The 288,358-nt window shown below is 40.2% G+C and overlaps 7 protein-coding genes and 1 long non-coding RNA gene across 52 annotated transcripts; 2 read left to right on the forward strand and 6 right to left on the reverse strand.

Annotated features, from left to right (window-relative positions):
• Positions 1–17,160: 17,160 nt before the first annotated feature.
• On the reverse strand, positions 17,161–29,769 carry LOC127611527 (high-affinity choline transporter 1-like). 2 transcript variants are annotated; one of them, XM_052082098.1, is made up of 9 exons: positions 27,655–29,769; positions 26,185–26,402; positions 25,995–26,108; positions 24,630–24,785; positions 24,169–24,317; positions 23,932–24,075; positions 23,623–23,776; positions 21,682–21,899; positions 17,161–21,416 (listed from the first exon to the last, which is right to left on the reverse strand). In XM_052082098.1, the coding sequence occupies exons 2-9, from the start codon at positions 26,366–26,368 to the stop codon at positions 20,766–20,768; spliced, it is 1,770 nt and encodes a 589-aa protein (XP_051938058.1). In that variant the 5' UTR covers positions 26,369–26,402; positions 27,655–29,769; the 3' UTR covers positions 17,161–20,765. The 2 variants fall into 2 exon arrangements, with proteins under 2 accessions (XP_051938058.1, XP_051938057.1); XM_052082097.1 differs by having other exon boundaries at positions 26,185–26,405.
• Positions 29,770–30,556: 787 nt separating this feature from the next.
• LOC127611563 (claudin-14-like) lies at positions 30,557–32,251 on the reverse strand. Its single transcript, XM_052082208.1, has 2 exons — positions 32,018–32,251; positions 30,557–31,908 (listed from the first exon to the last, which is right to left on the reverse strand). Exons 1-2 carry the CDS (start codon positions 32,249–32,251, stop codon positions 31,402–31,404), a joined length of 741 nt encoding a protein of 246 aa, XP_051938168.1. The 3' UTR covers positions 30,557–31,401.
• Positions 32,252–35,960: 3,709 nt separating this feature from the next.
• On the forward strand, positions 35,961–40,240 carry LOC127611533 (F-box only protein 47-like). 3 transcript variants are annotated; one of them, XM_052082106.1, is made up of 11 exons: positions 35,961–36,321; positions 36,631–36,796; positions 37,069–37,227; positions 37,604–37,680; positions 37,765–37,839; positions 37,924–38,035; positions 38,624–38,797; positions 38,870–39,019; positions 39,135–39,277; positions 39,600–39,759; positions 39,835–40,239. In XM_052082106.1, the coding sequence occupies exons 2-11, from the start codon at positions 36,637–36,639 to the stop codon at positions 39,933–39,935; spliced, it is 1,311 nt and encodes a 436-aa protein (XP_051938066.1). In that variant the 5' UTR covers positions 35,961–36,321; positions 36,631–36,636; the 3' UTR covers positions 39,936–40,239. The 3 variants fall into 3 exon arrangements, with proteins under 3 accessions (XP_051938066.1, XP_051938065.1, XP_051938067.1); XM_052082105.1 differs by having other exon boundaries at positions 38,624–39,019; positions 39,835–40,240; XM_052082107.1 differs by lacking the exon at positions 36,631–36,796 and having other exon boundaries at positions 38,624–39,019; positions 39,835–40,240.
• A 50-nt stretch (positions 40,241–40,290) lies between these two features.
• LOC127611566 (ADP-ribosylation factor-like protein 6) lies at positions 40,291–43,889 on the reverse strand. Of its 3 annotated transcripts, XM_052082210.1 has the most exons (9): positions 43,055–43,888; positions 42,893–42,943; positions 42,739–42,800; positions 42,555–42,623; positions 42,364–42,458; positions 41,512–41,641; positions 41,141–41,196; positions 41,001–41,013; positions 40,291–40,708 (listed from the first exon to the last, which is right to left on the reverse strand). In XM_052082210.1, the coding sequence occupies exons 1-9, from the start codon at positions 43,175–43,177 to the stop codon at positions 40,675–40,677; spliced, it is 633 nt and encodes a 210-aa protein (XP_051938170.1). In that variant the 5' UTR covers positions 43,178–43,888; the 3' UTR covers positions 40,291–40,674. The 3 variants fall into 3 exon arrangements, with proteins under 3 accessions (XP_051938170.1, XP_051938172.1, XP_051938171.1); XM_052082212.1 differs by lacking the exon at positions 42,893–42,943 and having other exon boundaries at positions 43,055–43,889; XM_052082211.1 differs by lacking the exon at positions 41,001–41,013 and having other exon boundaries at positions 43,055–43,882.
• Positions 43,890–44,815: 926 nt separating this feature from the next.
• epha6 (eph receptor A6) lies at positions 44,816–166,601 on the reverse strand. The gene is made up of 17 exons (XM_052082088.1): positions 166,009–166,601; positions 154,777–154,841; positions 138,467–139,130; positions 103,655–103,810; positions 99,314–99,649; positions 65,859–65,983; positions 65,274–65,436; positions 63,401–63,509; positions 60,520–60,590; positions 57,139–57,264; positions 56,236–56,421; positions 52,579–52,640; positions 51,552–51,761; positions 51,149–51,298; positions 48,160–48,353; positions 47,489–47,638; positions 44,816–46,891 (listed from the first exon to the last, which is right to left on the reverse strand). The coding sequence occupies exons 1-17, from the start codon at positions 166,085–166,087 to the stop codon at positions 46,777–46,779; spliced, it is 2,961 nt and encodes a 986-aa protein (XP_051938048.1). The 5' UTR covers positions 166,088–166,601; the 3' UTR covers positions 44,816–46,776.
• Positions 166,602–172,255: 5,654 nt separating this feature from the next.
• On the reverse strand, positions 172,256–182,461 carry LOC127611555 (uncharacterized). 40 transcript variants are annotated; one of them, XM_052082165.1, is made up of 15 exons: positions 181,927–182,461; positions 179,889–179,997; positions 179,389–179,551; positions 179,100–179,292; positions 178,330–178,406; positions 177,776–177,853; positions 177,221–177,298; positions 176,666–176,743; positions 176,111–176,188; positions 175,557–175,634; positions 175,003–175,080; positions 173,894–173,971; positions 173,341–173,418; positions 172,931–173,018; positions 172,256–172,646 (listed from the first exon to the last, which is right to left on the reverse strand). In XM_052082165.1, exons 4-15 carry the CDS (start codon positions 179,110–179,112, stop codon positions 172,600–172,602), a joined length of 849 nt encoding a protein of 282 aa, XP_051938125.1. In that variant the 5' UTR covers positions 179,113–179,292; positions 179,389–179,551; positions 179,889–179,997; positions 181,927–182,461; the 3' UTR covers positions 172,256–172,599. The 40 variants fall into 40 exon arrangements, with proteins under 40 accessions (XP_051938125.1, XP_051938127.1, XP_051938126.1 ...); XM_052082167.1 differs by lacking the exon at positions 181,927–182,461 and adding an exon at positions 181,555–181,682; XM_052082166.1 differs by lacking the exon at positions 181,927–182,461 and adding an exon at positions 181,347–181,548.
• Positions 182,462–216,648: 34,187 nt separating this feature from the next.
• Positions 216,649–221,223, reverse strand: LOC127611571 (uncharacterized). Its single transcript, XR_007965376.1, has 3 exons — positions 221,068–221,223; positions 217,187–217,311; positions 216,649–217,077 (listed from the first exon to the last, which is right to left on the reverse strand). It is a non-coding gene; the product is annotated as an uncharacterized LOC127611571 (long non-coding RNA).
• Positions 221,224–250,406: 29,183 nt separating this feature from the next.
• Positions 250,407–258,181, forward strand: stx19 (syntaxin 19). Its single transcript, XM_052082130.1, has 5 exons — positions 250,407–250,722; positions 252,401–252,644; positions 253,888–254,124; positions 254,506–254,718; positions 255,112–258,181. The coding sequence occupies exons 2-5, from the start codon at positions 252,420–252,422 to the stop codon at positions 255,346–255,348; spliced, it is 912 nt and encodes a 303-aa protein (XP_051938090.1). The 5' UTR covers positions 250,407–250,722; positions 252,401–252,419; the 3' UTR covers positions 255,349–258,181.
• The last annotated feature ends 30,177 nt before the right edge of the window (positions 258,182–288,358 follow it).

The following is a 288,358-nucleotide window of genomic DNA, read 5'->3' on the forward strand; positions in this document are numbered from 1 at the left end:
ACATTGAGTCCGAGTGGACCATGTTCCGTGCCTCTATTGTTGAGGCGGCCAATCTGAGTTGTGGCCGTAAGGTGGTTGGTGCCTGTCGTGGCGGCAACCCTCGTACTCGCTGGTGGACACCAGCAGTAAGGGATGCCGTCAAGCTGAAGAAGGAGTCTTATCGAGCCTTTATGGCCTGTGGGACCCCAGAGGCAGCTGACGGGTACCGACTGGCCAAGCGGAACGCAGCTTCGGTGGTCGCCGAGGCAAAAACCCGAGCATGGGAAGAGTTCGGTGAGGCCATGGAAGCCGACTTCCGGACGGCTTCGAGGAAATTCTGGTCCACCATCCGACGTCTCAGGAGGGGGAAGCAGTGCACCACTAACACTGTGTACAGTGGGGATGGAGCGCTGCTGACTTCGACTAGGGACGTTGTGAACCGGTGGGCAGAGTACTTCGAAGACCTCCTCAACTCACCAACATGCCTTCCTTGGAGGAAGCAGAGCCTGGGGACTCTGAGGTGGGCTCTCCTATCTCTGTGGTTGAAGTCACCGATGTGGTTAAAAAGCTCCTCGGTGGCAAGGCCCCATGGGTGGATGAGATCCGCCCAGAGTTCCTCAAGGTTCTGGATGTTGTGGGGCTGTCCTGGTTGACACGCCTCTGCAACATCGCGTGGTCAACGGGGAGAGTGCCTCTGGATTGGCAGACCGGGGTGGTAGTCCCTCTTTTTAAAAAGGGGGACCGGAGGGTGTGTTCCAACTACAGAGGGATCACACTCCTCAGCCTCCCTGGTAAGGTCTATTCAGGGGTGCTGGAGAGGAGGGTCCGTCAGGAAGTCGAGCCTCAGATTGAGGAGGAGCAGTGTGGTTTTCGTCCCGGCCGTGGAACAGTGGACCAGCTCTACACCCTTAGCAGGGTTCTCGAGGGTATGTGGGAATTCGCCCAACCAGTCTACATGTGTTTTGTGGACTTGGAGAAGGCGTTTGACCGTGTCCCTCGGGGAGTTCTGTGGGGGGTGCTTCGTGGGTATGGAGTACCGAACCCCCTGATACGGGCTGTTCGGTCACTATACCACCGATGTCAGAGTTTGGTCCGCATTGCCGGCAGTAAGTCGGAATCGTTTCCAGTGAGGGTAGGACTCCGCCAAGGCTGCCCTTTGTCACCGATTCTGTTCATAACCTTCATGGACAGAATCTCTAGGTGCAGCCGAAGCGTTGAGGGGGTCCGTTTTGGTGGCCTCAGTATTGCATCCCTGCTTTTTGCAGATGATGTGGTGCTGTTGGCTCCTTCAAACAGGGCTCTCCAACTCTCACTGGAGCGTTTCGCAGCCGAGTGTGAAGCGGTTGGGATGAAAATCAGCACCTCCAAATCTGAAACCATGGTCCTCAGTCGGAAAAGGGTGGAGTGCCCCCTCCGGGTCGGGGGGGGGGAGATCTTGCCCCAAGTGGAGGAGTTTAAGTATCTTGGGGTCTTGTTCACGAGTGAGGGCAGGAGGGAGCGAGAGATCGACAGGCGGATCGGTGCAGCGTCTGCTGTGATGCGGACGTTGTATCGGTCTGTCGTGGTGAAGAAGGAGCTGAGCCAAAGGGCGAAGCTCTCAATTTACCGGTCGATCTACGTTCCAACCCTCATCTATGGTCACGAGCTTTGGGTCGTGACCGAAAGAACGAGATCCCGGATACAAGCGGCCGAAATGAGTTTTCTCCGCAGGGTGTCCGGGCTCTCCCTTAGAGATAAGGTGAGAAGCTCGGTCATCTGGGAGGGGCTCAGAGTCGAGCCGCTTCTCCTCCACATCGAGAGGACCCAAATGAGGTGGCTTGGGCATCTGATTCGGATGCCTCCTGAGCGCCTCCCTGGTGAGGTGTTCCGGGCATGTCCCACCGGGAGGAGACCCCGAGGAAGACCCAGGACACGCTGGAGAGACTATGTCACCCAGCTGGCCTGGGAACGTCTCGGGATCCCCCGGGGAGAGCTGGAAGAAGTAGCTAGGGAGAGGGACGTCTGGGCTTCCCTGCTAAAGCTGTTGCCCCCGCAACCCGGTCTCGGATAAGCGGTAGAAGATGGATGGATGGATGGATGGATGGATTATGGTTTGACATAATCTGTAAATTAGTTGTTTAATTTCATTTTTAAAGGACTGTCTGAACGCCACAAGCGATTGTACAATAGTTCAGCACATAAGTTAATCCGTGGTCATAAATGAATAAGTAAAAGGACACACATTGCAAAATGTCATTTTTGTGTTCACAATGACCTGCAAGGCTGGAAAGATGTTCTATGCCGTCGTTAACAGGACTGAAAGGAAGGAGTGTTTATATGCCCTGATGCTACAAACCTGATGGATGCTGTAGCTGTGCCTCGGTATTCCCATCACGTAAGAGCAAATTTCATCTACTGAATATGGAGACTGTTTTGACATGAATGATAGAAATACTGACAGAGGGAGTTTAACATGATGCCTCTCATCCTGACAAGTATTGGATGCAGTGGGCAGAGGGGCAGGCGCTTTGCTGACTCCCTGTCTCTTCTGGAAGAGACCATCTCTGTAGCTACGTCCCCTCCCCCCTCCCGGGTCAGACCCATCAATCACAGCCCGCTGCTTTTCCTCCCTGGGTATTGAGCAGTATTTTGCTGTCGTGTTTTTTCCCCCCTCCACTCCAAAGTTGTCATTTTGGGAAGGCTTTGTGGTAATATCTGACGCTGGCGATGAATGGCCTTGTCAACTTTATATGTTGAAGGATCCTCTTATTTTCTCTTTTGCTTTAGTCAAACACTGAAATGGTGGAGAACTGGACTGCATCATGCTGGAGCAACAAGCCAAACAAAAAGTTCAACTCACGCATCCTGCGACACTCCCTCAGAGCTGTCGTGTGGATATATTTATGTCTCATAGGATATACCCCGATTTCAAGGCACTTCCCCAAATTCAACTCTTTTGGTTAAAAGAAAAAAACCCCAAAAGGATTCTGTGATCAACCCAATCTAAGTCTCAATGAAGAATCTAGAACGTGAATTTGTCAAACCCTCTTGACCTCCTTTCGGCCTACTTCTCCTTTTGCCCCTCCATTCGAGTGCGCTCCATTTCCTTCCAATCAGTGAAAGGTGACTTTGTGAGTGTGGGGGAAAAGGGGACCTGTTGTTGTTTGCTTATGTCACTGACCCCCTTGAGTCTGATCAAAGCCCTTGACAATGATTCGTTAGCCCAACTCTGCTGGAATTATTAATTACCTCAGTAAATATCAACACGCACCACCAACTCCGTACAAGTTTAAAGAAATGAATGCTCATCGTAAGTTGAAAGTGAAGGATCATGACAACACTGCGTTCAGTCTTTGCATATGTTTCCATGACTTCACATTTCCTTCACTGCCGCCTGGATTTGTTTTCTTCCTGACATTTTTCTCCTGTAGACTGGCAGCACCATTAATGGAGCTGACATTTTAACATATAACTTTGACATTTCACTGTGTTATTGTTGGAACTGAACCCATGATTGTTCTTTTCAGTTTCAACCTCGAGAGAGTGTGTTTCCCTAAATAAAGATCAACGTTTAAACTCCCCAATGATGAATGATATGTCACCGCCTCGGATGTTTATTAATGATGTTGGCTTGTTGCATAATAGGCTAATGGTTAATAAGGCATATGTGTTGTAAAATCAAAAGAAAGTCGCCTTTCATGGGAAAGTACGATCCTAGGAGCGTGACTACAAGCCACACGCCTGGGTTGGGTTATTTATTTAAACATGTATACGAAGTAGCGTTTTTGAAATACAATAAAGTGATCACATGACTGAAGTACATACGGTACAGATAATATACATGAATGTTCAAACACTTTAAACAAAAAGAAGCAAACAGGCTCCATACTGACACATGACCAACAAGTCTGAAGTTTTTCTATTATTGATGATGCCAGCAAGTGAGCTGGGCATCTGATCGTGCAACTCCAAAGAGTGTGGCTGACATTTAAGCCAATGGTTATTGACTACAGAGAAGGTGATGTTTTAAAATGTCTATTACATGTCACAAGAGTGAAATCACTTTTCAACTGTTGCTTCTCTTCTGTATTTATTCTCTGCTCTGGTATCACCCTGCAAATCTGTTAAACTGGCCGAAAGACACGAGGAATTTGGTGGAAAAAAAAGAAAGAACAACATGGTTTTATCTTCCCTGCCTGTCGACTGCCGGTGTGTTGATTATAAATCGTTTGGTGCCTCAGCAGGAGAGCAGCACTTCATCAAGACCAGCCAGCACAACCTGCAGCCGTTTTTAAGCAAACAACTAAGCCTTGATTACCGGTGCCTGCTTTGCACTCACCCAGAAAGTGCCCTAGTGTTGACCTGTTTGCACAACATTTTGCACATCCCGTGTAAATGTTTGATGAAACATTTTATATGTTTCAGGTACAAAAGTTTCATGTTTGCACACAAGGCATATTCCCGGATGTCTGCAAAAACATTGAGTCAGTCCATGATGTTGTCTTGCCACAAATTCATTCAATGGCAATGTACTTAATAATAGAAAAACTGCAATCATGTTTTGTTTTCTCCCAAATAGCGTTTAAGCTGCTGCCACGTCAGGGCACAGCACATAGGACTTTATGATGTGTAACACATTACACATTAAGATGACATGAGCAGTTTGAGTCTGAGTTTGCTACTGCATGCTTTAAAAGCCATACAGAAAAATAATTAGCTTTAACTTGTTCAAGTGATAACAGGTGAGGCAGCTTTATATACATAAAGGGCGAACACAAGGTCAATGCCCTCTTCACGTAGTTAAAAATACAACACTCAACCCATTTATAAACAAAAGAATTTAAAACGAGTGAAAAAAAAAGTAGTTTACAAAAATCACTGAAAAGAACTTGCAGCACAAGAACAAGACTGGAAAAATATCATATCATATCCCAACTGGGTTTATGTTCAATTTGCATTTCTTTAATGTGTCCAAGCCATTCCATGATTTATAGAGCAGTACAGGTATCATAGAAGAAGCAAGCAAGAAGCTAAAAAGTGATGTAAAAGAAAGCAAAACATTGGGTCTCATTGTTCTTAAATTGCACTCATGCTCTTTTATACAACAAATGTAGTCTTCACCAATGTATGCTGTGTGCCAACCACTTCACAGAACACTGGGATACACACAGTGTGTCGTGGTTGAGCACAATTTTTACATTTGCCGTAATCCTACATGAAATGTTTTTATTTAATATTTTGAACACATATCCAGTGTTCAGGTGACTTATTAATAAAACATTGGGGTCCCTTAGAGGTCGCTGGAGAGTCAGTTATTCATCGGTGTCATTGTAAGCTAATGTGCATGTGTTATACACTCAGCTGACCAGTGGACCAGTTAAATCCATGGAGCTCTTAAAACACGCACTAACATTTATACACCAACACACACACCAGAAGCCATGTGCTGGTGTTATTGACAACAGTGGATGCAACGCAGTTGATTATTGCTGACAGTGATTGGGTTCACCAAGTAACCATTCACTACGTCACCAAAATAAAAACTTATTCACTGCGTCACCCCTTCTTTCATCTGTTAGCCTAGTTCAGAATAAAACCGCTGTCTTGAGGCCGTGTGTATGTGTGTGAACAGCGTATGTATCGTGTCTGCGTGTCGAGAAAAACAAATCCCAGCTTGAATGAATTTCACGTGCGCTGTCTCACTTTCAATCAGAACTAATGGAAGTGTTGGCTTAAGGTCAGCCCATCGCTCAGCAGAAATCGGATTGCAAGATTCCCACAAATACTGGGCCAGCCACTAACACATTAAACGTTACGTAATTTACAGTCTCAGACCCATCTCGCAGTAACACATAGCGTCTTTATTTGAGCTGATAACACATATGTATTTCAAAGTATATTTGGATTGTTTTTAGGCTATAATAAAGGTTCACAAAAGTTTAGATGATCATATTTTATTCATCATATCATGGGAAACGTGGATGATGTGCATTCTCTATGTGTCAATTGTCATGCAAAGACTTTGTAACTCATTTGGCCCCGCAGAAATTAAAAGATCTGATTCAGCACAAATGTCCAAAAGTAATCATTACGACTCCTTCATGACACCTAACAGCATGTACTTAAATATACCATGGATGATAATTATTATCATTTGCAGTACCAAGAGGTGTAATTATGCTGAATAAGGAAATAGATTGGGAACCACAGGCGAGTGTTTCAGCAATTAAGGCACATCAGTCACTGTCAGAATGCTGGGGCTGAACTGTAGAGGCACTCCATTAGTGGAATTACAGCAGCCTCTTAGTACTCTAAAGAGAGATGGGGATGCTAGCAAAGTTAATGATCCCCAAACGCTAATTTAGCACTTATGTCAGCCAAGAAATGCACAAAAGTATGTGAATGCTGGGAGATACACATTCCCACTAATAACACAGACCGATCTACACTGTGCAAGTGTGTGGTTCAAAAGTCAAGGTGTTATGTTCATTTCTCGAAAGCAAGGTGATGCTTATTATCAATATGTCATGATCTTGTCCTGTTTGCTTTTTTTTCCCAGTCACGAGCTGGAGAGTAGGCGTTCCCTCATGATCCACACTTGACACGAACCATCCTTGTTTCTTAGCTGCCTTTAAAAGCCATGACTGGCTGATCACTGGCTGTCGGTTTATTAAACCTTGCTCACGATTCCAAGTGTGTTAATTTGGCAGATGTTCTTGGCATTATTTTCCCCTCGTAGATTTTCGCCACGTTAGTGCATTGTACTTTTCATGTATTTTCTTGATGTACATTCTCTGTTTGCATTCTCGTGCATTGGATTCTATTCTCTTTTGAGTTGACTAGCAATTTACTAATACTTTTATGTATTTCACTGCAAAAAATATATGGGGGATGTGTCAGAAAGCAGACCATAATCAAGCCACATTTTGGGACTTTAAATTCTCCAAAACCTACCATGACGCTCTGTTTAATGGTACTCGGCAAAAACGGCGAAGCAACAAAAGTAGGAGAATGAGTCAGTTGAATGTGAATTGCCCCGAATTGTCTTGACTGATAGGCCTACCTGATCCTCTAATTGTATTTTACTACGTGGCTAGTTATTATCCCACCTTGAATTTTCAAAGAATCTCTTTGTGACATAGACGCTGGACTGACTGTCTTGATCATACATCACAATTTCAGTTCTCTTTCATACAACATCACAAACTGGGAAATGTTGTATTTTTACCATGTCTCTGAAAAGCTCTCATTACAACAGTTTTAGGTCTAAATAAGGACGGCATTTCAGGCTTTGGCATTTCCACACATGCGCCTGACCCGAGATGGAGGGAAATGTCAACACCAACATTTAATTTACTTTCAATTAGTTTAGTTGGTGTTCAAGGCCAGTTGTTTTAATAGAAAATAGTAATTCAATCTATTTTTCGATAATTCAATGTTTCTCTGACTTACCCGGTAATTCATTTAGCGATGCCATGCATGACCCAAAATCTGAAAGGCCAGCTTCTGCCAGACTGAACCCTGCCAACCTTTACCTGAATGCCAGTGTGAGGGCTCTGATGGAGGCCAGGTCGACCGCGATAGGAGGTTTTTTCACTACGGAGGTTCCATAAAGACTTGTGGGAGTGGATTGGCGTCTTGGAGAACAGTCAGTCTCAAGTTCATCAGGGAGATGTTTGGGAAGAGTACCAGACCACAGAGGAGGACACTCTGAAATTACATCCAACTTTGGCAAAGAAAAAGCAAGAAAAGTTAAGTCGGCCAGACCAGGAAGCTATGAAAAATGAAAAAGGCACCCACAAGACCCGGAGAAGTCGAAGATGAATGTGAGCCTTGAAGGGAACAAGAACCAAATCTTCATATCTGAGATTAGATGCCTTCAGGTATGCTGCCTCAGCTGATTATTTTACTGCAGAGTAATTATATGAATGCAATTAGTGTATGTCCTGCATTTGTTTTAGCGACTGCTTGCCTTTCAAGAGAAGAAGGGGAAGAGCAGGAGAGGGAGGAGGCGAGGGTGCATTATTGAATGTTTCGCCGATCATCATCGGTTCCCTAGCTAATGATAGGAGAGAGGATAAGAAGTCAAAAAAGTAAACAAGACAAATCAATAGCAAAATCAAATAAAAGTGAAGGAGAATCTGAACTGTGTGTGCATTTCACTTCACATTCAATTGCTTCATCCATGAGGTTGAAATGTTGTCTGAGGACAGAGACCCATTTTCTTTAGTGAAAAGGTATATTCATTCATCTTCCGAACCGCTTGATCCTCACTAGGATCGCGGGGGGTGCTGGAGCCTATCCCAGCTGTCTTCGGGCAGTAGGCGGGGGACACCCTGAATCGGTTGCCAGCCAATCACAGGGCACACAGAGACGAACAACCATCCACACTCACACTCACACCCAGGGACAATTTAGAGTGTTCTATCAGCCTGCCACGCATGTTTTTGGAATGTGGGAGGAAACCGGAGCACCCGGAGAAAACCGGAGAGAACATGCAAACTCCACACAGGGAGGCCGGAGCCGAAAAAAATCCTCGTCTCACCCCCCCTCTGGTGGTGTCCGTCCCTCATTCAGCTCGGGTCCTCTACCAGAGGCCAGGAAGCTTGAGGGTTCTGCGCAGTATCCTTGCTGTTCCCAGCACTGCACATTTCTGGACTGAGATGTCCGATGTTGTTCCCGGGATCTGTTGCAACCACTCATCTAGTTTGGGGGTCACTGCCCCGAGTGCTCCGACCACCACAGGCACGACTGTCACCTTTACCTTCCAGGCTCTCTCCAGCTCCTCTCTGAGCCCTTGGTATTTCTCGAGTTTCTCATGTTCCTTCTTCCTGATGTTTCCATCACTTGGGACCGCTACATCCACTACAACGGCTTTCCTCTGCCCTTTATCTATGATCACGATATCTGGTTGGTTCGCCATTACCATCTTGTCAGTCTGGATCTGGAAGTCCCACAGGATCTTTGCTTGGATTGGGAGGCAAGCCCCAATGAATGCAGATGATATATACATATTTTGCAGTTAATATAATTTTTGTTCACACACACACACACGTGTATATTATATATATATATATATATATATAGAGAGAGAGAGAGAGAGAGAGAGAGAGAGAGAGAGAGAGAGAGAGAGAGAGAGAGAGAGAGAGAGAGAGAGAGAGAGAGAGAGAGAGAGAGAGAGAGAGAGAGAGAGAGAGAGAGAGAGAACAAAAATTATATTAACTGCAAAAAATAATTCCACGTTTTGATCGACCCTGTCGGAGTTTAACTTCATAAGATCTTGCTGGTAAATCGAATGGCATTTTTTTTTTTTTGTCATTGTCTGGCATTCCACCAGTGAAAACAAAACCCCAAAACAACTCACAAGATTGCCCAGCTAGAAACAAAAAGATTTGTGTAAAAGAAAATCCTACCTATAAAAGCCTTACATACAAATGAAATGTCCACTATGTTAACAATATGCTGCTCAAACATTCAGGTCATTTTTATAAAGATTAAGTGCAAAGTTACCATGTTCGTGATATCAAAGGTCAAGTTGCTGCTTAGTGATAAATATCGCAGTTCACCTCAAGTCCGCGTATAATCATTCAAACGGAACCCCATAGTCTACATCTCAGCTCTCTGGTCCAGTCAGAGACTGTAACTCCAACCATTACTCAACTTGAATGTTCCTTGTACTTTTAATACCTTTTTTGTTTTCTCTGCTGTATTTGCACCATCTACCATTTTTTGTGACCGCATGCATGTGCTCATCAAAATGAACAACTACTCCCTGGCCAAATTCAATCTCCCGAGACCCAGACATCGATAATATATTAGTAGAGCAGTTAGAAGCCTAAAGATATCAGTATTGATCGCCTAGTTAGGTTGGGGTTGTTTGAGGTTGGAGACAAATAGCCTCTTTGTCTCTCCTAAGGAACCCATTTCATGGAATGAGCCACTTCTTCAACATGTGCTGCCGCTGCTGTAATTTTTAAGCGCCACCGAATGACAATGTGAGGCTAAACGAAAAAAAACAGGACTGCATCTCTCCTCCAACATTCATGCCATTATTCTGTATGAGTGTGAAAGGACTTGACAGGCCAAAAGGGATTCATACTTCTGATTTGGGTATGTGTCAAAATGCTACAAGCGGTGTATTCATCACTCTGATGAAAAACTATTTTTCCCAATATGAGACAATGGCTTCCTTCCCATTTCAAGAGTGGGGTGATCAATTCTATTTTATCTTTTTTTTTTTTAAATACTTGCTCTTTGTCATATAGGATCAGTGCAGGGGATCATTTCAGTGCCACAGTTAAATGGCAAGCTTTGAAGGTTGCATGCTAATCGTGCCATTATTCTCTCTGGATCATGGATCTTGCTTTAACTGAAAAAAATTTAAATCACTTTTCGTCTGGTGAACATGATGAATGTGCTTTATTTGGTTTCTCTTAACTGGGAAATCTGAAAAATCTTTGCTTCGGACTTATGCAATGGTTTGACAAAGGCCATTTTCTGGTGATGCATATCCAGTGTAAAAAATAAAGTCCTTATTATACACGCTTAGATGAGTCGTGCGGAAGATCTTGGTAAACCCTAACCTCACCCCAATCAAGCACATGTAAGATGACTTTGAACAGACATTCAACTCATGAACAGTGGTGCCTTGAGTACTCTTCCCAGAAGCAATGGTTGCTGTTATAGCTTTAAAAGGGGAAACCTCATATTCCACATTCACTTCTCCTTGGCTAAATAATGTCCCATAGAAGTCAGAAGACAGGTGCATCAGTATGACACCAGCCCCATTTTGGTTAATATAGGTCAGCTTTTGTATTTAGAGCAGACTATCCTTTCGAAGCAGGCCCATCTTAGTCTGGAGTTGTGTGTGAGTGTGTGTGCATGTTTTTCAAGCTCTACGGCTCTCAGTCTGCAGGGCTTTATGCTAATGAGCTAAATGCACTCTATACTCTCACTGCCCCCAACCAAAACCCACTTTGAAAGTGACATGGATCATGTGCTTTTCTGGAAATAAGTTCAACACGCAGGCAAACATGGGCCGCGCTCTTCAATACAGAATAGTAAAACAATGCAATCATGAGCCAAAGATAATATGTAAAGTAATCAGCGATCCAAACACCGGCAGTTTTCTTTCTTGGAATAGAGGAAAGCAAATACTTTATAGACACATTGATCATCCCTTTTGCCCCAAGCCTTTTTCAAGATGGCATTTAATGAATTCTAAAGGACATGAAGAACAATACAACTGTGATTAAATAATGACAGTGTAAGAATATAAATAAAGCAACTGATCCTGATATAACGACCATTCCTCTGCATTTAAATGGGGTGTTTCAACCCACAGGACCAATCAATTGGTAAATGGATTAGCTCATGTTTAGATTTAATTTCCATTCCCCATTCAGAATGGGTAATGTGATTAGCATTTGCCGTTTCCTGTGCAGAGGGCGAACTGGAATTACAGCTGTATTGCAAACAGCAGCGTCTTAGCTGGAGCTTTTTATATTTTACTGCATTGTGAAAATACATTGTTTGCAGACATGTCTACAATTTAATGGGCAAGCATGTCTGACTGAGTGAATTTCCATGCTTCCGGCCGCTGGTTGTCAAGAAATATTTCATTACAAACAGGATTCGACATTTTTCAAATGTCTGGTTATTCTTAAAATGATTTGACAGGGAGAAGACACAGTGCCTCTCCTGTAAATATGTCTCATTGTGATATATTCATGAAGTGTTGCTCACATGATTCTCCTCGATTGCAAACAAAGGCTGTCAATGTGTTTTCATTTACACCATGTGTATTATGTACTGTACACTTACAGTATCTCTGCTGTCAGCATTAACAAGCTCACGCTCAACTCACTTTCTCTTGTTAATGAATCAATTATTCATCTCAATTCTCAATAAGTAATGTGTTTGCCCAATTAGCGAGACGTTATGAGGCCAGGGATTCCACATAATTTACTATACTGTATGTTCTGGCTTGGTTGTCATCACACAGCAGAGTTACAGACCAATGCACCTGCACAAACACCAAGTCAGAACTGATAGGTGAGCTCAGACATTCATGGTAGATTTAAAACTAAAACAATCAGCATAGGACTGCACGCCTGTCCGTGTTTTATGTTATGTGTTGTGTTTATTTATTTTACTTTATGTAAACTGTTTTGTTAAGCGCTTTGTTACAGCTTCTGCTGTTGTGACAGCGCCATATAAATCAGCATGTATTGTATTGTATTGTATAGGTGAAGAAGCATCTGCACTTGGCCAATGTTCTTTTCACTATTGTTTTTGTCAGTCTGCCTAGTACAGCCATCTTGCTCTGCGTGTGCGTGTGCATGTGCGTGTGTGTGTGTTTGTGTGTCAGTGTGATGAAGGGGATATTGGCAAGCGAAATCTTTCTCCTATAATAAGTCATCTTTAAATGACAGCGTCGTAAAGCATTAGGAGAGCCGAGTGGAGGAGCCCTGCGAGAGCTTTGTTAGCCAGATAAATGTTTCTGCCCTGTTAGCCTGCCGTCCGTGTCACTTCTAATCAACAACAGTGACTGTTTGCTGCAACAGGTGCCGCCACACCTCCGGAGAATAATAAATGAATACAACCTAAACCGATGGTGGGAATAAAGGGTGAGTAAGGCCTTCTCTTTTGGCCAAAATGGAAGGCCAATTTACTTTGTAACTTGAATTATAACAATGCAAATGTTTCTGGAACCAATCAGATCTCAAATCTCCTTAATGGGATCTGTATCCTTCCCTCTGATTGGTCTGTCAGAGCAAAATGTGTTTCAGGCAACTTTGACCAGCCGAACACATCTGCAGACACTGATGCATTTCATAATCAGCATCTCTGCTGTATTTTATTGTTTCATTCTATGTTTTATATCTTGTCTACACATGTCAATTATATACTTTATGCCATTTAAGATCATTTATTTGTTCTGTCTGTCACTATAAGTCACTGGCATAGATAGATTAACAAAGATAAATTATTTGTTCGATATAAAGAATTTTTAGACACATTCAGTGAAATAACAATTTCCTGTGGAACACTTTAAAGTTAAGAGTTCTCATGGCATACTAATGTGCCCCGGCGCACCGGTTGGAAATCACTGCTATATACAGTATCTCGACTAATACTTACAGTCACTCAGCCATGTATCATTTCTACAAAACCTAACTTTAAAGATGGAATTTAGTCGCACAAAATGCACCAAAATTATGGTTTCCTACATTTATAATGCCCTCCCCCCACTTCCATTGGCCCTAACATAGCTTAATTGGAGCCAAGTAATTTACTACTGACAGGATCAATATGAAGAATCAAAGGCGGAAACAGGCCATTTTCATTACTTAGCACAGTTCAATAGAGGAAGCCATTGCAGTTATCAGTTGTTTTCAGGAAAGCTGAGAACCTGTCACAGGACAGTGACCCCTTTTGCCAGTCATTCTTCAAAGTAGATTGGTGATTATAAGTGAACCAATGATCGATAGGAATGATCAATAAAATAGCCATTTACTTCAATGACATCATAAAAAGCATTCATTCAAGACAGTACGTTAAGTGCATGTAAATCAATTGAATTTAGTTAGGGACACAGTGAGCGACTGGTTAGCACGTCTGCTTCACAGTGCAGAGGTGCAGGGTTTGACTCTGGCTCCAGCCTTCACTGTGTGGAGTTTGCATGTGGCTGTGTGGGTTTTCTCCGGGTACTCCGGTTTCCTCCCACTTTCCAAAAACATGCATGGCAGGTTAATGGACCATTCTAAATTGTCCCTAGTTGTGAGTGTGAGCACTAAGGGTTGTGACCGTGAGCACGGATGGTTGTTCGTCTAACTTTGCCCTGCGATTGGTTGGCAACTAGTTGAGAGTGTTCCCCTCCTGCTGCCCGATGACAGCTGGAATAGGTTCCAGCAAGCCCGTGACCCTTGTGAGGAAGAGTGGGTTAGAAAATGAATGGATGGATGAATTTAGTTAACGCTGGATTCATTTGGGCCTTTTTTTTTGTTTTTACAACATCACATTCATCCATCGACCCACTTTCTGTACCACTTGTTCATGTTTTGGGGGAGCTGGAGCTTATATCCAAGGTGAATTAGTGCAGAAGCAAGACTCTGCCCTATATTGGTTGCGAGTCACTCAATATTACAGCGATAGCAAAGTCAAGTACCGGTACCATGTTTATCATGTAGACAACCCAATAACTGCATGAACAGCAACTAAAGAAACAGCAAGACTCAGCGGTGGAAGAAGACATGCAGACTGAGGTAAACAGCTCTGTACTGGTTTTTTTTTTTGTAGGCACAGAAAGCTAGGTGTCCGGTTGCCTTCCATTAATTTGCAGCCATCTGACAAGATACATGCATGGCTTACTAGCCAAATGACTACCTGTCCTAAGGTATTATCTGGATAACATCGAATAACAATTTCATTGCATAATCAGATTAAACCTGGTAAAAAGGAACATCATGACATTGTTTATCCTAAATATATTTCATTAAAGATCTCAGTTCAAAAATCTCCATTTCAAAAAATATCTTTCACCCACAACCGCATTGACTGTTAAATTATTAGATTCTTTGAATCACTTTTTGAAGTGTTGCAATATCTGCATTCAAGAACATGCCAAAGAACACCATGTAATCAAAATAAACGAGAATATTTCAAACTGAATATGTGGATTAATCAGAAATATTTCATGAACAAATTATTCATAGACATGACGTGGAATATGTGTGGGATAATCATTTTGACAAATATATTTGTTGAGTACACGCACATACACGCACCACAGTATTATGTCTGATACGTTTGTGATTTTCCAGGCACTGGCAGTTTCTGAGCATGAACACTCTCCCCATAAGCCTATCTGCAATAAATCTTAACAGAATTTACGTGCCTGTCTACAGAGCATTAATAAAATGTGCTCTGGCAACTCTTAAGTGTGAGTGGGTGTGTATGTGCGTATTTATACTCCATCTGCCGTATAAAGTGTATTTGCATACACTCAGTAGCCAACGAGTCACTGCCACTGGAATGAGCTTGATTTACAGATTTAGACAGCATCCTTGTTGGGAAGTGGTCTCGGTCCTCTGTTATAGTGATAGGAAGGTTGCCTTAACATTTACAAATGTTCTGCAAGATTTGGGAATTTGTCGGTGGGAATTTCTGCCAGGAAAATTCTGACACACAAAACCTAAACATCCATGCTTTTATTGACCTTTTTTTTCTATCTACATATCCCTCCCAAAATCCTCTGCCATTAAATTAAGTGAGAGTGAATTGATGACTGCCATTTTTACTGCCAAGATACACTAAATTACTGGAGTGTTTTGCTCCCATTACGGTCATTTGCATTAGGATGGTGAAGGACACGCACTAGCTCCGATGAGAAGACTCAGTTTTGATGTGATTTTCTCTGAGCTTAAACAATACGAAACCTGCATAGGTAATATTTTTTAGGTTAGTTAGTAATTCAATCTGAAGTAGTTTTATGGACATACTGGAACAAATTCTTGATACGACATGGGGCTTTTTTGTTATTAATAATTAGACGTCAGACCTATGGCTTCCTCCCACAGTCCAAAAACATGCAACATAGCTTTATGACAGACTAAATTATTGCTGTGAACGTTGAGTGTGAGTGGTTACATAGATTGTCGAGGGTTTCAAATTCATAATCAGAGTCATCCAGACATGGCTACAGCATCTTTCCCCTTGATCCTGAACTGGACACATGACATAAAATTGATTGGTGGATGGGAATGGTGGGACAACTTTAATCATGAACCCCTGCTCACCAACCTCCACTACCAGTTGGACCCGATTTTTCGCACCCATGGTACACTGCATTATTAGCCGCAATGTTAATAAAGGGGTCTACTGGATTATTTAAAAAAATAATAATAAATTGAACATCGCTAGTCAATCTAGTGACCAGTGTTTGGGTTATTACTTTGGCTAATGCTAAATGCTATCTTGTTTGACAGTTCAACACCTGTTAAGAAGTTAATGCACTCACCAGGTATGCCATCTTCCTCGTTGACTAGAACCAAATTTTTTTATTTTTTCGTTACGGCGGCTATTGGAGGCTGGCTGTGTTGTTTAATGCAGACTCATGATATCGGTATGTGTTTAAAACATAAAAGATCCAATTGTACAAAACACATTGTATTTTCTGTCATTAGGTGAGAATAAATCATGAGCAGTGCTGCAGGGCTGAATACATGCATGATTGTGCACAAAGCTAATGATGACCTGTCATTTATATACATCGCAGGAAGCAACAAGAAGGATTGAGTTACAGCGGTGAAGCCTGGGGCTTTGCTTTGAGTGTAAGGACTGCAGATAACTTCAACACGCTTGGCTTTAAAGGAGTTCAGAAAAAGGATTGTGGTGATAAACCTGTGGAATCCCCAAGCACACACACAATTTATGCACATATTTCTTCATAACAGGGTCTCCTGAAAATAAGAATAAAGGTTGACAAAATAGTATTCAATTGAATTCCTACCATGAGAGCCATTAAAGGCAAAGAATTGTCACAAACCCCCATTTTACCAGTTGCCCACTAATTAATTTTGTCTGAGCTAGTTGCAACATTTAACGTGCTATTTCTATATATATATATATATATATATATATATATATATATATATATATATATATATATATATATATATATATAATATATTTGTTATTATTGCTATTGCTTCATAATATTGATGAATATTATTGCATCAATTTCATATCTGTCATCTGCAGGCAAAAATCATTTGGTGCTGTGGCAGATTTTGTTGACAGTTCTACTAATGGCTATTCGCTGCCTCAGCCGTCCCATCCCGAGGCGATCCCAGGCCATCAGGGAAACATTGTTTCTTCAGCGTGTCGCAACAGAATCATATGCATACAAAAACTGCAAAGCCTAAACTGGTAAATGGTGACCCATAGCAGATATCCCTGTATTTACATTTCAGGGGTTAGACTGAACTCACCTTCATTTACAGAGCACTTAAAATACTAATTAAAAAACAACTGTGTGGTACTGGTACAATTTGACAACAATTCTAGCGATATCTAAATTGTGTTGAATTTAAAACTTTCACTTTGTAAAGGGGTCATTATTGACACACTTTATCATGATGCAGAATTAAACATTGTACCCATAGAAACAATGACATTTATAAAATATACTGATGGAGATTTTGAGTCTGCAAAATTATTTAATCCTACAACATATACTCACAATTTTACATTTATACAAAGTGCATGGCTAAATTTTCATTTCTAATTCAACGTCGAGAAACATAGCTTTTATGCAGCGCTTCACAAGACTTTCATTTTTCTGTGTACAGAACACATTACACAAAAATTCAGCAGTGTTGCATTTTACATGGAATCAATTTGTTTCTTGAATTTTGACATTTTCAGACTTTGCATAGGACTAGCAATAGAAGCCGAATTTTTCTTGCGCGTTCAATCCTATAATTTTCAGAGACATGATGGGATTGTGCCAACAGTACCACTTATGACTACTACTACCAAAAAGATGTAACATTGCTCACCCAATCATTGCTACCACCTGATGAAAGTGGCTACACAATATTCAAAGAAGACAACAGCAAAGTACAACACAGGAGACAAATACCAAAGCGACGTACAATGACAGCAGGAACAATTGCAAAATAATAACTTCTTGATTCTTCTCCCAACAAACCAGATGGCATTTACAAAAAAAAAAAAAACATTTTTTTTAAACATTACAGATGCTTCGTAATAGAAAAGTAAATCCAACACATTATTGTGTGTTCCACCTTGTACAATCCACCTTGATCAAGACTTTTTGTCAGATCATTAAACAAGTGTCCCGAGGACTAATTGATGGGCTGTTTGGATCAATGATGACAAGTGCTGACAAACAATTCAACAGGACAAACAATCTTTTTCCTCTCTCAGCTAACCACCTGCAGTAACAGACTGGTCAAACGAATGTCAAGCATCAGTGACAGTTATTATAGAGAGAGAGAGTGTGTGTGTGTGTATATATATACACAAACACACACACACACACACGCACACACACACTCAATGCATTTCTGATTGAGTACAACATATCAGTTCATAATCACAATCTTTTTTTTAATGTTACTAACAAAATCATCTCTCTGTGATTGCAAAGAGGTTCCATGCTTCATCCCATCAATTTTCAATTCTTTCATCCCGTTGTTTTGATTTTGGCCCTTAATGCAACTTTTAGCCTAACCTTTGATGTTTGTTTTTATCCATCTTTTTTAAAAATGACTGTCAGTCCCTGCAATTGGAAACAAAATGTCAGTGTGTCTGTTTGATCCCTAATGCTTGGTGGGGTTAGACTGCTGTACTACACTTCATTAAAGCAGTATTTTATTGGGCATTGAGCAATATTATTGTATCGTATGACTGAATACATCGTTAACTTTGTTGTTGGAGAGTATTATATTGGCCTGTTCAATATAGCCACAAATCTATGGCAACCGGGCTTTATAAGCAAATTATAAGTACACAAGCCTCCAAGGAGTCCTAACACCCCCCCCCCCAAAAAAAAACAACAATACAACATTGAAATACTGCATATAATGAAGACTAATCTTTCTGATGCTCTATTCTTTTCAATATGTAGATATTTAGCGAGGATTTACAAACATTTTAGTAGCATACGTCAAACCATGTGATGATTACAGACATCATTTGTGTCATAGAGATTCAGTGGTTAACACGTAACTGAAATGTTTGGAAAACATACATTATATTTCGTTCACAGAAAAGTTGAACACTAGACATTATTTGGGGCGTATATGTATCTCATATACAACCATCTACTATACTTTGGTTACGATTTGTTTGCATGAGGTCTGGATGAGGATTTACTGCAAATGTAATGTTTGGTGTTTTAAGACCTTAATTGTGAATACAAGTAAAATCCATCTACTATAACTTATATGTTTAGTATTACATACTGGTATATCTGTACAACATGGATACCAATACTAAAAATATTATTGCTCTATTCATAAACTTACTCTTTGTCTATGCAAATAGAACTCAGGACAAGTTGATACACCGTATTGTAAGTACAGCACTGTGCTAGATATAGACCACCTCTAAGCATTGTTGTTTTAATTATCTTAATTATCAGCAATCTTTTTGCTGTTGAACAACTTTGCTCGCCAGATTATGCAGAGAAGTCGGACTCATATTTCTACATTCATAGCACTTAATAGAGGTACGGCGCATGTGCTAAGGAAGAAACCATTGCATCCGCAGAAAGGTACGGATATAGGAATTTACTTAATTTCTGTCCAACAATGTCATCAATAGTCAGAATCACCAAGGCACCAGACGCCACAAATCTGAAAGTAACAAGCAGGTGGACAATTAACACAAATGTGACGTGCAGCTTTTTTCACCCTTTTATAAGCACTTGACGTTGTAGCTATGCTATACACTGTTGTCATTACTGTATTAAATTGATAAAACAAAACATTAATGCTGCTTGTCACTTTTGCACATTACTGTATTTTACTCTTGCTCAACAGAAACACATAATACGTGTGTCATCAAAGTTCCAGGACTGGCGGCACAAAATATATTTTCAAATTGCAATCTTGGTTTTCCCCTTCAAAGTAATCTCCATGGAGTCGAAAACACATTCTCAGCCTTTGCCACGTGTTCATCCACTCTTGGAAGGATTGGTCCGGGATCCTCCACAGTTGACATCACAGCCAGCTTGATGCTGCCCACATTTTCAAAACAGGTCCCCTTAATGACTCCTAGCTCTTTGAGCCTGGGGGGGGGGGGGGGGGGGGGGGGGCAGATAAAAATTCCGTGGAGCTACGTCAGGTAAGTCCGCATGGAGATATTCCTCTGAGCCAGGAACCTTTGGATGGCATTGTAAGCAGGTGCGTTGCCGTGGTGAAGCAGCTACGAATTGGCTTGACACCACTCTTGCATCGCCTGGAATCTCTTTGTAGACTTGCTGGTTCATCTTCTGGCCCACGGTGAATAGGAAAACTAGTTTGGGTTTGAAATCTAGCTCTTGTGACACGGCTCCCGGAACTTTTCTGACACACTTTGTCTACACACCACAGAGACAAGAGACATTTCCTTGGTATAGTATTGCACTATTCTCAAAAACCACCTAAATTAGAAGAATAAGTATGTCAAATTCCCTTTGATCTCATGTAAATAGTGGCACTTAACTATGATTGTAGTGAGAATATTTCCTCAGTGTGGGACAAATAAAGGATATCTTAATCTTAGTCTTAATATCCCTTAAAACACAATGCTTGACTCAATTGGTCAACAGCCACCTTTCCGGTTGGAAGGATGGAATACTCAAACGGAGGAGGCATTAAATGTTCCAAAGTCAAGTAAGGATCCTTCATGATTGGTAGCCACCACACTTGAAGCTTGAGCTCATGAGGAGAAAACCGATCATTCGGTTTGCACAATACATTTTGATTCATGGAATATTCTCTGCTACACACAATAGGATTACAGACAGCAAAACAACACCCTTCATTTACACTGAAATTGGCCATTTGGCCATTGGAATTGTAGACCCAGAAGATTGTTCCAATATCCAATTCCTCAGTTCTTACCTTTGAAGCGTTCCAACTAGTCGTGGAAACATTCTTGACTTTTGGAACCCTAACATTATTAGCATCAAATAAAATATGTAGGGTCACGTGGAAGCCGTCGTAGATCTCTATTGGTTTGAATCCTAGTGTGGCAGTAGTGAGTTTTCTTTGTGTTGTGCCATTGACTGCCTAATTTTCATCTTGAAACTCCTCAGGACTTGACACTTCATCATTGCTTAGGACCTCTCTGTTGGTGAAGGTCGCTGCGAGGGATGCACCGAGTGCTTGTTTGACGGGCGTCATCTCTGAGAGGATGATATTATCATGGCTCACCAGTGTGGCCTTGTCCATGATCTCCTTGCTGTGTTTGGAGACCACAGCATCAAAGAAGTCATACTTATGTGACAGCGTGCCACTTTCGAATATGTACTTTGTCAGGTAGGAAAATACCACATTTGCCAAAAAGGATGCCACCATGGCCACTGTCTTGAATGGGAACCTCTGCTGGACAAAATACTCGACATCACCGGTGAGGTGGTGAATCTTCTCCTGGATCACCCATCCAGGGTAATAGATGAAAGGAGGAAGTTTTAAATAGGGTTCGCCTCCACCAATTCGGAGCAAAAGTCCAAAGACGTAGGCAGCCACTGAGCCGTAGGTATTTGTTCCTTTGACGAAAAGGACGCTGAGCAGTTGGGGAAAGACTATGACATAGACCAGGTCCGAGCTCAGGTACCACAGGCCATATACTGTTCCCGTTAACAAAGCCATGGCTGTGGCAAGGGCTCCGAACACGAAGATAGTGAGACGCATCACCCAGACAATCTCCCGATCCGAAGCCTAGGGCATAATTAGAGAATGATCAACGGAATACTGTATGTATCCATCAAGTCTTGGATGAGATATTTGTTTGACTTGGCTCATTGGTTAGATTGATATGCAGTGATTTGACTACTCTGTTAAACATAATGAACATAGTGTATTTTCAGTATTTAAGACAAGAGTAAGTAAGTAAGTAACAAATTGAAACTGCTACATGAATGCTGACAAACAGTATTAATGGTGCAAAATGCTCCAATTTGTGACAAACGGATCGAGGTCTTACCGACTGACGAAATGCAAGTTGATAGATGTTCCTGGCAAACATGGAGCTGGCTGAGAGAATGGAGGAATCTGCGGATGACATGACGGCAGCTGACACTGCTCCCAGGCCAAAGAAGGAGATGTAAGGTGGGCAGAGGTGCTGAAGCACAATGGGGAGGATCATGTCGGATTCGTCTTTATCCTTTGGAGGGAGGGCCCCATAAGACGTCTGGTTCCAGTCTAGAGATGAAGATGGGAATTTGAACTGCATTTGTGATCATGCTTCCAGGAGTCAGCAAATTGTAGTGGGTTTATTGTGTAGAGGGCTGTGGAATTCATTATGTACATGATTGTATTGCAATTCAGTAACAGTCACTAACAGCAAGCACCATATTAATATTACAATACCTGCCCTGGTGAAAGATGATAAAGTTGGTACATTACATTGCTTGTATACTGTATGTTAAAATAAATATACATTTGAGGTTCTAATTTTATACGATTTACACGATAGGTGTCAGCTGGTTTGCAGGCTTGACTCCACTGCTGTTCTGACTTTCTTTACTCTCCCAGCTTGTGACATATTTTCTATGCCATGTTTTAAAAATTAATTTCATTCTCTAGAGGTGTACATTCTCCAAACAAGCAAGGGTTGGTTAATGCTGCTTGGTTATACAGTACATGATACAGCTTCAGACGAGCCGGGTTAATTAGCTCATCTTCAGATGTAATATTCACTAAATGTACGTGTTCTAATGGCTCTGTGCTTGCCGTGGCCCGATGCGTCTGCCACTCGTTTACCCTCGAGTCACAGTTGGCATCTCCATTTACACATCTGATGTAAGCTTGGATGCTGTAAACAACCCCGCGCGGCAACATTTTTCCTGTGATTGGAATATCCTTTTGCGATAAAGGTTGTGATTCCTGGATTGTTTTGTGATAATTCATTATGACTGAGAGATTTTGACATGTTCATATTCTTCCTGAACTTGAATTTGAGAGAGGATGGTATAGCGCAATGATTCCCAACTAGTGTGCCCTGGCACATTAGTGTTCTATGAGGGATCATTGGGTGTTCCGTGGGAAATTATCCAATGTCAATTAATTTGATACAAATAAATCCATCCATCCATTTTCATGCTGGAGTCCAACCCAGCTGCCTTCGTGCAGTATTGGTAGGTGGGGTACACCCTGAAGCTGTTGCTAGCCAATTGCACGGCACACACAGACGAACAATCATTCACGAACAATCATTCACGCTCACATTCACATCTAGGAACAATTTTAGAGTGTTCCAATAACCTGCTATGCATGATTTTGGAATGTGCGAGGAAACTGGAGTACCCAAAGAAGACCCATACCTGCAAACTCCACACAGTAAGGCCAGAGCTTAAACCCTGCCCCTCTGCACTGTGAGACGGATGCGCTAATCAGTCGCCCACCGTGCCGACATACAAATAAATAGATAAATACAGGTAAATGTTTATATTCACAACAGGAAAAAAAAATCTACCGGTAATGCTCTTCCACCAGATGACAGAAGGTACATAATTAACCTGTATATCCACTTTTGTGAATCGTTTTGCCAAGTGGTGTGCCGTGAGATTGTTTCCAATGTGAAATATGTGCCTTGGTTCAATAAACGCTGGTATAGAGTGAGACAAATCATATCGAAGATGCAGTGCATAGTTAGGCTGAAACCAGCAGAAGCACACTTGATTCAGTTAAAAGCTAGTTTGTGGTCTCAAAAACAAGATGAAATCGGGTAAGGGAAGTTGAGCAACACCCGCGCAAACTTCCACTATGGTACAGCGCCAATGAGCAAGGTAACTGGCAAATGACACAAGAGTTCATTCATTTTCCCCAGAAAAAGTGCTTTTTTTCAAACTCCCATTGCATCCTTTGAGAATACCTCAGATGAAGGTAAACTAAGGACCCAGCACATATGGCAGTGTGTATTTACCAGTGGATGCCCCTATAGCTCCTATGAGGATGGAAGGAACTGCCATGACCAAACAGCCGAAAGCAGCGAGGAAGGAAAGGACCTGGGCGTAGGTAGCTGAAGAGGCAGAAAGAACCCGTTGAAAATAGACCTGCCAGGGAATCCCCCCCAACATCTAGAAACAGAAATACAATTGTATTCACGTCTTATAGAGTTTTTTTTAATCACATGAAGTACGGTAATTGCAATTGCTCCCGCCCCCAAAATAAACATACAGATTTACGGGTTGGCATGATGGATTTTCCTGAAGCCAGGTATACAGTAACTTACCAGCAAACAGAAATTATCTGCCCAGAGCCATTTGTCTTCAGGGTCAATTTTCCCCAGCCAGGGTGACTGGTGGATTGCCTCCTTGGCTGTCACGCTGATGTCGGACACGGCAGGATTGGACAATGCAAAAGGCACACTGATCCACTGATGGTCAGATGACATTGAATGGAAATATTGCAACAGTTAATTGATAATTTGTGTCATGTTTCTGGAATTTTGTTTGACTGTGGAACTCACCAAACCCACAAAGATGCAGAAGAGTTGAACTACGTCTGTGTAAGCAACAGAGTAGAGTCCTCCCACAAGAGTGTAGAAGATCGCAATCAGGGCTGAGATCACAACTGACATGTTGATGTTTATGTCCACGATCACACTCAGAGTGGCCCCTGTGGGACAATATCATTAAAAGGAAACTCGTCAATATCAGTATTTACCAACTTTTATTGGGACGAACCACATATTATTTAAGATAAATCTCACAGGACACCAAACAACTATGTTCCACTTCTCCCAAAAATTTCCTGGCACCTATATATGAACAAAATGACATTTGTAGCCAATCAATAATTTTCACATCAATTAAGTTAAGAAGGATAAATTCACACAGTACACCTGATGATCACACAAATGCGCGGTGACATAGTGGCTGCAAATCACTGGTCTAGAAAGATTGTACCGGTATTTAAAAAATCACCTACCCAAGGCAGATAAAATGGCTGCAGACCAGAAGATTTCACCCATGACAGCAGGGATGAAAAGCAGACCCCCCATCCTCTTTCCATAGAGCTGTTGGAAAGGATCCAGCATTGTGACATAGCCACGGGATCGCATGGGTTTGGCAAAAAAAAGACCACCTGGAATAAGTTAGAAATGATGTCACGACAGTTCATTGCAAAATGTGTATATTATAGGACTTAACACAACTCAAACACCTTCCTAACTAATGGCTTGGGACAAATGGAAGCCACATGCATCACTAGTCCCCAGAACCTTGTATTTGTCTCAGCCAATCATCAAAACATGTATTGCAATGCGTTGCCGGAATCGAACCTTGCACCATGAGGCGGATGTGCTAACCAGTCATCCACAGTAGCACTTGTATTTTTTTACATGAAAAAATAAATGCTTTGTATTAACTGACATGTCATATTAGCCTCCGGGTCCTGGGGTCACTTGATGGTCAGTTAGGAAGGAGATCATTTTGATGTACTTAAAGTTTAAAGTGCTTTATTAGCAATGAACATTGTTATTATTATTATTTTTTTTTTTTTTATTGACGGAAGTAGCCTGAACCCGAGTAAATCCTATAGGCTATTAAAAAAGTGCAAAAATTAAAGATTTGTACTGGAACAGTTGTAAAAATTATGAAAGACTTAATAGCCTGAACTTGAACATATAGACCTGGCCTGGTATACACAGAAAATGCTGAAAATGAAACAAAGCCTGTCTGGGGACACTTATACACAAGTTTCCACGTGTTTCATTTTTTTTATTCCTCTTCAAGTAAATGTGTCCTCAGTTGTTACATTTAAAGCCTTTTAGGCTATTTATAGGCTATTTAATTTAAGTATTGTCCTCTTTCAATAAAACATGTGGAAACTTGTGTGTATACATCTTCAAGGCTGAACTCGCTGAACTCCAGAAAAACACAGAAGAACTTCTCCGACAAACTTTCCCCTTTGCTCGACAGTTCCAAACACGTGGTCAAACCAAGGTTTTGCCTCCTCCCATTCTCGTCAATATTTTTGTTGCCGTTTCCACTTTTGAGGATGCGGTGGAATCTCGGGAGTATCCGTTGTAATTGACATTTTTATAACTTGCGGTGCGGCCTGATCAGGACAGGCAGCGGAAGCGCAACGGGGCTGGGCTGCCTGCGTGCAGGCAGACATATGGAGGATTTGGCACAGAGCAGAGGCAAATGCAACAAATTGACAGCGGTTAACTTATTTTTACAATTGTAAAACAGTTTTGATTGTTAAAATGTATTGTTCTACCCTGTGCATGATTTTTAATCAACCGATAAGGAGCAAGCCTAATTACACATGGGAAATAGTAGTTGTTACCTAGAACAAGGCTGAGAGCGTAGCCGAAGGGTGCTTGGGCCCAAGCCAAGCCATAGTCAGGCAAGTAGACATACTCAGCTGTCCCATTGATGTAGCCTCCACCCACCCAAGTAGCTGGGAAAAAAAATGACACGATTAGTTGTTTCACTACCATTGGTTGTTTCTATGGTAACAAAGTGCTACTACTCACCGGTCATTGTGAATACACCCACAAACAAACCAATGTCCCGGCCACCGACCATGATCCTCTCGCTCCGGTCGCCGCCATCACCCACTCCGGAATTCTTGTTCTTCCACGCCGCCCAAATGCCCACGAAGAGAATCACCAGATAAAAAACCACAATGGCCACTATACCCTCAACATGGATGGTCATCTTGGTCCGTGTCTTCAAGTGCTCATTGAGAAAACTACTGCACAACAGAGAAAAAGAAATGGAAGAAAGAAATATAGATTGACAGTTCTACGTGTACAGTATTTAGTCCAAATCTACACATCACCTTTAAGAGCAGTCAAGGATGACCTAATGTTTTGAGATAAGTTCTCTTAATAAGTACTGTATAGCAAGAAACCCAACCCTGCTCAAATAAGAATAAGAGCACACCATTTTCACATCACAAATAAACATCAACTGCACATGAGCAGCCAGTGACTCTAACATCCAATGTGAAAAGCAAGCTTTTTTTCCCCTCAGTGAACAAAAGAACAATTCTTATCGTAAAATCAAATTAATTTGTGACAAACAACAAAACACCACAACTTTTTTGCATGTGCACAGTGACCAATGTCCTTTTGAATCAATGGACCACATCTGTGGAGGTATTTTACATTCTTGTATGCGTGTAGAACATGGTTCGAAAAGGTATTTCAAGGTTTTCTAAGATCGTATCCTGTGCACTGTGTATATAATCCCTTATTACAAAATGCATCAAAGAAAGACAACTTAATAAAATGCTTTCTGTAAATATTTTGGCTTATTTAACTAACATGAAAAAAATTGAACATTTTTGATGCTTGCACAATATAATGCACATCATTTACAATCTCTTTAAGCAATTGCAGTGCAAATTAACCCCCACTGTAAAACACATTCCTTTTCTATTATAACTCTTATGCAGTATTATTATTGAAAAAATGTTCAGGTTTATGTCTTGCGCCTCAAAATTAACACACACAACAAAGGTTTCAACTCTCATATGCTGCAGATGAGGCTACAAAAATATGTATTTTGCCATTAAAATGTAAATTTCTTTCTAGTTCTATGGCTAATGCATTTCTTTTCACCCTTAAATTTTATGAACAACATCCAAAATGGACAGTGGCACGGAGCAATTCAGAATCCATTAAATATTTAGCTTTTAAGAAAAAGACCCACATAGTTTTCTTTAGTTGTGTACATTTTAGTTGAGTAAAATAGAATATGATCTGATTGATTCAATTCAAGAGAGAAGTTATGATAGAGCTATTGTTTGAACTCCAATGTGCCGCAGCCAAAGAATCAGACCTGAGTCGCAGCTCCTTGGTACGCCAACCTTGTGATTTCTCAGGTGCGGCAAAACACTATTGATCCATGTTTAAAATCAACATTTGTCACTTTGGCTACTTGTAGACTAACACATAACAGCTTAAGAAGTGGAAAATAAAGTGAAATCATCAGCTCACCTTTTTCTTTCAAGGAATATGAACGAGTTGATGCCCACAGCCAAAAGCAGGAATAAGGAGGTTCCAAAATTGTATCAAAGTTGCCTGATGGACGGAAGTTATATTTCACCTTGCGCTGGTGTTGAAAGTCCAGGCTCGATTATCTTACAGTGTTTTGAAGTCTCCAAATCCCTCGCACATCTGTGGGAAATACGTGTGTGTGTGTGTGTGTGTGAGTGGGAAATACGTGTGTGTGTGTGTGTGTGTGAGTGAGAAAAAGAGAGAGAGCGATCGAGAGATGGGGAGTGAGAGAGAGGAAAAGGTGGGTGGGGGTGGTTTGTCGTGGGTGTGGAGATGAATGGGAGTGGTGGGTTTATTGGATGCTGTCAGGGTGGGTAGATGCTGGATGAATGTCTTCCAGGGTAGGACCAAAATAGCACCTAATAGAGAGTGGCGTGACGCACAGCCTCGCCTGCAAAGCTTTCCAATATGTGAACATCATATTGGCAACAGGATGAAATGTTCACTTGGTTACTTTTCAGCCTTGATTCATAATCACCGGACTGGCCTCGCTTGCTCAACTATGTCAAAGCACTTGCGATACTCTGGTTATAAAATGGTCAAGTTGAATGATTTGCGTGTCCATATTCCAAATTTTATGGGCCACTTTAAGTCAGCAGCTGTGAATCAATCGTTTTAGATCCGCACCACGAAGTCTTAGGTTTAACACTCAAGTTCAGAGCAGTGAATGTCATGTCGGAGAATTTATGAGGTGGTGGTACTGGGAGAAAACAATGGCTTGACTCTTATTTGAGTGCGTCGTGTGTGCTACAGGTGGTTAGTCAATGTTCTTTCTTGAAGGCACTACTTGCAACACGATAAAAAATAACAGTAAACTCATTGGTCATCATTAGTTTACGCTCAATCAGGGATGCTAACTCATAGTACCAGGCTATGAAAGAATAGTGGGCTGTTGTTGTTTTGTTTTTATTCTCCCAACTAATTTTAAGCAAACCTTTCAGCTGATCAATTCAGAGTTTTGGTCCATATAACATAACAATTTGTCTTGGGAAACAATTGGGCAGTGGTGGCCAAGTAGATTAGATTGCTTGCCTCCGTGTCGACACTTGTTCAAAACAATCCACCCACAACACTGCTGGTGAAACGCGACTGCGGTGTCCTTGAGCAAGGCAGTGATACCCCGAACTTCTCCTCCCACTTCAGTGTGTGGCACTAACTGTGTGTGCGGTTTTTACTGCTGTGATGGGTCGAATTCAGAGGTAAAGTTTTGTGGCTGTGTGTATGCATGACATATACAGCTAAAGGCAATTCTTATTTTAATTAGTGGCTAGAGTCTGGGATCAAAAACTAAACATACTGCAATACGTAATTTTCTGGTCACTATTTTAAGCTTGTTAACAAGGCTTCATTTGTAGAGGCTGTCAAACAGAAAATGACAGTACTGATTCTTTTAATTGGAAAGAGTTGAATGACTGTTTTATACTTTTTAATGCTTCATCTGTCGATCAAAGTTCGGATTACAAAGCTGCGCAGGAGGCCATTCTTTGTTTTGATGATGAAGTGCTTGCCACAGGCTGTCAACAACAATTTCAGACACCGAAAAAGATCTCAGTCTGGTGGAGTTTGCAAGAGAGAGGCAACACAGTTAAAGGTCGAGATGACTCGAAAAATGTAATTCTGTTGGAGCTGTTCAAGCGTTGTGTGCATGACAAGTTCACTCAGAAGTCAACCATTAGACAAAATCACCAGGCACCGATGCCCAAATCATCTCACATATAAACTCACTTGCCTCCAAAGCAGGGTTCTGCTCAACTTGCAAACTGTCTATAAGTGTGTTGCTTTGTTTGGACGTTCACTGACTGGGTAACTTCTTCTGGTCCCTTTTTGCAAAGCTCTTCTAAAATGGGAGGTGCCAAATAGGTTTAGGCCTTTAATTCAAAGGGAGTTGTGTCTGCTTGATGAAAATGTGTCGTGTTGAAAGGTGTGCAATATAACCGAGATGGAAAAGTGCAGTGAATGGAGATGGATTTCTATTTGGGGACACTAGTTTAATGTGCACTTTATCACACGAAGCTGAGATTCAAATGCAAAACAATATTGTGTTCTTAGTATAATGTAGTGCAGGGGTGTCCAAACCTTTTGCCAAGGGGGCCAGATTTTATGTGGTAAAATGTCGGGGGGCCGACCTTGGCTGACATTCTTTACATTGAACAACAATATTGTTCAACAAATTTTAGTAAGCCAGTCTGTTTCACATTTCCATTTTTATTTTAAGTTCAACAATCTTAAGAATTTCTTTTGGTTCATTTGAAACAGGTATATCACATGCAACTGCTTATTCACTTGACTTTTTCTTAAACGGAAGTCTCCTGAGTGCAAATTGATTGATTTGAAACATAAAATGTATCACCATGACTTTTCAATAGTCACAAAACCTTTGACTCGAACAACAGGGAAATGAACAAGCAATACACATATCCACAACTGCAAGGATTCATTTGAAATATGACATATCAGTCAATATAAACACGGAGTGATGTCTTGTTAACTCGTGAGTGATGCCCTCTAGTGTCTAAATTCTATTATTCATTTAGTGACTGCTATTACTCATTTAGCCACTAGAGGGAAGCAGTACTCTATGAAACATCACTCACCAGTCTACGAGACCTCAGTCAATGCAACACGTGTTCCATTGCGCCCAACCTGCGGGCCAGACGGCACTGATTTTATGACAGGGGCCGAGGGCCGGATGAAATTCGACCGCGGGCCGGGTTTGGCCCCCGGGCCGGGCTTTGGATATGCCTGATGTAGTGTCTACACTGCTACTTCCAATGAGTGCCCATTGACGGTACTTGGTATATAGAATAGGTTTACTGTATGAGTGTTTGAATAATCCCATCAGTTCTCAAAAAAGAATTGAAATACTTTATTTCATAAAGGAAAAGTGCTGAAGAAAAACTCAGTTCATTAAAAAAAACATATACGCTGTATATATATTTATTTCTATTTTTGTAAATTTCCCCAGTGTGGGACAAATAAAGGATATTTTATATAAAGGACCGTACGGTTAATCAATGGCCTCTCCTTAATATAAATATTGTGGGACTGCTATCGTGACAGCTGTTGGCGGCAATGTTATGACTGGTACCGTAATTTAGCTGCCGTGCAGTTGACAGGCTGACGTGCACACCGCTCGGGTCTAATTGGGAGCGGCCATTGTTCATATCGTTTTTTTTTTTTTTTTTTGCGGGTGCAGCCGAATGAATGCTTTGTGAGAGAACACTACATACAGGTTAAAAAAATATATATATCGTTACAATGATTGGGTCAGTGAAACAAAATCATATGCATCAAGAAAATGATAGATGAAATGATGGCATTGAATGGGACACACTTTAATGTTGTCCAATGACGCGGTGAAGGAAACAAATCTACATGAATATATTTCCTGATCTTACCGAGCTACAAAGTATTCCTAAAACGGACAGTATTAAGCAGTATGCAGTGCCTTTCGGGTTGGTGTTTCAATCTAAATATCAGAAGAAAATGAGCGCATCAACATGTACTGTGACAGCAGTACAACTTGGATGGCGAAACGCCGCCCTCTAGTGGTACTTTACCCACATTGCAGCGTGATGGGATAAGTTGCTCCTGAAAAGTTCACTTGACTGTTGTCATTCAGTACTGTATTTCAATTCTATGTGATGCTCAGGTGAGCTGGTGTTAAACATGATTTCCACAGACACATTATACATAATTATTCAGTCTGTAACCACTGCTGGAGGCCGAGCAAAGTGAGGGTGCACAATTGCCCTTGAGAGCCTCTGTAGGATTATAGGGAGGAGCCGCTGGATAGGTATTGTTGATGTACGGAGGAGGGGATGACGGCTGACTCCTTTGCCTTTGGGGATGCCTCTGCGGCCGTGCACCGCTGCTGCTCCAGCACAGGACCAGTCCTCCGCACAAACTGAGGCAGGCTGATGCGTAACCGAGATACACCGCCAGCCCGATCTCGTATTTCATGCTACTTGGAAGGAGGGGGTCATAGAAATCTGTGATTACATCATTGGTGGTCCAAGACACCGTGGTCAAGCAGAGTAAAGCGGCAGAGAGAAAACATATCCCTCCGCTAGTGACTAAGGGAGACTTGATTAATGAGCCTTGGGCAAAGTAGGTGCACTTCATCCCCATGACAGAAACCACAATTGCCAGGACGGATGTGACACAGGAGAGCACCATGAGTGCACGGGCAGCCTAATTATGAGGAACAAAAAAACATTTTACGCAACATGATTTTTTTCAGCTTTATTCTAATGAAGAAACTTACAAGCGCTAACTAAAGTGTACAGAGGCAGTACTGTACCTGCATGTCCTGTGGCAGCGCCAGTAAAGATCTATACAGCTCACACTGATAGATGCCCGTGCTGTGCCATACACATTCCATCCACAGGCCTTTCATGTAGGCAGTGGCCGTGATAATGTTTGAACCGATGTAGGCTGAGCATCGCCAGTGTGGGAGCAGAGTGGCAGCTACAGTTCCCACAAACCCAAGCAGGCTCAAGATGAAACCGAGGAGCTGGACTGTAGTGTTGGCCATGCTTGACTCACGTGTAAAGACTTCCAAGCTGCAAAGTTCCACATGTAGTTTCAAATGCCAAGCAGATGATGAGCACAGAAGGATATTGGTAAGTGCATTCACCAATTACAGCATTAACTGCACGTGCATAATCTAACAAGGTCTATGAAAAATGTTGTCGATGCATTTTTTCACAACACTTTTAGAGAGGTATTAAATCTAGTAATGCGTTTATTATTGTGGGTGACATTTGCAGTGTTGTACGACTGCATATTGAGATTCATTGTTTCTGCACCGTGGCTGTCTTCCACATTTTACGTCAATATGCACCATTTTCAATGCCGCTTGTCCTCTTTGGGGTTGCGGGTGAGCTGGAGCCAGGCCAATCGCAGATCATATGTAGACTTCGCACTCACATTCACACCGATGGACAATTCAAAGTTTTCAATTGACAACATTTATGTTTTTGGAACGTCGGAGGCAGCCAGTGTGAAAAACACCAGCACAAGAAGTACATGCAAATTACACACACAAAAGGTGGCGTTCGGATTCAAACCTTTGATCTGAGTGGCAGACATGCTAAATCCTAGTCCACTGTGCTGCCTCGAAAATGACGTTGAATAAAATAATAATTGATCGGGGTGGACTCTACCTCTCATTCTTAGCTGGGTTCGGTTTTCAATCATTTGTCATTCTGTACTGGACAAATGGTTGAAGAAAACATGAGGAACACCTTTCAGTATGATTAATTTCAGTTTGACACTACAAATCTGAAACATTACAACATGTGCTCAATCTGTACCCCGATGACAATACCCCAACAGTGCATTTGCAATCAGTAAAATGTATCATACAGCTGTCATTTTACTGGATGGGCGGACCTACTTATATCTAAAATACAGAAAAAAAGGCTGTATGGACTAAAAAGTACCTTAGACGACAGATGCATTTCTGAGTCCCTCGGGCTGTAGATGTAGTTGACTCTTCCAGTTAAGGGCACTGTCCCCGGTCGTACAGTGAATTCCAGCGAGCTTAAATTTCGTCACGGACTCTGAGCTATTCCTCAAGTGTGAAGCAAAGGAGCTGAGACTATTCTGGCATCAGTCTCCGCTGAGTGGCAGGTGTCTGCATCTGTAACTAATGAGAGCAGTTTTCAGTTTAAAGCTTCTCTCAGGAGGGCACACTTTTCGAGTCTATTGCTAACATCCTCACCCCCACCTCCGGCGAGAAGAAATTAAACATTGACAGAAACCAGCCAAGCTTGGAGTACTGTACTGATATAAACCACAAACTTTGAAAATGCACACACTTATAAAGGTGGTGTTCAAGTATTATGCCCTCTGCTAAAGTCTGACCGATAGTATCATTTCTGATATGATGTGACACGAGCTCACATCACACTTGCTGTGGGAATTTCACAGCAGCACAACTCGCTCAGTCAAGTTAAGCATTTACCTCCTGCTGCATGTTTTGAACAAAAGGTCAAGGAGAAAAGAATCTTGAGAAACGACTTGGTAGTTTCACAACAGTGGCAAGCTAAATTTGGCACCTGCCAAAATGTTGTTAGCACTCTTATAGACAAATATCACATTCTGTATAAAGTTCATGGCCCTCAGTTAAATGATATAATGCATATTTGTACAATCTTTCAACAACTAGAACACCATTACAGTGGAACCTTTAAATTGGGAGACAATCCATTCGTTGTTTGTCATGTCATAATTTGTTTCTCATGAGACTCGAGCAGAAAAAAAAGTGTTCCTTTGGTCACTAAGAATTGGAAAAACATGTTTTTAAAACAATGTATTAAAATAGAAGTTGGCATGCAGCTGTTTACTTTTTCAGTTATGTGGCATACAGGAATGTTAAAATGACACTTAAAATAATATTGGATACACATTTTATGACAGAACCATTTTTTCTTGTTCAACTGAACCACTGTCGGAAAAAGTTTTCAAATCTGAACAAATCGGATGTTGACCAATATCTGGGAACAGATCGGGTTCAACTCTGAAGGTTCCACTATATTTAGTTTTCTACCATGTCAAATAAGGGAAATTAGAAAAACAAAATACATGATGGAGAAGAAGGACTGTGAATGACTGGCGACGGTAAATGCACATCTGAACATCTGCCTCATGGTCATAGGGATGCAAATGGTACATTCGGCCTCGAAGCAATCCACACGTTGGTCTGCAACAAGAGGTTATGCAGTATCATAAATTATGTTTCCAATGTGATGGCTTGTTGCAAAAGACAAGTGAAACCGTTCTGTTCGGTCAATGTCAATATAACCATACATATAGCTCATACTATTGAACACAAAGGTGAGCTTTTGACACATGTCAGAGTGGTACTTACGTTGTGGTCAGCCCCACGAGGTCATTAAAAACAGAAGCTGTTCTCTCGTCTCCTGTTAACAACATCTTTGCCCTTCCTGGTCCATCTGCAGCCAAAGTACACAACCTGCTGGAGAACGACAAATGATTTTGTCCAGCTCTTCTCCGAAGTCGGTTGACTTGAAAAGCTCAATTCTGAGGTGACGATCTTCTGCCAAGCGTGCCTGTGGTCTGGGAGACGCCATTTAAATGTGGAACACGTAATAGTCTTAGTTCGACAGAATAATCCTGTGATTAGCAGCTGAGCATAGCTGTTGTGCAATGTGCTCGACGCTAACACAATGTACCGGTAATGGTGTCCTGAGCTAGAAATATACATTGTCTTGCGTGATACAAATCTTTGTAGACTTGCTTTAAAAGACACCTCCTCTTACAGAGCGTATAAATCAGGCTTTACATTTGTCACCAACCTCATAACTACGCACTAATGGATAAACAAGCAAAAATTCACACACACATTAGAGGTCAGTGGTGTGGCAATTGTGTTTATCGATGGTCACATCACAGTGACGGTTGATTCCAGGTCAGAGTACAGTTTATTTGGTAAAACCACACGTAAAATTTGATAAGTGTGTTACAGTATGCCATAAATCAGAGTTTTGCACCTTATCACATGTAATAATTGTAAATGTAAACTGAACAATGTCATTAATATTTGAAGTTTTGTATAGTAAGGAAACAAAATGCTAATCATCTTTTAAAGCTTTTTGGGGGGAGAACATTCATCATTAATAGTTTGTCTGTTTAGGAAATTAAGTATGCAGACAAGGTGAATAATAAGATTTTGAACATGTGAATTATTGTCCTGTAAAATAAAAACCCTGAAGGCACTTTTTTCCACATATGCCTCAGCGTTACATCTGCGATACAGAAGCTGATCTGCACTGGTTTGTTTATGGACCAAGCGTGCATCCCTTGCGTATTAAATTCAGTGTGAGAGCCCACATTCCATAACTGCCCAGTCACATTGAACATTTTCCTGTGCACTTGATGAACATGGTTATGACTGAGAAATAGTGTTGAACTCAAGTCGAGGGAAAAACTGCTCTTTTAGTAGGGACACTTGATCCACAATTTTAGCTCCAGTAGTTGTACAGTAATTCACAGGTAACCCATAATATTTGTCCAGAATTTACTATATTTAAAGCATACAATAGAATTAAACGCTAGACTTCAGCTTGTAGCTAGCCAACAACCTGTTTAACTCTTTAAAATCCGCTACAATAAATGTTTTACTTTTTTATATACAGCATAGTAGAGTGCAGTTCGGTTGTATTCAATAGCAATTTTGTTTTTAAAGATCAGAAATCAAGAAGATTTTAAAGATGTACAAATTTTGCTTCTTATGTGCAATAGACTTTCATTGAATCATTATTATAGTACTTTTACTTTTCCTGTACAGTATTTACATTGAGGAAAAGGCCAAATGGCTTTTACTAATAAATTTAATTTTTTTAAAATAAATAACTTAATGAAACCTAACAAGTACTTGTACTTTATTATTGGTTATCGTGCTGGTGCTTCGGAAAGCAACGTAGTAGAAATAGCACTTGGTAGAACACGTTTACAAACGTCTCACCATTGAAAAAATTACAGTTGGGTCTCACTAGTCAGAGCAGATTGCTTGACTCTCTAAAAGCAGTCGACGCGACCAGATAACACGAACTCATTTCACAGGTGTTATTTCTACAGGTAAAGCTACTTCATCAAATGTTTGCGTTGAAAACGTCTTACGCAAGCGCCGAGTTTCATTTGTAATGCGGCGTCTCGCTTAACGAGTACAAAAATACGAGTAAGTGTATAGGTGTGTGATTTAAAAAAAAGAAAAGAAAAAACGGTGGAAATCTATCGCTATTACTTTTATGTACATTATGGTGTCACTGTATAGCTAGCCGACTAGCTAGAAAGCTCAATTAATATACAGTATTTTAACTCCTATTTCCAGTGATTACATACGACAGTAAATAATGGTGGACTGCGAATATATTTGGCATTTTACAGTCAATAATGGCGAGAGGAAGAGCAAGAAGGTACAGCAGGCCGGAGCCGTCCAGTTGGGTTTACCGTCCGGTAGCCGTAAGAACTCGCAGTCAGATGAAGGACAGCAGAAACGTCTTCCAGAAACTTCCACTGGAGGTTTTTCATCTGATTCTGGACGAACTGTCTGGTAAACATGTAGCAGTGTGCTACGAATCAACTTAGATTATCTGTCAAGTTTAAACGTATTCGTAGATTTAAGTTAAGAGCAAAACTACTTGTAAAAGTATGAGAAAGCACATGCACCGTGTATACAATAGATATAAAGCCACAATTATAAATATATTACTCGTGCCAATCAAAATTGAGTAGTAGTAAGTTTTCAAGTGAATTAAAGAAATATTTTCGTATTTTTTGCTTTTTATTCTCGATCAAAATGTACTTTTAAAACATGTTTTCCAGTGCTGGAGGTGAGTGCATTGTGCTTAGCGTCCAAGCAGATGAATGGATATGTCGTGGACTATATCAGCACCCAGGCATGGAAGAGCAAAATGATGCACCTAAACTTTCATCACACCAATTGCCCTGAGCAAGAATGTTTCAAATATTTCAGAAACCTGGGTAAGCAGTTGGGGAGATTAACATGAATGTACGTATTTTGTTTGTGTGTGTACAGTCTATATATACTGTATATATAAATACATTAAAAAAAGACATATGTACTGTATACACAGTATATATATATATATATATATATATATATATATATATATATATAGAGAGAGAGAGAGAGAGAGAGAGAGAGAGAGAGAGAGAGAGAGCACCGTACTCAAAATGTAAGCGAAATGAAATTTGAGGATGAACATAAAACGCACTGCAGCCTTAATAGGTTCACTTCACTTCACAGTTCACTTATAAGGTTAATACTGTAGTGCACTTTATGTTCATCCAAATATGTGTAGCGTAGCTGTATTAATGGTGTTCTTTGTTGTCTCAGGTGTATTGTTCAAACGATGCACAATGTTACTACCTACAAAGGAGAGGCTGAAATGTATCCTGCACAGGTTTTCACAGGTAAGAGAGCGTACAAAACCCCCCTCCCCCTAAAACAACACAATGAGATATGTGGAATACTTATTCATTTTTGTGAAATTTCAGGTTCCTTGCTTCTTGCGGGAGACATGCTCAGCACCAAATTGCATTGGTTTATCCAGATATGGGGTTTTTCTGCAGGTGAACTCTTAAGTGATGAATGGATAGATACAGCTGAAAAAAAATTATGCTCCAACAGCTTTTTTGTATTGCTTTCTTTTGCAGACCATAATTGCAGGGTGGGATGAGTTTGAGTGCCAAAGAGTGTTCTATTTCCTGTGTGAAGTCACCGATTTGCTGCATAAAATTGAGGCAGTCGTTACTACTGGGAAACCTGGTATGGGTCTAAAATTAACATTATCTCAAAATGTTATCAATAGGGGCCTGGACTTGTCCCCACAAAATGTACTTACTTGACTGGCTCGTGCACAACCCTGAGCCCAAACCCATGGAGCATGCTTTGGATGAGCCAAATGTTTGTGTACACATTCTGTTGACATTTTGTCGAAAGACCTACAGAAAATTAGTTGGAAGTATTAAAGCTTCAATGGGAGAATATACTCAATAATTCCTTACAAGAGTCAAGTAATTGCTTTCTGGAGTCTGATCTGCTGAGAAGATTAGTGTAGAGTTCAACGTGGAGCCCAAATAGCACCTTAATAAAACAACAAAGCACCTTTTCAATCCAAACTTTTGTTTTGCGGTTTCTTTGCTGCGGAATACTTATAGCATCACTTTTCATCTCCCACTTTATTACATTTGGTTTGATGAATTGAAACATTTGTGTGATAAATATGCAAAGAACACATAAATCAGGAAGGGGACAAATACTATTTCATGGCACTGGGCTGTATCCCGTTACTATGGCAGCGTGTTTGAGAAAAGCGGAAAATCATACATTGCCTCTCTCTCTCTCTGTCTGCAGGCCTCAAATTCTATGAAGAGTTGGAGATCCGCTACTTCTGCCGCAAGGTTCTGCTGGACTTATCCCCGAACCAATCAGACTGTCAATTTTGGCTCCTGCAGCTCCTAAAGCCCTGGCCTTTGGTCAGCCAAGCACACCTCCTGTTAATCCTATATGGGCCACAGCTGACTGAAGGTAAAGTGACCGTCCTTCAGCCGGGCCTGTGCTGTAAGACAATAGGTGGGCAGGGTTTCCTCCTCCTTGCAGGCCCCATCAGTTGGCAGGATCTGGTGGAACGGGAGCTGCCTCAGGATGCTCTGTGGAACCTGGCCAGGGCCATCCTTTTACTCTTCAACAAACCTGAACTGAAAGACTGGACATTGCAAACAACCCTAGCAGTCTTTGAGGAGATGATTGGTAACACCATCCGTTTTCCCCCCAAGATAAGCGCTATGAATGAAACATGTCCATACACGTATACCAAACAAATGGAATGAGCTGATTGGGTTGTCACCGTGTTGTACTTTTGCAGTCATTCCTCGGCCATGGCACTTGGAAAATATTGCCCGCCTCTTGGTGGTATGTGGCAATAAGTTATGCTACACTGTCTTGGCAAGCAGGGCCCAATCTGGACTAATCAAAGACATTGCCAAAGTCATTGCGTACATTATCCTGGTAAGTGCTGATGTTATTGTACAATTTATATTTAAAAAATGCCCCAAAAAACAAGGCGTTTAGGAATTATTGTTTTAATACAGGATAGCAAAGGAAGATGCATATTCAATTCGATTCAAGATAATTTTGTCACTGTTCACTGATTCCCAGCCTTTAAAGCACACCACCCTTTCCATTTTACATTATAACAATCTTAAAACATCCACTAAAAAGTAGAAGTACTGAAATAATGATAATTTGAAATATGAGTGCACTGTTGTGGCAACAAAACTGCACATTTATTGTAACCGTCAACGTGTTTTTCGGTATCCGGTAATCGTAGGTCTGTGAAAAGGATGGCTATGAGATGAGTTGGGTGGTGCATTTGGTACAGCAGCTCCACATTGGCTTCAGCTCAGATGTCCAAAAATTCACTTTCATCCGCCATCTCGAACACATGTTCTCAGACATTATCGCAGAGTTTCTTTACATGTATGAAGACGGTAAGTCGGGTCAGCGCGTCTTTTCTTTAAATGACACGTCGCCAAAAATCTATTAACGGTTTGATGTGTTTTCAGGAAATCATCCTGGGAACAGGGACGTTTTTACATCCACATGTCTCCTCCTGGATGCGAATGCTCGATTTCATGCAAAATTCCTTCACTTGTTGCTTAAGTAGGAACGATGCAAAGTTAGTTGCCGTGAGAATATTTCACAAAGTAACTTTGTGTCAGTTACATTTCAGTGATGAATTTGTTTATTGGCTTGATGGCGACATTTCAAAACAATTTCATATTTATGACAAAGGAAAATATTTATTGGCACATATTTATATGCATTGACCCTGTATGTAATTAAGGTCTTGATGCAGTTTGTTCATGTATTTAATGCTGTATTGATGGAGCTTGTTCATATGGACTATTGATTCCACGGTTGGCGTTTGCCACAAAAATATGGTCTGAAAGTTTGGATGGAATTTAAAGTTGTATGATTAAATGAATGTTTATGAGGGAAAAAAAAGAGTTTGTGCAATCTTTAAAATACGTAGCCAGGCTTTTATTTTCATCCATGATAAACAATATGTGTACAGAAAAAAATAAGTATGAAAATGTATGAAAAAACATGTTTACAAAGACTAAGATGGTACTGATATTGTTTTGGTCAATATGTCATTCAAACTGTATTTAAGTCCTTTGGTGACTTAATTTCATCCATATGATAACACTATAATGTGTTAATGTTTGACATTTAAAAAAAAAGTTTCATGTTAGCCTTAAAGGGAACAAAATTGTTTCGTACAAATTATATTAGCGGAAAATTGCCTCAGCATGCTTTGAAAAATTTTTGTCGTACAACATAAAGACGGATTGATATCATTCCTGATTAAAGGTTGAGTGTCCAACGTTTCCATTGGCATTTCACTCATTCACTTCGCCATTGTTTTGACATGACCTAGTTGAAGAAGAAAACAAACAAACAAACATTCTAAGTTCGTTCAAGCTTCTCAGCCAAATTTAAATGAACAGACACAATAGGATTTTCTAACAAGCAACTTTTCAAATGTATGCCACTGAATGACATGGAAGGTGAGGGAGTGGCCTGGAAATCATCCCATGTTTATATATTTTTTGTGAAGATCCTCAGACATTACCGATGTCTTTAATTTACACACACACATTCACACACAAAACTGCTACAACGACCACTTGGACATCAACACACAGAACTGTGATAATGGACTTACTGTGCAATTTGTTCTATGGGTATGAAAAAATAAATGGTTGTCAGGAAGCAGGTGGCATTATTCAATAAAATAAAGCAGGATTCCCATCTATTTCACAACGCAATGACAGTAGTATAACATTATAAATTCACGTGCATTACCTTGGAGCCAGTCCACCCCCTCCTTCAGGCCTTCTCCCTCGACAGCATTGCTAGCACTGAGGGAAGAAAAGAGCAGGTTGAGGATTTAATCGCCTCACAGCGCACGTTAACTTTCACAACTTGGAACATTTCAACCTGCCTAGCGCTTCATCCCTCTGCCTTCCATCTGTCTAATGAGTAAACAAGCTGGCAAATACGTATAAAAGAGACACACCTGTATAAAAGGGTCAGTCAGGTTCAAGTCTATGCAGCTGTCACTGCCAATTGATATATTACCAGATTGCTCAGTTCACCTATTTCATTTCAAGGGTATTTCATTTCCTTTAAAAAAAAAAAGAAAAGCAGAAGTAGAGTTAAATGGGAAGTATTACCAGATGTGCCAAGGTTTGTCTTTGATAGTCTCCAAACACAACATCTGGGAGACCTTAACCGACGACATGGCGTCATGGAGATCCATCTTGTTTGCAAAGAACAACACGGGCAGCTTTTTATTGCAAATATCTGTGTGGCAACACAGAGGACAAAGTAAAATCCTCAGTGAAGATGGAGTTTTTTTTTTTTTTTAATATTGACAAAGTGTTCTGGAAGCCAGATAACATTGTTAATGTGCAACCAGTCAAATCTTGCTGTTTATATGGTTATTGTATTGACACCACACGAGTCATACAACACACTGCGAACTTGAAACAATTGCAAACGCGATGTCACTCCCTCAGACGGGAAGTTGAAAACTGCCTCACTATGTTTAAGTTGTAAGTCCTAGAGTTTCCCTTTCTTAAATTTTCCATAACGTATGATACAGTTATTTGTTGAGTGCCTTTAGCAAGGACAAGGTGTTAGGAATCAGGTGTGTGTCAACTTGTATTTATTTTTTTAATCCAGGACATTTGTTCAGTGCAGTTCAGTTGTATTGAACTGCGCTGAACAACACATTTGTATGGAATTATTTAGACATCCATCCATTATCTGAACCGCTTTATCCTCACGAGGGTCGTGGACATGCTGGAGCCTATCCCAGCTGTCTTCAGGCAGTAGGCCGAATACACCGTGAACCGGCTGCCCGCCAATCGCAGGGCACACATGTGGTTGACAGCAGAGCCAAGTATTTGTTGGGGTGGTACTTGATGTGAGATGTTAACTAACCAGGACTCTACTTAACGTACTATGTATTAGTACTACCACTGAAACAAACAAGAGAGCATTGCAGGGATTTAGTAGCATACCTTTATGGTTGAGAAGAGTATCAAGCTCCTCTTTGGCAACGACCATTCTCAATTTGTCACTGCTGTCGATGACAAAAATGATGGCATGGCTTTCTCTGCGGAGGAAATGAGGACACATATCATTGAGGAGTTGAACTGATTGGAAGAAATGAGCAATTGTTGTGTGGGTGAGTGTGTGTGTGTGTGCATACTTGTAGTAGTGCTCCCATAGGTTTCTGTATCTTCTTTGGCCAGACATGTCGAATACTGTGAAGGAAAGGCTGCTTATGCAGAGAAAGAGCAAAAGAGAGCACAGCCACATCAGAATAATCTGGAAATGGGGATATTAATTGGTTGAAACAGGAATTCTTATACATTCAAAATGCAAGACTCTACCTTGAACTCTTGAACTTTTCAATGTTGAAGCCAATGGTTGGGACGACTTCTTGTCCTGGTGTCTACACCCAATCGCACACACACACAAAACAGACAAGTAATGACAAGTGTGTCAACGTGGAAAATATTGTATTGCAAATCGGATGGGCTTTACCTGACTAACATGTTTCCACTCCTCTGAGAATGGGCCTAAGCAATTCGAATGCTGAAAACAAGCAATCACTCAATGACCGCAAAGCAACGTACTAGAGCGAATTATTTGCCACCGCCGTCGGTTCTAAAAGGCTCAGATCGGTTAGTGAGTCCAATTACTTACATTAGCTGGTTTCAACTGGTTGATGATGGTAGTTTTGCCGCTGTTGTCCAGTCCCAAACATAAAACATTTACTTCCTTCTTCTTCAGGCCCAGCCACCCTGACAGTTTATCCAGCAGCCCCATTAAATTAAATTGATGCTACACTTTTGAAATATACTATCACCCCATTAATTTTTTGATTACTTGGGGGGGAAAAAAAGTCACAACCCAGGGCAAACAAGTGTGTACCCTGTATTTTGGAGTGAATACTACAACATGCTGAGATGTTGCCTCTGCATCCCATCTTCCCCTATCCCCAGCTAATCCTATTAGGAGGAATTAAGATCTGCAAACCACCCGGTCTTGGTAGCTTGGACCTGTGTCGTCCTTTTTTTCCGGATGAATTTGATTCATTAGTGTAATGTGATGGTGTGCTTGACAACAGTCACAACAACAGCAGCTGCTGTAGCTGATCCTTCGGCCTGCTTTGCTCTTACTCAAAACCGGTGTTCAACGTTTGAGTTTAGAATGAAGGAATTGAACTTTTCAACAGATCACCTCTCGAGATGATTAGTGGGGCAACAGCTCCACCTCTTGACTGACCGGCTCTTGCTTATTCATTTTATCAGTTCAATAAATACAATTTCACGGATGGTACTGAACAATAGATTTGTGACACCATATGAAAAGGTTTTTGGCCATTATTGCTTGAGCAATGTTTTAATGAAGCTTGAGTACTACTCGGTATACTGAACATCTAAGTAAGCTAATGCTGACCAGGGTTATACAAGTTTATTTCTTTTTCACCTTTGCTGTTTAACTTCAGTTTGTTTTAATTAGATTATAGAGGAGTTTTGTTTCATTTTTTAATTTTTAGTATTGGTTTTAGTTTTTTTTTAAATATATGGAGTACAAGATTAAAAAAAAGATAATGAATTATTTTGTAATACATTAAGATAATCTGCACCCGACCATCTTCCATCATCTGTATGGCCAAACAGTAAGATCAAAGTAAATATTGTACATTTAAAATGAACCCCAAAAGCTTGTTGTTATTGCTGAAGATGAAAACGAAGTACATTTTTACTACAATGATAGTTTTATAATCGTAATTGTTTTTAGTTTTAGGTCATTTTCATTTTAAAATGTTTTTTCCACTTTAGTTCAGTTATATAGTTAGATTTCGTTTACTAGGACAACCTTGATGATCGCTTATGAAATAATTGATTTGTCTTTGACCAACTCTTTGTTAATCAGGTTGCCATGAAGCTTCTGGGGAATGGATCGTTCCATTGTTGCCACGGCGACTAAACAGGCCAAAATTGGATGCTTGTTTTTGTACTACATGTGGTTGGTATAAACGATATTAAGTGGCATGCGGTCCAAATTTGGCCAAAGGAAAATACAGTTCTGTATTTTCATCATCCAGGCCCACTAAACTGTTATGTTACGTGATTATTATCCTCATCTAAAACACTTGTTCCATCTGCTACCACTATATAAATTTTGTCGAAAACAGTTGACTATTTTTGCAAAACTCCTATTTACTCCATCTGTCCCACTGTAATGGCTTAATATGTCAAAATGTGGCAAAAATAATAATTTATACAACACCAGCTAGCAAAGCAAGACCTTTACACAGAACATTTAAAAATAACGGCATCTTACAGGTTTAATTTTATACTATGTACACAAAAGTGATTTGCATCAATACAAACTGCTGTTCCACCTCTTTTCATTCACTATTCAAAAAAAAAAAGCAAAACAAATCAGCCAACCTGCTGAGCTTTACGGATTTATTTTTCAAATAAATATCTGCAGTTAACTGCCTCTTTCGGTGTGCAAGATCTACAACATCTCTTTGGAAATTATAAAAAAATAAAATACAAGAATTGTAATCATTAGTATACTTGTACTTTGTACAAAAGAACGTTCTAACATTGCTCAGCAGTAGAACATGCTCAACAAACAGCATCTGATATTTCCCATTGACTGTAGATGGTTTTGTGCCAGTGAAAGTGGATGTAATGTACAGTTGAAACTCTGTGTGTGTGTGTGTGTGTGTGCGTGTGTGTGCGTGTGCAAAACTTTCTGATTCCTGATGGCTGGCGGCATACGAAGACTGAATGGAGCAGCTCTCTGCTGCCAGTTTATTTTTTTCACTCCGATGTATATGGTCTATAACTGGATTTAAGGGATACCGTAGGTCCTTAGATTCCACTGAAATGTGTTTACTTAAGTGTGAACAGACTGTAAGGCATAGATGTGTGTGCATGTTAATGTTGCTTGTCGGACAAGATCAATTAAGATGCTGCTGTTTATGTTCGTGCTCTCTCCGATAACTGCGTCATGACTTGGAAAAGCTGCCAGCCTTGCCGACTCCCCGTGATTCCACCAAGAAAGCCTACTCATATTTGTTTTTCCATATTTATATCACCGTCTGTTTAACATTGTTTTCCCCAATGAAGATAAATAATTTTAATGGCAAGCATCTGACAACATGACATCAACTACTGCAGATCCAAAGGTTTTCATTTCAGACTACTTTTATGTACACTTGATTCCTATACTGCCACAAATTCCACAACCTTTACATGATCACAAGGTAAGCACACAGTGGCCTGCCTATCAGAATGACCGTAAAACACACGATGTGGCCTTGCTCTGAATACACAGTTCGTTCTGACCCGACTGCCATTAATCACCTGTGCAAATGAATAATACCCATAGTATTTGTCATAATCCTGAAGAACCATAAAGGTCTAGGTTATTTATATAAATATATGTTAAAAGGATATAATATACTTATTGATAAGTTATCTGAACATTCATACTGTATGTTAAGACAGCAGTGACAGTTTTCTGCCGGGCAACACTTAAAATCCACAATTAAATTTTTTTTGAAGTTGCTCTTTTTTTTTTTCTTCATGGAGGCAAACAATCCTGTTTAGCGAGCTCCAAATGTGTCATAGAAAAAACAAAAACAAGGATGGTTTGTAGGCTCCATGTTTGTTGTCTCCCATTGCACAATTCATCTGAGACACTGAGGTGACTGCATGATTATTGCTGATCTGACATAAATAAATAAACGATTTGAAATAAGATTCAGATTGACTAGGCCTTTTACATATAGATCTGCACATACTGTATAAAGATATGCGGTCATGTTAATAATTATCGATTACTTGCCTATACACTTTAACGTTCAAGAAATCTCCTCGACTTGCTTCTCACCACTTTCTTCAAGTATTAATGGTCCAGACTCCAAAGACAGAGAGTCAAGTAATGCACACATGATCAATGATCATATTACAAAATGAAAAGTGGTGACGGTATATATTTTTTTCCAAGAAAAAAAGAAACGCCAAAAATTATGTAGATTATGTCCATAAATCTACATGTCTACGATAATGTACCTCCACACAAAAAAATACCGCAGCTGTAACAAGGCATTACATTCCCCTATAAGTGAAGGCCTGGGCCAGACCGTAAAGTCTTTTGGGCGGTCTAAAAATAGTCTGGTCAGACCAGCTATACTGGGTAAGGGGTGTGTAGTAGAAAAAGTGTCTGCTCGTAACTGCTAGCCTGGGAGGCAGTCTGTCCAGTCCAATGACGTCCTTCCTACAGACTGTCCATGGGAATTAGTCTCAGGCACAGGCTGTAAAGTGTCTCTTGCACAGTCTAGACTTCACGGCCATCTGCTGCACCAATGTGTCCATTCCAAGTCACGTGAAAGGGCGACCTCATACGTGGAAGCCTTTCTCCTGTTCGTGCAGTAGCTGGAGGTGGAGGGTCTGTATGCTGCTGATAATCCTCCGTTGATGGCCAATCAGATCCACCCCGATACGCCTTACATCCCTGGGTGGAGAGGGGACACGCATGCGTGGGCACAAAAATGGTGAGCTGCATTACAAAAGCAGATGATATGATTGGAAATGATAAATGAGCCGTGAATTGCGAACAACTGGGAATAAGCCTCGCAAATAAAAGCAGAGCCGAGGGAGTTCAGAGGCGTGACGTGATATGAGCAACATTTCTGCCCAACGGGGAGGTTCATCATCTCTAGTTGGCTTTTAATTGAAGTCTGGAAAGATATATAATATTACTGATATTAAGTCAAAAGGCTTGTATTTATTTCATGTTTAATTAAAAAACAAATTGAATGCTGAAACGTCAATGTTAAAAATGTACCTCCAATAAAGTATAAGCTAAACTGAATGTGAATTTTATGTTAATCGTCGTTAGCGGCGTCAGTTCAATATAATTAATAATGTGTAATCTATTGCAGTTAGTTTTAAAATTAAGAAATCAGATCATATCTATGTTACTTTTCAAGTCGGGTAATCCATAAAGCAAGTTACTTTTTCAAGGTATCTATGGTAACACTGGTTATTACTGCTAACAATTTCCCATTAGGTTTGTGATGTATCACGTCATTTCGGGTTGGCTACTCACCCGATACTCATCCTTGCTACAGAATCCAATGTGTTGTAGCCCGCTGCCATGAAGTTACTTTTGTACTGACTCATTTTGATGGAGTCCAGCCAGTCGCCAATAGAGATAAACAGTGGGTAGTCCATTTCCTCCACAGGAGACTCCGGTAGGCTGACGAAATCAAAAACACAGTATAATCAGACACTGGCAGCCTTTTATGAGCATCTTGAATTCGCAACATAATAAATTTCAAAGAGCAGCCCGGTAGCCCAGTGGTTAGCACGTCGGCTTCACAGTGCAGAGGTACCGGGTTCGATTCCAGCTCTGGCCTCCCTGTGTGGAGTTTGCATGTTCTCCCCAGGCCTGCGTCGGTTTTTTTCCGGGTGCTCCGGTTTTCCACCCACATTCCAAAAAACAAAAAACAAAACTACTATAGAAACCTTACTGTTAGAATTTTAAAAATCATATGATCATCATGTCCATCCACAAATAGTGGGTGTGGATTGCTATTCCTCAAGATAAAATCTCTACTAATGTATCAAGGTAATTATTGGACACCAAGGTTTGTCCCTTTTCCAGTGCCAAATGTAAACAAATGCCCACAAGCTTTAAGTCAGTTGTCAGGGGTACACAGGCAAAGATTTAGAAAGGTACTGCTCGACTTTCAAGACATTTTACCTGTAAGTGCCTACCTCTGAATGTCCTCGACCAGTGGCAATAAACTGCCGGGATTGCGGATGAGTTTATCCAAGAAGGAGACGACATCTGCAAATCTGGGCCGATGACTTCTTTCTGTCTGCCAGCAGTGCAGCATCAGTTGGTGGAGGGCCACAGGGCAGCCCATTGGTGCCGGAAGCCGGTAGCCCTCCTCGATAGACAGAATTACCTGGACAGAGAAGAGTTCAATCTTATACAGCATTTGTATCATATAAGGAATATAGCCTTCAATAACATTAGGCCTTAAAAAATATAAAAACTAAATAAAACCATAATAATAACATTGTAATAACATAATTAAATAGAACGTAAAGAATTAAACACTGAAATTCAACCGCAAATGACGGTATTACCCGTTCAACCTCTTCAAAGCAAGCACCTAACCAGGTGTTTATATGTTGCAAATATATTTATTTTGTTGGAGCTGTGTGAGCCATTTGTATTTTTTAGAACACCATTTATTGAGCATCATGTTAATTCTAAAAAGCTTCTTCGCACGGCGTGAGCAAGATGTACAGGGATGAAGATATAATTAAAGCGACAAATGCTAATTCCAAAGAACTCCCTGGTTTCTGTGCCTGTCTGATTCTCCATTGGTTGAACTATGAGTGGACCCCCCCAAACCGTCCACTGTATATTCAAGAAAGCACAAACGAATTTGGCGAAAAGATCCATGCAGTTCTTGTAAAAAAACTAAAACAAAAAACAATAACAAAAACCTCAACAACAGCAAATCCAAGCTTAGAGTACGAACATATATATGTGCCTACGCAATGGACGTTCATACTACATTTGCAGTGTACAAGAGGAGCTTCAGTTCGCGCTTGACCCCGGAGGAGATGGACAAGTTGATGCTGCAAAACTGCCGGCTGCACTTTGAAGCAATTGTCAAACAACACAAATCCTCCCTGAACCCCATGGCCGGTAAAGTGTGTGTACACATATATGTGTATACTGCAAGTGCATCTCTATGCGTGTATGTGTGTGAGAGAGAGACTAAAGGGATTATGTGTGCAGCTTTCACATTCATCTGAGTTAGTGATGGATATGCTTCCAAGGCCCTTCCAATCCCTCACCACAGCTCCCGGATCGGCGGGTCACTCAGGCACAACTCTAAATTTCCCCTCAACTGGATCAAAGTCTGATAAATCTTTGACCTTTACACTTTCTCTTCAGCTGACGGTTCACGAGCAACGCTTGGTGAATATCTCATATTCCATTTTTGCCTCCCACCTTCCTCTAGCTGTGCCTACAATATTTAATGAGACAGAACTAATCGAAAATTTGGACAAAATTGGGCTCTGAGGTCACACAAAATCTTCACCTACCGTTAAGTGAAGTGTCAGCATGTTTTTAACTTCCAGCCATCCATTTTCTATACCATTTGCTCTCATTAGGCTCACAGGTGAAATGGAGACTAACCGAGCTGATGCGGGGTGAGAGGCTGAGTACACCCTATACTGATCTCAAGCCAATTGCTGGGCACATACTATGTAGGCAAATAACAATTCCCACTCACGTTCACACCTATGGACAATTAAGCAGAAACTAATTTTTATTGTTGACCACACCATTTGTATGGTTGTTTGTTACTGCGAAGTGTGTTATATAGATTCACAACATCATGTTATTAAATGTACAGAATTGTACATACCATGTTTTTCACGGCACATTTAACTCAGTCAATCCCAGCCATTTTCACTGGAGCAACCCCCTCAATCCCAGCGTTTTGCTGGATTTTGACTGATTTTGCAAGGCCCACAGAATATTTGGTTCTAAAGCTATATAAACATGGATCCTACCAGAATCCGGTTTGGACTCTTTTATTTAAACATAATTTTTTGTTTCTATATTTTTCCATTCTTCAGCTAACGGCATTACAAAATGGCTAAGTTTCATTAAAATGGCGATTCCTGGGCAAAAAACGGGGAAAAAGAGCTTTTTGTAAAAGCATGCATTTCAAGCACGTGAGGCACCACTGCCACCTGCTGGTCGCTTATTCTCATTCACAGATTGCATGACGCGAAAAAAAAAAACTTAGACGTACAAGTACTTCCCCTTGGTAGGCGAGGCCTAATTTTAAAAAGAATGAAAGAGTTAATTTGAAATCTAAAGTTATCGAGGGCAATCATTTTGGTGTACAACATTGTCAATTTTATGTTAAAAATAGGCATGATGAAATTAAATGACAATGACATGGTTAAAATTGAAGAGAAATCAGAATGTCAGTGTGGCTTTAAAAAAATTATTACAAAGTGACACACTTTTGACTTGTCTTACCCTAGGCGTTGAGTTTGACACATGAAGCTGTTGTATGGCCGAAAATTGACAAAAAGGGACCAATAGGCAAATATAAATAACATGGGATAAGACACTTTACACTTAATATACACTTGCATTTTGTTGAAATATATGTTGCCTGTTTGTGCTGCCGTTTCCTCTGTTTGTCCTTCCCCCTCCTCCTTGATCTGGAGAGGGGGGCTAGGTAATGACCCAAATTGGATGTCACTGTATGGATTCTGCTCCGATTGTTATGGACATCATTCATTTGCAACGACTGAGCTGGCCAAGAGCTGGGTCAACCACTCGGAGGCTCTGCTATGAATATTTCTTCATTGATCAATTGGGCCAAGTTCAGAGGGGGACCGACCTCTCCGATTGTATCCCGGTAATATATTTCAATGGCTAATGTTTTACAAGCCACCTTTTATTAGTCCCACAATGGGTAAATTCGCTAAAACCATGAGGCAAAAGTGCAAACTACCAGGCCACCATGCTGACCTCATGATCTCAAAAGTGTGACCCTGGAACAAAATTTATTTTCCATTATTTAAGTAGAAATGAGAAAAACTGAACTTTGACTATGGTCCCAGAATGAATTGTATTCGACCTTTCCTACAATAATTCTGTGGTTCTTTTACAAACTAAAAGGAAAATTGATTTCACAACACAAACAGCACTCACGTCCTGATTAGACATCTCCCAATATGGCCGCTCCCCATAGGACATCACTTCCCACATGACAATGCCATAACTCCATGCATCACTGGCTGAGGAGAATTTTCGGTATGAAATGGCTTCTGGAGCTGTCCATCGGATTGGGATCTTTCCACCCTGCTTACACAAAAAATATGAATGAATGCACACACAAATGAATTCACTAGTGCAGACAGAATGTGAAAACAACCTTTTTATAATGCGTCTGTAAGTGAGGTTTCATAACGACAACAAAATATATATTTTTGGGGAACATCAGGAACAACTTGATAAGCTATCCGCACGGTGCACAAAATGAACCACATTTTGTATAAAAATTGTATAATTAATTCCATTTCACAATGAATACTTTCATAGAGTTTTGGTGTACCGTCGTTGTGTACGCAGCCTCGGGATCATCCTCCAGGATTCGGGACAGACCGAAATCTGACACTTTACACACCAGGTTGCTGTTGACTAAGATGTTTCGAGCTGCTAGGTCTCGATGAACGTAGCCCATGTCTGACAGATACATCATTCCTGAGGCGATGCCACGTAGCATGCCCACCAGCTGAATGACAGTGAAGTGACCATCGTGTTGCTGACAGGGAGAGGAGGGAACACACAGAATGAACAGACAGTAAATTGGGGAGTGGAGGGCGGGATGGACGGTATAGCAAGGACAGGAACTGGATGGTGGATAAGATTGAGGGCAAAAATAAAGGCAGAAGAAACACTCAAAATAATTGCACACAGAGTAAAAGACATTATTTGCCATATTGCTGCCTTGGCCTATTACAAAGATATACAGGAATGGCATACAACAGACATCTGGCAGAATGGAAATCTAACATTCGCCTGTATGGCACAATGTCATTTTTGATCATTTTCTGGAAAAAAAAAGAAACAAAATAACAAATATAATAAATGAGAAGATTCCATTTGCTTCAATTCAGCCTTTGTGCATTACCATGACCAGATGACTGAGAATCTACTCAAAGAAAAACAAAACGCATTTATAGCAAGCACATGAATTTGGCCTGGTTCTTTCACATTGCGACAGGAAGAATGACAATATTGACTTAAAATGAAAAAAGGGACATTTTGAAGCACGGGGAACAATTTAAAAACTGAACAAACAATTAATAGATTTTTACTTGCGTTTGTATCAACATTTAGTACAAAGTACATTACCAATTATTTATTGCTTAGCATACTGTCTCCATCACCGCTCTATACTAAGTACACTTTACTACACTTCTTACATCATTTTAATTAACAAACATAAAAAAAAAAACCAACCCACTAATTGTTGAAAGCAATACCTCTTTCAATAATTCATTCATTTTGAATTTACGACAAAAGGCTATTGTGACATCAGGAGCGCACATGTCATTCTCTCAAAAGAAAACACTTACCCTCAAAAATGAGTCCAGTGATCCATTTTCCATATACTCCACCACAATCATCACTGGCCTGCCTGCAAAAGCACAAGCACAAAAACACCCTTCATCGTGAATTTTTCTGCAAAGATCCCAAAATGTCTTGAGTCCACCAATTCTCACAAAGACAAGAAGGAATAGCGAACAAACGGTAAATTCTTAAAACGGCTGATGCAATAAGTCAGTTATTTCAGCAAAAGATATCCCTTCCCCTCAGCACATTAAATTGGTTTGTGATTGATTTAAACGTTAGACTTGAAATGTGACAACATTTCCCGCATATGTTCCTTCAAAGATCCCTTTGGAGCTAGAGCTCTGACAACTAGGAGGCAGGAGTTGCTTGACAGTAAAAGCGAGCCCCATCAAAAAAACATCTTACTATGGTGAAATAAAAGCATACATAATGCATTATTCCAGTGTTTCCTCACTGGCGAATGTGGGGAAAAAAAACAAAATCTGTCTGCGTGAAGAAGATGGGTGGAGGATACTGACAGGCAACATGTTTTCTATGTAATGATGCAAGAGCACAATATGTAATGACATAAGGTGTATTCCGACACTGAATGCATCAACAAGAAGTCGAACAACACCTCCTTTGTTTGACCTCACTGCGTTTATTTCTGACAATTAAAAGAACAGTGAAAGTGCAGAGCATCATGTCACCAAAACAGCATTGTGAAGGCGGGTGGCCTTAGAAGCAGACAAGTGAAAGAGTCCAAATGCACAAAAAGGGACTTATTTGGAGAAAACATAGACCAAAAGAACAGCGATCCGACGAGTGAAACACAGAACTAAACTGAACAATAGCACCCGTGAGAAGGAGCACCACGAGAGCATGGGAACAGCATCGGGTGAAGTGAGGTGACAAGTCCTCACAACTAAATATGAGTCAAATCAAGTCAAATGACAATACATAGAGGAAGTGGTGAACCATGAGCATAAAATATGGAGTCTTATTTAGATAACATAAAATAAAGGCAGAGCTAAAAAAAAGAGAAAGAAAAAAATAATGACAGTGAGTAAAAAAAAACAAACAAATTTGCTACTCGCATATTGACGTATTAGCATGTTATTGGGAACCTATCTTCCATTATTTGCTAAAAACACATTTTTTTCTTTTTTGTGTGCTCTGAAACGTCACAACAAGATGGCACCGAAAGTTCTGTCTTGTGTCATTAAACTGTGTTGTGACACTTAGAGAAGAAAAAAATAAATAAAAAAATAACGAGTGTCAATTATTGGTCTTTCTATTCAATAGCGAATAGCCATTTGACAGGGATCGATACCAAGACCTGTCACAAATCTGCCACTGACCTCTCCTAAAAAGGTTATTAGATGCCACAAGATGGCGGCAAATCTCTCATTTTTAACATGACCATAGCGGCTGATAAAAGCTCAACTTTGTCTCCCTCAACTCACGAGAGACAAAGCCACCAAGGGCCACAAATTCCTGGCAGCGACTCTACGATGTGCACTGCCACTATGGCGTGTGAGAAGCATGCGATCCAATCAAGGTCAACTTATTTTGAACAAACCAAAACATTAACTTTCATTTTGATTTGGTTTTTGTTCTTTTGTTTGGCTGAGCAGGACTAATTAGGAGGATCTGTACCATTGATGTTCTGTAGTACAGTTCATGAGCAAAAAAAAAAAAAAAAAGCCCAGCAAAAAACAAATGCACCTGCTTTCCAGTCTAGTGTGTCACCTGTTATTTCAGTGTAGTTATGGCTGCCAGTCACAGCACAATACTCACCATAATTAGTCTCCAAAGAACAACAACAGATGGAGGGACTGACAGATGGAGGGAGGAAGTGAGACAGACAGACAGAAAAAGGGAAATTTTGATGACAGGACAGATGAATCATACTGTCAAGCACAAATTGTGCCTGATTGGACTGCACTATGTGTATAATACAGAGTGGAATATACATTTTTAACGGCCTCCTCCCCCAGTTATCATGTCAGACAACAATCCGTTGATTATCGGAGCCGCTTATCCTAAACTATTGATATACCCTCTCCAAAGGCACTTTGAATCTGGTGACATAAATTTCACATTTGAAAAAAATAATCATAGGGGGGAAAAAATGAAAGTAGGTTTTGAACAATTAGTCTGCTTCCTAACTACTTCCTGCAGTGCCCAAACCTCCAGCAGTCACAAGAAGGAGTCATGTCAGAGCACTTTTGACAAAACTCCTTTCAACTTTGCATTTCCGCACATTTGCGACAACTGAGGCTGGCCTCTCGCAGTGGAGTTTTGCAGGTGTACCATCCCAAGTTATGTAACATTAACCATAATGTTATGCAAAATGGGCACATAGTGGACCTGTGCATCCAATTCACACGCATTCAGGACAAGTTACGGTACATCAAATAAAGCAAGGCTTTTCTTCAGTCATTGGCATCCCCAAAGTGATCAGAGCAATCAATTTATTTTCTGTAACCGCACAATGTTTGCTTGCCTCTTTTACTAACACTTTCAATTCCATCACTTCAAACTTCATTTTGCGCTTGTGGCGCTTTTGTTCCTCCGAGAAAACCATCAGAGCAACCTTAAAGTGCAAAACCCTCTTACTTTGTAAATACAACCCACTTTTACACCTGCTACCACGTGTGCGAGCAATCTGTTACAGTGATGAAAATGTGATTGAGCTCCTGCTATGTGGGATCTTGGTAAATCAAGCCCCATGAGCGTTTTTAATCTTGCCCTAACATTTCGAATTTGGAATAAACACACCACATAATAAAAGGTGCAAAAGTATTCCGGGTATATACTGTGCAATGTAATTTGTTTGTTACTAAACCAAGGTCTTTCCTACAAAACGTCACTGAGGTATATGAGAATAGCTTTAGATAACCACCGTTTTACAATCAAATGTTTAGCAAGATCAAGACTCTCAGTATTGTGGCATAAACTCGTGTCATCTTTTTTTTGGTCTTAGTGAGGGGCTGCAAGTCTTCAATGAACATATTTACATTCAGAAAGTTATCTCAGTTTATACAGCCTGTGTAAAAACAACCAGATGTTGCGCTGGGTGAGCCCCATAAAAGAGCGGTCCTTAGCAAGTCACTGCTCCATTCATATACACACACGCACAAACACACTTTGCAATCATAAAATGTACCCCTCCGTAAAAATGACATTTGGCGCTACACACTCACACACACACCAGAGGATAATCTATGTATAATGCTCACATTATATTATTGCAACAGTAGTAGACAACACACATATATAAACTTCACAACCAAAACAAAACAGCATACAGATGATTTAACGGTTGTGTATAAATCAGGAAAAAAAAAACTTGTTGAATAAGGTGCATAGATTTAAGAAATGAGAATAAAAATTATCAAATGACCAGAGCAAACAGCCTTTATCGGAGTTGAGTATCTGTGGACCGTAGATTTTGCGTTGAAATATTCTGGGAAATTCTGCGATTGATTGTGCCTTTACAATTGACGGGAATATGGTGCTACTTTGAATAGAACTGAAACACAAAAGATGAAATTTGGCTCTTTGTATTCTGACTTAGGTGTCGAGTCCACTTTCAAGGCTGTGCACTGTGCTTATAACTACGGTACATAAAAAAAAGTGTGACTGTGATCTGCAAGTGTGGTTGGCTTTCGTACTTTTTGTGACGACACCCTCCAGCCTGATGATGTTGGGGTGATCGAACTGCCCCATGATGGAAGCCTCGCGCAGGAAGTCCCGCCTCTGACGCTCCACATAGCCACCTTTCAGTGTCTTTATTGCCACAGCTATCTCCTTCTTACCGGGTGTTCTCAGTCGGCCACTGCACACCTCTCCAAACTCACCTGGAGTGGAAAACACACAAACATCTCAAGCAAGTGTTATCGAATTCAACTGAGATGTTCTCAAAATTATTATTCATTTTTACAGCGATAAAATCGTTTATCTATCGACTATGCCAGTGACATGTACTGATAGGCACAACAATATCATAAATATCTCTTTATTTAAATGGCAGAATGCACCGAATTTACCTTTCAATTTGTAGTGTTGTACCATGGGATTTTCAAAAGTCAAATGTGTGCCTTATCTCAATAAAGATTGTACTGGGGGAGTCAACTCACTTAACCACCAGGTACCTTTTAGTTCCACCTGGGGGCAGTGTTGCAATTTACACCTGATTGACTTAGACCAGTTCAAATTCTGTCTCTCTACCCCCTCAGAATGACACTTCATCATTCTCTGTAAATCTTTTTCCTCGTCAATGTAACTTCTACATGGGCCTGTACGTAACTACTGTACGTAATAATAATAATAATACATTTTATTTATAAGCGCCTTTCAAGACACCCAAGGACACTTTACAATCACAAAAAAACACAAAACAATTACCATTTGGAATGCTAAAATGGTTTCTCCATAGGGTGTACATTGGCAGCAGGGGATTCTTAAGTACCGGTATGTGTGTTATGAACAACAACAGATGATCACCCATAAAGCAAATGTGAACCAAGAAGGCGGCTTACATTAAGCAGTGACAAAAGTGTGAAGTGTATGCATACCGGCTCCAATCACCCTCTCAATTCGGATCCGAGATGGATCGATCTCCTTGGTAAACTCATGGATGGCCTGCGCTGGGTCTTCATAAGTGTCGGGGTCCACATAGGTCTTAATCCCAGGGAAAGGAACTGCAGAGGTTGAATGACAAAAAGTAGTATGAAGTGGTGGACTGATTTTTTTCATGCTCTTTATATGGTGATGTAATTGAAAGGTGAAATTAATTCAGCAGAGACGATCATTTAGAGAAATGTAATTAAACTCTTGAGCTCCTTTAATTAAAAACAGAAATTACACCATTGTGAAAAAAAGATATACCGTTCATTGCATTAAAAATCTCTGGAAAGCAGAGAGATGTTCCTTGTCAAATTATCATCTGATAAAATCTAGAAACATCTTGCCTGTCTTATTGAACTTCAATAACTCTGTTTAATCCTTGCTTAATGCAAGCATCCATTCTGCACAAGTGTCCTTGAGCAAGTCACCAAATCTTTAGTACAGCCTGACTGCCTGCAGGAGGGAAGCCAGAGACAAGCCGTGCTTCACGGCAGGTGATCGATAAAGCATCACAAAAAAAAAAAAAAAACAAACAAAAAAACCCCCCAATAACTATCAGTTGTCACTGATGCATGAAGCAACAACCGCAAAACCCCGAGGACTTTGTTCTCCTCTCCTCTACACTCCATTTCGAGTCCGGATAATAGACACATAAGGTTCGCGGTGGTACCTTCACTGGCCACTTCATTAAATAAACCTTAGGCAGCATTTAATATGAGATATATGTCACACATTCTGTTCATCTCCAGACTTGTGGGTGGCGATAATGCAACCTGTCAGGCAGTATGCTTTTTTATTTTTATTTTTCCGACCCCACCACAGCAGCATCTGCTAGAACCTGGTGGGTCACGATACACCACTTGCCTAACTTGGCTTGCCGCACGCTGAGCCACACTGTACAAAATAACTGCCTTGGACACATTGCCAACTGATTACAGGTAGCCACTCATATGTGCAGAGGAGTGCAAATATATAAAAATTCGGGAAACAACAATTTGAGGCTTGACATGTTACTCTATTATTTTTCACTCAAACACCGTAAAATAAGGAGAAGAAGAAGATTGCCCTGAATGCTAGAGCTGCATTATGATCATACAAAGAGAGGAAACGGGCGAAAAATAAAAGGAGAGAATGTGGATATTTGAAAGGATATTTTGATCCATTCACGTGACGGAAACAGACTGATCTTGTTGGGTACACGGAAAAAATCATTTTGTTGTTCAAGGCTCATGCGATACAATATAACATTTTTCTCTGGCCTTCACATCAATGACAATGCGATGCCGTTCACCTGCTATTAAATTTTTTTTTTATAATAATAATCATAGTTGCGACTCGTCGGCCACTCTTTAAAATATGTGTGGCTGCAGCATGCATGTTTGACAATTCATTTGGGTTCAGCTGTGTCAGACAGAGTACGGCAGGATTAATTAACAGACTTAGTCACTAACCAAAGAACTGAACGACTGACTAAAATCAAAACACGAGTCTTCATTCGATGATTTTTGTGGTCTGCTACACCAAAGGAAAAAATATTATAAAATATTATATATATATATATATATATCACGCTCACATTATTTATATATATATATATATATATATATATATATATATATATATATATATATATATAGAGCTGTCAAACGATTAAAATATTTAATCTAATTAAAAATGCAACTGTCATAATTAACTCAAATGGACTAAAAAATTGATCGTGATTACTCACACATTTTTTATTGTTTCTGAATTTCCTTTTACATTTTTTGTCCTATTTTTCCCCCATTTTAATGCTCTCATCAACATGGAATCATGAATCAGTTTTCATCATGTGCCAAATGCAAATATTTACTGAAATAACAATTTCGATTTTCAATTTTACATGAACATTTTTTTCTTGGAGCAGTTATTCACACATAATCTCTCACACAATATTACTGTCCATCAACAACAGTGAAAATATTTTGTCTCACAACAGCTGCTTTAACAGATTTTTTTGTTTATAAAAATCAAAACAGAGCAATATAACACAAAAAAAAGTGAACAGTAAAGTGCACATCTAATGTAAACTAGTACTCAGCCTATAGTAGATTTAAACCATGGTTGCATATTTCGTTTTTCTCAAGTTTACATTGAACACAGCAGTCTGTTTCTGTATGTTTGTTGAAGAATAACGAGACACCGGACACCAGTGTTCATTATGTGCCGCTGTATTCAAAACTGCCCGCCGTACAAAAAAGCGCACACACTTCCCCGTGCTGCTGGGGCAAACCATTCTGAAAGGGGCGGGGGGGTCACTCCCCCTAACACATTCAGGCTATGTTGATTGTGTTGGTCCTTCTTGTGCGGAAGTCTCTCTACAGTTTTTGTGTAGACCTCATTTCGAATGACTACACTTGGTTCGATGACAACACTGGAGACGTTTTATTTTCACTAGGCTGCTACCACTGTAAGACAAACAGAGACGCTCCACCCGCTCTATTTATATGGACGCAGAACACTGTAACCTTCCACACAAAATAGTTCCAAACAAGTAACAATCGTGTCAGTGGCATACGTCGTATACCTGTATGATACAGAGAGAGAGAGAAGAACAGATAACTTTGGTCTTGTCAGTGGAGCAATCGGGCAACTTTTTAAAAGTAAACTTTCCATTCATAAATCGTATCCGTTTTTGGTGTCTGTGCTGCCGTGGCTGGCAAAACAGACATGGGCGAGGACTTCTGCAGCGCGCTTGTTGTTTTGTTCTGGTGTATTTATAGAGCAACGTAACATCCGCTTGTGACGTGTGCCGCGTTAATCTCGCAAGAAAAAATTTAATCCCGTTAAAATTCATTTAAATTAATGCCAATAAAAACGCACTAAACTGACAGCTCTTATATATATATATATATATATATATATATATACAGTATACAGTATATATATACTTTGTGTGTCAAAGAGGTAATAATTTGCTGTTGTTGTGTGCATCAGTGTAGAAATGCACTGCAATGTTGTGCCCTTATCATGTATAGCCAAATGTGGAACTGAAATTATATTTTAAAAAAAACAAAACCCCCCAAAAAACCCCTCCAATTCGTAATGTGCAGCTTTTCACCACAGGCAACACCAACTTTTAACAATGAAAATATTGATGTAAAAGCAAGACTATGTTTTTAAGTTAGTTATAGATTTTTCTGTATTCAATTTACTGGACATTATGCCTGTGTCCTGTGTATTGTTCTTCTGACCTCGATCGAACCTTAGGCCGTCTCAGAACTTCCATGGCAGATCATGCTCACATTATGAATATTACCCAAACAAATGAGGTTTGTTGATTCATTTACCGTGTCCGTTCTGATAATCGGTCCTCCTCTTATCCTCGGAGGTCATCTTGGCCTTGATGTACCACTGACACCTGCAAAACGCACACATTAAATGAAGTCCAAGGCTTCCAATTTAGTTTTGTTTTTTTTGCTCACAGTGTACGATTAAACATGATAAATAGCCAGTTAGTCCACAGTGAGGAGCTCCACTGAGAATTCTATGGTATTAACATGTAATATTCAAATAATAGCAGGAGGCTGGATGGATGTTTAATATCGCTCAAAAAGTAAGTAAAGATATAGTTTTTCCAGTTGGAAGCAGAGTGTGGATGGAGTTTGAATTAGCCATCATTCATACAAAGTTAAATACTATATGTTCAGCACTTCAAAGATAACAGAAGAGCCAAACTGGCAGTTGTTCATCAGTCCTGTTTGCCGCTTGTGTTTCTCAGCCACATGCAGATACTCAGCTTGTGAGTTTACCACGTGAAGAAATGTGACGATGCGATGTGAAAGGTGCAAGACGACCGCTTTAAGCATTTTGGATGAAGAGCTACTGTGTCAGAGCGAAATGTGAGCGCCTGTGCGATTTTACATAATCTGGGTGAACAGATTAGAAGTGGTGTCAGAGTGCTCTGAGCCACAGGTTGCCAGCATATGCTTTGACTGAGTTAAGTCAGTGGGATCCCGAACACCGATGGACAGCGCCGATAACATGGCAGGTGACACAGACATGGGAAGAAGAAGAAGAAGGGGGATTTGCAAAGCCATTGTTGACCTCTGTTGATGGGGTCAAGTTATTCATTAAAGAAATGGCGGCATATGCTGTTATCAGTGGTTTCCAGTCCTTTCCTCTGATCCCCTTTATCCGCCTGGTTCGCTTTCTCCCTGACGGGCTTTCATGTCCAGGCCGCACACGCCGACACTGACATGAATACTTGTTATGAGAAGAGATTTTTGCAGGACACACTCACATTTACATAAGCACTCAAAAACAGGAACTTCAATTAAAGCACTTTGCCCAGAGCACTAATCAAAGCAGAACAGGGAGCCCAACCACTCCTCTCTTGCCTCAACATCCCCACCAGTCACATCATCATAGCAGAGGTCACCCAAGAATTGAAGCGGAAAAAGGGGAAAAAAGAAGGTGGAGTATCAATTCAACAACAGATTGTACACAAAAGCTTCAGCTTGTTGTTATCTTTCTTATGTATTATGCACAGCGACACATTCAAATTTCAGGAAGTTTTGAGAACAGTAAGGTCCACCTCCTCACGTGTCATTTGCTCTTGCAAAACCTCCCTTCCACAAGAGCTCCATGAAAGCTCTCATCGTTCTCAAGCTGCTCAAGTACATTAAAAAAGACCAAAAGTCCCTCCTACTCAGGGCACAAGGACTACATCCTGTGATCAAGTGGTTTGTTGCTCAACTCAGTATGTGTAACGACGGGGGTGGGGGGTGGGAAGCTAGCAGAGCATCAAAACCTTCCCTGACAGAAATCCCTCATTATTATCCTCATCAAAAAACACCTTGTGTGTGAAGTGATGGACTTATTTCACCCTTTGCAGTGGCTAACCAAAGAATCTCCTGAAACCTAGAAAGAAACTATTTTTGGTCATAGTGTTCTATAAAGTAAAGCTCCTTGCATGTGACATGAGTCAAGACTGGGCAGTCATGGTTTTGTAATATGTTCATGCCAATAAAGGAATAATCTGCCACAAATGAAACTGGCACAGTTCATCGCTGTAATCAAATATATCGTCAGACAGGATGTGCTTCTAGGAGGGAATTTCTGGTGAATAACATGGCCGACTTCAGGCAGAAGTTGCACAGGCTTATTAAGTACAGTGTGAGAGTTGGTCTTTTATGGCTGTAGAGGCAGCAATTTTCACACAGTGTAGGTATGGAGATGGTTTGGTGATTTCATCAGAATCATTGTGAATGTGTCACAAAAATATATTGCTGTTCAAAAAGAAAGGTCAGCAACTACAGGCGATCAAATGTTCGACTCGAGGAACCCCTCCAGACAACTTTCAGTTAAAAAAATCCGCCATCAAGCTCGTACGGGCCAACATTCTGAGCGGTTCTCCAAGTTAGTTCATCAAAGTTACTGTGACTTTTCAAAAGGCGTACCTTGGCCCCAAAGTCTCTGCTTAAATACTGCAAAAGGAACATTATTCATGACAAGAGCAGTGTGGCCAGTAGAAGTAGGGGTCATGTACTTTTGGAATCAACCGTTTTCCTTTTTTTCTTTTTTCTTTTAGAGGCGTTCAAAGTACTCATTCCATGTTTTTTCAGATGCTTCAACAAAGTTGCTTGCCACTTGGTTGGTACTAAAATATCTCAAAATATTTTAACTAAAAATTATTGGTACTTAATAAAATAAAAAGCAGCAGCCCCCATCATTCGAGGCATACAATTTTAAGTTTTAAGTTCGCCTTTGATTCGCTGGATTTGAATCTACGGAAGGGTTTAAGCATGACGATGACTAGAACAGACTCATGACAATGAAATGTTGTCGTGTAAACTTTTTATTGTCAACTTAACTGAACGTGTATTTATGACTTGTGCAGCTGAATTTCGGAACTCACATTGGATTCTAAGTTGGAGCAAAGACTAACGTTTGAATTTTGGGATAACACTAGGAGAAACTTCAATATTTACCAGAACTCACGTCTTGTGAGAACAGAACAGCATTTTGATGAAAAACGCGGATTTTCTTCTTTACCCTTTCACCCCCGTATATATATATATATATATATATATATATATATATATATATATATATATATATATATATATATATATATATATATATATATATATTTATATACCGGTATATAAGACTTTGTACTCCATATACTCTGCACAAATTGAGTCAGGGGCAGTAAAGTCATCTTACCTTCCAGTAATGAGGAGGAAGAGGGTGAGGATGACGATAAGGGTAAAGCCGCCCACTGCTGCTGTAACGATGACCAAAACCTGACCTTGGTCAGAGGCCAGGTCCGATGCTAGGGGTGATACATTTTAGGTTAGGAAGAAATACGGATAGTGCAGCAAAGTAAGAAATATATAAGACAGGTGAAATAAGGCTGCGGGTGAAATTGGGATGTGTGGGAAGCATGATGGGAGGAAAGAGGAAAAAAATACTTCATCAAAAATACATCTTTGGGCTTCTACACCCCCCCCCCCCCCACACACACCCCGAGGTGCCATAAATAGACATTGTCATTTCTCCGTTGGGAGATAGAGATGTTTGATCAGATTTTTTTTGTGATGCAAAAAGCCCTCCATCAGCCTTATTACTGAAATGATTTGTAGGCTGGATTCTGTTTAATTAATGTTATTCATTCATTAAATTGCGATTTAGTCCATAATCATTTGGTTCAATTGGACACATTTGATATTCATGATTTTCCCCCATTTTCTGTGTCTTGTCACGCGGCTGACATAGACCACATATTTGAAAGATGATTGGTATTACCCAACTTATTTCGATCACATTTCGTGCTTAATGAATATGAATTGCAGATCAGAGTGCTTGGTCACACACGCTTCTTGAGTGTGCTCCATGTGATTTTCTTTTTTTGGAGGGCGGGTTATCTGTATGAGCGCACGTTAAACAAAGATATCCACACATCAAGATTGGACGTGACATGATCGAAAAACAATGATTCATTGCTAAATCCCGTATTAGTCTCACAGTGGAGAAATTCAATGATGACACCCTATCATGAGCAACCGTGACAGGTGTGCGGAATAAACCTGGAGTCAAACCTGCAATCTTTTCATTGCTTGACAACCATTCTAGCACCTCGGCCATAGGCCGCCCTATTCCAGCCATTACTGACCGCTCAGAGGGGGTCTAAGTGCCCACGCCAGACTACTGTCACAGCTTCACAGATTCTTCACACCGGTAAGGACGTGCCGGACTGATGCAGCTATAATGAGGTGTGTGTGAGAAGACAATGACATTGAGGTGAGGACACAATGAAGGATGCGGTGTGAGGGATGAGGAAACAGGATGACAGCGGCCCGATAAAGACGAATAAGACTGAAAGAGAGAGGTAGATGTGACAAAGACTGATGGAAAAACAAAAGTATGAGTCGCTGACTGACAGACAGGCTGACAGAGACAGAGAGAGCGACAGGGGGCGAATCTGCTTTCACTTTCAGATCAAAGGGCAGGAAGTACAAAGGCTTGGCCAAGCGCCGTGTGATCCACAGATAAAACCCTGCGCTGCAGCTTTGGATGGTAGAAAGAGCCACTGTGAGAGAGCCACTGTGCCAAATCACCCCTCAACAATGCCTGACCTCACACAAAAGGGCAGCTGGCCCCTTTGTATTTTATGATTAGAATTGCAATAAAGCTGTTCCCTTGTCTCAAAAAGACACAAATAAATATTGATTTCAACTACCCGAAACATCAAGGCTGTTTCAGCAGACACCTTTGCACATTACACGTCGTCGATCGACCGAACAGCACATATCTTGACGTTTACAAGCATTTTTTAAAAACTCCGACTCCGCAATCTAATCTTATTAATTGATGTCAGTCTTTAAAAAAATCGATTGTAGCTTTGTTGCTGCAGAAGCATGCAAGTGCTCATTTATTACTGCTATGAACAACTGCTGGCAACAGTGGATGCAAAGGTTTTTTTTTAATCCAACTTGAACAGACCACAACAGGCCTGGGAATTAAACAAACAAACACAGACAACTTCACAAAAATGTTTTTGGACCGTTCGAACCATTGTGACAACATGATAACTTACAATTTCCAGTAGTTTTGTATTCATAACGGGTGGCGTAGGAGCTGTATCCAGATGGCGTGCGGGTGCGGACACTGAAGACGTACCAGGTGGCTGGTTTCAAGCCTGTGATGATCACACTAGGATCCTTGGTGCTAGTTGAAGAATAACTCAGCTGGTCACGTTCCTATGTTGGGGGGTGGGGGGGGGGGAGATAAAAAACTTGTAAACTGATCAAAGTTTTGACCAAATATTGTCTAGCCATCGAGGTATCAGTGGCCTTATGTCGCCATGTCCATTAACATTCTCCAGGCAATGTTCTACAAAGAAAAAAAAAACCTCCAAAAACTCATCATATCTTCTGTTTCCAGTTAGCATAATGAGCTCATTGAAATTCAAAACCGTTTCTTCTGCATGAGATGTACTGAGTCCTTTTTGAACACTTGCTTAAGATGCTGCATATGGTTCCATATCAACTGAAAAGTGCATATAGATAGACCAAAAAATAGGACCAAACTAAACTTCTTTATTAGCGAGCCAACATATTTGTCTGATCTTGGCTACTGAGGGTATTTTTTATTTCTTTTGCTGGCCTTGGACCAACAGTACCTTTTCATAGTATTTGATCTCGTAGTCGAGAATGGGCAACACTGTTTCTTTGGGCTGCTGCCAGGAGAGAGCGATGCTGTTGGGAGAGGCCCAGTCCTTCTTCAGAGACCCCACCAGTGAGGGACCTGGTTTACGACAAGAAATTCACATTCAAATTCAGTTGATGACTATGATGTGCAGATGTGGATGTACTTTACGTGACACGTATAACAGCACGTTGCTGCATAAAAATATGTGCTTGGCATTCTCGATACTTGCCTACAACACTCAGCTCGTCTTAGTCAATTCATTGAACATTTTTGACATACCAAGCAAACCAGTTTCAGCGCAATTCTTTAGGTGGCAGTAAATGGGAGGCAAGCACTGCATGCAGCTAACGCACAGCTAATTAAAACCCAACAACTCCCTTTCAAACTTTTTTGACCTTTTTGCCAAATGTGCGCCAGAATAACATGATTTTAATAACATGCCTTGACCCATCAAATGTGGTAATGATTAAAATTATCGTGTGAGCAGGCTCGCATCCTGAGCTAAGAGAGCTTTCAAGAGACTCTGCCTTGCATACACAGTGGAGAAATAATTATAAAATATGGTTTATGACGAACCGGTAAAAATATGTGGCAGACATAGGTGCAGGGAGATGAATCACAAAGGCTTGATTAACTAACACCTGTCCAATCAGTGTCACAAATCCACGCACACTCAATGAGAGTACATCATAATAAGCTCGAGTCCTTCAAATCTACTGGGAAAAGCACATACGCAACATTCCTTTAGAATCCTGTTAGATCATTTAGTTCTAATTGAAAACAAGCGGAGGAAGCTGCATCTTATTTTCCTGTACTAAATTGCATTTGCTTTCTTCAATGATTTATTTATTTATTTTGCTGGGTAAATAATTGTACTCAGCTCCCAGGAGAGGTCAGCAGATGTAGCTGTCCTGAGAGTCATTATTATATATTACACATGGTGTTACAGAGCGGACTCATTATGCGGGTATAAAAGGTGGGCCCGGTTTTCTCAAGGGTATTCTGAGGGAAAGATGACATGCAACATGGAGAGATTGTTGTTGTTGTTGTTGGTTTTTTTTGTTGAACACTAGTTTCTCCATTCCATAGTGGTGCTGATTATAATGCCAAGCAAGCTCCGAGTTCAAGAGGAAAATGAGGGATGGTTACTGAATGTTTGAGGTTTTGATCAAGTGCTTGAGACTAGGGACTTTGGAACAAGTTAAGACCAGATGAGAACTGCATGGTTTTCAGCTTGTTAAACAGGTGCACAGAGACTCGCTGCTGGTGCTCTGAGCTCAAAGCGACCGCCTTAGATTCTTTCATCCATCCGTCTTTTTCTCCCTCAAGGCCCCCTTTTGCTGGATTCTCCACACCTGAGGTTATTTCATTTATCGAAATCGTAATATCGACACTCACTGCTTAACAAATGAGTGGCCCTAAATGTACCAACAATTGAAATAAACCTAAATTACATTTTTCAACAATTTATTATGCAAAAAAATCAGTACACAGCATGTTAAAATCTATCCATCCATCCATTTTCAACAGCGCTTATCCTAAAAAGGATAGCGGGGGTGGCGAAAGGCGGATTGCCCCGTGAGCTGGTTGTCAGTCAGTCGCAGGGCACATATTGAGACAAAAAAAAAACCAAACACACCAACAATTACACTGTCACTGAGTGGGAACCCATCCCACGCTGCCTGCTCACAAATAAGGCGAGTGTACAGTTAGATTAAAAAAAATGTGAAATTCACAAGTGTTGAATCACAAGTCTAATCATACAGCTATAGACCATCCTTGAATTTAGATTTAGCAAATAGAAAAAATATATACAAAATCAAACAGAAAGACAAAATAAAAAAAGGCCAGATAGAACTATGACACTGATAACCAACCTAAGATTTATGGGCGTAGCTATTTTATGGCCAATAACATTCCCGCCAGCACACTCAAAGAGTACCAGGTGTGAGAATAAGAAATGATAGAGCATCTTGATGCATTTACATCTTTCTAGATGTTATCACTTTATGGAACCTCTCTCATATTGCATCTACTCCTCAGTGGGAAGATAAAATGCATCAAATCTGTTCTGAATGTGTCTGGTGAATAACAGGGTTTAAGGCGGCGGCCAAGATGTTTGGCATCTCGGGCTGTTATATTGGCCCTGACAGAAAGCAATAAACAAACCAAACGCAATATTCCTCCTGACTCAGAGATTCCAATTAGCTTGCGAGTGCGAAATGCACACTTAGACTCAGACATACTTCTCAGCCAATTCGACTCTTACAGAACTAAGTCTATTGATTGTTTAGATGCCACTAAATGCCCTCCATCTGAAACCAAGCTCTTTTAATTAGTGCCAACAACTTGGCAACTGACTTATTGCCCAACTTCATGTAGGCATGTACTCTTCATCTGGACGCCTTGACAAACCACATCAAAACCACACGCATGTCCTCTTATGAGGATTTTCAACAGTAAATTATTTTGAAAAGATGACTCTACGTTCATATCTATAATTCACCCATGAGTTAAATTTATTCATGGGCATTGCGTTGCAAGAGAAATAAGGCAATAAAATGTGTACACATATAGAAAAAACACACACACTATTAGGACCACCCGATGCACCTAGCACAGTGAGACCCAAACAGCATGACACCAGCTTTGGGCAAATTACTCCCAAAACATAATACAGTACACTGTACTAGTTAGTTGTTATTACTGTTACTAGTTATTGTCATTTTGTGTTTTTCTGCAAAGCCATAATGATTAAAATAGTGCTTATTTTGTATACTACAGGGTCAGGCAAAATGATCTGACATGTTTGTTGGTTAAATAAAAGGCAAATAAAGTACAGAAAACTGTTTTTATTTTCAAAAAGTACATATAATGCCTTTTTTTTGTATATGGGATCCGTATTTCTTCTAAGCAGATAACGCTACAGTGACTGTGAACTCTGATCGATATTGTGAGATACTAAAGACTTTTCTCAGACCAAAAATGAATATGTTGTAGACAACGTTCCTGAAAACCTTCAACAATGTGTGGACAATAATGGATCCCATTTAACTGATTACATTTTTTAAAACATAATGAAACAGAATGACATATGTACTTTTCAAAAATAAAATCACTTTGTGTTTCTTTATTTTATTTGCCTTTTATTTAACCTACAAATGTGTTAGATCATTTTGCCTGACCCTGTATTATACTAATACTGTATATGCAAAGACATAATATCCTGGTTGTTCTGTGACAGTAGAGACATCTATTAACAACGGGAACACCAACATGAACTCGCCAAACAAATTAAATCTGGGCCTACGGTACCAACTGATACTGGAACATGTTTATTGGCCAATGCAGACATGTGAAAATTTCACTTTGAGGAAACGGGACACAAGGCAGCTGTCTCTAATGATTGTGTATTATTAGAGGTGCAGCACGAAACCTGCCAGAGGACATCACTCCCTCTATGAAAGGCAGGAGCATCGGAAACCTATTAGAAACACAAGTCAATTACAATGCCCAATGGATAGATTTTGCAGTCAACCGTGGTTAAGCTCAACATAAACTAATGGGGAGTCTTTAAATGAGCTTGACCTGCATATGATTTTAATTAGCTTTCCTGCCCCAAAGGCTTCCATTAACAGTTTTTAAAAAAAATCAATAGAACTGCTATTGATGAAGCAAGAGAGTTTAAGCAATGTCCGAAACACTTCACAAATTCATTGCTGATAGAAAGACGATTGAGCAGAAATCAGCAGATCGCAATATAGGCATTGTTGTTGACAACAGATATATTGATCATGTCTGTATATCACAGGTTTGTCTTGGGGCTTTCCCAAACCACACTTTCATAGTGAATCTTCATGGGTGAAAAAGTGTGTGTGCATGCATACTGTATGTCTATGTCTATGTGTGTGTGTGTGTGTGTGTGTGTGTGTGTGTGTGTGTGTGTGTGTGTGTGTGTGTGTGTGTGTGTGTGTGTGCTCGCGCGTGAGCAGGGCTTTGGTACAGTACTATTAGATTCATGTCACCTCTATTTGATTTCATGCAACTTAGTTAAATTTTATATTTTCCACCATAACTTCTGGCACTGCTTCAGAAGCACTTGATCAAATGAGCTTTTGAGTGCAAGAAAGTTGGAATGCATGACATGAATAATTTGCTTGTTACATCAAAAGCTCAGATTTCTCTACAGGACAGTTTCATCCACATCCCACTTGGTCCCGTTAGACCAGACAAATCACAAGGTGCAAGTGAAAAAGTTGAGTTTTTTTCAGATTACTGAAAGATGACCTGTGCAACTTGGTTCCTACGAGGTGAGTTAATGGACATCACTAAAGTTAAAGCAGAGAGGAAGGCATACTTTGGTTTGGTGAATAACATCATTCTCACAGGTTGAACAAGGTTTTCCTTTCCCTTTATTCATCCATGAAGGTCAAGCGTGTGCAAGCATTTTTGTTGACTGTCGGCAAGCAGTTCTTCCCTCCGCAATTTTTTTTTCATCCACTTTAGATCTCATCATAAACTCCAAACCTCTCTAAAAACTGGCAGATTGTCATTGCATTTCCCAGTGTGAAACCTGCAAGCTAAAAACTTTTCTCGTGTCCTTTTCCTGCATTCTCGGCAACAATAACGTTCATTTTCAGAGTGTTGCCCGATTGCTGTGTGCTAGCAGAATGTCTGAAGAGGATTTATAAAGCTCCAGAAAATACACCATCCTCTCCTTCCTATCGGAAACACTTGACTGGTTTTAATAGACATTTGACCTTGTAAAAGAAAAAAAAAGTACAAAAAATCTGTAATAGTAAGTTGTTATGGGTAGGCACCATAACATATTCTTATTACATATCATAAGACCTCTTTATTGACCTTTTTTAATTATTTTACGAATATGATTTTGCGGCCAAAGACTGTTGGGATAAGCAACATCACGCCCGAGACCCTACTGAGTATAAGCAGTTCAGTGAATGAAAGAATTAATGGGAAAAAAAAGACAAATTAACTCCACAAAATATTTTTTTTAAATGTGACTAAATTTCCCCAATATTCAGATTCAGGATTGTAACAGAGTTGATTTATTGGAATAAATATATATCTTCACTGTCATGATTGTGTTTTGTTTCCAGCAGGTGGCAGTGGAGGGCTCTTCCTTCCATGCCACACCTGTTACTCGTCATGTTTTGTCACTTGTAATAAAGAGACTCTCAAGCCATCGCAAGTTGTCGGATAATTCGCTTGCTCATGTCTCACATCCAAGTGCTTGTTTTCTAGACCTTCGTCGTTCCCGATCTTGTTCCTTGTCCTCGTTATTTCTGTTTTGTTTTGGTACTGTTATCCTCAGTACCTTACTTAGCCCTGGGTTGTTCCAGCGGTTAATGTTGCACTTTGTCGGTCTTGTGACCTTATTTTGTACAAAAACCTTTTTGTACTCAATCTTATCCATGTCCATGTTTGTGGGATCCATTCCTGTTCTTGACTGGTCCAGAACCATATTAATCGCCATTTTACTCCGGATTTTAACGTAACGTTTGATCAACGTTACTGACATGGATGTGCCAAGAATACACTTCTTCGAGAAAACAACAACAACACGAACAACAAGGGATCTACCAAATGCGTCTGCTGTTGAATCCACAAGAGAATAATTCGCTGTGACCCCAGCGACACTATGGAGCTGTCAAATGGATCGAAACTGGGACAGTTTCTTGCACACCTGCAGTCCCCTCCTGCTGTGGTGGCTGTCTCATGGATGACCGTGAAGGGAAGCTCCTTATTTTACTTTGACCGAGCAGATGGTCACAACAACAGTCATCTAAACATTTGATTATACAGAATGTACATGCAGCTGAAACGAAGTTTACAGGTAATTAAAATCAACTTACACAATCACCAAATCAGGAAAGCGGGTGTGGGAAAAAAAACCCTACATATTTCCAATTGGGAAATATCATTTTTTACTTGAGGGTAACAATGTGTATCATGGCCTACAAAGCGAGACGTGACAAATACGTAAGAAAGATTGAAGTCAACTTTGACATTGAACGGCTTTTGATTTAAAAGTCCAATCACTCTTGTCAGATAAAGTCTGCTCGCTAGCCTCTTACATTCAAGGGTCCCCCATGCTTTAATAAAGTCCCAGTTCACCGCAGATCTCTCTTGTTCCCACTTAATGGGGATGTGGAGAAGAAATGACATATGGGAAAGGCCAGTAAAGCGAGCCAATACCAGCCTGCTATGATCAATAGTTATTTGTCCTCCACCTTGCTTTCCCCAAAAGGTAATTAATGAGAAGCAAAGCGTTTGGCAACTGACTGCTGACTTTCTGCTGGTTGCTCAGAACAAGTTGTGCCACTACTTTTGAAATACCGTACTACGCACGGTATTGTTCTTCTTGCTCTCCTAAATTAAAATGCAAAAAAAAAAAAGAAGTGATTGTCAAACAAAAACATTGGTTGAATGTCAAGGAATATCCTTTTTGGGTACAATAAAGTGCATGTGTGATTTCAATGTCAAATTGTGAAATTTGAATCATTAGTCCAAGGACTTTTCAGATGAAAGATACAAAACAATACATCCAGATTTATACAGCTGCAGTTGTCACAAAGTGCTGATCAAAAAAGTTAAAGTAAAATAATAAACACAACACATAACATAAAACATGGGACAGTTGTGCAGTCCTAACCACTTTTCCTTCATACGCTTTGTTGTTTAAAGCAGTTTCATATGAAATAGCAAAGAAACAAAGTGCCCTTTCACCAGTGGGTCAGATGCGTCATGCTCAAAATGTGCACACGTCGGCTACAAGCCAAGTAAACAAGACGCTGTAGCATCCATTGACGAAAAAAGAGATCGGTTCATTTCTCCTGTCCCATGGAAATCCATTTCAATTCCAAGCGGCGACTCTCAGTTCCAAATACGCATCTGTGCTGCGGGCCGACCCTCCTTTGTCCTCATCCTCAACTTGAGCAGTCATCCAGCCGCACCAACACAGACTGTCCAACAGCGCCGGCATCTACACTGGACAAAATGGGGCTGTAAAAAATGCTGCCCATGACAGGCGCAAAAAACACAAGCGCCCCAAAGCGGTCCAGCTCCGACTGTCAAATGCCGCTGACATTCCTCCCAATCGAAATCTGTGCTGGTACAGGCGTGCTGCAGAGAAGGTGCAACTACCAAGCACAGATTCTTCTCCTTTGACGAATGTCCTGGACAAAAAAAACGCTGAAAACAGTCCACATCAGGTCCACACGACGAAACAACAAGCACCATGTGACAAAACACAAAAACAACCAAAAAACGCAAGAGCACTTGCCGGCGGCTGCCTACTCGGACGCCATCTTGGGATGAAAGAAAAAACAAGTGTTTGGGACCTAACCTCATTTGTGTTTTAAAATCTAAAGGAAATGTGGTTTACTCTGACCATCCCACAAATCAAGGCATAGACTTCAATTTTGAAGTCAACAGGGACTGTGGAAACCCATATTTCACTAATCCCTTTAAATCAACTGGACATGGTTAAGATTTCTTTTTGACGTTTGATTTTCTCGCTGAGTTGATTTAAATAGCGACAGAGAGAATTAAGTATTTCAGGAATAAAGCATCAAAGTATGTTCTTCATTTAAAAAAAAAAAAAAAGGTTCCAGTGCCAGTGTGGTGAAGATTACCTCCACTGTAATAAGAGCAGCCTCCTATAGAAGCCCTTGCAGACTTGCTGCAGCAGAACACGCAGCTGAAAGACAGGCAATGCATTCCTGTGGAGCTAATTTCCAACAGGGGAATCTGCACCCAGTCCTGCTGTCATAGAACCCCTTTCCTGGTTGAAATAGTACCCACTGTATACCGTAGATATAGTATAATATCATGGATTCAAGTACATTATTTTCTGCAAAAAAGAAAATATTCATGCTGAAGCAGGGTCCAACCTTTTGCCAAGCAGAAAAAGTATTTTCAGAGTTTCACGAGCAACTCATAAGAACATTTTTATCAACGTTCTAAGTTGGGCATGTCCACTTCCTGTCCTCGAGGACCCCTCTCCTGCCCGTTTTATATATGTCCCTTCTGCAAGACAGCTAGGTCAAATGATCGGCGCATCAGCAGGCTTAGCAGAAAGCTTGATAATGATACTGATCATTTGAATCAAGTGTGTTGGAGTATGGAAACGTCCAAAACAGGCTGGATTAGAGGGCTCGTGAAGACCCCTGACATAAAGCACGGAACAAAAAGGCATATTACATAAATAGATTGGTTGACTGAAATTGGAGAAACATGACTGCCTGAAAAAACAAACAAGCAATTTGGTGTCATCTAATGCTGCCCATTGTTTATTCTGTCACCTTATTCTTCATCATTGTCATTGCCCTCTATCACACCATTATCTCCGCCCTGCAAAAAAGTGGCTGTAGTCTGACGAGTTTGGAACAAAACACGCACAAAAAAGGGCGAGTATGCCTTTTTCAAAGAAGGCTGAATATAATTCATTAAAATTTGAAATGTGAGTACAAAATAAAACTCCATGAGATGCACTTGTGTCTTGAAAGGCTACTGAAATGCAAGCTCTGAGAATTGTATTTACATTTGAGTGACAGCCATTATGAAAGGTCTGATAAAGTGCGGCTAATACAGCGTCAATTAAAGGCGACAAAAGCCCTGCTGCAGTTGATTTAACTTTCACGGGACAATGGGGTTGCATTTTTGGGAGGAAATTCAACCCAAAGATTGAAGAGAGGATTGAGGTAGGGGTTGAGACGGTGAAACTTCAGAGAACATCCGTCAGCTGCGCAGAACAATGAATCCAATCACTCTGCATTAATGAGCCAATGCTTAAAATAGTTCCTGCTGTGAGGTGAAGTCAGGGGAAATTATCTTTGCAGGGGGAAGCCTGCTGATAAAAGTTTGGGCATAAATCATTTTTGTGGAGTAGAAACAGCTAATCTCGTTTCTTTCAAAACTCTCCACCCGTTCTGAACACTGCTGAACAGCAATCCTGCGGGGGCGGGTACTCTTTTTGCTGACTGGAGAAACAGTGAAGGTGTAAGGAGCTCAGAGGACCAAGCTCAAGATATATAAGACCACACAGGCTACAACTTGTGGGAAGTCCTCTGTCGCAGCCCTCCTGTAATACGGGGGAAAAACAAAACATTACAGCAAAGAGGTCAGTGCCAACTGTCCTTTGTCTTGTATAAAATGCCTTGTAATAGATTTTCCTCTGTTGATCACCAGATAACCCTTTTTTGTCCCGAAAAGTTTGTGCCAACTGTTTGACTTTGCTCACCTAATCTGATGGGATGATAATCAGTTGCGTAGTTGTGTGCTGCAACCTGAATTTTAATAAACTGTAAGAAGATCAACATAGATAAAGGCTGTCCTCCTGGGCACATCTGTGCTCATTTATCCCCTCTGACATCATTTCAATGCTGAATTTTTTTTCTTTTCTCAAATCGACAAAGTTGATTAAAATATTGCTCAACAACTCCACACTTACAAAAAAAAAGCATTATGTCATTCATAATGCTCCATCGCTTTATTTATTCTTTTTAGAAGTAAAACATATAATATGCGTGGCTGCATGTGTGTGGATAAGGGTGTTCTATCAACAGGTCATTAACACAGCAGAAAAGGTGATGAAGGGCAGGAACTGGGTAGGGAGGCAACAGATGCCCCAGGTCAAACGTGTTCCCATGGGACGTGCACCTAAACAGACCTGCCAACATGTACAGCGAGCCAACACCTGCTAACATACCAGTTGCATAAATTCACTACGTCTGCACAAACATGCACACACACATAACACTTTTGTGCACTAAGCAGCTTGCCGAGGAGCATGGGCTCTCACTTTGAAAAGCAAATTGCCTTTTTTTTTCTTTGTTTGTGCCACGGTTGAGAATTTTTTGTTGAGATTGTGGCAAAAAACTGGACCCAAGTGCAAGGAAGGTAATACTGGGAAGTAGATAAAGAAAATACCGGAAAGAATCAAAATGTTAAATTAACAAAAGTGCCCAATACAAAATTTAATGCAAAAAAGAAACAGGGAAACCAGACTTCACAATCGAAACAAGACTGATGGCGAAGTAAATGTGCGACGGCAACAAAACAACCAACCGACAAAGCCTGACGGAAAGAAAGGAACAAAATACAGGCAAAGACAACGAGCTACATCTATCCAAGACATGAGCGGTTGTGGAGGCAGATTGGTAGACACAAGGAACAGGGCTGACTAGAACAGAAGGAAAAGAAAATCGAACCACAAAGATCTAACAGGAACATGGAACATAAAAAAACAAGACATGAAATGCAACTCAACTAAATATGATGGAAACAACAAAAACACGGATCATAACACTATCTATTTTGTTTGTTTCTTTTAGTTTTGTGCCAATTCTTTATTGTGTTTGCAGAAAACCGCTTTATTTTGGCCCTCCAATAACAATCAACTACATTTTAGGCAACAGCACTACTAGGCTAACAGTTACACAGAGCTTATGGTGTGACAAGTAAGTCACATAGCTTTATTTACCAGTGCACCTATTTTAGATTCTCAACAATTTGACTTTCTTAAAATGTTAATCTCTGACTGACAGCTGGGAAGCTTACATCTTATTAACTACCTGAAGAATGGCGGAGATTTGCATGTGCTGCCGCCCCATTCCTGAGAGATGATGTATAAGGGCAGCACTGACTGATGAGGGTTCTGACTGATGGAGGTTCTCACAGAGAACCTCCATCATTGAGCGACACCTCCTCAACTCGACCTCCTTCGCCCTCTGTACAAAAACCGGTCTTGGTTAGTGGGCAGTGGTCATTACTGCACATTTGTAATGTTGTCATGTTTCTCAGTGGGCCATTGCACAAAAATAGGTGGATGTATTGTTTTACAGCACAGGTGTCAATTTTGGTCCTCGAGGGCCACCCCCTCCCACCCATTTTTAATATGCTTATATTTATAATTTATATTTAAAGTATTTACATTTGATTTTCTTCTACTTCTCGTTTTCATAATTGTGCTGCTTTAAATTGAGAATTTCTCCATTGTGAGACAAATAAAGGTTTTCTTGTCTAACAAAGCAAGTCGTAGTCTCTACCATGGTGAGCAGGTTTTGAGAGCTGTGTGATGTCACGGGGAATAAATAGGAATTTACAAACCATTTTAGAGGGGGTTTCAATTGCAGAATTTCACTAGTTGCTGCATGGCTTGGCCCTCTCCTCCGCAAATGAACTTCAATAAAGACAAAAGGCTTTTCAGAGCACATCATTCGGCAACTGTGGAGTAAAATAAATCAAAGTTGCCCCCACCCCGGGCACCCCCAAAAAAGAATAAAATACAAAATACAAAATGGCGAATCAACTTCACATTTCACATACCTCTGCAATTGGCGGATAAAGTGAGAAGCAATACAACCGCATGAACTTATAAAAGTCAGAAAATAGGAAGATGGTTCATAAGCAAAGTAGAAAATAGCACAGCGAATAATTTTTAGTCGACCTTCTGCGACCGCCTTTTGGAACACTAACACTAATCAAATGTTATGCGCGTGTCTGAAAATTGAGGCTGATGAGAAATATTAGAGTTCTTGATCTCCAGTTACTCGGGTCTTCCCTTTTATTAAACCGTTGCATTTCAGGGTTATCAAGCTTCTTTCTCTTCCCTGCAGCCTTTTTTCTCTCACTCCTTACAGTGCCGTGGGCAGAACCCGGGTTGTGATCCAATCAAAGACTCGCTGCAGCAATCACTGTCTGCTGATTGGTTTTATAATCCTCACTCGGGATCTCAGATGGGTGAGAATCAGCTGGCTGAGAAGCGCAGCAATGAAAACAGTCATATTGATGCACTCACTACCACCCTCTCACACAAAGACACCTTTCTTTTCTTTTTTTTCTCCATTACCTTTGCATCTGTATTAGACGCTGTAGCTTTCATTCTCTCTCTGGAAGCACTTAATTCATGTGTTTGTCGGGACTAAAATGATTCAGAATAAAAGGGAAAATATGACATTCAAACCAAAGTTCAGTGGACAAAATAAATGACATATCAGGATCTTTTAAGCCTCAAATGTAGAAAGCTTGCAAGTTGCTCTGGGCAAACATACAAAAATTGCTTGTGACATTTTAAGACGCTGTTCTTTAATCCACCCCAATCAGCTTCTCCATATTACGGTACTCGCATTCATTTCAGTTTTTCCCCCCTAAACGTGGCCGAATAAAATGTATTATTGTCAATAATCAAATTTACTCACCAAATGATTTTAATTTAAAAATGAGAATCAATTATTAGATCATTAAATGTTTATATTTTACATACACTATTCCCCCCTGTAAACAAATGAGGTGGCCCATTTGATCGTTTTAAAACTCAAAATGTAGCCCTTTCCCTTTAGCGCGAGCACAGCCTCCAATTTCATGGGAAGAATTTCGGAGTGCATCTCACAAGTTTTGCCTCTTTACACAAAACAACATTTACGAGGTCAGCGATCACTGATGTCAGATGGAAAGGCCTGACACACGATGTGTTGTAGTGCCTTTAGAGAGAACGAATGGGCCTCCAACACACTTTACAGTTGGCAGCAATTCACTGCCTCATACAATAACTTCAACAATGCCATTTATTCAGTACATGCACGAAGTCCAGACTCCCAGATCAATATGATATGCTTCATTGTATTTAAACGCAAAGATGAAGAGCCGTTTGTCAACGCTCACCATTGTGGCAATTCTCGCAAGTTTTTTCTGCCTTACAACCTTAACCTGAAATCGTGCTACAATGTTTGTGTCTTATTCTTCCTCTGAAAATGCACAATTAAGCACATGGGCAAAATCAACGTCTTGTTTTGTCGATAAATATTGTTCAATTTGGTCACCAGATGGAATAGAGACCCCCTTGCCGATGTCCACCTTCATGCCATAAGCAGTCTCAAGTACATTGCATTGTGGGATTTGTATGCTGGCACCGTGGCCACTGCTTTTATGGCACCGAAATTGTGAACACTTCATGGATCATTAGCTTCACTAAGGTCATGGACATGTTTTTACCGTGTAGTTTATTAGATGATTAGCTTGGCTCCTGGAACCGATATCTTTCATACTGCCTCTTGCATTATTGAATCCTAATTTCTGAATGCAGTATTGGGGTCTTTGGGTGTCACGTTCTGCCTGCCTCATACGGAGTGTTTCATCACAACCCTTATTGTGTGTCCTATTTACTGTGTCCTTGTCCGACATCTGTTAAGTTGTTCAAGGACAAACAACTTCCTCTGCATGTGTGCCTTTCTGGTGGAATATCAAACTTAATTGTACAGCTGTTTGGATGTATTCCAACAATGATTGTAAGCTACAAAATGTCAATGCATAATGGTTTTTGGGCCTGGAATAAATTTAACAAATAATTACACATGTTACAGAGTTATTCAGCTGTGTAGGTGTGATGATTTCCCTTGTCGTTGTCGTATGGCTGCTTCATTAGTATGGTCTGCATTCATTTTCGAGTTTGTATTTATTTTGCTGGTGGAAGGGGCCATCGGGGCCTTTTTCATAACATCTGAGGCATAGATTTTTTTAAATAAACTTATTTTTATTGGATTTTATCACAGTTGCTATTTTTGTGTTGACATATACTGATTTGGAAACAGTGATGTGATTTTTGTTTGATTGATGGCCAGTCTTATCTGCAATCATGGCCTTACGGAGAATACTGTCGGGTACACAGGCGTATACATGACAAACGTCATGTACGTCAATGTTTGCATGCGAGAGTCCTGCACATTTTTCAAAGTGTGGCATTGTGTAATGTGGCAAGACATGGCTGTAACAAAATGTCCGAATGTGTAAATAAGAGGACACTGAGGTAGACTGGCACCCGGGGCAGCAGTCTAAAACTAAACTTTGACGTTAAAAAAAAAACAAAAACGTAAAAAGTCGTTTTAATCGGTCAGAAAACTGGTCACACCAAGTTATAAGTAAGTAAGTATATAGCCCCAATATTTTGTATTTTGTAGATGAAACATTTCTCTGATTAAGTGACAAACTTTGTCGTGAGTGACTATGAAGAGGAAAACCACCTAAAGGTCATAATTTTTGGGCGACCTTTCTAATATTTTCAGAGGTTGATGAACGGTCAACATGAATTTTGGTGACTATTGATCGTATTTTTCAATCATTAGGCGACGTTTAGTTTCTAACATTATGCATATAGACGGTTGTGATGCATTAGTGTTTCTGCAAATAAAGAGTTTGAACCGTTTCATAAAAGATTCCACTGGCCGCAAACTCTTTGGACATCAAAATGAATATTTTCTTTTGCATTTTTCTTTTAAACTCTGCAGCAGAGACACATCGAACTGGGTGGCCCGGTCAAAGTGATATGTAAACAATGTTAAAGCAATGATTCGCTATTAATCAAATGAGTTCTTGCTTGACAATAATCAACTTCACAATGAGATTCACTCTTGCACATCCAATCCAGCGGTGGGGTCTTCATACTTATGGTGTCTTTGTTTCTGTACTGTAAATGTTGTCTATGGTTATTTTTGCGGTTGTGGCAAAGGACGCCATTCAAGAATGTTGACTGGGAGCGGCACTGTTATGTGAATACATGGAGCAAAGTGGGTGCTGTCTGTCGTGTATTCATAACAATTGGTGTTCACGAATTATACAAAATGGAATTCTGGAATGAAGGTCTTTTAAGGAATCAGTTATCAGAGCTAATTCAGGGTAGAATCGATTTAGCTGAAATGGTTTTGTTCAACAAATCCCTTTGGAGTGAAAAAACAGATAAACTTTTAAGTCCAGTGCCTCTCCAGAAACTTTTATCTCCGAATAGAGAGACACACACAAGTCTATTTGCATCTCAACTAAATTAATCACCTCCAATAATTTTCAGGTTGTTAACCCAATTATCATCATTCATCTTGTTACCACCATTTCTTCACATCTTACCTATGTGTTAAGATAGCACATTCATTCTCCCAGAGAGGAGACAGTTACACTTTTTGACATAATTTGCGTTTTAGCTACTTTAGGGAGAAGTAGTGATCCAGACCCCTGAAGCCAACACTTAAGTTATTAGGGCTGGGAGAAGTTGTGATCCAGACCGCTGTAGCCAACACTTAAGTTATTAGGGCTGGCGAATTAAAACACTAGAATAAATCGCATTGCATCTATCTATACTGAGTGTTCAGACAATTCTCCAACAGCTCACCTGTGGGGGAGGAACCGTACAGGAAGCCAGACAGCCCATTTCACATATATAGACACACGCTGCCCCCCACGGGGTCAGCAAGATAAGCTGCTTTGGGAAAGGGATGCGCCCTTCACTACCTGTCAACATGTGCAAGTTGTTGTTCCACACCAGTGATTCTAAGTCTCGACTTCACTTATTTCCATTTTTCCTGGCCAGTACCTTCCAAAATTTTAAGTACCGTATTTTCACGACTATTCGACGCATCGTACTAATGGCCGCAGTCTCATTAATGCGTGACATTTCTGTATTTTACACATACACAGGACGCATCGTACGAATAGCCGCAGTTTTACAGTGGTAAAACATACGCCAGCTTAAACATACGGCATGCATGCGCGCACTCTAACACGTTAGCTTGAAGCATACGGTAGCATGCCAAGACATACAGATAAGATAAAAACACGTTTCTAAAAAGGCAACGAAAGCAGAACTGAGTTCGGGTGTATTTTATTTAGCCATCGTACAATGTTCTCACGTTTTCGATCAATCATCACCCAGAAATCCATCAAAGTCCTCATCCTCTGTATCAGAAGCAGAGGACTGCACATCTCAGTTGTCATTGAATGCATCACATGCTAGTGTGAGTTGCTACGCATTGCCGAGCGGAAAGAAGGAGTAGCAACAGCAAAGTCAACATTTCTCTCGTGTGAAGCTTTCCCACATTTGAAAGTAAAGAACAGAGCGAAACATGGTGGCAGCGCGTGTGTGTGTAGAAGGAATTGAACAATTGTGCAAGTCCCGTAATCCATCAAAAACGCAGCGTTCCCTCTCGTTGTTGCGCATTGTGGCGTAACTCGCCAAGCGCTGCCTCTCACTCTTTGTAAAGTTGTGTTTGCCACCGATCATCCATTGTTCCCATGCCGTTTGCAACTTTACTTTGAACGCCCGGTTGATGCCAATGTCCAGCGGTTGGAGTTCTTTAGTCAAGCCTCCGGGAATAACGGCAAGCTCAGAGTTCATTTGCTTGACTTGTTTTTTCACCGCTGCTGTGAGATGGGCACGCATGCCAAAAGCATAACTGGTGGCTTTAAGTTTGAACTGAGCTTCGTAGGCGTGTCTTTTTGTCGAATTTATTTTCAGGGGTTCTTAGAAACCAAAACCGGAGTTGTTTTGCAACAATGCACATTGCCACACGCTATACAAGTGTTGGTACTGGCTTGAGGCGTCCACTTACACGCCCACCCTTCACCATTGGCGGACTAGCTTGTCTGTCCTCTCTCTCCCTCTCTCTCTCTCTCTCCCTCTCCATATATGTATATATACACGCCCACCCTTCCCTGATTGGCCGACTTCTTTCACAGTCACTTCCGCCTTTTCTCTATATAAACAGCGTGTCGGCTGTCAGTCAGATTTTGGAACTCGGCGCATATAAAGGACGCTCCGCACCATAAGGCGTCCTGTCCATTTTGGAGAAAATTTAAGACTTTTAATGGCGCCTTATAGTCGTGAAAATACGGTAAGTAAAATATACATTCTGTATCGTTAAGTCATTCCAAAGATCTTAGAGTAAACAATGTTAACTGTCATCTTCCCCATTTCCTTAGGTGCTACATTGATATCTGAACTTTCTATGAGAGATAGTCATGATAACAGATTGTTTGCTAAGATTCTGGTCTACTGTGAGGAAGTTTTCACCAGTGGGAAGTTGAGCTATGTCAAAGCAGACCTCCGCTATGGCACAAGTGCTCTGTGCAGCATTTTTTCTGATTAACAATGGCATGGGAAACAGAAGTTTAGCACATTTTGAAAGCGTTTTTTCCATTCCGCTGATATAAAAAAAAAAAAATCAACATAATAAAACAGCAACTACAAATGTCTGCAGAAGCACTATATCAGAAGGAAAAGCAGATCAATTTCTCACTTTCTAATGATAAATGTTGGTTTGTTTTCAGTGAAGTTGCCTTGTCCTTACTCGATTGAATAATGTAACCCCCCCACCCCCCGCCTCTATTAACTGAAATACAGTATTTTCCGGAGTATAAGTCACAGTTTTTTTCATAGTTTGGCCGGGGGTGCGACTTATACTCTGGAGCGATTTATGTGTGAAATAGTTAACGCATTGTACACATCACATTTATTTTCCCATCAAACCGCAAGAGGGTGCTCTCGGCCTGTGTTCATACTTTCCACATTGGCGGTAACTGAGAAAAACAACTGACGATGACTCTGACGTAAGTGACGTAGAAGAGGAAGCACTGCACCTTCTACCTCCGGAGTTGTTTAAAATTGACACAGAGTATGAAGATTTCATTGGATTTCATGATTTGGGGTGACGCTGATGGTTTGGTACATTTGTCCGCATGTTATTTGTGCTATAGTGGTCTAAATAACTCGTAATATGTTATGTGAACATACCAGGCACATTCACAGTTGGTTGTTTAAGTGTCATGTAACGTTAGCATATTGTACACTTATTCAGCCTGTTGTTCTCTAGTTTTATTTTTATTTGAAATTGCCTTTCAAGATGACATGTATGTTTTTGGTGTTGGATTTTATCAAATACATTTCCCCCAAAAATGCGACTTATACACCAGTGCGACATATGTTTTTTCCTTCTTAATTATGCATTTTTTGGCTGGTGCGATTTATAATCCGGAGAGACGTATAATCCGAAAAATACGGTACAGAGCATATTGCCAAGACTACTTGCTCATTCAGTCCAAATACAAGCATAAGGTAATGTTAATTGCTATTAAATTTATGGCCGATGCAATGTGAGTGTTTCCCCTGGCACAGGTTACTCCATTATATCATGAAGTAGCCACAATGTCTAGTAAATATACCTTAGCCACTTATTAGCTATAATGGGTGTATCAAGCCATTCAAAATACATCGTAAATGATAAATAATTAAGTACCAAATCATTTACCGGCTTCGATATCAACCATTAAACTGCGTCATCATTTCAAGACATTTTTAATACTACTCGGAACCTGTGCGACCATATTATCAGAAGAATGATTTCAGAAAGTGTTGTGCTGTGGCTTTTGATGAGTGAGTCGGCAGAGGTTGACTGTCAAACTCAAGGACACATTGGCTGTGCAACCTTCTGCTAACAAGACTGTGTAGTCTGTCGGGATTTACTGCCCACAAAGCATGCGGTGTGTGTTTGTGTGGGTTATGTGTGTCATCCATCTGTTGCACAAGCACACACACGGCCAAATTGATGGCCATTTAATGTCCAAACACACATGCAAGAACTGAGTAATGCGTTTTCTCTGTGAGAATGTATTCAGATACGCGACCACCGGCCAACTCTAATGCTTTAATCGTGTGAGAATAAATAATGTATAAGTTTTCTAAATGGAAATAAATGCATCGAAGTGAAAACGGTGTGCACCACCCCACACAATTCTAAGAGTCATTTGACAAACGTTTCTCCATACACCAAGGGCACAAAAGGTAAACAAATGTTTTAATGACTTTCCGTTCTACTGCCTTCCTTTCAAGATCTGCGCGCTAAGCTACATGCCGCGACATCACAGCTTTCATCTATTCGTTTCAAATCCCTGATTATGCCGAGAGTTGATTGTGCGTTAGGAAAACAAAAGGCCAAAGTACAACAAAATAGAATACCTTTAAGAAAGAAATAGTTTGCTGTTTGAGTCTTGCCTGCCAAACGATACATAAAAACTCAAACTAGCAAAATTATTCTTATACTTAACTTTAATAACATTGCGTCCCCACAATGCATCCAATTGACCTCAACTTGACCTCTAATCCTTCATCACGACCTCTTTGCTGCTTTACTATGAGAGTTCTCGTTTATTTTATGCTCCCACCTCTCATTTGAACGCTGTCTGGGGATCCGATAGGTCGCGAACTGTAAAGCCCATTTCACAATGGTTATCGAAGGTGACTTTTACGGCCCGTTGCCCTGTGTGTAAGGTACAAATGCGGGAAGGAGAACCTCTGATGGACATCGAAAAAAAACCTACGTGTTGAATTCACTCAATTTTATTTTCTCAAGTGAATGCATGAAATAATCTGGATAGACTTTACATCTGCCGTACTTAAAAATATGTATCGAAGTCCAGATGATTTGATTGTGTGCAGCAACTTGAAAATATAAATCGAGTAAAGGCACCACACCATTTTTTTCAGTGTAGTACAAAAGCCAGAACAGAGGTGTGTATTGGGAAGCCGAAGTGAAGTTTAATACATGCTTTTTTGTATTGAAAGCAATAAGCTGTCCCAGATGCTAACTCTGGGGTCACCACACGTCTAATTGTTAGCATTAAACAGCATCAGCTTTGTGAAAACACTGTGGATACTACAATGTCCCGCTTCTGTGAGGTCTGTCTGAAAGGCACTAGCGATTAAATGCGGCCCTACCGTTACACCGCTGATGTGCCAATTTGCCAGGAAGGCAGCGTGAAAGAGGATTAAGTCTCTTAGAGAGGTATTATATTGTTGTTTGCCAGGGCCTAGGGAAAGTCAAGTTGGGGACTAAATTCTTTTGAAATTAATACTCTCAATGTAAGACGTAGAGACCCCTTATGTCAGAATTTAGTCAATTACCCATGTTTTTTTACACAAAGGGATATTATTGATCTTTCCCCACACTGTCTGTCATTTTTACATGATATTTAAAAAAAATCTCAAGTGTTAAAAAATTGCTTAAGAACAAATCTACGGTATTTACGACAACGGTCTCAAAGTCCAGTCCTGCATGTTTTCGATGTTTCCCATTCTCCAACACACCTGATTCAAATCATCAGGATCATTATCAGGCTCTTGCAGGGCTTGCTGATTAGCTGATCAATTGAATCTGGCTTCTAGCAGGGGGGAAACATCTAAAACATGCAGTAAACAGGCTCTCGAGGACCAAATTTTGAGTTTTATGATTTACTCTCTTGGACACTTCAACTGTCTGAGAAGCGTTGGATAATTCCTCCACTACCACATGACATGGGAGCCTTGCTGCGTTATGTAGCTTCAAGATTTTTTCCAGACAACATGAATTAAAAAAAAAAAAGTTACATACATTCGAATAGGCCTTTTAGAAAATAATAGTGTAATGCCTCGTTGCAGATGTTGGAGATGTGAGGAATCTGCCTAACAGGGACGTTGTGCGTCATTACGCGATTTTTCTTTTCTTTTACAACAGAGTGTTTTGGGTCTTCATGCATGTGGGTTGTGACTGGGGTTCAGAAAATGTAATATCAGGCACAAGTTAAAATTGTATCAAAGCAATGAATCGAATTGGGCATGAAGACCTATCGTGTAAATCAGGCTTGAGACATACCACGTCATAAAACAGATATTTTTTCCGTAAATTATCTTTTCTATCTGCATCAAGTCAGTGTGAAAAAAAAAATATTCATTGACAAAAACTGTTAAAAGACACATTGTGGCGGCATTTTCCCCACTTATTATCCTCGGTTACACTCACACAGTACTCACGTTTCTGGTGCCCTCCAACACAAGCCAACTGTACAACTGCTGACTGGACCAGTTTACCACAGCAATGACATCAGCTATGGCGGCACAACTTCTGTTCTAAAGGTCATGTGGCCATATGTGACAAGTGTTGCTGTCATCACTATGCGATTGCCACTCGATCTGAAAATACACCTCAGGAACTCTCGGTTTTATCCAAGCTATGGAAAAGAACATAATTCTAAATATCATAATAACATGATATTTAGCATTTGAACATACTCTATGCCTTGCATGTTCTGATGCGTTACTTACCCATTGGCCTGATGGGCGGTAGTAAAATGTACGGTGACAGGCAAAGCAAACCATTATTTGACCTCTTTCTATAACCTACTTGTGCAGCAATTCTTATAATGGTGCAATAGTGTCGTGAGTTTCAGGTTAAATAGTGACATTGGGAGTTTATGATAGGAGTTTGTGTACGCAGTGTGCTGAATGATGGATGTATACGGTGTCATATTGCCAAGCTTAACTTTCTTGGAGCACCGTGTAGCAGAGTGCCGTCCTGCAGTCTGTTTATTGCTGCAATATATCAACCGACTTTCAATGGTAATCACCGATGATGCTGCAATGCCAAAAACGATTTAGCTTACTACTTAACAGTCCATGCCTGTTTGATGTCACTGCAGTTATCATCATTTATACGGTCGGGATACACAGAAAACTCATTCTTCGAAAGTTTTTGGTTGGAAGTGGCCCAAAAGGGCATTTTTAGTTTTCCTCCAAAAGACGTTAGTTACTGAAACAAGACGGCCAACATTGTGATGACATTAAAAAAAAAAAAAAACAACAACTTTAAAGCCAATACTCTGGTTGGTCTAACCAGTGCGAAATATCTGCCTTGGCAGCAAGATGCAGGAAGTTGTCGCAGAGCACTGCATTGGTGTTTGGAGTGAAGGATAATCTCTGAAGAAAAAAACAGATTTGCCAGTAGTGTTGTGGTGCATCACACCTCCATAGCCGTCCAGAGTGCATCTCGGTTGGCCACGCATGCTCTCATGGCCCACCGAAGTGAGTAAAGGTGGGCGGCGGGGAAATAAACCCCAAAATCCTCTGCAATGACAGCCTCTCAGCAGCTCTGAAGCCATGTGCATATCTTGGAAAAACTTTGCACTTTGGAAAATTTGCAGAGAAAATTATGTCGAGATATGAAAGCCAAGCCTTTTTAGAATTTATAACTTTCAGCTTCATCTTATAACCGTACACATTTATGGAACATTTTTTGTTGATTTAAAAAAAAATCAGTTACAGCAGAAATGTGAATATTTAATGGCTTCTCTGCGGGTGTGCTATCTATTTGTATTGCTTACTTCTTAATTATTAAATTAAATTATTTTAAAAATGCGCTGTACAGTCTATTAATTTGAACACGTATGTCACAAATTGTGGATTTGAGTTAAATGTCTGAACATCTTGCAAAGGCCAAGTTATATGTGATTTTATATACACACGCATACGCGCACATACACACACACACACACACACACACACACACACACACACACACACACACACACACACACACACACACACACACACACACACACACACACACACACACACACACACACACACACACACACACACACACACACACACACACACACACACACACGTTTGGCTCTTGTGGCTGTTTTTGTAAAGTTTATTCCAAATGATTAAACACCGTCAGAGATGTTATAATGTAGGATGTTGAGTACCTCACGAGTCCGCAGCTCAGCAAGCATCCAGGGATTAACTCTCGACCTCAACAAGGAAGGTTAAGACAAGAAGAAAATCCACCGGAGATGAAGTGAAGTAAGCAGATTTGCATTAAAAGCAGAAGAGTCCAGCTTCACAACACTTTTTAAAAAATCCCTTAATCAAAGTTCAATCTGAAATTGTGGCTAAAGGCTGCCGTTTAGTTTTCAATTGCTGTGTGTATTGTGAAACCAGCCCTACCGCTGGTTTGACATGCCAGTGGGCCCAAAAATGTATTGTACATTTTTCAAAGCAGTTTGAAATGAATTGGATGATTTTACTGAAACTAATATGACCATTTTGAAAAAGAGGTACTGATGGTGGCATTGCAGCTCGGCATACAGAATGTCTGTTTTGGGAGTGTACTTTTCGTTTCTCTTCTGTGAGAGCAGAACCCCCCCCCCCACCCCCCCCCAAAAAAAACAAAAAAACAAAAACACACACACTTTCCTAAAGGCTGAAAGAATATTTGCAGATCAGTTATCGTGTTGACAGCAAAGTAGATTCGGGGTCAAATCAAATTGAATTATTTGGGGCCCTGAAATTTGGGGCTCATGCATCATTGTTTTCTCATTTAAATGTTTCATTTTGCAAGAAGAAAAAACACCATGAGAAAAGAGCAACATGGTTACTTGTATTTCTCTCTTCTATCAGGAGGGTTCATTGCTTGCTCAAACTTGAACAGACCACATTTTTCAAAATCATTGGGAATTTTACAAAAACTATACAATTTGTCTTTTTCTGTCTCACTAAACTCAGCCTGAAAATGGCCCCACGTGCTGTAGCCCTCCCCGCTCCCCTTTTCTCAGTCACATTTTTATTTTCTCTTTTATGTGTTTGTGTTCATCTCGCTTCAAAGATGGTTGCCATGATTGCAGGTGCAGAGAGATGTACAGTGCACCAGGGGACAGCACCCTAGAGATGAAGAAGGAACGGGGTCCTGCCGGAGAGCAAGGTCACACCGAGGGTGAACACCTTCAAAGCACCATAGATTTTTTTTTTCCCTTTACACCAAAGCGAGGGAGCGCCGCATGTCACTGGTCGTCCCAGACAGTCACAATCTAAGGTGTGGATCTATTAGAGGGCAACACAGCACCAGTCCAAGCTAAGAATAAACACTTTCTGCGGAGGGGGAAAAAAAAAAAAAAGAAAAACATTCATTGCTCACTGCATAGCCACAGGGACTTTCACAAGTGTATCAAACAGTGAAGCAGACGACACTTTTATATCCAAACCTTTCCCTAAAGATATAGTTGAGCTTCTTTGTTTCTCTCCAAATAATTCCTGAATATAAAATGGTGATGTTAAATCCACGAGTTTGAGTTGTTATGTTGGAAATAACTTTGCAAAGTAAGTGTGATGAATCGTGTATGTCCTGACAACATACATAAGCGCAGATGTGGAATCCGATACTCCATCAAAAAAACAAAACAAAACATTATCATCATTGTTTTCCACATGGAATAACTTAGAATCTAAGATATTCTATCTAAGCCTTAGATGGTTGCCTTTTTCTCTATTCGTTTTAATAAAGCCATACGCATATTTGTTATGGCTTTGTTGAAACCAGTGATCACTCATCTTATTGAAACTAAGATCTACTTTCATGACATTCAAAGACATACCTTGCTTTCAAATGAAAGAATGAAGCGATCTAAACACTTATCACTGCAAAAACAATTTGACCACAATGTGTTATTTGGCAAGGAAAACTCAATTAAAAGCTTTATAAAGAGACATCCTCTGGTTTGGTCCCAAGCGGTAACATGGTCTGTTCCAAATACTTCCCCCAGACCATGGACTTTTACACGACACGAGAAGAGAAGAGGAAACATACCTAAATAATCCCAGAAGTGGCTCTTTGCTGCACAGTGAATTACGAAGTGCACATTCACTATATTCTGGGCTCCATCTGTTGCGATGGCAACTAGCTGTACATTGACTTCATGTACTTCTATGTGCTTTCTAATCTCAGACTCATGTGTCAACAATACACACTGTTGCTTCCTCCCACCATTAATTGTTGGCACATCATTGTGTTTTGCCAAAGGATTACTCCGGACCAATCCCAGGACACAGAGACAAATCACATTTCACAGTCCCATTCACACTGGCACTGAAATTAAATTGGACCGACCAAAATCAGTGACCTCATAGTCCATCATCCATTTTTAATAATTTCAGAAATCTTTTTACATACTATACTTCGAAACTGTTCATCATCATCATCCAAAGTTTCTGACAAGATTACACCCCAAAACACAACAATATACAATTTACAGTAAGATAAGAAGCAATTCTGGATAGCATGAGATAAGCCATTTAACCTGCAGCCCTACAACTTCAAATTAATGCTGATGTCAAGTTGCAGCAAATTATATCGGAGTCTGCTGGTAATACATAAATGGCTCCAACGCTACCATGGCTTCATCATAAATGTATGTGGGAGAAAATGAAGGATTGGACAGAGAAAGGAGGGAATAAGAGATAAGGAAAATTACCAGGATAAACACTTTGATAAATCACTAAGGAGGCAGGGAACTGTCGAACACATCCATCCTGCTCAATTGTTCCTCCCTCTATCTGCCTTAACAGAAGGCATAAGGGGTGTGCGTGTACGTGTTTGTGCCCCTGTTTGTGTTTGCGCGTGTGTGAGAAAGAGAGAGAGAGAGAGAGAGAGAGAGAGAGAGAGAAAGAGAGAGAGAAAATGACGGAGTGTATGTGCTTTGCATTAATTTGTGAATGAGAGACATGACAATGATGTCTGGGGCATGATAAGCTGCGCCCAGATCAACGCAACGAGGACACATGGCATTTATGGCTTGACACTAAATATTCTCCGTATATTTCCATATGCTGCACAGTAATTGGGGCTTCCTGAGAGCGTATTTCCTCACTTGAGGTGCCAAGGGCGTATATTCCTGACAGAGAGGCTGATAAATCAAACTTCTAATAAGCCAACTACTATGGAAGTAATATTTATGGCCGCCCACTGCCCAAGGCCAATGTCCCATGTCCAGCTCTCGACTCGCATGCATGCATAAACATGCTTGTAGGAGAAGAACTGGATCGAATTTAGATGCAAATGTAGAATAGATATTGAGAATCGAATTGATCATTGCCATTGGGTATGGAGCTCCATTCACTTTTTGTTGGCACATCGACCATCGTGATATTATGCCTTATGAATTTTGCTTGTTAGTTTAATTCATCGGCAACGACTATGTTCCACTACCTCATCCCCTGGTTAGGGAAAACATTGAACGCATCAGATGGAGTGAGATACGACGATGTATGGGAAAGGATAATGTGAGTCTCCATTATTTTATCCTCAACATGCGGCTCTTCTTTACAGTAAGTAAACAAGTGCAAACAAGTCGGTTCACTAACATTTGCATGTGTAGTTTATTTTGTCATTTGTAGATGTGAATCGTAAAATGTTAAAGGGATGCTGCAATTTACAATCTGATAGAGTAAGTTGCTTGGAATCATCACTGCCACTGGTATTCTTTCTAGTCACTGCACACATGGTCCCAATGAATAGAGATGTAGCAAGCCATGCAGATGCAAGCTAAACTGATGTACAGCTTGAAGGAAACACAACTAAAAGGAAGTGGAGCTCAGCACTTCAAAACAGCGCTCATCGCTGTTGATTCATTCAAAGACTGTCATGGTCCTCACACCCCACCCTCTCCTCCCCCCCATCCACGTCACGCCACAGAAGCAGTTCATCGAGGCCCCCGGTCTTTCAACTCATCTAATTTATATGGTTGTTGTTGTGATTAGCGTTTCTGCAGCACAGCGCTTTGGTCTCGGGCCATGGACAAACCGCTTTATGATGCCGTGCCTAATAAACATCATTGGGATTTTCCCTGGCTGGTAATTAAGTGTGTGGATAATTTGTCATAGTTAGTTAGAGCATAGTGCGATACCGGGAGAGGTGTTGCCTAGCAGGAGGCTAGCAGTTTCATGCATTCAACTCATTCATAACGGCAGCTGCAAATTGATCCTGGCGCCTGCTGGGCTACTAGGCAGAAGGCCATCACAGGTCAAGGAAGAAAAGACGTCACCTTTAATAGAGTTTGACTCGAACAATTTAGTCATGTTTGACAATAATGTTTTTGGAGTTCCAATTACTAATTCCCTCTGCATAAATGACAACGGTTTAAAAACTATCGTGCAATGCAAAGTGTTTTACGAAGGTGCTGTCGACGTTGAAACAGCAAAGTCAAACCAGAGCACACATCTACAGGAACATAGCCTATTTGCTTATGCACCTTAGTTGTTTCTGTGAGTACCATATTTTCCTCATTATAAGGCGCTTCGGAGTATAAGGTGCACCTTCAATGAATGGCCTATTTTAAAACGTTTTTCATATATAGGGCACACCACATTATAAGGTGCATAGAATATAAGCTCCAATAGTTGCTGAGGTTACGTTATGCATGCACTAGATGGAGCTACGCTAAAGGCAATACAATATATAAAACTTTATTTATATAGCACTTTCACAACTGCTGCGGATTTAACAAACCATTTTCAGAACATTTAAATTACCGTATTTTCACGACTATTCGACGCATCGTACTAATGGCCGCAGTCTCATTAATGGGTGACATTTCTGTATTTTACACATACACAGGACGCATCGTACTAATGGCCGCAGTTTTACAGTGGTAAAACATACGCCAGCTTAAACATACGGCATGCATGCGCGCACTCTAACACGTTAGCTTGAAGCATACGGTAGCATGCCAAGACATACAGATAAGATAAAAACACGTTTTTAAAAAGGCAACGAAAGCAGAACTGAGTTCGGGTGTATTTTATTTAGCCATCGTACAATGTTCTCACATTTTTCGATCAATCATCACCCAGAAATCCATCAAAGTCCTCATCCTCTGTATCAGAAGCAGAGGACTGCACATCTCAGTTGTCATTGAATGCATCACATGCTATTGTGAGTTGCTACGCATTGCCGAGCGGAAAGAAGGAGTAGCAACAGCAAAGTCAACATTTCTCTCGTGTGAAGCTTTCCCACATTTGAAAGTAAAGAACAGAGCGAAACATGGTGGCAGCGCGTGTGTGTGTAGAAAGAATTGAACAATTGTGCAAGTACCGTAATCCATCAAAAACGCCGCGTTCCCTCTCGTTGTTGCGTATTGTGGCGTAACTGGCCAAGTGCTGCCTCTCACTCTTTGTAAAGTTGTGTTTGCCACCGATCATCCATTGTTCCCATGCCGTTTGCAACTTTACTTTGAACGCCCGGTTGATGCCAATGTCCAGCGGTTGGAGTTCTTTAGTCAACCCTCCGGGAATAACGGCAAGCTCAGAGTTCATTTGCTTGACTTGTTTTTTTCACCGCTGCTGTGAGATGGGCACGCATGCCAAAAGCATAACCGGTGGCTTTAAGTTTGAACTGAGCTTCGTAGGCGTGTCTTTTTGTCGAATTTATTTTCAGGGGTTCTTAGAAACCAAAACCGGAGTTGTTTTGCAACAATGCACATTGCCACACTCTATACAAGTGTTGGTACTGGCTTGAGGCGTCCACTTACACGCCCACCCTTCACCATTGGCGGACTAGTTTGCCTGTCCTCTCTCTCCCTCTCTCTCTCACTCTCTCACTCTCTCCCTCTCCATATATGTATATATACACGCCCACCCTTCCCTGATTGGCCGACTTCTTTCCCTGCCTGGCCACAGTCACTTCCGCCTCTATATAAACAGCGTGTCGGCTGTCAGTCAGATTTTGGAACTCAGCGCATATAAAGGACGCTCCGCACCATAAGGCGTCCTGTCCATTTTGGAGAAAATTTAAGACTTTTAATGGCGCCTTATAGTCGTGAAAATACGGTACTATGTCCATGAAATCAGAAGACCTGTAAGGCGCACTGTCGACTATTGAGACAAGTGAATGCTTTTAGGTGTGCCTTATAGTTCGGAAAATATGGTACTCTCATACAATAAAATCAGGGAGAAGTGTATTTGTTGTGTGTCTTTTCATGCCTAGCAGGTGAAATGATGATGACAAAGACAGGTTTAGTTTTGTATTATTTCTGATCCAGGCACATCTCTGAAGACGTAGCCAGACCGAGGGGTTTCTCCAAAACTACATTGTTTTTCAAAATCTGTCCTCGAAGCGCCACCTTGTGGTGTAGTCTTTATTAGTTCAGAGATTTTGAAAAGATGGGACGAGTTTAGACTCATTTGTTGTGTTGGCCAGTTTGATTTTTGAACAGTACAGAGAAAGTGCTCCAACTTAGCCTTTGACTGCTGAAACGCTCAACTGTTAAAGTTTACAGATGTATCAGATCATGAAAAATGTTAAAGGAAGTGTACTGTATATAGGTGTTCTAACAGATTAAAAAAAGCCACTGAAGTTCAATTTTGTGGAGTCTTATTAGATTGTCTTTTGAATGGCACTTCCAAAAACCACCTCTCCACATAATGTTACATGCATCTTCTCCACCAACCTTATTCTTTTCTTGCATCTACAAAAGACTGTCTGATTGGAGTCTCAAGTTGCTGTTCTAATGTGACACATCAACTGAGTGCCTGAACTGTCTCTGATTGCTTTCCGTGACATAAACAATTACCAAGCTGTTTTGTGTGATTAAACGACATCTTCGTTTCTGCTCCCGCCGCCTCCTTTCAACGGTCACACGCTTGGCCATCTTCCTTTCACTACTTAGTATTATAAAAGCCAGCTATGCAATTCGCAACAGCATCACCTGTTCTCAGGTCATGCCGTCCTTGCAAAATGCAAACTACTGTTTCGCCTTTGCCCTCTGTGTAAATTTCAACGACCATTGTTAAAATGTGTGTTTTCTATTTGTCACAAATGTCTCCAACATAAGGCTGACACAATTATCAGTTGTTTATTCAGTCTCTTATTCTTCCGCCTATTTCCTATTTCAATAGTCCTACTGACTTCTAGTAATATTTAATCCCAAAACCTGGAAATATTATTTCATAGTGTATATATGAAATAGCTGTTATTGTGTTATTTGTGACCTTTTCATCATACTTTTGCTTGCAAATGTTTCCTTTTCCTTTTTTTTTTTTTTTTACATGTTATTAGGAGTCATGGTGGCCTTTCTTGACATAACTTTCTTTACATTTCAGATTGGCTGAAACACTTTCACGGTTCCTATTATTATTTTTTTAATGGTACAGATCTCAATATATATGTTTTATTTTGAATCCCAAAGTTTGGAAATGTATAGGTAGAGACAGACTGTACAATTTGCAGCCTTGATCTACAATAATTGACTGACATTATATGAGAACCATCTGCTGCACTTCAATGACTCACTCTGTTGTCAGGTACCGTAATTTAGTCGCTTTTCATCCTGCCATCCCCCTTTTTTGTCTTCTGTTCGCCTCCCCATGTAATCATCTTCCCATTCTCCCACTTCTCATTTTATATTCCCTCTTCACCTTTTTTCTTTCTGCCTTTTCATTTGTGTCTGTCCGGCTCTTCTCTGCTTACATTCATATCAATTGCTATTTTTTTTTCTATCAAACCCTCCCATATTTGTAGGATCTTCTTTTAGTCAGAAGAGCTATGTATGTCCAACCAACTAATTGTGGTCTTCAGGAAGAGTATGAAATATATTGTCTCGCACTACTTAGATGATATGGATGAATGATCTATTTTTACCTTTCTCTGCCAGTTTCCGTGTGTAAAAAGTATGCATGTCATGGAGAGTGATGTTTGTGCATATGGAGAAATATAAATCACAGAATACAGAAAAGGTTATGCTTGACAGGAAATTATCACAGGCCATATAGTTTCTGAGGCATGTGGAGAGTACTAAAGGATGGCTTATGTCTGTGTGTTTTTGCAAAGAAACCCATCACAGCCATAATAAATTAGATATGGTAACAGCCCTGGCATAAAGTATTTACCAAAAGCGCCATCTGCATTTTAATATCAAAAATAAATTCATCTTTGGCTGCGGTGCATTATTACAGGATTCTTGCTATCACTTCCAACACACGGGAATTCACATGCTTGCCTCTTTTCTGCTGATGGCACTTTTATGCTAATGGTGTTTTCTCTTCACCTTTCCAAATCACCCATCATAGAATTTCAGGTGGCCGCGTCCTGGGAAGCATGTGTATGAACATACAGGAAAGAGACATATGCAATTAAGTTTGCCTTGAATGGATTAGTTGAATTTATTTGTGAGCTGAGCCCTCTTCTTGAGCATGTGCACGAACAGGAGGTTTCTTAAAAACACAGCAATCTATCAAGTGCAACACATTATACAGTTTCAGATATCGAAATATTAATTGAGGGTAATTTTATAATCAACATTACTTTGACAAAATAAAATTAGATGTAAAATTTGACCCGAAATGTCAGACAATTTGGGATTCAACCAAAATTCGCCTCTCGAGCCCTATAAATGTTTGGAGTTGGAATCATTATCAGAGGGCTTAACTATTTTTAATTACTATTAGCATTTTTTTTGTGCATTATATATATATATATATATATATATATATATATATATATATATATATATATATATAAATAAATAAAAGGGCTCAGAGAGGAGCTGCAGAGAGCTTGGAAGGTAAAGGTGACAGTCGTGCCTGTGGTGGTCGGAGCACTCGGGGCAGTGACCCCCAAACTAGATGAGTGGTTGCAACAGATCCCGGGAACAACATCGGACATCTCGGTCCAGAAATGTACAGTGCTGGGAACAGCAAGGATTGCTGAAATTAATCACTAATAAAGGGTTGATTCAATTTTTTCTCAAGAGAAAAAGTTTAACAAACTGGAGCTCTACGGACATCAGTACAGTGTACTATATCTCCTGATTATATGTTAAGGAAAAAGAAAGGGGTTCAACCTCTATGGCTACTAGATATTTTCAAAATTACATACATATTCCATCCAGCATCCTACAAATGCATATTGCAATAAAAAAACTATAAAAAATAAACAACCGAGCAAGAACAGTCCCGAGCCACTTAAGAGCAGGGAAGGAGCCTCAGGTTCCTGACTCCATTGGGATCAGATACTTTTTTTTCCTTTAAACAGCTATTCAATCAAGCTAAAATCAAAACAAACATGTCCAGAAAAAAATAACCCCCCACACCCCCAAAAAAGCGACCTGACTCTAGCTCCCTAAAGCACTTTAAAAAGCTGTAGCTGAGTATATTAACCTAGTGTATATTAGCCTTGTCTCGTAGCCAAGGGACTTGCTGAGTCTCTATGCATTGAACTTAGGGAATCTTAATGAAATAAAAAGTCGAGGTGTGACATTGTGTTTACCTGCAAAGAGTGCCGAGCCGTCCCTGGAAACACACCGAATAATGCATTTAATGTGTTGTGGCTGTATGAGAAAATGTGTTTTCCCCAAACTCCCTTAACAACAGAGGAGCAGAGGGTGGGATGGAGCCAGAGAACAAAGATGACAGAAAACTGTACACTAGAGAACAACACGGGGCGGGAGAACACACACAAAAAAATGTGTTTGCAAATTACAAACTAAAAGCCTTTACATTCTAGCACGCCATACCATATCCCACGGGAAACATGGTCCTTTCAACACTCTTATTAAAAGAATGCAGGTAACAGGAAAACACTCATTAATTCTCTGCCATTATTTACAGAAAGCGGCTTAGAAAAAAAATAAATGGCCGCTTCAACAAATGCATTTCCATTTTCAATCGACAAAATAAAACTTCTGTTAGCGTGACGCTATAAGTAACACCAGTCATAATTCTGCTTTTTAAAATGGTAAGAAGTGATTAAGGAACAATACATAATTCTGCCACCAAGTTGCCAACATTTCAAATGACCCAACAGATCCCCATATGAGCATTTTGTCAACAGCGGCAAAGAAAAATGACTCCTTTAAGGACAAAACCTTGAGCAGATCAAGACAAACACTAAATGTCCTTCTTGGTCATATAAAATAATGGTTGGATGAAATCTTACAAGAGTAGCAACAAATTCACAGGGCAGATTGATCTACCCAGCAAACCACAACAGTTGAATGGGACAGAAAATAAAGTTGGACATTCACCCGCAGAGAAGCGAGGCAACCAATCAAACGGCCTTGCAGAAGCAATATCCCCATTAAAAGCTAATGAGGTGTTTCCCTGGATCAGGGTCTGGGCAATCCATCAAACCCCAAAGCAAGATTTATGTTGGAGATTTCCTGAAAACTAACAAATAGACTGGACTAAAACAGGCCCTCCTGGGTTGAGACGAAAACTGAGCTATCTGCAAAGCCACAAATCAACCCAAGCTTGGACTGCTCTTTTCCCATTAAGTTAGAACTGAAACAACAAAAAAAGAACTTATCTTCATCTATTTGTACAGACGTGACATCTGCTTGCGATTTCTCATTGTGTTCTCAAACCTTGCATTGAGTCAAAATTTATGAAATCACACTGTTGCTCAGTGCTTGCTAGACTGTGCTCTCATACTTTAAGCCAGTAATTCCCAACCTTTATTGAGCCAAGGAACATTTTTTAAGTTCGGAAAATCGCACGGCACCCCACTAAACAAAATCGTCACAAAGAGAGGAGACGTACTGTATGTCAATTTCATACTTTTTGCCATCTAATAGAAGATAATTTTTTTGTTCTGTCTGTCACTGTAAGTGGCTGACATAGATGGAGGTACAAAAATTCATTATTTGTTATTAATAAATAATTTTCAGACCAATTAAGTGAAATTTGATCGACAGTTTGGGCTCTCACGGCACCCTAATGTGCCAAACTAGTTGGGAATCACTGATTTAAGCATTGTAATTGAAGATCTGTTCATGTAACTTTTTCAGAGAGCAAAATAAAACTTTAAAGATACCCGGGAAAGGTGTGATTGGTGCAGTTCAAAAGAAAATCAAGGTTGAAAAACGGCATTCCCTGAAGAGAACACCCAAATATATGCGGAACAAAATGTCTTCCACACAATTCATGCAATTATGTCTTTGAAGTTGCAGAAGGTATAGGTCACAGTATTGCAAACAAGTGTTTGAATAATTCACACTCACCGCCCTGATTGGTGCTGACGGTAATGATGGCGACTTGTCGAGGGAATGAGCTCATGTCTGAAACGCCGTTGAGTGATTCGATCTCAAAGGTATAATTAGCGTGCGCCGAGAAGTCCATGACGGTGACAGAGGCGGTAGTCAGGCCTAACGGTTGGGGAAGGAAACGCAGCTCCTCCTCACAAAGTTGGCATTGGCCAGGCTCTGGACCACAGCGTTTACATTGGACATTGTAAGTTAGGTCTCGGCGTCCCCCGGTGTCACTGGGGGGTGACCATTCCAGCATCAGACATGTGTCATTGAGGTTGAAAAGTAAGTTACGTGGAGGGGACGGAGGACCTGTTAAAAGAAGGAAAGAGAAGAGATAACGCAATGAATATACAGTATATCGTGAGTTTTTTATTAAGTTGAATAAGTACAAATAGTGTACTCCTCGGAAGCCTTCAAAAGGGCCACATTGTTTAATTTAAAGCTTGATTTTGCCTTCAACGTCATAATCTCACATTTAATTAATTTGGTGTCAGAACTAGTAATGATGAACATTCCTTTTGTCAAATTACAATAATTATTATATTCCTGAAACACAACACAGATTCAACTGCTTCTAACTTAGGTAATACGATTAAAATGTACTGCACAGTGCACTGTCGCAGACCTTCGGAGCCAGAATTTCATGGGCAAACCTTTGAAGCAAACCGTCCCAACAACTAAAAACGTAAATACTGTAGTTGTTTCGCACATGCAAATGAACAACCAAAACCAGCATACATAAAGCGTGTGATGGAAAAGTGGTTATGCCTGCATGACTGTGTTTTATGTTATGTGTTGTGTTTATTGTTTTACTTGATGTTAACTGTTTTGTTAAGCGCTTTGTTACAGCTGCCGCTGTTGTGAAAGCGCTATATAAATCAGCATGTATTGTATTGTATATGTGACTTGGTGGATATAAAAATGAAAATGATGACCATAGAAGCAACAGAATACAAGCTAATACATTCCTCCAGAATATTCGTTCCGATTAATGTCACCGATTTTATGTTGCTCCATTCTATAATTGCTAAGGTATTCTTTGAGCGTAACCAAGTTACTTGGCTATTTTGGGGAGAAAGAACCTTGAATGTTTTGCTGTCAGTGAAACACAAGTAGAGAGAAAAGAACAGGCTCGAGAATTGACCCTTGGGGCACAGTGCAACTCAATTCTAAAAGCTCTACCCAATGATTAACACGTTTCCATCCAAAACGCAATGTTAAAAGGTTAACAAGATGTTACTACTGTACTTCTCTGTCACGTTGAGCCTGAAGCGACAGAATAATCGCTTCGTTCACAACTACTAGAGGTAAGTGGATCCCCGAAATAGCAGACAAAGAAAAGGAATTCTGTCATAAAAAATGAGATTTATTATAACACAAAATCCCCGTCTAAACGGATAACAGAAAACGCTGGTCAAAAAGACGACCAGGAAATAACAACGAGGCAACAGAAAACGCTTGCGAAACAAAAACGGCAAGGAGAAAGTTCTTAAGTAAAATACTAATCGAACACGAGAGGAATATCAAGGCACTCAATAATAGTCAGTAGTCATTTAAGTCAGAGTTTTAACCGAGAAGGAATAGACGATAGCAAATGGCACGGCGTGGAATACTCCGGCAGTGAGTCGACTGCCGGAGCGCCCAAATATAGCAGGTGCAATTACCAACAAATGGTTGGCAGGTGTGCAGGCGGCAAGCAAAAACGCCTGCCCCCTGCTGTCGAATCCGGAACATGACATTCTCGACCCCATCCATTACATTATTTCGCCTCCCTCTGATTTGAGTGTTGAAGGAATTTTTGTGCTCCCTGGATGCATGTCTTTGTGCGCCAGAGTAAGCATTGTGCTGTAGCAGGCAGTCAGCCGTCAACAGGGTGAAGTTAAAAGGCCTGCGAGATTTGAAAATTCCCTTTCTGCCAAGCTCACTGTCTGCCGAGACAATGCGATGTTTCCCCGTCCCTCAGCAACTCTCCATCCCGCTCTACCTTTGCTTGAAATCTCAGCAGACAGCAATGCTCCTCCTCCACTTCTGTCAGCGTACGTCCATTCTTTTGCTCGCTTTATCTGCCCCTGCCTTTATCGGCCATCATCGCACCTCCTCTATTCTCTCCACCGAGCAGAATCCACCCACCTTGCCCTCCTGTGGATCAACCCCACTGCCATCAATCAGCCTCCATTCTCCTCCAGAGCAAGATTGGGATCAGTATCCTCCTTCCTTTCTTTCTTCAGTGTCTACTCCACCCATGTATCCTCCACCTTTATCTCTCCTTTTGTGATACCCTTGCTTTCTTCGTTCCTGTATTCATTTTTTAAACAGTATTCCTCCTTAATTTTACTCTAATAATTTATTCATTGTCCCAATTTGTAAGAATAATGACCACAAAGTACTGTAAACTGCCATTCCAGTGACATGAGAGGTCTACTGTCTGGTCCACCAGCTGTGCGCATCCACGTCATTCTTTCTTTATCCGGCCTGTGTAATGTACTGTCATGTTCTGTCTGTTTTTATTTTGTTTTCAGCCCCAGCGGGAGCGAAGGGCGTTTCCCCTCCAGCAGGCCCACCTGTTCCTTTCTAATCTAGCCTTGCCATGTACAGTGTTAAAAGACTGCCAAGCTGCCTAGTCTTTGTCAGATTATTGATCTTGCTTGCTGCTCACGCTCAAGTGGTGTTTTCTAGACCTTGTCCTTGATCTTGCTCTCTTTGTTTTGTGTAATTGGACTCTTCGTGCAATTTGACTCTTGTCATTTCGGCTTTTGCCTTTGCACCTTGCCTTTTTGCAACCACTTTTTGTGTATGCTTTGATTTTCCTGGCTCTTTGTGACCAGCGATTTCTGTTGATACTTTGTTGGTGCGCTCTTCTATAAATAAATATTTTTTGTAAAGCAGTTTATCCGAGTCTGCATTTTAGGGATCCACACTCCACCTGGTTCGTGGTCGGACCTTGTCATATCCTGTAGCAGCAACTTGATTTTGTGGAGCTCCATAAAACAATCTGCAGTTTTAGAGGTGCAATACAAGACAAGAATTTCTGCATATTTCCTCTCCAAACATCTGTCTTTGCAGACTAAACCCCAAGACTCAGTATTCCACAGTGCCTAGTCAAGTCAAGTCAAGTCAAGTCAACAGTATTTATAGAGCACTTTCAAACAGCCATCGCTGCATACAAAGTGCTGTACATGGAGCGATTTAACATATACAATAAACAGTAAGACGAATCAGTAATAAGTAATAAGTAATAAGGCGGTAGAAAGCACCAAGCAGTAAAATCAAGAGCAAATCTAAGTCATGCTGAGTCAAACGCCAAAGAATACAAGTGAGTTTTGAGGAGGGCTTTAAAGATGGGCAGCGAGGAGTACAAATAGTACACTCCCCATCCAGAAAAAAAGATTTCAGTGATGGTACCCTAGTCTAGTCTAAATGACAGCTATGTTGCATTTTAATTAAAAGGGAATTAATCTAATTAAACTTTTATTTAATGCAAATATTACTTTGTAATTACTGTCCGTGACTAAGATGAGGCAGCCGATCCACATGCAATTAATTTGATTATCTTTTGTACACTTTGACTCTGAACAGATACGTATTAAATATCACAAGGATCATCCAGAGTCACAGGTATTAACAAGTTGTGGGGTTTCACGTCAATCACAATTAGCCACTTTGAAGCGGTAGGCTAATAATTTTCCTCAGTATTAGGCATGAGCCACTTAAAGATGAATAGAGGTGAAGGGCAAGCGACTTGGGAAACGGAGTGCGCCAAGCTTGACGTTCTTTCTACATTAAATGTACCGGTAGCTTCACTGCACTGACACTACCATCAAAGAAATGAGCAAGCTAAGCAATGCCATCAAAGATACTTCATACCGAAACGTACGTCCTTAAATTTGTGTAGGATATTCTGGATTTTCACAGAAGCTTGTACTTGGGTAAACACTGAAACATATAAATGTTCAGTGAGAAATCATAGTAAGTGTTAACCTAACTGTGCGTTTAAAAAATTATATATATATATATATATATATATATATATATATATATTATATATATTACACTGTTTGAGCGGGCATGCGCAGGATAGGTCCATGATGTAAAGCAGAAGAGATGATTTAAGGTTTAGAAGTGCCTTGGGGAAAAAGCAGCTTGTGTTGGTGATTCAGAAATGTAATTTCACTATTCAAAACCTATTTGGTGTTGAAAATAACTGTTATGACCACACTTACTGAAAAATGTAGTGCAACTAGTAATATCACAACTTGTAACTGCGCTAGTACACAACATTGTTAATGACTAAGTATTAAGATAGGGCATACTCACGTGTGCAAGCCATTGTTGGAGGGTCTTTTCCAGCCCTGAAATACCCAACTTCACAACGGCAGACTGCAGCACCTTCTCCGTAGCTGAAACTATTTATCGGGCACTTTGAACACTTGATGTTTCCAGCAAAAGCCTTGTAGAAGCCTGGCTGGCATGCTGGGTGGGACAAAGAAAATAAATGAAAGAGAGATGGTGAGTGAACAAAAACAGTCTCAATGTGACGAGCTGGCAAACCAACTTATAGGCTTTAATAACTTATGAATTTAAATAAAAAAAATCAATTTGTTTGATGGAAACCATTTCTGTGATCCCTTATTGTAGACTCATGAAAGAAGTTATACATCATACATTATATATCAAAGCAGCAAGGCTTCCAAAGTGTTTTGTGTTTGAACGTACAGTCCATGATACATACAATTCATCTGCAATATATATACAGTATATAGTTAGTTTTCACATATGTCCTCCATGAATGGTATATCTTCGCTTGACATTCATAATGCAGTTAATGACTGTGACAAAAAAAGCACACACAAATAAGACTGTATCACAACGAATAGTGCCATTGCTTACGGCATGTTAAGGCTACTGACATCATTAACCTTGTATACCACAGTGTCCTTGAGTCACAATCTGTCTGTCAACCCTGACCCACCCCACTATATGAGATCTTTTTGACGTCGTCAGCCGAATGGGGCCTCTGGTCGACCTTTCATGAACTGAGGCGACGTTTCTTTTAAACCCTTGTAAGAACAATCTGCCTCAATTTGTCTGGTCGAACTTTACTCCAGGGCCACAGTGGCGCTACACTGTTGCTGAACATGCATCAACTGAGAACTCACACACACACACACACACACGCACCCATATGAATACATGGTTTCAATGCATACCACAAAAGACTATACTGCAGGGTTTTCCAAACTCGGTCCTCAAGAGCCGCTGCCCGACCTGTTTTCGATGTGGCCCTCCTGCAACATACCTGATTCAAATGATCAGGTAATTTTCATTCTACTTCACAGCTTGATGATGAGTTGATCATTTTGGTCTGCATCGCACTGATTTAAGCGCAGCATTCACGTGTCTTATTTGTGCTTTTGGAACTGATTGTTAAAGCCATCCCCATGACCATTTACATTAAGTCCAAACTGTGCATCTTATGTGTCATGTGGGTACAGATCTTGCTGTCAAGTTTGCAACTGGCAAAAAGAGATCCAACTGGATGTGGCTTCTTGACTGATGAATGGAATAAGCGACTCTTAGAGGGCAGACGGTCTTCTGCACATCTCGAAGGTGAGGACATTTGAGCTGGCTACAAAAAAGTAGTTTTCTGACTCATTGGCCTTTGGGACCCCGGTCAACCATTGGCCCTCTGCCCAAGGTTAATGGGATCTGGAAGTCATCCAGAACATCCTCCCAGCCCAAAGTCGTTGACCATGAGACATCTTGGTGAGGCATTCCAGTAGCATGATGACCTCACTTACTGTATACTTTTACCCAAATTGTTGGATTGGCCACTCTTAAATACATTTTTGACAGGAAAAAAGTAGTGTAAAACCATCAAACGTATCTGGTGCCATGCAACTCAAATACATCATTTTGAATCATATTCAAATGAAACGATTCATCCATTGGAATGGGAATAAGTAGGAAAAATAAATAGATTTACATTCGTAACATTTGCTGCATACAATAACATTCTTTCCAGTAAACATTATGATTATTCAAAGTGCAAAGATTTCTACATTTGAAATTTAGGACGGTTGATCTTTTTCCTGCACAATTCTGTTGGGGAGGGAACCAAACAAACCTTTATTTTATATATATATTTGGACATGCATGTAGGTGGTATCTGGTATGGATTTTCTAAGTCTTGGCAGGAACAAAAACAAACATTCCTCCCACGTTGTTAAACTGATGATTTTATTGTTTCTATTAAAAAAATCATTTTCATACATTTAAACAATAGTCGTTCCATTTACCTTTGGTCATCATGGTAACCTGTGTCATAACGGGTAAAATGCATGCATACTAATGCAGGTTTGTTGTTAACATGAGGAGTCTTTACAGCCGATGGGTGGTGAATTCTTCTCCCGGTGGTCAGCGAAGGAGAACAATTCCAAGAGGAGCACAATTCTGCAGCATTTACTTGCAGAACCACATCAACAAATGTTGCAGAATAGTTCAACTCTTGAAATCAAAAGCAGTGTGGTGAGGAGGCGATGCAAATGAAAATAGATTGATTGCTACCGAGATGACAGCACCAGTTGCTGATAAAAAATTTAAACCATAGAAAACCAATATGAAATGTTATACTTCATTTGTCCATTTTTACCGAAGGCACTAATGTACGGCTTGTGTACGGAAAGTAATGTATATCGTACCACATTCGGCACCTCGTTACTTGCAGTTAGGCTCGTCTGATTATCCAAATCAAGCTTTGACTTAAACAATATCAAATCCCCTATAATTATCTCTGAGCTGCAGCAAAATGACTGTTTGTGGTTGAATCAACCCGGTTAATCTGTTTTCGTATGGTTCCAGCAGCTTTGCGGCATAAAGCCAACAAACCAAACGTTGAGGAAATATATTTCATCTATGGAATCCCTTGAGAAGTGGCACTATTGAACCAACACTTTCATAGTTTTTTTTTTCATTTGCAATCAAGATTGAGGCCCTCAAAATTCCAATGACTGAGCCTCTCTGCTGCATGTCACCCACCCACCCTTCCCCATCTTCACGAACTGATGCGAGTGCAAACTCTTGATTTGCACTTGAGGATTAGCTTGCCTCACACAACAGGGGTGTTGACACGGCACACATTTGCTCCGGCGCTGCACCGATGTATTTTGTTGCGATATATTTTACACCGCAGCAAATTTTGTGGAGCGTTCACACGTACATAGCCGCTGAGCGTGTCAGCACTGACACAGCGTCGGTGCAGCCCCAGTTGCGTTCACACGGCAGTTTCTGCAGCGGACCAAAACAACAGAAAACAAATGAGCTGTCGTGTTGGTTCTTTTTAAAACGTATACACAACTCAAGCGACTACTGGACAGGCACGTCCTTCACCTTCTCGGTCTCCGTGCCTTCTGCTCGAGAGTGACCGCCCCCGAAAACGTAAATCAACGATGACTTCAATGACACTCAGAAAAGCAAACAGGTAATGCGCCAAACAGAAAATCAAGAGAGGAAATCACAAAATTAATTATATATGGGGGCGGGGTGTTGTGAACACACAACAAAAGAACAAACTACACAAACAACTCCGAGACAGTGCAGTCTCCTACAAAAGGAAAGATGTAACCAGCCAAGTATTGTGTCCTTATTAAACAAACACATGACGGAAGTCAGACAGAGCAGAAAGCAACGCATTCTCGCCGTACGTAATCAACTCTTCACGAGCATTTGCTCTGTAGCAAATTTAACCCCGTTTCGTTCACACGTGCACATTTACATCGGTGCTGCTTCGCAAACGAGCATTTGCTCCGGAGAAAAATTTTAAACCACCTTCCTGAGGTGGATCAAATTTGCTCCGTTGTAAACCGTTTTCTGGGGCTACACCGGAGCTAATTTGCAAGTGTGAACGCTCTACTGGGGCAGCCCCGGCGTAGCACCGGACCAAATCTTGCCGTGTGAACACCCCTAACATCTCTGCTGAGGTGTTGGACTGGGTATTAGTTTGTGAAAAATTGTTAGCTGTTTTCACGGTGCTTAAAAACTTACATAAAACGCTGTCTTTTCCTCCCAAGTAATAGGAACGTGGTCGACACCCTCTTTTTTTTGCTGTTTGTGCAACACTTTCAATATTGGCATACGATGGGTTTGTATTTGGTTACAGCTTGCATACACCTTACGGTTTTCGCTGGCTCCCTCATTCAATTGTCTATCATGAGTTACTCTGCAAAGTGCCTGGTGATCACAGGGCAAGTAAATGAGTATTGAACCAGTGTCTTGGTTGTTGGGATAGATGAGGACAGGTAAAGACATAAACAGCAGCCAGAAGCTGAACGTACAATCTGGTCGATATTCAATTGGATAGTTAAACAATTTTGGATTTTTGCACGTCCACAATGAATTTGAAAATAAACCAAAGGAACATCATTAACGTATAGATAATCAAAGGGTTTTGGAAAAAAAAGCGACTGTATTTTAATGGTCACTTTTTACAGATTGTCATATTATTTAGTCATGATCCAAAGATTGATCTGAAACATGCAAGGGTGATGCGTTTAAAAACCCCTAAAACAAAACAAAACAAAGCCAACATAACTTATTTCTGATAAAGCAGGTTATTCGTGATCAATGAGAACATCTACACTGACATAAGCTAGCTTACTTACCGTTCCACCAAATAATGTACAGGTTGTAATTACGGTACATTAATTGCAATTAACGTGACCGTTATTCAAATCCATCCAAAAGTAACAGAAACATCATGCAACACACAATTTATATGAAGTTGGTGATTTCTCATCTGGGCTTCTGTTTTGCACTAGTTTTTTTTTCCGTTTTACAGGAGGTGTGAAAATGCATCACAATTAGAACCTTCCGCCAACTTTTTTGTCTGTTCATATCCAAGGGCGCTCGCTTTCCTGTGACTAAAACGCTAGATGGCTAATCTGCACCTATGGCTTAATTAACGCCTTTTCTAACCGATAACTTTTACACCCTTCCTTGGTAAGAAAATTAGGCTGACATCCTGTATAAGGGACTGAGAACTTAGAACGTTGATTCTTTTTAAAATAGGAATGTTTCTGGTGAAATGTTTTGTTTCGCCATAGTTATTCAATCTTGATTCATCGAACTAGTTTTCACCAGTTTAATTAGGCTATAATCTTGTTGTGTGGTGGTTTGTTGAATTTATTCTGGTTTAGCTGAGATAAAATGGGTCCGGGCTCATTATTGGAAAGGAAAGAGAGGCAATAAGCCGTTTTAATTCTGCTTATTTTCAAAAGAAACAGTATTCACAAGGATAATCAGAGCTAATTATCTCTGCCATTGAGTGCATTGAGTGTGGAAGCGACTCCATAAAAGATTCAAGCAGTCACACGGCGCTCTCAGCCACCAACACGTAACGGTTTAATGCAGGTTCAGCATTCACTCTCATTGAAGTTACAGTATGTTTTAAAACTTGCAATACGGTACACACACACACACAAAAATACATATTCCACACAATCCCACAATACAGCCAAGTTCAGTCATTATTTTGCATCCAAATCACCCTTTGCTAAAGAAACTCACACGCTCACGTACCGCACAAACACATCTTCCAACATGTTGGTATGTACAGGAGAGTAAATGCTGCCCGATGATCACTTTGGGATGGAGAGGAAGGACTTTTTACAACACTGACAGTTTGAAAGCCCTGACCTGGAGCTCAAATGTATGACTACAAAACAAAAGGTTCCCATAAATCCACTGCTAAATTTTGGAGGTGGACGACATAAACGTTATGTCATTGTCATCAAGGGAATCTCAAAAAAACCTTTCAGGGCTACAGTCAGACCTAAAGGTAACCTATTCACACTAATGTGCGCCTGTTGGAGTCATGTCATGAGGATGAAAATAATCACTCATGTTTTAGAACAAGAAAAGCTTGAGGATCAACCCGTAAAGATGTTTCCATTTGTTTTAACCCTAGTAGAGCTTGTGGCTAGCTGTCAAATAAGCAATGACCTCAGCTCAGTTCGCATAGTTCAAATAGGAGACAAGATTTGGGGAGTGAAACAATTCATTATGGACAAGACTCCACTGGAAACAGTACCACTTTCACGATTACACCACATTTGTACAAAACAATACATCAAAGATGAATGACAACGCAGTCGAATTTGATAATTGTGCTTGGAAACACCTCCCATTCTGTAACACCCAACAGTCCCTGATAACACATTATGCAGTGCAACAAGTGCCATGTTGAACGAAAGGCTACCCACAATCATTCATTCTGCAAGGCCAACGCTGTGCAGCTATTTGGTAAATAAGCAGTAGTTTTATTTTTTTGCTTGATGTTATTTGTTGTTTATCAAATCGCAGTATGAGTAGTCGCTGTGTGTATTTTACCGAGCTGTTGTGTTGTGCTGTCATTTTGTTGACGCCTTGAGTGAGGTTAGTGTTTTTTTTATTGACCACCTGTCTGTTTGCACGATATGTCCAGCACATTGCCTCTCAATAATTGACGATTGCCTGTATAAATAAAAAAAAGCCACTTCCTGAGAGCAAGCTGATGTGTTTTGACCATTTCCTGCACGCCTGAAGATTACCACAATATGAAGATAATTTCACACAGGAGTCTTGTCATTATTGGATACCTGCAGGCCATCCGGAGAATCTCTCCACACAACAACACCGAAGCTTACCCCTCGAACAAATTTAGCACCACAAATAAAATCCAGCTTGGACAAAATAAAATTATTTTAATGTTTCTGAAAAGCTCCACTTTTCTTTACTTTTATTTTCAAGGTGTTATTCTGTTCAGCCCACAAGTCAAATATGCTTTGAGTTTTGCACCCCCCCCCCCCCCCCCCTCCCGTCTGTGTGATTGAGTGTGACACCCGTGATTTACATGAACAAATCATCGGTTGATATCCAGAATCCCAGTTATGCCTAGTGTTATTGGACCGAGATGCTGAGCCAAACCAAATTAAATACCACACACAGACCCTGTGTCAGAGCTGAGCTCCCAATGTCATATGCTAACAATGAAATGGACCACATCTACTCATCTATCCTCAGACTTATCGGATTCTATTAGAGGCGAAGCACATCTTTCACTTAACCTAAATATAAAATTTCATGTGGCTCCTCTCTCATTTAAAGTCACATATGCGCATACTTTTCCACACAGATGAGTAGCCACTATATTCTTTTCCTCCCTGGTTCCTGTCCGATCTATAGAGTTTAATAGTGTTTAATAAGGCTGACATTACCTTGGTATAATCCCACTCTGTCATGCACCGACACACAACCAATTCCATTTCCATCGGCTCAGCTGTTTTGTCTGCGCTCCAAAAGCTAATTTCAATGAACAAAACGAGGCTTCAAATATCAATTATGAATGAGGAGAGAAAGCTGATGGATGATTCATTTCCTTAGATCCTTTGGTATTCTAGTCATTTTTGTTGAATGTGCTTTTTATTACAAAGCAATCGAAACCTACATGGAAGAAAGTTGCCTTTGAAATATATGTTTTGCAACACCAGACCTGGGACTTTCCTTTTTCTCTTTTGTTTTTGCTTTACCAAGCAACACTATCTCAGAGAGGTCAATGCTATGCGTCAAATGAAGAAAAAAAAAATAAGCGAGAGTCATGAAAATATCTCCCAAACATGCTCTGTTGCTGTGGAGGTACAAAAGCAATCTCACTGTGCTGTGTTCTTGTCTGGATGTGGCAATGTTACATCTGGGTAAGTAAAAACACACAAATGGAGAAAGAAGAATTTTTTCCATGCGTGTCAAAGTCGAATGTGTGTTGTGTGATTTGTTATACAACAAGCCCTTCCTAGCAGTGGGAGGCATTTTTTTTGTTCATTCGAAGTTAGCTTTTGCTTGAATTTAACATCCTGCAATTATTAGATAATTCATTTCGGGTGACATTTTGGTTTAATTATTTAATTATTTGGTCTCATATACAATGTAGGGATGTGAATCTCAGCACTGAGGACGATTCGATACACATCACGATCCACTGCCAGCGATGCGATACTTAAACGATACATGGAATTTTCTGGCGATACGATGCGATACGTTTCACCGTCGTCACGATGCGATACGATTCGATACACATTAAGTTCAAATCAATGCGATACGATACAATGCAATTTGTTGCGATATTGTGCAATTAAACATGATGCAAATAAGCAAAGAAAAAAAGCTTTTAAAAAGATGGAATTCAGTATGGTATTACAAAAAGGATACCACTTTATTCCTTATAAAGAGTAGAACTTGTAAAACAACTTATTTAAGCCCTTTCACAATTGGGTTTTGTGCAAAGAAAATGTAAACAATTTGGCACCTGAGACTCACAGCTGTTGCTATAGTGTAAACACAAACAGACTATTCTCACCGAGTGTCTTATATATATATATATATATATGAATCTATAGCGCAAGATGTCCACCCATCCAATGTAAGTGCACCTCTTTGCGCACTGTTCAGCGACACAGTAATCTCACTTCTCACTTTGTTGTACACATCGAAAACGTGCAAGAGCTGTCTGAAACCCTCGTTGTCCACCACGCTAAGGTTGGAGGTCTTTGCATATGAAATAAGCAGTGGCCTTAGTTATAGCCATTGCGCGGTCACAGTGAGTTGCAAGGGGACTCCCAAAATAAGAGGCGATTTTTTTCTGATCCTGACCTGGTTTACCAATAGTTTCTCCGGTGTCCGACGACGAACTGGGCGGGGAAGCGGGAGGGAAACTTGTCGGTGATCTGGTGCCATCGGTTTAAGTGGGTCTGCATATTTGTGGTGCTGCCGTTGTATGGCTTCTTAGTGCGATATTCCTTGCAAATTACGGAGGTTTTATCAAGCTTTCCGTCTTTCTTTTCGAAGCCGTAGTATTTCCAAACATAAGATTTGAATGTTGCGGCTGCATTAAATGTAGTAGTTTCCTTGCTGCTGCGTGCGCTAACTTCCATAATGTTTCGCTCGTTGTGTACTGGACTGTATGTGACGCACGGCTACCGTCCGTATTCAACACAAAACGCAAAGCAATGATGGTGCATTCATTGCGCTTAGGAAAGGGCAGATATGTGACGTTTAACATGAATAAAACGGCGATTGAATCGGATTTTACCGATACCCATCAATGCATCGTGATGAATCGCGATTTCACCGATACCCATCAATGCATCGTGATGAATCGCGATTTCACCCGTCGATCGCGTCGTACCCAGTGAATGAGCCGATGCACTCGGATCGTGGACGTGCGCATCGATGTATCGATTAATATCGATTATTTTCCACACCCTTAATACAATGATGTCATCCCTCTGAGCGTTCCTACCAGAAACAGCATTGCAAGGTGTTGTTTATTTTAGACAGACCTCTGTTGTTTATCCATCCATCCATTCATTTCCTAATCCACTTATCACAAGGGTCGCGGCGTGCTGGAGCCTATTTCAACGGTCTTCGGTCAGTAGGCAGGGGACACCCTGAACCAGTTGCCAGCGAATCGCAGGGCACACAGAGACGAACAACCATTCGCGCTCACACTCACAGCTAGGGGCAATTTGACCTGTCCAATGAGCCTGTCATGCATGTGTCAGGGTTCCCACAAAAATCCATATAAAAATAAGTTGAAAATGTATGTTCTTAATTGTCCATAATTTTCAGGGAAAGTTTCTAAAATCAATAAAAATGCTTCAAATTAACCTTCTGTGTTCATTTCATTTGTTTATTTCATGTATCATTTTCCCCACCCTTCCAATTAATAGTTTTGTCGGAAAATGCGTTCATTCAACCCCGCTGTCGGGCTTACATGCCTTCCTGGTTGCCACTCTGCTTTTCCCACCGTCTCCGATCAATTCCGATGATGATCATATGATCACACCGGGTCATTTCGGGCCAATTTGACAAAGTATGTCAAATAAAGGGTTAGCCAATTGCCCTGCTGAATGGAGAAAAAGTCCTTAAAATGGCTAAATTGGCCCTGAAAAGTCCTTAAAATGTCCCTAAATAAAAAGCAAGTGGAAGAGTGGGAACCCTGATGTTTTTGGAATGTGGGAGTAAACTGGAGTACCCCGAGAACCCCCGCGCAGGCATATATCTGTCGCACCAGTCATGAACCTCACCACACGTCACTGATGCACACCAAAGGTAAAGGCCGGAGCCCGGATTCAACCCCACACCCTTAGGTCCTTAGAAATGTGAGGCAGATGTACTTACCTTTCCCAAAATTGACATTTCACAGTAATGGCACTTTACTTGCTAACAGTGGCCCAACAGTAGTATAAACTCATCATTGCTGGAAAATCTGCTACAGTTGTCTGTTTATGTCTGTTATGATTTGTCAACTTTGATGTGAATCGGTTAACCGGCAACAATCATCTTGTCTTTAGCATTAGCATAGACTGACTTGTGGATGAGACACCGTAACATGCAGTAAGATAAGGAGACAGAGTGGCTATGATAACACCTATTGCTTACATATAACCACAGCCAAAACCGCATCTGTCTTGTGGCTGACTTTTATCACACTAACTAACGTGTGTATGAATGATAAAATATTCTACTGTGGTGGTTTACTCCCAATAATTCCTGGCTGTTCGTCGACAACCAGCTGTGGGTTTTACAAATCACACTGTTGTCCCCAGTGTGTGTAATTAGTTTAGTGTTATTGCATTCACGTGGAACGGAGGGTATAAAACGTGTTATTGCTTTTTAACTGAACACAGTGGGGAGACAAATGTGCGCAACATGATCAATAAATCATATCTGAATACATCAGCATCCCTCCAAGTGGAAAATGAACTAGTGACTGGTCCTCGGTTCATAAGTGAAATTAACAATATAATAATGTGCAATGCTATTTCCAGCGCATAACATGTGTTGTTGTTCATGCATATTTGTATGTACAGTATAAAAAATACATGAATAATTATTTAAGCAGTTCCTTGAGTGAGTAATATTACAATAAATAGTAGTGATGCACCAATACCTGTACTTGGTTTAGTGCCAATACGGTATTTCTATACTTGTACTCTTACTTGTAAAAATGCACTGACACAGTGGCACTGATTCCACATTACCAGCCTTGTTGTTAGGAACCACGTAGGAATGGCGCTGCTCCGGGACTAAGGGCAGCTAGAACCCCATCAGAAATCGGTGTAGCCTCAGTTAAATTCTTCCAGCATTGTATTTGATATTATAAAATATATTTCTAAATTCTTTTTTCAGAAACATTATGTTTCTGAAAACTTCAGCCCTGGATGACAAAAAAATCCAAACAAGACAAAAGAAATCACACACAAAAAAAAGGAATTGAAAACAAACAAAAAAAACAATCATACAAGGAAAATAAATCAAACAAACAAACAAGCACACAGGAAAAGGGAAAAGGACGCAACATTGGGGTGAGGTGAAGGAAGAGGGATTCACACTCAGGGCTGATTGGACAAGCTGATAGGATTGAATTACGCAATACATATCCGCATGCGTCACTTTATACGCCGCCTTTCACACCGCTTTTTATGCTACTTTTTATGCCATTGACTACGGCTCTCCCTGGCTGGCGTTCAAATTTCAATGCCACTACCGTTTTTTTTTCCCCTCAGTGCAATGCAACCTCCTCCATTTCTAATTGTTAATGTGTCAGTCTTCATCTACCGGGGTACCTAATACATTCAAAAGCCTCCTGCAGTTCTCTAATCACGTTGACCACCAGCATTCAAATTACAGCTGTCATCGCCACAGCTGGATACCACAGGCCAGGCCAGCATGTATTTGAGCACAACAGCATTAGATAACACAGTAGAAACCTACAGGTGTGAGAAACTACCAAAATAAACAATTTAAAAATGTCAAACAAGCAAACAAACAACAAAAATATTTAAAAAACAATTTATGGCTCTAATGTCCTGGTAAGAGTCAACAGATCATTATATATCACCATACTTTGTTTGTTGATAGAAAGGTTGATTTTCATTGAAATAATTGTTGAATTACGACCGCGTTTTTTTCATAATGAAAATACAACAACAACTAAAAGTATCACAGTGAAGCGTGCCACAAAACCACACACATATCTGCAAGTAATGCACATTTCATGCCAGGTGACAGCATTCAGAAATCCTTTTTTGGTTTAAATATTTTGAATGTTCATGCTCGCTTTGTGCTCTCAATGCGTAATAAGGGACTCACAGAAACAGAAATGAGCCATTAGTTTCTTGCTTAAATTCTTCACATTTCCACATAGTGCCTAACTGTATTAATGCATAGACTACATGTATAATTTTACAATGTTGTCAGCAAAATGAAGTGAGTATCTGATTTTGATCTACATCAATCGTACACAATTGAACAAAAATATCAACCATCAGCTCAAAATGTTACATTCAGTATTCAAGATGATCGTAATGACCAGAAGCTCTGGATGTCATGAGTTTTCAGGGGCAGTTCATATGGTTATGGCATCTTGAAGGCTTAATATAACGCAACTCAAACTCTCAACCAAACACCGTCTAGAACAGGGGCGCCCAAACTTTTTTGACCGGAAATCTACTTATCGATCAACCAACCTCCCATGATCGACCCGTTACCGCACGGGCACGTACACACGCATGCCATGATGAGCAATAGCCTGACGCGGAGGCATGCGACGCACTTAGGCAGCCTGTTAACGATCGTAGCTCATGCGTAACGTCTTAAAATGCTTCTCTTGCCCCTTCAGATTCACATTTTTTGCCGGTCCCCTCGGTGAATTGTACAAAACAAACTCTGAATGAGAATAATGATAACGATAAAAGATATAGCGCAACAACTCTGATCATAACTGCAGACTGCTGAGCACAAACAACCTGCAGTGACGCAGACCGGCGTCACCGTAGGTTAAAGATGACCTGCTTTATTTTATTTTTGAAATACTTTTTGTGAAAGTGAAACTGATAGAATGATTAGAGTGCAGTGTGCATTAACACAAAAAATATAGTACCAGTACTAACATCCAAAGAGAAACAAATGTTTGTTTGTTTTTCAGCAGTTGATAAAGGCATGGAGTGCATCTCATAGTGTTTTCAGTCGTGCATCAATCTCTGTGTATGATTGTTGCCGTAGGTATGTGAAACATTTCCAAAACAAAAATGGAAACTTACTTCACACCGGAGGGCTGTAGGTTTTATTTGAGTTGAGAGCATTTGTCATAATGCAGCTCTGATGTTGTTCAAAGCCTGCATAATACATTCACAAGACTCCCTGAGGGTCTACCGCTTGCACAGACACTATATCAACAAAAAAGTATATTGATATCAGTTTTGCTTGTTCAGTGTGCTGATCTCAAATAATTTCACTGAGCCAAAATCGCCCTCAAGCCAGCCTATTTCTTCTACATATAAATGCAGGAGAGGAAAAACACACACAAACAAAACATATTTTATAATTTTGAATAAAAGGTTTCTTTTATAAATTACAGCACTATTAACTCTGGTGTTCCGCATCTAAATGAAAAAAAAAACACGGGAAAGTGATTTATCTATTCCATATCTTTTGTTTCCCTTGCAATTAAACCCCAGGGGAATCTTCTACCATCCATCCAACTTTTTCACATCCATCCAATACATTACCGGTAGTTCGCAGTTTCTCGACAAAAGCTGTCTGAGAATCATCACAGTTCAATCTCAAAGTTCAGTTAAAGGGAAGAAAAAATGTTTACGCAGTTTAATATTCTGGCACTTCTGCAGAAGCAATCCATTTGAGCTTCTCCTTTGGATAGATTGCCATAGAGGTGTGCTGGAAGCTCACATAATACCCGTGATTATGAAAGGAAATGATCTGACTCTACCGGTAACCTTGAGCATCTGTCACACAGTCTGTATTTATTTTTACGGAAAGCCATTTGGAAAAGCAATCCCAATAGCAGCGGTGCTATCAAGTTTCATATTCAAGTGAGATAATTAGCAAGATGCAAAAGTGTGTGGTAAATAAATATCATATAATATGATCAACACAAAGAAGGATGATTCCCCTTCTTATGGTAATCTATAGATACTACAGACAAGCCTTTCCCAAATGTTCTTCTTTTTGACAGACCTGACATAGCATCTTCCACATCTGCAATTGAGAAAAAAACAATAAAATAAAAAAAAACAGTAGCAAAAAAGAACCCCTTCAGCAGCTAATTGCATGGCCAGATGGATCTACTTACAGATTCATTCTCTTGAGCATCCAGTGACACTGACAGCACTATCAGACAGACCCATCGGAGCACTGTGTGTGTGTGTGTGTGTGTGTGTGTGTGTGTGTGCGTGAGTGTGTGTGTGTGTGTGTGTACGTGTGCGCGTGCAGGCACACTCTTGTGTGGGCTGTTGAACCTTCAACATGGCATATTCTGAACACTGAAACATCAATATGATTGCTCAGAAATGAGCGTTCAGTTCCCTGCCACTTCAAAAAGGAAAAGAAAATGTTTATGCAACACGTGTGAAACTGCCCAGTTGAAGATTTAAAGTTTTGTTTTTTTTAAAACAGAATCTTCTTGAATTGGGTGATGTGTGAAAAATGTTGAACGTATGAGGAGAAACATTGTTCATGTTCAATTTGCCATTTTATTCGAAAACCCAGGACACACTTTGTAGTCACAAACCATCTACTGTATTTTCCACACTAAAAGGCACACTGGATTATGAGGCACACCTTCAATGAATGGCCCTTCTGAATCTATTTAGTCATTTTTGTCATATATTAGCCGCACCGCATTATAAGACACAATCTACAATGCGTCCACTAGATGGAGCTATGCTCAAGGAAATGCCAACAGAACACTACACTGTGATTTATATAGAAACGATCAAATGTCAGTAAAACTTATTTAATAATGCAGCGACACTTAACCAACAGCAAGTTATAACATTGACTCGTTAACGTTGAACTCTCTTGCCTCTGCTCTATTTCCGTGTTCAACTGCGAAACTGATCGCCTTAAGTTTGAACTCTGCATTATGTCACGTCGCGCGTCCGCCAGCAGGTGGCGGGTCTTCTCCTCCGCCATTCGGCACACCTGCCCGTAATTTCGGGCTGATTACCCCCCTTTATTTTGAGACTCCGGCAGTCATCTCACTGCCGGAGAATTCCACGCCGCGCCATTGTTCTTTCGCGAAAGTAAGACCTAAATTAATATTACTCATTGCTTCCTAGCCTTTTGGCAAATTGTATCGTCGTACCAATTATTGATTGTATTTAAATTATTCCTATAGTCTATTCAGATATTCCTCGCTTTTGTTTTCCGCGAGCGTTTTCTGTTGTCACCTTATTTATACCCTGGTCCTTATTTGACCAGCGCTTTTTGTTATTCTTCTTGTCGAGTATTTTTGTGTTCCGTATTAAAGACTTTTTCTGTTCTTTGACAAGATCTCGTTTTCTGTCTGCTATCTCGGGGATCCACTTCCTTATTTTTTTGTTGTGCACGAAGCGATCTGTCAATCGCTTCGGGCACAACGTGACAGAATTCTCCGGCCACCATGGATCCCGCAGACATGGAAAAGATCTTGTCCGCTCTGCACCGACAAGAGCAACAGTTGAGTCCGCAGGGCCAAGCCCTTTCGGAACTCCGCAGCGCGGTTTCCATGCTGGCTCATCGGTTCGATAATTTCGAACCCCGTTTGGTACAGGTAGAGACACGGGGAGCACCCCCCCCCGTGGTTCGCCCTACCACCACTGAGGCTCTCGCATCATTCCCCACAATGATGAGGGAGCCCTCGCTTCCACACCCCCCACGTTACGGGGGTGAGCACGGGCGGTGTGGACAGTTTCTCCACCAATGCTCGCTCGTGTTCGACCAACAGCCTTCCGTCTATGCTAATGACGCCGCTAAAGTGGCATATATCATGAGCTTATTGACAGGTCCGGCGGCGTCATGGGCGATGGTGACGAGCGACGCGAAGCCGAGCCTCCGGTCTTCGCTCCACGAATTCGTCACGGCGTTCCGCCGGGTGTTCCACCATCCCGTGCGGGGCAGAGAGGCGGAGGGCCGGCTGCTCGAACTCCACCAGGGAAGGCGATCGGTGGCGGATTACTCGATCGAGTTCCAGATATTGGCCGCCCAGAGTGGCTACGGAGACCGAGCACTGTGTGGGCTGTTTCGCCATGGACTAAATCCCCAGCTCAAGGATGAACTGGCGACCCGTGACCACAGCTCCGACCTGGCGGAGTTGATCGATCTCTCCCTACGATTAGACAACCGCCTGAGGGAGAGAGACCGGGAACGTGGAGGTGATCGGTTCCCGTCCCGGCATACCGCGGAGGAGCCGATGCAGCTAGGTGGCGAAGACGCTGTTCTCGGCCATCCGGAGTCGCCGCCCTCCCCTTACACCAAGTACTGTGAGTCGCGACCCCGCGTAGTACCTCCCGAGCCAAGGCGTATCGACCCCCGGCCGGGAAATCCCAACAGACTGGAACTCGAGGGGGAGATATTTGGGGAATCCCGGTCGCTGCGGGTTAGAGCCCTGGTAGACTCGGGGGCGGATGAATGTTTTATGGACACAGCTCTCGCGTCCGAGTTGGGTTGTGGTATTGAGGAGTTGGCTAATAAGAAGCGGGTTTGTGATCTCGATGGGCGCCCCCTGGCGGTAGTTACGTGTAGAACAGAACCACTGAAACTCCGCCTCTCCGGTAACCATGTCGAGCATCGCCGTTTTTATTTAATGCGGTCCCGTAATGCTCCGGTCATTCTTGGGTTGCCCTGGCTCAAGACCCACAACCCCGTAATTTCCTGGGAGCACCCAGCAGTAGGCAGTTGGAGCGAATATTGTTATAAACACTGTCTACGATCGGCCATCGGGGAACATGAACAAACCAGTGTCGAAACCCCCGAAGTTATCTGCCTTGACGGAGTGCCAGATTGCTATCGGGACCTTCGTGAGGTTTTCAGCGAGGATCGCGCACGCGCTTTGCCCCCGCACCGTCCCTACGATTGCGCCATAGACCTGCAGCCGGGCGCTCCGTTGCCGACCTCACGGCTGTATCAGGTGTCCCAACCCGAGCGCGAGGCGCTAACGGAGTATATAAACAGCTCGCTCGCTGCAGGTCTCATTAGACCCTCGCGATCACCATTAGGTGCGGGGTTTTTCTTTGTGGGGAAAAAGGACAAGACCCTGCGACCGTGCGTGGATTATCGTGGGCTTAATGAGATCACGATTAAAAACAAATACCCACTACCATTACTGGACTCCGCCTTCGCCCCTTTACAAACGGCCACTATTTTTTCCAAACTTGATTTACGCAGTGCATATCATTTGGTCCGCATCCGGGAGGGTGATGAATGGAAGACGGCTTTTAAGACCCCGTTAGGTCACTTCGAATATTTAGTCATGCCTTTCGGGCTGACAAACGCCCCCGCCGTCTTCCAAAATCTTATCAACGACGTGTTAAGAGACATGTTGAACATTTTTTGTTTTGTTTATCTCGATGACATTTTAATTTTCTCCCGGTCGTTGCAGGAACACCAGCGACATGTCAGGCTGGTGTTACAACGGTTACTAGAAAATCGTCTCTTCGTCAAGGCAGAGAAATGCGAATTCCATGTACCCGTCATCTCTTTCCTGGGCTTCATTGTCGAACAGGGCAAGTTACGGGCAGACCCCAGCAAGACGCAGGCAGTCACTAACTGGCCGGTTCCAACAAGCCGTAAGGAATTACAACGCTTTTTGGGGTTCGCAAACTTCTACCGGCGTTTTATCCGCGGTTACAGCCAGAAAGCGCTCCCCTTGACCCGGCTTACATCTATTAAGGCCCCCTTTAGGTGGGACCCGGCCGCGGACACGGCATTCAAAGACCTAAAGGCGGCGTTTACCAGTCCCCCGGTATTACAACATCCTGACCCTGATCTCCCGTTTGTCGTAGAGGTGGACGCCTCGGATTCGGGGGTGGGGGCGGTGCTGTCCCAGCGTTCTCCGGTCGACCAGAAGCTGCACCCCTGCGCCTTTTTCTCCCGTCGACTCAGCGCTGCCGAGTCGAATTACGACGTAGGTAATCGAGAACTGCTGGCCGTGGTAGCCGCCCTACAGGAATGGCGGCACTGGCTCGAGGGGGCGAAGGAGCCCTTCACAGTTTATACGGACCACAAGAATCTCGAGTACCTCCGCTCCGCAAAACGACTGAACGCCCGTCAGGCCCGGTGGGCCCTGTTCTTCACCCGTTTCCATTTTATCCTTACCTACTCCCCAGGGTCCAAAAATACCAAACCTGACGCCCTTTCCCGTCTCCACGACCCCGCTGAGAAGGACCGGTCTCCGGAGGCCATTCTCCCGGCCCAGTGCATTTTGGGGTCTTTGCAGTGGGAGATTGAGCAGCGGATCCAAGCTGCTCTGGAGGGGGTTCAGGCTCCGGCAGAATGCCCCACGGGGAGGCTGTTTGTGCCTCCGTCGCTGCGGTCGGAGGTCTTACAGTGGGGACACGGGTCTAAGGTCGCATGTCATCCTGGGGTGAACCGGACTATACAACTCGTCGCCCAGCGGTTCTGGTGGCCGGAGCTCCGGAGGGACGTGACGGACTTCGTCAGTGCCTGCACCTCCTGCGCCTGCGGCAAGTCCTCACGCCGGCCCCCGGCGGGGTTGCTCCAGCCGTTGCCCGTTCCGCCTCGTCCTTGGTCCCACATCGCCCTGGACTTCGTGACGGGCCTACCGCCATCCCGTGGGAGGACCGTCGTCCTCACGATCGTGGACCGGTTCTCCAAGGCTGCTCATTTTGTGCCTCTGTCCAGGTTGCCCTCGGCGCTGGAGACCGCCGACCTCCTTATCCAGCACGTCTTTCGCCTCCACGGTATTCCACTGGACATTGTCTCGGACCGTGGGCCCCAGTTCGTATCCCGCGTCTGGAAGCGGTTCTGCCGGTCCCTCGGGGCCACGGCCAGTCTGACCTCGGGGTACCACCCCCAGTCCAATGGACAAGCCGAGCGTGCCAACCAGGATCTGGGGGCGGCCCTCCGCTGTGTGTGCCTTCACCGTCCCTCATCCTGGGTCGACCACTTACCCTGGGTGGAGTACGCGCACAACACCCTCGTCTCTTCTGCCACTGGTAGGTCCCCCTTCATGGCCGCCTACGGGTACCAGCCGCCGCTGTTCCCGTCCCAGGAGGGGCAGGTGGAGGTCCCCTCTGTGCAGCACCACCTCAAGCGGGCCCATCGCGTGTGGAAGGAGGCCCGGGCTGCGTTGTCCCGCACGGCGACCAGGAACCAGCGGATCGCGGATCGTCGCCGGCGCCCTGCTCCTTCGTACGTGGTGGGACAGAAGGTATGGCTGGCAACGAGGGATCTTCGCCTGGCCGGCACGTCTGCGAAGCTGGGACCCCGGTTTACTGGACCGTTCGAGGTCGAGGCCGTCATCAGCCCAGCTGCAGTCAAGCTCCGGCTACCACCCACCATGAAGGTTCACCCCGTCTTCCACGTCTCCCTACTCAAACCCGTGTCTTCCAGTGACTTGGCTCCTCCTCCCACGCCGCCGCCCCCTCCGCGGGTCGTCGACGGTGACCCGGTGTACACGGTTCGTGCCATCCTGGACTCTCGGCGCAGGGGAAAGGGGTTCCAGTATCTGGTCGACTGGGAGGGCTACGGGCCTGAGGAGCGGCAGTGGGTGCCTCGCTCCTGGATCCTTGATCCGTCCCTTTTGCGCGACTTCCACACTGCACACCCTTCCAAACCGGGTAGGCCGCCGGGAGGCGTCCATTGAGGGGGGGGTACTGTCACGTCGCGCGTCCGCCAGCAGGTGGCGGGTCTTCTCCTCCGCCATTCGGCACACCTGCCCGTAATTTCGGGCTGATTACCCCCCTTTATTTTGAGACTCCGGCAGTCATCTCACTGCCGGAGAATTCCACGCCGCGCCATTGTTCTTTCGCGAAAGTAAGACCTAAATTAATATTACTCATTGCTTCCTAGCCTTTTGGCAAATTGTATCGTCGTACCAATTATTGATTGTATTTAAATTATTCCTATAGTCTATTCAGATATTCCTCGCTTTTGTTTTCCGCGAGCGTTTTCTGTTGTCACCTTATTTATACCCTGGTCCTTATTTGACCAGCGCTTTTTGTTATTCTTCTTGTCGAGTATTTTTGTGTTCCGTATTAAAGACTTTTTCTGTTCTTTGACAAGATCTCGTTTTCTGTCTGCTATCTCGGGGATCCACTTCCTTATTTTTTTGTTGTGCACGAAGCGATCTGTCAATCGCTTCGGGCACAACGTGACACATTATAAGCTTGTCCCTAGCAAGGAGTCATTTTGGGGTTGACATTTTACCGTAATGACCATACACAAGACGCATCGGATTTTAAAACCTGCCTTGAGCTTTTAAGAAAATGGAAGGCTTTTAGGTGTGCCTTTTAGTTCGTAAAATACGATACTTTACACAGCAACATTTTTTTAAATCTTCTTCCTTCTACATAAAGTCACAAAAAGCAATGATTTGCCTCATCACAGCAAACGCAGTGGTCTCCCCTGGACTGTTCATAGCATTTTGCAGATCTACATGCATAATTATCCTCATATCGTGAGCTTTCATCATTCCCAATGGAAGGATAACAGTCTGGAGTCCCTGGCATCAGAAACTCCAGAGGCAGAAATCGCTCCCAGTGTCATCACTGAGGGGTTCTTGCTCTGATAAAAGCGATGACTTCTGAAAGTTGAGAAGAAGAAACTTTGGAAGGTGAGGCTCAAATGCAATGTACCACTGCTACAGGTATGAATAACATAGCCTTAACAAGAACAAGCTATGAAAACAGTGAATATGGTTGCCCCATTGCTGTTACATTAATGACAAAAGTAAAACTTAATGGCAAAAAAATTGTAAAAAGTCCTCTTTTAGAAAGTCACACGTGCATTGATATGTCTTGTCTGTGTCAAGTGCAAAATCAGATTTGCAACAGTGAACCTTTTTTTAAAATTTAAATCAAGTAATTTCAAACATATGTTTTCCCAGTTGCTGGTCCTCCTAAGCTCTTAAACAACCAAAACAACCCAAGCGATGATTCTGTTCTCTGTCACCGACTTGCTAGTTCCACTCTTGTGTCTCACTCTTTTTTCCTAAATTTTGCCTCCTCTGTTCTTCAGATAAAACCGTCTTGCTTGCATCCCGTATTGAATTGAAATAACTCAAACCCTTTCTTTCCCCTCAGGCCACTCTTCTCCGCTACAAAGCAAACAGCAGTTATGTGGAAGTTGTCCGCTTTACACTTAAGGGTCAGACCTAACAATTAGATTGTTGTCCTATATCTGTTGAAGATCTGATCCAAATGACTCAAGTAGCTCAGGTAAAAAAAAAAACCAAAAACCCATGAAGGTTATAATTTTCACCTTGTCTGTAAATGTATTTTCGTTTTTGTATTCTACTCGAACTGGGACACATGATCCATTCAATCGTCCAACTTTTTTAGCCACTGCACATTTACAAGAAGGAAAAATATGTGTTGGGTTTTTTTTAAGCAAACACTGAAGAACTGTCATGAATCAGTAAATGAAAACAGAAAATGTGGCTGAAAAAAATGAAATGACATCCCTGGAACTAAATAAGACTGATGGTGAATTGTAAGCATTTTCCGTTGAGCAGGGCGAAAAGAGCTCAACGGATTGGAACATTTATGGTTGTTTGCCTGAGAAAGGAGAGCATAAAAATCGGACTCTAGAGCAATGGAAAAGGGTCAAGTGGTGATATAAGTGCAAATATACTCTATTCGAGAGTGTTGGGCAGATAAGGGTTAAAAAAAAAATTAACTGCGGTACACATGCCTTGCATGTACGAGCCTGTCCTTGCTTCAGCTGCTTCCATCAAAGTTCACAGTGCTATATGACCACATTTGAAGTCAGCTCAGTCCTTGAAAACTATGGCCATAAATGATTAATTTCTTTTGTTGAAGACATTAATATGTCCCGGTATATCATTGTCGGGATTCATTGACATTAAAATCGCAAATGAGTGATCTGGGAAGCATGAGACACTTTTTCACAGATGGATTCGTGTGCTGTCCAATTACCCCCAATTAAAAAAATAAAAATACAATCTCTGAAAAATGTTGCGTCTGGCAGTACAATTAATTCATTACTGTGGTTGAAAATAAATGTGGCAATGCATGCGCTTACTGAAAGGAATTTATAAAGCTTCCATTAACCACACTTTAACTTTACTTTAATCATTGGCCACAATCAATTGACAGTTTCAGACACTGGAGATGAACTGTGGCTCAGTGTTTGGTGACTATTATTGATCCAGGGTATCTAATATACATTTGAAATAGCCCATGACACATCATCAAACAAAAATGTTCCAAAATGTCAGAATACTGACATCATGATGTTCGCAAGAGGCCATGATTTACGCCGCATGATAGCAACGGTTGACCACACAGTAATTGAAGGCAATTTAATTGTACTGCTAGACGCTAGCATAGATAGATAAATATATATTTGGAATTATTATCCAATAATTTTCAGACAAATTAAGTTCAACTGTATATTCAATAAACTTCAATCAGTCCAGTTAGATCATTTCCTGTGGCATCCCTGACGATCTGTGATGGCACCCTTGTTGTGGCACGGCACCCTGTTTGGGACTCACTGCCACTGATGCATATATTTTGTAATATAACCTTTTTTTCATAGTGTAGCATTCCTTCACAACCCACATGGTAAATACTGTAACTGCATCGCTGCATTTGTAAACACGAGGCAGTGAATGTTCCATCTTTTGTTAAGCACACTGAAAAGCACAGCGGTTGCACATATTTTCAATCAGTGCCTTTTTTTTTTTTTTGTGAACACGGACTGACCGAAAGGAGGCAAAAGAACAACTGAGATAGACCCTCAGAGGCCAGTTAAGTGGCCTTTCCGTCGAGTCTGTGACTGTTTGTGTGTCAGCGTGCATCAGAGACATCAAACAGACAGTGCTAGGGTACAGAGATTTTGCTCTTACACCCTGGGGTCTTCTGGTGCCCTGTAGCTCACATAATGTTAATCGCTGCCCATGATCCTGTCCTGCTACTGTTAACACTCAGAAGGAAGGGGGCATTGTGACAAGCGTGCTTGAAGCTATGTCATGCACAACAATCTCAAGGGCTGACATATAAATTTGTGGGGTAGACGGACTACACAGAGCACGCTAAAGATCAAGACTGTTTTGCATCAGCTAAAATGAATGTGATTTCATGGAGAAGGATGAGAAAAGGGAACAGGAGATGAACAAAGTCATAAGAGGCTTTATAAAGTAAAGGCAGTATGATTCAAAATCATGTAGGTTCTTACGCTACCAATCCCTTATTTGTTTTCATTATACTGTATCTAGAGTGAGTGACGGCGTAAAAATACAAAACATAGATATTAATAGCTCTAGCCCGAACAATGTTTTTTCTTCATCCTATTATCACATACAACTCTGTGAAAGATAAGCCATGTGAAGAATTTCTTCCAATGCCCAATGTGGCACACCTATCTATAAGACAGTGGGAGAGTGCAAGAGAGTGGGAGCACACTGTTCAGTGTGAATAACAGCCTCTTTTTGTATGGTTTGCTCAGAAAGGCTCCATCCATCCATATTCTGTACGGCTCATCCACGTTGACAGTATCACCGAGTGAGAATTGAACCCACTATGCCTGCACCAAAGTCAGACGAGTGTACCAGTCCAACACCTCTCATATTATAAAATGTTATTGAGCAGTGATATACAGGTAGCCTATGTGTAAATCTCGCATTGACGCCAGCTCTGAAATTCTTTCAACTCTACCGGGCCAACAAATGTGCTCCAAAGCTGCTCGGCAACAATATTCCAGCCATAGAAAGCCTCGACAGAATGTTGTCACAAATGCAAGGGACGTCATCCTAACATGAGCAAGGCGGAAATGAACCTGTGTAGTCATCTGCGGGCCAAAATGTAATGTGCCTCTGAGCCTTCTAGCCTCACCACTCCTCTCTTTCCCCACTGACTCAAAACGTTTGGCCATGCAGTATCGATATCTGAGAAGGTCGTGGTACTGTACATCAGCTATATGTAAATTTAAGTTTTAATTTTCTATTGTATGTTGTCATTTTGAATGAAAATTAAAAATATTGTGATGTAGACAGAGTCAGATCAATCTGCCATTAAAAATAAGCTATATTGCTGTATACATGAGTCCCTGTCCCTGGCCACTCAATAAACATACATGGCCTCTAATGTAAGAGTGGGAAGAAATGGCCAGCCAGCTGCAAGTACCGTAGTGATGGATAAAAAGAACGCATAAAATACAAGCCCACAGACTCGTATGAATTTGTCCTCTGTCTTAAACATTCCTCTTTGACACATTCACAGATACTCCTAATGAATATATGATTTTCTTTCTGTCTTAATGACTATTGGCACTTACGGAAAAAAAGCCACTCAGACATTATTGCATGTCATAAAACATTTCAGTTTGACTTATGGTGCTGTGTGCCATTACAAAGAGTAATGACAATGTAAAATAGCCACCCATTCAGTTTCGCCCGGTCAGCTGATTTGTAACGAAGCAGTGATGCCACAAATTGTAAATCCTTAGGTTTTACAATAGAAACATCAGCAATTCATAGAAATTATTTTATGAGTGTTAAAAAATTTAAACATACCATACATGCACTGATTCTGTAAATATATTTATACATTCATGTTTTCCAGTACCATGCTGCCCCTTGCTGAACGGCTGAACACAATCTGAATGCAAAAGTGGTTAGACTTGTTTACCCCAGTGAGATGAGTTCTATCGATATTTCATCATGACTCTACTGCCTTGTAAAGAAACGCACACAGTATAAATATTGCTGTGTGTCAGTCTGCCGGTGATCACTACCATCATGCAATTTACCCCCCCATCCTTTATCTCGGAGACCAAAACTGTAACTTGATATTGGAAGTGACTAGCATTAACCCATTAAGACACACTACCGGTACTCACAAAACATTAGGGAGATTTTGCTTTCAGGTGAAATTTATGCAAAATTTAAAAAAAAGTTCATGCTATAGTGAGATCAGATCATGAAAGTATGACATTTAAGGAGAAAGATGATGTTGATCATCTCAAATGATTCTTGCCCCCAAGCAATGATTACAGTATGATGACGTCTCAAGTTGTTCACAAGTTGATGGGGCAACCCTCAGGTCTTTAAGGTTCTGGGGTGCAGAATTTCAAGCCTCTACAGACTCAGCTGACCACACAGCTATTCTATAGGATTCAAGTCTGGAAAAGTGCAGACTATTCAATTTGAGGTACATCATTCTCCAGCAGCCATTCCTTGATGATGCGACCTCGATGAGCTGGAGCATTATCATCCATGAAGATGAAATTAGGCCTGTGTTGTTCATGTAGGGCAGGAAAACAGGCAGGACAGTGGCCCTCCAGGACCGAAGCTGGACATGCCTGATGTAGGGGCACAAACACTGGATTAAGAATGTTATTCGGGAAGTATGGTCGTGTCACTTTACTGTTCAAAAAGCGTAGGGCAGTTCTGTACCGACTGGACACACCAAAAGCTCATCTGGTGACAAAAGTGGCTGTTGCATAGCACTCTCCTTGACGTCTCCGCGATTGTTGGCGGCCATCATTTCTGCTCAGCGTGAATCAACTTTCATCAGAGTAGAGCACTGAGGCCCACTGGTCCCTCGTCCAGCCTAAATGCTCCCTGGACCATGCAAGACGATGACGCTTGTGCCTGGTGGTGTGGTCAGGTACACTTGCAGATCGTCTTGCACGCAGACCACGCTGATGTAAATGGTTTGGAATGGTCTGACGTGACAATTGGGTGCCTCTCACCTCCCATAAACGTGCCTGCAGTTGAGTGGCATTCATCATCCAGTTTCTCAGGGCATTGTTCACAATGTAACGGCCATCAGCATGAGATGTGGCCACTTCTACCTCTTTCTGTTACTCTTCCAGTCTCTCAGTATATCTATTGCAATTTGATGACGCTCTGTGACACTAAGTTCAGTGGCAACTTCCATCCGAGAACGTCCTGTTTGAAGCATCACAATTGCACGGTACTGCTGATCCAATGTTCGGTGTCGTTTTGGTCTCATGATGTCGCAATGTGAACAGGATGATGAGGACAGCTCGAATTGAACCAGGACATTTATTGGTCGATTCAACGATCATACTTCTGATGTGAATTTTGCCGTGAAACTCCTCAAAGAATAGCAACTTGTGCAAATAGTACAGAAATATTTGGCAGTTAGACATACACATTCAAAAGCTTACAGAAGGTCACATTGAGTTCACCTGTAAAGGTTTGAATGCATTTCAGGCTCATCTTGAAATTTCATCTGAAAGCCATATATCCGAATTGTTTGTGAGTAGTGTATCATTGTGTAAATTTAGAGCTTCATTGTCTGTTTCTACTTGTGGGGGTTCAGCCAAAGTTCAGGCCTCAATCCAATCCGAGGGGAACGGATTGCCACCACAGTCTTCTCTAAACCTGACCCACTTTTGCTATCGCTGTTTGCTACTTTCAATAGCGGGATTAAGTCTATCCACAGTGTGTGTGTGTGTCTATGTGTGAGCGTGCACCCACAATTCTACCAGTGTGACTAACAAGCTTGGCAGTTTCATTCCGACAGACAGACACCTACTGCTAGTTAAAGCCTTTTGTGCCCTGGGGTCATTTGCTCCATCCCCTCACTGCTGCTGCTCATATATGGAAGGATAGGGCGAGGAAGCGTCCGGTTGGTTTTGCTTATATGTAGGGCCAAAATCCCATTTTCGTTTTGCAAAGCTCTTAAATTGAATGCATTTAAATAGACTTATTAATACATAAAAACATGCGGAGAATTATTTTGGACATTGTGTTGTGACCTTAACCAACCAGCACATCAACAACAACAAAAAATGACTTTCACAACGCTATTGACCTATTTCGATTTGCTATTTATTTTGTGAATAAATAAAATGCATTGTTTGGTTTGAATCGGAAAGAAAGCCCTATTTGAGTTGATATTTGTGAATGTCATTTTTGTAAATTGCTGGACTTGTAAGGGTGCTCACATATTTTGAACCCAGTGCATTTCAGTGTTGTCAGCCTTTAGTCCAAATCCTATCAAGCTCTTGTGTATAGGTTATGATAAACATTCTTTGGCAATCTTATATTGGATCATATTTAAAATTAACACTGTGTTCATGCCTGAATAATCATGATTTGAGAGTTGCAATTACGAGTAGCTCAAAATATTGTGTTCCGGTATGAAGAGAAAAAGCAACATCATTTTTTTTGTTGAACTTTGTTGGGCATTGCTATGTGGTGTAGTACTGGATAAAATAAGATGCAAGTCAAGATACCACTCAGTGTGTGTACATCTAATGGATCATAAAATGTCAAGCAGAGATTGCAATCTGAGCAAATTCACATTTACAGTAGTGCATAAAGATGATGTGTTATATCTGCTAAGGATTATCATATTTTCGCTGTTTCCATTTGTTTTTTTGTGAACAGAATTTATTTGGAGCTAGGCAACGGCAAAGTCTACCACACTGACATTTTCTGAGCAACTGACTTTTTATTTTAGTATGTGGCTGTAAAAACAAATAGTAAATGTCGGATTTTGTGAGAAAGTAGTCTCCTGCGTATTAGAATTTCATAGTTGTTTTGGTAACAGTAACTCAAAAGGAATGCCACAATTATGTGACATATCACAGGTCAGAAACAATTGTATTGTAAAACAACTCATAAATGTCAGTAACTCGTAAAAGAAAAAAAACATTTTATTAGTAACTTGCTCAACACTGCTGTCCACACATGACATTTTTTGTGGCAGCGGCAAAAAGCAAAATCTAAAAAGCAGCCTTCGGCTGATGTAGGCTCATGCCGTTTCATCCCAAATGGAGTCCGGAAATAACACTATATGGTCCACTTTGTGAAAGCAGAAGGAAAAAAAAAGCACACTTCATTTTGTCACTGCACTCACCTTTCCAATGTTGAGGTTTTTGTTTTGCGGCAAAAGTAGAGTGGCATTACTTCAAAGCCACCTGGCATGTTGCGGCATGTAAATATTTAATACGGGAGGACTGCCCAAATAAAATTGAAAATAGATTCAATACAGGCCTGCGGCACTCAAGTCAGAGATAAAAAAAGCGATATGTGGAATGAGTAAAAAAAAAAAAACGAAACTGAATCAGACGCGAGAGCTTCACTATAATGTAGTAGAACTCCGATTTACTAATAAAGTAATTATGAATATGGAAAGTTATATTATAATAATAATATACTGTATGGAACAGAATAACTATGATACATACTCTGCTATGCGATTATTATTATTAGTATTATTATTATAAAAAATAAAGAGTACAATAAGATCTGGGATGCCATTTTACATGCAATAAAATGTTCCGGTCTGACAATTTAATGAAAAAAAAAAGTTGAAAATAAAAGCTGAGGAAGTAGTTTGCCCATATGTGCCTGTGCCGTGTAATCAAAGAAAGTGTGTGTGTTTCAAGTTTATCAGCATGCATTCACGCCATATGGAAAGCAATGATAGAACCTTCCGATACACCATTGCTACCGTCTTACTAATGAGGGCTGCCCATAAATCATTCACCTCTACACTGAAGAGCAAACATGTTCATGGACATTGTCAATTACTGGACACGGGTAAGCAATATGTGTGAGCTACGTAAACTAGCATGGAGACAAATCCCAGTCATCAGCGAAGTTGACCCCCACATAACCCCTGTTTTTCCTCTTCGGTTTTTAATCAGCGTAGCAGCTGTCTCAGCTCCCAAAGTGGGCTTTCATTTATGACAAGTCTTCTCCTCATTTCAGGCCTATGATATTCTATCTGGGCCACGATGAGCTACACCATACACTTTAATGACTAATTCACTCCTTTGGCTGATGTTCTAAAATAGAACACACACGGGCGCATGCAGCGGAGGAGATAGAAATCACTTGAAATGATGCAGCATCTGACAGGACTATCCTTGAGGAGGGGGAAAAAATGCAAAACATCAGAAGGTGTCACATGCTTTTGTTTCGAGAGTGAGAGAGTACGCCATGTCGAGACAGGCAGAAGCTGTATGAATGTATGTATGCGGGGTGCTGCTACACTGGGGAATATTTTTCCCAATGTCTTTGATCACTTTTCAGCTTTGAAGTAAGTCTCAGTGAAGGCAGAAATAAGCTAAGCAGAAGTCACGGAAAGTTCACGCCGCAACTAGGACTCGCAAAATCGGCAATTTGCATAATTTATTCTTGAAACAATTAAAATGCAAAAAGATGGAGAGATCTCTAGGTGCCCAACAAACCCACCTCCCCGCTTGACAAGCCCAATTAAATACTCTTCACATTTGTTCTCAATTACAGCTCGAAGAGCGACAACATGAGAGTATCTAATGCTTATCATGTGACAGATTTAAAGATAGCTGAATTCATGGAATTGAAACCGAATTCTTCAAAGTCGATACGCTCACAAGCCGCATTATTAGGTCCTCAATACCTTCTCAATCTAAATATATTGTCAAAGGCTGCCTGTATTATAATTCTCAAATGTGATTGACACCGTCAGAGATTAATTTAACAACACAGCGTATATATTAACCTATTAAAAGTAACTTCGAACACTGGACGTAATCACATTAAAACAAAAACCAGAGCCTCATACTAAACATGCTTTGAATGTTTTTTTTTTATATGGAAATATTCCTTTTGAAACGAATGCCCTAATTAAAACCCAACCCTCAAATACAATATTTTTTTCCACAATTTTTACTTGACCTCTGTTTAAACCTGATGCTGATTAGTACACATCCCACATTGCTGACTTAAAAAAAAACAGTGAATGTGCCTGTGGCACAAACACAACATCACTGAAACGCCGGCAATTTGCATGCAAAAGAAACTGGATTGACGGCCATTGCATCATTCAGAATAAAAGAGGTGAAGGTATATCGCTGTACTTGAGAAAGATTTCAATGAATAACTTTTGTAAGAACTGTACACTACTGGATTTCTGTTCCACAAAAATGTTTGTATCACTTGACTTCAAACTCAAACACTGCTTACAACAATAAATGTTATTGACGTGACGGCAACAACCTAATTTGCATTGGCCTTTAAAGCAGAACAAAGAATATAGGACAGCTGCCCAGGAGAAGTGATTTATTGTGCGGTGGTGTGATAGACTGGTGCTTTCTTTGTACGTGGTCTACACATTTCGTAATACCAGAAATGTCTGCAATGGTTTTCACTCAGCAGTAGTTCATAGGTGTCATGATTAAGTTGAAAATGTTGGAAAATGCTTCACTTCCATTTCACTCAATTTATGCATTTTAGCCATGGTGTGCTGTGAAATCTGTTTTATTGATACATTCGAATTCAAAAGCCTTTAAGATGTAAAGATGCTCTCATTTTGCGCTCTTTTTTCTGTGGATGATTCATAGATCCAAATGTGATGTATAAAGACACTCTGTTTCACCCACAGCACCTCCTCCTCCCAAAAACAAAACAAAACCATCATCTGGCAGGGAATTTAATTCAGCTGGTATTTTATTACCTCATTTGGCATGTATTCCTCTGTAGCACTGTGACTCACATTTCTCTTTGTTTCCCATATACTTGCATGATCTATGCACAAACTTTATAGGTTCGATCCATCATCTATATCCAGTAATGGCATACAGCAACCAGTATTACCCTGGTTTAAATTTATCGTAGGACAAAATGTCTGTGTGTGTGTGTGTGTATATATACAGTATAGTGTATATATGTATACTTGAAAATATTAAAACATTTTAAAAAAATTTAACCACGTACACTGAAATATAAAAAAGGGGGTGTTGCATTTACTTAAGTTTATTTCTTTTATTAAGTGCATGTATGAAATAAAAATCATCTGGCTTTAGATACATGTTAAAGGAGACTATACATTAACCTAAAAAATGTGACTGCATCCAGATGATTTGATTTCATGCAACCACTTGATGAAATAAAATGGAGTAAATTGAACACACACTTTTTTTTCAGTGTACCCGTACATGGTTTAAGGCAGCCTTTGTTCAGTGTACCGTCGTGCAAATCAAGCCATATTGAAAACAACTATTCTGTATTTTTAGTTGTGAGTTTTGAGGCCAAAGAAATAAAAATGCAGAGAAGGCTAGGGCAAAAAACATCCAAAGGGTTTAAAGTTCCATGACATGATGCAGAATAACTTTTATTTGTACATTGTAGTTTTTTTTATGTACTAATTTTATATTTGGTGTTTTGGCATTGTTGCCTTATTAAGTGCCGCCATACACGTTATCAAAATGCTTAACCACCACTGTATAACACAAGGCAGCTGTATACAACTACACTCAGGCTCTTGACGTTTTTGTCGAATGCAAACAGCCCGAGTGACTTAACGATGTTGTCTTTTAACGGCGGTGCTGTCTCTCTCTTCTATGATATGCTTCCGGCTATTTACATGGGCCATTACAGAAGCCGCATCAGAGTACCCGAGTTGGTACACTGAGCTGAATGACAAGTCTGGGGAAATACTGTACACACAATCAAAGAGCACTCAATTACATTCTTTGTCATCGCCGCAGAAGCAAATGCTAATGCAGTCACTGCAGAGACAACAAACAAAAAGCCTTGCATTCAAATTCTGTCATACTGCATGATTTGCATTCATGAAAGTAGGAGGGTAATTTCTAAAGCTCCACTAAATGACTGGTAATTTACAAATGTACCCATGTGTGATGACAAATATTCTCATTTAATAATATTTGGAATGCTATGAATGGACAGGCGGAGAAAATCTGAGAGGAAATCAAAGAGTCAGGATAAAGAAAGTCACAGGAAATCAGTGAGTGTGTTTATATGCGGCATGAAGAGGGTGGTTTTTCTGCTACCTGATAATATACAATCATCACCTCCTCTTTCTTTTTAATTAAGTCTGAAGGGCCACGGCTGTTAAACTGAGATGTTCCTTTGGAAAATGTCACGGTGTGAGTGTCCCTGTAGTGTGACCTGTAAGTAAACACCCTCCCCACTTTGTTTGTTTTCCAGAAAGACGGTTCTTGTTTTTATTTTTTTTTCCTTCAATATTTTCTGTTTTATGATTTTGGACTCTTTTATGTTGCCGTTCATTTTGCTGAAGGTTGCTTTGACATCTATATGGATGAGATGATGAACCTTTGTGTCATTCTACTGAGAGGATCTGCGTGTGTGTGTGTGTGTGTGTGTGTGTGTGTGTGTGAGAGAGAGAGAGAGAGAGAGCGAGGGGCACTTCTCATCAGGAGGTTTGACATATTGACAGATGTGTGACCTGACTGTCTACATGCTGTAAATCGGGGCTGTTTTTTAAATCTCTTTGGCATTAACGATATCGGTCAAGTGTTTGGGACACTTTCTCATCATACTAATTGAGAATGTGTGTCCAAACCTTTAACTGGCACATTATGACATGTTCTTGAACAGTCTTGTAATCAGAGATGAGGCTTATGGATCAAAATAGAATACAGACTGCAGGAGCTTGCTAGATATATATTTGAACGACTGTAAATAGTAAAGTAAAAATGATTGCTTTAAAAGTGCCATTAAAAACTACAAACGACTTTTTGCAATGTACTGCAAGAGTATGATTGAATGAGTCAATGATTAGTGTGGCTGTCATTTTTTTCACGCCACAGAAAACTTGCGGTGAGGTCTTTTGAAAGGACCTCACGGCCAGTCTTAGTGTGGCAATATCAAACAGCTAGAATATGAACACATTCAGACCTCTTCACAGGGCTAAGTTGAAATCAATGAATGAAGGCCGAACGGGGGGCAGTAATGTGTCATCATAAAATGCATCACAGTAGATGAAATGCTCTCCCCGTAGCATGCGTGTCCATCGGACATTCACATTCTTAATTGTAACCACGATTAGACAAGTGGAGATTAAATGATAACGGGTAAGCCTTTAAAAAGGAAATGATTCTAAGTCATTTTCAACCATTTTTCTTGCTCCTTTGCAGCAGAGCAATTCCTAAATGGCATTATCGTGCATCAAAAGGAAGACATTTTGACAAAACACTGATCCAAGAGCAATGATACAGAAATCTATGCACATTTGGAAATATAATACTTATAATGTAGTGAATGTTAGCTTGTTCACAAAAAGAAATTATATTATTATTGCGCACTTCATCAGATTTATATATATATTTATATCAGTTTGATTTGAACTGACACAGCTGAACTTTTGCGTCTTAAGCAGACAACAAGTAGTCCTTATAAACACATCTTTGAAATATTGACACTTGTCTTCCTGCTCGAGTCTTGTCAGCCCTTCTTAAAAAGGCAGCAATGAACATGGCTTGCAATTCCATTGCTGAGCTTGTGGAAAAACGGCATCAGCTAACGTAAGCTTCCAAAATGTGTTGCTCATCGACTGACAGGAGATGGATAGAAGACATAGTACAGGGTACAGCAATTGACCTATCTCTATCGTACACACATATAACAGAAAGCGGATGGTGGAGATTCACCACATTACAGGATCATCTGTACCATCAAAAACACACAAGAGGTGCTTTTAACACACAATGCGTTGACTGCAATGTTGCTTTTTGAAAACTGCAAATCATAGAACACTGTAGAAGCACAATGGGTTAAACACATTTTACAAATGAGCACAAAGCATATCCCTATCGTGGCATTGCCTTCTAATTTGTTTTGCATCTGCACCAGCAAATTTGATACTCAATGATGGCATACACTTATCACAATGTGAGCAATGGACTGTGCAATACAAGACAGGGTAAGAAGAAATGAGATGCTCCGGTATAATCCCAAAACAAATGTGTTATTTATTCGATCGTGATCCAGACCAGGATCTAGAGTTGTAGTTTTTATCCAAGGTTTATTTATAATGATCTGCAACTGCACCGCAACAAATGCGAGGTCATAAAATGGATGTTGCCAACTTTGACAAAAACAAATGTAAACCTCTCAGTAGACTTTAATGAATGTGTCTCTGCATTGTGCCAGGGATAATCTAAAAATCTTATTAGACAGCTGCGGTTCAAACTGCTACCAAGTCAGTGTGGATAACTTGCAACAGCAACGGGGCCCCTGCGGTGGCAGGCGGTGTGCACAGTACAGATGCCCGATCCCACCCACACACAGAAGCCCATTCAACCCAAGAGAAAACAAACATTGCAAATCCACAAGTCACGTCACAGACAATCCTTAAAATCCAAGTATAGAGTCATCGGACAGACAAGTAGATTGGATCGATCGATTTATCTATAGCTGTCGATACCAGAAAACATCTTTACGGCGTACTATCAACCCTGCACAGGTCCAAAATGACATTAGCTGACATGTTAACCCCGAGAAGTTAAGCAGCAAATAATAAGATGGAGGCAGAAAAATGAAAGAAGGCAGTTCAAAAGCAGCGGAAGGCAGCAAGTTGTGAAACAAAAACAAACAAAACAAAAACTCTGGCGGTAAAGAAGAATTGTTGAACTAGATTTTTTAAAAAAAATCACACATATCCATTGAACTAGATAGACTTGTTTTAAATATCGTATTAACAGGCTGGGTGGATATAGCCATCTGGTTAGGTCATTGATCCACACTATTTATTATAGGTTTTATTAGGTTCGCAGGTGTGCTGGAGTCAAGCCCATAACATATATAAATATTGTGAGTTGTTTTTTTCCCCCCTTCTTGATCAATCGGCATTAGACAATAGCTAAATTTCATCAAATATCAATTTTCTGAGGAAGAACGTGTGTGCTTTCCTTTCACCCTGTAATTAATGCATACTTTTTTTCTGCTTCTTACTTTAGTGTGCTACTGCTTTCGGAAACTCCAACTCCCTCATCATGGTGGAAAATTTTCTTCCCCTTCACTGGTTAATTGTTTTAATTTCCCCATCTCTATTAGTTTGAATCTCTACTAAGTACACACTACTCCACCCAACTCTACGCTACTCCACAACTCCGTCCATGCATCCCTCCCCCTCTACTTCTATCGGCAGCATGAACCTGGCTGATCCCTTACACCTGATCCTGAGTCAGAGGTTGCGTCAGACCCTTCTGCACTCTACGACGCAAAACAAATGTAAAGACTTATAAATACGTCATGGGTCGGCAGTCGTAGCGGGTTTTCTTGATGTATCTGTAAGTCATGGCGAATAAGAGTAAACTTACCAATGCAGGAGCCGGCGATCTCCTCATACCCGACACTGCAAACACATCTTCCAAGGGGGACTAACCAGTCCCCATCAGCTCCACAGAAGAGCTTGGGTGTGTCCCTTTCTTCAGCATGATCAATACATGCCCCCCTCACCTCCACCAATGAGGATGAGTCCACACGTGGCACCGTGTCTGGAAACGAGGCCAGGTTTCTCAATGTGAAAGGGCATTTCTTATAGTAGACTCTCACTGAGACCAAAGCGATGCAGGCCCCGATGTCCTGGAATGCAAGATAAAAGCCATTCTTGGTCATGGGTCCCACCTCGCGCACCTCAGTGTTGAGCTTCAGAATGCGGTCTCCGAGATCCATCTGAGTGAAGCTCTCATCTGCGGCAATGGTGTCGATCTTAGTGTATTGAGCAGGTTTGAATTTTATGCCATGTGCCTCATCAGTCTCATAATAAAAGAGGTTGAAGGTCTCCTTGCACGTGCCAGAAACCCAAGGGATGGAGTTGCAGTCGCGTAAGGTGAAGCGAAGCTCCACGTAGATTTTTTGGGCTGCTTGCCGAGAAATCCAGTTGGATCGAAGCCAGTTGTTCTGGTTGGGCTCCATCACGTTGCACACCTGAAAGGTATGAATGGGCCGATTGTGCTCATCCATCTCTGTGATGGCATCCCACTATGGAGGGAAAATAAGAGGTTTGGGTAGAAGTGAAGAAAACAATTTAATTTAAATACCATCAATTTAAATACACAACATCCTAATCTCATGTAGGGTTAAAATGTTGACACAAGTGTTCCTATGAGCCGATGAAATGTCTCTGATGGGTGAAAAAAACTAATTCAGACCACTGGGTAATATTTGCCTTTGTATATTGTCATTGTCAGACGGAAAAACCTCTTATGTCAAAATTTATATTTTTCCACAAATGGAAACTATTTGTCGGGGCTCTTGTGTTTTGTTTTGTTTTGTTTTTTTAAACCAATTACTCATCAGCCTAAAGTGTTGAAAATGGCTTGCTATCTTTGACAATATAACGTTCGCAGCACCACAAACATTTTTTTCGAACATGGGGAGGAGTGGTTCCTGAAAAGTAATGGTTTTGGAGATGCAAGGGTTCCCTTCAATATTCCCTTCATCAATCATCCAACATTAAGTTATTTTAACTGACTTTCTCTGGAGCTGCCAAAAGTCGTCCATGCTCAAACTGGGTGATCATGTCACACAGTATGTATGATTAATTCCAATCTTTTCCATCAAGTCGCCCAGAGCAGAGCTGTGAACTTAAGGTACTTGAGTCAGTACTCGGGAACAACCTAATTTGAAATTGGGCCAATAAAACTCTTCTTATGAACAGATATCTGAAAGCTTTAAATACACACAATGCATGTAACACAAAATATATGACATGGAACTCATCCATCACACGTATCGCTAGAATTTGGAAAATATTTTTCATCTGTCTTTTTGCTTTGCTGAGTCCCTCTAATTATGCAAATGGCAACAGATAAAGGAGCACATGATACAACATATTACGGTAAGCAGTTGATCCTGTCGCTGACCTGCACAATAATGTATACGTTTTCACTTGGCCAAATATTTTCAAATCCTTGGCATGATAACAGCTGTGCTGAGAGAGGAAATAAAAATTGTGTTCTCCAGCGCTTGCTGTAGGACAACAGAGCAAGCCAGTGAACCCCTTCCCCCCAAACTAAAAAGCAATGTAGCAATGTCAGACAGAGCCCTGAGCGACTCTCCCTTAGAATAGTTTATTATAGCGCATCATGACTAGGTCAGAGGAGGATTGAGGATATCATCTAGTATCTTATAAAATCCAAGTGATTCTTATTATTAGACAGCTGTCTTTAATAAAAAAGACATTTGCTAGACAACATGGATTTCAGCCCTCTTTAACCTCTTTTCATCCGGCAAGTACTTCACATTATTGTTCTAGTAAAATTGTGACCTCCTAGGTATGTCAGAACATAAATTCATGTTAATATACAGCCCAGTATACATTGAAGTCTATTCATGAGCATGTATAAAATAGCTCAGAACCGGTTTCCATATTTTTATATTCCTCATTACAGCATTAAAGTGTACATTGCTGGCTGAAATTGCCAGGATAGGCATAACGATGGTTTCTGTATGTGAATTTCACCTCATATACGCAACATGAAACCCACCGTATTTACACGAAATTCTGACATTGCAAATGTATATATGACATTGGATTTTTAAATGCAGTCCAAACTGAGGCTTACTGTTATCATTAATTGTCTTGTCTTTGGCCTCAAAAAAGCAGAATGACTGTAGATTGAAGATACCTCACCATATTTAGATTAGAAAAATCGAATTACCTTGTGATACGTTTTCCCTCCATCAGTTTCCCTCATCTATCTCATCCATCCCTCTTTTCCCATAACTTATGCGTGGACCGAAAGATTTCTTCACTTGGTCTTTTTCTGTGCCATACAAGTGTACCCATTGATGAGTGTCTGTGTGTGTGTGTTGTGACTGTCACTGTGATTGAGATATTTTTATTCAGCGCGAGTCTCCCTCTGTGATGGATAAAAACGTTCACATTTAGAACGCGCACCTATAGAAACACACGCCCACACAGTAGGTACAGAAATAGGTGTAGGGAGATGAATGAAGAGTGTGCAATCATTGGGGAACTTGATGGCAGCTCTGTGAGTTTATGAGCAATACAATAAGAATTAAGTGTGTGTGTGTGTGTGTGTGTGTGTGTGTGTGTGTGTGTGTGAGCTTGCAGGCAAACTCCAAACTGGACTTTCAAGTTCACTGTGATATTTGGCTCTCATTTTTCAGTTTTGGAGCATCATCATCACTGCAGGCATCACATTGGGCTGTACTTCATGTTACTCAGGTTCAAAAGAAAAGTAAGACTGAACAAAACATTTTGCAATACAGTTGAGGATCCCAACAAGCCTTTTAAACTGTTTTTTCATGAATAAATTTGATGATAAAGACCATAAGGGCCCATGACTGAGAGGGGCACGAGGAAACAGTATGTTCGATTTGTAGCATTGGTGTGGAGGGGCTCACAGTAAGTTTTTGTCACGGGGTAACAATTCCCCGGTGGCATTCATGCGTGAACAGTTTCGATGTGGTCGATTGATGATCTGCTGGAGCTATGCGTATCTCTCACCCAACGTCAGCAGGGACCGACTCTCGTTTCCCTGTGACCTTATATACATGATAGGTGGTGTTGATTAAATCCATTACTATGCAAAAAAGAGGATCCACCATACTTCTTTGTAATGCGAATCACAGATAGACGCGATAGATTGAAGTCATTTGTTGAAAATTGATTAAGTTAGGAGAGCTGAGAATGCCGAGGCCTGGGAATTTATGTGCTCTTTTTAAATAAATGAAGGGAAATAAGTTTTTAAAAAAAATCAGATTAATCGATGAATAAAAAAAAAAAATCATCAACCGTATTAAAATAAGCATTAGCTCGAGCTCTGGTCTTATTCCAACAGAGTTGAATGCACTACAGCTTCATTTAAAAGGAATGAAACGAAACACTAATTGGGTCGAAGTCGGCTGTGACCACACCCACCACGGTGCAGCCCTCCCTCTTGCAGATCCATGGCGCATGCTCTGTCAAACTACCATCATCGTGTCGAACCAATCTTCATGCAGAAATGTTCCACATGCCTGCTGAATTTATGCTGTTCATGAAAATAGATCCTTCTGTGTTTGCCAGACTTCTGTTTTTCCTTTTGTATTCATTTTTTTAAACGGAATTATTTTAAAGCATCAAAAAACATTTTTGGACACCATAGAATACTGTAATTGCAGAGTAGGGTTCACACTCAAGCTGGCCCTTCGTTGGGCTTTGACTGTCTGATTTTGATCCACATTAGCAAACCACTGCAAATAAGAAATACACAAATAAAGACGCTACGAAGCAAACATTCGTAATGGCAGTATAATGGTTATGTCTGATGTTTTAAATGTGAGGATGATATGACATTTAGGGATAGTGGTTATCAATACATCACATTCTCTTTAGAGCGCAGCACACACACACACACACACACACACACACACAGACAGGCGGTGTCCCACTACCTATTACCAGTACACCTCTAAATCAATAATGGCAAGTGAACAGCGGCGAGCAAATGAAATCCAAAAGACCCTGCGCTACTCTCATTCCAACATCCATCACCGTAAATGGCTAGCCGGCAGGGTGGAGCCAGAACAGCCATCAGTCATCGCTATGGTGATCTCAAGAGTGTTCTCACAAAAGTGACACCTGGTTGGTCAAGGCCTTAGCCATCCTCCAAAGGGCACTGAAGATAGAGTTCAGCCCATATTACCCTTTAAGGCCTGCTCAGGTTGAGCTGATAAGTGTGTTTTTTTTCTTTTTTTTCCCCTTCGGTGTATGGCACTGACAGTATTACACATGAATAAACTAAACTGGCAAAAAAGTGTGTGTTTTTTTTTTTAATCACTCCAACCATATTTTGATCATGGTGTCAAATCTACAGAAATGAGGACCAAGAGCATTACAATTTTGTCAAGCATTATATACGGCTTATAAGAACATTACATTTATGATGTGTAATAAATATTCTCTGTAAAAGGAAACTTTTTTAGATGTGACCAATTCATCATTTTCTTTTTAAAATTTTATTTAGGGGTCGTAGAAGCATTTGCGCTGCCTTGTGTTTATCGTATTAAACATAGTAAAGATCAGCTTATTGACCCGAGACCAAATGAATGGTTCTGTACTTTCTTCAAATCCTCAGTTGTCGGAGTTCTAAAAATATACAACAGCAAAATAAATAGTTTTAAAACAACAACTCCACTGAAAGTATTCCCTCTTTAAGCAAATAGCCACAGTGCTCAGATATGAGACAAGAGAAGAAACAGAAAAGCAGGTATCTTTCAGGTTCCGAGTTTGCTTCACTGTCCAATTTTGGGGCGATTTTTATTTTTTTTTTTTGGGGGGGGGGGTCTGTCCTTTTATGTTTCGGGTTGTTCCTGCCAACGGCATTTCGGTGTTGGGCTCTTGAGTAAAGATTGTTATTATTTGAACTGTATCCTGCGGGTGTCTCTTTGTCTGAGTCTTGGTTTCATGCAGGGACAACAGAGACAAGACAAAAACAAAAAACAAAAAAAAAAGGCTGATCACGACTGAGTATGTGTTACCAGCTGAGGGCAATGAGCAAGACCACCTATCAAGATGTTATTGATTGCTGCAAAGCAAAATATCCCCACTCAATATTAATTGGCCTTGCAGCTTCACATATGTAATTAAATTGCTGTGGCGTAAGATGGCAAAAGGGAGGTACCCTTACATAGTTACCTTTAGCATAGCGACTTTGCTCGACAGAGATGATGCTTAATTAACCTTGTGTCTGTGTTGCACACTTGATTAAAACAAGTTATCAGATTAAATAATTACATCATTTAGTACTATGTTGACTGCTACAATATCATCCAGAAAGCATCAAAAATATGTGATAGCTTTGAGCAACCATATTACGGTTGAAAAAAAAATACAAATAAAAAAGAGGCGGGGGATGCTAACTGGGTTACTTCTTTTCAAGGGTGGCGTTTTAGATGGGGCACTGAAAAAGGGATTTTACCAGACTACAGGGACACAACAATCACAGATTAACAAATTATAACGGTTTTAAGAGTCTGCCTTTCAGTTGAAATAAACTTTGTTAATTTCACATGTATAAAATGAAATACAGTACACTTTGGGGTTGTTGTCAAAACCAAATGAGAACCAGTGCTGTGGGTCATCCAAGGAGTGTTACAAGACAACATCTGCTGCAGGTTGTTCCAGTAACATTACAGACCGTGTAAAGTGTCAGAGATTTGTTTTTAAATACAGTTGACATGATTCTGATTTGTTTAGATTTTATTTGTATTTGTTTTCTTGTGTGCGTTTTTTGTAATTTTCATTTTGTTTTCATCACGTCACCGCCTTGGTCCAATGTCTTCTTCAATCAGCTCCCTCCACCTCTTTGTGTCTTGCTTGGATTGAGATCCATGGTTTTTGTTAGTCTTTGTCGGATCGTTGTTGCTGTCACGTTGTTTTGTTTCTCATGGAGTTGTGTTTTATTTCCTTTTGTTTTGGTGTTACTGTGAATTGTGTTCTATTGAGGACTTTTATTCGTGCTTTCGATTTAGTTTTTTTCCAGAGTACCCTTGTAGGTGTTTTTGTTCAAAAATGAACAAAATGCTCCCTGTTAGATGTGACAGCCAGTGCGGAACAGATATCTTCCAGCCACCGCAAGCTTTAAGTGGATATATTTTTGCAGTCCAAAATGTAGATATGCAAATGCACACTTGACAAAGTCGCATCCACTTTTCTATGTTGTTGAAGTGATATTTGGTTGACAGTCGGCATGGTTTCATCACATTCAGTGGACATGCAGCATTTAAGAGCGGAGAAAAAAGATTGCCTTTTCACAATTTTGAAACCTCTTGGTGATTTTTTAAAATTTACAATTTGACAAGGTTGTTGAATTCAGAACACTTTTCACTTGACAGGGACTTTATCATGACATCATGATCAGTGATCAAGTCTACTATGCTGATTCGCATAGAAATTGACCATGGTTGGATTATGGACACAGTATGCATCACTGTAAGCCATTTAACAGAAACATGAGTTGCGCCACAGTGGGAGAATGATTTGTCAAACCTACAGTAAATCTCCCAAAACATCCACAAAGGTGAAAATGTCAGTGCATTTAATTACCAAAACAATTGATTTAACTGAGCAGAATTTGTTGATGTAATAGTGTAGAAAGAAAAATAATAATAAAATAGTCATACCGGTTTAGTAGTAACAAAACTGATTCACGCTGAAAAAAAATGGTTAACTCTAATACTTATCACCATTTTTGATCTCATTTGCCTAAATAGTGATGAGCCGTTCACCTCCACCACTCCAACTGAGTGACTCCTCATTTGCGGATACAAACAAGTAACCTTTTGCCCGGCCCGGTGTCAGCCCACCAGCAGCTTTGACAAAATATGCGTGGGAAAATGAAGAGCTCGTTGTTTTACATATCTATTTTTGCCAAAGATGCAGAGGCAAGAATGTCAATGTGTGCTTAGCATCCTCTGATTGATGTGAGATCAAAGTGATGGCTGCACAGTCGTGAAAAACACACACACACACACACACTTGAGGTACAACTATAAAATTTCGATAAGACCGGGCCTCCCAGCTAGAGGAAAGCATGCAGCACGCACACATACAGTCAATACAGAACATTAATTAAAAGTTGAGTTATCCTTTTCTTATATTCCAAACAAAAAAAAAAGGGATCCGTATATCTTATTAAAAGCTTGCTTGGGGCTTTTCGTGAATGTTAATGGTGTTGGCATTTACAGAAATAAGTAAAACTGATATGAGACGACTTCCCGTACCAACTGCACCCGGCAGCAGACCTTTAAAAAGCGTTTATGTCCAGTAGATCTTCAAATCTGCACTTCTAACTCACAAGTGTAGTCAAACGCTCGAGTCAATGATGGAGACAACTTCAGCTTCCTCAAGTCTCGAAAAGGTCATTGCCTTCTCATTCTCCCACGTTTCCTCTTGAACCTTAATCAGTTCAATTTAATTGGACACAAAATTATATTTACAGTTAAAGCTGTTCGACTGACTGGGCTGCACACATTCTAAAATAATATACACTTCGATAAAGACGGTAAAACCTTCATGGAGAAAAACAAACGCATTCTCTTTGCATTTGTATCGTTCCTTCCCTTCAAAGTACACATCAGCATTTACTACCGTTTGATTCCCTATCTTGAAAGACGCAGTGCATAGCGTGTATCGTTGTTTTAGGGTCAGCTCATTATGTACAGTATCTTCAGTGTGCGTTTGAGTACAGCGCTGCTTTGAAGGGACAACACAATCAAATCCACAGCGTACCGTCTTGGCGTTTTCTCCACCTGCCACTCACTTGTGGGGAAAAAAGTTGTCAGAGAGAAGGCGAGAGATGAAATGAAAACAAAGAAAGAAATGACATGGAGGTGCAGACAAACAGGACAGCGAGTCAAAGATAAATAGGCAAACACTGCAAGACTGTCAGGGTGAGAAAACCCTAAGTGCTCGTTTGAGGAAATAATTACATAAGAATAAACAAACACTTCTAGAAGAGGATGTAATTGTAAAAAGGCTGAAAAGCTTTTAGAAGGGACTAGTTGAAGTACTGGTTTTCCAGTTCCAGTCAACAGTCCTTGGATTACAATTTAAAGCAAAGGTCAAAATTGATGATACTAAAGGAACATAAAAACGGACGAAAAAACAATTACGTCATAGGACCAAAGACTGTTAAGAAATATGAAGCAATTTCAGACGTCTTCTAAGAAAGGGGTCTCCAACCGTCGGTCCGCAGACCGGTACCGGTCCGCGGGGCATTTGGTACCGGGCCGCACAATAAGAACTTACATTAATTCCGTTGTATTTATTTTGGAATACAAAATATATTTTATTTTGATAAAATTCTCCGTTACATCCGACTGTGTCACTCTTGACGCACGACAAACGACGCTTCTCCGTCATGTGACCGATTACGCCAAAAAAAAAACGCCGGAGCTTGCTAAATGAGTAAAATAAACTGCTGGAGATTGCAAATAACGGCGGCCTTAAAAGTACTTTTGAGACAACAACTCTGCCGGTGTTCTGGATTCAAGTTATGGCTGAATACTCTGAGATCGCCACTATAGCACTATTTCCGACATGCTACCTGTGTGAGGCGGGGGTTTTGTGCAGCAACGGCGACTAAAACAAAATTACGAAGTAGACTCAAAATAAAGCACACACTTCAGGTGTCATTGTCTCCAATTACCCCGAGATGGGACCGCCCGGTTGCAGAAAATCAAGCTCGGGGCTCACACTGATTCAGCATTGTGGCGAGCTGACATTTTCATACACTTTGAATATCGTATTTTGAAAGCATTAAACATTACCATTGCGATCAGAGTGTTGCGGCCAGATTAGACGCTCCTCGTGGTCATTATTACCTCATGAAAAACACCACAGTGTTCATGCAGCTCTTACCATATTATTTTGTAGTATTTATCCGCCACACCTTAAATGCAGGTCCGTGAAAATATTGTCTGACATAAACCGGTCCGTGGGGCAAAAAAGGTTGGGGATCCCTCTTCTAAGATATTTCTCATTAGATTTTGTCGTAGAGCAGTTAGGCAGAAGATCAGCCTCTTGTTCTGTTTGTTCAAATCCCTGCTTAGGAAATAACTGCCCCCACACCCTCCCACCACCCACCTCCCTAAGCGGTGCTTCAGTAAGTGTTTGAAACCGAGTAGAACCCGGTACACTGACCGATTGTACCAGCACAGACCATTTTTAAAATACACCCAAGTGGATGTGATGTAGTAAATCAAATACACTTGGCTCTAGGGATTCAAACTGTACTCACACCTCAATAAAAGCATAACAACGATATTATCGCACAGTAAGAACATTCCCATTGGAACATAGCTACTTCTTCAATGATTTTTCAGTAAATCTGTAACACATTTTCTCTTTGGGCCAATGTCCCACACAGCCATTACATTTTATATTAACTGGTCAAATAGATTTGTAATCATTTTCAACAAATGTGTGTTTTTTTTTCCCAACGAAAAGGCGTGCAGTGACGGAGAGGGGAAAAATAATCTTTTTGATACATCTTTCAATGGCTCAATTGTGCCTGTCAGCCTTTCTGGTGAGGTGAAGAGAGACGTCTTTTCTCCCCAAAGCCTACTGACTCCAGTGTGCAGGAGCTAAACTAGCTTGACTGGAAATGAGCGCAGACAATATGGGATTGTCTGGTCTGTTCGATCAATTAGGCCAGAGGGAGCAGAAGATGCATAGCCAGAGAGCGCAAGTGGTAAAGCGCAGCTTTCAGCATCTTCTGACCATATAATATGTTAAGTGCATTTCAGAAAGCTTGCCAGACTAATCGTTCGACCCCAGTGAAATTGTATCCCTCTAACAGGCACCAAGGTCTGACCCCAAATACCCAGGCCCACTCTCTCTTATATGGCAGGATCCAAAAGGACTGAGAGAAGCAAGCTGAGATGGAAACAAGATGTTTCCCTTTCCCATCACTGCACACAAAACACGTATGCAGAAGACATACTGTAATGTAAATATGTCAGCTCCATATCGTTTGGGAAAAGGACCCAATTTTTCTATAACTTATAAATGTCTTTTCAAAGTTTGTATTGCGACTGGCTGGTAAGCAGTTCAGGGTGTACCCCGCCTACTGCCCAAGGACAGCTGGGATAGGCTGCAGGATACCCGCGACCCTTTTAAAAAGAAGTGGATGGATGAATACATTCAAGGATTGCACAAAACTGCTGAACAGTGAATCCCCCATTTCCCTCCCCCCAGCCCCGATACTTTTTAATATTTGGGTTTAGGATTTGTTTTCCCATTTTCCTCCATGCTTTTTATGAAGAAAAACATATATTGAATGTTTATCTGTGATTTCAGAAAAAAATGGGTCGTTAAAAAAAAAAAAGAGAATGCTTTTTAATTATTATTTTTTTTGTATTAATCTCATTTGTGGGGTCCCTGTTGCACACATGTATTGGTTTTGATTTAGAAAACACATGAACATTCCAATTGTTTTTTCTGTGATTATTAAGAGTAAAATGACTTTTTGGTGATAGGCTAACAATAGCAATGACTGTGAGTTATGATGTATCTTCCACATGTCCACAAGCTTGCTTTTTATTGATCACATTGATCAGCAGCAATAAAATGTCAACCTTGCATCGATCATTCTTTCTTTGCAGTATTTCCATTTTTCCCTCAACTATTTGACAGCGCCAAGTTGCATTTTCATCAAACCCCTTTTCGTTGGTGGCCTGACATGTGTGCGTTAAAACAATACAACAGGTGAAGATTGAGCATTTTGTTCTCTTTAGATATCAAAATACAATAAAAGTCATGGCGTGCCAGTATCTTCCTTTGGTTTTCTCTCGGACCACAAAGAGTGAGACAAATGGATGTGTCAGAGCTTGATGGAGCGCTGTGATTGCTCTGCTAGGTGCAAGGCCATTACTCGACAATGTAGGCAGCGGCAGAGACAAATCCTGTTTGAATCAACCACACTTAATCTGTGGAACATGACAAGACGTTTCAGATAGCAAAGACAGCAACTGAAGGAAGACCGTGACCTTGCTGAGAATTCGGAAATGGGCAAATATTCATTGCTTGGTTTCAAATGTTGGTCTCTTCTACCATGTTTGTCCCTCTTGAGTGTGACACATCAAAATTGTTTTTTTTTTAATCTTAAAATAGTTTTATTTTGAAATAATCAATTTCAAGATAGGGTAATCGATTAAAATTAAAAATTATTGAGTTGAAAAAAAAACAACTCAAATTTTATTTAAAGCTAATAATATGCAGTATTGAACAATCAGTCTGGTTTTTGCTTTCCTATCTGTCAACAATTCTTCAAAGGTTTCAGATCGGTGATGATGAATGAAATATCCAATCATTTACTCCTTCCAGTTACCTCCCCTGTACTCCTCACATGGTGAGGGTTAGCCCAAAAAGCTGTCAGCGAGATGCCGAATGGGAGCACATTAGCTCTCAGCCCCTGTGTGTCCCTGAAAAGAAACAAGCCAATTAAGAAATCCCCCGCTACTGCTTAAGCCCAGTTATGGCAGAGGTCACCGGGATGAACGCTGCCATGCTAAATCATCCTACCTTTTTCAAAGCCTCCGTTGGGGGAAGCTGAGTGTTTCCAGATTATTCCTCTTTTTTCCCCCCACTGCTGGGCATCATGCAATATGCCGTCGGAAAACTACCTCAGTCCTCTTCAAAGGACAACATTTACTCAGTAATCGTATCAGGTGTGCAGACAGTGCTTTGAGATAGGACGAAGGTTGGTTTTTCGGTTGAGCATTGCGATAAAAAGTCTTTCTTAAGAAACTGTAGAACGATCCGAGTCGAGTTTATTCGTGAACTCTTTATTAGTTGCGACAGGAAGAAGTGGCATCCACATCAGCTTGGTGTGTGAATTCTACTGTCGTAAAACGTACTGCTACAAAAGATGTTGCGACACCGCTGCGACATTTGCATTATGGGACAGAAACTGCCTTTAAAATAACAGAAACAATTTGACCTGCTGTTTCATTCTTTCAGCACCACTTTGCTGCCTTGCATATATTCACGTGCAAAGCTTTTCTTGAATAAATGAGTCCTGTCAAGTGGGAGGAGTTATAATGTATACGATTGCCTGAGATTTACCGAAAAACTGTACCAACGTGTCACTTATCGACAAGACTAATTCCTTCTCCTCATGACGGCATTTGTAAAATATGGTGCTTTGGACTTTGCTCCACTCTGCCCCCTCCCTCATCTCAATTCACCCATACGGCACATGGGAAATGACTCATGCATATTTCAGCAGAGTGTTTGCCCATCCGGACTGGGACTTAATGTGGCTCCATGCAGACGCCAGATCAGAGCTCTTTACCTTCACCTGACTCAGTCCGTCCTTCATTCATTCACCTTGAGCTTTTTCACGATTCGTCATAGCTTTGATAATGGAAAAGAAGGCCCACGATTTAAGTTATATACCTCACTTGCCCCAAAATTATGAAATTGCACATACAACTCTCACCTTCTCTCTCATCTTTTTTGTGCGTAATTTCTTGAAAGCCTACCGTGACAGCAATAACTACAGTAATTGACACTGCGTCCATGAACTTCCATGTATTATTTAATGATGATAATAATGATAACAATAATAGTTATGATTGTTATAATCATTATTATTATTGTTAGTTTTTATTATTATCATCATTACTGTTAAAAGGAGGTTCATACATTTGAAATTGTGAGTCACAGTTTATATGTCAACCTACCACTGGTACATCCCTGGCAGGCAGCTACAAGGTGGCTCACTCAACTGGCCTGATACCAGGCTGTGTCTAATATGGTGGGGATTGACTTCCTCTTGCCAGGTCCCAGGAAGAGAAGGGGATTTAAAGTATTTTACCTCCCAAGATCTTCACACCTTCCCTCAGGCCCTCTCACCTTGATGCCTTAAATATTAATGCTAAATCCATGGATAGTGGATGAGAGAGCTGACAGCTGAATCATGGAGGCGGTGGCCTCCTCTTGCCTTTTTCTCAATACTCTGGCTGGCTGTCACCACGACCTACATGATGTAATCACCCCTGATATGGGTTACTGCAAATGTTGCATGGAGAGAGACGAGTGCACAGAGGAACAGGGGGGACCTCAGGGATTCTGCTGAAGAGGATCATTTAAGTAGTCGATACTCAAAGTATGAGAGACTCAGGTCTTAGAGATGTGGGAGAAGTGCCTGCATGAAACATTGTGTTACATACAGTGCATAAAAACATGGTGTCAAACTCAGATTTTTGTCATGAGCCACTTTGGCACTCAATTATTGTTCAAGTGAGTGTAAAGAGGGAAATAAAATTATTAGAGCTGTCAAACGATTAAAATATTTAATCTAATTAAAATGCAACTATCATAATTAAGTCAAATTCACCCAAAAATGATTGTGATTCCTCAGGCATTGTTTCTGAATTTCCTTTTATATTTTTTTGTCTTATTTTTCCCCCATTTTAATGCTCTCATCAACATGGAATCATGAATCAGTTTTCTATGTGCAAAATGCAAATATTTACTGAAATAATTTCAATTTTCAATTTTACATGAACATTTTTCACTTGGAGCAATTATTCACACATAATCTCACACAATATTTCTGTCCATCAACAACAGTGAAAAAAAATATTTTGTCACACAACAGCTGCTTTAACAGCTCTTTTTATGGAATCAAAACAGAACAATATAACATTATAAAGTGCACATCTAAGGTAAACTAGTACTCGGCCTATAGTGGATTTAAGCCATGGTTGCATACTTTGTTTTTCTCAAGTTTTCTTTGAACACAGCGGTCAGGCTATGTTGATTCTGTTGGTTCTTCTTGCGCGGAAGTCTCTCTACGGTTTTGTGTAGACATCATTTTGGATGACAACACTTGGTTCGATGGCAACACTGGAGACGTTTTATTTTCACTAGGTCGCTACCACTGCACCGCTGAACTTCACCGTTACTGTCAGACGAACACAGAGAAACTCCACCTGCTCTATTTATATGGACACGGAACACTGTAACCTTCCACACAAAATAGTGCCGAACAAGTAACAATCGCGTCAGTGGCATACATCGTTTACCTTTGTTACAGGTAACTTTGGTCTTGTCAGTGGAGCAATCTGGCAACTTTTTAAAAGTAAACTTTCCATTCATAAACCCTTTAAGTATCCGTTTTCGGTGTCTCGTGCTGTTGTGGCTGGCAAAACAAACGTGTGTGGACCTATGCAGCGCGCTTTTTTTTTTGTTTCTGGTTTATTTATAGAGCAACATAACATCCGCTGTGAGGTGTGCCGCTTTAATCTCGCGAGAAAAAAATTAATCCCGTTAAAATCATTTAAATTAATGCCAATAAAAACGAATAAAAGATATCCTTTATTCGTCCCACACTGGGGAAATTTACAATTTCCTAAACTGACGGCTCTAAAATTTATTGCAAAACTTCATTGACAATTTGTCATTTGTGTACATATTTTAGCAACAATCACAGAAAGTGACATGATTTACTTTCATCAAAGTAAAGTTGTCAGCAGATGTGAGAGGCTCAGCATCTCATCGAGTCAAGTAGGGACGTTGATTTATAGTGAGACACTTTGCTGAGAAGTGGACATGAGCATCATCAGAAGAGGCAGTGACATGCCAAATGTTAAGAAGGGCAAGAGCAATGCCTTGTCTTTTGGTCACTGTTGTTCCACACGAAGGGTAAGCAACAAGAATGTGACTGAGAGAAGCGTTGTTTTCATAAAATTGCGCAAAAATTGTTCCATTTTTGTGGCGGTTTTAGTTTAGCTTATAGTGTTTAATTTGGCAGACGGCAATAAACCTCGCTGGGCATCCTTGCAGATCAAGGGCATTTTCTATCACACGCCCCTGGTGCACCTGATAATTTGGTGACAGAAAGTAGACTAGACTTTACTAGCTCGAGCAGGTCTCAGTTGTGGTGAAGGTGGTGTAATGCAATTTTAGTGGACTTGTGTGTGGGTGGGTCATCTATACAGATGCACAGTTGGGGGTAGAGGGCGCTCGACAATGATCTTTTTGCAGTTGCTGAAATCGTACATTGGCGTGCCGATCTTCTGCAGAGACTCCAGTGCTCCGCGCACTTCACATGAGCGGACTTTAAAAATAATGAGGAGTCGCAACAATTGATTGGCATTTACTTTCACAACAGCACAAACGCCCATTTCTAACTACGTACATCGAAAAAAATACCAAAAGAAAGAAATCTCCACCCATGCACAAAGTTAGATCTTGTACTGGGCACGGAAATAAGGCCCCTAGACTTTTGTTCACTGTAGGTCCACTCAAAAGGAAACAACAATCAGAATATTACTCAGAAATTTGAGGATTATCAAAGAGAGATGATGGGGACGCATAATAGTTTACCTAAGTGTTCTACGATCAAAACTCTGTATAAAAAAATGGAAGAAAAAAATCGATAAAGCAATATTATTATTGAGTGCTGTGAATGGATATTCTGTAAAACGTCCAAATCATTGCCATTTTTATTTAAGTAAAGCAACACCTTCACATGACATGACACCTGTGTTCACATTTTCAGTCAGGTAGGATAGCAGAGTTGTGCTTGAGGCACCTTGTCTGAGCGGAATGGAAATTTCCTTTTTGAGTAGTAGACTGTCATAAATACAGTGTTCGGCACAGTGCATGCAATCATTTTTCTCTTGTATTGGAGCACTGGCAACCAAAGGTGAAATGAGGTGCAAATGCACAGTGAAATTTTATTCACTCAGCATTGCTATGCTCTCCTGTAGATCCTGTGTGTATTAATACTTATTAGAGCTACTGCTGGACATTTGGACTAATAGCCACCCAATTTTCTTCCCCCCCAGTTCACATTTAAGGGAGTGAAATATTGCGGTGACTCGGCTGGGAAGGGAAAGGAAGTGACAAGAAAAGATTGAACCACATTAAAAAAGCCTCCTAAGAGATGCGATCTCATTATGTGTTTCCAAGTTACCTTGTTTCCCATGAGGGCAGAGAGGCGTCTGACCGAAAACAAAGACATACGCGTCACTAGAAATCGATCTAGTCGATGCAACAAAGACCCCGCCACCCCCCACCCCCAATAAAAAAAACAAGCAAAAAAAAAACAACATGGAGAGTAAATACAGTAATTGTAATAGTTGGGCACAGAACCCTTACCCCATTTATAGGATACGTCTTCCATCCGAGCTCTCCTAGCACAGACGTTGTATCCAGCAGCACAACTGAAATGAAAAAGAGGGGGGGGGGGAATCCACCCATTATCCATCTGTCAGCGCACAAAAGTTCAATTTTCACACTGGAAATTGAAATATCAGTCATAAACATGTTCATTTAGGTATTTTATCATAACAGGAATGAGTTTTCTTGGATGAATATTTATCAGCGTGGCAACACAAAAACGGGGAACAACAGTGCTGCCACTTGCCACACAATTTTGGGACTGATAGATTGCCCTCAAATTGCTGTCAACAGTCCGTTCCCTTGCCTGCCATCCACTGTTTTGAGTCATTTTCAGCCACAATCTCGGTTTCCTTTGCTGTGCGACTGAGATATAAACACAAATCCAGCTGGAATCCAACCTTGCTATGGAAATACTCTGTGTTTGAACAAATGATTTGTTTTATAATTGAAAATAGTTCCCATGTGTTTTAACGACATGTCATTTCATCAAGAAATATCCAGAGGACCATGAACGAAAGTTTATTTTCACATTCTTTAGAGATCAGCTGAAATTAGCATGCTTTCAGAGGAGTGGTCCAATCTCATGCAAATGAACCACTGCTCATCCCACTCCCCTTTAATATTTATACCCCTTTAGAAATCCATCCATCCATTTTATGATCCGCATATCCTCACAAAGGTCTCAGGGTGTGCTGGGGCCTATCCCTGTTTTCTTTGGGTAGTACACCCTAACCCTTTGCCAGCCAATCACAGGGCACACATAGACGAACAACCATCCGCACTCACACTCACACCTAGGGACAATTTACAGTGTTCCATTAACACACCATGCAGGTTTTTGGAATGTGGGAGGAAACCGGAGTACCCGGAGAAAACCCATGCAGGCACGGGGAGAACATGAAAACGCCACACAGGAAGACCGGAGCCGGAATTTAACCTTGCACCTCTGCACTATGAGGCCTGTGTGCTAATTAGTCGACCACAGGGCTGCCCCCCTTTAGAAATCATTTCTCAAAAAAAGTGACGAGTGACTTTTAGAAACAGCCAAAACAGGAAACTTTCATCCTTTGTGTCCAGACTGCAACTGAATCACACTTGTGCAAAACTAGGACGATCAGACAGTCAAAACCAACAAGTGTATTGCTATTAAGAAGCACGTTATTTCACCAAGTACCACCTAAAAAATATAGTTTGCGTTCCAAGTGCCATCATTATGACCGATACTGTAATACAGTAGCATTTTAGACTCAAGTGTTCATAAAAAAAAAAAGAATGAACAAAAAAGTTGAGTTAATAATACTGTCAGCCATCCTACCATTTTTAATATTGATGTTGCATTATAGTAATCTAAAACAAAACAGCTATACTGATATGATGATTCAGTTAAATTGGATTCCACATCAGTTAAAGGACAATACTACAGTCATAAAAGTTTCTAAACAAATATTTCTTAAAAATTAGATGGAAATACAACTAGCCTGCACTTGGGCTGTGATTCTTTTACATACTACTAGAGAGAATCTGCATACCACTTCCCACACTTTCAGTTATTGTGTGCATCAGTGCATGTAGTGCATGCAGCAGACCGATCACCAAATCATCAAGAGAAGTCAATTTTAAGGATTCAAGCGTCTTTATTAGGACTGGGTAAGTGTCAATACCAGGTACCAATATCCGGCTGATTCGGCCAAATTTCAAGCTATCGGGTATACATGCGGGATGATGACCAACCAACAAACAATATTATAGACAAGAAATAATGAAGAAAATCTCACATCAAGTAAGTATTCCTTGCCAATAATTGATGCTACTCTAAGGCCGCGACACACCTGTGAATCATCACGCCTACTTCAGAATGATCTGTCATTTAGTTCATTTAGATTTTATGTATTTTAAGTACAAGTAATGTCGGTACTTGGTTTCGCAATCTGAGAAATGTGGTATCGAACATCTCTAGTTTTATCAAGCAATTATGATCAATATTTTTATGCCAATGTCTCGGAGAGATTAAGAAAGAGCAAGAATGATACTGCATGCTACACTTGAAGTGGTTTGAATCGCATAAGAAATGTCTCTGCTCTGAGTCATCAAAGTAGAATCTGATGATAACAGAACCGCACACTTCCTAAATCTGTCCGCGAGCGACTGTTGACTGACAATATTACATGACGAATCGCACACAAACACACACAAGCTTACACACGCGCACTTCTGGCAAATCAAAGCTTTATCAGTGTTTTATAACAACGTCCATGTAGAGCTGTGAAAGTGGCCTGTAGGGCTGCAAGGGGAATACAGTCTGATTATTCCGACCACTTTTTCCAATGCACAATATTTCCTGTATAAATCAGCAGCCATTACACTTGGAGAGTGTGAATTGCATCTGACAGCGCTTCAAATAACAATTCAACGCTGTATACATCATCGTCATTTATAAACTGCTGTGTTCGAGAAGAAAGGAAGTGACATTTACATCTCTGTGGAGGTTCTCAGTCAAGGCTGAGGCAAGCAGAGAAGAAAATGGGATTATTGTTATTTTTTGCGGCAATTATCCAAATTCAGTACCAACCAATTCTAGACCAAGTCTAAAAAGACGTGTAAAAACGTCTTTGGGAGTGAATGTGTTCTGAGCCAATCCAGCACTAAAGGAGCCTACAGTGGTGGTGCAACTGCATCATCGGATTTGTTTGGTTCATTGATGTATGCCCGCCTTCTTAAAAAGCTGATCTGGGAAGACACGCACGCATGCGGCAGCGAGAAGGAGGCGGAGATCCAGTACACTCTTTCGCAAGTTTCTACAGTCCCACTTTCTTCACAGTTTTTCGGCAAAATTATTCCCTCCATTTTTTGTGGCCTACTTTGTAGTAGAGCCGACCGACTTGCATCCATAAATTTGATAAACAGTACAGAGAATAGATGGAAGTCTCTTTTTGTACCCTCATTGTTTTGCTGCATCTGTATCTCGTTTTAAAAGCAGCCCATGTCTGCCTTGCCATGTTCAGTTTTTGTTTTCAACAAATCAGCATTTTACTTTTTTTTTTTACATTTTTCTCATGTCTTTTTGTGACATGAATATTATATTGAGTTACACCTGTAGCTCTCAGTTTTTGTTGGATAATTCATTCCACTTTACTGTCACTCCAAAGAATTCATGTTTTGGATTATTTTTTTCGCGAGTCAGATTTTCCTGGTGAATTTATCCCTGTAGTAGGTTTACCTTTTTGCAAATGAGGTTACCACTGCCTTTTCTTTTTGCTGGTGGCTAATTATTTTTGAATTGACACTTCCTTTGATGTTCAGTGAATGAAGTCAGTAATGTTTTCATTTAAGACGAATTCAAGTGCAGTTCAGAGTTTTTGAATTGGATCATTTCAAGTGTGGAGTCGGTTAAAGTGTGAAAAGGCCACTATGAGGACCCACTTGCAGCTCTCGACTGATCGTATGATGGCCTGATGCATTTCTGCCATGTCAGCGTGAATTACAATTTCTCATCCACACAGAAAATACCTTTTTGATTATTTTCGACACTCAGAAACAGTCTGAAAATTTGCTACAGACACATAGTATGTTACATCTCATGTGACATCATAAAGAATTTCCCCGCAAATTAAGTCAAGACCGACATTGTGTAACATCACAACCACAGTGTGCTACTGAAGTGAGAGTAACAAACCTTCGAAAAGTATTTTTATTCTACAATCAGAAGACTAACCTTTCGCCACCTTGAAACTCACAATATTTATTCAAAAGCCTTTTTACAGTCATGACAAAACAAATAACAGGTGTGCAAATAGCAAGCAGAGCGTAAGCACTAAACTTTTAATTTGCCCCTTACATGAGCACTGATTCATTGGGAAACATGTCCTGCAAGATTACAATATCAATTAATCAATGATTTAGCATCTAGACTGGCATACGAGCCTTTATGTTGAATTTCTTCGACGTTTGCCCTCTCTGCTCTTTGAGTTTGGTTTAATATTTGCTTCACGGTAGCTTGATTTGGAAGAGCTCCCTTTTCTCTCCGTCTTCCTGTTCCTGTGGATGTCACGTCAGGGCCACTGCCAGGTTGAACAGACTAGCTGGCAAAAGCCAATGGTTTAATTGGCCATCATTAGGCCACGTCGCGCTGCTTACCTGGCCAGTACCTTCCCGAGGGGATGGCCTGATTATCGAGGGTTGGCCGGCTTGCTAACGCACTGCGGTGGGTATTTACAATGTCTTTGAAGAAAAATTTAAAATAAAAACACACATCCGATGAATATGAGGGGAGAGAACACTACTCATTTGTGGGGACAATTAAGATGCATTGGTTTAATTCAAATATTTCTGTTGAAACGAGGGAACGAAAAACGGAGTATTATTAGCCTCAATCTGAATCAGTTGGGGACGGATTTGCATTTCGCCGTCGTTTTATACGTCGCGCGTCCACACTTTGTAGTTCCGAAAGAGTACATTACCTCACCAGTGTGCGCTCAACTGGCCTCAATATACAATAGATATCCATCAATCCCTTGGCCTATCCTCTATGGAGTTATCTTTCAGGAGGGCACCCACAGACTCTGCGTGGAGCAGGCGGTCCGCCGGGACTTCAACTGGTTTGATATAAATAGAACATGAGCCGGCCAACTCACAAATAAATGGAGCTCTAGCGGAATGATGACATCGCCTGTCTGTCCTCGAGCCTCCGCACGCCTTACAAACACCCTGAAATAGCATCATATTCGTAGGCGGCCTCTTACAGCTCCTACTTCATGTCAATTTGCATTCTTCCAAAAACTGTGATACGGCCATTGGCGAGTCACTACTGTCTGCCGTCAATTTAGCAGGTGGACAAGCAATGTTGGTACTTTTCGAATAAAGGGACACCATTAAAAATGTTTCCTGAATGCTGATTAGATGGCAATGGCGCATCACTAAAAAGATCTTAACTGCTTCTGTGCATCATGCTGATTTTTACTGAGTTGCTTTAAATATTCTCTCGAGTCCTCGAACCCAAACCTGCCGACGAGGCACTTATTCCAAATGTTCACGCTGACATAATAGTCATGTTTCATGATGCGTCAACATTGTACTCAATGTACGATTTGCTCTGATTAACCGCACTGCTTCCCTTTTCCCCCCCTCGTTTATTACGACACTCATCTACATCCGCAATGAGCTATGCCACTTCAAATATGGAACCGGTGTCCCATATGGAAGAGTAATATTAATATTTTATTTAGATGTTATATGATAAAGGATACCTTTAGACACCATCACACTTTTTTTTGTTGCTATGTTTCACCGACAACTGTGAGGAGCTTCAAGGAGCTGTCCGGCATCCCCTCGGCAAAGAATGCATCCCAAAGGAAATATGGAGAAGTGAAGTAAAGCGAAGCAGAAGATTTGAACCGTTCTCTCCAGTGATCATTATGGCCAATGTGAGGTTGCTCGCCAACGGACTAATTAATTACATGAAAGGAGTTTGTCTTCGCTCCCTCCTCTACAAAGACCACAAGGGATGGCAGATGCCACATTTTTTTTAAAACTCCACTCGAATAAAATAACAAGTTAAATAAATAATTGTGAAATGAGAAATGTACTTTCGTGCTACAATTATTTATGCGATGACTTAAATAATCGATTAGTCCGACAATTGTTTTAATTGATTAATTGATGAGTCAGAAACATAAAACGATGGTGTTGTAATGTGACAGTGCAACAAAAAATGAAAAAAAAAAACAAATTATGATGACGTTATGATTCAGGTACTGCTTTAGATTGTAGCATGTCAGAAAATGAGTGAAGATGTTGATCATTGTTTTCCAAAGCAAAAGCAGATGTTTGCATGTCTTAGAAAAAACACAAAGATTATCATTTTGCCTTCATAGAAGACTGCAGAAATGTGAGAGTATTTATTTTGAGAGACTGAAATTCTGAGGATTTGGACAAGTATGTTAACAATTAATTGATGATCTAAATAATTATTGATGGATTTGATAAGCAATTAGTCAGTTAATAGTTGCTCGATAATGTGTTTGTTGATTTTTGTTTTTACTACTCTAAGAAAAAAATCTTAAGATTAAACCATCTCTGTGAACCTTTTACCCCTTACTAATCCACATAGCTCTCAGAACATCAGGATTTCAAACCTGCCTTAATCAAGTTTTCAGACTTTTGAAACTTTATGCATCTTCACATAAAGGTTTTGCAAAATTACATGAGAAAAATATTCTTTAAAAATTACTATAACCAATGTCTCTTTTGAGAAATCAACTCAACTGGATAAAATGATTCCCTTTACAAGACATTGGCAATGGCAACAATGCCGTGTGCCCGAACACACTTTGCTTTTGTCCAAACTATTACTAGTGTTAATGAAGTGTTAAAAAAAGAAAAAAGTATCATACTTTGCACCATGCCGTAACTTTTATCAAGTGATCTGATACCACTCCACGCTTCATTTTCGACCGACTACGGTGTGAATGAAGCAGCTACATTCACACCATATTGCATATTCTGCAATCAAACTCCGGTGAGAAACACGAGGCGGAGAGTTGTTTCTATGTTCGTTGTGAACGTAGCATTGGACACAGAGGAGGTGCTGAAGAAGTTTGTTTTTAAACAGGGATATTTTAATTTGAAAAATGTATAATGCTTAGGATGTGCATCACTCTGTCACAGTTGCAGTCACTTCTTTTTAAAATTGTCTTAGCGCAAGTCACATTATGTGTTGGGGTTTTAACACTTTCAGTCATGTCATATGACATATGATGTATAGTTTTTTTTATAAATACTGTATAGCCAAAATATAAAACCAGACACACATTCATGTTATCCGTAATAACTAGGGCGAATGGGGAAAACCATTCCGGAAAACCAGGAAAAATCTAAACTGGAAAAAAAAAAAAAATCTGCAAATTTGAGTCGGCACAGGGGTCAACTGTAGTTTTAAGTTGCAATACCATCAATCACCACTAGATGGCAGCCGCGTATTGGTTTAACTTAGAATGGGTCTTACACTGCCCTATCCTCCAACGTGAGTAGGCCAAATATTTTTTGCGGATCTGTAATAGTATAAGAGGAAACCTAGTATCTGAAAAATATTTACATCTTCAATGAGTTGATTTCTGTGAAATCATGTACAAAATGCGTTTTTGCATCTCATGTTGGTTTCTTGGTCAGCACTTTTTTGTCATCCTTGAGTGGTATCTTTCGTGCCAAACAGTCCTTGCAACCCAGTAGCACTGATGAAAAACTGTGGCCCCTTCCAGCATTTAAGTTGCCCATCCTTGACATCTATAAATATCTGTGGTTATTATTGACAAGGGCGGCCCGGTAGTCCAGTGGTTTGCACGTCGGCTTCACAGTGCAGAGGTACCGGGTTCGATTCCAGCTCCGGCCTCCCTGTGTGGAGTTTGCATGTTCTCCCCGGGCCTGCGTGGGTTTTCTCCGGGTGCCCCGGTTTCCTCCCACATTCCAAAAACATGCGTGGCAGGCTGATTGAACACTCTAAATTGTCCCTAGGTGTGAGTGTGAGTGCGTATGGTTGTTCGTTTCTGTGTGCCCTGCGATTGGCTGGCAACCGATTCAGGGTGTCCCCCGCCTACTGCCCGAAGACAGCTGGGATAGGCTCCAGCACCCCCCACGACCCTAGTGAGGATCAAGCGGCTTGGAAGATGAATGAATGAATGAATGAATATTATTGACAACAAATTCAGAAGCATCAAACGGTATCCAAGAAGTAGCTCTCGTTTTTGAAAAGGTTGCTGACCCCTTGGCTTAAGTACTGCATACATTTATGGTGATGACATGTAATTAAGTGTTCAGTGAATGATTAAAGCATTTACCTATATACTGTATAACGAGGTCAAGGACACATGTAAAGCGAGAGGCAATAAAGACAAAAAAATGTGCATCAACTTGGGGATCATTTTAAAGACAGGAGGGCTGCGGTGGTGATGTCACAACTTTCCAAAGTTGCAGATACATGTGCATACTGTACATTTTACCGCCCAAACCGTCAAAGAAAAATCTTTGTTGCATAGCATCATTAACACTATATACATACATTTGAATGAATTAATTTTTAGATTGAAATGCATTGGTCTAAAGATATATTTACAACTGAGCGCGGAAAAGAAACCAGGTTATTTTCTCCGCATTAAGACTTCAACTGCACGCATGAGCTCCCTCGGCATGCAAGTTGACGTTTTGATGCCTTGATTGGCGAATTGATTTTTCCTCTGAATAGAATTTAAGGCTTCAAAATTGATATAAACTGAACAAACCACAGAGAGCGAGATAACTTATAATAATTGCCACGTTTATTGCAAACGCACACTTTGCATTTTGTTGTACCATGTTCATATTGGTCCAACAGCAACAGAATGACTGAGTACATTCCCGACATATAATTGTGGCTGCCTTTAGAATTTCTCACAGTCTTTTAGATCCTCCCCATGACTCACACGTTGGCCAAGGATGGATTTCATCCCCGATTTGTAATTCCTGAAACTCTGCCTCCCGTAGAACAATCACATTCTCAGCAATGTCTGAAATAAGGAACACAGACCTCGTCTTCAGATTACTTTTGTGCTGTGTCTAAAAACATCTCAATGAATCAGGGTAGTGAATTGGATTCATGAATTGTCATTGTTGAGAAAATTGCTGCCGTCATCTTAATCGGGGGAGTGTAGGGGTAAGACAAGTTAATGATGGACTGAATGTCGACGTGAAGGTGTTGCCATGCCAGCTTACAGATAGCTTTGTCATTTTTGTTTTAATTGTTCTCCCAACAGCCAGGAAAGGTCCTATTTTTTTTCTTTGAAATTCCAGGCCTGATTTCCATAGCAGCAATTTACACATGCGTGTCTGGGTGGAATAGTGTGAGCTTCTGTTTCTCATCAGCAGTACAGCTAAGCAATGAAAGGAAAACGGGATTTCGGAAAAAAAAAATCATTTTCACAATCATAGGTGGACTGGAGACCTTGGACCTGGATGCTGTGGACCAGATCAATTAGCTGTGCATCTTCATCATATCGTGCCTTATGCAGTAGACGGCCGCCATTTGTCATCTACTGTATAATGTTGCTGAAAGAAAGATCATCAGTGACAACGCAGAGGAACCCCTAATGCCATACACAATACATGTCTGGGTGTTTTTGTATTTATTGTTTTTTTTTTTAATTATCATTTAATACATGGTGATGTTATAGGCCATTGACTCAATTTACTTAATCTATTCATCTAAATTGCGGGGAAAAGAAATTATTGATTTATCTTTATTTTTAATACAATTTTAATGTAATAGAATAATCTCATTCCTTTTGGGGTTTGTGTCATATTGAACCAAAATATCAGACTGCATGACATTAGTAATTCCAAACCAGGGTGGCATGAAACACAATCACAAGTGCCACTGAAAATCTAATTCCAATTAATTCATCAGAAAATCCACAACACATTTTTGTTCGTAATCTACGAACCTATAGTGACAGGCAGATCAATCAAATGCTTTTGGTGCAATAAACATAAACAAAATAACCCACGGCTTCCTGCCAAAATATTAACTTTATGTTCACAGGACCAGTTTTGACTCTGTTTGTAGGTTAATGGAGACAGCATCCTAATTATGTTAGTCTTCATACTTTATGGTGAGATTTTTTCTCATCTAAAACGGGCCACTGTGTTCAGTCATGGTTGGGAATCAGCGCCCTATCTCACACCATGCCGACTAACTGAGACTGAATCAACAGCGCTGACAGCGCAGACAAGCAGTGCACTTGTCACTTTTGCCTCAAGATGCAATTAATCAAAAACCATTTCCGTGCAATCAGCAGAAGTATTCACAATCCAGCATACGATTACCAAACTCATTGGAAAAATCCTGGGAAGAACGCACACTGACAAACACAGCCGATCAAAACACACATCCTCAGTCCAGAATTCAAGGGATTATTTTCTAACTAGCACACGGCAATACACAGTACAGCCGCACACGCTGAATTCAATTGGGCAATTACCTAACAAAATCAAAACCGGGACAAAACATTGACACTTAACAAATCTTCCCACTGAGCTCCACCACTTGGAGAAAGATGTGGTATGTGGTCAACATAGAAGTATGAAGGACAGAAGCCAGCGGACGCCATTCACTCATTCGACACATGTAGGGATATTAAAAAAAAAAAAAAAAAAAAAAAACTAGGCTAGTTTATCGAAGCTAGATAAAGTACTAAAATGTCTGAAAGGACAAATCGATAATAGTCACTAAGGCGACTGATGGCTGGCAATACTTTGACTTGCATCCACGTCATTACAAAGACAGCAGACGTGCACAGAGGAACGCGTGGGAGTGTGAACACAATCACAGACACTACACACAAATTTACACCATGCCTGAGACCTTAAACATATTGGCGCAGACACGCAGCCCAAAACACATGGAACCATCATTTGTCCCAACATCTTCTACACAGAGTTAATGTGAACTCCACACTGGATTTTACCGGTTGTTTTCTCTGAGCCACTTTTGTTTTCGCCACCTAACATGAAACTCATGTATAAGATGTCACGCACACACATGCACATTCTCATTTTGTCGCTCACTTATTCAGTCTATGCTTGTCCTGTTGTGTGTACGCGTGTACTGAAGTGTAATTAAATGAGGTCACCCACACCGAGCTTACATTTTATCATCTTCTATTATTACGCCTCCACATCAATCCTATTTTATTGCTGTGAATTTGTCCTCATGTCAGATTTTTCTATACCGGCATGTTTGTGTACTAATAAATCGAGAAAGTTTGAAATACATTTTCATATTTGAAAAGAGACACAAAGGAAACAATGTTTGTCAACCCAACACTTTGATCTACATTCGTATGTCTGCAAATTTCAAATGACATCATTTGAGACAAGTCAAAGTGTTTTAATGCAGGCATATTTAGAATTTAGATAAGGGGCTATTTGGATAATCCTAAACGTAATTTAAAAGGCAGACATTTGATTCTTCACGTTAGCAGTTTAAAATGTATTTCAGAACTAGTTTAAAAAGAGCAATTCTATCCTCCGGTTTCTAAAGCACAACCACAATCCAAAAGTTAGACAAATATTTTACACATGCATGCGAGTTAGGGATGTCTCGTCAAAGACTTTTTGCAGTCATGCATTGTAAACGCGTCTCCAATGAAGACACAAGATGCTGCATGTGTAAAAGTGTCTCACCTTGGTTACAGTGGCCACAGCGAGTGAGGACAATTCCAAGAAAAAGTACAACGGGGACAAATCGTGGTCCGACACTCATATCTGCTGCAACATCGGTCACCGACTGCAGCAGAGCCGAGAGCGAGCGTGGCCGGGAAGAAAAAAAATCGCGACAGGGTCGTCCAAAAAAAAAAGCACCACCTGCTCTGCTCCTGATTACATTTAGTCCCGTTTGTTGCTCATCACGAGATCCATCCCTTCACCGTGCAGCAGCAATAAAGATGCCAAGAGGTAAGTTGACAAAATATCAATCATCAATCATGAAACAATAAACTGCTTCAAAACTTCGCATATTTCCTGCCAGCTCTAAGTTACTGCAGCACTTCAAGCATCGCGCAAATATCTTTGCACTGAGGCTTCATCGCGCGCGCGGCGGTTGTCCCGATCGTGCTCCGAGATGTGCCTCCTGTCCGGACCGCTCCTGCAGCGAGCGAGGTTCTGAAAGGCTGACGATTGAAGAGGGCGCAGGAGGAGAAGGAGGAGGAGATGATCGAAGCACGCGGCGACGGAGACTGTGCGCATCTGTAGAGGAGGATCAGCACTAGAGGGGGTTAGCTGACAAGGCAACGTGCGCGCGTGCAAGTGCGTGTTTATGTGCGTCAGGAGACCGCGGTGGGGGACGGACGCGTTTGTGCCATGTGCTTCCAGAAGATTACAGTAGCATCATATGCTGAACTGGAATAACCAAGATAACTATAACCACAAATCACGGATAACTGCAGGGCACCACAGAGTGGTTAGCAGCACATCCAGCTCACAGTTCTAATGTTGGGGTTCGAATACTTGCTCACGCAGGGCCTATACTGTACCGTGTGGAGTTTGCAAGCTCGAGCCGTGGCTGCGTGCGTTTCCTCTCTCATTCTCAATACATACATTAACCTTCCAAAGTTTGGGGGGTCACCTTGAAATAAATAAATATATAAATACATAAACACACACCAAAACCAATACCCAGAGGAGAATGTATTTCTCATTCATGTCATTGTCATTGAAGAAAAAAAAAACAGAGTACATGGCACCACTGCCATGAGAGATCATCAGGGGCACCTCAGTAAGTTATCCAATTTCATTTAATTTGTCCCAAATTATTTTTGATAGTATATGTCTTCATTCATCTATGTGTGGTGAAAACAATTAATCAATTAAATGCTCTACTTTTGATTGGCAGATGATCCAATATTTCCCACTGAAATTAGTGGGTAGTAGTGATCCGTGGCGACACGCAACCGATTGGCAATATGTCCCTTCCCCATTGACCAACAGAAGGCGATTCTGTGCCCCCCAGCCCCGCCACCCCTTTCCACCACTTTGCATCTGGTTACATCACCACGCCGTGATTGTGTAGATCGGGGTGTCGAACATACGGCCTGCGGGCCGGAACCGGCCCGTAAATAGGTTTGATCCGGCCCACGGGATCATTTAAACGTGAAAAAAACTGCATTAAAGACACAGAATGAATATTTTAAATAAAATGCAATTCGTGGATTATCCGCTAGGGGGCACACTGTTTTGATCACATTAGAAGACAACATTGTTTTGATCGGGGAAGAAAACAGCAGTCTCAGTCTGTCACCGAGATAGACCCAATGCAGCAAATAATATGAAAGTGCCAATCAATCCTTCTTGAGAGCAAAACAAAGGAAAGAGATGATATTTTGGTGATTCATAGCACAGTATGGTATAATGTTAATGGTTCGACCCACTTGACATCTACCGAGTCCGCATGTGGCCCACAATGTCAAATGAGTTTGACACCCCTGGTGTAGATGATAGTGTGACAGATATCTTGGTGGTAAACAAAGCAACATGGAAGTAAGTTTTCTTTCTTTTATCATGCTTTTCACGTCCTCAAAATGGTCGAAAAGCAGGGGGGGGGGTTCAACTCTTTGCTAATACTGAGACAACAGTTTAAGGGGCGATCTCCTAGCTTTGTTGTGGGGGCGTGTTATACACGAGGCCGATGGCACGCGATCATCACGTACCGCCCGATGTCATCACGTAATTACCAGTCCCAGGAAGTCCCATGTTAGGCTTTCAAACTGCAAGAGGAGGCGATCCGAGGCGATCACAACCCGCCTCCGATTGCTTGCTGGTGGACAGGGATCGACACTCCTTTCCCACTGCCCAAAAAACGTGTATACCCGTGATATTGCGGCAGTGGGAAAGGGGTATAAGTCATGGTTTCCTGCTAGTAGTTATAACAGCTTTGTGTCCAATTAAACAAGCAGACTTCAAACAAAGTGTAAATTTTTTGAGTCAACAGACAAAATCCAGAATTGTTGGTGGTGTTCTGTGAGATTATTCGAATATAATGCCTTGACCCGGTCAAGGTTTTAGAAACACTAATTTATCGAAGCTCAGTGTGCGCCGCTCTGGTGCCTCTGCAAAAATTGATACAGTTGTCTAGCTCTGTCCACTCTCTTTAGCATATCCAAAGCGATCATGTGTACAAATTCAGTGGGATGATTTTCCAGCACGTCCAGGGTTGCAGCAAGGTACATAAACCTTATGCGATAAAGAAAGATGTCACATGAAGTTAGGTCCGGTGACGTTGCGGGCCACTTGACGAACACCTGATTGTCCTCTCCAGCACGGCCCATTAATCTGTTTGGCAGATGCTCATTGTGAAGTCTCCTGACAGTGAGATGCCAGTGTGCTAGTTCACCATCCTAGTAGAAACAAGTAGTCCTCATCAATATTTAGTCTTAGAAACATCAAATTGTCCGATGAGCATCTTCAGTGTACGTAACTTTGACCGCTGACATCTATCATCCTGATCGGGAAAAGACTCCAACTATACAACTGTATTTGAATTGGTTTAAGAAGCTTGTACATTTTGGTAGAGTACAGTCTTGTCACTTTCAAGTTATGTAAACATTTGCAGACCCCATTTTACATGCTTCAACCAAGACACCAACTTCAACCAATACCGATGGAAAATATGATGAGACTTTCCACATTTTGATTCCCAACAATTACCTCCATTCAAATGCAGTGCGTCAGTGACCTGCTCCACCTGCCGAGCCAGCAATGTCAGCCAAGATCGAAGGTCTTCCCCTCATCTTCATGGACGGCTCATGAGTGAATAAGCAAACCGTCCGCCCGTCTCACCGGGTTAAACAAAGCTGCGCTGGCCGCTGTGATGATACCCAGTCAATCAGGGCATATAGGAACAACTCGCTATCAGCACAGTGAAGGTAAATACACCAACATCACAATTCATCTCCCATGCTTAGCTGCCAGCCCATCACCACACAAAGGGTATAAAACTGCCAGCTGACATTTTCTATGCAACCCATGCCAACCACCAAGGAGGATTAAATGATCAATTTTATACCACAATCGTGCTTTTGTGTTTGGGGTTAGTAGAGGCATGCAGCCATGCGAATCACATAATAATATTATTGGTCAGATATGTTTAAATATGTTGCATTTGACTGATATTGTGCTGTAGTCAAGGTATTACCGTAAATAGGGAACATGGATGAAAAAGGTACACATTTAACATGTGTTTGTGTTACATTTATTTGTCAACCACGTAGTCTAAAAAGAAAAACGGGGCATAAATGGTGTACGTGCTCCAGTCAGATTTGATTTCCTCAACTTAAAACCCTTTATCGTATCTTTCCTTCCTAATTGCAGTGTCTACCTACTTTCTCTTTTCACCATGTCAGACTAGCATTTGTGCTTTGCTAAGATGCGACTACTCTGCAACAATAACTACACCCCCCCAGCCACCCACTCCCAGCTATGTCACCATTGGTTGGTTAATTTAAAATCAACAACAACAGAAGAAAGACATGTCAATAAAGGAAGATGATGTCCCTCTGGAAGGTGAAACTGGTGGCACAACTCCAGTCTCACAAGAATGATGATTGAAGGCGATAACCCAGTTACAGAAGGTCGTCTCTCGCTGCCCCCTGCAATGATTTGGTTTCCGTTGCTGTAATGGTTTCCAGTGAGGTGTGACTGTTGTGTATAGGGCCTAACTGTGAGCTATTCTTCCCCCCTGTGCCGATAGAACATGCTCCATCCATTTGTACTCATCACAGGCAAAAAGCTGGAACAAGACCGCATCAGCAAAAGTGACGCAGAGGATAAAACTTTATAACACCTACAGAGTCACAAATGCCCTTTTCACAAGACAGAAGACGTTTTTTTTTTATTTTGATCATTTTTGGTAATTATAAGCTCAAGTGGTTTCTCAAAGTTCCATTCTGAAGTGCTCAGATAAGTCTGAGACATGTTTAAGAAAGAAAAAAAAAGAGCCATGACTAAAGCATGCCCTTATATCAGTTACCGTATAATGTAATAATGTCAAACTCAAGGCTACCACTAAGGCAAATCATGTGCAGTGACTTTCTGTTTCTTGTTGAAATACCAAAAGTAGCAAATTGCATTTTTAATTTTAATGAACCTACCTTTTTAAAACAAATTGAAAAGTAGTCGAACCCCCGCCCCCTGCTCTTAACTGGCTTCTGATTTCAAAAGTTGTTATCCATCAATTTGTTGTGTGCATGTGTTAATATAAGGTGATCATACACCATATGGACTCACAGTCATAATGGCCCTCCAAGGCAAACCGTAACTACCATGAGGGCCATGTCAAAAATGAATTTCTCACCCCTCCTATATGAAGGAGTGAACATTTGTTAGAGGGATACGACATCTATTCCTTCACAACATGTATATTGAAAACATTTGAGCTCCAACACTTTTGTAATAATTATTGTTGGTTTCTAGAGTGCAAGACAAATCTACTCTGAAAGGCTGAAAGGAAGACAATCCATCAGGATGTCAGAGACACACTACTCTTCAAAAATTAAGTAAGTCATGATAAATATAGGCAATATAAATATTCTAGCATAGAATTGCACAAAATGTATTGCATGGGTTTTGCAGCTGAGCTGCATGTCCATGGTCACCCACCTCCCCAGCTGCCTAATGGGTGAAATGAGTGAAAACTGTTGGCCGTGATGTTTCAGCAAATTAGCACAGCAAAAGAACCTCATCAGAGCCGCAAGCCGGTACGCCAGTAACCCCAACAGTAAAGAAATATCTGGCAATCAATCAGAAATGCAAGAAGGACATGGGATGAGTACGGGGGTAATATCTGAAGACTGTCAGCTGGTCGTCATAAACCTTTCATCCTTCACATCATTTTCTTTCACTTTCTTTATCCATTTTTATTTTGAACTACAGTACAGTATTGCTATTTTACTTCGACGTTAGTATTGCTAACCAGAGTCCCCCCAATAACATGTTTAACGTTGAACAAATAGCAAAAAACAAAGGGAAACAGCGGGGCTTTGTGATATTTTCTTTCTCACTAATTTACTCTCCGAAGACCCAATTAAGAAATCACTGTCTACAAAATTATACTTTTATTGGTACAATCTCCCCAAATGTCTAGCCATTCGTGTCATTATTAGTTTAAAACGTGTCTGGGAACAAATCCATCGGCATTATCTTTCGACTGTAATGGTCCATGTCATCAACATGACACTTGTTAAGAAGTGAATACTCATTAGGCAACAAAACAATGCATGGCGCTCAGCCAATGCTGTGCACAATTGAACACACACACACACACACACACACACACACACACACACACACACACACACACACACACACACACACACACACACACACACACACACACACACACACACACACACACACACACACACACACACACACACAGACCGGTTTATGTGATTTGTGGGGACTACTTTTTAGTTCATCACTTTCGGGGACCACCCTTTCCAAATGACATACAGCTCTGCAAAAAATCAGGGATACACAAGGTGGTGGTGTTAGCCTATAAACACCTTTAAATATCAGAATTTATGAAGTCATGTGGTTGGACCATGTCATATGGGGACTTCAGAAAAGTCCAGTTTACATGCCTTATGAGGACTTAATTTCAATATATTTAAATGTATTTACATAATTCACACAGGATCTATACCAAGTACATGTGATTACTGGGGACCTCACACAAAGTGCATTACTCATCAAAAATGGCAAGCATCTGAACCTAACTGTCAAATGAAAGTCAATTCATGTGAATAATAATCATTGAAACAATCTATTTTGATATGTTTTGTTTGTTAAATGTCCTGTGACTCGAATATTTCTGCTTCAGAGAACGGAAGACATCTCCGGCTTGTTCTTCCAATCAAAGAACCGGTCAATATCATACCAATGTGATGAGTTTTTATTTAACGGAACTGAATGTGTGGTAAAAAAAAAAAAAAAAAAGTAAAATGTCTATCTAAAACAAAAACATCAAACAAACTGTTGACATTGTCTCAATATACATTCAAATTTAAATATCCATAATGGAAATAAAAGAGCCTAATCAGTGAGTTTTTGATGAAAAACTTGTTTGCACAGCAATTTACTTTTGGCAGTCGGCATGTAGTTATAGACATCAAAAATTGAGGGTTTGCCATTTTTAAGGGCTTCTGGTTCAGCCCTTAAATATCTTTCACACTCCATTTTTCCTGGGACGCGAAAAGATTTGACGAGTCTCATCGTGTGCCTTTATTTCACTTTTCTCCCAGAGAGTTCTCTTCCTCTTCCTTGAAGTACTGAGGAAAAAAAAATTGTTATTGAAAGATTCAAGGATAGTACATGATTGAATTACAATCTAAAGCTCTTTACATAGATTCACACTGTCATTCTAACATTACAATGCATACTGTCATTTGGACTGACATTTTGCTGTTTAATGAGCAACATAAGCTGCGCTGTTGCATCCTTTCACAACATTTTCAAAAGAAAACTTACCATTCAGAGATGATTTTGAAATGCACATGAAAATGAGATAATCGTGTGTCAGTGATAAATTACATTTAAGTAAGGATGCCCACACCTGCTCTGCAACTCTTGCCAACTCCAGAGTAAAGAGAAGCCAACCCCTCATAGGTGTTGGTAAAATAAAACACATTGTCGGAACATTCCTGTAAACACTGTCAGTGACTTATGGGGACCACAGTATAACATTTCACTTTTTTTTCCTCACACACAAATCTGAAACGTGTGGTGTGTGGGGACATTGTGAGGGTACACAAAAGAGACATAATTCCAGAACATAATGATCTCTCTGTGTCAAATTAAATCAACCTAAAATAGTCCGCTTGCATTAACCTTTCCAATGCATTATGTGAAATTGCCTGTTGTGCATAGATATAGTACTTTATCATGAAAATTACTGTCTATCATCTCAAATGCACAGATAAAGAGATACCAAATATCATGAAACAGTGATGGATATGACTATACCTGGTGTATGTTGCTTGGACCAGCAGTATCGCAACAGTTTTCTCTTAAAGTAGTCTCATTGGGTATTGTCTTGTTCATCTGGAATATAATTTGGAAAACAAAATTGGACAATATGATAGAACAAACCGAACTGAGCCTCAAGTAAACCGTCTAAAATTTAGATGCACAAATCTGAGAGAACAACGTCATCTTTTAAAACTGTGTTTTCTACATGTTAAACTCAAAAACATTGTGGGGACATTCTTGTTAACACTTTGTCAGTTCTTTGCCCCTTGGACACCGTTTTTCTCCCCTCACACACACTTGGTAAACGTGTCCTATGGGGACACCGCGAGGGTCCAGAAAAGAGACATAACTCCAGAACATAATGATCTCTGTGTCAAATTAAATCGACCTAAAATAGTCCGCTCGCATTAACCTTTCCAATGCATTATGTGGAATTGCCTGTTGTGCATACATACAGTACTTTATCATGAAAATTACTGTCCATCATCACAAATGCACAGATATAGAGATACCAAATATCATGAAACAGTGATGGATATGACTATACCTGGTGTATGTTGCCTGGACCAGCAGTATCGCAACAGTTTTCTTGTAAAGTAGTCTCATTGGGTATTGTCTTGGTCATCTGAAATACAATTAGGAAAACAAAATTGGACAATATGATAGAACAAACCAAACTGAGCCTCAAGTAAACCGTCTAAAATGTAGATGCACAAATCTGAGAGAACAACGTCATCTTTTAAAACTGCGTTTTCTACATGTTAAACTCAAAAACATTGTGGGGACATTCTTGTTAACACTTTGTCAGTTCTTCCCCGCTTGGAGACTGTTTTTTCTCCCCTCACACACACTTGGTAAACGTGTCCTATGGGGACACCGTGAGGGTCCAGAAAAGAGACATAACTCCAGAACATAATGATCTCTGTGTCAAATTAAAACGACCTAAAATAGTCCGCTCGCATTAGCCTTCCCAATGCATTATGTGAAATTGCCTGTTGTGCATACATACAGTACTTTATCATGAAAATTACTGTCCATCATCACAAATGCACAGATATAGAGATACCAAATATCATGAAACAGTGATGGATCTGACTATACCTGGCGTATGTTGCCTGGACCAGCAGTACCGCAACAGTTTTCTTGTAAAGTAGTCTCATTGGGTATTGTCTTGGTCATCTGGAATATAATTTGGAAAACAAAATTGGAGAACATGATAGAAGAAACCGATACTTAGCCTCAAGTAAACCGTCTAAAATATAGATGCACAAATCTGAGAGAACAACGTCACCTTTTAAAACTGTGTTTTCTACATGTTAAACTCAAAAACATTGTGGGGACATTCTTGTTAACACTTTGTCAGTTCTTCCCCGCTTGGACACCGTTTTTTCTCCCCTCACACACACTTGGTAAACGTGTCCTATGGGGACACCGTGAGGGTCCAGAAAAGAGACATAGCTCCAGAACATAATGATCTCTGTGTCAAATTAAATCAACCTAAAATAGTCCGCTTGCATTAACCTTTCCAATGCATTATGTGAAATTGCCTGTTGTGCATAGATATAGTACTTTATCATGAAAATTACTGTCTATCATCTCAAATGCACAGATAAAGAGATACCAAATATCATGAAACAGTGATGGATATGACTATACCTGGTGTATGTTGCTTGGACCAGCAGTATCGCAACAGTTTTCTCTTAAAGTAGTCTCATTGGGTATTGTCTTGTTCATCTGGAATATAATTTGGAAAACAAAATTGGACAATATGATAGAACAAACCGAACTGAGCCTCAAGTAAACCGTCTAAAATTTAGATGCACAAATCTGACTGAACAACGTCATCTTTTAAAACTGTGTTTTCCACATGTTAAACTCAAAAACATTGTGGGGACATTCTTGTTAACACTTTGTCAGTTCTTCCTCGCTTGGACACTGTTTTTTCTCCCCTCACACACACTTGGTAAACGTGTCCTATGGGGACACCGCGAGGGTCCAGAAAAGAGACATAACTCCAGAACATAATGATCTCTGTGTCAAATTAAAACGACCTAAAATAGTCCGCTCGCATTAGCCTTTCCAATGCATTATGTGAAATTGCCTGTTGTGCATACATACAGTACTTTATCATGAAAATTACTGTCCATCATCACAAATGCACAGATATAGAGATACCAAATATCATGAAACAGTGATGGATATGACTATACCTGGTGAATGTTGCCTGGACCAGCAGTATCGCAACAGTTTTCTTGTAAAGTAGTCTCATTGGGTATTGTCTTGGTCATCTGAAATACAATTAGGAAAACAAAATTGGACAATATGATAGAACAAACCAAACTGAGCCTCAAGTAAACGGTCTAAAATTTAGATGCACAAATCTGAGAGAACAACGTCATCTTTTAAAACTGTGTTTTCTACATGTTAAACTCAAAAACATTGTGGGGACATTCTTGTTAACACTTTGTCAGTTCTTCCCCGCTTGGACACTGTTTTTTCTCTCCTCACACACACTTGGTAAACGTGTCCTATGGGGACACCGTGAGGGTCCAGAAAAGAGAGAGAGCTCCAGAACATAATGATCTCTGTGTCAAATTAAAACGACCTAAAATAGTCCGCTCGCATTAGCCTTTCCAATGCATCATGTGAAATTGCCTGTTGTGCATACATACAGTACTTTATCATGAAAATTACTGTCCATCATCACAAATGCACAGATATAGAGATACCAAATATCATGAAACAGTGATGGATATGACTATACCTGGTGTATGTTGCTTGGACCAGAAGTATCGCAACAGTTTTCTCTTAAAGTAGTCTCATTGGGTATTGTCTTGGTCATCTGGAATATAATTTGGAAAACAAAATTGGAGAACATGATAGAAGAAACCGATACTTAGCCTCAAGTAAACCGTCTAAAATTTAGATGCACAAATCTGAGAGAACAACGTCATCTTATAAAACTGTGTTTTCTACATGTTAAACTCAAAAACATTGTGGGGACATTTTTGTTAACACTTTGTCAGTTCTTCCCCGCGTGGACACTGTTTTTTCTCCCCTCACACACACTTGGTAAACGTGTCCTATGGGGACACCGTGAGGGTCCAGAAAAGAGACATCGCTCCAGAACATAATGATCTCTGTGTCAAATTAAAACGACCTAAAATAGTCCGCTCGCATTAGCCTTTCCAATGCATTATGTGAAATTGCCTGTTGTGCATACATACAGTACTTTATCATGAAAATTACTGTCCATCATCACAAATGCACAGATATAGAGATACCAAATATCATGAAACAGTGATGGATATGACTATACCTGGTGTATGTTGCTTGGACCAGCAGTATCGCAACAGTTTTCTCTTAAAGTAGTCTCATTGGGTATTGTCTTGGTCATCTGGAATATAATTTGGAAAACAAAATTGGAGAACATGATAGAAGAAACCGATACTTAGCCTCAAGTAAACCGTCTAAAATTTAGATGCACAAATCTGAGAGAACAACGTCATCTTATAAAACTGTGTTTTCTACATGTTAAACTCAAAAACATTGTGGGGACATTCTTGTTAACACTTTGTCAGTTCTTCCCCGCGTGGACACTGTTTTTTCTCCCCTCACACACACTTGGTAAACGTGTCCTATGGGGACACCGTGAGGGTCCAGAAAAGAGACATAGCTCCAGAAAATAATGATCTCTGTGTCAAATTAAAACGACCTAAAATAGTCCGCTCGCATTAGCCTTTCCAATGCATTATGTGAAATTGCCTGTTGTGCATACATACAGTACTTTATCATGAAAATTACTGTCCATCATCACAAATGCACAGATATAGAGATACCAAATATCATGAAACAGTGATGGATATGACTATACCTGGTGTATGTTGCTTGGACCAGCAGTATCGCAACAGTTTTCTCTTAAAGTAGTCTCATTGGGTATTGTCTTGGTCATCTGGAATATAATTTGGAAAACAAAATTGGAGAACATGATAGAAGAAACCGATACTTAGCCTCAAGTAAACCGTCTAAAATTTAGATGCACAAATCTGAGAGAACAACGTCATCTTATAAAACTGTGTTTTCTACATGTTAAACTCAAAAACATTGTGGGGACATTCTTGTTAACACTTTGTCAGTTCTTCCCCGCGTGGACACTGTTTTTTCTCCCCTCACACACACTTGGTAAACGTGTCCTATGGGGACACCGCGAGGGTCCAGAAAAGAGACATAACTCCAGAACATAATGATCTCTGTGTCAAATTAAAACGACCTAAAATAGAACGCTCGCATTAGCCTTTCCAATGCATTATGTGAAATTGCCTGTTGTACATACATACAGTACTTTATCATGAAAATTACTGTCCATCATCACAAATGCACAGATATAGAGATACCAAATATCATGAAACAGTGATGGATATGATTATACCTGGTGTATGTTGCCTGGACCAGCAGTATCGCAACAGTTTTCTCTTAAAGTAGTCTCATTGGGTATTGTCTTGGTCATCTGAAATACAATTAGGAAAACAAAATTGGACAATATGATAGAACAAACCAAACTGAGCCTCAAGTAAACCGTCTAAAATTTAGATGCACAAATCTGAGAGAACAACGTCATCTTTTAAAACTGTGTTTTCTACATGTTAAACTCAAAAACATTGTGGGGACATTCTTGTTAACACTTTGTCAGTTCTTCCCCGCTTGGACACTGTTTTTTCTCCCCTCACACACACTTGGTAAACGTGTCCTATGGGGACACCGTGAGGGTCCAGAAAAGAGACATAGCTCCAGAACATAATGATCTCTGTGTCAAATTAAAACGACCTAAAATAGTCCGCTCGCATTAGCCTTTCCAATGCATTATGTGAAATTGCCTATTGTGCATACATACAGTACTTTATCATGAAAATTACTGTCCATCGTCCCAAATGCACAGATATAGAGATACCAAATATCATGAAACAGTGATGGATATGACTTTACCTGGTGTATGTTGCATCTGACTCTGAGGCAGTACAGAGGGTTGAGGAGCCACATCTGTGACTGTAAAGGCTGGTCATCTAGAAAGACAGTCAACAATGATAGAGATTCAGAATATTATTTATGAATAGGCCAATAGCCCATCTCATCAAGTTATGCAGGATTGTTATTTGCAACTCTGAAGAACTTGGATCAGATCTACAATTTGCAAGGCAGGTGGAAAACTTCTGGTAAATTTAGTCATCCATAAAGACAAATATTTTTTTTTCTGAGAGATAGATCATTGATCGTGGAGCACTTAACTTTCTAAAGTATTTTAGAAATTGAATTGGCACTTGCTTTGAGTTTAGGTTTCAGAAAATAATTATTTGAAATGTGTACCAACCTATTCCATACACCTGCCATAAATGATCATTTTGATCCATGCATCCATCCATTTTCTAATTAGTCTATCCTCATAAAGGTTGGTAGCATGCAGGAGCCTATCCCAGCTGTCTTTGGACAGGGTGTACCCCGCCTGGATACACCCTGAACTGGTTGCCAGCCAATCGCAGGGCACAGATAGACAACACCCATTTACGCTCACACTCACACCGAGGGACAATCTAGAGTATTCCATTCACCTGCTAAGCATGCGTTTTGGAATGTGGGTGGAAACGGGAAAATTTGATTCACAATACTTCGAGTAAGATTCTACTATTCTGATTCTTTCAAAAGTTACTTCCATCCTTATTACACAGAGCCATTCTTTATAATCTGCAATGTATACATACTTGTGTTCTCCATGGGCAGTCTTCGCCACCATAATCATCGGTCATTTCTTCTCCCTCTTGAATGTCATTGAAAGCAAACAAACATAGGTGTGGCACACCATCCACATCAATCCTTTTCATCTGGTAATTTGGCCTCCTGTGTTCATCATTCACTGGTCGCCCAAATGACTCATCTTCTTGTGAAGCATCATTGCTTAACAAATATGTGAAAAAGAACAACATGAGATCATTATCACAATATTCTGATATTGTCTATAGTGGTGCAGAATAGGTGGATAATAAGTCTTACCACCATGTTTTCCCTCTCCACTTGAATGCAAACATAAACGCAGCACATGATTGGTGGTAAACTCATCTTCTGCTCTAGTATTCTGCATCATTTATCATATATCCCCGATATTCAGCAACAAATTGTCCTCTGCCGATTGTACTCTTTGCAAATATTTCACATCCTGTAGCAGACAGCAACAATAGTTTTTAGGGGGAAAAAACGGGCTTTGCAATCTAGTCTTCCATTATTGAGAGGTCCATGGTAATTTAGAAAACATATCTTGTTGAATAAAATTGGTTTTATTTGTTCGGTTTCACATGGTGTTCTACTGAAGTAAGACAAAATACGGAATTAATTATTTATATAACGGCTTGTTTACAAACTGAGTCGGAAACTGGAAAAATAAACTCAGGGTTCATATTTAGTGTTCATCTGATAATAACTGTATATGTTTTATCTACAGTATATGCCATATTATGTAATAATTCCGCAGCATATAAATTCAGACAACGCCTTACCTTTGACTGCATTTATGTACCTCGCACACAATTTGCCTGTTTTGTTGGTCCTTAATGAAATGTGACGAATGGCGTCCTGAAGGGGGCTGACTCTTTGTGGGATTTCAAACTTGAGAGAGAAAAAGAGTTTGCATTGTATTCAGTCAGAATTGATTAATATATCGAACATATAAACGCAATATGAAAGACATGAAAAAAAAACGGCATAAAGGAAAAAATATCAATACATGTCTTTGTTCAGTACAGTTTATATGCTCAAAGGAAATGGCAATAAGTAGAACATTTGTCTGGTTGTACACATTGATCTTGATAAATTTAGGGAGTTAGCTTCAACTTGTTTGATTGGAAATTGTTGAACTGTGCATATTAATATTATACAATTAAGTTACTTTTATAGTGTTTTCACAACAGCTGTAGCTGTCATCTAAATAGCTTTTCAACCATTTATGTGCCAAACATCTGATACCAGGGGTGCCCAACCTTTTTTGACTGAAGATCCGACTTTTGAAGTGACCAAACTCCCACTATTGAACTGATCGCGAGCATGCAAGCATACACACATTGATTGATTCTTCCACAATTTCCATTATTGCCATAGATGTTGCCCTTTTCTCTCTGAAACCGTATTGATATTTGCAGATTACATTATGCTTTGCAATACATTTGTAAAGTTTGTCTGCAAATAGTTGTTCTACAATTTTTGCCGGAAAAATATTGGTCTGTAATTTGTAAATAAGTGCTTCTCTCCGCTCTTGTAAATCAGAATAACTTTTGCGGTTTCCAGTTTTGATGGGAAAACACTAGTTTTGAAAGACGGGTTAAATAAATGTAGGAGGTTGCACAATATATTTTTTAATACTTTTTATTAATGCCATATCAACATTAAAATAGTCAGTATACCTTTTTTTTAGTGTTGAAACAATTCCCATACATTCATTTTCTAAACTGCTTATTCTTACAAGGGTTGCAGGCATGCTGGAGCCTGTCTTTAACAATATTAAATACTAAATTTACAGAACTAAGGAACATAGTGCAGGAATTGTTCTTTATATAGTTATTAATTTCGTATTCTTTGAATCTGGAATGTCACACAATTAGAAATATTATTGTTTCACAAACAGTGTGCGTGCCCTCCATGTATTAGATTATCACTGCTCATCTCACTTTACGAAATCGATACATTAGCTGAAGTGCTTAAACTTTTAATTGTTCATAAACTCCATCATTATAATTAATGGGTAGAAAGAGCAGCGAGACCAGGCAGTGGCGTTTGAGTGTTTAGCATTTAGCTTTAGCTTAGCCGTAGCCGATCTCGCTAGCTCACGTTTTGTTTAGCTTGTCTCCATTACCTACGCTACTTGCTATACTCGACAAAAATCCACGACGGTTTCACTAGTCGCGCTAGTGCGTAATGAATTTTGAAACTGCGGTTAAAAAAAGTTAAAAAGGAATAGTCACCGCTCGTTCGTCAACACATTTGAGTGTTTAGCATTTACCTTTAGCCTAGCCGTAGCCGATCTCGGTAGCTCACGTTTTGTTTAGCTTGTCTCCATTACCTACGCTACTTGCTATACTCGAAAAAAACCCACGCCGGTTTCACTAGTCGCGCTAGTGCGTAATGAATTTTGAAACTGCGGTTAAAAAAAAGTTAAAAAGGAATAGTCACCGCTCGTTCGTCAACACACTCGGTTGTGCTAGCCGTTAGCCGTTAGGCCGCGACTCGGCCATTAGCCCCGAGACGAGCCGAGCCCCGGCTCTCATTCAAGCCTGAGATGCGTGCACCCGAAAAAAAAAAACCTCGAGCTTCAATGTAAATGTACAAACTATAATTACTGTATTTTCAGTCGCCAAATAAGTTAATAAACCATAGGGGGAAGCTCTAGCATACAATAGTATGCCAGAGCTTAGTTATTGTTAATACAGTGTTGCTGCAATGCTTGTTAATTCATAGAGAATAGTGACAATATTCTTATTTTAGTATGTACATTTGTAACATTAAACAAATAAATAACTTGTTAATTCATAGAAACTTGCTTACCTTGCATTTTACTTTTGCTTCTTTTGCTGCCATCTTCGAGCTTTGCAGGCTTCTTCTGATGATCACTAATTGAATGATGACCCCCTCCCACTTGTAAAAATCCTTCCATTAGGGGACAAATGGGCGCGGCATATGCAAAGTGTGTGTGTGGAGGAGTGAGTGCAATAGCACCGAATAACCATGTGGTGGGCTGCTGAGCACCGTGTACACACACACAATCAGTAAAAATGGTGACTTGTGGGTTTTTGCTAAAAACTTCACAGGCACATTCAGGGCAGCCCTCTGATGCTTTTTATACATTATTTTTATGGGGACCTGCTTTTTTGTCCCCATAAGAAAAATGGTCCCCAAGACGTGACTGTGTTTCCAATTTTATGTCCCCTCAAAACATGGAAACGAGTGCACACACACACACACACACACACACACACACACACACACACACACACACACACACACACACACACACACACACACACACACACACACACACACACACACACACACACACACACACACACACACACACACACACACACACACACACACACACACACACACACACACACACACACACACACACACACACACACACACACACACACACACACACACACACACACACACACACACACACACACACACACACACACACACACACACACACACACACACACACACACACACACACACACACACACACACACACACACACACACACACACACACACACACACACACACACACACACACACACACACACACACACACACACACACACACACACACACACACACACACACACACACACACACACACACACACACACACACACACACACACACACACACACACACACACACACACACACACACACACACACACACACACACACACACACACACACACACACACACACACACACACACACACACACACACACACACACAACAAATGAATCACCCCAGGAAATGACAGCATTGATAATAAGCATGAAGGGTAATAAACATCATTATCACCCATTGCACTCTTTCTGGAGCGTTTCAGCGAACTTGCAGACACACTGTCATCACAGTCAGTGACCCAGCGGCCGTGCAAGGTGCCACGCAGCGACTTGACAGCTCCTGAATCCCGCCTTCCCGTCCTTAACCCCCAAATTTCCATTAGTAATTGACAAATGGATGGATTAATGGTGTATAAAATAACCCATCCATCATAGGGGCTAAATTTGGCGAGAGAACACTGTTGAGTCTGACAAGCCCTTTCTTTTTTTTTTTTTAACCGCCTGGCGTTTCATGGATTTTTTGCAAGTACTCATGAATCTCTGTTCAAGTAGATAGTTGACCTCACCTGCTTATAGTAGGTGTGTTTAAGCATTGCTTGAGAGGCACACTTGGGGTCTGCAGTCGTCGTGACCAGAATGGTGACGAAAATGTGAAGTTTTAAAGGGGTGTTGAGAGGTGGATGCAAACAAACACATATATGACATAACAAAATGCGTCAGAAATAGCTCAAGGAGACCGAGATACAAGGCAAATTTTGGTTGAGTAGGCCAACGTTCCGCCTCTTTCACAGATTAAAGGTTGAATTTTTATGATACCAAGATCAGGAAGTGAATTGCAATTTGCTAAAGGTCCTCAATAAAGAAGTCTGTCATCATCTCAAAGTACAGCAAAACAAATGGTTTACTTGACGGTATCAATGCAGGGAATCCCCAACATGCTGTTTTCAGTATTAGGCTGACAAATCTGTTAATTTCCTACTCATTTTTAAATTCTATGACATTATGAGTTAATATTAGGCCAAGAATCTGAAGGCTTTTTCATAAACAATGTCCATGAACTCAAACATAGCAACTTTTGCCAACTACTAGCATTTCTAGAAAATGCAAAGACACATTAAGAATAATGTAAATAAGAATTTACAAATGCAATAGTACCAGATGTTTGTTATGCTGAAAAAGGATGTTTTGTCTTTGGAAGCAAATTTGGCTAATAAAGTGTAGAATAAAGGTACTGTATGTTGTTTATTAAAATTATGTTCATTATCTTTTAATATAAATGAATGAGATACAGTTGGTAGCGCACCTATTATAAAATATTCAGTCATACTTTGGCGCAGAAGGAAAGGTGTGTCACAAAAGACTGTATACTGCACTTCACTTCGATGAAGAGGAAGTAAATTGGAAGTACGATACACAAAACAACTCCTTCCTGAGCGCACCCAGTAACTTTTTTTTCCTTTGGGGGAATGATGCAGAGAAACACCAGATAAGCCCTTTTTTATTTTATTTTATTTTTTTATTTTGACTGTCTGGCATGTACTGCCCACAAATATCCCGACTATCACATCTAACAGCCTATTTTAGTACAGGTGACAAAGCTCCTCTTTTGCTGGAGTAGGGCAGGGGCATTTTTATTTTTTCTCTTGACTCGCTGTGTGTCAGCCGAGCAATTTATCGTCAGGCTCATCACTATTTTTAAGCAGATGTAATGCCTCCTCTACTCAATAAGATGTTTTAAGATATAATTTTTTAATAGATGATGGTGACCTTTATTACCGATGTGTCTTACTGTTTATTGTGCATGTTAAATTGCTCCATGTACAGCATTTTGTATGCAGCGATGGCTGTTTGAAAGTGCTCTATAAATACTGTTGACTTGACCAGCAGTATTTCAATGCAGCTCCTGGTTGCAATGGAAAGCCCGGGGGCGCCGTCCCAGATCAGTGAAAGGAGTGGTAAGTATTTTTCTATTGTTTGATTACATCTTGGGAATGAAATATATACAGAATTAGTCAAGAGGCCAGGATCATTGTCAATCTATAGCCGCACAGTCATAACTCATCAAAGTTTGCAAACTTACAAAATAGAAAGTAGTGATGTAGCAATTTTTTAAAATAACTACACAGTAATCTACATAAAGACAAAATATTTTTGTGCCTCTACATTTCTGTGGCTTACGTGGCCCTCGGAGGAAAAAAAAAAGACTAATGCCCATGCTTTAATTTAAATGACAGCTGGTCAACAGCGAATGATAATCAGATATCTATTATACCTCCCCAAACCTATTTTTGATGTTGATTTCCTAAATGTTTTGCCTTTTTTCCTAGCACATAAATTTGAAGAATTGTGTAAGTCTGAAAAACAGTTACCGATACATAAAATTGTGACACAAGCATTGGGTCACATAGTCAGAGGTTTAAACAGACACAGCAGACATCTGTCTTCATCTCATGAATTGTTTTATGTGCATTTGTTTGACAATGTAAGTGTTAAACTATCTTGAAAAGGAGCTGTGATGGTCTGACAATAAATGTGATCAGTATTGTTGATTTTAAAAAAGTGTTTGTCATTTAAAAAAAATATATTCCCTGCCAATTTGCATTTGTGCGACCCAAATAACCACCAGGACAGAGGACATGTCAATGGGTTTGTAAAATGACAAGATGGATTGTGGGAGACTTTTTGTCTTCACAATAATCACATCCATTCCAATTTTTGGTGCGCTTCATTCAAATAACCCCGGGGAGGAAGGGAACCCATCCAATTCAATTAAAATCAGTAATATCCTTTTGAAAAACAATAAACAATGACATGGCAATATTTGCAGTCGGTTGCAGACAGGTGGCCCCTGTGTGCCCGTGGGTGTGCATGTCCGCAACTGCTAGTCTAAGAGCTGGAGCCTACCAGACCAAACATGCAAACACGCAGTGTGTGTGTGTGTGTGTGTGTGTGTGTGTGTGATGTCAAAGAACACATTCATAGTTAAGTGCAGTTCCAATCAATAATGTACTTGAACTTGTGTCTGCGCTCCTGGCTGAATGTGGTTCTTTTGCTTGATAGCAGGAAGCATCTCACATTTGAGAAGGGAAACTGAATTCAATCAAATTGGTTAGAGTGTCAAGTGTAACGAAGAAGCAATCGAGATGACGATTCTTCAGTCTCATAGTACTTCACGCCATCTTTTTTTTATATGTTCATTGAATTACAATCGGAAGAGATTTCATTATATTACACTTCATTACATAGTGGTGAAAAGTTTGTGTCATGTTCTGTTTTGTTTTGAGTTCCAGCTGGAGCGGTGGCCGTTTCCATCCAGCAGCATACCCGTTTCACATCACAATCATACCCACTGCTTAAAAGTCATTCACTCCCAAATACGTTTTTAAACGTCTTTTCAGACTGCCATTACGGCTATTCGGCGTTGGATAATTTGCCTTATTCAAGCCTTTGTCCCAAGTGCAATTTTCTAGATGTTGTCTATGCTCTGTTGTTTTATTGTCACATTTCGTATTCGCTCAAGTAAGTAGTGTTTTCATTTCTACGTTTATGCTCGGTTGGTACTGCACGTGTGTCAGGTTCTGCTTTTGTGTATCTCCAGCAGGTGGCAGAGGAGGGTTTCTCCTCCGGGTCGCACACCTGTTGCTCATGTAATCAAGTCCATTATTTAAGGAGTTCTCAGTCTTCTTGTCTCTGTTTTTTCTGTAATAAATATTTTTGTTCATTCTTTCCAAGTTCACGTTTCCAGAACACTTTGTGAAATGTGTTTTAGGCCCTCGTCCTTTCAAGACCAGCTATTTCAGATTATGTTCTCCTTGCCTTTTGCAAGCGTTTTCGGTTCTTCTCGTTTTCTCCTGGTTTGTTGTAACCAGCGTCATTAGTTGACCTTTGTCGGCCTCATGCCATTTTTCTGTGAAGAAATATTTTTTTTTTCAAACTTTATCCGAGTCTACGTTTATCGAGTCCAATTCTTTTTAATACAACTTTACAAGATAAGTTGTTACGTCTCTGCCTCGATTGTAAAGTTCTTAATGACATAACAATTATGAACAAATATCCTTCCATCTGCGAATTTCAAACTCTGCTTTAGCATCCTTGCACTCGCCGACTATTTTCTCAAAACTGTATCGATAAAGTGCCTACTAATTGGTAAGGATTCGCAAGGGGGATGAGTGGAAGATAGCCTTTGAGCCGCTCTGAGGCCGTTTAGAATATTTGGTGATGCCATTTGAATTGATTAGCACCTCGGCATTTTTGTTTACCTGGATGAGCTCTAATGTCTGCTTAGCACTGCCCTGACAGCTGGGCATTGTTGTAACAGAGTAGAATGGCACAACAATGTGAACATATGTTGATTTGCAACAATTCTCATTTTGGATATTGCACACTTTCAAAAATACCTACTTCATACTTTTCTCTGTCAATGACACTGGCTAGCAAATAAATTTACATTATATGACAACAGAACGGCAACAAGTCACCCTTTAAGATAGAGTTCGCTAAATAAGATTGCAGTTTTGGGGATGCATGTTTGTATCGGTAAAAGCATGGCCCTTTTTTCATGCCTAAAACAAGTGTGGCGCAAAGCGCAGTCTGAGTGGTTTCACGGTTGGAATTTTCTTTCTTTCGGTATTTTCGTAGACAGGAGAAATGGGCATTTGCGTTTCAGTGGGAATGACCACACCCAACTTGATTACCAGTCAAATGAAGTGGATCCAGCACACACACACACACACAGTTGTGCCATGATCAGAGTGGTGCTTTTGAAAATACAGTATTTTAAAAATGCTGAAAATATATTCATTTAATTGCCTTTCACAATAATTCAGAGGGTATACATGCCGTTATCATATTTGTGAATGAAATTCAGTGACAACCAACACATTGGCAGAGTCTGCTTGCAGCCTGATCAAATCCACCAAAATCGCATTACACTTCCTGCACCACAACTTAGTCCTGCTTCTAGTCTATGGTCTAGGCTACTTTCCATCAGCGAATTGGCAGGTATAAGGAGGACGTAACAGAAAACACCGTCGTTTTCCCGGAACATGTGGCACAGTCTGCCAAATTCCTCAATGTGTGAAACCAGACTTACAAGACCGGCAAGAAAAATAACGATGCAGCTGTTAACGCAGAGCACACGTGTGCCCGTCTATGAAAATAGAGCCCTCAATGTGGTTCTGTATAATAACAACACATGAGTTCTTACAGACGGAAACAATTGAATACAAATAACCAATGATAGCAATTTTTTGAAGCACCAACATTTCTTTTTGTTAATTTCACAGTTTCCTCATTCCATTTACTGACTGAACAAGCATGTGAATAATTAGCTTGGGTAGATTCCTCCATGTTCGCAGCTGACATGGTAATTGAGGCTTGACACAAGAAGAGAATTTGTACGCCAGCTTGCAGTACTGCTGCCTTATTTATGACCTCTTCGCACGCCTCAAGTTGGGCTCGCTGTCAGCACCTGTCACACCACTATTAGCCTCACATGCTTGCACACACACATGAACGTACATGCAATTAAACAATAGGTATAGACACATTTTACTCCACTTCTACTTAGGACCCACATCCATTACACCATCATTTTCTTGTTCGGACAACATAAAGTCAAGTTTGGCTCAGTTGTTTGTCAATGTGTTTGAGTAATACAGGTATTTTTTTTATTATATTTTTCAGAGGTTTTTCATCGTAAAGGTTAATTGTATTTAGAAAATGCTCGTAGTAAAGTGACATTCATCTCAGGGAGGTTTTGAGGTATAGAATGAGGTCGCTGAAATTTTATGAGGAAGCGCAGCATATAAAAGTAATTTGTTCCACAGAGGCTCACTTTTCTTCACAACTACACTTTGTGATAAACAATAAGGAGAATCACCCCTAAATGTTTATGTGTGTGTATACACACACACATACATTTACATATATATATATATATACATATGCACACATAAGTAAATATGCATACCTGACCTTTCCTCATGACTGACCTTTTCTCATGACAAAACAGATTAATTTAAGATATGCATGGGAAGGTCTAATGGTCACAGTAAATATATTGGCTCCATGATATGTAATAGACAATGGCCAAGACAAAACACAAATGACACCCAGGGGAGCATAGCCCCATTAAAGCCCTTCCGGTCCTCATTTGGATGACCACTACACCTCATACAACGCATTCATTAAAGAGGAATTCAAGAAATATTTTGTCAATATCAAACTAGTCCCTGATGGAAAATAAGCAGCATCATTTAACACCCTTAAAAGTGTAATAAATCTTTTACAGAAGTAAATAATATAAATAACAAAATAATACAATACATTAAGTGGATTTGTCTTCATGGTGTTCTTTGAATTCAATTTTTTTGTAATTTAGAAAAAAAAAAGACCAACAATATTCATCAAGTTTTTTTTTTCCCTGTCCATTGATTTGTCTTATAACCTGGACAACTCAACCGGGGAAAGAATACATCTCGCTAAAACACACTTTCCCCAAACACATGTGAGAAAATTATGATCCAATGGAACCAACGTTGAACATACTGTCTAATATAATCATACCCAAAGGTATGACTGAGGCAAACAGAACATGGCTCATCACCAAAATGATGCCTATAGTGAAGCATAGTGGTGGCAGTATCATACAGTGGGTGTTTTACTTTGCCTTTCTGTTTCTTTAGCTGGAAGGAATTATGAACAGTTCCAAATCGCATTCAGTGTTGGCAAGGGAAAAAAAAAACGTTCAGGTTTTTGCACGAAAGGCAAAAAAATGTCAGAACATTTTATTTGGGTGAATCAGAAGTAGTCTACTTTAAATAGTGGCAGATATGTGTGGACTCCCATTTAACATGAGTTTGAACATTATTGGATAATTTTAAACAGAGCCATGTATGTCACAAGTGTGCAAAAGTATGCAATTATGTGTTCTTAGTTGTTTATATTTACTTCGTCCCCCTTTTTTTTAAATTATATCACATAAACATTGTATTTAAACTGGGGTGTGCACACTTGGTTTTTTCTCTGGAAATGAACAATTTTGAAAAAAAATTGCACTCTCTTTGACTAAAACAACTACAGAAAATAATTGATGCTGGAACCAACAATAGAAATGTGTAGAATTGTATTCATTTATAATTTATAAAACTGTAAAAAAGCTGATTTCAGTGTTCGGGTTGTTGTCTCTGTCAAAGAAAATTTCTACATTGAGCTGAACTACAACGATGAGGGGTCACTGACATCATCCGGGTAAAAAAACAATAAGTAGCCACGTTCGTAATGTTGCTGCACTATTGTAATTATGGCATTGCATTTTTTTATTTTATTTTATTCAAAGCTATTCATTTGGGTAATGTTTTTTTGTGTGCATACAGTCATTACTCTGACAAAAACACACACCTGCTGCTTTTGTATCAATGATTTGTTATTAACAGGAGTGCACATAGTGTTGAGCCTCAGTTCAGTCTTGTTAAGTTGAAGACTCCGTCACTCGCACACTGTACGAATGCGTGCGCTCTTGAATAAGTTTGTGTGAATCCAAAGGCCAAACTGGCAAAGTTGGACTCGGCTGACAATCATGTGGTGCACTGAACCAAAGGCAAGTGCTGAGAAAGAACTTGGACATCCGTGTGGCAGCAGATAGCTCAACACGCCGAATAGTAAACGGGCTGCTGTGAGAACATTCGGTAATGTTGTCTTAAAATTGATCGATTTTCCTTGTTTTAGCCGAACACAACATATAAAAGGAATGGGGTGTTCCCACATGACATTTCACAAATTAATGCTTCAGGTTGTTTATGGAATAATATTATGAGAACATGAGCAGCATAACAAAATGAGTTTCTTAAATTAGGTTTCTATTCAAAATAAATTAAAACAATGATAACAAGATGATTATTATTTGAATTAAGTGCAATATTTTTATGTTGTTGTAACAAACACGTTGAAGCACCGAGAGTTGTCTTTGCAGAAAAAAAGAGGGAGTTGCTGTATATATAGAACAGATGCATTTACAAGTCATAGTTTACAAAATCTTGTTTCTGCTTTGTGATTTTTTTCCCTTTTTTCTTTAAACTGATGGTTCAATGGCAAGGGTATTGTGCGCTGTAATATATATATAAATAAATGTCTAATATATTACATGAACATTTTAGGTTATTATGGAAATATTCATTAAAATTCTATTTTTAAAAAACACCCTGACTATAAATTGTATTTCCCCCTCTTTTTATTTCTCAGAAATTTACAACTTTAACTTCAATTCCAAACCGAGTGGCTTTCACAAAGTACTCCGGCTTCCTCCTATATTCACAAAAAGTTAATTGCCCACATAGGCCACAAGTATAAATATGAGCATGCAATTGGCTGGCGAAAAGTTCAATGGCCCTATAACTCCTACGTACAAGTCAGAGAAAGCAAAGGCAGAAGGTTTAAAAAAAGTTTGAATTTGAATATGTTCTCAAGAACTTCCACACCCCAAGATTCACTTTATCGCAGAAACATCACTTCCCACAACATTAAGACAGCCAACTCTGGTTTTATTAATGTAAAGTTGACATCAATACAAAAAAAGGTTTTGGCTGATAACACTTTATTAATGGGTTCATAAATAAACATACCTCAGTTTGTCAAGAGTTGGACATCAACCTTTTTAATTTACAGTGGTTTTTTTTTTTTTTTTTTTAAAGGCGTTCAGTCAATGCAAGGTGTCTCAAAGATATCTGGTTCTGCTTCGCAGCCATCACATCGAACAGAACCCATTTTTTTATGGGGCATAAAATCATCACACGGTGGAAACACAAGATTGTTAACTCCCTTGAACACAGCCTGGGTGTGGTAGCATGACTGATTTTACCATTAGAGGCTGCCTAATGATCATTTTACGCTTATAAGACCATGACTATCTGAGGCACCACTGTTAAATACTTCATTATGTCTTTCGCGCTTTCTCACTCTCTTATCCTCTGCTACTTGCGCTGCTTTCTGTATTCATGCACGCAATGTTTCCAAAAGACACTTCAACTTGCTGTATGTTTCAAAACAAATCATGACAGCATGTTACCATTGCACAAAATCTTCATAAATATACATACTGCAGATTGAGTTTTATTATGCTAGTCTACAGCATGTTTGATACTGCTTTTCAAAAACGTCTTTACTTTTTTTTCTCACACATCAGGAGATACAGTATGTTAATTTTATTAGTTAAGTCTGACTTTTTAAAGCTTGCCTAATATAGAGTTTACCACACAATGTAATTTATAGATATGACAATTCAGAAAAAAATCCAACTGTTGCTAAATCTAACCCCTAATTAAAAAAAATATAACTACCTGTAAATGTATTACAATTGCTTTGTACCGATTATCATTATTATTCGTAGTACGGTGGTATGAATACCAGATGTGCTCGGGATTTCTTTTTAAAAACCCAAAAATGGCCCGAATTGAAATTAGGGCTAAAATAACATCTACAATAATTGACCAGTGCAATCTGCACTGGTCAATATATACTGTATACTTGTCATTATACTGCAATTACAAGTATAAAGTATGAAGACACTTATCTGTGAATAACTTACTCTCTTTATCACCAAGTGTCTTTCATAAAACCTGAAATGTGATAATACACAGTTTTGTAATTTCTTTCAATGATAATGTTAACTACAAGGCAGAGGGTGACACTTATTTCTAACAGAGACATCCATCGCTATTAGAAACTCCCAGACAACATCACACCGTGACATTTATTCAGAACATGAACGCACCGACGTGTCTCTTGTTGGTTTTAAACGAAATTATTATTTTCTCGAGACTCAGGGAAAGCTGCTCCTCCTTCATTCTAGTTTCCGTGACTATCACAAGGATTCAAAGCTGACTCTAATTCAACAGGACTGTCATAGCTCATGAAAAAATCATGCCATATAATCAAATCGGAGTAAAAACCCTGCGCTGGGCCTCACGGGAGTCTCCATGCATCCTGAATATTTCATGTAATGGAGGCTCTCACCACCATGGAAACTCTCAACAGTTCAGGATTGCGTGCAAATATTGACTGTAGTGTGCAAGGCCGAGGGCTGGGTGAAGCCAACAATGCCAGTGAGCCTGAGAGAGTTTTATAAATAATGGTAATAGCATGTGACACTACTCGCAGCGGGGGGTAGGGGCTCCTGGTCACTCCTCATATTGGATTCATGTTACTGGATGCAGTGGCAGAAATAAAACTAGGGGAAGACACAGTAAGGGGCAAAAAAGTGGGAGCGGGTGTGAGGGAGAGGGAAACTGTGCTCTGATGCATATGAATTGACAAATGTCTGTTTTGGCTGCTTGGAATAGGGCTCAATTGTAGGTCTGTGCAAACATCAAAACACAATTCAAGGCTAGCGTCCGGTGGGTGGATGAAAAGGAGAGGGGAGGGGACTTACAGAGGACCCAGCCTACAAGCACTGCACGGGGCAAAGCTGCTGGCGAGGAAAGGCCTGGAGCTCAATAATGAGTGCTTGTGGGCGTCCTTGGAAGGAAAAGACAAAGATTTCCAAGGAGGCAGCGTATATTTAAAAGTCATTCTTGTCACTTTGATGTTTTACACTTCAGATAAGTACTAGTCAAATTGTCTGAGTATTCGAGATACAGATTGGAGTGAAGCGTTAAGAAAAAGTTGAAGATAAAGTTGGGAAAAAAAAAGTATTGTTCCGATTATCAGTTTTGTCATCATTGTTTTTATTTGCGTAGAATGCAAAATGCTACATGTTACTCATTTGTCACAAAACCAACCTAATTCCTCCAACATTCGAAACAGTTGACCGTTTTCAGCTCAGAATTTTCCCCTGCAACTGATTGATGTGAGTTTGAGTGGTTAGTTCTATCCATCTCGCAGTTCTAGGGTTGAGGATATGAAACTGGGCTATAGCAATTCCTGCATGGCTTTTGCATGGTCTTCCCAAGCATGCCTGCTTTTTTTTTTTCTCATTTTCCAGGTAAGCTTGCTCCCACACTCCTAAAACATGCATTAGCTTTAATATCCTTTGTCTTATTTTCTTTTTTTTAAAGAACTCAGGCAGTTCTTTTACAAATCAAAAAAATAATCGAGAAGACCATCATGATGAGATCAAAAGTGTGTTGACATTCCCCCCAAAAATAAAAATAAAAAAAATAATATCTGTGGAGCAGCTTCACACAGACACTGAACAGAAGTAATGGTTGAGAGTGGTGCCGATTGCTTGTATTATCTACACCTCTCAGACATGGTAATTGAGGTCCGGCACTGTTATGAGCCTGGCTGAGCGGCGAATAAATGCATCTCCTCACTGCTAATGTCGAAATCGGATCCTGGCTGCACATATTTACTGTGGGTTGCATGCTGTCTATGCCAGTAAGCCTGTGCATTACGGCTGATTCATCAATCGCTTGTTTATCTCACAAGTGAGCAACGGGGGAGGCGGTGCAGAGGTCCGGCAGTAAATTCCCATTAACAGTGTTTCAGTTGGAGGGGGGGCATGGAGAAAAACGGACAAACAGCATGGCGACGATGGAGCAGCAGGCCGTGTGCGTTTGTGTGTGTCTGCGCACGCATGGGCATACATGTGTGCATGTGGAGTCACATCATCAGATGCACCCATCGGAGATGTTGTTTTGCACTCTGGCCTGACTCGATTCGCAAACACCACTGAGGAGTTGAACTCTTGCCCCTGTTAAGACAGTCGACTTTAACAAGGGTCGTATTCGCTCAGTGAGAAGATGACTTGCATCCTTGGGAGGTGAAAACAAATGTTTGCTGATTTTGACACAACACAGAGAACCCCACCAAAGTTAAATGATTAAAAATGTGCAAAATCTACCAATTGTGGCTTCGAAATATTGACAAATTACGCCTCTGTCTCCACTCTCAAATGTGCTGAAACTTCGCCCCCTTCCACTGTCAATCAAATACTATTTCATCAAACTGGAAAAAAATGGATGCTACTTCATCTAGCGTCTTTCTCATGCTTCCAAATCAACTACATGGTTGAGCCACAAAAATATATCCATATCACAATGAGGCGCTCGAAAGCGGACACTCCACCATAAAACCACGGCTGTCATGTCAAACTATGATTTAAAAAAAAAAAAAAGCCTTTTGGTTTCGCCTTTTCTACGTGATGTACTCATGGCAGACAAGAAGGTGCTGTGAACCCCTTTTATACAGGGAGCTGCTGCAAGATGCAACGTCCTGCAAAGGATCAATACGTTATCTATTGTATATCCAGCTCAGATTAGTATATAATGCAGCCACAGCAAACATCAAAATAATATAAGCAATTCTCCAGTGTGAGTAGTAGTAGTGGAGGTAGACGCAGACACAAGAGACTAGGCAAAAGCCTGGTGGTGCAACGTCTAATATCTTGGAAAGAAACAAACATTTCTATATTCCCTTGTGCTCTCTTGTGGGAGTTTGCGTAGTAAACGTCTCTCAGCCTCACCACAGATGAAAGTAACCAGCAGAGGCCTGAGTTGCTTACTGCTCCTGTGTAGATTTTTCTTCCGTTTTCCTCCAGGGAGTCTGAATCTACTTTATGTACTTTAGTATTTCCAACTTGCCAGGGGATTTCCCCTTCGAAAAGTTGCTGGGATTTAAATGACATTCAGGGCATTCAATGGACAGTAACATTGCTTTGACTTCAAAAACGTTCAATTCCAAAACGCTTTCGTCTGGACAAGCCGATGTAATTGAATTTAAAGTTGCAAAGTCTCCTGGCATTTAAAGGCCGCCCCAAGAGATTTGCCTTTCTCTTCCTTCTTGCTCTCTTTCACTGTCTGTCTCCTTCTCTCTATCCTCAGAGTGCAGAGTGCTGCTTTTGTGGCATCACTTGCCTTCCCCTGCTGTCACGTTTGACCTCTTTCTGCTGCCTCTCCTAAAAGCAGGAAAGCACGCGATCCCGCAGCAGCCAGGACACATCCTGTTCTGCCATTTATAATACATGCATTATTGGATTTAAGTTCATGAGGTCTACTGTAATTCAAAAGTATCGTTTTAATTCCCAGTCATATTATGAAATCATGCCAAGAGGTTAAGGGGCGAGTGCACTCAACCAGATTTAGTCACAATAACTTTAAAATGAAGACTTATAAATTAATCTGTATGTCACCATTTTTTAACCTTGTTTACGTCACCTGTTTACAATGGCAGAGTCCAAAGTTGTATATGAAATGAGCTTTGGGAGGTATGCTGTTTAGAGAAGGAAAGCACACAAACGGCATTGCTGACACAATTATGTATGTAATTACTTTTAGAGGTTGTTCAAATAACAGATGGAAGGTGACCTTTTCACAATATTTATTTATGCTTGAAATTTAATCTGGCCTTTCTGAGAAAGAAGGAGCGGAAATGCTCAAATATCAAATGGGGACCTGTTTAACCGAACAATCATGGTGGGGGGGGGGTTGTTTGTTTTTTATTGCAAGAAAAAAAAATTGTTATTCAATCTCATTTTAATTCTGTATTGACTTTCTTGCCAATGTGCACTTAAAATAAATGATTATTGACAGACATGCGTTGGAAATGTGCAAATCCGTTGTACACCCTTACAAAGCTGCTCAGTTTGTTTCTTAAGTAAGTCCTCACCACACGAGGAAATGGAAATGGTCACCGGTTCAAATAAAACACGGCAAACTCTCAGCAAATGTCCCCGTAGAAATTTGCCAGCAGTGTCTCTCCCTCAGTGAGCGAGGTCTAATTCCGACATACTCATCAGCTTATCTCTCCTCCGCCTTCGACTCCTGTCTCCTCCCATCTCCTCAAGAGCTAACTCAAAGCTAATTTGCAATTCTCACAGGCAGAGTAATGCTTGTCTCATCTTGGTGCTAGGTAACGGAATTATGGGAGAAATGGGAAACAGAAGAAGGTAAAAAAGAAGCTTAAAAAAAACAAGAAGGTGTCGGAAGTTGCAATCTTTCACCCTAGACTTTAAATGAAAAGGGACTCTTGTTGGTGTGGTGGTTCAGATGGCTGACTGCATGTATGCAATTGTGAATGGTTGTGCGAGTCTCTAATTTATTTATTTATTTATTTTAAACATCTGCTGTCATGTTAAAAACCGGCCTTGTCCTATAGTGTGAAACGAATGAAGCTAGCTGGGTGTGATTTGGGACATCCGCGTGGGTATCAGTGTGTATCGGAGACTTGTTCCCTGTTGTGTAGGCATCTGTCTACATAACAGCCCTCGGGTAATAGCAGGAAAAGCCTCCACCTGCTGAATGACACACACAAGTGCAAACACCCACAATTGTAGTTTCATTGTCGAACACAAAAATTGTTACCCATGCAAGCTCAACTGCATGTTATGCAAACTTTGAAGCATGAAGTGGGAGATCAGTTTTCCAAAAGACTGTGCCTCATCAATATTTACAAATAGCACACTGAACTATTGCGGGAAATCAGTTGAAACCAGACTTTTGAAATCTACATGATGCATTAATGCGTTTGTGGGGCTCTATGTTTGGAAACAGCACAGTTGCGCAAGCTGAAATGCCCTTATTTATGAATTTGTTTCATCTCTCCGAAAGCTTAAAATTTAGTGGCAGCACTTACACAACAGCGACAGCTGTAACAAAGCGCTTAACAAAACAGTTTACATAAAGTAAAATAAATAAAACACATAACATAAAACACGGTTTAGGTAAGTAGTGTCAAATGCATTTTTATGACAGGCCACATTGTAGTTATTGCTTCAATCGGTGGGTCGTTATGACTCTGAAAACAAATAAATGTTGTCTCATATGCACAACAAATTGTTGGATGACTTGTTTTGAAATCAAAGTCAAGGATAATAGCACGCTCAACTATTGTTGAAGTTCCTATAAAAAGAATAGCGAAACATTCTTGCAAAATCACAATCTTAATATTTATTACGCATGACCATTTGACATTTTGTTTGAGATTTTTTTTCAAGGATCATGGACATTTACACACATGACATGTTTCCATGCGCCACATAAAAAGTTGTGGAGAGCTAGATCTGGTCCCTGGGCCCTTGAGTTTGCAACTTGTATTGTTTGTAGATGTGTATGTTTCCATCAATTAAAATTAGAATCTTTAACGTGTAATTGATGAATGCATTTAAAATATATGCCAGCCCAGCAAGAGTTTGCTTTCATCTACTAAATCAAAGGCCTCGTGCAACCTGCCTGTCCCCCAAAGTCGACTAGAAAAGGCCTCAGATCAATCGCGATCATAGTCAACGTGGTGTGTGAGGAGTGTCAGAAAAGCTCGACGACTAGAGTCACAAAAGAGAGACAGAGAAAAGGTGCAACACTAAATGACTCCTTGTCACCTTGCATCACCATCAAAATTATTCCGAATTAGCATTGCTGTCAATGTCCCTGAAGAAATGTATATGTATATGGAACTTTGTAAGAAACTGCATGATCTCTCCCTCTGCCATTTACGCGACTCACACAAACACAGACAGCATGCTTTAAAAATTCCAGAAATTATAAACAACAACTCAACTCTATTTATAAGTCAAGATGATGTCATTCACCATGTATTATCAGCGGAGTTCAGAATCTACTTGTCTGCATCTGGATCCCATCCACAAAAAAATGTGTTACAACACCTGCGCCACAACTTAGACCTGGTTTCGCTGAGTTCATAATCTAGCCTCCTGTCATCAAATTGTCAGGTGCAATATGTACGGTTATTGAAAATTCCCTCGGGCTGCCGGAATGCCGAGCGAAGCGCAGCACGGTGTGTCAAATTCCCAAACGTGGTCAACTAGACTTGCCGAGGTACGTAAATGAAGCTGAGACAATTTTTACACCAACTGCATGTGCACCCGTTTATGGAAAGAGGGCCCTTAAAATTACCTGTATGTGAATATCAGCCTACTGATATGACAACTTGAACGTAGCAGTAAATGTGCCCATTCTTGTCACTTAGAAGCATTTGGCTTCAGATGACTGACTGTGCAGTCAATAATCTGCTCTACAGTCCAGCCTGGGTCAATAAATGTCAGAGAATATTTTTTTCTGAATGCTTACATGCCTTACAAAGTATGAAAGCGGGCCACTGAATTCAAACATGCTGCTGACATTTGAATATGCTTATATAATTGCTTATATAATCTGTTTTTTTGTCAATTCTTATTGCACTGTTTTCTCTTATTTTTGATTTGGTCAGGATTTTATTTTAACCCATTGCAGTGTGTTCAAAGGGGATTGGGGGGAAAAGGCCTTGGAATGGATGGACTGCTTAATCAACTGATTAATGGTGGATTTTATCACAGGCTATTAAATCCAGCTGCCTCATCTTGGTAAGGCATTTTGGAAAATTCAGTTATGTCTTTGGAGGAAACGTTTTGCGAAAAGTGAGCTTCATAAAATTATATGCTTGAATGAGTTTGGTGCCAAAGAACTTGAGTGGCCTGACCTTAAAAACTATTGAGATGAATTCACAGTGCGTGAACCACTCCCTCTTTTAAAATCATTCAGGGTGAATGGACAACATCTCAAAGACCTTCGCCGACAGATGAAAACCACTATAGCTTTTCTTTCATTGACAGGTGTAAAAGTGTCAATTGAAAGTGTATTGTGTGTTGATGAAGTTTGTTGTGAGTGTGCGTGCTTGTGCGCGTTATGTGCTTGCCCGGGGCACGTCTCCTCCACCACATTCTCACCCTTGTTCTCATGGCACTTCTTGGTCACGCTACAGGCTGACTGGGTCAAAGCACACACTCCATGCTAAAGGGCTCTTGTACCACAGCATTACGTCAGCTTACACAACCTTATTTTTCAAAGATAACTTCAATAAGATGGAAGTTTGCCTCAATATCCCAAGCCTAAATGTGACTAGGGCAAACATAATGATTGGTATAAAATAAGTCACCGCCATGGATTCAGCACCATGGAGAGCTCCAAGTAAGACAGCACAGTGAATGCACACTAATACTGAAAGTAAAATAATTAGTATAACTATTTATTTATTTTAGTAAGTGGACTATCCTGTTCTCCCCCGCGTTTGTATTTATGGTATTGATTATATTGGTAATTGATACATTATTATTATCATGATTATTTCTTACAAACTTTCATTGTTGAACACATTTGTCCATGTATTTATTTATTTTAGGGATGCCAGGAAGGAGAGGGACACTATACACCCTGCGTGATTAAAAAAAAAAAAAAAAAGCTTTCAAATGCAAGTATAATATAAAACATTATTCAATTATCCGCTGCATTTAAGTGAGGCATCTTAGATACATGATGACAGGACTGAATAAATATCACACTTCATCGATTTAAATTCAATGGTGTTTTTGTCATTTCTGAACAGAACTGAGAAGTAGATTTAATAGATATAAAGCATACGCCTTGTTCAAATGCCAGACTTGTGTGTTAACTAAAATACTGTTCGAAGCTCAACCACTAACCACCAGTCATAGGTTCGGACCCAGCATCTCATCGAATTCAAGAAAGTATTGTTAAACATTTGACTTGTAGTGCAAGTAATGCAACATATACCATCTCTAAGTTATAGCGAACATTCAAGATCATTCTTTGTCTTGGTGTGCATACGTTATTCTTGCTTCAGAGAGTGATTTATTAATCAAATGGATGAGTTATTCATTTAAAGGCCTATTCAGCTCTCTTAACTCTCACAAAAGGCTGATGATTAAATATTGAATCCCAGGAGCCAGATTATGAAAAGGCCTTGTCGGTGATGATGAACATCTTGAAACGGAATTGGCGTCTGACTGCGAGGTTGTCAAGATTATTGAGAGCTGGAGTGATGCAGTCTCAAGACTAAGGGTCACCAACCTTTGTGAAACTGAAAAGCACTTCTTGGATACTCATTGTGATGGGCTGCAAGTTTGAGATGTACTTAAAATAGTTTAATTATGGTGAATGTAATTTAACAATCATGTTATGGCACGGTTTCACCTTTGCCATGTCGCTCTGCCTACTCCTGCTCATCCCCTTCCTTCTTCTGTGCTCACCTCTCCCTCTCTGCAGTGCTGGAGCATTGCAGGAGGCGGGGCCAAACTCAGTTAGTGTGCCAGACTCATCTCCTCACCTGAGCCACATCAGCGTGTGGAGGTGGCAGCCTTTTTAGCCAGCTTCGCCCATTGTTCTGTGCTGGAAGATTCCTTGACTTTCGCACTGTGCCTCACCATGTTGCTGCCTTTTCCTCCTGCCACGCATTCCAGCCTCAAGAGTCGCCTGACACTCTAGTTTATCTTTGTTAGACACGAGTATTTCCCCGTAGGTGAATTTCAGTTCCTACTTTGTTTGCTTGAGTATATGATAATTTTGTGTTGATACTTTGCAACAGGTTTATTATTTTGGGTGACTCTCTCTGCTTCCTGGCCTCTAAAAATCCTCACAAATATTTTAAAATGACGTCAACAACATTCCTAGTAAATCACAATGACCCATCACCGAGGAGCTTTTTAAAAAGAGCTGCGGTGCTTTGGGACGAAGTCAAGGTTGTGCATCGAAAACCAGTTTTGCACATAGAATGTGGTGCCTGTCAAATAACGACATTATTTTTAACATGAGTATTGCAACATGATATAACAAAGGTTCTTTAGAATGCAATATAACCATTGTGCGCGGGCACACAGACATGCTATCTATTTATATTGTGTAACATACTACACATCAAAACTTTGTGGCAGTAATTAATTTTTTTATGGTAATGAGGATAATTACTCCTGTCATTCTGTTGTCCTGCATTTCAGTTGTCCTGCAGTATTCAATAATCAACCACAAAATGGATTGCTTAGAAATGCAAATCACCCCATCGTGGTCCTGATCAAGGTTGTTTTCTGAACTTGAATCGTTATTTTTACAATTACAAGATCTAGAGCAGCAACATTTTAGTGCAGGTTTAGTATGATTTCACTGGTTACATTTGGTAATTGAAAATTTTAAATTATTCATCGTGAGTGTGATTGTTTGTATGAGCACGGTCAGACTGGCGACCACTCATCTAGTCTCCCACCCAGTCATTTGTAAACCCGAAAAGGTTAATTTGTAGAGAATGATGCATATCATAACAGTGTCTACCCAAGTACAGTCCCATTACTTTGAGTTACAATGTTTTTCAACAATGGGGGAATCAGTTGTGTTTGCTATATCTTTTTTTTAATTCAGTATCACGATTTTATTTCATTGATTTAAATGTTGCTGTCCATTCCTTTGGTTGGGCCTGCATGTCTGGCTCCACTCGGTCAGTCAAACTGTTTGGTCTTTAGCTGGCTTTCCAGTCACTACCCTCCATTGAGTATTGGACAAAACCCCCTGCGATTTACAGAACCACTAATTGGATGTGACGCCACACAATATGCGTCATACATGTTCATCCTGTATGACCTATACACAAATACATAGAGACATGGTATTCGTGTAGTTTGTTTTTTATGGTTTGTAGTTTCTGTGAAGTTGCATATGTTTAATTTGGACAAAATATCACTTTGTTAATAGGCAAAACATATCAAATGGACAAAAAAATAACATGTATATATATCACATTAAAAAAATGTTAATAAAAAGTACAAAGCATTTAATGCAAATGAGCCCCCTGCACGATTTGTCATTATGTTTTGCCTTGGCATTTATTTTATTTGGGGTCACTAACGCTATAGTTACATTCACTGGACTTGGAATAGCTCATCACAGTTAAACACCACTTGCAATAAATGGATTGACATCATTTTAAATATCAAACAGAGTGAAATGACAAACTAGGCTCCCCCCATAGTTTACCGTCATTATCTAAATTATTCCAAGAATCAATCCTGCATCTGATACAGTCCCTGCGCGATCAAGATGAAGATGCTACGTTTGCCTTGTATGTCTGCTGGCTCCAGCGGTAAAGCAGGATGAGGATTCAGCAGCTAACACTCTCTGCCGCCACTCTTCTTCTCTGAGGCCCAGTCCCTCAGCCCCACTCCCTCTTACACACCACACAAATGCACGCATGTATTCAGTGTGTCCAGTGTGTGTTTGTTTGGCGTTGTTTTGATTGCCAGTGCTTGTGTGTTTGGGCTGTGCTGGCTGAGCGAGCGTTCCCGGTGCAGAGCTGATGGCGTGCCAAGTGCTCCCTGCGGGCTGGCTGTGCCTTCCACTCTGCTCAGCCACCGTGAACGCCAAGTCGACAGACTGCTGCAGGGGGAGAACCACTTCCTTTCTCCCTCCCTGTCTCCCCTGCATTCACACACAGTCTGCAGAATCATCCACATCATTTTTTTTTCCATCACTGACTGACCGTCCCATTTTATATTGTTTTTGCCATACATCGTTTGTGCCATCCTCTTAACCTACTGCCGCCAATAATGTTGAGTACAGTTTAATCATTCTCAAAGGTCGGATACAGTAATCACAGTTAATTGGCCCCACAATACAATTAGCATTTACAAGAATGACCTGTGACTATTTGAACTGAATTAATGAAGAATCCATGATGTATGCTAGCTACAAGAACAAACCATTTTAGCCAATGGATGGCTGAACTAAGGACAACTTTTTCCACCACTTTCCTATTCAAACAGCTGATAACAAAAATGCACAATTTATTATGGTAACGTCTATCAAGCAGTGGGGTATTGGTTCACCCATAACATTACGTAACACGATGCAACTGTGTAGTAATACCGTATTTGTTCTTTAAAATTAGCAGGAAAATTCAACTTGGACAAGGAATTGCGTTCTCTGGTAGTCATTAACATTTAACTCTAATTACCAGGCTCATTAAAGCGTTGAATTAGTTGCAACATTTATTCAGCCTGCTCCGTTTAATCGTGAAGCAAATGGAGCGTCACAAGTATGAAGTGATTACTATTGAGATGGAAGTGCCACCGTGAAATGTCACTCAGCTGCCCTAAAATGAGGAGGAAAAGAAGCTCAGGGAGCAGTTTACTTCCACATGGCAGGAAAGCTGTCATATGGGGACACATACAAAGAATTCCAGCAAGATAAGTCCGAGCATGACTCAGTGGCTCTTGACACGGTTCAAAACAGTTATTGTAGTTTTAAGTGTTTCGGTCACTTGCTTTGAATCTGGGTGAAAACGCCTTTCCTGAATTGTAGTGTTTAACTCAATTTCACAAGTGACAAATCTTTAAGGCCTTTAGGCGAAATATTTATTTGTATAGCTTTAGACGAAGCCTCTAGGTGTTGGGGTGAGCGTAATACAAATGAAGGCATTCAGAGATGTTGATCCAAAACAGCAACCCCAACTCGGGAAGAATACGATTTACTCTGCATGGACTTCCTGTTATCATTATTGTATTTATTATTGCCATCTATTAGCTGTTTCACTGCATTCAGTCTGTTGTAGACGCAAAGTAATGCTTCAAAGAATGTACTGTATATTTGATTGATTGAATCTTTATCTGTCAGATAAGATTCCATACCGTGGCATGATTACTCACAATCAAGAAACACAAAGTGATGCTCATTATGTAGAAGGCTGAGATAAAAAAACATCTCTCATGGTTTGATCCCTTGAGGTCATAACCTTGAGTTGGAAATGTCTGATTGAGTAATTGATTGGAGATTACATCCAAGGGAATATTTTAAGTACCGGTAAATTAACTGGAAACAGATAACACTGATGTTCATGGCACATTGGGGCTTTATTTTTGTAGATAGTGCACCTGCGCTTGGGCATAAAAATTGGCGCATTTTGATTTTTGTGCCGGTGCAAGCAGAGCTAACATGTTTGGGTATTTGGATGACCGCGTTGCACCATGCTGGGCCTTTTCTTTTCCATGCCCCCGGCACACCTGAAGATTTGGTAGAATCAACTAAACTTGAGAGCAGCTTAAAGCAGGTGACACATGGAAACAAACTATCAAGATGAAAGGCAGTCCCCGAGTGCGCACTTCACAGCAGTGATCAGTGATCACCTCAGGCCAACTTAACATCGTATTCAAATGTAGTGATTCACAAGTTCCTTATAAATGTACTTTGCATGTGTCAAACTCCTGTATAGACTCCAGCCATGTAGATTGTGCTTCTCTCTTGTGCTGCATTTCAAGGGAATAGGAGCAGCCACTTTAATGTAGAAAAAAAATGAAAATCGACTAGATCCAGAATTTTTTTTAGATGGAATATACATCTACTTTAAAAAATCTGAATCCAAATGATTATATTTTGTGCAGCCTCTTAACAACATAAAATTGACTTAAATGCAATGCACCATTTTTTTCCCAGTAGATTGGCCTTGAAACAAATGAGCTGTGATCACACCCACAACGGCACAAACGGCCGCTGCCAACAGTGTGTTTCTGTGAAATTATCAAAAGGAAAAAAAAAATGTACCGGTAACCAACGTGCACAATTAAATGCAAGACTTGCGCTGTGTAGGAAAATGGGGCCAATAATTTTAGCATGCATGCAGTGTTGACCAAAACAGAGAAGAGAACATAGATGCAAGTGAAAAACATGGCCTTGTAATTCAGGCACAAATCTGAACTTTTGAATGCCATCCTTTACTGCAACAAAAGACCATTTTAAAAACAAGTTCCATACAGAGTAACAACATTGCATCTACTGAAGGAATGTTTCAATAATTTCTGTGCATCCGCCGCAGAAAAAAAAATTGTTAAAGAAAAACACTAATTTCAACTTATTTCACTTCTTGATAAAAATACAAAAATCCCATGTGTCTCGCTGCCTGAGGTTAATTCCTCCATCTTTAATTGGCTTTCAAAATTAGCTGTAAACACTATACATAATAAAAAAGCTAATTAATCAGACTAAAAAAATAAAAATAAAAAATGAAGTGGAAAAATTAATTTTTCATTGTGCTGACAAGTTCGTGCAGAGGGCATGATTGTTCTTGCTGAAGATGTCACGTAATGCTGGTGCAACACTCCACAAAAAAAAAAAAATCCAGCCAACTGGAGCAAACTATCCCTCTTTTCCTTCCGTTGGCACATCTTTTGACTGTTCACCTTTCTCCATTTCATGGTTGTTTTCATCATCTTATTCCTTGGCAAGACAATGGATAATAACCCAGCGATATCACAGACACCAGCAAATGAGAGTAATCAAGCCGTCTTGTCCTGGTGCTGTTGCGGTTCACTCGTCAAAGCCTAATTATCACCCGGGAAACCGATGTTCCACTTTAATTATTCGAATGAATGAAATAGTATAGAGAGGAATGAGTCTGCAGCCAAGTGGAATAACAGCCTTTAGTCATAAAAGACAGCAGAGGAGGAGGAGGAGGATGAAGAAGAGGGGGAGTAAAGGTGACTCCAGGGAGAGGTAGTGTGAGGGAAGTGACAAAGGTAATGGATTAATTGGTTTCAGCATGGATGAGGAGGAATTTAAAAAAAAAAAAAGTTGATCATATGAGGAGTATAGTGACAGGAGCAATTCTCAAGGCCAACAATTCACTTTTGCTCAATATTGATTGAGCCATACCTTTTGACTTTTAATGATTTGTTTGTTTTCCTTCAGGACTTGGCCTTTAAAAGAGAGTCATTAAAGATCCTTTTTCATTGGAAATCCAAGAGGTGATGCAAACATCGAACGTCTGTTTTTTTTTTATGGAGAACTAAATATCAGGTGGGTTTATTTTGACTTGATTCCTCATCTTAAGTGTTTTATTAGCGTGAGTGTGTGGGAATTTCTATTTCATCCTCGCGGGAACATTTTGGGGAAGGCCCTTTGCGGTTCCAGCATGACCGTGCCACATCAAGGAAACAAGGCAGTGCAAAAAACTAATGTGTGTGCTGTATAACTTGCAAAGAAAACTAACTACGCAATGACATTGAAAAAAAAATAGTACACTCAGCTCATATATTTATCAGCTGATATTTATCAGGTCAGTGTACTATTTACAACATTTGTTTTCCGTATAAATTTGTTTTGCATGATTAGGAGATCCAACATTGAACGATATGATGGGTAGTCTGCTCATCGGGGTGTCTCTACATTTGTCCAAATGGTGGTTGTTGACTTTTTCTTTCAAAAACCAAATATTTTAGAATTTTTGATATCACATCAGATTGGGTAACCATCGCTGAATTGTGTTCGACAGGAGGCCTGTCAAAAACAAAAGTGAAAAAAAAATGTGAATTTGTGATTTAATGTACAATTTTATATATTAAAAAATTCTGGCATGTAAAATCACATGCATGACTAGAAATGAAATCCTCCTTTAATTGAGCCCAATGTCATGTACATTTAATAAACTTTGGTATACAAGTAACAAACATACTATAAAATTGTTTGTTATTAAACTTCAATGAATACAATTTTATAATGTCAGATTGTTTATTTGGGTTGAGCTTTCATTGCCTTTAAATATCTTACTTGAAACCACATTTGGGTCATTTCAGAAATGGAAGACATTTTACATCCCGCCCATCAAAGTTTTAAACAACCCCAAGAACGAAAAGATACAGTTTGAGTTAATTTATTTATCCTAGGACAAAATCGTAAAATAAATAAATGACCTCAGACAACATTTGAAAAGTAAAAAACAAAACAAAACAAACAAACAATGAATCCGATTGATTGGCCAAGTATGCAAGAAACGCGCAAGGAATTGACTTTCCAATTATCACCTGTTCAAAGGAACACAGACAAGACCGCAAGAACCAACATGTGGGGGAGACAGAACGAGAAGCCTGGTGGGGCGTTGTTAAGCACCCCTATATTTTAGATGTGAAAGGAAAATGGTCGGGAAGAGGAGGGAACCCCCACTGCACCAATAGAATGTCATTTTTCTCTTGCAACATTAATGAAGGAAATCTCAAAATGATTACAATGTGTCGAAAATTGTGTTTCATTGCCGTCTCTTGTAACTGTGGGAACATTTATTTTAAGAAACAATAATTTGAAGAAAAAAAAAGTGTGTCCCATAACATGCACCATGTGGCCATAACTTTTAGGGCATGTGAGGAGAAGAGGAAAGCAATGATTCATACGATACCCTCGATTTGACATCAAACTGTTTTCCAAAAGAATGGAGAGCACAAAGGATGTGTTCTCTCTTCTACTTTTTCACATTTACCTCATGCAACCCTGGTAATGCACATGATCAGAATAAGACAATTCTTTGTTGTTGCTTATTTTTTCCTAAAAATCTATCGTCTAATCCTGAGAGAAAGCTAACATTCGTCCGGATTTGCAACCTGTTACTGTGATCACAGTGACAGGTTTTGCAAACATCAAATAAATCATGGAATAAAAATTGTACCAATAATCTAAGATGGGCGAATCAAACCTTTGATAGTTTATTACCCATTATTGATGAATATGTAGCAGAAAAAAGTCAAGAATTTTCAAGCCGAAATGTCCTCCAATTCTGGAATGACCCATTTGCATCTCTGATTAAGTCAGAAGTTGGTCGACGAAAAGAAAGTGTTGAGATTGAATCCTTGCCCCATCGCGTGACTCACCTCCCAAAAGCCTTTGCACTGCTGTAAATTATAAATCATATGTAACCAGTACGTACTGTAAAACTATTCTTTGGAGTACATTATTCAACAATCATGAATACAAAATTGACTGAAAAGCGTAGATGAGAACGCACATCACACGCTAAAAATGATACATTCCCTATATCCATTGTACATACTGTACAACAAATCAATTTGTACACAAGAGCAATAAATGTATCATCATGTTTAATATCACACGATTAATGACCGATGAGCTAGTTCGCACTATAGATGGTGGAATTGTTCATGAAGTTTTTTCCGTAACACACAAGGATTAATCGGTCAAATATTTACTCTATCATCTCCAATTTCTGGCAACAATTCCGACTACCCAAAGCACAGTAATGTGCTTGTTGTTTTTGTTGTGTTGATTGTTGTAAATCAGTGATATTTAATGCAAACTTCATGTCGATGCAGAAAATCCCCCACTCCCGCTAAAGAAAACCAATAGAAGTTAAATGTCTTGTTCTGGTTAAGGGCAACAAGTCCTTGCTTCTTATCTGCAGTCCAGCCGAGTTGCTTCATGCTATCAGCAAGCTCTTATCTTGGTGCCCCCTTAAACCTCAGTGTGGTGTGAGCTACCTGCACCCTATCAGTGACTGTCTTCACACAGAAACATCCATGGCCGGCGGGCCTTCCTAGACCTCGCATTGACCTCTCCTTGGTTTTCCTTAGTCGACCTTGTTGGCCTGTTTTGCTCACCTCCTGTCATTTTTCTTCCCATCTTTCACTTTCCCCTTGCTGCCAATGTTAATGGCACACCTATTGTATGTTTCAAAACAAGGACGCATACAAGCACAAAAATGCAAATTCAAAAAGCTGTTGCAATAAAGCGCATCCATCTTGCTGTGCTTAGGTGGTAAACATGTCAAAGCAGAAATGAGGCTTTTGCTCTTACATTAAACGTAAAATATAGTCGTTTCAAAAGTGTCATATTTTCTAACCCATGTGCACCATGCGTCTCTTTCCATACTTGAAAACGGGTGCATGTTTAAGACCCCCAATCGGTGATTACGCTGGGTGGCGCTCAGTGGCCTGCAAAGTTTGCACTGACGACTGCAAACGTAGTTTTGGTCTTTTTCCTCATTTGGCACACACAGCCTTCCTACGGGTGCATGCGGCTTTGCCGTTGCCTTGTGAAGCTTGTTGTGCAACTGATGTTATTTTACACATAGTAGGTAGACAACAGATTAGGCTTCCCCTTTCTCCAAATTAGGTCACGACAAATTTTTGCTTGATGAATGGATTGAATTAGATTTTAACAGTTTTGCTTACTGCTGTGTAATCCTGCTCTTTTTTTTTTTAAGCAAATGCCTTGACTTTTTAAAACACTCTCCTACATAACAATTGCATGTGAGTTGTATTTTATTTAGTTTTGCACACTAGTCTATAAAGGCCGTTTGTAGAGCGCCACCCTGATTCCATATTTTCTCATACTGCAAATGCCACATTTGTATTCATCGGGGGATGTATTTAGAGCAAACTGCACATCAGGGCCAAGTAATTATGCCATAACAATTGAGAACGCGCATATTAGAAATGTCAGATTACCAAAACTAAGAATGCACATTGCATGGTTTGCAAAACAATAACTGGAGGATCCCCTCCCACCAAAAAAAAGCTATGGCACCAAGTCAAACTGCCTCCTTCGTAATAGGGTACATTTGCTATGCAGCTAGATCCAACAAAATGGCAAATGATCACCCGATAGAGTAAAAAACAAATAAATTGATTGGAACCATAAGAACAAGTGAGGGGTGCCGGATTGAGGCAGCAAGAAAATATTCAGCTTGTGTTCTGATCCTACATGTCAATTTTGAGGAACGGCTTGACAATCTTTCATGTTTATATCACAACATTCACATAACTTTACGATAAATACGAAACATTCTTCCATAAAATCCTTTAGATTGGCACAAGTCATGATTTAAAACAAAAAGAGTACATTTATTCCAATAAGAAAGTGACTTAAATTAGAAATGGAATGAGAACGAATCCTACATTTTCTCTTGTGGAATACAAGATTTCGATGACGACAAAAAAAAACCCTCATTATTAAAGCTTAAGGCAGAGCAACACAATAGTTGATGGTGAAATGGACATTAATTAAAGCTGACCCCCCACCACAAAAAAAAGAGAGAAAGAGATTAGGAAATAATTGACGCTCGCCTGCACCTTCAAATTGCCGGCCTCCAAGTGCGGCCACGATTAGAAAAGGACCATTGCGTGCCCGCTAATCTGTCGTGACTCACCGTGTTCGACAGAACCAACCGGCTGTACAGTCGGAAGCTGTCGCCAACTCAGGTGGCTGCGAGGAACGGAGAACAGAGACACCGCACCGCTTACAATGGGAGTAATTATTCGAGTGGCGACAGTGACAGCAATGCTAATGACTGTTGACAGCCACACCCCCAAGGCTGTTTGTTCTAATAGGCTAAACATCAAGCACTAAATGATTGGCGCGCATGCACACGCTGCAACTATTCTTTTGGCCCAAGATAAACGCCACATATTCTGCCATTTTATTTTGTGTGCTTGGGGAGTATGACCAAGGGAACGCAGAATTGCCATTGCTTAAAATGCAAACAACTCGCTACATTCTGCCCAGAGGAAAACACCAAAAGCATCGTCGAGAAGTAAAAGCGAACACATGGCTGTACTTTATTACGAGGGCATGAGTTGTACTTTGTTAGAAGTATTTATACTTGCTGAAGATGATGTTGCTTTTTAATATGTGGCTATGGGAAGCCTTTGGTCTTAATTGAGATAGCCCACGCACGCCAATAAATAAATAAATAAATAAATCTAAAGACTAAAATCACAGCAAAAATCAATTAGGCCATTTCATCGGAATAATGAGGTGTCTTCCGCAGAAAGATTAGAGCTCACGCAAGTGACGCCAATGATGAGCTCATTGTGAAGTGAAAAACAGTAAATTGGGAAGAAAAATGAATGAAGTCCAACGCAAAGGATAGAATGAAAATTGGGCTACAAGGGCAAAGACATGCAGGGAGGATAATTTGCACTTTCAACTCAGTCACTCATGTGAAGGAAGAGAGACAGATGAGGGCAGATAGCTGGAAAGATGATAGGAAAAAAAATAGCGTGGGAGGAATGCCACCTGGTCGATGTTCAAGTAATTTGACTTTATACTCAGATGACCGAAGTATAACGACATTAGGCCAAATTGAATACATTTTATGTTTAGTTTAGGAGTAGGTGGCTGAAGTCAATATGAGACTTTGTTGAATAAGATCGTGTGGGATGATTTTCCTGGACCTTATTTTACACTCTACACTGCTTTCTTATTTTCTTATTTCTAATATAAATGCAAATTGAATGGGGGAACAACTTCAAATGACAGATTTAATCCACATATCCATTTCCTTCAGTTGGGCTTTCGATAAGACTGTTCAGTGATTTAAAAGGAAATTACACCTAATAATTTATTCTGTTCTACTACTTCAAAGCACGTTGAACATTTTACAGCACCTATACGATATAAAATATTACATTTTATATATATATATACATATATGACAACCTTTACAAAATTCCTCGAAAACTTACATTGTCACAGGTTACAATTACCTTTTCTTTGTCGCCAAAACAACTGACACAAATGTTAAAGCACTATAATCTTGTCTAGTACGCAGTGTTTTTTAAATCACTTCAGAATTCTGCCCATGTTCCTAAATCAACAATTGTAAAGCGTTTCTCTGGAAATCAGCTGTAGGAAAATTGTTCTCAGGCGGCTGCGGAAATATGTCTCGGTTCAGAACTAGTCCTGTGGGAATTATTCATGCATAGTGAATTTATCAGCAACAGTTTTTTTTTTCCTGCAGTTTGAAGCAGCTAGTGGATTTAACCTCTTTGGTAGAAATGGGCACTTGACCCTATTTTGCCAGTCCATACATTCGCATAACACTGGCAACCTCATCTTGATTGCCGCCTTTTGCGACAACCACAAGCAAGTATGAACATAGAACACAGTTAGATTATAAATGCAAAGATACAGGTAAGCATGGTGACCTCACAGTAAAGGGGTGTAGGGTTTGACTCCTGTGTAGAGTTTGCACGTTCTCCCCGTGCCAAGGTGCATTTTCTCCGGGTACTCAGATTTCTTTGCCAAGAAAATGGTGCTTGTTCATGTGAACTCTTGCCTGATGGTTAGTCAATTCTTTTTTTTTCTAATTTATTAACTAATTGATACAAATGTTATTGTATGCACTTTAAATTGGCAGAATTCCAAAACATACAAAACACTCAGATTTACAGTATGAAGTAAGATCAAAATGCTGTTTTGTAAGCACAAGCAATTTCGACAAGCGCGGTGGCAACTTGCGTGACAAAAAGTAATTTCACATGGTTTTTCCACCTCTCACAGTGGATGCTCTGGGACTGTAGCTTCACCGTACCTACATTGTCACACTTTCTGATGGTGACAGTTTGCTGGTGCGATCAAAACAACTGTTTTGAGTGTGTAAATTGGGTGGCAATGCACACAGGCTGTAAAAATAGATACCCGTCACTGGAGATAGCTTTTAGCAATATTTGCTGCAACAAACATGCACATTCGCCAAAACGCAGACTCGTGCTCCCGCGCAGAGATGTATGTTGCATTAACTGAATAGATTTAAAGGCTTTAAGCTTGGGTTTGAATTAGATGCTGTCCCGAGAGGCCATTCTTAGCATCATAGAATGTGTGTATATATATATATATATATATATATATATATATATACACACTGTATATACATATACAGGTATACGGCTTAAAGCCCTACAAGGGCTTCAAGCCGTTTATGGCCCCTCGCAGTTGAAGTTTACTGTCAAACTGAATATAAAACACAAGGAGCTACAATTAAAAGACAATTGTGTATTTAAAAGGCTAACATTTCCACTGCCATCCGAACAGTTCACATTTTGGAACCTTGAGCAACAGATATTGGAACACAAATAGGGGCGCAACACATATAGACAGACATTTTCACAATACTCACACGAAATATCTTCTATGAAAATAATTAACACTAATATAACAGCATCTTGCCGAGTCAATGATAATAGTCATAAGAAAAAAAGTACTCTTCTTCGTTGTTTGTGTCTGCATGCCTATACTCTATGCTCATCAATTTATTTTTTTTGGTGAAAGGGGCAGCTGGAGCAGATTAATGGCATTTCCTTTCATTTCAATAGGAAAAGATGATTTGAGATAAAAGGTTATGATCACAGCACAAATTAAACTTGCATCTCAAGGCACCATTGGTTTAGATACGTTTATTTCTTTGCAAAGAGAGATCTATTTACTGTACCATTTTGCAACAGTGTTGCACCATTTACTTTGCCGGTCAAATTCTAGTGCACTATTAAATGTAAAGAAAAAACATTTGAATAATAATGAATAATCTTCATCATCAACATCAACATGACAACTCTAAAGAGCAGACAAACTTGTGAGCTAACAGTTCAAGAGCAATACATCCGCTATTGGTTGCAAGCAGAAAGTTCAGAACCAGATGATGGAATGTGACACTGACCGTGACTGTGCAATCATGCGACATACATGTGACAACGTTCCTCACCTGTATACTGGTCGAAAGCTATCAGGCAGACATCAAGTGTCCCCTGACAGATATATCACCGACTTGACTTGAAAATACACATATCTTGTCAGCCATTTTTACTTGGTATGAGCAGTTCTCAACATTTACATGGAATTGAGGGGAAATGTGTGGTTGTATGGTGGGGTAAAGTAAATAAATACAGTATCTCTAGACTAAGAATCAGAATAAGCTGAAAATACAGCATTGTATCCAACCGGTTTAAGATCACCATTCAAAATCCGAGCATGTTTCATCCACTAATATGGTATGTATAGTATACACAGTATGTCTTCTACAGTTGTACATTTGAGGCAAAGTAAACAGTGGTCCGAAGCAGAGCAGTAGTTCACCATCCTGTCAACACCAAGGTGGCGATCAAAGGGAGCGGTTCTCCTTCAGTGCCTGGGAACATGGGCTTTGATCCTTTTTTAGCCTGACCTGTTTTCGACCTCATGGGTTGAGGGGGGGGAGAGACTTTGGTGTCTTTTCAGACCTTAGTCAGGTGTCAGATTGCTGCAAATGCTAATGTTTGAAGTAAAGGGAGGCTTGGAAAAGACCAATTAATGAAAAAAGCCATTACAGTATACCACACTTGTTATAAGGAGCGGATGGGCCATATGTTTTTAGATTATATTTTAAGATCATGTTTGGTCTAACATACCCGCGGCAAGTAATCTTTGGATTGCAGACAAATTCTGATTTCTAGAACAACTCTCACGGTAGAATAAGTAGGGTTGAATGAAAATGATTCCTTTTCAAAGAACACTTATTTTTGTAACTGTATGAAAGCCACATGAACCTGGAATGCTCTGACAGTCACAAATGCTGTTGAACAACATTTCATTCATGAACATAAAGGGAGAGTTTAATTTTAATTATGTGTCTTCCCTGTTTTTAACTTCTTTTGTCATATTTGTTAAAACTGTCATTATGACCTGACACAAGTATATGAGTACTGTAAAATGATCGATGAAAATAAGCCCTCTCTGGCTTGTGCCTCTCAATTTGAACGTTGCCACAAGGAAAAACAACCAGAGATGGAAGGTGTCAATCATTTCTGGTGAACTCCGAGTTCACAGTAATAGCTGGCACAACCCCGCAGCCTCACATTGACCACTAAGCCCCGAGGCCACTGAGCAGCCAACAATTGCAAGTGTTTTTGAAGGCAGCGAATGTTGCGTTCACATCAGAGTTTGTTCATGTTCGCCAAACATCCACCAGACATTTGCCTGTACTTTTCTTTTGGTGGTGGTAAAGGTTAGGCAAACGTTTTGCGAACTTGAAATAAACTTGACAAACTCTGACATGAGCCAGCATTTTTCTACCTTCAGGCAATTGTTCATCCCTCCATGTGATCACCTGGGGCTGAAACTATGGCTGAATATATGCCTCCAGTGAGGGCGGGGGCCGGGGGGGGGGGGGGGGGGTAACAGGGGAAGAAACTGATGAGACAAAATGTATTTAAAAGGAACTCCAAGCAGACCTCCATGGGTCCATTATGTAAATTTTGGCCGAGGTGGATCACAGATTATCATTGTGACACGGGCATCCCTCAATCTTAACCCTAAACATAATTCTTGAACCAATTCCCAAACAAGTGCGGGTGGGTACTTGGAGTGCACCTTACCCCAAATCGTTCACATCTGTGCGTCACATACAGTGCATATTAGTGAGGATTGTGGCTGAAGTCAGACTATATTTAAATCTCGCTCGCAGTTAATGCTGCAAACCTGCCCTTTAATGTTTAGCTTTATATATGCAATTAGTCTAAGATAAATACCTTTTAAAAAGACATTAAAAAAATGTGTGAGTAAATTAATGTTCTTTGAAACGAGTGTGAAAGTTGATGAAGTTCGAATGAATTCTCATCCCAGCTTGCAAACTAATAAAAGGCTGTCATGCTGAAGAGCAGTCATTAGGTTTATTTCACAACAGCCACCTCCAAACACCGATGCGTCCCCCCCCCCCGCCCCTCCACACACACACACACACACAAATACAGCGTCTATCCATCCTCTGCAGTCGGACAAGATACTACGTGCCTAATAGGAAACCCACTGCACTTCACCTCGCATCCCATTACCCTGCCAATCATCGTTCCCACTGATGTCAAACTGTGTTGGGACTCTGTGGAAGGACTGTGACCTTGTATCACAATGCTTCAGTCAGAATGGAACAGAAATATTTATACCTGCCAGACAGATAGACTGATGTATAATTCATGGCTTTAAGACTGGCTGTGCTGACCCTGGACTCTGGAAGATGGAGGTTTCTCAGGGTTTACGATACCCTCATTAATACTCGGTGGGGACACTCCCCTGAAACAGGTCCATTTGTGTCCGTTGAGCATAAATTGATATAGGCGTGTTTGGTTTGTGGATGGACATGAAAACAGTTTTACGCTAAACTATTCAGCTTTGTGTTGTTATATTCACGTTCAGCTGCTTCAATTGTCAGTTTAGCTACAGTATCATCTGCCCGTTGACTTTACATGGACTGGAATGCATTTATGACTGTAGACGTAAACCAATAAAAGCAACCAGGGATGCATTTCTCGACCCAACTGCCCCAGCCAGCCGTGTACCATTACAGTATGACCACTTCCAGAGGTCAACCCACTAGTGCAACAGGTCATGCCTTTTTTTTTTTCCTTGTTGACCTTTGAATCCCACAATCCTAGAAAAAAATGGGTCTGCATCTTATTCTGATCCCCAACAGGCCAAAACCACATAGTTTAGCTTGAGATAAAGATACACAGTACCTGTACCTACACATGCAAATGCAAACATTTTGGATGAGTATTGAAGCAAAATTATTCTTTCAATGTCATTTAAGGTAATACAACTGTCTAATTTCATTTGACTTAATTTCAAAGACTTAGACAGGGTGCTACAAAACACACTGGAATTGGGCTCTTTAATTTACTATTTTGGTGTAACACTGCTTACAATAAGAACTGAACTGTGTGACTTAAACCATCTATTTTCTGCATTGGCTTATCCTCAACAGGGTCAAGGGTGACCTGCAGTGGTGACCCGCCTGAATTTGGCTGAGAGGCTGAATTACTTGCCAGTTAATCATAGGAAGGCCACAGCCCAGATTCAAACCCTAATCGAAGAGCTTTGAGGCAGATTTGCTAAACACTAGACACTGGGACTTGAACCATGTTGTTAAACTTGAACCCAACTTGGTCAACAAACAAAGCAAGTGGAGTCTCATGAGAAAGTCAGACATACCTGGACAAGACACCGGTGGAGTAGAAGACGAGAGCCGATTGGTGGAGACGAGGAGCATTGCAAACACAGGCGAAACCAATGTAGCATCTGGAAATGAACACAGCCGTGACAAATTTTAACAAATCAAAATGTAGCCAACTCAAATTTTATTAACATTTTTGTACTGCATTATGTGTTTCATGACATTTGCGTTTACCTTGTTACCAGTAGTTCTTGACCACTGGAGCTTTCCCTGAAGGTTGAGATCAATTACCGGTACCCCAAAAGGCTCATGAGCTGTGCTGCTCTCTTCCATGTCTAATGCTTAACATGATTGGTGAACTGAGTAAGAAGGAAAAAAAAAATCCAAACATTTTTTAATCATATTTTACCTTGAGGCGTAAAAAGCTCAAACGTCCAAAAGGATTTGATCAATCTCCGGTGTTTTTGTACTCTCTACACAAACAAAAAAAGCAAAATATCTCTGATATAAGTGAAGGGGATTAAATAAAAAAGTTTTAGGGAAGTGAAAAGTGATTTAGTGCAAGGATCCTCCCATCCTTTGTAGAAGCTCGCAAAGTCACATTTGGATGCCATCAAGCAACATAATCATATCAGCAAAGAATCTCCATACAGCGCTGATTTTTATTTGCATATAACCTGTGCATACCTGATGAAAAAAAAAAGATAAATGGAGACTCAAAATAGCTTGGTGACATTGTCGTGTATTTGCAACAAAATGGACGGAAGAGGCATCTCACAAAGACCGAGTGCATGTCATCCAAAATAATGTAAGCAGGAGAAAACAGATGGGGTAGCAGGATTGCTATTCAGTCAGACCGGGCATTGTGTGCCATCTGTTGACAATAAGATGGCAGCTTTACATTGCAGACAATACACAAGGGGACTACTTTTTGGCTGCAATCATCCTTGTTAGTGCACAGTTATTTTCGGTGACTGGCTCATAAGTGCAGATGCAATGATGCTTGTTGTTCAATGTGGGATTAGTGCTGGAAAGGAATGCTGGAATTTCAACAAAAACTAAAGTTTATCAACTATGGTAGTAAATGCCCAGGGGCAAAAGAAACATACATTGCTGCCTACCATTGGCACACAGCAATCTGCTAAATATTTTATATTCGTTCTTTTTTTTTTTTAATTTATCAAACTAATTGTATTACCAAAAGTGTTAATTCAATTCAAACTCTGCTTTAAACTACATCTTTATTGTTACATATCAACAATCATGGAAGCATGCAACAGTCAGGGTAGCATATGCCCAACCACATCCCGAAAATATTTTTAAACCACACAGATGAGCCCTAAAATCAAAAGTGATGTTTGTGCAACATTCACTGTGCTAGAATAGCTTTTGCCTTATACGTTGGTTCTAGGTTTCACAGCAGCTCGGCTTTTGGCAGAAGTGTAATTTCGAAGCCTTGAGGAGGTTCCCCAGAGCAAGTCACCAAGTCTGCTTGGGGATCGCATTTGTGTGCAGTCCACTCACTCTGAAATCCAGTGTCGGACGTCAATGTACCTTATGTGTCACTGGCTGAGCAAAATTTACTCAGTGATCAAACGGGCATCTTCTAGGTAGCGGCTCCTGATCTTGTGGCACGATATTCAACATCGTTTGTGTTCTCCGTTTATGTTATTACATTTATTGCCACGGTTTGTACATTTCTGATTTTTACTTTATGTAAAGCAATTTGTATGCAGCTGTGGTTGTTTTCAAAGGCATTTATGTATAGAGTTGAGTGCACTTAAAATCACCTTAGAATTTCCACACACTAATCAGACCTAAGTGTGAATAGTATTTTATTTTCAGTTATCTGCCCCCTCCCAAAAAAAATAATTACGTCCCTAATAGCAGGTTGTCGACGCTTAGTTCATTAAAACAAACTAAACTGTTCATTTACTTCAAACCTCGGACAAACACAAATAGACTCAGAAGGGCATTTCAAAATGAATACTCTGAGTAGTGCAGCCGCAAATTCACCAAGACAGACGCATGGGTTCATCTCTGGTACAATTGTCTAATTTGCATTAGCTGCTGCTCGGTTGTCAGTCATTAGAACGTGCTCAGACTTGCAGCGCTCTGGACAGTGAAACAGTTTGTCACAGTAACATTTGGGATTGTGACAAATTTGGGATTGTGATAACCGTTATTAATCTCATGAGGAAAATTAAGGAATGAGCAAAAATTTGTGTGCCATAGCGTGATTTACACAACGTAATAAGAATGAAATGAACAACCTTGCCGCGGTGCAAAACAATTCATCGTGACAATCACTAAATTCACTTCTGCGGATATTTTCTTTTTCTTTGATAACACAGCGGCATGTTCATTTATGCCATGAGAGAGAGTTACTAATTTGTGCCTACACAGAATCGTAATGGACATCGCTGCACATTTCCATACTTGGCCTCTGGATGGGTAAACGATATGACAGCTGACAAAAGGAGTTGTAAAATATGTTCGTCTTACTTTCAAGAATTAAATGCAAGTCATTGCAATTAATTGCAGATCTAGGGAATCAAATCCACTGTTAGGCTCAGAAACAGTTTGACATAACCATCATATTTATTTTGACAGATATCGGATAAAAAGACAGACAGATACTAAAGTCAACTCACACGGCCCCATCGTTTATCCAATCCACGCAGGAACACTCTCGATGATGTTCTGATCCAGATGCTAGCAGTATCTGTATCCAGTTTTCGTACCATGGATAGAGTAATTTGTCACCATTGTATTTACTCACCGCTCGCGGTCACAACACTGAAACTACTGTACACGCTAGGCTCTACATCAGCTTTTTAGTCATTTCAAAAACGAGATAATTGTGAAAGGAGTTAAAATACTCGTTTACAGTGAAGTACATTTGTGCTTTATCTTCGTACATAGGCACATGTGTGCTTAGCATAAATGCTAGCAAATCTCAATGTTATTTACTTATTCATTTTTACCGAGGGTTACAAATAAATTGGCTGTGTTCCTTCCCACAACAGCGCAGATGCCCACTTCTCCAAAAACATCAAAAGAAAGAAAATTGCACCTCTACGCACAGTTCCGCTGTGCTTTGTGCTAAACTGTGCATGAAAATAGGACCCTTTTGTGTCGTAAAATATCTCTTTGCATTTATTCTTCTGCCCTTCTCTTTTGACAAACAGGAAAAAAATGTTTAAAGCAGCAGAAAAAATGGTGATGGGCCAATATGGTTGGAGGGTGTTTGAGTTCGTGGCACCCGGGATGATGGGATGCAAATGGATGCGTGAAGTGTTTACACGTGCCTAATTCCCACTTGTCAATCAACTTGAATGCTCAAGAGAGTTTAGAATCAATTCGGATTTGATGGGAAGAAGGGAGAAAAGAAGGCGAGCTTGAAAAGAGCGTTTTTGTGTGTCACATTGGTGGAGGATTTGAGTGGTATTTTATTTTCTCACTGTTTTTATAAAAAGGCATCAGATTCAGCACGGTAGCCTTGGGAACGTTTTACATTGACCTTCAACTGTGATCCACTTGATCTTTAGGGCAACACATTCTAAAAACAGTTGCGCACAGTACTACATCACTTTAAATTCTATTATAGCAACATTTATACAATGCATTGCAAATCCACACACGCGTTAAAGTGCACGTGCACACAAAGTGCATATATTGATGGCACATGATACTGTGCAATATTCCATTCTTCCCCAATCAGAAACACATAGTTTGATTGACTTCTCACACCAAGTGAAAAAGAGAAGAGGTGTATTGTCACTTAATACAGATGAATGAAGAAAAACAAAAGTCTAGTATTTTCTTCCCTCGTCATTTTGATCATCATTGAAAACACCTTGCAAGCTTTAGCCCTGCATTCAAAAACACAAGGAGGCTGCTATTTTAAATGGCTACAAGACCTTTTGAAAATGTGGGTGTGTGTCAACCAATGGTATTTGAGTCTCCTTTCTTTGTCAGCAAAGAAGTTAAAAGACTAGATTTGGTGTCTGACACATCATGAATCTAGATTTGAATTATTTCCTTCCACTTTTAAAATGAGTCCTCCGTGTGACAATCCTTTACACCTAAAACCACAAATAAACACCTCCTACCTGGATGAGGCCGGCTACCGCAGCAAATACACTGCAACTTGAGTGAGGACAGGTACAGTGTGGGAGATCGAGAGCAGCAGGGAGACAGCAAAGAGCAAAGACTGCACGTAGGAGTACTGTCGAGTGTAAACAGGGGGCTTACGAAGCTGGTGCACTGATTAGCTGTCATCCGTATTATGCAAATGAAAAGCAGCTGGTTCATGCAAGGGTCAACCCCAAAGGAAGTCAGTGCAGTGGCAGCCAATCACAATTGGGCGCAGCCTGTCACAGGCCCCAGTTAAAACAAACACTGTGCATTGCAAGATCAATCAACTTGAAAAATCTACAAAGTACAAGGTACTAATTTACCAAAACATTGCCGGCATTGTTTACCTCTCTTTTTAATATTTATTAAACATAAACAGGCTTTTGAAATGGTTCATTTCGAATCATCCGTATGCAGATGCTGAAAAACAGAGTTAAAATGTCAAAGGAGTAAATGCATGAAGACGCTTCAGCCCAATATAAAAAATCTCAATTTAATATCAGACCACTCTGGATGCACCAGTCTTTCTTTTCATCTATTTGCTCCATTATTTGATAACTGACATTTGCCTGGGCCACAGGAACATTTTGATCAACTGTTTATTGAATAAATCATTTTTAAATCCCCCAACTGGAACTGCTGTTATGTGCAATTATAAATAATGATGGTAAAACACTTCCTGCACAATCTCAGCATGCTTAAAATAAGTACAACCTTGACGTAAAAACTTTCACACGCACACCATTCTATATCTTTAAAAATAGTGAAACGTCTCAGAGGAGTCTCCTTATTCATCTCCGAGTTTCACTGATGTCTTTTTAGAAATAGCGGCTCCGTGGTCAACCCACCCACCTTAGTTCTGAGGTTACTCCTCAAGGCCAAATGGTGATTCCTCAGAATGATGATGGCTTTTTTTTTTTTGATGTGGCTAATTGATCCACATCTGGGAATAAAACAGTCGGGGCCAACCGGAGAGGTTGAAAAAGAGTGAAGCACAAAGTTGAGGATTATCGAAAGCAAGCAGAGTCCAGGGGCATCCTTCCTCTTCTTTTGAAATTTGCACTTCAAGGTATCACAAATTGCTGCATTCAAGCAAATCATTTGCCAGCTCGTAGCGGATCATTTTCAATATGAGGAGGAAAACGCCCAACTTAATATCACAGACACATTTATTTCCAATGTTTTATGTTATAAATATCCATACCAAGTAATTCTTTAATGTCTCACAAATAAGTAAATACTAGTCCAATTTTACAGCAACATAGAGGACATTTTCAAAAGAATAAAAATATAAAACAAAAACCGGCTGTACATATTGATAAGAGTAAATTAGACTGAGCTGAAAGAAAGATAAGAGTTAAGAAAACAACTGACCAATTTGAGGTAGATATAAAAGATTTTAAACTACAATTCGTGAACTTACAAACTTGGGTCTGGAAATTGTCAGCGGAGGGAAAAAAAAAGCAAAAATAGTTTTGGTGATGTGGAATGCCGCTGAAGGTGAAAGTTACTTTTCTTTCCACTTCTGTGGTTCATTTTTTGCCATGCTGCAGTTCAAAATTTTAAAATGTAAAAAGGATACCTACCGACAGGACGACTATGAAAACAGATGAAATCACCTATACAGTGTCAGAAGAATATAACCGGATGAACAATTCAGCAAAATCTATTTTTGAAACGAGCCACAATGTGCGTAAAAAAGGATATGCAGATCGACATGAAAGTTGACTACTCTACTATAGGCGTGTTAAAAATTGTATGACAGGACTCCAGAGGGTTTCAAAAGAATTTAAATGCAGGGTTCAGACAGAGTTTAAATCGGAATACTGCAACAAATTGGGGCGTGGGGAGGGGGTTGGATCAGTTGAGACAATGGTGAAAAGCAAGGACTCTCTGGTCTCATTTCTTTCAACTAGCCGCAGAATCTTTCACGCTCTATTTTACCGAGCCCTTTGGGTTTTCATTATCTCTCTTATTTCACTCATCACAACATTAAAGTGAATGTATGATATACGAACCTTGCGCATGACGGCCCTCCCAAGATTTTACTCTGACAAAGGTCTGTGCAATACAGACATTGCAAAAACAAAGGAACAATTCAGAAAAAAAAAATGTTCGTTTTTAAAATGCATAATAGCGAAGAGCTTTTTATTAGCATGCAGTCTTATTTAAAAAGCAGCCGAATTAGCGGCAAACTTTGAGATCTGAAACCTGACGCAAACATACAAGACAGTTCATAATTGGGGGGCCATAAACTCATGGCACAATATACACACAATTTTAATGAGATCCAATAGAAAGATAATGTTTATTGACCAATATGTTTTTATACTGTGCCTGCTGCGACCATCTTACTGACTGGCAAAACATTTTGGTCTACTGACCCAAATAGGGAAACCAAAATCACCTTTGGGTCCAATACATTGCATGACCACTACAGCCGAATTTCAAACATAAACTACCGGTACCTTTTGTCGACATTTCTCTTTGACAGTGTCAATCATCACTGACTTTGTCAATGCAGCATTTTCAATACACACCACTCATCCTGTCTTTTTAAATTGTGTAATGGTTCCTAATAAACTGTCTGAAATAATGTGCTTCAGGAAAGGCAGTCATAAAAAAAAAAATAGAGATAGAACTCACGCCAGGTAACGAGCATGCCTCTATTCTCGCATTGATTAACCCTGCTAATGTGCTAATTTAGCTTGGTAAATTTTCTCTCCGCAACACCAGTCTCATCAAGGTCCAATTAGCTCCTCCGCAGACCGCAAACATCCATCATGGCGAGACAGACACACTCATCGTTTCTCTTTAATGCTGCAACACACGGCAGTTCCACGCAGTCGATAACTTCCCTCATGTGGAACTATGGTAAAATCGTGACTTTCCTGCAATCAATAGACCGCAATTTTTGGTAAATGATGATGCCCATTGACTTATTTACAGTAAAAAAAAAAATTGCAATACCTTTCATAATTTGGTGTGGGGAGGAAAAAATGTAGGTGCCTTGTGAACTCTTTGTGACCAGTACAGGGTGTGGCCTACTTCTTACTTAAAGTAAGCTGCAATAGGCTCAAGTTCAAACGGCAATTTAATGAGGAAAAGTGCTTAAAAAGAAATGCCCCCCCCCCAAAAAAAAACAGGGATCAATTAGAATTGTATGCTTTTGACTTGAAAAAAACCCCCCAAAATGTTACATTTAGGAATAAAGCAAATTTCAAACAACAGCATGTTTACCTCACACATGCACCGGGATGAGTTCAACGATTCCCCCAACCGACGATTCAAGCCTCACTGTCATTTCCCCACATGTCTTGCTTGTCCCTCTACTCTATCAACCATTGTGTGTTCACTACTATAATGTGTAAAAAAAAAAAAAAAAAAAAAAGCAGAGGTCACACTCTGTTCGTGTAATGCATGAAAGAGAAGAGGGGTTAGGGGGGAGTTGATTTTAATCTTCGGGTATGTACAGAGTGTCCAGATGTGCATCCAGATAGCAGAATTATTTACTGAAGGGAATGTGCAGAGCAAGGAAGCCAACCAATTTGACCCAATTAAATCTAAACCGTGTTCAATTTCCATGAAGTGAGTGAAAATCCTGCAAAAACAAAATGAGACACTTTAAATCATAATATTGTGATACAACAAATTTTGCTGTTTGGCAAGATTTTGTTATCAGAGGCAGACAGCTGACAATTGTGCATCTCCAAAAAAGAGGAATATGGATATAAAATAGACGGTATTGTGTGTTATTCACACGGCCATCATTCTTTAAGACAGTTCCAGAAAAATATTGAATGTGAATAGTTTGTGGTGTCTGGATTTGGAAATTAGCATAATCATGCTAAAGGCAATTTCTTGGGGATGAGAGGGGGATGCGGTGGCTTCTCTTTGTTTGTTTCTACGCTGTTTCTTAATTTAGGTGGTCAACAACTGTCACTTAGAGGGCGATTGATCGAAAACAAAAAGCACCGTGTGCAATTGGGTGACTTTACGTGTTCACATGCAGTTCACCGTTGTCCCACGTGCCGTACCTGATCATGCATTCCAACATTTACCACACCATCTGTCAGCAGGCTGATTCCGGAACAATAAGTGGAATTTGCCTTCTACCCCTGCCTCAAAGTGGAGATAATATTTCAGCTCATTTGTGCTTTTCATGGAATCATAGATCATGTCAATTTGCAAGCGGGCCTCATTTATCTCACCATGTTCACACTTTGTGAAGGTAAAGGCAGAGTTTAGAGGATACATGTTGCTAGTTTATGACACTTCTAATACAAATGATTCACAATTACATTCCCTCCTGTGGAGAATATCTAATTAACCCTAGCTGCATGCCCTCGGAATATACAAAGACACGGTGGGGGGTCGAGGGCTGGGGGAAATATACGTGTTCCAAATGGAGAAGCTGTAGGAGTGTTTCCAGAAACTTCCTGCTAGGAAACAGCAGTGCCAACAACTGAACCATTTGGTGTCAAAAATGTCCAAAATAACCCATCTAAAAAAAAAAAACAACAACCAAAAAAGAGGTAATTTTGATGAGCAATAAAGTACATGTGAACTAGTTGAAACGTGAAGGGCAAACTTGTGGTTGATAAAAATGGGGAATTGAATATAATTTCTACCGAGTCTCAAATTTGGCATCGAGAGTACAGGCGCACTCTCATATCGTTGAACGGGTAAAGCGAAAGGTGATAAAATGAGTGCTATGACAATGTTGCTATGGGATGTTTTGCTCACCTGGTTTATTAACTGCAGTTTCACAACATTGACCATGTCATGTTCTGTCAGGGATTTGTTTTGTTTCTCTGTCAGTTGGCTCGAATTGATGCGGTTTCTTGCTCCTCTTCGGCACGGTAAGTTAGGCGGCGTGCGCAAGGAGGCAGGCAGGCAGGTCTTAAACTCTTCGCTCACACCACAAGGACGCCAGATTGTTCCTCTTATTCCATTGTTTGGAGCCGATTACCATCTTGAATCCTGTCTCGCTCGGGTCATTTTTTGTAAGTACTGTTGGACAGTCCCCTTTTTTCTTTTTTTTTTTTTTTGGTGTATATTCCCTTAGGTTTAAGCATCTTCTTGGCAACCCTCCTTGCTTGATCTCTGAATAATCGTAAGTCACGCGTTTTCCTTGTCCTCTCCTTTCATTGTTGTGCTTTTGCTTGCATTCGCCTTGCATCTTATTTTTTTTTTTTTGGGGGGGGCTTCATGCCTTTGGTTTCCATTTTTGTTTAGTTTATTTATTTAACTGTTTTTTTCTCCAAAATTATTCCACCAGCACTGTGTTCCTCTTTTGGGGTCTGACCTGTGGAAGGTTGGACCCCAACAAATGTGCAACTGATAAAATCACAAAGCCCATCTCAAACAGACATACAATACATCTACATTTCTAAATTAAAATATACACACTTTAGGATTTAACATAAAATATAATTAGAATGCTTAGTAAGAATACAAATGCAGTGACCGCTTTAGAAAACCATAGACCTTCGTTAATTCTGAGCAGGCTCATTTACTGCTGCTTTATAAGTCGAATTTTTTTTTTTTCTCTTCTTCTTTCTACATACATTCTTGCTGCTGGAGGCTGTAAATTTCCCCATTGTGGGACAAATAAAGGATATCTTACACCCAATCTACATTTGAGCAGCACACATTTCTACAGTGTTATCGTTTGTACTGAGACTTTATACTGTTCCAGTATGGTGAAAATTAGCTAGTGCTGACATGTTAATCAGGAGATTTTTTTTTTTTTTTCGATCAGAAAACTCAAGGTCGGATGATATACAGAGGACTCTTGCAGGACAAATGATGGCACACTTTCTGGTGATCAATGAGAGCTGCAGTACAGCACCAGCTGTGTTATCATTGCTTTTTCATCCCCATCTGCCGCTACTACAGCTAAGCCTGACACTTTTTCAATTCGTTGGTTGTTCCGTCCCAGACACACACACACACACACACACACACACACACTGACGCATACACAACCACACATTGAATTTGATTATCACAGTTGCGTCAATGCTCTTTATTTTTGGATGTTAGCACTTTTTATTACAAATATGTTCTCAACATCTCAAGCCATTACCGATGAAAAAAGAGTCATGTTTTTATTCTGTTATGGAATGGAATGTTTCTTCAATTTGAATCAGATGGAACCACAGAATGGAATAAGACCGGATTGATCCTACAATGGGAACATATCGAAAAAAAAAAAGTTCCTTTGGAAAATGGACATCGGTTGCACTTTTCCATGTTTCCCTAAAAAATAACAAAATTATATATGTTAGTTTGACACAGTTTAATCTGCAGCCAAAAAAGTGTTGACATATTTACAACACATAACAGTAAGAATGAGCAGCAGCAGTGTGTGGCAAATTTACATAAATAACAAATCTTATTTTGGATTTACTCCACAATTTGAGTTTCAAGTAACCCACCACCCCTTAAAAAAACTTTAAACCAAAAAATTGAACCCATTCATTAAAAGTAATGTAAATATCTTACGCTGAGTTGATTTGAAATCAATTGTTGGTGAAGGAAATTAATTTGCCAGCACAAAATATTGTGCATCAATCTGACCCAAGTAAACTTAAGATTCTTTGGTTAGATCATCCACAAAGCTCTTGCTTTGACCTGATCACTTTGAAATGGCTGGAATAAATTGAACCTCAGGCAGAAAGTATGGAAAAACTGCAACATTATTACACAGAACAGTATCTCCTCTTCTCAAAAGTTGTTTTTCTTTTTACAAGATTTTGAAATGTGTCTGGGATTTTTTCCCCCCCCATTTATCAACAACATTTGTGACTTGCGATGTCAGAGTTTCGTACTGTCTCTTTTAGTTCATCCCATGGGTGTTTAATGGGGCTGAGGTCAGGGCTTTTTTGACGTCAAATCCAACCAGTTATGCCCTTTATGAACCTTGTTTAGTTTTATCACTGGGGGACAGTCATAGTGAAATAGAAAAGGGTTCTTACAAAGTTGTTCTCACAGAGAAAAAAAAAGTGTGTGTTAGTGTCTGTACACTTGATCAGTGAGATGTGGTTTCATTGTATTCAATTTAACCATCTTATGTTCCTTCAAAAATCCTAAAAGAAAAAAAACACTAATTAAAGAGTCCATAATGGATCACTATTGAAAGTTTAACCCCCCTAGTTATGCATAATCACATGCCCCCTTCATTATCACATGCAGGTTGATATTCATATTCATCTTAGTATAACCCTAGTCAGCCTGTATTTGTAAATCATACATAAAGTTCACTCTTGAGCTCTTTTATGTTTTTGTTTAAGTCATCATCTTGCGATTGTGTGTGTTTTGAACACCTCTGAAATGCCCACTGACGACTTATTTTTCATTTAGAACCACGGAACAGAAAACAACCCAAGGCATCCCTCAAGCAAGATTGCTGAATTAACAAATTTTTCCTCAGATTGCAAAGAGCTGTTTACCTGCCATCATCCCATGCAGGGGTGAATGTCAACTCTAATCACACACTTATTCCTTGCCTGTTGTGTTTTTGCTACAAGTTGGCTTTGTTCAATGGAGCTTTGCTTCAGTGTCACTGCAAAAAAGGAATCGGAAAGATATTGGCCTACTGTTACTGTAATTCAGAGGGCCGTGAACCCAATAAATGTATGATAGCCTCATAACTACTTTTCAAATAAGAGGCCAGTAAAAACTCTCTTCAATTATGATTACATTTATTTTAAAAGTCACAAATAACATTCCCAAAATCTCAATGTTATTAAAAGTGAAGACAATTTGTAATTGTAGAAGGAAGTATGAAGCCGACTCAGATCATTTGCTTTCGCCGGTCACATAAAGCCCTCGGGCCTTGAATTTAACACTTAATTACACTTATTTTTCCAGATTTAACACTTTTGAAAGGTTCTAAAACGTAATAGTTTTTACATAATCTTTGCCCTATTACTCCGCATTCTTGGAAAAAAATCTGGATGCAACTTCGGGAATTCTCCCATAAACATTTTACTATATTGAGGAAAAATAAAGAGCACGGTCACAGCTGTGACAATCAAATACAACGTGTGAATGCGTGTGCGTCAACCTGTGTGTGTGCGTGTATAAAATGAAATTCATGATGCATCATTGTGTTAAAAAAATAAGAATAAGAAAGCATAAAGGCAAAAAAAAAAACCGCCTGTGCATGCAATCTCAACCTGCTTGGACACATGTTTCTGATGTATTGTGTGATGAAACAGAACATGTCCAAACAAAAACCTAGTTCCTTGGGATGAATACATTCCTCATTTCATATTTTGCTATCTTTGCTCCCTGAGATGTCACAAAAACTCCTAGAATGTTGCAAGACAGTGATGCTCTGGTTCCTCTGGGTTTCTCAGAGAAACACAGGAGGATTTTCTCCAATTACTAAATTCCAAACAGTGAACAATGAAACCGAGCAACATCGTCAAATAAATGTTGGTTCACCCAAAGGACAACGTGAAGTGCAACTTCTACACTGAAGTCAAAAAGAAACTGTTATGAAAATGCTATCGACAACATGGGAGAGCAACAACTTTAGAGCACAACAAATTGTTCATTTACATATTGTACAAAACAGACATTTTTGAGGATAGCACTGTCAACACTGAGCAGCAAAATGCAAAGTACAAAAAGCAAAAGATGATCTGTGTGATTCGCTTACAGGTAAATTCGGTCCCATATTTCATTTGTGACCCCCCAACTCACCAGACCCATTTTGCAACACTGGATTTTAGGTGAGACTGAAAATCAACTTTGAATTTCAATCCAGACAACACAAGAAACTTGGAGGGAAGACGAAATATCTTCACCGTGTAAGAAGGAGTCCGCTGGCATTCTTATCAACCTTCATGATCTTCCTCGCCTGTGATTCGCATCGCTGAACGCATTTCAAGAGAGTGATCCTGAAGATACCTCCGATTGGCTGGCACCCAGTCCGGGGTGTGCCCTGCCTACTACCCAAAGTCAGCTAGCACAGGCTTTGGCACACCCGCGAACCTCGTGAGGATAAAGCGACTCAGGTAATGGATGGATAGGGATCCTGAAGATAAATGCAGGTTTTACGCTATCACAAAGTATCAGCGTGACTGGAAGCAGAAGAGTTCACTGCAGGGGGACTGCGGCCCTCGCTGTCCTCTGTCATCCCTGCAGGAGAGAGTGAATCACAGAGAACAAGAGTTTGATGGACAGACTGTGGAAGTGGCTCAGTCAGGGGTCCATAATGGAGATGTGCATCTGCTGCGTTATGCAAAGCGCTCACACAGAGAGCGTCCACCGAGAGCGCCGTGGATCGGATGATCAAGAAGAATTCAAAGGAGCAACGTGGGAGTTTTTGAATTCGGAAACCTATCCTCTTGTTATGCTGTTGTCAGGAGCTTCACAGAGTGTTTGTTCAACTGTAAAACAAAACCTACCTCGTATGACTTTTACGTTTCTGAGACTATACGTTCTTAATGAATGTTTTTTTTTAAGGCACAATGTCTTCCTTGAAAATATTCCGTGATATATGACCCACGGTTATGCGTGAAAGATGAAAATGACGCCACGTATAAAAATGCCAGCGCCTCTATAGACACCATGACTGCATATAAATAAGTTTAACCGGGCCTATGAATCACTTCCGTATAGAACCTGCAGCCCTGTCGCCTTTATTCCCGGCAGCCTTGACGAACAGCAATAACAGCTGCGAGACAGTGATCAATCTCCATTACATTTACAAACTACTAAAACAACACTCACCTTTTCTCCTTGTCGCACCAGCACAAAGCATTGTGGTGTAGTCCAGGAACTGGGGACAGAAAGCATTAAACTAAAAGGTCATCGCTCAGTTATTAGGCATGGCGCTGTTTGCTAATAGCTCTGCCAAGAGAGGCAGCTATTGATCAGGACCTGTCCCTGCTCCAACAGGGAGGATTACACACATTTCATTTGTTCTATCTAATTGAGCGGGGTTCACCTTGTGGGTCGTCCTCGTGCATGTACACATGCAAAATCACCAACAGTATATGCTTGGTTTAATCCTTACACGCGCGTACATGCGGATACAAACAAACATTCACATCCAAATGAACACGGTCGAAGCAACAAACAACGGAAGTAAATATATGATCTTTTGGTCATATTTGCGTATTGGACTGCGGATAAACTACCGTTTTATATAAATATGTTGACACAATTGTGAAGCATTTCAATGTGTTACTCATGATAAACTGATATGGTGAATTTCGAAACAAATAGTGGAACTGGTCACGAACAAATACAGTACAGTATGCTAGAGCAACAGATTTTAATTCAGGCGAGAGACTCAGCTCCGCATCTTTTAGATGTTGACCTGCACCATCACATCTGATTCAAAGAAACAACGGGATTCGTCAAATCTGATGATGCACGATTACTGTCAAGTGAATGGAAGCAGCCATATTGTGCTGGTGAGGTATCATAGCACTGTATGCTATAAGGAAGTATATTAAGTCAGTCTTTTTCAAATATTCATGTGAAATAGCTTCACAGTATGTCCATGATTTCAATTTAATTTTAATGAACAGATTATGAGTGAAGTTGTTCCTTTGTGTAGAATTTGTCATGAGGAGGCATTTTTAATTCAAAGAAGAAGAAAAGATTTTCCGGAGCAAAAGGGAAGCTTGACTTTTGTTTAATTCGTCAAAGCCTAGCGAGATTTTTATCCTCGTGCACGCGGTATTTGATGAATTGCTGCAGTTGCTGTAAAGCCTTTGTTTTGTGGGGGGTCAATAACTCATCTGTGAGCACGCAGTGTGACCGTTGTGACGCACTCTGATCGAGAGAGTAAGACTCTTTTAGTGATCAACGGCAAATCTGTCACTGCTGTACACAGTGACACAACCTTAAGAGGCATCTTCAACGGCCCGATAACTTACACAGTATTTTATCACAGCACGAAAGGTTCTATGGGGCACTCCCTGCTCACATTAATCATTTTATAATTATGCATTGTATGCAAGGCCTTGGCATGTTGACAAATTAAGCAATCTGGAAAGGCACAAGGATGCAGGGGTTTGAAATGAACTATTATCAGATAAGGTCGGACCCAAGTCTGCTGCTAAAGGCCTGAGGACAACCTACTGTAAGAGGATTGTGATTTTAAAGATACACGAGGATGTCAACGTTTATCCTTTTTTAAGTAAAAAAACAGTCCTCCAGGGAAACTATTTTTGGAAGCATCGATGCTACAGGCCTTCTGTTATTTGATTAAAGCAAATAAATTAACCAATACTACACAACCAGAGCAATTCTGAACATGGAGGTTGAGGAGGGGGAGTAGTTTAAGGTCATTTCAGTGCACTAGACAATGGAAAAAGTGATGCAGATTGGTGATATCCTAAAACGTTTTGACAAATAAGAAATAAAATAGATCATTTATATTTTGATTTGAAAAGGCATGCAGAAGTTTCATTTCTGTGCAGTATGCTACTTCAGAAACTTGGTTTGTACTTTCATGATTTTTCAAGCTGTATTGAAGTTGAAGCTAGCTCGCTTCCATTCGAATTTAAAGGTTTCAATTCCAAATCAATTCTGAATCACGATGATTGTTTGAGCCAATTGAACTCTGTATTTATTGTTTGGAAAGATAACGTAAACCCAATGTAAAATCAAGCGACCGTACCTTATTCGAATCAACTCTTTATACTTGCGGTCTTCAATAACTGTTCTTCAGTCTTGTATAAAGCACCCCAAAGTGACATATGATTAATCATGCAACTATCATAACAGAACTTTGGTGGAAGTTGAAGTCACGTTGTAGAACATTATGTGATTAGAAGTTTCGAAATCCTGACATTTACTGTATTTAAATGCAATTATTTTGAATAAAGTCTCATTACCTGCATTTCACAAATAATGCATTTCATCTCAGAAATGCAGTGGAGTAAAAGTGAACAGATATAAACATTGTTAACTACTTTTCCACCACCGAGGCACTCAAAGCACTTTGCACTGACTTTTCATTCACCTGTCGCAGCATCAGTAGGAACTGGTGGTTCAGCATTTTGCACCCGGACACTTCAGCATGGTCACAAAGGACGGGGATCAAACCCCCAACCTCTAGATTCAGAGACGACCACTCTACCGCAGAGCCATGCTAAAATAAAGTGAAGTACGGATATGTGAAGATTGGACTTGAGGAGATAAATGTAGTCTGTTACCTTACGAAGACTGCTGTTCTTTATATTACACAACAGTGCTGACCTACTGCACCGTGGACAGTTTCAATTTCACAGCCAATGTCCATTATGAACACGACAGATTAAGGGTCTTGTGGAGCCTAATCGCAGACAGAGTCAGATTGCCCTCAACGTGGCTCCACTGGCTCTTAATGAGACCATTTTCCTGCAGCGAAGATCACTCACGGGGAACTAATCTCTGGTGTGAAGTCCAGGGGGGCAGAGAGTATGAAAATGGCGGCACGACTTCTTGGTTTTATGCATTTTGACTCTTATCAGGCTATCGAAGGATCGCACACTCCAATGTATTTTCACAAGACTTTAGGAAGCTATTGTATTGTACTTTAAGTGAGCATGACTGAAGATTTTCTACAACGCCGTTGCCAATATGCCATCCTAAGAATCAATTGACTGTTTCTTTTCACCAAAAGACTAACTTTAGCCAAGTGGTTAATAAGAATAAATTCTGAATAATTATTAATGAATGCATCCGCATATACTTCAGTCAAGACTTAATCATTTGTCACGAGGAAATTCAGTGAATGAGTTTCTTATTTGCTAAACGGAAAAAAGGTTTGATCGAGCCAATTTTAAAGACAAGGCATCTAGAATGTTAAAAAAAAAAAAATTGGAGCCGCCATTCCAGCTTCTGAACTCTGACTGCCATGTATGCTGTACCATGAATGACAACTAAAATTCCATCAAAATACCAACACACCGCACACTACGGCTACACTGTGGAGTCATACGCGATCAGATACGTTCAATTCAACTGGCCCTTATTCGTTGCACAGAGTGCATTCCTTCCTCACAACACAAATTTGGCATTTGTAAAAAGAGTAGCATGTAACGACAAAAACATTCATATTTGGGTACGCAGTAACTGTCGGCAAAAAATAGGTGCCACCACCATCAAAAACAAACAAAAAAAGACCGGTTATCACCGTCTTCATCGCTCCGATGCTTTTTCCCCCGTAATGTGGTTCGATAATGTGGAGCGCAACGGCGACAATGCAGCTGGTCATTTTTCGGCCGCGCCGCGGTTACCCCCCCCCCCCCCCCCCACCTCCCATTCATCCTCCCACTTATACATGTTATGTCTTGTGACTTGCTGTAACTGTCATATGCTTATTCATGTGCTAGGGTCTTTCATCCTGGACTTAAATTATCCTCGGAAGAGGATAGTTTGAGCGTGTTTTTTTTTTCCCTCTCCCTACCCAGCGTTTTTCCTTTCTGAATTCTGATTGTAATTTCCCCATTGCGGGACAAATAAAAGGATATCTTAATCTTAAAAAAGACATGACATTGGAATCCAGGTGAAAACTGGAAAGGCAAATCAGGACAACTTATGAACATAGAGCACAACATCAAAAGTAATATTTTTGCATAGTGCCGGCTGGGCAAAACTTTTCAGAAGCAATGATTTGGAGAAACAGTCCTGTTCACTTCAATAATTCCAGCACAAATTGTTTTCCCATTACTTTAAGAAGAGATTATTAAATTAACCCTCCTCAAACCTGAGTCACCTATAAATAAATAAATAAACAATAAGATTGCATTGTGCTCTTTCAATACGCCACAGTAAATCTCACAGTTCCTCATAAATAATCTAATGACATTCAGATAATTGATGTTTCAAACGTTGAAATCTTGAGTGCATCTTGGTCTGATTTCTTTTATAAAGCCTCAGCACATGTCTATCAAATAAGAAGCATTGCAATACTATAGATGATTTAAGTCTCACAATGGGCTGCCCCTTCATATTTTTCCTAATATTTTATTTTCGATACAACTATCTTACATATTTGTACTGCATGATGAATTGTTAAACATGCTTCAATATCAGATCAGAGACGATATCAATCTGGCAGATCTCAGCTTTCATTGTTCATTTTCAACAAAATAAATTAGAAACGTAATTACCAGAGTTGTCGAGAAATGTTCCACATGAGTGCGTAATTTTGCAAAATAAAGATCAAAATGATTCAGTGATTGTGAAACAAATATATTATTTTTGTGTAAGAGTAAAAGATTTGAAATGCTTGTCCCTCGAAAAAGCATACAGCTCCATAAAGTGTCTCGTTCATGAGAGCTGGCGATTTTATGCACATAGGCAGTTTGCTCCTCCTCCCTGTCAAAATACATGCTGACACGCTCACTTCAATATTAGCATTTTGACCTCTGACACTCAGAGGGCACTGCAAAGTCTCTCATTAGTCACAAAATGCAAAGGCACCATTGTATAAAAGGTTGGCAAAAGTGAAATGCAGTCGAATAGTTGCTGTCAGTGCAAAGGAAGGATACGATAACTGTAAGTGGTCATTTCTATTTTTCAGAAACTAAACTAAATTATAGGTATTTCAAGAGGGGAGGACCATTAGCAGCTGCATGGTACACATTGAGATGGCTGATAATTGCGCCAAAGTGAAATGTTATAATGACGGCTGACAAAGGCCTTGCCAAGTCTGTGATGGATTACAATTTGGACACTTAACAACTGGCCACTTGGTTCCACTGACCTGCCTCTGTGTGATATTTTGAGATGTTTCATTTTCTGACAGCTCCAAAAGGTTAGATTTACATAAAGGAAATGTGATGTTGATGAAGACTTTATTAATGAAGAAGGAGCCAGGCCAAAAGGGAAAGCTGGATATTTATATACAACAAACAAGTGGAATCCTGGGCAAGGTATACTATCCCTACCCATCCCTCCATTATCTGATCAGCTTATTCTCACAAGGGACACAGGTGTGCAGGAGCCCAACGCAGCTGACTTTGGGCAGTAGGCAGACTACACCCTGAACTGGTTGGCAGTCAATCGCAGGGCACACATTGACAAACTACTATTCACACCCACAATCACAGCGAGGGACAATATTGAATGTCTACTTAACCTACCATGCATGTTTTTGGAATGTGAGAGGAAACCGGACTACCCGCAGAAAGCCCACACAGGCAGGGGGAGAACATGGAAACTCCTCCCATGAAGGCTGGAGCCTGGATTCAAACCCTGGACCTATGTACTGTGACACAGACTGGCTAATGAGTCGCCCACCATGCCGTGGGAACATACTATAGCTGCATTAATTATGTTCCATTAGTTGTACAGCAAAAGTACTGGACATTCATGCAAAACCCTGAAAAAAACAGTCCCACTGTGAGCAAAGAGGTTTTAAATGAACCAATTATGACTTCTTCTAAATTAATTTAGACTATAGTATGGGCAAACAAACTTCACGTTTTAGAGCATTCAGCAAGCCCAGTAAGTATAATACATGAAATCAGAATAAATGAATATACTGTACATAAAGTCACAACAGTTATTCTACTGCATAGCTAATTAGCGTTTGCATGGCTTCCGTCGAATGATTATGATGCAAATGGTAATGGTTCTTAACTGCTTTCTGAATATGTCATGGATGATGACAAAGGGCTAAGGCACCGTTCAGAGTACAGCATGTGAATCCCAATCTGTTTTAATCATTTTATCTACTCGTTCACATTAAACAACTCGTTTACACACAAAAACAAACACTCAAATTTGAACGCAACACATTCATTCGATCTTTTTTTTTTTTAACGCCACCACGTGGCACTGTGTTTGCAGATGTAAATATGTTCCCATGCGTCAGAGATAATTTTATTATCTCATACTGCCCAAGTAGCAGTGTGGGAAGAGGTAGAAATATTTTGTAGACATGAGGCAACGCTCCTCGATCTCATTTGCATGGTTAAATTACTACTATATCTAGAAGTCAACTTTATGCTTCATGTTTCAAGTGGATTTCAATTAAAGTCAAACAAATGCAGATTCATGGATTGTCAGCAGTCTCCCAAGCACTTTCTGGCTTTTGATGACGTCTAAGTGTGATGTATGCAGAAGAGCATTTATACAGTGGACGCATCAGGTTCGATTTATATACATAAAGAGGCCAAGATCGAATTTGAAAAAAATGGAATTATAAAAAAATCTGATATGTGTCACTTATGGGGGAAAAAAACATGCATGTTGAAGATTTCACATGCTGTACGTATGATGAAGAAATATTGTATAAACTATACACAAGCATGAGTAAAAGATTGATGGTATGTTCACACAACAATTGTCATGTTTTTCTCTGAAGTTGCGTAACATTTTATCAAAAGGAACTTTCTACGACCTCTGCCGAAGCGAATGAAAGCAGCCATTCGCTGGTAATGGCAGGAAGAGCATAATTGTCAACTTCCTAGTCTTACACAGGAAAATGTGTTGAATACATTTCATTGCCCTACTGTGTACTGTGCCCTACTGTGTATCAATTTCCAAAGATGACAGTTTGTAGTGTCAAGGGAAACGCTGCAGCTGTAACAAAGCACTTTACAGAAAACAGCATATTAAAAAAAACAACAAACAAATGCAACAAACCAACAAAATATTTGGTTCCATTCCTATATCCGCTTTGTTGTTTGAAGCAGGTATAAATGAAAGAGGAGCAATCCAAAATCTCTTTTAGATGATACTTTGATCACAGAATGTACGATGGCACTCAAGTCTGCTTCAAGTTAAATTTGAAAATAAATAAGCAACTGTCGCACCCATTGGTAAGTAACTTACACACAAACAAAAAGAATGGTTCAACTCTCCAGTTCCAATTACAGCAACATGGGGCTGTTGCAAAAAACACTGCCCATTTGTAGGCCCAAAAAAAGAAGCGCCCTGTGGCCGTAAAGCGGCAATGGTCGAATAGTGCCGACATTCCGCGACAATAGAAACGGTGATGATGCATGCATGTTCTGCCGAAATGGCCTCACCATCAAACACCAATATTCTCCTTCAATGAATGGCACGACCCAAAATGCCGACGACAGTCAACATCGGGTCCAAACGACACACAATACACATGAAATAACAAAAACGGTGGAAAAATACAAATCAAGGTGAAGAATGACCATATCTCTCGTCGCAGGCTGCCAACTCAAAGGCGCCATCTTCGAATTGAATGTGCAAAAAGATATACTGCTCCAATGTATAGTTTACAAATCACCAAGATAAATGCCATTCTCAAAAACTTACACTTGACCTCAACAAATGTTGGTATTTTTAATTCAAATGACAATCATAATAATGAATAAGATCCAGAAAAAAAGTATTGACGATTGAGGCACTCTGATTTGGCCTGTAGGTGACTGAACGCACCATTGCTCAGATAATCTGTTCCGTGGTGGTGGCATGTCTCAAATGAGGCGGTGCATGAGCAGGTGTGACTGAGTCAATTAAAAGTTTTAATGACAGGGAGGCGATGATGATGGAAAGAGGAGAGAGGAGCGGAACCGCATACCTAAGCGCAGGACTTTGTTCTAACGAGGCTCTCAAGTGCGTCGAAACGCTGCCAAGCTCCAGCTTAAGGCTGACGAACCGTCTATCTGTCGCTGCCAGTTTGCAATTGCTTCGTCTGTGGGGTCCCTTTTAGAAGTTCTTTGAGTGCAAGTTCGAAAGTGAAAGAAATTAGCGAGCACTTTCAATTGTGACTTTGACACAGCAAGTAACATTTGATTGTATTTGACAACCAACACATTTTATTTGTGGCTAAAACCAAGTCGTTTGTATTTTAAGCCCAACTAGGGTATTCCTAACCTTCTACATTGTGTGGCTCGCTGTTGCCATCAACACATCTGGTGAGAAAATGAGTGTTGATTCTTCCAATGGCTGTTAAAAATAGTGACCTAGTTCTGATAAAACCTCTTATTCATTCTTTGCAAAAGCTGGATTGGCTTTCTATCGGTTTCATTTTCATTTTGCGACCAACTTCTTTCTCCTGCTCACTGAGTGGGCCTTGTCCCCAGGCCAGAAGGGATAATTAGATTTGGGAATGCAGGGAAAAAGTCAACGCTGTTGCCAATACAGTAGCACATGCCCAATACGGTGTAGATTATGCAAATCAGCAGAGCTTGCTTCGTTTTGAAATGTTCAGAGATAAACAGAAGGTTCAGACAGAGGACACCAGAAGGAGGCACATCATCTTGCTGTAATAGAGGCTGCATCACTCTCATTAGGTTCAGTGGTTGTTAGAGCTATAGTACGCTGCGTTTTAGCAATGGATACCTATGGAGACGGCATTCTGTCAACAATATGAGTGCTACACAATTGGTGTTACAGTAATCCCTAACTATATTTCGGTTCATGCTTCGCAGTCTAAATTGCCGATAGAGATACTTTATACAGATACTTCCAAAAAAATATACCCACCCTATATATTTTTTGTAAGTTCCATTGCCTTTGCTTGCTCCCAACTTGCCATGTGCTTAAATGTGTTTGTATTGTTTTAAAAAGTTTGTTTCGATCGAACCCCAGGGGTTCGGCGAGTCGGTTTCAGGGATTCGACAGAGCCTCTGCCATGCAGGGTGAGACACACGACTCAACATGTTAATTCGGTATGACACGCCCGCTTGGCCATCACTGGCTGCAGATGATCACATGGCATTGCTTGTCCAAACAGTGCAGTGGGGGGTTTAGTTCGCTTAGTAGTCAACGTGTGACTGTCGTGATAGTACGTCGTACAATTAAAAAAAAAAAGTATACTTATCTCCTGAAATAAATAAATATATTGAATATGACATATATTATATATTTTTTCCCCCCACTCATGAAGGGTTCCGTGAATGTGCATATTAACTGGTAGGGTTCGGTACCTCTAAAAAGGTGAAGAACCACTGCTCTAGCAATTGGTTGTTCAATGAAAAATGTTGATTTTTGCAAACCTCTTTGGCATTAAACAGTTGCATCCGTGCCATACAACTGATGAAATATCAAAGGTGTCACAGTCTCATCTAGATTTTAAAAGTGACTCTGAGACTTAAAATACAATAAACTCAATAAATTGCCATGGCAATACAACAGCGAGTCAAAAATAATTTTCTTCTGCGACTAATTCTTTGAATCGGGCTTTCTGCATGACTGTCAGACTGTACTAAGGCAATAATATGAGCTCGCTAATTTAATGGTAAAGAGGTCACTGGTTTGAACTGATTCCAATGTCAGTGCTTTACCAGCCATGAACCTGACTGCATGTCACGAGGTTGCACTGAGTCATGGAACCTAGCCTTGTTGTTTGTAGTGCTGTTTTTTTTTCTTTTACTCACAAGCACTTATGATTTTGGGTCCTCCTACTTCCACCATGCCAATCCGATGTCGCTGCAAATGAGAAATGAATCATCGTATTTAGTTTAAGAGTGTGCGGCTTACAAAGAATAGCATTGAGAGGTGGAATCAAAATTAATTTGTTCAGCAAATAAATTATTACTCATTTCATGGACAAATAGGGATGGCGGCAGCTGATATGAATCCAATTACCGATAAAAGAAAGAGCAGAGAGTGACATTGGAATTGTTGTGGAGTCTGCATTTAAATTAAAAAAAAAATCAGCTCTTGTAGAGAATATACAACAGGTAAGATAGAAAAGTCAAGAGAGCCAGCTGTACAAAAGCAATAACTTTGGAGACAACACCCGAGTGACCAAAACCGTTAGACACACAGTGGTGAACTCTCTCTCTCTCTTAGTCTCAATCACACACACACACACATACACACACACTTACCACACCATATAGCGCCCCGGGGAAAACCCGCAGGAAACATCAGTTGCATTACAATGCCCAACTTTTATAATCAGACAGTGAATCTTAGACCTGGTTCTTAAGGTACCAAGAGGTGATTGGAAATGTCTTGTGTTTCCCCAGTAGCCGAGTGGGTGATAGGCTGGCCTCTGTCATCTATTAAGCAATCCTATTAACTGAAACTCAAACACCATGCTTCATCATTAAGCTATTACAACTCTGATGTAATCTTGTCTGTTTTATGAATTAAATTACCTGTGTTCTACAAGAATTTAATAGACTCTTTGCAAGAATTTATGACAGCGGCGGGGCGATCATTGAAAGGAAATGAGTAATTCCTCTGGGATTGAAAATGAAACTACCTTGTTTAAGATCGCGCGGGTGAATCGGGAGGCAATTCACATGATTCTGCCCTCCAACAAAAGAGACATGTGCAACGCATTTGGGAAGGGAAATGATTTTAACTACCCTCTTGTATACCTTTGAAGAGAAGCTTAACCCATGCAGCCCCAGAAATTAGTTGCATGTTGAATTTTCATATAAACAACAGTTTCAGATTAAGTCGCCTGTACCCTTTGACAAAGTAAAATCATATCAAAGATTGTTTCAAACACTTGTCTTCTTCACCTGTCTTTTACAAGAGTTCACGTGGAGGGCATGGCAACTTGAGCAAAATAATGTGAAAAACAGTGAGCAGCTGTTGCCAAGCTTCGAAGAAGAATAAATAGCCCCGAGGCATGACTTGATGAGGAATTTTACCCGGGTCGGACAGAACCTGGTACACATTCTTATTTCACCTACTGTTCAGTCTGGGAACATCTCCCTCTCTCTGTCTATCTCTCTCTGTCAAGAAACCATTTGCAGGATTTAAAAGAGAATTGCAAAACAAAGAATATAGAGAAAAAAAAACTACATCCAACAGTACCCAAAATAGGAAAGCTACTGTATGAATTTCAATCAATTTTAACCCGAGTGGTGAAAATAGTTGCTGTGTAAATATTACTCTGCTTGACCCATTTAGCTGAAGCTGTGAAATTCAGTACAGGTACACCACTTTCACATTAACTTGCAGAGGTAATTTGGGGATAATAAATAAATAATGGATTTATAATTCATATTGCATGGTTGAATAAACTACTTCCTGTATTTTAAAAAAAAGCCAACAAACAAACAAACAAACAGATGCTACTCTTTATCTTTTCACTAATGGCTTCATGTTCTAAACAAAGCTCACCATGCCAGCATCCTACAAAGTGGCACACTTATTCTGCCTTGCAAAGTGACTTTCATAACTATAGGTGCAACATTTAAAAAGTGCCAAAGAGACTAGCGAATGACATTTGACTCCTTTGTGTTTGCAGTGTGAAGCAGTGGTTTGCCAACACCTATTTGTTAAACAATTTGTGAAGAAGATTTCAGCACTCAACTGCCCCATAATCATGCTTCATTTGTCTGCTATTCATGTTTGCTCTGCCTGCAGTGACTGACTATGGTGTGCTTACAATACGTGGAACTCTGTGGCTGTTCTACTCTGCACCTTATAGCCACGGAAACAAATATCCATTGTAGGAAACAATGACTGATTAATTGTAACAATGGAAAATAATAAACCATGTTAACTACATTTTTTAATGTGATGCAAACCAATTTTTCTGGATTTGTTTTTGGGCTGATTTTGAATCAACCTTTGTTTTTACTCTAGCACATCAGGTTTTAATAATAATAATAATAATAATAATAATAATAATAATAATAATAATAATAATAATAAATGTAGTATAACATAGCCATATATTTAGTACTATTTAAAAATGTGGGGTTAGGTTCAGCAAGAGGTGCATTTTTTTAAACTATAAATTACAATGCATGGCAAAAACCATATTGTGCAAGCTTTCATGGGTGAAACAAAAACAAAACATGAAAATATTTTTTAAAAATTGGGTGTGCGGGAAAAAAAAACACGTCAAAAATATCTTTAGGGCCACGCAATGCCATCTCTAATCAAGATATGCTGCAATATTGTGCACGACGCATAAATATTTCTTTTAATACCATTACTCTATGCACAACAAATGCAAAAGTTTATCCCTCTACTTGGATCTCTCAAATGTTTTTTCAAACTCAATCCCGTTATTAAAAAAGGAAAGCACTACAAGACAAAATTCATGCATTCAGTGACTATAGAACAATTTTGGTGGTTTCTTGCTAATTAATGAGACAGATCAAAACATTCACTATAACAGCTCCAAAAAACAAATTGCTTGAATCCTTTTCTTGCCCTATTATCAATAAAAGTGTGCCATTCACCTTGTGTGCATAAATGTATTTTATTCAACAGAAATATAGTCATTATATTTTGTTAATATATTTCACATGATTTATTCAACCGGTTTAATTAAATCACCTGTTTACAACAATTTTACAAACCCCATATTGCAGGTGCCTGCAAGCTAGTTCCAATTAGCAAAGGTAAAGCAAGACTTTATCTATATCGCTACTTAATGTCATGTTGTGTTTGAGTTCCAGCTGGAGTGCTGGGTGTTTCCCTTCAGACGCGCACTAGTCTCACAACAGGAATATGCCACGACTTAAGGTCTGTCATTCCGAATACTCCGCGTCGGATAATTCGCCTTGCCAGGCTATTGTTCCAAGTGCAATTTTCTCGAGGGTCCACGATTTTGCTCAGTAGTTTTCTTAACACTTGTTTTTGTATCACTTCATGTACATTGTGGTTTAGGCTCTTACTTTTATTCATGGTTTGTACGATAAGTGATTGGGTCCTCTTGTTCTTTTGAGACAAGCTATTTCTGTTTGAATTGCTTTTTCTTCTTCTCTTTTGATCCTGGTTTATTAGAGCAGCGTCATTGGAGTCCCATTGTGTCCGGAACCTTCTGGACATCCTGACATTAGATCGGGGGTGGCTGGCGTAATCTAAACAAATCACATTTACGTCGACCTACATCATTTCTTGACATTGTACTTCTTCCTTTCGACACTGGGTGGCAATGCTTTTACAGGGCTGGAGAGGAGTTTCTTATGACAACAAAGAAAAACAGTGACCGTAGAGATTTGTTGACGTTGAGAAGCATTGATAAGACTGTCACCTGACTGATTGCAAGTAAAGCTTCTGTTTCTTATTTTATAGTCTGACTATTGGAAAACCTTTCCTTGAGAGTGACTTCATCTGCCTCAATCACCACACTGTTGTTTTGCAGGTAATTGATGATCTTGTGGCATCCTGAATGATGACTCCTGACTCTGACAATGTTGGTTTATTGCCCAAACACACAAAGATACTGTTCTGGGGAAGGAAAACAAATGAAATGAGAACAAGGAGTGTATTAAATGGTTGGATGGATTGATACGTATAATACATTTAATAACAATCTGATGTAGGCACAAGTTTGATATTGTCTGTTGCGGACAGACAGCGAAGTAGACTGCAGAAGGACAATAAAACGGAAGAATCTTAACTGCGCAATAAAATCAATACATCTTGCCTGTTTGCTCGGTAGATGGAACAGTGCCATGGCCTTGAAATGGGATGTTGTTTAGGCTATTGTTGAGTTTTTCTGCTTCAATGAGACTTACACAGAGGCGAAAGTGCGCTAAGACAAGAGTGATTCCTTTCTTTCACCCAAGTGCCTTCAGAGGAGCAACAGGGGATGGAAGGCCCTTGGCATTGGCTGGTGCGTTTAACGGACTGGAAACAAGGCTTTATATTCAGCAATTTATGATCTCAACATCGGAAAAGGAGTATAGAGGAAAGGGGAGGGAATAATGGCAGAGAGCTGGGAGGTGAAATGAAGGACATCGTCCAAGACAAACTCCCATCAGCAGATGTCAATGAGAGATGCGCAGCTAACAGGAACAAATGAGATTGCTTTGATCTCAAATTCACATGTCATTTTAGAAAGGCTCTGCTCGCCATTCACTTTTTGTCTGCCCGTATCTGACACCCAATCTGTACAGGATGTCATTTATTGGGGAAGCTCACAAGAGAAAATTTTACAATATTGAGATAACAACACAGTATCAAATTACAGCCGTATGGAATTTGAAAAAATGTTGTATAATAAATAAATACTTAAAGCCACACATGGTAAAGTTAAGAAAAAAAGAAGGTCAGACATAGGGATGCTGTTCAAACTGGTGCCAGTTTTGGCTTTGCTGAGAAGAAAATCTGTAAAGGGATGAGGAAAAGGGGAAAAAGAAAGATGGGCACTATAACAAAGCAAGGATGACAAAAATCAACCAATCTCTTTTTTCGTCAATGGATGCTACAGCTTCTTGTTGACTTTGAAACTTAGCTTGTAGCCGACGTGTGCTCATTTTGAGCATGACGTCTCTGATCCACTGGTTAAAGGACACTTTGATTCTCTCCTCTTTCATCTCAAACCGCTTCAAACAACAAAGCGTGTGACGGAAAAGTGGTTAGGACTGCACGACTGTTTGTGTTTTATGTTATGTGTTGTGTTTATTTTACTTTATGTTAACTGTTTTGTAAAGCGCTTTGTTACAGCTGCCGCTGTTGTGAAAGCGCTATATAAATCAGAATGTATTGTATTGTATTGTATTGTAAAAATGTTTGCGGGAAGTACTGTATGAAGAAAATTAATGTGGTTAATTTATCTTCCAGGCCATCTCTTGCTCTTCCCCCTGCTGTCTCGCAGTTTAGCAGTTGGCAGAGTCTCCCCATCTACTGACAAAGATTATGTTGGCAGGTAGTAGGTAGGTGATTAATCCGCCTGAGTGGGGAAACAACATTAACCTGCCTCTCAGCATTTGCCACCACATCACCCTGCAGAAAATACATTGATCTAACAGTAAATTACCCATATAAAGGTTTTATAAGCTCTGTGGTATTTCCCATGCAATTAGTGACTGAATTGAACACAAGATGTTCACCTGGAAAGCTAATAATTATCACATCAGCATTGGCACCTGTTAGAGTTCTCAAATCAAAGCTCTAAACTTATAATTTGGAACAAATGCAATGAAAGTCATGTGGAAAAAAAATGGTTTGTTTTGAGCCAAATCTAAGGATTATTGTACATGAGGATGCTAACACTGAAGGATGACTCATGAGGAAACACAGCCAAGCTTTTTAACATTTTATTTCCTGTTGAACAATTTAGTTTAATCTCAAAGAATAAAACCGCAAGACTTCAATATACAGTATAGGCTGCACATTGGCGAGATAGCTAGTTTAGTGCAACATGGACCAGTGGTTTACGCTAATGGAGTGTTTGTTGCTAACAGTCATGACTGCTCACTTTATCCACAAAATCAGTTGCAAAATTGGGATAATGGGAGACATTAGCTAATTACTGGTCCATGGCACTACGATTGTGTACCCCTGCTGGACTAACTACTATTCTAATGACATATACAGATTTTAGTTTAGTTATGACTTTATTTGTTCTAATATCTGTGACCAAAGACTTTTCCTATCAATCAAATGAACGTAATATTCCATTGGATGGTGTGTATTTTAGTTCATGGGAGGAGAAGCTTTCGGGAAGAGATTTCCAACCAGGGTGCTGTGAGACATCATCGGTGGTGCCACACCACCGGGAATTATCCATTGTCATGTAATTTGTCTGGCAATAATTTATGAGCCTCAATAAAGCTTTGTTCACCTCTTAATGCTCGCTGAATATTGTGAGAACATTATAGCAGATCATTTACTGTTAAAGCTCATTCATTAAAAGTTAGAAGGTACAGTAAACCTGCATCCCCAGGTTGCCATTCATCCAGGAGAAGTCATGACTTCAGGCAAGCATATGAGTTGTCAGTTCAATTAAACAGGTGACGATTATGTACACAATGAGCAAGTCAATCGAATATAAGATCAACGCGAGTTCAGTATCTACGACTTGGGTGATATTTTTGTCAGGTGGTGTACTGTGAGATTTTATGATGTAAAATGGGTGCCATAGATCAATATGAGTTGGGAAACACTGCATTAGGGGACATCAGTAAAAGATGCTCTGGAGATATTGAATATTGATCTTCAAGAGGGAAGATGATGGTACTATGTCACTGTCAACTCGTCATCGCAAGCAGCGAGTTATCCCACCTCCCACACACTGGTTCAGTGCTTTTAAATGTTGTTCTTTGAAAATGAGAGGATAGCTGTGTTTGGAATACACTATTTTGATGTAAAAAAGAAAACTGTGACCAAATAAACTACAAAAAAAATACATATATCTACCTCTATATATGTGTGTGTCTGTGTGTATGTGCGTCCGTGTATGTTTTACTACACGAGAGATGTTTTTGGATGCATCTTTTTGCCTTCTACTAGCTATCTTCTTTTACTGCCCAGCCTTCTGCGGTAGGCTCCATCTGTCTTGCTCCCTGTTTGGTGCAGATGGAGCAACATGACAAGGGCATGGAAGCCAATCCATTCGCACCTTGTCATCTGCAGGCATTTCGATCTGCCGCCATCTCGATTAGGGATGGCCGGCTGGTAGGAGATGAGTAGGTGCTTGTTTGTGTATGTCTGCCTGTTTCTCTAGGAAATGCAGGGATGTGATCTATTGCATTGCTAAACTGTCCTGTGACACCTCCCACTTCTTCCTTAATGTCATAAACCTGTCACGGTATGGATATGAAAAATGTTCCAATTTTAACTCCAGTATTAGGGTTATGTTTAAGTGCATAGAATCTGCCTCTTTGTCTTGAAATTCTTTGTACCGTACATAAACGTCCATACTGTATATAGTAGGCCTGTCAGCAGATTCAAATTTCATTTTAATTCTACAATTTCAATTGTTAACTTTCATTTAATTGCACATGTGTCCGTTTTAAATGCTGAATGATATTTTTATTTGAGTTTTCCTACTCGTGTTGATTGCCGGTAACATGAATGTGGACAAATCTCTACACTTGAACCAGAGATGGGTACTTTGCCCTATTTCGCTGGTCCATCCTGTGTCCGCGACAAGGAAACCCTCTTGTCATTGTCCCTCAGTCAAACTTATAAAGCGCTTCCGTGCTTTTGAATTTTGGTTTTCCAATTATTCTTGTGTGATTTGAGTTTTGTGATTTTGGGCCTAAGCCATTTCGTTTTGTGTATTTTTTAGTGTTAAGTTTATCATGGCGTTTGCAAGCGCTTTCTATTCATATTTGGTTTTCCTGGCTTTTTTTTTTTTTTTTTTTACACCCTGCTTACCGAAGTTACATCCGTCAAAAGTTCAATTTGCACCAAAGGGAACCTGTTCAGATTCTTAATTCTTCGTTTGACCAAGCAAGGCCGCAACCTCAGTATCAATCTCTCTGATTGGCTTAATGATGGTGGCTTTGCCCTCATTATCCTTGCACCTCTGACCAGCTATAGCGTCATACTCATTTGTCTTCTCTAGCATCTTTCTCATATGACACTTGAAGTTTATAAGGGACTGTGAGGCCCATTTTGTGTCATGTTGGGGTTGTCTGATTCAAGCAGCATGCAATATGTCAGAAACAGCCATTTCATAAGAATTGTCAAGTCTGACGGTCTGCACCCTCCCGGTGCTTGCAAAGGTTTTCTCCAGGTATTCCGGTTTCTTTCCACAATCCCCAAACATACAGCTTGACGACTCTGAATTGCCCTTTCAATGAGTGACTTTTAAAACACGTAGTCCGGCAGTGTTTGTGTGCAGTCATGGTGTAATAATAACAATAATAATAATACATTTTATTCATAAGCGCCTTTCAAGACACCCAAGGACACTTTACAATAACAAAAAACACAAAACAATATGGGTTGAGCAGTGGCAGTGTAGCTCTTCTCTTGCCTTTGGGTTCGTTTTGTTGCATGATAGTGTTTCACATGTTTTTAATGTTTCTTGCTTTGTCAAGAAGTTTATGTTAAAGAACAGTTAATTTCCATTCCTTTTTTATGGTTCAATTTCACTTTGATATTACAATTGTACTCTGGCTTGCTAGTTGCCATTTGATCCAACTCGGTGAAAGACACATCTCTAAGTTGGTAGTGCTAGCACAGAGATATTGCCTGGTGTTTCATAGTGACAGTTCTGCATCAAGTCTTCGAAGATGTAAACAGACTCTTGACATCGTTGAACTTTAGTACTATGCTGGGCCAACAAAGTTAGTGAGCTGTCTATTGAAACAATCTGGCCTTATGGAGAACTAAAAATTGACCAGGGGCTGTAGTAAGTGAAGAGATAGATGTGTTGAAGTAGTCTTTTGTGTGGTATTAATTTTATTGTTTCATTAAGAGTCCTTAAAATCCCTGCTACATGTTTTATTCTGCCCAACAAGATAACTTGTCCAAACCTTTTCTTCTCAATACCCAAAATTGGAAATCGATTGCACCCCGGGATATAAATGTCTATCACGCGATCAGATACTGAATCAATACAAAACATATTCTATCACCAACAAACTTACTGACAACAGAAAAAAAAAACATTCACGGCTTATTTCATTAACCAAAGTTTGGGCAAGGCTATTTCATGCATTCCTAATCACTAATTTATGAATGTTAATTGACGATTCAGCTCGCTCCTAACTTGAGCAAACAGTTTCACATGCGTTATAGGCACCTGGTGCTGATGAGGGTGAATTTGGAAGCTCAGAAACCAGTTTTGCTTTGTTGTCATAATATCTTGCCTTTAGGGATGACTGACTCATGGTTAACATAACAACGCAGCCTTATTACATGCACAGGGGTATAGCGGAATGAATCTTCACCAACATAATTTGGCGGAGTCATCATATATTTAATGTGTCTTTTAATTGTCATACTGTCGGCAAAACAATACCACCCACTAGAAATAAACTGAATGATGATTTCCAAACTTTCAAAGATTTAATTGGTCCATGTTGTGCTGGAAAATGAATCAATTAAGGCAACCTGCTATGATCTCCCGCAAAAATGTAAATTAAGCTTCAGAGTCACACTAAAATATGCATTAAGGTTAATTAACTCTCTGAACTTTCAACCTATGCACTGCCTCAGAGGCATATTTAGCCACAACAATGTGGTGGCCACAAGGTTATGATCACACATGGTAGGGCTAGGGTAAAAAAATGAAATATTGGAACCGGACTTCAAAGTTTGTCGTGACCTAGACAGAAGTGTTGACTTCCCCAAAGTTGTCTCATCCACAAACTCATGACACCATACTTGGAACAGCTTAGGCGAGTGTGTCGCTTGCCGTGCTGAAAGGGCACAGGGGTTTTGGGGAACTTGTCAGTTGAAATCTGTCAAAAGTACTCAATGGACCTACTGGGACCTAAGGAGTACAATAAGCCAGACCCAGAGGGCTTATCCCGGGAGCTCAGACATTCCACATTGAAATCAACTTTGTGCATCAGAAACCTAACACCCTGCTTGACACCTAAATCCTATTGTTGGTCTCCAGCAAAGTATACAATACACTTGTATTTGCTGTGCTCTGTTTACCTGACCAGAAATAAGGGGAGGGATTAGAAGATCCTCTTCCTCTCTAGTTGTCTCTTCCCTTTCCTTAACTGAAGGTAATCACGTCATCTGTCATTTCTTTAGATAAGCAAATCGCCCCACAGTCTGCTCCTTTCCTAGTGGCTATATCCAGGTCTTAGTCAAAAGGAAGGGAGGTGCTCCAAGAGACTTCCTCAAAAGTTTCCTAGTCTTGTGTGGGTGTGTGTGTTTGTAACTTTTCCCATGAGCGTTGTAGAGGAGCTGGTGGCTGCTATCAAGAGCTCAAACATGACAATGGATGTGAGGTTTGAAGATAACAAATGACAGAGTGGTTACAGTGGATTATAATCTCGCACACATCTCAGTAGGACAACTCAAGTGGCATCCTGAAATGGAATACTGACTTTCTAAAGGTAAATGTAAGGCCCTGTTCAAATGAGATTTTGTAGGTTTTTCAGTCAGCCTCTGTTATGCAGACCGTTTTTAACACGGTAAAAGCATAGCATTTGTGTAGCTGTTTTTGTTTAGAAATGTTTTTTCACATGACGGAATTTTGTGAACTGCTGCAGACTACGTGCTAATAAATACACAACTTTGGGTATTAAGTGTGGGAACATGTTTAAAAAAAAAAAAAGACTCCACTTCTACCTTTATGAAGTTGAGGAATGTCACTTTGCTGAGTAAACAAGAAACACGTTCTGTTTCATAGGACACAATGTTTAGTCACAGAAATATTTCCCAAAGTGAAACTGTATCACTTTCTTTCAGGTTTTTAGCTGAAATGCCAGAGCATGTCATTCCAAATCCTCTCTATTTTTTTTTAAATCGTCTTCAGAGCCAAGAGGTTAGCATGACAGGAAAACGGGAAAGGAAAAGGAGGGTAAACAGATCTTGCATTCAAAGCCTATGACTTGCATTCTATTCTTTACGCTCTGATAAGCTTCTACAAGCTTATCTGCAATCATTTGTTTGCACAGCCGAACGAGAACTATTTGGCAAATTGCAGTCTTGGAATTCCCTAAGTTGTCTTTATGTACATTTCATCAAGTGTAGTCTACTTATGGTAGAAGATGGATGGCCCGGTGTTTGCTGCATTCACAAGAGACACATACTCCCACAATGTGATATTTGAAATCCCAATGAGAAAACGTTTTACATACTCAAAGTGACAATATTTGCGGCTCAAAGGTTTCTCTGCTTCACCATTTAACAACTGTCATCTTCTTTGAGAAGGCATTCTTGAGGGCACTCAATATTTCTTCCAGAGTCTGATTGAAAATCCTGAATGCCTAGTTAAATGAATGGATGCAATGCACTTCACCTCACAAAGAAATTCAGAAAATGTAGCATTGAATCTTTGTTGTAATCAGAAAGTGCCGCATGTTTACTTCAGGTTGAGCAATTATCACCGTTCCAAAGACACCATTGTTTACCAATGAAATGTTTACCGAGAAAACAATACCTCGCTTCTTTCTCTAACGTTCTGCGCAAACACTAGTTTAATATGCATGCTGGACAACACACTGAGTCTTGGGAAAATGAGTTAAGAAAAGACACAAAAGGACTGAATATATGATTCAGTGTCGTGAGATCAACATAAAAAAAAATACATACAGTAACACACTGAGAACTGTGACAGACAAATGTATTGAACAAATTGATTTCTGGGAATGATTGTATGACTGGAAAAAATAATCTTTTTTATTTTGGTACTGACTGATCTGCTTGCATTTGGGCCAAAGTAGGCAGTGACCCGCCCGATCCAGCAGATCGTGAAAATTTGCTCTCTGCATTAGCACCCACCAGCAATGTTGGCACTTCGGTCAAGTAAAAGTGCAACAACATGGACTAGCACATCATAACTTCATTTTTTCAGGATTATTCAGGCTCGGCGGCGGCCTGGGCGTTTTATTTTGTGAGCATTCAGATGTACTGAACTCCATGACATACTGTAAATGCATGTGCAGCAAGAAAGGTATTAGGCTCTCTACGTTGTAACTAGTCCAATTTTCCCTCTGTGTATTGATGACTTGAATATTCATACTGTATATGATATCAATAGAATCATTCAGTTTAGTTTTTGTCGTATAGGCTCCAGTACTCAACCACAATGAGAGACCGCTTAAAAGAATTACTCGAGAGGACTCAGGAGTTTCCGGATGCGGGAAGTCTGAGTTCCAACACCCTGTCTGAGGATGAGTTTGACACTGGCAAGTCTGTGGTTGTCGGCGTCATAACACCAGAGGCTGTCCTGTTTGAGGAGGAGCCAGTCATCGAAAATTTCCTGTCGGAGGTTCAGCAAATCCGAAATGATATTGTTACACTGGAGACTGAGGTGAGGTTCGCTTTGAACAATGGTTCCAACCTGTATTGAGCCAAGGCACACATTTTACAGACCTCACAGCGCACCAGCAACCAAGAATGTTAAAAAAACAAACCTGGGAGCCTATCCCAGCTGTCTTCGGGCAGTAGGCGGGGGACACCTTGAATCGGTTGCCAGCCAATCGCAGGGCACACAGAGACGAACAACCATTCGCACTCACACTCACAAATAGGGACAATTTAGAGTGTTCAATCAGCCTGCCACGCATGTTTTTGGAATGTGGGAGGAAACCGGAGCACCCGGAGAAAACCCACGCAGGCCCGGGGAGAACATGCAAACTCCACACAGGGAGGCCGGAGCTGGAATCGAACCCGGTACCTCTGCACTGCGATGCCGACGTGCTAACCACTGGCCCACCGGGCCGCCCTATATATATATATATATATATATATATATATAGTATACTATAGAGTCGCTATACTCTGGAGCCACTTATTATGTGAAATTATTAACACACGATTGTCATTTCAAATGTTATTTTCACATTAAACCACAAGAGGGCGCTCTCAAGCTGTGTTCAGTCTGACGTAAGCAACGCAGAAGAGGAAGCGGCGCATCGTCTACCTCCCGAGTTGGGGTAGTTGCTAAAAGTGACACCGAGGATAAAGATTTCATTGGATTTAGAGATTTGGAGTGAAACTGATAGTTTGGTAAAAATGTTAGCATGTTCTTTATGCTAGAGTTATCTGAATAACTCTTAATATGTTACGTTACATGACTGACATGCCTGGTCATGTCAGTAATGACGTAAGTATACCGTACACTTCTTCTGCCTGTTTTATTTTTATTTTAAATTGTCTTTCAAGATGACATGTATGTTTTTGGTGTTGGATTTCATTACAATAAATTTCCCCCAAAAATGCGATTTATACTCCGGTGCTACTTACATATGTTTTTTTCTTCTTAATTATGCAACGTATAATCCGAAAAATACGGTATATATATATATAGAGAGAGAGAATCATTTTTGCCAATTGGGTCTAGTTTTTGAGATATTCCATACTTTTTTTTAGAGAAGTGCAAATTTTTGGACAAATTATGAGAAAGTGGCTAATATACCTCGGCGCCCCCTAATGTCACATGGCTCCCACGGCACCCTGATTGGAAACCACTGACTCAGAGAATGTGTCAGATGCTTGCATTGGTTTATTTGTGATATCCAACTACTAGAAAAACTCTCTGAAATCTCAACCAGGTCCTTAAATTCAGCCAACAGCAGAAGATGTTGGTTGCAACTATGCGGCGTTTTAGTATCATGAAAAAGGAGAGCAGCATAACGAGGGACATCAAGCTCCAAGCTGAGAGCATCCACCGACGTCTGGACAAGCTTTCCAAACAAGTGCAAAAAACAGAAGAGCAGCAGGGTCCTGCTGCTGTTACAACGAGAATACAACGCTCCCAGCATGCAGCCATTTATCTCAAATTCCAGCAGGTTGGTAAATAAAACTTGCTTTGTTTGCTTAAATGGTCATTTCTTTTTGTTTCTCTTTGATTCTTATAAATAATGACATAACATTTTAACTGAGCAGCCAGATCTCAGAACAAATAAGTGATGCATCTTTAGCAAATAAAATATACACCCTTGGGTATATAAAAGGTATAAATCAAAGTTGACAAGACCGATTTTCTGAATTGAAGAGTAAAGTTGGTACAACCAATAACTCTAATTTATTCAATCAATTTACTTTATGACTGTTTTTTTCTGCCTGCAGACTCCATAAGAGATTAAGATGTGACCCAAATGTCTTCTTATTAATTTCCACCTTCCTTTTTCATCCTCTTCCTTTTAAAAAAAAATATATATTTTATGCAGGTAATGCGACAGTATAATGAAGGACTGTTGACCAAGCAGGAGCGCTGTAAGCACTTCATTATCCGGCAGCTGGAAGTCTCGGGAAGGGATATGACCGAATCGGAGGTGAACGAGATGGTCGCCACCGGAAAATGGGAAGTCTTCAATGAGAACCTGTTAAATGATGTCAGAATCACTCGGTCCCAACTATCTGAGATTGAACAGCGGCACAAGGTGACAGCAGCAAACAACTCACATTTTGGTCTGATTGTCTTTTATTCTGTTTGTTATTATAACCTATTGTGTGCTATTTAAAGTTCTAATCATTTTCAAGTGTCAGATTCAAAATTGATGACTCTTTTATTCTAGCTGTGAATTTCTTGTCTGTAAATTAATCCGACAGTGGACGCAAATAACAATAGATTTATGGCTTTTGTGAAAATAGGAAATATCACACCAAAAGTCAAACCTTTTTCCATTTACAGTATTTACATTTTGGATAGAGATAATTTGTCGGAAGTGGAAACTGTTTGCATTCCCAGTTTTCTGCATTGCGGAACAGTAGTCGCCAAGTCCTTTTGAGTTCTGATTGACACGCTATCTATGCTGTATGCTACTATCCTTCAGGAGTTGTTGAGCCTTGAAAGCAATATGAATGAGCTGAGGGACCTCTTCATGGACATTTTCATGCTCGTGGAGGAACAAGGGACCCGCATTGAGCACATACAGACCAATGTAGAGAGGACCCAGGATTACGTGGCAGTCTCTAATGAGAAGTTCAAATTGGCCGCCCGGTACAAAAAAAAGAACCCTCTTCGTCAGATTTGCTGCTGCTGTTGCCCTCCTTGGAAATGCTGCTTTTAAAGTTCTATGAAATGGAATCCGGCATTTCGTATGTAAGGTGTCTCACTTACCTGTTGGGAGTAAACAACATTGGAATCGAGTGCCATTAAAGTGAAGGTTATGGTACCGCGGTTCTTGCTGTTGAGCACAGCAATGGCGAAGACAGATTCAGCAGAGCATAGAAAACAATTAAGGGGGAGGCCAGCAATTGATATTTGAGGCACTTATTTCTTTGAAGAGAGTGTGAAGTGACTCCTATTGGAAGAGACAGTTCACTGAGTGCTCTTCACCAACATCGACTACTTACTGGAGACCTTCAGATGTCATCAGAGAGGTCACAAACGAGACTTCTACCTGTGCAACTGCCACTGCTTCTTCACAAATTCCATTTGTCATTTTTTTTTCGTTCTACCAAAAGCACAAGAAACCTTTTAAAATGCTGTATTTCGGCAACGCACTTTCAGCTCGTATTTAACATTGCGATTCATTTATATTGTTTCAGATTTTGATAATAGAAAAAAAGGGAAATGTTTTCAGCATGTATTAACACAGTAAGCATTTATTTCATAGTCTGATCATTTCATATCAGTTTTTGCAGTGGAACCTGGCATGAATAGTCTTCTTGTTTCAACAGTTCACTGTTCTAAATTGTGAAGTGTAATTTAAAACATTGCCTGGCAAGTTAAAAAAAATGATTTACAATGGTGCAGTCTGACTGGCATGGATTAATTCAATGTTGGATTATTTCGTATGGGGATAAAACATATGTAAAGTGTTGACTTATATATAACATCCCAAAAAGAATTTTGGTCCAATGTAGATTTCCACTGCAATATCTGACCAGATGACAAAGAAAGATTTGGATGAATAATTCTGTTGCATATCAATAAGTATTGTTCTTTCAATTTTTTTTCATTATAATATTGCTCTGGTAATAACACATTTACACTGGACAGTGTGTCATATAATTAACTATTTTTTCCAGCCCGCGACCCTCATGAGGATAAGCGGATCAAATAATGGATGAATGGATGTATTTTTTCATAATTCATTACGGCATACATTTACATGTACCAGTGTGGGACAAATAAAGGATATCGTAATATCTTAATTTACAATGTGACTTTTAATGATCAGGTAATGGGTGGATGGATGGATTTTACAATGCAATAACAATGTAATATCTGCCACCAGTGGCAGATATATTAACCCAGTAAAAGCATATTCAGTGAGAGATGCCCCGAGATGCACAGAAGACAGGTGACTTGGGTGCGGCAATACGAGACCGGAAAAACGGGTTTGTCTGCTACTCCCACAACCGTGCCTTCAATTCCCACAAGACCATCTGTGTAAATAAAACCGTTAGCTTCCGCTAAAGATGTGTACTTTTTTTTCATTGAACGTATTGCTGGTAAAAAAAATAAAATAAAACAAAACAAACATGAAACAACTTGAACAACAGCAATGTTAAGGCTGACTGGCAGGATTGACATTTAATAAGTCAGTTTGACATTTTCTCCCAGACACTGGCCATTCACATGACATCTAATAAACGCTACCTATCAATATGGTGTTTTATTTAGGGAACATGTTATTTACAAGGATCCCCTGGGTCTAGTAGAGGAACCATGTGGGATTTCTGCCAGGTATTTACTGGCATTTCAGAGGCATCAGAAACGTGTTTTTTTTTCCTGAGCCTTGCACTGATTGGGGTGACATTTTTAAAGGAGAACATAAATGTCTTTAGCGCGTGATCTTCAAAATGGAAACGAAATGACAATATATGACTATGCTGCTCGTCAAGCATACTGTGCTGTATTACCTCACCCCAAAAATAAATAAATAAATAAATACATAATACAGGTTCCAGAGCAGCAACAATGCCATCCAGTGTTCACTCACATAGTTGCCAGTTGAATGTACAGTAATCATTGACTCTAAATGAGAGTGACAAAGGCTGATTTTTATTTATTTTTTTTACTTACACTTGAATCAGATTGAGAATCGTCCACTTTGTAGGTTGTAGTTGTATCACAGAATTGTACTTATTTTTTTAAAATAGTTAATGGCAGGTGATGACAATCTTAACAATGGCAGTAGAGAAACCTTTGTTGAAGAATTGTTGATACCAACTGAAGGCCATCAGCCAGCTTCATTCACACATTCCCCTCAAGTCTCTCTTGAAAAATGTCTTCCCACCACGTCATTTTTACAGCTCCTACTTAGCTTTCATTTATTATTTTTTTCCCTACCTAAAGACCAAGTTGACGTTACTGCATGGTTTTATTAGGCCCATTTGAAAACTGAAAGCTAGAAATTTTGTTCACACCACCTCGCACTCGTTTTTTGCACTGTCATACGTGTCAACTTGTACGTTTTCCCTGTATTGTATGCGCTTTTTTGATCATTTCAAATCATTTACGGCGTATTACAACTTTTACACGGGGTTGGGGGGGCAATTGTGAACCAGTCTCACAAAGACCATTTTGGCTCAAATCCAGATAGTCTCACCTGCTGGTAGCCAACGACAATACCATCGTTGATCGCTACTATTGTCACGGCAAACCAGCAAAAGTAATCCTCAATCGTATATTTTTTTTCATCGTTGCTTGATTGATAAAGCATGATGTGCGCATGCGCGTTAAGCCCCTGTACGCATTTTTATTGCTTTGTAGGGGGAATCGTAATCATTTATAAGAGCAGCTATTAGCCAAGGTTGACAGGTATGCAGTGTGTAAGGCAGTTCTAATCTCAATAATTATAGAATGTAGCTTTAGTCTGAGTATAGTCTCTCCTGTTTCTCCAATATTTATGATATGATTAAATACATATTTACTGCGATGGTGGTGCCCCCCCCCCAAAAAAATCATACACTTTAATCTAGTAACTCTGACAACAAAACATGGCAACAACAAAGCACAGAGAATAGGATCAAGGTGCAATGAAAATACTTTTGTCCTACTAAATGGTGAGGAAAATATTCTATGTATGAAGTTGTTTTCTGCTTTTAGGTTACCCTCCTCAAAAAGTCCTTTGTTCCAAAAGTATGAACACACATCTGAAGAAATTTCACAGCTCTAGCATAAGCTCGAACATACTGTTCTTTTCTAGTGGTCACCGTTGAAGTGTGAGCTGTGTTATTTGTGAGATTTCATCTAACTTTGCTAATGCACCAAAAGCAGGCCGATAGCAAGCTTTGAGCACACCAAACCGATGTGACAATTGCCGCAGTGTGCATCCGAACCGGGAACTGAATGATATTTCAGCATTGAAAATGTCTTATTTTCTTGCTGCATTTATTTAAGAGATCAAAAAGGCAGTTTAAATACACACACTTCTTTTTAATTGTATTGTATTCGTATTCATTTGTATTGTATTCATAAGTTCAAAAATGCATAAGCTGCTCAGGAGCAATAGATGCGGCCAGTAGAGGGAGCTAATATCCAATTATTAAAAGAGGCATTTTTCAGGCCTTGGCAGACATTGTGCCTTATGCAAACATCTGTGGCACACATTGGAACGGAGGTGAGGTGAAAATAATTTGAAATGTGGGAAAATTAATTTGTCTCTGAGGGCTTAGTCACACTTTATGTTAATGGTCAGGAATTGTGGTCTGTGATAGGAGATATTGAGAATGCACTTTACATTTCGTGGTGAAATGTGTAAGTCTCTTTCTCATTCCATATACGTATTTTCAAAGGCTAACAAAAAAAATGGTCAGTTTTTTTTTCTTAGCAAGTTATTCTTTTGACCTTGCGAAATAGCTCACAGGCTATGATGAGCAAATAAGATGATGTTGTCTGAGCTTAGTCGAGTCAGTGTACCACGAAATATGATCTTGACTCCATGTTCTACTTTGCCCTGTCGACAAATAACACAGAAATTGATTAGATGGCTCCCAAAGTTTCATAATGTTATTTACTCGATTGGATAACAGAGAGGAAACCGTGTGCGGTCCAGTGCAGATACGGTAAGTGCATTCAGCACAATTCCTGCTATCATAATCAAAAGTGGAAAGTTGTGTGTAGTCTACAAGTCAAATGTAATTGTGCTGTTGACATTAAGATTTATTGCATTGTGTGCATATCAGATCGTCTGGTCAGGCCAGACAGAGCGAAATGTCTTTAACCAGCACCTCGCATTACACCACAATGATTTTGTCAATGGGTTTGGAACACTCAGTAGAATGCAGAACACACACATCTTAATGTGTACAATTTCAAAGCTATTTAACACAGATAGAAAAACGTTTTATTTTAACATTTATTCATGAAGTCACTTTTGCAAAATTTCAAGTATGTTTTTGATATGTGTAGAATGTAAATTTCGTCAGATGGGACAAATAAAGGATATCTTATCAGGGTTGGACAACTTAAATGCTGAAGATGCACACAATTTTTCAGAGTGATGTAAGACAAAAATTATATTTTAAACAAAGACAAAATTCTTGCAAGCGTTCAAAATACGTGCACTTAATATATTTTAGTTTTGCAATACATTTTCCAATGCATGTTAAAAAGATCTACTATCCTAACCCAACAAAAATGGTTTGAAGCAAACTCCACAATAAACACATGCTGTATTTTTTTTCCCAGTGCAAAAAGGCTCTTTTACATCAATATTACCTTTCAGGGACAGCACAAAAATGCTGAACAAATTCTGGGATTTTCTTTCCCCATATTTCTCCCCATCTTTTATGGAATAATATATTCAGTGTTCATCAGCATGTTTTTAATATTTTTTTTTGGGGGGGGGGTAATTTTTTTAAAAAAATTTTTTGGGAAAATAAATCAAGGGACCACTCAAAGTGCAGTTACAGGCCACGTGCAGCCCCCGAGCTGCAAGTTACCCAACCAGTAGTATCCCCTGAGACCAAAATATTCAGTTTCTCCACATTGTGGATAGTTTTGCTTTTTGTGTTGCCATTTCAACATTTTAAGCCTTTTAAATACAAAAACTATAATTAAAAAATACTGACATGGTGCTACTCAAGACGGCAAAATATGCATCAGTAATTATATGTCTGGTGTCATCATATATTGTTTTATTCTTGGAGCTAAATTCTTGAGTTTGGTCTTTCCAATCTTCTCTCTCTTTAGAAACAAAAGAGTGTTGCATTTTACAACTAATGTGTAATTCAAATGTATTTATTTTTGCTTTGTCTCTTCTCACCCCTCATTTCCCATCACATCATCAACTTCATTCAATGATCAATTGTCGATACCACTTGTGGTATTGTGGTGAGCTGGAGCCAAGCCCAGCTGATGAAAGGTGAAAGGTGCACTGCACCCTGGCCTCGTAGCTATTTGCACATACTCACATTCACATCGTCACTTCATGGGAATTTAGGCGACACTAGCAGTGACTCACTTTTCGTAAAGCAAAACTGAGATAACACTTTTACGACAAAATGACAACACACGTGAAACATGATTTGAAGGAAGCATGTTTGAAACAGACTGCACAAACTCTTTAAATAAAAAATGATTTATAATCTTTATGTTGTGAAGTATGTTTCCGATGAAATATGACCCTCAGCATGGGAACTGAGACTGCCCCAACCAAGTGTCACAGTGTAATGGATTACAAGTGGCTGGGTTCCAGTCGGGAACCACCTCAGGGTCTTCATAAAGCTCCCGACTCCTGGCCAGATTTTTGTTGGCCTCACACAACCGCATATTCCTTTGCCCTCAATCTGACAGACAGTGGGTTTGATTTAAAGAAAAGGAATAGGCACAACCAATGTGTAAAACTGAATAAGTATGAGAAGATGTACATCTTATCCTTAATAATGTAAAAATGCTTTGCTGAATTTTGTTGAGTGATCAAAATTATTGTGAATACCACCGCTGGTACGGATTGTCTCACCAGAAAGGATTTATTGTATGTTTTTTTTTGTTTTTTGTAGTAATATTTGGCCCTTTCCATTCTTCCCTTGTATCAAACCACATTGCTGGTTTCACTCAAAAATGAGCACAACAGCAAATAACAAGTCATACAAATGATTAATTTTAGTGAATTTTGTTCCAGTTTTTTAAAAGAACAGTTAGCGTATACACTGCGATTTTTGTTTGCATTTTTATTTTTATTTTTTTCTCAACAAACATTCACCTGTTTGAAGAAATCGGTGAATCGAAAATGTATACTTTTAGAAAGTGGAAGTACTCTGAGAAAAAAAAAAAACAACTCTTTGCTTTGCTGTGAACGAGACATGCTAACCACGATTCCATTTCGCTGTCAGAGCTGATGATGAGGAAAAAACGTTTTTTTAATTTTTTTTTAAACACTATAATTCTCGGAATCCCATTTAAGTTTAGTGGAGCAGATTTTGTTTAGATGAATTCATTTACTTTCTCTTGCATTCACTTGTGTCTGTTTCAAAGAGGTGTATGGAAGAGCTTCACCCTAACAGTGACTACAGACACTCGCGTACATTTAACTGTGCTGTGTTGGGAAGATGGAAGTGGGGAAGAAAAGGCGTCTAATCATGAATACATTATCCTTCATCTAGAGCCTAGCTATTCTATTTACAATGTATTTCTGTGGATCTTTATACCCAGTTAATGAGATTTCAAAAATGTGAAATGAATGGCATTTAAATTGCGATTCAGTGTGGAGGAGGGCATTGGAAAGGGGAAGGATTCCACCCGAAGACACAGAGCTATTACTGGACTTGCTGCATTTGGTGAACAGAGCAGTTATGGGAAATGAAATCAACAGCCTCATTGTGTGAAGACTAAGAATTTCAATCGAGTGAGACTTTTTTTACACAGCAAAACAACAACAAAAATGCAGCTTGAGTGAAAATATGACGCCGCAGTATAATTTAGCCTTTTAAAATTCTGGTATGTTATATTCAGTGAAATTTAAAGCCCGTAAAGATGGATTTACAATGCATGAATGTGACGATACTACACACTCAACACTGCCTCGTTCTGTCGTGACAAAGGTTTGCCATTTGTCAGCTAGCTCATTAGCTTGTACCTAAAATTTGCAATAAACAGTCAACTCCAGTGCACTGCAGTCAATGAAAGTTAATACTGTAATACCAGCTGAATGGAGCTCTGAAGTGACATCTAAGTTTCGCTGAAGTCTATGCATTACATAATGATTAATGTTTGACGCAAAATACAGATTTTAACTTTCGCTGTCATTACTCTTTATTCATTTTCTCGTACTTATAGTCTTCATGGTCACGAGTAAGCTGGGATAAACTCTGCAAATGATGGATTCAGAAGAAGGTTGCATTAAACAATATTTATTTTAACCCTGATTTAAATAAACTGACAGTTTGAGCAGTTGGTGTGTCATATGCAGAAATATGATGAGATGTCGTGATCATTCGTAATTTGAGCAAGAGTCAGATATTAAATAGAAGTGGTATAAAAATGGACCCTTGTGAAACCCCACGATAGAGTATATCTCAGACTCATGACTACCAACTGAGACAAAGTACAGTGGCTCCACGCTATATTGCAGTTCACCTTTTGCAGAGTTGCGACATTGCAGATTTTTATCCAAGTGCAATTTTTGCTAACTGTTTTTTTTTACAGTTTCCAAACCCGCATTGTATTCCAATTGACTTCAAGCGTTTTTTTTTTTTACAGTGTTATTATATGCATGCTGGTTGTTTTTTTTTTTTTACAGCTTACAAATCCGCATTGTTTTCCGTGTCCTGACTGGTTCAGTCAACCTTCAGACTAAGTTTAATCATTTTTTCTTCCCTATATGGTAAAAAACAGTACATTTTACCCACACCATAAGGGCTTCTGACCTGTTCCTGGGCCAGCATAATTAACCGACATAGTAATTCCCTTAAAATGTCAAATACATGGATCTATAGATTTATTACAGATTCTTTGACTTTTATGCCATATACAATAATTTATATTTGCTTATATTATGGTTTTTGGTCAATGAGGCAAATTTGGAGCAGTCGTCTGCTGAAGGCTTAACTAAAAGTCTTTTTTAGATGGCCAGAGACTATATTTCCCGATTGATAGATCTGTTACGATCAATGTTTCACCATTGCTTTGTGGGACAAAATTTTAGTTTGAACCTTGTTTTCTTCTAATGTCAGAATGTGTGCATTCTTATGGTGGTATCATATCATCACACGCACGCAGTATAAATCCACTTTCATTGTTCTTCCTCCTTGGGACATTTTTGCTTGCACGCCACTTAGTTCCTCCCCACTGGAGCTGCTGTGTCTGTCTTGGTTGCACGGATGCTGGATGAAATCCATACGGAGGAATCCCGTGGAAGAAAATACAGACATCAGCCCATGATATCAAAATAACGCAGCTGCCATAGCATTCATAAATACTCACAGGACATTTTGACGAAGGAACAGATGGTTTTTGAATAGGGAAACATTTTTCAGATGATGGTTTTAAGGGCTTTTGGAGACAGTGTTACTTTTTCTTCACAGTGGACATCAGGAACCAAGTACTGGTATATAATCTATCTTGTCAGACATCCCACGGTGAGATGGAAACATCTCAGAAACGACATTCATCGCCATCATTTCCAAGAAGTTGTACCTTTTGAGATACTCAATCAACAGTGGCTCTCTCATTAAAAGTCTACAGAAGAAATACAAGCTGTTAATAGAAAAAAAAACATACAGGTATGCTTGTAGACAATCGACAGCAGTGATGGACAATTTTAATGTGTGGGCCACAAATCTAAGCTGTGCCAGACTAAGCCGGTGTCGATGTCTGATCTAAAGTATGTGAGATTGTATTTTAGCACACTCACATGTTAAAAAACAATACCAAGGTTCACACCAAATGTCCCTTCACGCCAGCCATTGGGTAATTTAGAAGAATTGTAAAAGTAATACAAGCTGTTGTGTGACATCGCTTTGCTGACAGCTGTTCACGAATGGAGAAAAGTTTAGTACATTGTACCATTTAAGGAGGGCACTGTGATAGAATGATCCTACACAGGTGCTGAAATCCATCCCCTTCACAAATGACACTATGGCATGCAGAGTTACTGAAATATGTGCTGATACAGAGGAGCAACTGTGCCGTCCCACGGGACTCAGCTGATGATTACTCCCTATCACTCAATATATGGTTCGTTTTCAAAATAATGTGTAGTAGACTTCACCAACGAGATGATACCAAAGCACAGCTTCATTTATAGCTACCTGAGAAGTCCATCATGGCGAGACCACGGAAGTACCCCTTTTGTTAAAATAGAAGTCCAGCATATGTTCACCGTCCGCAGTGGCTGTTTCACCATAACCCCGTGGCCAAATCGAAAACTCTGCCTCTCCTAAAGCCTCTCACCATCACTTCCAAGCCAATAAATAACATAAAAGTACATGCTCTGAATGACGGAATGTCCTGACGGTTGTGTCATGAGAGCAATGATACCTTTGAGCATCTTCTTTGCCATCCCTTGGCTCTCCAAAGGAAGCTGATGAGCTCATGTTTAAGAGCTGTTAGACAGATTGGTGAATTTTCCGGGGAGGCAGATGCAGTTCTTCATGGATAATTTCTTGTCCAGCCAATCCTTGATAAAAACATTATAATGGGTCAGTATAGCAGTGACTAGGCAGGTGACACCGTGAACCGGTGAACAGCCAATCGCAGTGAACACAGAGACGAACACTAACACCTAGGGACAATTTAGAGTGTTCCATTAACCTGCATTGCAAGTTATGCATGTTTTTGGAATGTGGGAGGAAACCGTAGTACCCGGAGAAAACCCACGCAGGTACGGGGAGAATATGCAAACTCCAAACAGGAACCTCTGCACTGTGAGGAACAGGTAGACCACCGGGCCACCCCTTTGTACGGAAGAGGATTAGGGCCAATGAAGAAAGAAAAAATAAGGTTGGGAAGATTCTCACTTTAATCTCAGAATTCTGACTTTAAATTCTGACATCCTACTCCCTTGAACATAATAACTGTGTTAAATGAAGACTGATTTCTTTCTTTTTACTTTTTTATCTACATTATTTTCTGTCAAATTATTACTGTATATGTTTTATGTTCAATAAACAAACAAACAAAACAAACAAAGTCAGAATTCTGAGATTAAAGTGAAAATCTTGCCAAACTTATTTTTTCTTTCTTCATTGGCCCTAATTAGTCCTATACACATAATAGTAAATAAAGAAAATAGGTAATTTTCTGCACATTAACATTACTTAACTTTGATGTTGATTTTTTATTTTTATACAATACTTTGTTTCAGCTGCAATTTTAACTACTTCTCCTGTTCTTTGGTTGAGCGGTTTTCGCTACATTTTGCTCTTTGAAAATTTGCAGCAATAAAATGATTTTTTTTTTAGAGACAACTACTCTCACCCGGGTTTGAGGTGTTTTGATCTGCACTAAAGCCTTTTATTGCATTCCATGGGTAAAAATTATCCGACCTAACAACAACAGCAAGTTATGGAGCTTTGGCACATTTGCCAGAACTATGTCACGAATAATTGTACAAATTTGTGAATGAACTTGGCATGATTCGTTAGAATATACAGTACATTTATCACAAATTTTACACTTTTTTAATTTCCGAAGAATGTTTAATGATCATTTAAATACAAAGCAGGCTGTCCACAGAATAAAGTCAAAACTGTCGGCATTTAAACAGGCTTCATTTTTTTCCCCTCCGATTATTTCCCTCATTTTTACCTTTCTTCTCTGTCTCTCCACTCTACGTCCAATTACTCATGGGTATTTCTGACAGCTGGTTTTGCTGACACGTTTGCTAACAACGGACCGGTGAACACAGACCACTCAATCCAGCACTGTCCAAATATTTCAGACTGTTTCCATTCCAGATTTGAATCATTGGAATCACCGCTGCATTTCTTATTCATGTTTTTATAAATTATTCTCCCTGATATGAGCCCCAGTCACGTAAGGCAAAACTGGAGACAGTCTCACACTTTGATGGAGAGATAAAGACACAGAGGAAGTGGGAAAGAACAGTATTAATAGACGGACAGCAAGGGTGAAAAATATTAGCAGGGTTGACAGGCATGATGTAAAAAGGTTCTGTTCTGCCTGGCACAAGGAATAGCTATCCGGTGTCCAGCCGTGACTCAAGAGAGCGTTTGATAGAATTGGAAGTGAGTTACATTTTACTTGTTTTTACTTTGCATGAACCCATATTCAATTTTGAAATCGATTACCAGATTATATAAAAATAGTATGAAACATCTTTTGCAGAGTTCGCATGTTCTCCCCCGGTGTGGGTTTTCTCCGGTTATTGCGGTTTACTCCGACATTCCAAAAACATGCATGGCAAGCTGAGTTAACAGTCTAAATTGTCCCTCGGTGTGAGCGTGAGCGTGGATGGTTGTTCGTTTCTGTGGGCCCTGCAATTGGCTGGCAACCGGTTCAGGGTGTCCCCCACCTACTGCCCGAAGACAGCTGGGATAGGCTCCAGCACACCCTGTAACCCTTTGTGAGGATAAGCGGATCTTTTAACTTCAGATTTAATTGATGTGTTCGACAGTATATTGTCCATGTTTCTCCAAAAACAACTCCTTCCAAAAAAAAAAAAGTGTCTCTCTCAAAACCAATCTCTTTGTAAATGTATGCATCAATTGATATTTGAGGATATGTCTGTGTTGACAACAAACCAATCCCATATAAACACATTTTAGATTATAGTAAATATGACGAGTGAGGGCATTCCGATTTAGTTTGAGAGCATTACTCTCCTATAATCTCAGCAGATGTGTGCCTGGCCCCGCCGTATTTCTTCATGCACTAACATTAGTAACCACCACCTTGCATTATATAAACTTAAAGTAATTCCCAAAGTCTACAAAGTTGAAGCAACAAAATGTTATTAATTGCACCCGCAAACATGCTCAAGTCTGAATGAGGCAGCACAGAGTGAATGGTGGCTATCAATGTGAGTACACCGTAATTAACCCCATGAGTAGTTCAGCTGATTTCATAAAACACATGACATTTAAGATGTGAGTAAGGTTCATTGTGTAATGGTCTGATGATGAAAAAGTGAAGGCATGAATCCAAAAGATTTGTCACGGCATCGGGGTGTCCTGCTAGACGAGTCGTTATCCGATTTCTAACAGAGTTCTGAGGTTGCAGGTTCCAGTCTGGACGCTGACCTTACTGTGTGGAGTTGGCATGTTCTCCCCGTGCTTGTGTGGGTTTTCAGGGACTTCGGATAACTCCCTCATTCCCAACAAATGTGCTGCTTAGGATAACTGAGGACTCTTAAATTATCCCTGTGAAGATGAGTGTGGATGGTTGTTTTTGACATCCGTTTGGATCGGTTCTAACCCACCCACAAACCCAGTTATAAGTAGCATGAGGTGGTTGTCTGTCTCTACTGTATTCAGTATGTGCTCTGTGTTTGAGTGTCAATCACAGGGTTCCCACAGGTCCTCAAAGTTCATTAAAATCCATAAAAAAAGAAGTCGTAAAATTGCGTTCTTAATTGTCTGTAATTTTTAGAGAAATGTTCTAAAATCAATAAAGATCCTTAAAAATTTAACCTGTGGTGTTAATTTCATTTGTGTGTCATTTTCCCCACCCTTCAAATTCATAGTTTTGTCGGAAAATGCGTCTGGCGCCCTTCCCCTCAAACCCCGCTGTCGGGCTACATGCCTTCAGATGGTGATCACTTCGGGTCATTTCGGGCCAATTTGACATCCAGTATGTCAAAAAAAGGGTTAGCTGATTACCCCTAAAAATAAAGATGTGCCCTTTCTTTAGCAGCAATGATTTGAACACCAGCTCAGTGACATGTGGCTTTCTGTGAATCCCCTGCTGAACGGAGAAAAAGTCCTTAAAGAATGGCTCAATTAGCTTTCAGAAGTCCTTAAAAGGTCCATGAATAAAAAGCAATATACATCCTGGATTGGTTGCCTTACAAACCGGCTAGACTATAGTTAATTATGCTCGAAGAACCATTTACACTACCAATGACTTCCTGCCAAGCCAAGATGTGATACACCGACAGACTTCTGCTCCATAAAATGAGTGAGTTGTTTCAACAAATTCATGGTGGAAGCCATTCAGATTTGTCCCACGCCCAAAGTCAGAAATTGATTGATGTCATCTCAGAACCAAAACAAAGTTTAGACAACTCTAAGCAGGTTGTGAGCCACAGACTCCTTCCCTATTAAGCTGTCTCTTTGTATGTGCTCAATGCTATTGTGCATCATTGTTGAACCTGCCATACAGAAGCACTTCAAGCCTCTGATGAATGAAGCATTCTGGTTTGTGTCATACTGATGGATATAGACGTTATTATTCTCTTGCATTTCCACTTCATATATTCTCCGGAACAGTCTATGTCACCATGAGATTGACAATGTCACGTGTTGTTATAAACATGTATTGCATGAAATACTTAAAAAACACATACACACACTCAATATAGTTACAAAATAATATAAAATGAAATAAAAATTACTTTAAACATTTTTAATCAAAAATGTTGATGGTGGAATATGTCACAACTCAAAAAACAAAACCGATGGGTCTTGGGAAATACAATGAATGTGATCTCACCTGGAAAAAACGAATACTGTATTTTCATCAGTTGTTTATTTAAAGAAATATTTTTTTTTCCACCACGTAAAAACATTCACGTTTATTTAATTTTGAAGTAATGCCGAAAATTTTTTTTAAAAAAAGATCTATTCAAGCAGCAGTGCAAAAGATAGAACAACCTTCAATAGTCCGCAATGGACGTTTGCAATTTTGCATCCAGTTTGATTTCACTCTATAAGTCCTGGAAAGATAATTTTCCATACCTATAATGAAATATTGTGTCATGTTTTACACTAATGAGCAGGAGAATGTCGTTCCAGGTTTACCCGCATTCAATTTCATTTGCGATGACGTCACAATCTAAATTATATGAAATGTCATTTCCCCATGCTTGGAGACAAGTTAGGTCCTTAACATTTCAGTGGAAACAAAAATGCAATGCCCAATATATATGGAGGCAATAAATAAAGAAGAAAAGAAATCCAATTTCTCGTGAAGGTACTTATCTTTGGAAATAATTATATTGTTTGAAAGTTCACACACGTTTTGTTTTGTATTTCATTTAAAAACCACTAGTATTGAGGTTGAAGCAAAGCGCACTTGGGAGCAAAGAGGCAGTAATATCATTCATTCCTCCTCATAATAAGGTTGGTCTCATTTCTATGCATATGCATTCTGAATCACTGATTACATTTACTGAATGTGCTGATTTCCATGGAATGTGGAAATCTATTTAAATAAGTCCATGGGGATATGCTGGTGTCAGTGCATTACAAAATGCTGGGGGGCATCATAAACACACCATCTTAGAATTGCCCCTGCTTGCCAAAATGCGGTTGAACAATTGCCCTGGATTCATATCAAAGGAAGGGTTATGACGTAACGCCGTGTATGTGCGCATGCACATCTATGTCCAAAGTAAGAAACGTTTACATTTGGATTTGGGGCAGAGGACAGCTGAGAATTCAATGTCGACTGTTAGTCTTCTGGCAAATGGAACACTGAAAGCTCGTGTACCTTATCATTGTTGTCACCCTCTTCCTCCAGACAAATACAAATTATACAAACAGACTAAACGAATGTAGGCGAGTCTCAATGGTGAAGGAGAACAACTGAGGTATTTTTAGCCCGAAAATCAATTAATACACTCTGACAGACGAAAGTTGAACTTGATATTATTTAATGAGTTTATCACTGTTGTGTCAATAGTGTGTTATAAAGTCATCATCTACTGAACTAAAAACCTCAATACAGCTAATTCTCTTTAGTCACTGAGGCGCTGATACAACCTAAACAGTATCCAGCGTTTGAACAAAAACAGAAGTAGTTGGCTTGTCAATGTGTTGAGTTCAGTTCAGGAAATTTTCATCGGGACACAATTTAGGACGGATTACCGTAGAGTACAGAGAGTCATCGTCTTCTATCTGTTCTATACTTCTATACATTTGCAAGCCAAGAAATTTAGACTCTTTTGATATGTGCAAAAAAATAAAATAAATAATAATAATAAGTGCTGTCAGAATGAGATGCTGCATGTCAGTGATTCTGTCATGGATTCTAATTGATAATCATTTCAATTTGCAAGGCCACGCAGACTTACTGGCTGATTGCTTTGGGAGTTATCATTCCTGTAAATTGTTGTCTAACTTTGCTTTGCAACCACACTGTGTGTAAAGTATCCCTTTACCACACACACACACACACACACACACACACACACACACACACACACACACACACACATAAAGGAGCACAGGAAAGCTGTTTCATGCACTCAGTAACATAAGATTGGCGGTTTTATGATTAAAGCATGTCTTGTTGATATCGCCATACCGCTTTGAGTCGATGCCAGCTGCAGAGGTTTACAATGAAATGCTCTCTCAAAATAGATATAAAACTTTCCAACAAAATGTCCATCCAGATATGTTGATTGGATTAAACATGAAATGTACCATGTGTGCTTTTCCCGCCGCGCACCAGACTGGTCAGCTGTGCACGACCTTGAGACGGGATTAACAATAAAAGAAGGTGAGAGAAACAGATTTCAAAGTTAAATTCCTCCAAAATGAAATCAGTCGAAACGGCAGGGGCGTGAGACAATAAAACCTCTGTCACACCGCACAAAAATGTAGTGAAAGAGATCTTACAGGTGTGCTCTGACGGGAAACAGCCCTGGTGTCATGGAATACCACAGTTGGGCGTCAACTTCCCACTTGATGGATGAAGAGACACCGGTGGCCAGGAGTACTATGGAGAATCTTAAGATGCCTCCTTTTCCATAAATTAAAACCGGGACCGGTGGAGGGAACTTAACTGTTAGTGTGTATGATGTATGCTGAAGAGCTTCTGGATTGAATACACAAAAAATGCATTTTTTCTTTCACACACACACACACATATATATATATATATATATATATAATGCATGAAGATATATAAGATTGAGCAGTTCAATTTTCAAAATATTGAATGTTCAAGTACAAAGTGTTTGTAGATTCGATTTTGTGACTGAGCTGTGTTTCTGGTCTTTTTTTTTAAATTTAGGGAAAGTAAAAGTCAAGCATGTGGTTGTAGTCTTCACAAAGCAGCAATAAGTATGTAATTTAATTTAATTTGAATGAAAAGTTCAATTGTTTAGATTCTTCCTTGACTGTCCAAGTATATATATATATATATATATATATATGTATACAGCTTTGGGGAGCACACATTGCATCCAGATGTCACGGCCAAGTCAGAGAAAGCCAAACGTGTTTCATAAGGCATACAGCAAATGCAAACCTCACCGGGGCTTTCAACATGCCTTGTGCTTGGTCAGACGGCGGGAAATGCGAATGCATACATTTCAATTAGTGAACACTTTCATCCATTTACTTAATAAGAGATATGTAATGAATGATTTAAGAAATGAGAGAAGAAAGAAAAATACCCAAAATTATTTTCAAAGTAACAGTAGTTTCTTCTCTCCACTCCATATTTGATCATAAGTTTAACAAATTTATATTGGCACCAACTGATTATCTCTGGTCAAAAATATGTGCAGACCAGTGGATGTATAAAGTCTACACAACCCTGTTCGCATAACAGATTTTTATAATATGTATATATATAAAGAAATGAGACCTAGAATACTCTTTTCCAATATGTAGAACTCATTTGATAACATTTTCACACTAATTTTGTTCTATTGTTTTTTCCAACTGAGTTCATGAGATGTTATTATGATCCATTGAAACCAATGGCGAGCTTTGTGGAGATAATTCCAAAAGGTATGTTTGGCTCAAACGCATCAAAGTTCATTGTCAAAAGAACACTATTTACAGTGAAACATGGTGCCGGCAGCGTCAGGCTTTGGGGTCTGTTTTTCTTCAGATGCACTGGGACCTTAAAAATGGTGGGGGGAAATTCTGCACAGATCCAAATAGCAGTGAACATTGGCACCCAATTGAAAGGCTTCTGCTGAAAGTTCTTTTTTTAAATTGTTCGGTAAAGCTTATGTAGCTACAAATAACTTAATTTCAAATGAAGGAATCAATCTCTGATCATGTCAGAGGGGAATTCAAATATTCCTCAGACGTGGGGGAATTTGCTCTTGATGTATGCAAAAAAGACAACAAAATATAATTACTCTCTGCACTCCCCCCTGCACACCCAACACTGAGGACTAGTGTGACATAATGTCAAATTTTCTATTTCACACAATTTCTTTCGTGCCCTCTCCTTGGCCTTTCCTGTGGTCCGAGGACGTGTCAACAAAAGATGGTGCCATGTCATCCGCAGCATGTAATGATGACGGCAAAGCACTTGACCACACACCTGTAATAAATCGTCCCCAGCTTACCATCTTCGCACCTGCTCTCGCATTCATTCCCTCGCTTAGGCTGTCATAACTCGCACGGACACAATTTCAGCCTCAAGCCTTTGTCAGAAGCGCTTTTTGAGGAGAGAGGCGACAATGGCCTGGTCTCACTATCATACAACAGGTAAACCTGGAAATTCAAGGGAAGGCTGCCTTGAAACTGTTGTGTGATGTGAGTGTTATGCAGTATTCATATACCCAATGAAAATTACCAACAAACTGGGGCGCCGAATGACCTTGGGGCATTCATAAAATCGTGTGATCTGCATTTCTTACTTTGCTCAGTCAAAAAAAAGTTAAATTCATTCATCACTTGTGAATGTGTGTGTATATATATATATATATATATATATATATATATATATATATATATAAAAATCCTCATCTCACCCCTCGGGTGGTGTCCGTCCCTCATTCAGCTCGGGTCCTCTACCAGAGGCCAGGAAGCTTGAGGGTTCTGCGCAGTATCCTTGCTGTTCCCAGCACTGCACATTTCTGGACTGAGATGTCCGATGTTGTTCCCGGGATCTGTTGCAACCACTCATCTACTTTGGGGGTCACTGCCCCGAGTGCTCCGACCACCACAGGCACGACTGTCACCTTTACCTTCCAGGCTCTCTCCAGCTCCTCTCTGAGCCCTTGGTATTTCTCGAGTTTCTCATGTTCCTTCTTCCTGATGTTTCCATCACTTGGGACCGCTACATCCACTACAACGGCTTTCCTCTGCCCTTTATCTATGATCACGATATCTGGTTGGTTCGCCATTACCATCTTGTCAGTCTGGATCTGGAAGTCCCACAGGATCTTCGCTCTGTCATTCTCCACCACCTTCGGAGGTGTTTCCCATTTTGACCTTGGGGTTTCCAGTCCATACTCCGCACAGATGTTTCGGTAGACTATGCCAGCCACCTGGTTATGGCGTTCCATGTAGGCTTTCCCTGCCAGCATCTTACACCCTGCAGTTATGTGTTGGATCGTCTCAGGTGCCTCTTTGCACAACCTACACCTTGGGTCTTGTCTGGTGTGGTATATCTGGGCCTCGATGGCTCTGGTGCTCAAGGCCTGCTCCTGAGCAGCCAGGATGAGTGCCTCTGTGCTGTCCTTCAGGCCAGCCCTCTCTAGCCACTGATAGGTCTTCTTGAGATCAGCCACTTCAGTTATGGTCCGGTGGTACATCCCGTGTAGGGGCTTGTCCTCCCATGATGGTCCCTCTTCCAGCGCCTCATCTTCTGTTCCCCATTGTCTGAGACATTCTCTGAGTACGTCATCCGTTGGAGCCTTCTCCTTGATGTATTCATGGAGCTTGGATGTTTCATCCTGGACAGTGGCTCTCACACTCACTAGTCCCCGGCCTCCATCCTTTCGGCTTGCGTACAGTCTCAGGGTGCTGGATTTGGGATGGAACCCTCCATGCATGGTTAGGAGCTTTCGGGTCTTAACGTCCGTGGTCTGAATCTCTTCCTTTGGCCACCTTATTATTCCTGCAGGGTATCTGATCACTGGCAGGGCATAGCTGTTTATTGCCCGGGTCTTATTCTTGCCATTGAGCTGGCTTCTTAGGACTTGCCTCACTCGCTGGAGGTATTTGGCCGTAGCCGCTTTCCTTGTTGCCAGTTCGAGGTTGCCATTGGCTTGTGGTATACCAAGGTACTTGTAGCTGTCCTCAATGTCTGCTATTGTTCCTTCAGGGAGTGAGACCCCTTCAGTGCGGACTACCTTTCCTCTCTTAGTCACCATCCGACTACATTTCTCAAGCCCGAATGACATCCCGATGTCGCTGCTGTAGATCCTGGTTGTGTGGATCAGGGAATCTATGTCCCTTTCGCTCTTAGCATACAGCTTTATGTCATCCATGTAGAGGAGATGACTGATTGTAGCTCCATTTCTGAGGCGGTATCCATAGCCTGTCTTGGTGATTACTTGGCTTAGGGGGTTCAGTCCTATGCAGAACAGCAGTGGGGATAGTGCATCACCTTGGTATATGCCACATTTGATGGACACTTGGGTAAGTGGCTTGCCATTGGCTTCAAGTGTGGTTTTCCACATCCTCATCGAGTTTGCAACGAAGGCTCTTAGGGTCCTGTTCACCTTATACAACTCCAAGCATTCAGTGATCCATGTATGTGGCATCGAGTCATAGGCTTTCCTGTAATCAATCCAAGCTGTGCACAGGTTGGTACGTCGGGACCTGCAGTCTTGTGCGACTGTTCTGTCAACCAGGAGCTGATGTTTGGCTCCTCTGGTATCTCTACCAATGCCCTTCTGTGCTTCGTTCATGTATTGATCCATGTGTCCACTTATCTTAGCCGCAATGATGCCTGACATGAGCTTCCATGTTGTGTAGAGGCAGGTTATTGGCCGATAGTTGGATGGGGCTGCACCCTTTGAGGGATCCTTCATGATCAGGATGGTTCGCCCTTCGTTTAGCCATTCTGGGTGAGTCCCATCCCTCAGCAGCTGGTTCATTTGTACTGCTAGGCGCTCATGGAGTGCTGTGAGTTTCTTTAGCCAGTAGGTGTGGACCATGTCCGGGCCTGGTGCTGTCCAGTTCTTCATATCTGAGACTCTTTCCTGTATGTCAGCCACTGTTATGGTAACCGGGTTCTGTTCAGGGAGGTTGCTGTGCTCCTCTCTCAGGGTCACCAGCCATTGTGCACTGCTGTTATGTGCAACCTCCTTCTCCCATATGCCTTTCCAGTACCTTTCAGTTTCCAGTCTTGGTGGGTCAGCTCTGTTGTTAGGACCCTGCCACTGAGCGTACACTTTCGCAGGTTGTGTTGCGAACAGCCTGTTTATTCGTCTGGCCTCATTCTCTTTCGTGTACCGCTTTAGGCGACTGGACAAGGCTTGGAGCCTTTGTTTGGCAGTTTCGAGTGCTTCAGGTATGGTCATCTGGATGTACCTCTCGGGTATCGGCCTTTTCATCACACCTCTCTGGGCCTCCGTTAATTGACTCACATCTTTCCGGGCCGCCTTGATCTTAGCCTCCAACCGTCTTTTCCATGGTGGGTAACGTATCTCATGGCTTCCATGGTTGCTCTTATAGCCACTCCAGGATCACTGATGCTGAAGCGTATATCAGCTCATTGGTTTCTGTGATCGTTACGGTAGGGATCGCCCTCAGTGCTGCATTCACACTTTCTATGAGACTTTCAGATGGTACTTCACATAGCCCTTGTAATCGGTTTCTAGGTTGCCCCGCTTTCATTCTCGCCATGATCTTAGCTTTCAGGTCAGTTGCTGCCTCGCTCAGCATTTCATTCATTGGGGCTGGCCACCCAATCTCATCATCTGCATTCATTGGGGGTTGCCTCCCAATCTCTTGTATGACCTCCTCCTCTGATCTGGCAGCCTGGGGCCCTTCACCATGGAACCTGCGTTGTACCTCATCAATCTCAAGTTGTGACAGCAGTTGCCGTTTGTGGATGTTGGAACACTGAGCTACTAGTTGTTTCGCGGTCAACCGTGACTGTGGGTTTCGAAGTAACCATTTAGCCCACATTCTCTGCATGTAACCCCTCTGACTAGGGTTGCTTGAGTAGTAGCATTCCAACAGAGCCATGTTATCGTATCTCGCCCATCTCCGCTTTGTTCCAGTAGCCCATTTTTCATCAAGGTGCTCTGGTTCACCCAGCACCTGACGCAGACCTTGTTTGGCCGGGCGAGGTCTGAGCCGGCATGTCATTCGTTTTATTGTCTCTCATCATTGTATGAGGTAGGCATTAGGTAGGATCTTGCCCAAGGACCCACACTGGATGGTGTTATGTGCTCATTTTTGCCCCAAGCGGGATTCGAACCACCGTCTCCCGTATGCCAAACCGATGCCTTACCAACTGAGCTATCCAGCCGCTTGTGTATATATATATTACAGTACAATATATATATATCATATCGTTGGTGATACAGTCAATATTTTGTAAAAAAAAATCTTGGTTCATTTTTAAAAAAACAAACTGGACATACAGTTGAAGCAATAAAATTATTAAAAATAAAGTTTATATAACAGCATTTTGGATTCGGGGTTGAATCAACCATAACTCCACAAAAAGGGCAAGGCACGGGGTGTCTAAATTATTTTGTGTATTAGTCTTTGAATTAAATTGAATTCTTGTGAGAACACAGTCACATTAGTACTCCTGTGGTGTGCTGGGTTTCGTCTGAAAAATGTCAAACTCTTTTTGTTGTTGTTGTTGTTTTTAAATAATGATCAGAACCACATTGGCCATAGCACATCATTGTGGTATTTGGTCAGGAGCAGAATGAGATTAGAGTAAATCCCTGATGTTATTGTAGTAATCCTATGTCTGATTTGCGACAGGGTATTTGAGTCTCAGCACAGATGTGAATCAGTAATAAATAGTATTTTCACAGTTCTTATCACATCCCGTCTTACCGACTGTCATAGAAACCTGAGGCTGAAATACACCTCACGATTCAAGGCAATGACACCACAATGGAAGGCAGGAATGATGCGTGAACATGAACAGTTGGGAAACCAATTGAGACAAACACAAAATTAGGGATCCAAATTATTGAATATTTTTCTGTTCACAATGTTTTTTTTAATGTACACTGAGAGGACTCCAACCTGAATCTTTGCTTTTTTTTTTAATTGACAAAGCCTAAGAACCCGAACAATAAGCAGCAACACAGCTGTGAAGAGGGCAGAGATAAGTGGGGGGGGGGGGGGGGGTCGGGGGGGTAGCCAGAGTATACCACTGAGAGTGCCAATTCTTTACTTTAATTAGAAAAAAAACTCATTAAACTTAATCTCTTCCATCCGTAATTCTAAATGGTAATATCCGTTGAATAATGCTCGTATCCGAGAAAGGTAGCCTCAATGATACTTTGTGGTTCTAGCTCATTCAGATATAGGACATTTGTATGTCTTAGACACCTAAGCTGGCTAAAGTAAAGCCTCTCCTTTCTCATGAGCACCGTGAGACAGTATTTCACGCCTTTGTCACATCCCGGCTCGATTAATGCCCTTTACTTTGGGGTCAGCCAATCCTCCATTAAGCGTCTCCAGCTGGTCAAGAATGCTGCTGCTCGCCTCTTGACTGGTACTCGTAAGAGGGAGCACGTAACTCCCACTTTCGCATCCTTTCACTGGCTCCCTATACATTTTAGAGTTTCTTTCAAGATCCTATTATTTGTTTTCAAATCTTTAAATGACCTCGCGCCACCTTACCTCTCTGAGCTCATTCGCCCCAACACACCTGCCCGGTGCCTCAGGTCTGTGGACCAGACATTATTAGAAGTACCAAGAACTAAACGGAGGCTCAGAGGGGATTGAGCCTTTTCCGTTGCTGATCCCTCTCTCTGGAATGACGTCCCACTGAACATTCGGCAAGCCCCCTCACTGCCTATCTTTAAAACCCGCCTCAAAACTCACTTGTATTTTTTGGCATTTGACTCAGCATGACTCAGATTTGATCTTAGTTTTACTGTTTGGTGCCTACTACCATCTTTGTTACTGATTATTCCTTTATTATTGTATATAAAGTATGTTAGTTGCTCCGTGTACAGCACTTTGAATAAATACAGTTGAGTATTTCTGTCTCACTTTCCCATGTATGTTGTTTAAAATGATCAGGATAATTTGGGATTTGTTTGACTTTTTAAGCAGCATTCCAATCGAGATCACTTTCATATTTGTGCCAAACAGTTGCATCATCCATCCATCCATTTTCCTATCCGCTTTACCCTGACAAGTGTCGCGGAGGGGGGTGGGGGGGGGGTCTGCTAGATCAGTTGCATCCTTAAACCTATATTAAATGTACAGACAAAGATGTTACACTTAATTGTGCATCATCACACATTCTCCTGCTTTTTAACACCAGTCAAAGAAGACCCAAATAAAAGTCAAAGTGAACTCTTGTAGCTTCATTTGAATGGTGAACATTGCGACATGAACACTGACAAATTCCAGTCGTGCATTTCACCTCATTTGTATGACATCTAAATGAATAACACATAAAACTCAACATGTGTTCAAGGATGTAGCTGTCATTTGAATTCCATATTTTGGAACTATTTAGACATCCGGGACACAGCATTATTCCGGCAAATAAATCCCAAAGAGAGGGATCTATTTCAAAATTTTTGACTCATGGTGATTGATTGAAATGTAATAAAATAAAATAAATAAATACATATGTCTTCTATCTTCTCATGAAGTTATAGGTTATCATTTGTTTTCAAATGACACACTTGACAGTGGATATATTAACATCTCCAAAGGGTCCGGACACATAAAACAATTGGGTGGACATGTTTCATGGAACATCACTTTTATGAAAGTGTGTCAAGAGAAACCGTAACTACTTCAGATGGAGAACAGAAATAGGTCAACTACAGTGTCCATTCATTTGAAATCTCAGACAAAATGTAAAATAACTATACATCGATCTTCTACATAGAACAGAGAAGCAATGTTGTGTTCTGCATGGTTCCAAACCAAAGTGCAATCCATGGAACTTTATACTATTTAAAATATTTAATTGACTTTATAGCACTGTAATGCTATTTTCGTATGTGGATGAAATAATACAAATATAAATTTAGGCCAAACTTGCTGAATTCAACGTATCACATCACTGTTCAATATTCACGCATCCCGAATGTAACGCGTAGTACTGTAACATGGTCAACAGACAACGAGCGTGGCTTCTCTTGCTCAGTATTTGTCAGCATCCATGCTGCAGTGCCTCATCTTGACATGTTTGAATCATTTTGGTTATGCTTGAATAAGCACGGCTCCTATCAGGCAGCCATGGATCTGATAAATGAAATGCACCGGCTGAGCATTTGTCACAACAAAAGGAGGAAATGCACTCCAACTATGAGAATTTACATTTACTGTCATACAACAACCCACTATGAATTCAATGTTAATGCTAAAAATAAATAAAGCAACTAAAATATTTCTGAGACATGTTCGGTTTATACAGTATTTTTTTACAAGATTTAGCAAGCTTTAATTCGGAAGGTTTCATAAAAAATGCCAAATTAGAGTCGGCATCAATTTGCAATATTTTCAAAGGACTACCAATTAATAAAGCCATTATTTTTATTATTTTTATTTATTTATTTTTGTTGTATTTTTTTCTTATCTTATTTGATGTAGTTTTTAACATTGTACTCGTGATTTTAACTGCTTGTTGTAAGGTGTCCTTGAGTTTCTAGAAAGGCGCCCACAAATAAAATGTATTATTATTATTATTATTATTAATGGAGGACCAAGGCTGTCCGTGTGTAAACACAACATAATAAATACAACTTTCATGGAAGGCTAAAGGTTAAAGCAGTTGTGTATATACACTGCACGTGCATTTGTGTATGGACTAATTAGCCTCTTTGTTATCCATGTTTTATGAGACTGATGGGAAACAGCTAGATCAATGTATTCAATACACCTTTCTCCTCCTACAGAGACCCATCTGGTGTGTGCAGATGCACTAAAATATACACACCGATAAAGGAATAAAGGCCGTCAAGAACTGCTGGGGGACAACAAATTGCTGAAGATTGATGGGATACGTTGTCCGCTAAAAATGTTTGACTGACTGGATGCAGCACTGCAGTCAAGTCTCCTCACATTACAATAATGTTAAACTGCTCAGTCAGTTATAATTTTAGCATTCCAGAATAATTATGTAAGGAATTGGTGAGAAGACTATCGAAGAGATGATGGGCGTGATGGTGAGAAAAAAAAAGTGTGGGCTCTTAAATCCAACGGCAGCGAGTATGTGATCAGAAAGAAACAAAATAAACCCCTGCAATTTTCAAGATACTCTTTCATTTTAAGTAGACTTGTGGCAGTGGAACAATAACTCAACTCCTATTTGAACTCCACCGAAAAGACCAAAATCTAGTGAAACTTCTGAGGTTGAACAAAGTCATTTTATCTGTTTGGATTTCCATTAAAAAAACAAGAAAATCCCACAGGAAATATAATATTTATAATATTCCACCACTATATATATATATATATATATATATATATATATATATACACGACATTGCATAGTAATTCATTGTATCTTTTAATATTCAAATTAATGTAAAACGTTGACCACTGTTAAAAGTAAAACCAATGAACAACTCATCTCATTACCTTTAAACGTGTCACACCCGTTGTGGATTGACATTGCTCTCGACTCATATGGTGTATAACATGTGCACTGAGAAGTGGCCACAGCAAAAAATAAAAATAAAAGAAAAAAAGTGTAATTTACTCTCAGCTTCATCTAATCATTCAAAATAAAATTATCTGGATCCATCAGCAAGTCGACATATAGTTAGTTATCTACATGTATTATAGTGGTTAAAAAATGGACCCGGATCCAAATGATTTAATTGTGTGCAAATGCTAGAGGAAATAAAAGTAAAATTGATTAAATTAAACAAAAAACTTTTTTTTCAACTGCACTCGTGGACACTGACCCCCGACTCCAATTATTTATAATCCTAATAATTGCATTCAATCAATTGATTTATATAATGGTACATAAGGCTAAATGCCTTATGGATATAATCATGAATAAAATACGGCTGACTTCCACCACACGTCCATGGAGCTCAATATCTGTCTAACTGCACCTGTTCCGTTTAGTAGTTTTGAGGACCCAATTGCAGGGAAGCAGGGGGCGAGGCAGTGTGCACTCCCTGAAAAATACCGTAATTTAATTTCAAAAGGACAAAAAGGCAAACAAGGTAATTGGATTCATCTAACTTACTCAATAAACAAATCCAAAACAAGGTTCACAGCACCAAAACAAACACTCGAAAAAACACTAAGGATAGCATGGCACTGCATTACTTCACTAGGACAGGGACAAGGACTAGAACTGGGATTAGGACAGAGACAGCAAACAATGAACCAGAAAGGATGGACAGAAACATAACAAAACACTCACCAAAATCAACCAAACTACAACAATTACGCGCGGTCGTGAGAAGGCCCAAGTTTAGATTGACTTCCAATCACCATTTTGTCAATCCACCAGGCGCATCTCCCACTACTTTGTCTCTGCTGCATCGGCACGCCCAGTTTGAGTGTGGCCCGTTTGCCAAATTGGCAAGAACTGCAAGCCTGGCACACAAATTTGAATCTGCTGGCATTTGCGTGCACCGCAGATGCGCCGTCCACAAAAATAGAGGCCAACATCTTAAATTTAATGAGGAAAGATTAAAGAATAATATGAAGGTGATTTGCATTGCGGATTCCTCGGGCTTCTCATCTGACCCGGAGATACTTTTTTGCTCCTGAATCTGCTGATGTAAGGTGACTGTGTATATTCTTGTCTCACCGGCTGTTAAGGCATGGCCTTTTTTTGAAGTACCGGTAAGTACGGGTTAGTGTACAGTCGTATTGATTATGTAGCCTTGTGTTGTTACATCCTTTTACACCTATTTGTATAACATCAATAGTACACTGGCAAAGGGTTTTGGGGTGGGGGGGCGGTTTTCTACAGAACAAGCAGTTGGTGCATTTCTTGAGTCAGCGTCTGACATGGCTTACATATGACAACGTTTTCAGTCTATGTACAGTACGGAGAACCTTTATGACGATGTTGCCGTCTGTCGATGAAAACAAAACCAAAAACATCTATATGTCATTGTTTTGTCACACTTTTGAACATTGAACTAAATATTGCTAGACATCTTTCTCGCAAAAAAAAAACCCCAAAAAACAAACAAAAAAAAAAAAACATTTCTCCACTCCTACTTCCCACTTGATCCCATTTGGCATTGGGTTGAGCGTTCATTGATTTTATACACTTCACCTTACTACCTGTTCCATCTGTTCTCCCTACAGGTAATTGGCACACTAGGATATTCTTTTTCTTAAAAATAGAAACTTGCCTTCTTGATCTCCATGGTGTCAACAAGGTTACTGTTCTTAGGTGTACTGCATTCCCTTAGCAGGCTTCGGGCATTCTCCACATACCTCCAATGATCCATATATTTTACACACTCCTTCTAAATGTTTAATCATGAGTGAATTGAATTTAAAGATTCACGATTGTCTCTTATTCTGTGCAGTGTAATTAACTGTAATGTTAGAAATGAACCAGAAAGGTGTCATTTAAAACAATTAAAAGAGACGAAATGAAAAGTCTCACTATGAAGACTCCACATACCCTACCAGGAATTGATTCAATTATCACATTGTACTTAACACCACAGGGTTGGCTATTACAAAGGTTTCAGAACTCCTCAGTAAAAAAAGAAAGGCAGAGAAGTCAATATTTCACCCTTTTCAGAGGCGCGTAACTGTGGGGCCGACTTATAACACGTCATGTGGTAAAATCTTTCTCACTCCGCTAACCTTAGATGAAATCTCAGATGAGACGAAAATGCTATTTTCACCTCACTCTTGAGCCAGAAGTGTCTTCACTGTGAATTATGAGTGTTTTGTGTGTGTGTGTGTGTGTGTTCTATTTTGACTACTTCACTACTTTTCTCTGAGAACAGAGTAATTCAGGAATTAGTATTAACTATTCATATAATTTGTATGCACTAAAATACAATGTTTTTCCCCATGAAATAATGTGAATAAATATCACAATTTACCGACCAATTCAAAAACAAATTACAGACACAGCTGATTTTCTTTTTGTATTGGTTTTAGGTTGTACTGTATGTTATTGTCCATTTAGTGTTATTTATCATAATCTTCAGAGGACAACTTCTGGTATTTTTGTGTGAAGTAACCTGTAGCAAACAATCGTTAAATGAAGTGCTTTTGCATCCTTGCCACCAACGGCTATTGCCAGAAGTGTGTTGTTTTTTTTTTTTTAAAACTTTTTTCATCTTGTTGGGCCATAGGTTGCCTGGCTGGTTCATAGAAACTTGATATCTCAGAATGCCTGAGGGGAACTTTGATACATCTGGCGTTGGCATGCACTTGACTTCAGGAAGGATTCATTTTGGTGATCTACGTTGAAGGTTTGGATCTTATCCCGAAACATGATTTAGGCTATGCTATCATTAAAATGAAACTTTTGAATGAATCCTATACACGTAGCGAATAATGATCTTGAAGCAGCATGTCGACAACGACAATGAAATGATAAACACAGCAAAGAGAACACCAATTTAACTTTTATGGCTTACATCAATATTTTGAAGTGTATGCGACTTAAAGATAAAACAAATTCATACAGACCCCTCCAAACCTCATGGCAGGACTTTTTTGTCTTTGGCGAGTCAAAAATGTTCGGAGCAATTTTTTTATTGATTCAGACACAGTTCCATGGTAGAGGTGGAAATAAATACTCAACCAGGACAGGATATTCGGCTGCGTATCTTCGGGAAATGCTGACAGTGAAATGGCAGGCGGACAATTCGTGAGATGATTTATTTCGTATGAGACATTGCTCTGAGATTTGGGAACACATCTGTTCTCTTTGCTGGTGCCGGGCGGTTTGAGCTGCTTTAACTGCTCCACTGCCGAACTTGCTTTAGAAATAAATAGAGGAGATGTACTACTGGAAAGGTTGTTGGAAACTTCTGAAGGGTAGAGTTTGGATTAAATTGACACTAACCTTGGCAGAAGACCACATTTTGCCATTGACAAATCCTTTCGGTTTCGACAGCATCCATGAAGCCAAAGTACCTTATTCAAGATGTGTTTGAATGGTTACATGCTCACGACAGTTATTTTAAAAGACGTTTTAAAAGCCAGAATGAGAATATTCAAGTTTTTAAATGGGTTTATGCATTCGAAATATTACCGAGATTCTGTTTTTTAAAGGCATATTTTTTGGGAATAGAGGAGAGGTGAGCCACATTCTTCTTTAAAACTTAGCATTTTCTTTTCTCGAAATAATTTATTTTTTAATCAAAAGTGAAAAACAAAATCAGAAAAGCTTTGTTCAAGAGGAAAATTGTACACATCATGCCAAGTCGACACTGTGAAACTCATGAGCCTAAAGCCATTTTAACCAATCAGAAGCAAAAGTTAATTTCTGGATAAGGCACAATCGGTCAGAGGTGCATGTTTGCATGGTTGGTGGATGACACAAGTGCAGTGAAGCAAGGAAGAGAGGTTGAGGTGCAGATGTATTCAAAGGATTCACATGAGGAAAACAAAGTGCTACATTCAAAATAAAGAAAAAAACTGGGAAAAAAAGTACAATTTATGACTACATATCAAAGAAAGACACACCCCGGAGAAACAACACACTCAACACTGTAGCACAACAACAAAGGGTATGTGACATACGGCAGCCACAAGGAACTGAAACCAACTGACTGAAAGCAGGGATGTAAATACAAGCAAACTGACGAGACGATAAGGCACAGCTGGAGAAGAAACGGGTAGCTGGAGGGATATGATTGGTTGGCACAAGAAACAGTGCTGACGAGAGCAGGTGTCACTGAATAACCAACACGCTGACAATGCTTGAACAAAGGACACAAAAACTATGACATCATGAAGCAAAGCTAAATCTGAACAAAGTCAGCCCCCAAAAAAAAGATCATGACACATTCCCAACGATGACAAGTCAAGAAAAAATGTCAGTGGAAATACTGGAATATTAACGTTTCAACACAATATTAACAAAATAAGCTAGCTCGATTCAGGAGATCAGCATATACTGTGGTGTTATAAAAATGGTTCAATAGATTCCAACTTCAATTTTGATTAATCTACAACAGAGTTCACATGTGAACACTCGGCCAAAAGACATCTACGATGGTGTACACATGGCCTGTGCATTGTAAAATGAAAAATAAAATCCCCCTTCATGTTCATGTATTGATGTACCGGACCCAAAGTAGGATGTCTTTTTTTTCCACAAGTTCATTCATGTGTCATCTTAGTCCTTGGCTCATATGTCAGTCGTGATATCTCTTTCTTGTATTTGTCTCACTCTCTTTCTCCCTCGGTGGGGTTCTGGACCCTAAACTACTTTCCCCGTGGCCTATATAACCCCTTAGGTCACATCCTCCCGTTCCTGACCTTCAGCGTCAGAGCAGCTTTGGGAAAGCGTTGGCGGACTGATTTACTGATACACAGGATAGTGGAGCTCCAAAGAGGTCAGCGGGGGGCTCACGTTGCCTCACTATCCCACCAACGAGCCCTGTACTTTGGATTAGTCATGATTTAGTGATAGGGTGTTCGGGATCTGAGGAGCAATGTTAGAGGACATTGTGGGAGGCATGTGAACGGGGAAAGAAATATATGTATTTCCGGGCACCTATGTCACTGACGTCATTAAAGATCATGTTCTTGATGCATCTTTTAAATGGTTTAAAATAAAATAAAAACATGTTTTGCTTTCTCCTTCAAGTAGTGCCAGATGACAGAAGATTTGCAGTGCTGAATAAATAGAAGCGATATATATTTTTTTCTGATTTTCTTATCCTCACGAGGGTCGCGGGGTGTGATGGAGCCTAAACCAGCTGTCTTTGGGCTGTAGGCAGGGGACACCCTGAACTGGTTGCCAGCCAATCGCAGGGCACACAGAGAGGAACACTCCTCCGCGCTCACACTCACACCTCGGTACAATTTTGAGTGTTCAGTCAGCCTGTAATACATGTATTTGGAATGTGGGAGGAAACCGGAGTACCCGTAGAAAACCCACGCAGGCATGGGGAGAACATGCAAACTCCACACAGGAAGGCCAGAGCTGGAATCAGAGTCAGAGCACTGTGAGGTCGACGTGCTAAACAGTCGTCCACCGGGCCCCCTCCTATATACATTTTTTTCAAATTCAACAACCCATATTTGGGGCAAGGGTCGACACCACTGGAGTTGGAAAATATGGGCACGTTTGTACTTTAGTGACCCAAATTCTTACCAAAATATTTTGAGAAGATTGCTCAAAAAGATGAATAAAAATAACAATGATAAAAAAAGGTCAAATGGAATGTTATAACAACACTGCGTTTTCCCATGTAACAAGCTCTTATCCTTATGCCTTAGGATACTTTCATAGAATACGGAGATAGAAATACTTTCATGCTTAAGGTATTTATGTGCACATCATTATATATGACAGGATAGGTCAATACCTGTCACGTTTATGTGAAGGAAAGGTGTGTGGAAAAAATGGAGGCGAGGGTGAGATGAGCCAGTGCCAACCATCGTAACTTGGCTTGTGCCTAAAGAAGCCACGTGGACAGTAATACTCAGAATGGAACAGACAGCAGTGTTGGTGGATTTACAGTCCAAGCTAAAAGGATTAACTTGACATTCCGCATTCCTCTTTCACATTATCAAACAGCAGGTGTCTGACGGTGTGTTTATCATGTTTATCTGACCAATAGGATTAAATGTTGATTTGTGTTGGACTATTCTTGGTTTGCTATCTTTTGTTTCTGTTTGAATTCTGCTCCCCGCTATCCTTGTGCTGTATGCCGATTGTTTTACCTGGTGTTGTTTGTCATGAGCACAAATCAGCCTATTCGCTCATTTTTTAGCCTTCCCTTGTCTGGTGATTAGTTTGTGTGTTTTGGTTCCTTTTTCAATCATTTGAGGTTTGTTGTTGGGCATCTTTCTAGTTTGTTTCCCATTTTGGTGTTTACCCACTGAATAAGGCAGAGGGTGAAAGCAAGCAAAATTATTCACTCAAGTCCTGATATTTAACTATATTTGGTAATATGATAAAAGTTATCAAAAATAAACAGTCTATTCTACTTGGTAAATACCAACTAATATATTGAAAATTAAAAAAAAAAAGCCATGCAAGACTGCAGTGTGTCAAAACTGCATACAGTGCATTTTACCGAAGGCTGTTCCTAATTGTTAGGCCATTTCATTAAATGACTGCAACAGCAGTTTGGAATGCTCCTACAACAGCAACATAAATATTAATTACACCATCTTTGACATTGTAAGCCAAATCAAGTATTATTAGCTTTGTGAAGATGGAATTTGGGAGGTACCGTATTTTTCGGATGATACGTCACTCCCGATTATAAGCCGCACCAGCCAAAAAAATGCATAATTAAAAAGGAAAAAACATATATAAATCGCATTTTTGTGGGAAATTTATTTGATAATATCCAACACCAAAAAAATACAGTACATGTCATCTTGAATGGCAATTTAAAATTAAATAAGAGAACAACAGGCTGAATAAGTGTACGGTATACTAATGTTACATGACTGACATGCCTGGTAATGTCAGTAATGATGTAACATATTAAGAGTTATTCAGATAACTCTAGCATAAAGAAAATGCTCACAAGTTTACCAAACTATCAGTTTCACACCAAATCACAAAATCCAATGAAATCTTCATCCTCTGTTCACTTTTAAACAACCCGGGAGGTAGACGATGCGCCACTTACTCTTCTACCTCGCTTACGTCAGACTCATCGTTGATTTATCAACACAGGCCGAGAGCACCCTCTTGTGGTTTAATGTGAAAATAACATGTGAAATGACATAAGCATATGTTCATAATTTCACACATAAGTCGCTCCAGAGTATAAGTCGCACCCCCGGCCAAACTATGAAAAGTAACTGTGACTTATAGTCCGGAAAATACGGTAGCTCTTGCATTGGATCTATCTCATTACATTTTTCAGAGATTTTCTCGGACAAAGTTAAAGAAACGACTCGGCACACAAGAAAATTGCCTTCAATATCGGTGGAAGCGGACCTCTGAGAGCGAACGACGGTTGTTGCTCCGCGATCACACTCAAA

Source organism: Hippocampus zosterae, chromosome 12 (assembly GCF_025434085.1).
Source record: "Hippocampus zosterae strain Florida chromosome 12, ASM2543408v3, whole genome shotgun sequence".
NCBI lineage: Eukaryota > Metazoa > Chordata > Actinopteri > Syngnathiformes > Syngnathidae > Hippocampus > Hippocampus zosterae.

Bases quoted from the DNA above. Each gene is read 5' to 3' on its own strand.
- LOC127611527 (XM_052082098.1), bottom strand. From the start codon at position 26,368: ATGACCATCCATGTTGAGGGTATAGTGGCCATTGTGGTTTTTTATCTG. The intron at 26,109-26,184 runs GTGAGTAGTAGC...TTTTTTTCCCAG, and splicing joins GGGTGTATTCACAATGACCG to CTACTTGGGTGGGTGGAGGC. The intron at 24,786-25,994 runs GTAACAACTACT...AACTTATTCCAG, and splicing joins CGCTCTCAGCCTTGTTCTAG to GTGGTCTTTTTTTTGCCAAA.
- LOC127611563 (XM_052082208.1), bottom strand. From the start codon at position 32,251: ATGGCCAACACTACAGTCCAGCTCCTCGGTTTCATCTTGAGCCTGCTT. The intron at 31,909-32,017 runs GTACAGTACTGC...CCTCATAATTAG, and splicing joins CGCTGCCACAGGACATGCAG to GCTGCCCGTGCACTCATGGT.
- LOC127611533 (XM_052082105.1), top strand. From the start codon at position 36,637: ATGGCGAGAGGAAGAGCAAGAAGGTACAGCAGGCCGGAGCCGTCCAGT. The intron at 36,797-37,068 runs GTAAACATGTAG...CATGTTTTCCAG, and splicing joins GATTCTGGACGAACTGTCTG to TGCTGGAGGTGAGTGCATTG. The intron at 39,278-39,599 runs GTAAGTGCTGAT...CGGTAATCGTAG, and splicing joins TCATTGCGTACATTATCCTG to GTCTGTGAAAAGGATGGCTA.
- LOC127611566 (XM_052082210.1), bottom strand. From the start codon at position 43,177: ATGGGGCTGCTGGATAAACTGTCAGGGTGGCTGGGCCTGAAGAAGAAG. The intron at 41,642-42,363 runs GTATGCTACTAA...GTTGCCACACAG, and splicing joins TACTCTTCTCAACCATAAAG to ATATTTGCAATAAAAAGCTG. The intron at 41,197-41,511 runs GTAATACTTCCC...TTCTTCCCTCAG, and splicing joins GACAAACCTTGGCACATCTG to TGCTAGCAATGCTGTCGAGG.
- epha6 (XM_052082088.1), bottom strand. From the start codon at position 166,087: ATGAGTGTCGGACCACGATTTGTCCCCGTTGTACTTTTTCTTGGAATT. The intron at 154,842-166,008 runs GTGAGACACTTT...TTTTCATTTCAG, and splicing joins CTGTGGCCACTGTAACCAAG to TTGTGCTGCTGGATACAACG. The intron at 51,299-51,551 runs GTACACCAAAAC...TTGTGTAAGCAG, and splicing joins AGGCTGCGTACACAACGACG to GGTGGAAAGATCCCAATCCG.
- LOC127611555 (XM_052082165.1), bottom strand. The intron at 175,635-176,110 runs GTATAGTCATAT...ATTGTATTTCAG, and splicing joins GTCCAAGCAACATACACCAG to ATGACCAAGACAATACCCAA. The intron at 173,972-175,002 runs GTATAGTCATAT...ATTGTATTTCAG, and splicing joins GTCCAAGCAACATACACCAG to ATGACCAAGACAATACCCAA.
- stx19 (XM_052082130.1), top strand. From the start codon at position 252,420: ATGAGAGACCGCTTAAAAGAATTACTCGAGAGGACTCAGGAGTTTCCG. The intron at 254,125-254,505 runs GTTGGTAAATAA...TATTTTATGCAG, and splicing joins TTTATCTCAAATTCCAGCAG to GTAATGCGACAGTATAATGA. The intron at 254,719-255,111 runs GTGACAGCAGCA...ACTATCCTTCAG, and splicing joins AGATTGAACAGCGGCACAAG to GAGTTGTTGAGCCTTGAAAG.